The sequence below is a fragment of the Peromyscus maniculatus genome, chromosome 4, assembly GCF_049852395.1.
Source record: "Peromyscus maniculatus bairdii isolate BWxNUB_F1_BW_parent chromosome 4, HU_Pman_BW_mat_3.1, whole genome shotgun sequence".
Classification (NCBI taxonomy): domain Eukaryota; kingdom Metazoa; phylum Chordata; class Mammalia; order Rodentia; family Cricetidae; genus Peromyscus; species Peromyscus maniculatus.
The window spans coordinates 7311949-7588920 of record NC_134855.1 but is presented as its reverse complement, the minus strand read 5'-3'; the positions used below and the strand labels follow the sequence as shown (position 1 = coordinate 7588920).

The following is a 276972-nucleotide window of genomic DNA, read 5'->3' as shown; positions in this document are numbered from 1 at the left end:
CGTGGTGGCGCACGCCTTTAATCCCAGCACTCTGGAGGCAGAGGCAGGCGGATCTCTGTGAGTTCGAGGCCAGCCTGGGCTATCAAGTGAGTTCCAGGAAAGGCGCAAAGCTACACAGAGAAACCCTGTCTCGAAAAACCAAAAAAAAAAAAAAAAAAAAAAGAAGAAGAAGTTTGCTGAAGGAAGGATTAAGGGTGCTTGCTAGATACACCTGGGTCCCAGCCCCAACCGTGTGTGGGGGGCCAATTGGTAAATCGCAGGGAGTAGGGGTACCCGGCTGTCACATATGTGCCTTCCCTGGGGAGAAAGGACTGAAACTGAGTGAACCTCTCCAGGGATGAGGCGGGGCTGGGCCAGTTCAGTTCTCCCAGGCTTGGGGTCTAACAGCTCAGCGGGTATTAAACAGGCCCAGATGATTGGCAGCCCGTCACCTCCATGTTCCCCAAGCTGGACCTGTCACTCCCATGTTCCGGTCTTCTGGAAAGTGGACTCCCAGTCTCTCCCCTGTAGCGGGTTCTCTGGGGATTTGGTGAGGGGTGCTTGGAAAGGGCTTAGTGCAGAGATGAGCACCCCAGCAGGAGCTTATGTCTTTCTTAACAACCTCCCTTTTGTTTCTTTCCTTCCTTTTTCTGAGATGGTTTCCCAGGGTAGCCCTCGCTGTCCTGGAACTAGCTCTGTAGACCAGGCTGGCCTCAAATTCAAATCTGTCTGCCTCTGCCTCCCGAGTGCTGGCATTAAAGGTGTGCACCAACTCTTACCCGCATTATTAGTACCACAAAGGGGGCTGCTACTGTTCTTGGGGTCCAGGAAGGGAAGCCAGCCCTCCTAGAACGAGTCCAGAAGTCTGACAGGCTTGAGTCCACTCTGCTTTGGTCTGGATCTGGGCTTAAGCATCCCTTCATTTTCAGGGTCCCTAGCAGGGGCTGGGCTAGAGAGAAGGGCTGTGGTGAGGGCAGGAGATTCCCATGACTGGCACAACCCCCACCCCCCTGGCTGTCCTTGCTAGAGAGAGCCCTCTGGTTTCTGAGCGCCTAGCAGTCAAGTTCAGCAGATTGTTCACCTGCCCTTCCTTTCTCCTCAACCACGCCCACCGTGGTGGTTTCCGTTCGTTCCGGCCTACAGGGTGGGGTCCCGAGGCCTGGGGTGCAGGAAGCACTGAAGGTGGGTTCTCCTGTCCTGAGACCACTCTGGTTGATCCGCCTGCTTCCCCACCATGGCTGGAGGCTGGAGTTTCTCTCTCTGTCTCTGTCTCTGTCTCTGTCTCTGTCTCTGTCTCTCTCTCTCTCTCTCTCTCTCTCTCTCTCTCTCTCTCTCTCACACACACACACACACACACACACACACACGTTTTTCTTCAGTTTTAATCTATTTTGTGTGTTTGGGTGTTTTGCATACACATCTGTGTACCATGTACGTGCCTGGTGCCATCAGATGCTGGAAGAGGGCACCCGATCTCCTCAACTGGAGTTACAAGCGATTGTGAGCCACCATGTAGGGGCTGGGAATCTAACCCAGGTTCTCTGGAAGAGCAGCCAGTGCCCTTAACTACTGAGCCGTCTCTCCAACCCCATCACACCTGTTTTAATAATAATAATAAAAATAAAACAGTGTTATTTACTTCCCAAAGTAGATTTGGCACAGCAGCAATCCCAATACTTTGAAAGGAGGCAAGAAGATCAGAAATTCAAGGTCATCCTTGGTCACATAGCACGCCCCCACACCGTAGAAAGACTTTCAAACCAATCACAACTTACTAAATTAATGAAATGCAAACAACTTAGAGGTTTATAAAGTTAAAAGTTATGGCAGCACTCCTACGAACCTCCAGAGCAGAGGTTCTGAACCTGTGGGTGGAGACTCCTTTGGGAATCAAACGACCCTTTCATAGGGGTCACCTAAGTCCACTGGAAAACAGATATTTACCTTATAATTCATAAAGGTAGCAAGTTACAGTTATGAAGTAGCAGTGAAAATAATTTTATGGTTGGGTGTTCACCAGGACATGAGGAACTGTACTAAAGGGTCTCGGCCTTAGGAAGGTTGAGAGCCACTGAGCTCGGGAGTTACAGCTTCGGTTCCGTGTGGACTTTATCCCACACCTTTTATGTGCATTTACTAACATGGTGATTATATTAAAGGGGGAGGTAACAGAAAAAGGAGGAGAAAAGAAAGGGAGGTTGGGGAGAGAGCTCACTTCGTAAAGTACTGTGTAGAACAAGCCTGGAGACTTGAGCTTAGCCCCCCGAAAATCCTAAGTGTCGAGGTCCTTGTTCACAACAAGAAAGGGGAAGAGACAGCTGGATCCCTGAGGCTTTCTGGCCGGCCTGGAGGAACGCCTGCCTCACCAAGAACAAGGTGGGGTTTCTTTCCGGGTCTTTCCTAGGCACCTAAGGAGAAGGCCGAGCAGTGAGATCAGCCGCTGTCCACACCTACACTACGTGAACATTCCCCAGCTCACACAAAGCCACAGGTGCAACTCAGTTTTTAAAATTTTAAAGTCCTGGGGCTGGAGAGAGAGCTCATCCGTTAGGAACACCGGCTGCCCTTGCAGAGGGCTGCCTTCCTTTCCCAGCCACCCGGTGGCTCACAACCATCGCTAACTCAGGGTCCAGAGGATCCAGTGTCCTCTTCTGACCTCCATGGCACCAAAACACAAGAGGTGCACAGACATACATGCAGGCAAAACACCCTTATATATAAAATAAAAATTAAAAACACATTTTAATTATGAATTTTAATTTATTGTATGTGCGTGTGCCTGCTTGTCTGCATGTAAATCAAGTGTGTGCTGGTGCCCTCCTAGGCCAGGAGAGGGCACCAGCACCCTTGGGGTTTCCTGCTTTAGCTTTCCCAGTAGCTGAGACGACCAGCCCTGCCACCATAGTCATCCTGAAATAAACTCAGGTCAGACTCCCGACGTTTGAACCAACGCTGGTTCCTGAGTCATGCTGGAACTTCTACCCTGAGAAGGACCATGGTGGTCTCAGAGGCCAGGCATTTGCAGACATGTTATCACAATGATCAAAAAGTGTCTCGTTTTTATCTTTCTTCTTTTTCTTACATTTTATTTATTTATTTGGGGGTGTGTGTGTGAGAATCCTACAGTGCACATGTGGAAGTTAGAGAACAACTGGCCAGAGTGGATTCTCTCCTACCACGTGGGTCCCAGGGACTAAACTCAGGTCATCAGGCTTGGTGGCAATCGCTAATGTCTGCTGAGCAGTCTCACCAGCCCTGAACTTTTCTTTTAAAATTGTGATGTTCTGATTTTGTGACAGGCTGAGCTCTCTACGTTATATTAGTAAATTAGAACGCACATGGACTCTATGAGCCTCTTGAACTCAATACCCATGCTTACTGTAATGTGCACACCTCCTCAGGGCTCTTAAAACTTTAATCAGTGATACGGGCACAGGCTCTCTCCTGCCCTTGGCAACGCTGTTTAGGTTTCCTTTGTTTGTGTCCTGGTCACTGTCCCATTGCTGTGCAGAGACACCGTGACCACGGCAGCTCTTATAAAGAAAGCACTGAATTGGGGGTTTGCTTACAGTTCAGAGCTTTAGTCCACTTTCCTCACGGCTGGGAGCATGGCGTGGTGCTGGGATTCACAGATGGGGCAGGGGTGGAAACGGGGATGAAGAAAACCCAGCTTTCCCTTCATTTGGTTTTGTTTTTTGAAACAGTCTCAGCCGCCCGGCCTGCTCTTGACCTTGATCTTTAGCTGAGGAAGATCTTGGCCTACTCTATCCCCTCTGCTGGCCACGTGTGCAGCTTTACTTACCTCCCCACATTTCTTCTTTTTGCTCCTTAGGTCTCCAAGATTCACCAGCAGTGGCTGTAGCTTATTAATTGCCCTGTGTAATATTCCACAGTGTGAATGAATATTCCATAATATTAAAAACAAACCCTTGCCAGGCAGTGGTGTTGCACATTTTTAATCCCAGCACTTGGGAGACAGAGGTAGTTAGATCTGAGTTCAAGGCCAGCCTGGTCGACAGAGTGAGTGAGTTCGAGGATGGCCAGGCCTACATAGAGAAATCCTGTCTCAAAAAACCAAACCAGACCAGACAAAACCTTCTGTTCTCCTGTTGCCAGACATCTGGACTCTTGCCACTTCTGTCTTTAAACCACGCTGCTGTGAACATCACGTCGCTGGGTGCATCTGCAGGGACTTCTAGGTACCCAGGGTGTTAAACGGAAATTGTTACTATGTTGTTTTCCAAAGGGATTGCATAACATGAAGCTCTTCAAACTCGCTTTCTACACTTAAGTGTCCTGTAAATGTCTCAGCTCCCTCTCCCAGCACGCACACTGACCCACGTGTCCCAGCCCCCCTCTCCCAGCACACACACTGACTCCCGTGACCCAGCCCCCCTCTCCCGGCATGCACCTGATCCCGGTGTCCCAGCCCCCTCTCCCACACACACACTGACCCCCGTGTCTCAGCCCCCTCTCCCAGCACGCACTCTGACCCCCGTGTCCCAGCCCCCTCTCCCAGCACGCACACTGACCCCCGTGTCCCAGCCCCCTCTCCCACACGCACACTGACCCCCGTGTCCCAGCCCTCTCTCCCAGCACGCACTCTGACCCCCGTGTCCCAGCCCCCCTCTCCCGGCACACACACTGACCCCTGTGACCCAGCCCCCCTCTCCCGGCACGCACTCTGACCCCCGTGACCCAGCCCCCCTCTCCTGGCACGCACACTGACCCCCATGACCCAGCCCCCCTCTCCTGGCACGCACACTGACCCCCATGACCCAGCCCCCCTCTCCCGGCACACACTGACCCCCGTGACCCAGCCCCCCTCTCCCAGCACACACTGACCCCCGTGTCCCAGCCCCCTCTCCCAGCACGCACTCTGACCCCCGTGACCCAGCCCCCCTCTCCTGGCACGCACACTGACCCCCGTGACCCAGCCCTCCTCTCCCGGCATGCACACTGACCCCCATGCTTCATTTTACCAGCCTCTTAGAACACTATGAGCAGGCTGTGTCTGTTTATTTACCCAGTCTCCTAACAGGCTACTTAGATTGCTTTTGCACGTGGGTGTGTACATAAGTGCATGTCCGTGTGTGTGTGGAGGTCAAAGGTGAACTTCCAATGCTGTTCTCTCGCTGACCTGGAAGGGTAAGCTAGCCAGAGGGATCTTCACACCCCCAGAGTAATCCCAGAGCTGGGGTTAAAAACACATGGCCTTGGCAGGCATTGGTGGTGCACGCCTTTAATCCCAGCCCTCAGGAGGCAGAGCCAGGTGGATCTCTGTGAGTTCGAGGCCAGCCTGGTCTACAGAGTGAGATCCAGGACAGCCAGGGCTACACAGTGAGATCCTGTCTTGAAAAACCAAAACCAAACCAACAACAAAAACGCATGGCATCATGTCTGGCTTACTTGACTATCTCCTCAGCCCTCAAATTGCCTTTTTTAAGAAAAACTTTAATTTTATTTTATGTGTATGGGTGTTTTGTTTGCATGTCTGTTTACTGCAAATATGTGCAGTATCCATGGGGGCCAGAAGAGGGCGTCAGATTCCCGAGGTCCTTTAGAAGGGTAGCCAGTCTTTTTAACTGCTGAGCCATCTCTCCAGTCCCATGTTGCTTCCTTTTAATCGCATAAAATACAATGAATACATGGGGTAGGAGGAAGAGAGTTGAGCCAAGGTCTCCCTGTGTCGCCCTGGCCAGCCTGGAACTCACTATGTCTTCCAGGCTGGCCTCGAACTTCCAACAGTCTTCTCTCCTACCTTCTTAAGTGTTGGGCTGGGAGGCCTGCACCACTAGGCCCAGCAGAAGCTACATTTTGAGACCTTCTTCTCCATTTTCCGTCAGTAAGGAAATAAAGCAACGTATCAGGTTGCCCAGGGATCTCAAGGTGGAGGAACCAGAGTTCGAGCCCAGTGATCCCCACCTCCCAGTCCGAGGTCTTGGTGTCCATACGGGGCGGGGCGGGGCGTGGGTGTGAGAAATGGGCCATATTCGGGATGGCATGGGAGGCTGATGGAGAGCATCCCTCCTCTCTGGCACCTCCCTGGGGCGGGGCCACGCAAGCCCGAGGCTCCGCCCTCCGGCCTGGCCCGGGTCTGTGAGCGTCGGCGCTAGGACCCCGCGGGCGGGAGCTGCGGCGGGGCCTGGGTGGCCCGGGCAGCGCGGACCCCGGTTCTCGGCTCCCGGCGCCATGTGAGGGGGTTCGGGGGCCGCGGGGGGCCTGGCGCTCCCCGGCGGAGGTGAGCGGGCGCTGCGCGGGGGCGGGCGGCGGCGGGGCGGGGGCTTGTGCCGCGCCGCGGGGATGGAGAGCCGCTGGGGAGGGGGCCCCGGGGCTCCCCGAGACCCACTTTCCTCGATAACCGCACCCCGAGATATAAAAGCTCGCGGGGTTCGCTGGGTCTGCCGCTTTGGAGACGAGGGGACCCTGCCGCGGCCCCGCACCCCTCTCCTACGGAGCTGGGGTCAGGATGCCCGACCCCGGGTTGCAGCGGCCGCGGAGGGGGCGCGGGGCTGAGCCTCCCACGCGGCACTTGGGGTTCCCTGATCCCGGTCCCGGAGAAGCGAAGCCCCAGGGCGAGCTCAGGGTGCGGCCCTGGCCCGCAGCTCAGCCTCCTCCGGCTGGGTCCGGGCTCCGGGGCTGCCGCCTCCCCGGCGGGGGGAGCCGCTCCCCAGCAGGCCTGTCCACGCCGGGCGCACGCAGGGACCGGAGGGGGACCCTCCTGGGAGACCCGGTCAGGCTCCGCCCTGTAAACAAACGTGTCCACAAGGTCCCCTCTGCTTGCTCCGGCGGCCTGCAAGGCGCCTGGTCGCTCTGCTCCCTCAGTCTGCTCATCTGTGAAATGGGGAGCAAGAGCACCTACCAGGCCTCCGCGTTGCCAGGAGGATTCTGTAGGCGGGCGATGCTTAGCGTGGCCCCGGGGCTTGTAATATAGGGGTGGTCCCTGGCTTGGGGTCGAGGGGAGGAGGATTGTTTGTGGGACAGGCTTGTGCAGGGGCGGGCTTTGAACCCTAAAGGCTAAGGACATCTGATGGAGCACTTTCAAGCCCTGGGCGCCCTTTGTCACATCTGCATGCATCCTGCCCGTCGCCTCAGGAGTTACTAGTTCTTATCATTCCCACTCCACAGATGAGGCAACTGAGGCTCAGAGAGGTCCCATGGCTTGCTCGAGGCCCCCCAGCCAGTAAGTGTGGACCCAACATTCGCACTGGCACCTGACATGCTGTCCTGACCATGGCCTCCTCAGAGCAGGACCGTGACGGGGCTGACCAGGGGGACCGTGGTCCTGGCTGAGGGCACTGCTCAGGCAAAGGTGGGAAAGTGGGGCGTGGGCCTGGGACCTGGCGTGCTCCGGGTGTCTGGAGCGCGGGGCATGCGCAGGACAGGGTAGTAAGCCCGAGGTCTGCCTGGGAGCGGCGGCCAGACCCGGGAGCGCTTTGAAAGCTGGAGGTGGCGGGGCTGATGGGGACCCGGGGATTCTGGGTTCTGACGCCTGTGATTGGCCCTAGCGGTTTGAGTCCAAGGACAAGCCGCGCCTCCCTCCCGATGAGCCTCAGTTTCCCGGACTGCCCGGTGGGGACAGATGGGAGTCTGGGGTCTCCGCGACCGGAGGTGCAGGGACGGCCCAGGAGCACCCTGGCCTGGGGAGGGCGGGGCCGCTCGGCGGTGGGCGGGGCCTGGCCTGGCCAATCAGGAGCGGGGCGAGTGTGTGGCGCTCTGGCCTGAGGTTTTTAGCTATTCCTGGTGTAGGGAGTAAACAGCAGCTAGGTCAGGGGGCGGAGATAGTGACGGGAACCGGGAGGCTCCGGGAGGCCCCCGGCCGGGATCCCCTCCGAGGATCCAGGCCCGTCCTTCCTTTTCGCACCATCCCTTTCTGCCTGTGGGAGGAGGTGGACTGATCCGAATACTGACGGCCTGCTTACAGGTGGGGAATGGAAGTGAAGCCCGGCCCGGCCCAGCGGTGCCCAGCGGTGCCCAGCGGTGCCCGCGGTGGGGGAGAGGGTTAGGGATGAGGCACACAGCGGTTCCGGGCAGGCAGGCCTGCGTCAGGCTGTGATTGCAGCCATCCCCTCAGCTGAGACAACAATGTACCTCTGAGAACCGTGGCTGTGCCCTTGACCCCAAGATCACACTGGCCAATGACTGAATTCACCGAGTCATGTCGTTCAGAGGTCTGTGAGGTGGCCCCTGGGGAGTCAGGGACGTTCGAAACTTTTGCACCGTCCCTGCTCGGAGTGTGAGTGGGAACCGGGGCAAAATGGATGCAGCCCTGAGCCTTAAAGTTGGGGGGCATGTAGGAGAGCTGTTGGGTAGAGGCGAGACCTGTGATCCAGCCGCATCCAGGGGAGGGCCTCCGGCCATAACCCTTTCTGGTGGCTTGCAGGTGTGACCCCACAGCCTTGCCCCCCGGGCCACCTGCGGGACGCTGGCCCCTACCCCTCAGCAGACGCCGGAGAGAGATGAGTGGCAACAAAGTAAGTCCCCCTCATTTCCTGTCCGCATCTGAGCTGCTGCCGTGGACTCTGTGAAACCCGCCCTGGCCACAGCACCGCCACTCTAACCCACACAGGATGCTGGGTGCAGACCCTGGCTTCAGCCACTGAGCGGTTGATCTCCAAGGCTCTTGCCTCTTTCTGGGCCCAATGTCCTATGTCCTAAGCTTGACTTATCTATGGGAAAGTACTGTGTGAAGGTGGATGCTGTGCATGCGGGGGAACGGGTAGGGAGGTGAGCAGGGGTCTTGGGGGAATGGCCATGTTCAAAGTCACAGCACCTGAGTTCCCCATCATGTATTTGTTCATGTTTCCTGAGCTCCTACTATGTGTTTGACACCCCCCCAACACCTTTCCCCGGGTTCCATGGCAGAATGTGAGATTTGAAAGTGGGGCGTGTGGTTGTAGCATTCTGAGTCCAGGGGAAAGAACACAGTCCTTTGACAGGGATGATTTAATACGGAGAGTTATCAGTGGCAATGGGGCACGGAGCAACAGGGAATGAGACTCAATCCCAGCACCCAGAAAGCCAAGGCCGGTGGATCTCTGGAGTGATCCCAGGCCAGCCTGGTCTACATAATGAATTCCAGTACAGCCTGGTCTAAATAGGAATCTGACTTGTCGTGGTTAGACTTAGAAAAAATTTTTGTTTGTGACAGGGTCTTGTATATCCCAGGCTGGCCTCACTGTGTAGGCTAAGGGACTCCTGATCCTCCTGCCTCCACTTGCGAGCGCTGGGACTTCAGGCCTGTACCACCATGCCCAGTTTATGTAGTGCTGGGAATCAGAACCAGGGCTTCAGGCATACTAGCTGAGCACTCTGTCAACGCTGCCAGACGTGGGCTTTCTGAATTTTGGTGATGCAAGAGTGCAAAGTATTCAGTGGGACCCACGCTTTGAAACTTGAGGTTTTGTTGGTTTGCTCCCTGGTGATCCTGGGTGGGGCTGAGGTCCGCAGCTTCCAAAGAGCCCCTCTTGCTGAGAGGAGCCTGTGACACGCTGCAGAGTGGGCTGTTGCTGAGCTGACTGACGCCTTTCCTACCTTCTGACATTTCCTGCTTGCAGTGGGTTGATCAGGATGCGACCTGATTGTTAAATCCAGGACCGGGTGTAAGCCCAAGGGTTGAGGTGCAGGCCCAGCTGGAGACGGCCCAGCCCGTAGCCCACTCACCATCTACTACATGGCCCTGCGAAGAGAAGCTGCTGGCTTCTGGGTGCTGCTGGTGGTTGAGTGCCTGGGAGGAGCTGAACTTTAAATAAATACTTGTGGTCCCAGTAAGAACCAAAGCGATTTAGGGGTACTGCCTTTATTCTTAACAGTGTCTCTCCAGCGCCCTCTACTGAGAAATCTTAAGATGCTTTGGCAAGGAAAAATACCTCAAAGAGCCCAGACCCGTTTTCACCAAGCAGGCAAGGAATGAGAAGTGACATGTTCCTTCATATATGTAAGGGTTGCTCCCGGGATCCCGAGGAGACAGAAATCCAAGGGTGTGAGCTCAGGTTCTTCATATAGGATGGCTTAGTAATTGCATATAACCCACACAACACAAAGAGTTTATCATCTCTACATAAGTTATAATGCCTAACCCAGTGTGTGCAACCAAAACTGCTGGTGTGATGCTGCCTGATTGTCATCCCAGCACTTGGGAGGCGGACACAGGAGGATCAGTAGATCAAAGTCTGCCTTGATTACATAGTGAGGTGGAGGTGGCACGGGCTATGTGAGCCGATTTCTTTTCTTTCTTTTTTTGTTTTTTTGTTTTGTTTTGTTTTGTTTTTCCGAGACAAGGTTTCTCTGTGTAGTTTTTGAGCCTGTCCTGGAACTTGCTCTGTAGACCAGGCTGGCCTCGAACTCACAGAGATCCACCTGGCTCTGCCTCCCCAGTGCTGGGATTAAAGGCCACCACCCAGCATGAGCCGATTTCTATACAAACAAACAAAAACCTCACAAAATTAAGGACTGATAACAAGATAGGAAGCCTACATCTGGTCCAGTCATTCTAGGCTTGACTAGACTGTTGATTGTGGTCTGTTGACTCTGCAGACCTCAAAGTGTGTGGTGCCAGCTGTATAGACAGCGTATGGAGAGTTACTAGCATTGGACCATCTGGATCTTGTTTGGATGTCCCTCTCCCCACCTGAGTCTAGGCAGGGGACCTTGTCACCCGCATCCAGTTCAGTCCAGAAACACTTTTCCTGTTCAGTGTAGCCCAGGCTAGCGTCAAGCTTGCAGCAATCCTCAGGCCTCAGCCTGCACAGCACTGGGAGGGTGCAACGCCGTGTTGGGCTCTCTCCTTGAGCACCTTCTGCAGGCCTCCCTCACCCAGGGCCTGGGGAGCAAGGCTGACCCAGCCTTAGGGCTCAGAGCTCCAGGTCTGGTTTGGAGGGATAGCAGTTTGCAAGCGGCGTGACTGCACTGGATAGTTCAGAGGCAGAGTAACTGTCTCACATACATGAGGCCCTAGGTTCGATCCCTAGGGCTGGGGCGCGGCGGGGGGGGGGGGGGGGGGGGGACACCTGACTAAGAAGGAACGAGATAGGCAGGCAGAATGCCGGGAGAAGGAGGTGGTACCTGAACTCATCTGGTCTGGTATGAAGGGCGTGGTGGGCTGCAGGCAGTGGGGTACCGAGCCTGTTGTGTGTGTGCCCGGACCCTCAGTGGCCTCTTCCCTCTCCAGGAGCAGCGGTCAGCAGTGTTTGTGGTCCTCTTGGCTCTCATCACCATCCTCATCCTCTACAGCTCCAACAGTGCCAACGAGGTCTTCCACTACGGCTCCCTGAGGGGCCGCATGCGTCGGCCTGTCAACCTCAAGAAGTGGAGTTTCTCCAACGCCTACTTCCCTATCCTGGGAAACAAGGTAGAGCAGCTTCTGTGGGGAGGTCCTTGGCTGCTGATATCCCCCACTTTCCATCTCTTCCCTCCTGTATCCTGTGCCTCCGAGAGGAGAGGATGGATGAGGGTCATCAGTCAAGATCACGGCCCTTTGCTTAGGGCGGGATCTTGGACAGGTGTTTGACAGTGGGCCTTAGTTCTCATTAAGGTCCCGCCCTTAGTGTTAAAAGTCTGTCTTGGCCCAGTGAAATGACTCAGTAGGTAAAGGTGTTTGCTGCCAAGCCTAATGGCCTGAGTTAGATGGAGCTCTGGAATCTACATAGTGGAAGAAAAACAAACAATTCCAGCAAGCTGCCCTCTGACCTCCACGCACGTGGGAGTGTGTTGTGGGATGCCACCCTCCCCCCCCCATACACACACACAACACACATGTGCACACACAAATGTATTTTAAAATTTAAAAAGATCTTCTGTTGCTCCTGAGTCAGACTTCTGGTTTTCATGGCTCTCTGGGGACACACCCCATAAGCTTGGGCGGAGACCCCTGAGGTTCTGGAGAACACAAGAGCAGAAACAATAATGGCTGGCTGCCCTTTCTCGAACAGTACGAGCTGCTCAGTGCTATTATCTCCCTAGAAGACCTGAGGTGATCACGCAGCCACGCAGCATGGGAGGGCCAGAGATTTGCCCAGCCCCTGCTAAATTGCAGCTAGACAGAAAAGTCCAGTGACGGCGGCCTGGTGGTCAGGATTCAGCACTCTTGTTTCTACAGACCTGGTTTGTCAGCCAGTCATGTCATCCTGGGTGCCTCTCTGCCCTAGGGTGTCTATGAAATTCCTGTATTTAGACAGTCTTCCCTTGTTGAATTTTCTTCAGAGCCTTTGTGTATGGAGTGCCCTTGGCTGTGGACACGCCCTCCCTGGAAAGGACCCATAGTAGGGGTTAAGGGGAATGGGAGAGTAGATGGGGAGAAAGAGGGACCCGCGAGCGTGGGTGGTTTGAAGGGAAAGGTGTCTGAGCGTGGCTTGTTGCTCCTCCCAGCCTGGTGGCGAGAGAACTAGCTTGGGGAGTGTGTGTCTGGGTGCTGGAGCTGTTGGAGGCGATGGAAAACGACCTGGTGCATTGGGAGGAAGCGTTCTTTTTGGGGAGCTGGGCCACACGCAGCTGAGTCCCAGCCAGTCTCCATCCTCTGTTTCTCAGTGTGCCCCCTGTATTTCTGTCTCAAGTCTTGGTACTTGCTTTTCCTCTGGCCTTGAACATTTTTGCCTAAGTGGTGTGACTCTAAAGACAGGGTTTTTGTTTTCAAGATAGGGTTTCTCTGTAAGCAACCTGGCTGTCCTAGAACTTGCTCTGTAGACCAGGCTGGCCTCGAACTCACAGAGACCTGTCTGCCTCTGCCTCCCGAATGCTGGGATCAGAGGGGAGTGCCACCACCGCCCGGCTCTAAGGACTGTTCTAAAGCAGCCTCCATTTCTCAGTTTCTGATCCCCTCTTTCCGTGTTTTTCCCTGTGTATTATGCTGTCTGTCTCCCCAACTCTAAGCATCTTTTTTTGGGTTTTGGTTTTTTACTAGCATATATTAATTATATAATGGGTTTCTTATGACATCTTCATGCATGTTTATAATGTGTTTTGATATCTTTTTTTTTTAAATATTTATTTATTTATTTTGTATACAGCATGTATGACTACAGATCTCATTAACAGATGGTTGTGAGCCACCATGTGGTTGCTGGGAATTGAACTCATGACCTCTGGAAGAACAGCCAGTGCTCTTAACCTCTGAGCCGTCTCTCCAGCCCATATTTTGATATCTTTATTCTCCTTTATTTTCTCTTCTCCCCCTCTCCAACCCCTACCCCGGCGTCCATAAACCGCCGATAGAGACCCTGGGAGGGGTGGGACCTCGAGCCTGTCCTGCTCCCTAGGATGGCAAACATCTCGAGGCACAGGGACCGGCTGTCCTTTGTTGCTGTGCCCCCAGATGGTTAGGAATATCCACAGAACAGAACGAATGTGCTTTGAAGGGCCGAGATGGCCCCCGGCTCCCGATGGCCCCCGGCCCCCGCAGGCCTGGCCGTCTAGCGCTCCGAACCCTGCACCGAGCAGCTCTGATTGTGCCCCCCTTCTTGCCCCACAGACGCTGCCCTCCCGGTGCAACCAGTGTGTGATCATCACCAGCTCCAGCCACCTGCTGGGCACCAAACTGGGCCCCGAGATTGAGCGGGCTGAGTGCACCATCCGCATGAACGACGCGCCCACCTCGGGCTACTCGGCCGATGTCGGCAACAAAACCACCTTCCGCGTAGTGGCCCATTCCAGTGTGTTCCGTGTGCTGCGGAGGCCCCAGGAATTTGTCAACCGGACCCCTGAAACGGTGTTTATCTTCTGGGGCCCCCCAAACAAGATGCAGAAGCCGCAGGGCAGCCTCCTGCGCGTCATCCAGCGGGCGGGCCTCGCCTTCCCGAACATGGAGGCCTACGCCGTCTCTCCCACCCGCATGCAGCAGTTTGACGACCTCTTCCGGGGTGAGACGGGCAAGGACAGGTACCAGCCAACCTCCCACCTGCCCGCCGCGGTCATCCCTGGCCTGATACTCCCAGCATGCACTATGTTGAGGGTGTAGTCACTTCTTGCCACCCTCCTGGTCAGGTCCCCCCAGCTCTCCTCAGCTGTTAACGTGGAACGTGGGTCATCTTCAAAATGTCCACCTTGTCCTCACCCACCTGCCCACTGCCACCCCCCACCCCCCACCCCCGCTTCTTCCCAGCATCCTCCACTCCAAGGGGACAGGGGCTCCCAGAATGCTCTGCACTGTTACGTAGGTGTTCCTGGTAGCTTTCTAGGTGGCACTCTCCACAGTGTGGCACCTAGGGTCTAGACTGTTCCCGGCATACCTCAGTGTACGCACACAGGTGCTCCTAGCATGCTCTGTTCTAAGGAAATCTTTCCCATCATGCTCTTCTCCGACTAACCTCCCTAGAAACCTAGTCAGCCCCCTCCTGTATAAATACAGTGTGGCCGGGCGGTGGTGGCGCACGCCTTTAATCCCAGCACTCGGGAGGCAGAGGCAGGCGGATCTCTGTGAGTTCGAGGCCAGCCTGGACTACCAAGTGAGTCCCAGGAAAGGCGCAAAGCTACACAGAGAAACCCTGTCTCGAAAAAACCAAAAAAAAAAAAAAAAAAAAAAAAAAAACAAAAAAAAAAAAAAAAAACAACATAAATACAGTGTGGGCCACATTTGAAGTATTACGGTAGCTATGTCAAAAAAGCTAACGATAATGGCAGAGGATGCATTTAACTTCCATGTTATTTAAACCAATGGGTTCAGCATACAGCTTCTATGCGTGTGTTGGTAGATTTATACCTAATTATTGTTTTTCAAAGATTCGTGTGTCTGAGTCTTTGGCCTGTGTGTGTCTGTGCACTACTTCAAGCCTAGTGCCTGAGGAGCTCCTAAAAGGGTGTTCTGTCTCCTGGAACTCAAGTTACAGACTGCTGTGAGATACCATGTGGGCACTGGGAATTGATCCCAGGTCCTCTGGAAGAGCAGTAAGTGCTCTTAACCACTGAACCACCTCTCCAGCCTCCTTTATACCTAGTTAATTTTAAAGATTTGTGGCTATTGAAGGAGACTCCCACACAGCGGGGGGCCCCTTCCAGACCCTGGATTAGGCACAAACCACACCCAAACACCTGTTCTCACAGAGAGATCCTTTATTAAGCTGGGAAGAAAAAAAGTGGCTGCTTTCTGACTCTGGCAGGAAAACAGCAGCAAGTGATGTTGCAGGTGTCATTCTTAAAGGGAGAAGGGGAGGTCTGTGTTAGGATGGGCTGGGATGCAGTGGTAGAGGAGATCAAGGATGATGGAGAAGGGGAGGGAAGGGGGAGGGGGATTTGCTCCAGAGGGACAGAGGACGGCCTCTGGACAGAGAGGAGACAGACGTGGCACGTAGGCAAATGGCAGTTTATAAAGGTAAACAGGGAAACCCTGTGTTAGGGTGAGGTGTTTAATTTTGATTGGGCAGGTTAATTGGGTGACCAAAGGGGGCTTCTGATGCTGGACTTCAGTACTTTGATAGCTGGACCTTGTTAGCCTCAGGAGGAGGAAGGGGCCCAATAAGGGAACAGGCCTTGGTGGCAGCTTTAGTACTGTAATCCGATGGTTTTTAACAAGGCAGAGGGAGTGGGGGAGAAGGGCGGGGCCTGCCAGGGCCACATGCTCGAGTGGGCTAGTGTCCCTTCAGCTATTATAAGTGACAATTTTCAATTTTTATCTTAGGCTCCCAGTTTTCATTGTTAGTGTATTTTTTCTGTGTGTATGTATGTGTGTTCATGTGTGTGTGTAAGTGTGCATACGTGTGTGTGTGTGTGCATGTGCACATAGAGGCCAGAGGCTGAGGTCAGATGTTTTCCTGGCTCACTCTACCTTATATACCGAGACAGAGTCTCTCGCTTGAACCCAGTACTCGCTGATCTGGCTAGGGCATCTCTTGTGTCTCCTTCCTGGTCACTTGAATTGCAAATGGGCCGCCACGCCCACCTGGGATTTTGTGGGTGCGTGGACGTCATGCCCTGATGTTTGCACAGCGCATGCTTTACCCACCAAGCGACCTCCTGGCCCTGTTGCTAGTGTGTGTGTTTTTAAAAATGGTTAGTTTTGATGTGTTGACTCTTAAACTCACCAGTTAAAGATTTTTGTAGGTTCTTTGGGTCTTTCACACATTAATAATCATGTTATACGGAGATGCTTTTTTTTTTTTCCTTCCTCATCAATGTGTGCCTCTTTTTTCTCACTGTGTCGCACTAGGATTTTCAACCCAGGCTGTTTTTGCTGTCGTTTTCTTTCTAGGTTGAGTTTGGGGTCACACATTGAAGTGCCCCCTTCTCTTTTGTGGGTGAGGTTGTACAGAATGGATATTAGGTAGAGTTTGCTGTGAAACTGTCTGGGTCTGTAGAGCCCCTCTGTAGAAGATGTTTAGTCTTTTTAGTTTTTATTTCTAGGGGTGGAACTTGGGGCCTAAAGCATGATAAGTGCACATTCTACTATGAAAGCTGCACCCCCCGGCCCTGGAATTGCTGGGTTCATTTTCTTTAATATTATAGAGTGTTCAGGCAACCTCCTTCATCGTGGGGAGTTCGTGGGTTTTAAGGAGTTGGCCATTTCATGTCCGGTATCGGATTTATATCTGTAGTATCTGTGGGTTCCCTTAGCACCCGTAAGGAAGTGTGGTCATTTCTTTTCTTCCTGTCTCGGGCAGCTTTGTGTCATCTATCTTTGTCACACTTGTTACAGGGGTGCTTTTCTTTTAAATGTGTCCCACCACATACGTTGAAAATAGTCTCAACTTCAGGTGTACTTAGGGCTGGAGGGATGGTTCAGCGGTTAAGAGCACCTGCACTCTTCCAGAGGACTTGAGTTCGGTTCCCAGCACCCACACCAGGACAGACTGCTCACAGCCACCTGGAACTCCAGTTCCAGGTGATCTGATGCCTTCTGCTGGCCCCCATGAACACTGCCTTCATATGGTATATGCACACAGACATCTTTGAGGCCAGCCTGGTCTACATAGCAAATTCAGGACGGCCAGGGCTACACAGAGAGAACTCTGTCTCAAAAAAACAAAGCAAAACAAAAAAACTATATATATATAATATATATATTTTAAATCAATATCAAAACACTATGAATGACGTGGTCTGCATTCTGCTTTTCATGCTTCCCAAGGGCTCCAGTGCACATTTGACATAGTACCTCTCGGACACATATCAAGTGCTTACTAAGCCACACGTAGCTGGTGTCTGCTGTAGCCCCAGGTGTGGGCTGTCCTTTATGCCTTGCTCTGTGGTCACCTCAGCATCATCTTCTCAGCATCCTCTAGTATCCCCATAGGAGTTTGGTCCCAGAGGACACACACTGCTGCTAGCATGCTTTATGGTCGTCATGGTTACTCGCAGTGTGCACTGTTGACCTATTAGCCTCTTGAGTGCATGACCTGTTTATTGTGCCCTTCCCCTTCACCAGCCCGAGTGCTCCCACCACAGTGGTGGTACACAAGTCTGATGTAGAGGCAGAGCCTGGAGAGACAGTGGGTAGAGCTTCCTGGAGCCTCTGTGGGGGTTGACCATTTCTCCCCCACCCCTGCCTGCTCCCCACCCCTGCCTGCTCCCCACCCCTGCCTGCTCCCCACCCCTGCCTGCTCCCCACCCCTGCCTGCTCCCCACCCCTGCCTGCTCCCCACCCCTGCCTGCTCCCCACCCCAGCCTGCTCCCCACCCCTGCCTGCTCCCCACCCCTGCCTGCTCCCCGTCCCTGCCTGCTCCCCGTCCCTGCCTGCTCCCCACCCCTGCCTGCTCCCCACCCCTGCCTGCTCCCCACCCCTGCCTGCTCCCCACCCCTGCCTGCTCCCCATCCCTGCCTGCTCCCCCATCCCTGCCTGCTCCCCACCCCTGCCTGCTCCCCACCCCTGCCTGCTCCCCACCCCTGCCTGCTCCCCACCCCTGCCTGCTCCCCACCCCTGCCTGCTCCCCACCCCTGCCTGAGTGCCCCTTCATTGAGACTCCTCTCTGCCCCCAGGGAAAAGTCCCACTCCTGGTTGAGCACGGGCTGGTTTACCATGGTGATTGCGGTGGAGTTGTGTGACCATGTGCACGTGTATGGCATGGTCCCTCCTGACTACTGCAGGTGAGCTCCGGCCGGTACCCCTGGGAACCATACCCACTTACTGATTACAGGGTGGAGCTGGGAGGTCTGGGGATTGCTGAGGGTTCGTCTGAGGGCCTCTGTGGGGTGACTTCATGCTGTTCTGCAGAGGTGGGTTTCTTGGAGCTGCCCCGGGGGTTTCCACTCCAGGCTGGGTTTTGAGTTTGTCTGTTGGCACTGACTACAAGAATTCCATGGAGTGCCAGTCATGCCCTACTGAGTGCTGACCACGCACCAAGCGTCATTCCCTCACACAATGCCAGGACACTGTCCTCCCCATTTTATGAGTGCAAATTGAAGAGGGTGTTTAGTGAGGGGACCCAAGGAAGGTCTCAGAAACTCTAAGGGGTACCAGGCCTCCAAGCCCACAGTTCTTGATCACTGCTGCTATGTTGGGGAAAGAAAAAAGTTCCTTTTTTTTTTTTTTTAAAAAAAAAGAAGCTTGATGGTTCCACAAACTTAGTCTACCATATACCCACTTTATAGATGGGAAAACTGAGGCTTGAGGAAGGATTGAGGATTTATTCCACTGAGACTCTAGAATAGGAGAGGGGTGGAAGTAGAAAAGGTGGGCACCCTTACAGGTGCCCACCTTGCCCCCACGCCCCTGACTCCCCTGTCTGCTGTGCCCAGCCAGCGGCCCCGCCTGCAGCGCATGCCATACCACTACTATGAGCCCAAGGGGCCCGATGAGTGTGTCACGTACATCCAGAATGAGCACAGCCGTAAGGGCAATCACCACCGCTTCATCACCGAGAAGAGAGTCTTCTCATCCTGGGCCCAGCTCTACGGCATCACCTTCTCCCACCCCTCCTGGACCTAGCCATCCTGCCCTTACCACCTCGGAGAGATACAGGCAGAGTGGCTCTGGGCTCGACCATTTGACCATGGCCATCTTCCAGCCAGTTTGGGCTGGCTGGAGTATTTCCCAGTCAATCAAATCAGGGCCTTGATGAGGGTTTTTCCTCCAGCCAATCAGGGCTGGAGTTATCTCTTGGCCAATCAGGGATTTGGAATTCTGTATGGTTTAATCGGGTGTCAGGGGGTCTTTCTTGTCTAGTCAGGGTCTGAGCATCGTCAATCAGGGTATAGGGGTCTTTCTGAGTCAGCCTGAGGCTTAGGTCATGTCCTTTCCTGTAAGGCCTTGCATCAGAGCCCCAGGAACGGGCCCCAAATCATTCCCTCCTTAGCTGGGACAAAGAGGTCTGTCCCAAGGATTTGGCCCACGGTTCCAGAATCAGAGATACCGTATGGGGTAGGAGCTGCCAGGAGGCCAGGCCAGAGAATTTGTGGAGTTCTGAAATGGTAGGAGGCCTGGGAGGTGGGAGGCCTGTGTCCAGGTCCTGGCTTCCTCCCGAGTGACCTTGGACGAGCCCTCCTCTCTTTCTGGAATGCTATGACGAGATCACATTCCTGTGTGGGACAGACTCACTCTCCATGTACTTAAGTGTAAATTCCCCCAGCTGCCGCCCCTCACTGGGGACTCAGCTCCCTGGGGATGGGGACCCTGGGGTACTCTTCCCCACCTCCTGCAAACTTTAGGGTATTTTTGTGTAAATACCCGTGGTTGAGGAACTCGGGCAGATGTGGGACAAACACACAGCTGTTTTCTTAGCGGCTATCAGTCCAGCTGCCATTAGCCTGGCTCCTGTCGGCCAGGCGTCTCTTCCTACCCTGCAGCAGGAGAGTGGTCCCTGCTGCCCGAGGAGCCTTTGGGATTGAGGAAGGGTACCCCGCCACACCAGGACAGCCTTTGTTTAGAGATGCTGAGGGTTTGGGGGAGAAGTGTCTCCCTCCGAGTTTGGGATGGGAATAGAGAGACGGGAGCTGGGTTACCTGGGTTCTGTCCCCTGCTCAAGCACTTTATTAAAGTTGGGGCTGGGTGGGGTGTGTTTAATTCCCCTCTTCCACAGCCTTCAAGGGAAGGGCTTCCAAAAGGAGGCTGTGGATTGCGGGGTAGGGGCTGGCCAGCTGTGAGTCCTTGCACACTGAGGTAATCGGGGGCAGCGACAGCCCCAGGTCTGGTTTTGTAACGATTTATACAGAAATAAAACACACGTAAGCCCCAGCTCAGTGTTCTGTGTCTCGAGTCTGCGTTTTTGTGTGTGCCCTCCTCTCCCAGCTGGGAATATCCTAAGGACCGGCCTGTAGCCTTTGGGTTAGGAGGGTGCATGAAGTTGAAGCCTCAGAGAACAGCTGGAGAAGGACTTTAGGGAGAGCAATGGTCTGGGTGGGACCGGAAGTCAGCACTGGGGCCTGGGGCCTGAGGGCAGGAAAAAGGACCTTCCAGGTAGAGTGAGCGTGGCAGGTTGTAAACATGGCTGCCAGCCTCTTAGTGCAGTGTTGTTTACTCCAGACGGGCAGGAGGTGAAGGGTCCCTGACTCCAGAGGAAATTACAGCCTGTTGGAGCAGATAAGATTCCCTTGGGAGCCAGGCCTAACAAAGGGTGACTGTGTGAGACAAGTACAGGCTGCAGAGGGGCTGAGAGAGAGCTGTCCTGGGCTCCCGGCCAGGCAAGATGGTGGGCCGCCAGGGCGGGGAGGCAAGAGCGACACCTAGCATTTGTTCCTAGTCCCGTGTGGTTAATCATCAGATGCCTGAAACCATATTAGGTGGCCTCCGTGAAACAGTGTCTGCCGGGACCTCTAACTCCAGCAACAGTAAAGAGTGGTAAGGCAGGAGTCAGGGCCAGATGGCCAGCAGCCAGGACTACCCACCTGACGGCGGCCACGCGTGGTGTTGGCTGCCACCTTCGGTGGGGCAGCAGCAGGCCAGGCTAGGGGGCAGGGCCAGTAGCTAAGCAACCACTGTGATGCAGGCACGACACAGGGACCGGAGAGGCAGAGACTTCTGACGCTGTCATAATAGGGGTGTCTTGAGCCCTGCGTGGGCCTGAGACACAGCACACTCCAGCTCCATGTAGAGGCTTCTGCTGAAACGATCCTGTGAAGTGTGCCTGGGTAGAATTTCTCCCATAAACTGGCGCCTCTGCTCGCCCACAGGTGGGTATGAAGAGGACGTCAGATTGCTGAATATGGATCTGGTACTGGGAGGTCAGTTGAGCTGAGGGCTGGAAGGCCCAGGGCCTAGTACCCCAGCCCCAAACCTCACCTCAGGTGGAACCCATTGGAAACTTGCTGGTTTCTGAAGCCCAGGTCTCCACGGCCCTGAAATCTTCCATGGATCCCCATTCACTCCCTGGCCGGGAGCAAACCTCTCTCATTTGGCATTTGAGGTCTCTGCCTCCCTGTCTCCGATTGCGGCTCACCTAAAGCATCTGCAGAGCCTTTCCCTTCTGTTCTCGGCTTCCTATCCAGATGTTTCCTGCGGATGTTGGTGGTTGTGCTCCACCAGTCGACCTGGGGCATGCCCACTCCCATCCTCTGAGTACTAACCCACACCGATCCAGCTGTGAGCCTCAGTATGGCTGCTCCAGGGTCATCCACCCTCTCCCACTCTCACCCCTACGGGGTTTGTTTTCAAGCCCTGGAATTCTTCCTGTAGTCAAAATATTTAATTTTATTTTTAATTGTGTGTCTGTGTGTGGACATGTACATATTGAGTGCAGGTGGTCTGGGAAGCCAGAGTGACGAGCTGCAGCCAAAGGCTGTTGGGAGTGATTGGAACTAAACTTGGGTCCCTGAAACAGCCCCGGGCATTCTTTTTTTTTTTTTTTTTTTTTTTTTTTTTTTTTTTTTTTTTTTTTTTTTGGTTTTTCGAGACAGGGTTTCTCTGTGTAGCTTTGTGCCTTTCCTGGAGCTCACTTGGTAGCCCAGGCTGGCCTCGAACTCACAGAGATCCGCCTGGCTCTGCCTCCCGAGTGCTGGGATTAAAGGCGTGCGCCACCTACGCCCGGCTGCCCCGGGCATTCTTAATTGCTGAGCCATCTCCCCAGCCCTCAAAATATATTTTAGTGTTTTAACTTTTATTATTTTGTTTAAGATAAGGTTTCTCTGTGTAGCCCTGGCTGTCCTGGAACTCACTCTGTAGACCAGGCTGACCTCGAACTCACAGAGATCCACCTGCCTCTGCCTCTCGAGTGCTGGGATTAAAAGTGCGCATCACCACCACCTGACATAGAATTTTCTAGGTATAGCCGGGCGTAGGTGGCGCACGCCTTTAATCCCAGCACTCGGGAGGCAGAGCCAGGCGGATCTCTGTGAGTTTGAGGCCAGCCTGGGCTACCAAGTGAGTTCCAGGAAAGGCGCAAAGCTACACAGAGAAACCCTGTTTCAAAATAATAATAATAATAATAATAATAATAATAATAATAATTTTCTAGGTATAAAATAACTTAAGCTGGGGGCCAGAAAGATGGCTCAGTGGTTATGAGTGCTTGTTGCTCTTCCAGAAGACCCAGGTTCAATTCCCAGCACCCGTATCAAGTGGCTACAACCCCTTATAACTCTAGCTTCAGGGGATCTGATGTCCTCTTCTGGCCTTTACAGGTACCTGCAAATATGTGATATACACTCATACATACACATAAATTAAAAATAAAATCCTAAAGCCAGCATAGTGGCACATGCCTTTAACCCCAGCATTCAAGGAGGGAGAGACAAGCCAATCTGTGAATTTGAGGTCAGCCTGGCCTACATAGTGAGTTCCAGGATAGCCAGGGATATATAGGCACACCTTGTCTCAGAAACAAAACAAAATAAAAACAAAAAATAAAAGGAAAAAGCGGGCGTATGTAGATGGTAACGAGGCTGCAGGGAGATGGGTGGGTGGTCATGGGCACTTGTTCTTACCAAGGACCCAAGTTTGATTCCCAGAACCCACACTATAGCTCACAGCTGGGGCCGGGGTACAGTAGGTCCTCTTGGAAGGGGACTGGGGTGTGAGTCCCAGCACCCACACGGTGCTTCGTAGCCATCTGTAATTTCAGTTTCAGAGGTTCCAGTTCCCCATTCTGGCCTCTGGGCACCAAGCTACATACATGTGTGCAGGCAAAGTGCTCACATATAAAACAAATCTGATTATACAAAAAAGGTTTTTAAAGCACAGAGCCAGAGAGATGACCCAGCTGGTAATGGTGCATGCTGCCACCAAGCCTGAATTCAGTCCCCGAAATTCACATGGACCGAAATCGTGCAAGTTGTCCTCTGACCTCCACGAGTGTGCCTAGCACACGTGCGTCCACATGTTCACATGGCCCCACACATACATTGAATGTAAGAGAAAAACAATCATGAGAAGGCTGTGGAGAGAGCCCAGCTGGAATAGAGCCTACTTCATGTGCAGGGGCTCCGGCTCCATCCTTGGCACCACAGAAACTGGGCATGGTGGGTTCGTAATCCCGCCACCCAGGAGGCAGCGGAATCAGAAGAGCTATGTGAGATTAGGTTTCAAAGGAAGGAGGGGGGGAGAGGGAGAGAGGAAAGGGGAGAGGAGGGGAAGATGTACGGAGGAAAAATCTGGGGTCTGCCTCCACTGTAGGTACACAGCAGGAGAGGCACCCTGGGCCAAGGTATTGTCCACAGGAGGATCCCTCTTTTAGCTTTTTTAGATTTTTGTGTGCATGAATCTGTGCCATATGTGTGCTTGGTGCTGTGGGAAGTCAGAAGAGGGTGTCAGATCCCCTGGAAATGGAGTACAGTTGTGAGCCACCATGTGGGTGCTGGGAACTGAACTCAGGACCTCTGGAAGAGCAGCCAGTGCTCTTAACCTCTGAGCCATCTGTCCAGACCCCCCCCCCTTTTTTTAAGAGGGCCTTTTAGACCAGCACAGGACCTCTGGCTCACTGCATCTGTCCCCCAGCCTCCAACTGCAGAAGTAAAGTAGCTTGATGCCACAGGTGGCAGAGTTGGAATTAGATCAGGCGTCTTGGTACCCACGCTGCTGCTGTTGCTAAGGCAACACCAAGCCTTCTGTGGCTCCCTAGTACTTACAAGACAATTTCTGATTTCATCCCTCCTTGCCATTTGGAGCCAGTGCCCGGTTTTATGTGGGCCAATGGTCAAATACACTAGTTCTGAACCTTGACGGTCCTGGGCTCTCAGCTTCGCCCTGATGGGCTTTGAGTACCTATTACCCTGTGCCAGTTGTCCAGAAGAGTGCTCCAAAGGCACATGGCTTCCCAGCCCGGAGCCTCAGGTAGCCTCTGGGTACTGCTCTGTGCTTAGGGGTTCCCTGGGCACAGCTGAGGTCTGCTGCTGGCATAGTGCTCCACCCAGGTGCTCACAAATGAGAGCTCTCCTGGTCTACAACCCCTCCATCTGGATACACAGAGGTTTCTGAAAGTCCGTAGCTCAAGTGTTCCAGCTTCATGGGGTCAGGGCTGGCTTATCGTCTACCTAACCACCAGATCTTTGGGACTTGGAAAAGACTCTTTGAGTTCCTCTAACAAAGATGTCTCAGGGTAGGGGTCTCTGGACTGTGGCCTTTGAACCCCAAGGTCTATACCCTGGTTCCCCTCCCTCCTTACTTCCCTGGTCTGGCCTCTTTACCACCAACACAGTGAGATCTTACACACGCAACTACACACACGACTCATCTGTCTGAGCATCAGTTTCTCCAGCTGCAGAACCCTTGTCCATGGGGAGTCATGTGAACAGAGTGGGGGTGGCAGAACTGTGTGCAGGTTCAGTCCCTGGGGGTGCCTGTTGGGGACGCTCACTCTTCGCCGGGCTTCCCATCAGAGTCCCTGCTTCCTCCTCCCCCTCCTCCTTCCCCCCTCCCTCCTCCCTTCCCTCTCCCTGCCATCTCGCCAGAGAGCTGGCTCCCGGCATGCCATGCGATCGCGCACTGACAGCCTTATAAATAGTCGCCTTTGCGGGCGGCTGAGAGGACGGGGCAGGGCACACACTGGTCCTAGTGCCCACCACACCCTCCCCCAGGTCAGTGTGTGGCTGCTCCATTGTCTGCCTGTGTGGATACCCCCAAGGGGAGTGGGGAGGCATCACCTGTGGGAAGGTGGGGGTGCTCCGGTCAGGCTACCCTTGGGTTCTGTGTGTCTTGTGTGTTTGTTGTTTGTATCCATGGTTATGAACTGTGTATTTGCATGTGTGTTCTATCAGCTCTGGGTGCCTGTGGCTGTGTGTGTGTGTGTGTGTGTGTGTGTGTGTGTGTGTGTGTGTGTCTCCTCCCAGACTCCTTTGTCCCTGCTGGTGTTACTGGGGCTTCGGGTCTGTGCCCTTGGCACATCCCTGCTGAGACCCTAAGGGAAGGGGAACGGACAGAAGACCTGGGTAAGGGCAGCCTGTGTGCTCCGAGAGCTGTAATGTCACTTTGAGTGTTGGGAGGACCTGGGGCCTCTGGACGCTGGAGCCCTGCCAGTACCTCCTGCTCCATCAGGGGCTCTGAAGGAGCCTTGGCGCCTGACTCACAGCTCTGGTCAGCTGCTTAGCCATGACACTTCAGCAGTGGCAAGACTGGCCCCAGAGGGGACAGCGGCTGCCCAAGGTCACACAGCTGAGTGATACAGTTGTGATTAGAGCCCCGATGGATTGCAGTCTGTGAGGGCTTCTGTTAGCGTGCATCTCAGACAACCAGGCCTTGAGATGGGAGATGCTTATCCCTTATCCCAGGCCTTGAGATGGGAGAGCCTCTGCCCCCTGAACCACCTAGAAGACCACTCAGTCATATTAGGAGTCAGTGGGGCCCTGACTCAGGGAGCCTTATAAGGCCCGACTGCTTACTCTGTAACCTTACTCTGTCTGGGACCCCTGGCCTCCTGGAAGCCTCCTCACGACCTAAGTTATTTTAGACCAAAGGAAGTAGCAGGTGTCTGTGAGGCAGGGGGGCTTAGGTTACCAGGAGGGGGTGGGGTAGGTGGAGTGGAGAGGCTTCCTAGGGCATCCTGGTGGCTGTCCAGAGCCTGGGACACTCCTCCTCCCCTGGGCAGCTCCTTCTGAACACTCCGCAGGCCTGGAGGCTGCAGCTCAGGCCGTGGATCCATGCAAAGTCGCTCAAGGTCCTTGTATGGTTTGGGGCACCAGGCCTGAGCTTGACCCCAGCCAGAAGCTGGGGCTAGTCTGTCTTTCTCTCCAAGCCTGTCCCCTCCCCAAGTGGCGGGCATGATGGAATGAGGGTCCCAGTCCAGGGCTCATCTCCTGCCAGGCCCAATCAGGGCCTGGAACAAGGCCCATGGGGCAAGAGAATAGTCTGGCACTTTATGCGGGGTGCCTTGCAACCAGAAGTTCAGAGAGAACACCTGTGGGATTGTTGGGGGAGTCTAGGAAGGCGTCCTGAAGGAGGGGAGACTTGAGCTGAGGTCTCCAGTAGCATTGGAGAAAGACATCCCAAGAATTGGTTGTAGCACTTCGAAGGCCTGTGGGCAGGTGGGTGGGTGGGTGGGTGGGGGTAACATTGCAGCAGATGAGAAGCAAGGGTCAGATTGCCTAGGCCCTGCCAGTGAGATTGAGAGGTTCAAGTCTGGTTTAGGGAGCCAAGAGGACAATACATGGAAGGCTATGAGCAGAAGGGTCACATAATTGTTGCTTGCTAAGAAAATACATCTGTCCATTGCTTGGTGTGTGTGTGTGTGTGTGTGTGTGTGTGTGTGTGTGTGTGGCTCCGGGGGGAGGGCAGGCTATGGTCTAGGTTGGAGAAAGGCTGGAGAAAAGAATGTAGGGCTATGATGTGCAGGGCAGAGGTGGGATGGGTTGTGGGGAGCATGCATGCGGACGTAGGACTGACTATAGAGGTGGGAATGGGGGCGCTGAAGCCAGGGTGAGAGGAGAGAAGTGTGTACCAGGGACCCAGAAGGCTGACAAGAATGGTGTTGATGGTCTTGAGATGGTGGGACGGGTAGGGAGCGAGGAAAGAGTTCTGAAGAGGCTGGAGAGTTTGGGAATTGTGGGGAAAGGATGGGCCAGCCGGGGACAGTGGAGCAAGTCCTCCTGGGGTGAGGGGGAGGGCTTTGGGGGGGGTGGATTTGGGCCGCCTTCAGTTTAAAAACTGGAAAAGGGCTGGAGAGATGGCTCAGCAGCTAAGAGCACTTGCTGCTCTTCCAAAGGACCTGGGTTCTGTCTCTAACACCTACATGGCAGCTCACAACCACCTGTAACTCTAGTTCCAAAGAACCCAGCACACCTCTGTGGCCTCTTCATGGACTGCGTGCACATGGTACACTTAGATACATGCAGGCAAACACTCATACACATGAAATTAAAAACAACAACACAAACCACTCAGAGCCGGGTGTGATAAACATTCCTGTAGCTCCAGCGCCAGAGAGGCCGAGGCGATAGGGTTGCTGTTAGTTTGATGCCAGCCTGCACTACAGCGAAGGACCCCTGTCTTAAACAGAACAAAACAAACTGTAAAGGGTTGTGCTCCAGGTGTCTCTGGGTCTCTGGGTCTTGTCCCCAGGCAAGAAAGCAGGACACTGCTGCCAGCATTCCCGTGCCCCGGAGAGCGTTGTCACGGCGCCTGGCCCATGCACTAGGGACTCTCGGTAGACTCCATATTGCTGTTCATACCCCTCTGTGACCTCTACCCAGGGGCCTCCAACAGACCAAGGCACACTGGAGGGTGACAGAGGCAGTAGAAGCCAGCAGGAAGGTGACTTTTCCAAGGTCATTCTGCCTCCTGGGCGTTCATCTCCCCTCTTGGCCTCTGGGTGCTTTGGAAATTGCGTGTTGGAGCCTGGCACTTACCTGCCGCTACTGTGGGTGGGGCTCCGTGGAAGGAGAGTCCCTCACCCTGCCTGTGCCTTGTCTTGCAGAGTGCGGATCTAGCTCCCAGACCTCAGCAGGATGGAAGGTATGAGGTCCCCCTGGCTTCAGAATGCCTCTGTATTAAGGGGTGGGCTCTCACAGGGACTGTCTGGAAGGGTTGGAGGAAGCCCCAGGGTTCCTCCTCTGGCCTGTCACGATATTCCTGGCTTCTAACCCAAATATGCAAGGCCTCTCAGGCTTCTGGGGCCCCAGAGCTCACCTCTACCCTGTATTTATAGCCAAGCCTGCCCTTTTTGGGGGGAGGGGGTGCTAGGGATGGGGCTGTGCAGTGTAGCCATCCCAACCGCATCAACCGCCAAGCTGGAGTGTGGGGGTGGGGCAGGCACATGTGGGACTCAGTGTCCCTGCCTCCCAGTGGGGTGGACCCTACAGTCTTGAGTCTTCCTGGCTCCTGTGCTCTGGGAGGTGGGCAGAGTGCCTGGAGTGGGTAGGCTCTGGCTTCTGGCAGCACCATTCCCTGGCACTGGGCCTCTGCCTGGGTGGTTCTAGAGAGCTGGTCAGACGTGAGCGCAGCTACCTCTAAAGCCGCTGCCGGTCACCAGTCTGCCCCTTAGCTGCCTCTGAGCCTTAGCCGCTTCCCGACAGCTCAAGCCTCTTGCCCCCCAGCAGCCATCAATGCCACCTCCTCTGGGTCAAGGACAGAGTGAATCGGCTGCTTCTTGCTCAGGCCCCTGCCCAGCCCCATTTCCCTAAGGGGAGGAAACCCAGGAGAAAGACCCGGGTTCTAGTTTGGGTTCAGATGTCCCTTGGGTAAGCCCCTCCCTCTGTAGGCCTCAGTTTCCCTCTCCCCCTGGGTGGCGAAGTCCTTTTGCAAAGCATCAGGTATGGGACCCAGAGTATGACTCCTGCTACTCTGCTGCCCAGCTGCACCCCAGGCCACCAGGGCTGTGGCTTCTACGGAGGCAGTCTGGGAATTCTGCTTACCTCCCTGTCTGAGTAAGAGTTCCATTTGCCCACAGGCCTCCTCCCTGGCAACCATCTCTATGGCAACACACGTTGTGGTTGTCAGCTCCACGTTAGTTCTGCTGGGCTGGGGCGGGCCAGCCACGGGAGGGCCAAGCCAGGGAGCCGAGGGAGGCGACAATATGAACAGGATCACAGGCTGCTGTTCGTCTGGTGAACCCCGAGAAAAGGAAGACAGGAAGGCCAGAGGTGACCAACACCTGGGGTCCAGCCCCCCCAGGAGGTGCCCCGGGGTTGCCATCCCAGTCTGTTAACCGCCTCTGAGTTCTTAGCTGAGTTTTTAGCCTTCAGGCTTTGTCTGGGTGGGTCCAGAACACCCTGTGCCCATCCCTGCTCACTGTGCAAGCCTGGGTTACAGAGGTGTCTGTGTGCTCGTCTAGCCAGTGACTGAGCCCTGCTTCCCTGTTCTCTCCACAGAGAAGCTGAAGAAAACCAAGATCATCTTTGTAGTGGGTGAGTTGTAGGCAAGCACATGGTGGGCAGGCAGGGAGGGTCTAAGCAGGCGCCTGCAGAAGTCTGGGCCTGGGGCTCTTTTTTGGGGGGAGACAGTCTTTCTACATAATCCTGGCTGTCCTGGAACTCACTCTGTAGACCAGGCTTCCCTCAAACTCAGATTTGCCTGCCTCTGCCCCTCAAGTGCTGGGATTAAAGGCCTGTGGCGTTCTTCTTTGAACTCTGATTTTCTCTCATTGAGGGACCCCTGTCCTTCCCGGGGTTTCATTTTTTTGGGTTTCTGAATGTGTGGGTCCTTGCAGGCGGGCCTGGCTCAGGAAAGGGCACCCAGTGTGAGAAGATTGTGCAGAAATATGGCTACACCCATCTCTCCACTGGGGACCTGCTGCGAGCAGAAGTCAGCTCGGGATCGGAGAGGGGCAAGATGCTGTCATCCATCATGGAAAAGGGGCAGCTGGTGCCACTGGTGAGGGGCTCTGGTGGGGACTGGGGTGGGGGGTGGTGGAGGCTCTGAGCCTGAGGCCCTGGGGGTCAGCCGGCAAAGCCTGGGATACACTGCCAAGGGTGACCAGGCCCTCTTGATCTCAGAAGCCTGTTGTGGTTCCCCATGGCCCTCAGCCAAAAGTTGCTTCCAGAAATTGCTAAGACCCGGCCTCCCACTCTTCATCCCCTAGTGCCTTGGCTCTGTCTCAACCACACTCCGTTATGGCTGGAATGGTCTTCCCTGTCCACACCCAGGCCTCCCTGACTCCCCAGCCTGGAGTTCAGACCCCTTAACCTTATACTGCAGTGGCCCCCTTCTATTCGGTTTATCGGGAGGAGTGTGCATGTTCCATAGCACCCATATGGCAGTCAGAGGACAGCTTGAAGGAACTGGTTCTCTCCTTCCACCATGTGGGTCCTGGGGACCAAACTCTGGCCATCAGGCTTGGTGGCAAATGCCCTTAACCACTGAGCCATCCTGCTGACCCACTGGTCCCCTTCTTTACCCCTCATGCTATGTCATGCTTAGAATCATAGGCCGAATGTGTCCCGGTCTGTCCCCTCCCGAGGACCCCGGGCTCGGTGAGGGTGGGAACAGGAAGGCCTGCAGGAGCTGTGTCCTCAGGCTCAGGACCTCTCCTGGCTGGAAGAAGGGGGTTCACTTAAGCCCAACCCTGGAGAGAGCAGCTCCGGGAAAGAGGACGGCGTGGGGGCCGCCTAGGCCAAGGCCCCAGGGGCGGGAGAGAAGGCTCAGGGTTCCCTGTGCCACACAACAGGAGACGGTGCTGGACATGCTCAAGGACGCCATGATGGCCAAAGTGGACTCTTCCAATGGCTTCTTGATTGACGGCTACCCAAGGGAAGTGAAGCAGGGGGAGGAGTTCGAACAGCGGGTAAGAGGCCCTTGATTGGCTGCTGCTGCCCAGGGCCGGGGCGCCGCTGAGGAGGAGGAAGGGGGATGGGGGCCGAGGCTACAGGGTGAGGGGGGAAGGCATGAGGATTTGAGAGACTTCGTCCTTGTGGGGCTTGCCATCCCACAAACGCACAGTCCAAGGGTCGGTCGGCAGCACTGGCCATGTTGGAAAGGTAAAGCCGCTGTTGGGGGAACAGAAGAGGGGTCAGAGTGACCAGGCGTGACGTGGAAGAAGGGTGGGCAACACTGGCTGCAACCTTGCTGCCAGGGAGAGGATCCATGTTCTTTTCCCAGCACAGAGAACTGGCAAGTTCTGCTGGGGCGGGCCAGCCACGGGAGGGCCAAGCCAGGGAGCCGAGGGAGGCGACAATATGAACAGGATCACAGGCTGCTGTTCGTCTAGTGAACCCCCAGAAGAGGAAGACAGGAAGGCCAGAGGTGACCAACACCTGGGGTCCAGCCCCCCCCCCCAGGAGGTGCCCCGGGGTTGCCATCCCAGTCTCTTAACTGCCTCTGAGTTCTGACTGGGAAGAGCTGGCATCAAGAATGACAGTCCTAAGATTCCACAAGCCTTTGTCCATCAGGAAAACAAGATCTATAGAGTGACACCTCCCCAAACACACATGTGCACAGACAGACGTTTGTGCACGTGAGCCACACCTACACACACAATAGGTAACATAGGATGCATACACATGCATAAGGCTGGGTGCGCTGCACACACATGCACATGTGTGCTCTGGGTGTAGCACGCACTACAGGGGTACATGCATGTTAATTCACTTGCTGACACATATTTGCATACATTTATACCATATAAAGCCACAGGGGACCGTGCGCGGCTGTAGGTGCTGAGTCCCAGGGTGACAAGGGTGAGGCGGAGAGATTACCGGGCGTCCTGGTGGGCTGGGGACAGAGCATCTCCAGCCTCACTCCTGCCCACACCTCTGAGTCCCAGTCAGAGCAGGGGACTGTATGTCACAACCCCTAAGAGTCTGAAAGACCTCAAGAGAGTGCTTGCCTTTGTCCTGAGCCTTAGCTTGCCAATCTGTGAAATGGGAGTTGAGGCCACAGAGCCCGCAGCTACCCTGAGGCATGCTTTGTCTTTCCCCGTTTCCCCAGCTGGGTGAGGTCACCTGCAACCCTCAGGGCCACCTCCACAAGTGAAAGTGCCCGTCAGTCCTATCATGATAATAGCCAGAGACTACAGGCTTCCCCCAGGGCTTGGTGGCTTCCTCTGGGAATCCAAGTAACCAAAGTTCTCAGATCTTGACACTAGGGGGTGCCAGAACTGTACTAAAGGAGGAGGGTGGGCCTGGAAGTGGTTGGTTGTGCGGCTAAAACGCCCAGAGCTGCTTTGGGGTGGGCAGTGTCCAGGACCAATCCTCAGCCTAGATGCCCATTTCCAGACTGGGAAACTGAGGCTCCAGCCAGGGATGCACTGCCCAGAGATTTAGCTGTTACCATAGCCCCACTACCTCCATCCAAAGTATGGATACAGTCTGCTGTGTTTGGTCCTGTGGACTCAGCGGATGTCGGCACCTGATGGCTGACGGTCAGGGGGTGGCAGCCTTGGTCTGACCTTTGCTATTCAGTCTTCTGTAAGAGAAGAACCTGGTGGACTGTCCATGGTCAGCAGGTGGCATGATCACTTCTGCCTGAAGGTAGCCGATCCTTATCACCCTAAATCCTTATCACCTTAAATCCTCAACTACCCGGGAGGCAGACACCAAACTCAGAAGGGCCAGGAGCCTGCCCCAAGGTTACTTGGTTGGACAGAGGCAGGAGAGGAGCTGTGAGTGACAGTCTGGCAGCTGCTTAGAGACTCTGGGGAACTGACTCCGCTGGGCTCTGAAGGACAGAGAGCTCTGAGGCTGGATAGAAGTCCCAACCCAGGCCAAGGCTAAACAGAGAAGGGTGGTACCCTCCCGCTGGCCAGGAAGACCCAGGAGCCCAGCCTCGCCTGTGCCAGGCTCCCCTCTCCAAGGAATGGTGTGGCCTAGAAAGGGAAGGGTAGCCATTGTCAGCTTGAGTGCAGGGCCCAGCCTGGGCAGGGGACACTGTGGAGAGGCCCTGGTAGCTGAACCGAGGTCTGGGTCTGCCAGGCCTTATTCCTCACCTCTCCAAGCCATCTTTGTGATGAGTGGCTTATACCGGTGACATCATTCAGATTTCCTTAACAGTCTCCACCCTGTTCCTCTCTGGTTCCTTTGTCAGTCAAGTCTTATCCAGTCCTCCGCTCCCCTCTGGGCTGAGGGAAGGGGGCGGGGGCATGACACATAGGTGCTCTCAAGCTGGTAAGGATTTGGGGCTTTCTCTTGGAGGTTCTAGGAAGCTGAGGAAGAGTTTTGAACAGAGGAGAGACGGGGGTCACTCTTTTAGGAAGGCCTCTGGCTGCCTTGGGGAAGGGCCTGACGTCCTGAATGGGGCTCATGGAGGGCTGCAGAGGTGGAACCAGGAATGGTCTGCTGACCCCATGTCCACCCTGCAGATTGGACAGCCCACACTGCTGCTGTATGTGGATGCAGGCGCCGATACCATGACCCAACGACTCCTGAAGCGAGGGGAGACCAGTGGCCGTGTGGATGACAATGAGGAGACCATCAAGAAGAGGCTGGAGACCTATTACCAGGCCACTGAGCCCGTCATCTCCTTCTATGAGAAGCGCGGCATTGTGCGCAAGGTGGGGACCTTATCGTAGGACCTTAGGCCAGCCCTCTCCCTCTGCCTCAGTTTCTCCTTTTCCCCCCTCTTCAGTGAGTAGCTATTGTAGTGGGGTTGTGTGGATCCGGCCATGGCATCCCTGCCCTCATCGTCCGTATCCCCACAGGTCAACGCTGAAGGTGAGGTGGACTCTGTCTTCTCCCAGGTCTGCACCTACCTGGACTCCCTGAAGTAACTGGAGCCCTTGGCCAGCTCCCAGCTTGCCCCACCCTTGCCCCCTGACCCCAGGCAGCCTGGCTCAAGCCCAGCGCCTCCACCCTGCTGGGCTGTGCACAGACACAGGAAGCCACTTTATCCTGTTCCATGGACATGCGAGCACTAAAGGAATTGCCAAGGACGTTTGGGCTCACTCCCTCTTCTTTGCTTCCTCTGGAGGTGATTCATGCCGCCACAGCCAGGCTCCAGCACTGCCTGCCCATCCTTGCCTGTGCCTCAGCCCAGCTGTCCGCTGGGATCCTAGGCCCTTCCTGAGCCAAGCCGTGTCAGGCCTAGGGGCTCCTGGGCTCTGAAACTCGGCCCCTTCCTCATAGCCTTGCTGAATGGCTTTGCCTCTGAGCCACCATCTCTCTGGAGTGAGTTTAATTTTTTATTTTTTCTTTAGACAGCATCTCGTGTGTCTCAAGCTGGCCTCACACTGCTCTGTAACTGAGGGCAACCTTGATCCTCCTGCCTCCACTTGTCCCGAGTGCTGAGATTTCAGCTGTGTGCTGCTACCACTCCTGGTTATGGGGTGCCGGGGATCAGTCTCATGGCCTTGTGTACACCATGCCAGAACTCTACAGACGGAGCTACGTTCCCAGTTGAGGTTTCTGTGCCTGACTGGGGCCTTGGCTGCAGTGGGCAAAAGGCATGGCCACACCGGGCTGGGTGGCTACCATGTGCAGACGCCGATGTGTGGCGGCCATACAGCTAGGTGGGAAGTTGAGAGGCACAGGGAGGCCTTCCTGAGGAGGAGACTCACCACCCCTAGAGCCATTTCCATTTCTAAAGCTGGTTCTGTTAGGATGTGTCCCGACCCTTAGCCTCAGTGTTAGGACAAGAACATACTGATCAAGGGGTGTGAGTTGTCATAAACATGGATGTGAGATCAAGCACCAGGCCTGGAACCTGGAGAGGACGCCCAGGGATCCCCAGAAGAGCTGGCACCTCTCGTCACATAGGAAGGCTCTGTTGGTGCTCACTTGTCCTTGACCCCTGACCCCATCACTAGTGACTCCCCCTCTAGGTCCAGATAGCCTGTAGCCAGCTGCCACAAGTGCCCCAGGGACACCTGCCCCTGGGGGTGACGGTGCTCAGTCCCTCTGTTTCCCACCAGTGGGGCCCACTTTCCTTTTGCATCATCTATTTAAGCTGTCCTTTAAAATAAAGGTATTTCAGTCATAAAAGTGAGTGTACTGAAGAACTTCAAACAGATGAACCTTAGGAGGGAGAGGGCAGCCATCACCAGGCACAGGCTTCTGCCAGGCCAGGGTCTGGGGGTGAGGTCTCCACACCTGCTCCTCTGTCCCCCATGTTGACTTTAGGAAAGTGGAAGGGTCACATCACTCTGTAACAACTCACCCCAATGCCATGTGTGTACACACCCACACCCACACACACAATGCCATACATGTAATAGTGCAGACATACACTCTTACAGGGACTCCACTCAACCCTGCTCAATGAACATGGTTGTCTTAAGGTCAGCATAGGAGTGAACAGAAAATGCATGGGAGAGGAGAAAGTTGGAAGAAAAGGTCTGAAAAAGCCCCACTGTCATTGTGTGTTAATTATAGCTCAATTAATTCAGATGGGTCCCAGTTTATGAAAACCTGGCTGATCAAACCGGAAAGCTCTACACCACAATGGTCCCTTTGTCCATTAGAATCTGAGGAGACCTAGCTCCAGGTGCCTCGAGCATTCCCAGAACTCAGCATACCTAAGTCCCTCAGGTAAAATGCTGCGGGGGCTAGACATGGGGTACCGGCCTGTGCTCCTCTGTGTGGGGTGCAGGCCGTTTACCCACCAACCCCACAGCTCCCCAGGGTTTTGTGTGAGCAGCAGGAAATACTAGGATTTATTTTGCGGAGAATATTGCGGAGATAAACAGAAAATAAAGGATAGCCTCGAGAGGACCTGGAACTTATTCCAACGGGCCCAGACTGTCTCTGCCTCAGGGTATTTATAGAGACACCAAGGGGTGGAGCAAAAGACCTCCCCCCGCCCAGCACAGCCAAGTGCAGATCATCTCAGACACCTGCACTCAGGCCCGTGATCCTAATCATCCTCTCTATGCAGACCTGCTGGGTAAAGCCACGAAGAACCTGAAAACGGGCTCCCACAGGTCCCCCTTTCTTAATATATAAAAAATAACTCATTATTAATGGCTTACAGCAATCTCCATAGCTGTTACACCTCCCAGTATAGAGGATGATAAAGATGGCATTTCTCTTTTGAATTAGGTCCAAGGTGACTACAGTAGTCTTTAGCTGCATCAAGCCCTTTCTAAACCAAAAACTTAATGCATTCGCAAACTTAACCTCTTAGCTTCATCATTACCATGAACAGGTTAACAAACATTGCTATACATAGTCACAATTCTCCCAATCTTACAACTCAAAGCAAACTCTTAACAGAACCATTTGAATTAGCAAATATGGTGCTATATATAGTCAACAATTTTCTCAGTCTTACAATTTTAACTCTTTTTTTTTTTTTTTTTGGTTTTTCGAGACAGGGTTTCACAATTTTAACTCTTAATCATTTGAATTTTCTTGTTAACAGAACATAGGAAAAACTTCAATGTATTCACATCAAACTTAAATATTTCCTTAACTCCACAAAACCAGGGTGCATTAATACCAATAGGTTAAACATAATTTCTGCAAACATAATTCAACTTTAATTCACTCATAACTCCTCCTTTTCTTTATAATTTTTTAAACAAAATCTCAAACCTAGTTAGAAAAAACCTAAATTTATACAATTCCTACAAACCCATATTGAAAAGCAATATTCTCAATCTAACCATTAATGCTTTGAAAACTTTTAGCAAAACATCCAAAAGCAGTTTCTTAATAAAACTCTTTACACTTTAAAAGTAGTCTCTTAGTATACCCCATTTGCATTTCTTACTAACAAAACATGACATTAATCCACTCAAACAATTTTTGAAATTAGACTAAGGAATATTAACTCTCCCTTTTCTTTATAATTTTTTTAAGCAAAAATCTCAAGCCTAGTTAGAAAACCCAAACTTTTCTATTTAAACAGTTCCATTTGTAACACAAAACCAGTTCTGTACATAATTCCATTTTTACATAAACAGTTCCACAAAACAATTGCATTTAACACAGAATGCATGAATCACCAGCATATATGCATACACAAAACTGCATCTTGAGTCAAGGTAGAAACAAATTTCTTCATTTAAACAGTTCCATTTTTAACCCAATTCCAGAAAACAGTTTCCTAGGTCATTACTATAAGTAAACTCAAAATTTTCCCATTGCAATGAAATCTCTGTTGTTCATTTCATTTCTTAAGTCCCAAAATTCAAATGATAAATTCTGGTACTACCCTTCCAAATATGAAGAAATCCATAACCAAAATCTTTTGGTAGTTTTATCTCATTTTAAGTTCAAAAAGTTCAAACAAGAAAAATTCTGGTATCAGGCTTTCACTTCCAAATATGAAGAGACGTTTTACAACCAAAACTTTTTGCAGTTAACAATTTTAGTTCAAACAAGCATCTCTGCAACTTTTGTTCTCACAGACAGAGACCTTTTTAGGTACAGTAGTATTCTAAACCGCACCGTTTTTTATGTTAGCTCAGGTTTTTCTGTGCTGCGTTGATTTTCCACGGATCTCAGCTGCGGATGCCGTGTTGTACTGGTTCTGGCGTCCGCCATTCTTAGCGGCTTCTGGAGCTTTTGAAACCATTCAGACTGCCTACTTTGCAGTCTACTAGGACACTACCTTCTGTGTCTCAGGTTCTTTTACCATATACATTGAGCATAGATTCACACTCAATATTTACACTTTCACAAACTCACATATAACATGTGCTTAAGCATAAACTCACACTCAACATTTACACATTTTTACAAACTCACATATAACATATTAACATCTACTTATTTATACTCTTTAAGGAAACTATAGAACTACTTTAGCAAATATATTTCTTATTACTTATATAATTATATTCATCCCATCTTATTTTTTATTTAAACTTACATTTACAACTAGCATCTTACAAGCTTATTACTACATGTCTTAAGACTACCTTGGATACTTCTTGCAAGCTTATATTCTTAAAGGAACTCTATAGATCTATTTTACGAACTTATATAGGGCTACCATTAGCATATATTTAACTTAGCAAACACCTAAATATTTCTTAACAGAGATCTAACAAGACAGAATAATTTCTGCAAACTCACATATCTTATTTTCATCTTTTTCTACTTCTTACTCTTAATCATCATCACTATCTCTATTAGATTCTCTTAACTAGACAGGAAGTACGTACATCATTTCTAAAGTTTAGAGTTTATAGTCAGCTTTGCTATAAAACACGGGAATTTAGTGAGTGTTGTCATTAGAGTTGTGATACTTGTTGCTAGGGGACTGTAACATTCTTGGGACAAAGCCACACTCCAAAGTTGCCGAGTTCTCTCAGCCATTCCAGAACCGGCAGAGATGCACTGTCAGTGGTAAATGGTTTTTAACTAGAGGCTGTCCCCTCACCCAAATTCATAATAGCTCTTCTAAGTGCTTCAATTTAGACAAACGTTTCTCTTACAGCAGTACTTTTGGTTCGTTCTACCGAAAAAACTTCACGCTGAGAGTGAAATTACCGTATTTAGCTGCTGTAAAGCTCTTTGTCAAATACTGCACAGCTATTAGGTGATATAAAGTATTTTTCTAAAGGAGCTAGTAAAGCCAAAAGCAGCACAGCTCCGAACTCTATTTCCTCACTGTTTGCATTAACCAGTGACAAAACCTCAGAAACACTAATCGGGCCACTTTCATTCTGGTTCCTTTATAGGAACGTCATTGGAGCTGACCTTCCTTAGTTCCACACTCCTTACCAGATGCTCCGGTAACCACCGAGCTTCAATCTCCTCTTGTGAAAAAACACAAACATGTCCTCGACCCCATATTAACACAGGATCAGGACCCTTCCATAATCCCGAGCAGGGATCTTTCCATTTCACTTGAGCAGAAGTTGCTTGGGTGCCACTGTGCCAAAATCTATCTGCAGCAGACTGCTCACGGACATCCATATTCAAAAATTTCAGAACAAAGAGAGCATGATTTAATGCATTATGTGGCAATTGAGGGTAAATTTCTTCCTTTTTTAATTTTATTTTTTGAAGTTGTATTTTAAGACTGCTAGGAGCCCTTTATACAATACCTTGTCTCTGAGAATTATAAGGAATACCTGTTTTATGTACGATTTTCCATTGGGTACAAAATTGTTGAAATGCCTTACCACTATATCCAGAGCCATTATCAGTTTTAATAATTTTTGGTATACCCATATATGAAAAACACTTCCAGCAGTGCATAATTACATGTTTTGTAGCTTCCCCAGGTTGTGCACTAGCCATTAAAAATCCTGAATAAGTGTCAATAGTCACATGTACATCTTAATTTGCCAAATTCTGCAATAAGAGTAACATCCATTTGTCATAGGTGATTGGGAAGAAGACCTCGAGGGTTTACACCTAAGTGAGAGACAGGAAAATATTTTGGACATACCCCACGTTGTTTACCTATTTGACGAGCTGCTTCTTTGGCAAGATTGAATTATTCTCTTAAGCTTTTGCTATTTTGATGAAGAGCATGTGACTGTTGAGCCATTTCCACTTGGGATAATGCTCAGCCATTGCATTACTCCTCAGCTAAAGGACCAGGAAGATTGGAGTGAGCTCTAATATGACCCACAAAGCATGCAGCTTTCTTTTGTTAATAGCGTCTTGAATTTGTTGAAACATTTTGACTTGATTGTTTTTAGTTCCAATATCTCCACCAAAAGTGTTACTATTCTAAGGAGTCAAGAACATAGATGTTCTTTCATGAAACATATCCTTCATTAGCTTACTTTGAGAAAAAGCACTTTCAGGATTTAGTATTTTCACTTCATTAACTTTAACTCCTGATGTTATTATTAGCTGTGATATTTAACATTGATTTCTTATAAGGAACTTACAGGTGAAGCTTTTTTAAGACAGATTTTTCTGAAGTTTGTTCCCATCTATAAAGCAGTCATTTCTTTTTGAATGTCTGTTTCCTTGTCTCCTTATTAGATTTGCAAAGGAATTACTCATTGCAGGCAGTTTGTTCAAAAGGCAAAGAACCTTTTTAATTTCAACATAAGTTTCTTCATATCTAAGACAACGTTCAGTGTATAAACTGCTTTCCCTTGCTTTAAGGATTTTAAAGTGGCTTGTTTGCTCTTATAGGTAGCTTTTTGTCATCCAACTACCGTAAAAACTTTGTACAGCTATTAGGGTAAATAAGGCATTTTATCAACGGAGCCCCAAACCGTGAAGCACCTAGTTCCGTATCTTTTCAATTTTTCATTGGAACTGACATTTAACAAACTCTTAAACAATTTTCCTCCTTATTCTTTTAAAAGCTGTATTTTAAGTTTACCATGAACATATTTTCGAGCTGACAAAAGTGTTTCAGGGCAATGTCGCCATCTTTAGCGGAAAAACTACCTTTCCCAGAATGCATTTCCCTTATATCAGTCCCTTATTGAAAGCTAGCTTTTGGACTTCATTTCCCATAGTTCTTTTCGGGTCTGAGAGTCAACTGGTTCTCTTTTACCAGACTTGCTTACAAATTCTTGCCTGGGAGGTTTGAACACAGTTTTTTGCTTTTGCAACGGGAGATTTGAACAAGCATTTTACATTTTCAGGTGTTGCACATTGGGAGGTTCCTATTCTCTCCTCAGCTGGCTTCAACAGGTGTCTCCCCTTCATTTGACACTGGCCCCTGAGTCAGAACTGCACCTGCTTCCTTAGCCCGCATTGAGGCTGGCATTTCTGATAGCAACTTTCCTCGAGGCTTGTGTTTGCCTTAGCCAGACAGCGAAAAACAAATATTTACAACAGAGCTTTTCCATAGCTCCTTCAGAGATTTTCTCCCACTGATTTCATTCTCATTTTGCTTGTTCCTTTCCCCCCAGATGCAGAGCTTCAGATATCTCAAGGCTGCTCTGTACCTCTGCTAGCTAGCTGCCTTTGGAGGTAGGGGCTTTTCCCCCCCACCAATCTGCCTCAAACTCTTAGCAGCTTTCGCAGGTCATGCATTTTCTGGGGAGGAATCTGTCCCCTCTGTTTCTTCAGAGTCTTTCTCCCTTACAGTATCCAGTTTGGTCTCAGTTTATCCCCTCTACACTCCAGAAAGTTTCCGACACTACAGTGGCAGCTTTTTTGCTTCTGAAGGTAGGGGCTTTTTGTCTGTTTCTGTTTTTCAGGGTCTGAGGTTTGTAAATCAAGCTTAGCAAGGGAGGTTTTTGCCATATCTAAGCTCACATTAGGACAGGTGTTTTGCCTCATCAGGCCTTCACCTGGCCCAGTCCCCCAGTGGGTTGTGTTTGCTTGTCTGGGTGCTCAAGGACAGAGCTTATGCCAGAGGCAATCACCCCTTAGGGCTACACTCCATCTCACCGGGAGTCAGTTGAGACAAAGCTTTTCTCAAAGAGATACTTTCTCTGACAGAAAACAAAGCTTTACTCCTGGATAGTTCTGTTCCGCCCTGGCTGGGCTCTTTCCCCAGACAGTGTTCTGACTCGGCAGACCAACTGCTTCAGACACAGTTCAGCTTTACTGTTTTCCCAGAAAGGTCCTTTCTCTGATAGGAAAGCTTTTCTCAGATTTCTTTTTGCAGCTGTGGACCTATCAACCCGGGACTTGTAGGAAAGTGGACAACTGTGCCATTCCCACCAGCTTTAGATTTGTTTGTTCATTAGCAATCTTCCCCTGGGTCCTGCACCTTCCTGCTTCAGCTCTGTGCTCCAGGAAGTTCACAACTGCAGGAACCCTAGTATCCCCGAAATGCACTCCAACTCGGAGATGCTGGCCAATTGCTTCTTAGTTTTTGGTTAGAAGCAAGGATACAATGCTAACAGTTTGCACTGCGTCAGGGGATCTTTGCATTAGGACGATTAGGAGCACCTTTTCATAGCTCACTCAGAAACAAAACCCTTGATGCCTCAGCTTGGCTGTAACTGAAAAGCTTGGCTTTTTTGCTTTTCTCTGGTAGTTTCCTGCCCTTTTGGGCTCTCTATCTCTAAACTCTCCCAAGTGTTTCCCTCAGGGTACTCTGACCCACTGTCTTTTACTAGCTTGAAGAGACAGAGCTTAGAAGAGAGGTTTTTTGTTTTGTTTTGTTTTGTTTAAGGTTTATTTATTATGTATACAGTGTTCTGCCTGCACCAGAAGAGGGCACCAGATCTAATTGCAAGTGGTTGTGAGCCACCATGTGGTTGCTGGGAATTGAACTCAGGACCTCTGGAAGAGCAGTCAGTGCTCTTAAGCACTGAGCCATCTCTCCATCCCAGAAGAGAGGTTTTTAGAACTCCATCCCTGCCTCCTGCATTGCAGGGAGGATTTTTAAAGCTTGAAAGACAGAACTTAGAGAGGTTTTGCGGTCTTATGAGGTTTGTTGTTTTCCCTTAGAGCAAATCACAGGTGATTCCCATACTAATATCTTCAGGTGATTCTAATTTGTCCTTCTGAGAGAGTCCTGAAAGGCTTTAGTTTTTAAGTTTAAGAGAGCTTTTGAGAAAGATTAAAGCTTTTTTTTTTTTTTTTTGTTTTTTTTGTTTTTTTTGTTTTTTTTTTGGTTTTTCGAGACAGGGTTTCTCTGTGTAGCTTTGTGCCTTTCCTGGAGCTCACTTGGTAGCCCAGGCTGGCCTCGAACTCACAGAGATCCGCCTGGCTCTGCCTCCCGAGTGCTGGGATTAAAGGCGTGCGCCACCAACGCCCGGCAGATTAAAGCTTTTTAGAGAGATTTTCCCCCCAAATTTTCCAAGAAGAGCTTTAGTTTAAGAGAAAGATTTTTTTCCCCCAAGAGAGAAAGACCAACTTTCCCCAAAACTTCTGAACTTTAAACCTTGGCTTTTTACAACCCCATTTTTGCCTCAGGGAGAAATCACTTTCTCCTGCCGCTTGGATTTAGCATTTCAGCTGTCCCCAGGTCAAAAGCTTCCAGAGGAAACTTTTCCTTCCCCATAAGATCAAAGAAGAACTTTTTTACTACCCGTAAAGCTCAAAGATTTTTTTCCCCCAGTTTGCGTTCATAGCCCCCAAAGTTAGAAAATTGAAGTTCTGTCTAGTTGCTTTTTCTACACAATTTTACATTTCTACGTTTTTCCTACAATATATTACTACACTATACCTTATACTTATTTTTCACAGATAGAAATTGAGAAAGGCCAGGCGGTGGTGCACACCTTTAATCCCAGCACTTGGGAGGCAGAGGCAGGCGGATCTCTGTGAGTTGGAGGCCAGCCTGGTCTACAAAGTGAGTTCCAGGAAAGGCGCAAAGCTACACAGAGAAACCCTGTCTCGAAAAACCAAAAAAAAAAAGAAAAAGAAAAAGAAAAAGAAAAGAAAGAAAAAGGAAAAAAAGAAAGAAAGAAAGAAATTGAGAAAGGGATAGAAAATAGAAAATTTTGACAGAAGAGAATTTGCGCTGCAGCGTCGGACATCCTTCCAGTCTGCTTTCCTTTTCTCTTGAGGATAAAACCCCTGCCCTTCAATAATATATATACTATATATATTTTTTCCATAACACTGGCATGCCACTTTCCACTGGCAGGGCTGACTCAGCACTTTTGCCAAAAACTCTGTAATAAAACTATTATTTTCCTTTTTCTATAGTCCCTATTTGTCTTTAGTCCCTGTTCATTCTGTAGTCCCTTTTTTTCTTTTGGTCCCCCCTTTTTTGTCCAACCTTTTTCTTTTTTCTTTAGTCCCTATTATTTTGTCTTTAGTCCCTGTTCATTTGTCTTTAGTCCCCCCCTTTTTTTCTTTAGTCCCTTTTTTTTTTCTTTTTTTTAGTCCCTGTTCATGGCGCCATTCTGTGGGGCGTTTACCCACCAACCCCACAGCTCCCCAGAGTTTTCTTGAGTGTGAGCAGCAGGAAATATTAGATAGAAGGATTTAGATTGTGGAGATGAACAGATAGAAAATAAAGGATAGCCCCGAGAGGGCCTGGAACCTTTTCCAACAGGCCCTGACTGTCTCTGCCCCAGGGTATTTCTAGAGACGCCAAGGGGTGGAGCAAAAGACCTCCTCCCCCAGTACAGCCAAGTGCAGACCATCTCAGACACCTGCACTCAGGCCCGTGGTCCTGATCATCCTCTCTATGTGGACCTGCTGGGTAAAGCCACGAGGAACTTGAAAACGGGCTCCCACAGTGGGGGTGGGGTTAATTGCTGGCCTGGTAGCTTATATCACAAAGCAGGAGGATTGCCACAAGTTGATGGAGTCCAGCTTGGATTATGATGTAAGAATTGATATTCATTTTTTAAAAAAGCTGGGTATGGCAGCTCACACCTATAATCCCAGCATTCAGGATGCAGAAACGGGATCATTGAGAACTCAAGCCAGGCAGGTGTACCTAAGCATCTCCAAGCAGCCTAGGCAACAGAGTGAGACTCCTTCTCAAGCTTTACTCCCTGCTATCATAATAAATTAATTAATTAATTAATTAATAAAATAGAACCTCTGTGTGGTCTCCAGATCACTCATAATTCATTGGACAGTAAGTATGTGTCATTACACTGTAAGGACAAGAAAGTCATTTCTATATAGATACAGGGGGAAAGTCATTTCTTATTTGTTTTGAGACAAGGTCTGGTTATAGAGCCCTGGCTGGGCTGGAACTCACAATGCAGAATAGGCTGGCCTGGAACTCAGAAATCTGCCTGCCTCTGCCTCTGGAATGATGGTATTAAAGGCCTGTGCCACCACATCCTGCCCAAAAGTCACTCTTTTAAGATGAGGCTTGCTGTGTTGTTAGGCTGATCTTGAACTCCAGGCCCAGCCCTCCGTCCTCCACCTCCCAAGCTCTGAGGTCACAGGCAGGCGTCACCACACACAACTGCCGACATGTTTTACAGGAACTGAGCCACTGAAGAAACTTCTTCCTAAAATGTAACTTGAAGATGACTTGGAGGAACCAGGACATTTTCTTGAACACCCATAGCCTGTTGTGGCAGCAGCAGGGTCCCCGCTGTCATCCAGCCAATTCCTCCTGTGGCTTCCCATTTCTCCCTAAACTTCCTCGGAGCTGGCTTGCCGGAGCCAGGGTGTGATGCAGGACCACACATTGCATTTAGCCATCAATTTTCTGGGGACTGGGGCCAGGGACGGAGGCCCTGCAGGACCTCACGATCACACTAGGTGGGGGCTCTGCCCCTGAGCTCCAGCTGGGACAGCCCCTCTCCTGTGAGGACAGCTCTGCCCCTGAGCTCCAGCTGGGACAGCCCCTCTCCTGTGAGGACAGCTCTGCCCCTGGTTTTGTTCTGCTAGGACAGCTGTCTTGCTGGAACGCCTCCTTCCAGGTCCTCCTCTGGCTCCCTCCCTCTGCCCTGCTCTTCCTGCACACCTACAGCTAGCTGGAAAGATGGAGTCCTTGTAGGTGGGGCTTGTGGAGGTTTACATCTAGGCAAGAAGGTCTGTAAACCCAGTCCTTGGGAGGCTGAGGCAGGAGGATTGTCATGAGCTCAAGATCAGTCAGGGCTACAGTGGGACCACCCTGTCTAAAAGAAAAGCCTAAACTGGGGCCTGGAGAGATGGCTCAGTGGCTAAGGGCCTGTGCTGCTCTTCCAGAGGACCCGGGTTCAATTCCAGGGACCCACGTGGGAATGGGGATAAGGGCTTACAACTGCTTGAAACTCTAGTTCCATGGGACACTAAGCCCTCTTCTGGATTCCAGAAGGGTGCGCGCGCGCACGCACACACACACGTTTTTGTTTTTGTTTTTGTTTTTGTTTTTAAATCAGGTCTAGGGCTGGGGTAGCCAGTGGGTAGAGAGCTTGAGTGCTCATCTAGCACACAGAAAGCTCCGGGTTTGACTTGAGCGCTGTGTAAACTAGACATGGTGCCCACCTGTTACTGTAGTAGAAGGGTCAGAAATTTAAGGACATGCTCAGCTACATAGCAAGTTTGAGGCCAGCCTGGGTTACATGAGACCTTGTCTCTAAATAAATAAGTAAAATAAAACACAGCAGGTCCAGTGCAGGGGTGGCCTCCAGGCAGCTGGCCCTCAAGTCACCCTGCAATCAGCTCAGGGAAACCAGCTGGACAGCAGGAGAAGCGGAGGTCTGAGGGAGGCGGTAGCCTGCTGGCGGGGCTCAGGGTCTTCTCTGGAGTCACTGCTGGAATGGCGCGGGTGTGGCAGGCATCCGAAAGTCACGGATGCTGTCATTGTCTCCTGGTCTCTAGGGACGTCCCTGGCAGCTGCTCATTGCGACCTGGGGGATTGTAGGGTTAATTGTAAGATTAACCCTGTACCCACAGAGTCTCAGAGAGGGCACACTCCACGGAAGGCACTGGTGGGGTGGTGGCCTCAGATGCCTCCCCTGGCCCGCACCCCCATGTCTTGGCCTCAGGGCCCCCTGAGCGAGCGCCTGGGCCGGAGGCACTGAAGTGGGAGAGGAAGGAAGCGGGAGCAGAGGAGGCCAAGGCTGTCGCCTCCCAGCCCTGAGAGGGGCCGCGAGTAAACAGGAAGGCCTGGCGGCTCCACGGTGGGGGTGTTCAGAGGGCTGGGGGCCAGGAACCCTTCTGCATATCTGCAGACTGTTCCTTGCTGGGGAAGTAGGCCCAGAGAGGTTGCTGAGCTTCCCCTAGGTCACACAGCAGCTTAACTTAACCTGCCTTTCCAGCATTTGTTACCCTCCCTCGAGTCAAGCCCCTCTCTCTGGCCTCAGTTTCCCCTCTACAAACCTAGAACACGTAGTTCAGAGGTTCTGGAGCCCTGCTCAGGGGAGCCCTCAGCCTCCTGGATGGTTCTAGTGAGTTTTTCATATATATATGAAAAAAATGTCTTCATAAACATATATCTAAGCTGCTTAAATTGTCAGAAGAATTAAGAGAATTAAGGATTCAGAAAGAATCCACTCTTGATTTTTTTCTGAAACCGGTTCTTTCTATATAGCCCATGCTGGCCTGGAGCTCAAAATTCTCCTGAGTGCTGGGGTTACAGGCCCACTGAGACTTCAGATCTTGGGGCACAGGTTGCCACAGGAAGGTCTATGTGGCTCCTGCTGGACAGAAAGTGACTTAGAAGGAGTTTGTTCTTCTAATGCAGATACTCTGCCCCTGGGAGCAGCTGCATTTGGGGGAAGTTGTGTTCTCTCCGGGAGAGACTGTCCCTAGGCCTCTACACCCACACCCTGGGGTTTCGGTCTGTCACTTAGGAGACCTGGCACTGTGCGAGCAGGTGACAAGGTCCATCCTCTGGTGTGTCTGGAATGTCTGCTGCATCCCACATCACCCACATCAGGCAGCTCACAACCATCCCTATCCCCAGCTCCAGGAGATCCGATGCCCCTGGTCTCCCTGGGCAAGTGTGAGCACACATGAGTACATACCAACATGCAGACACACACACACACACACCCCTACACATAATTAAAAATAATACAAATTAATCTAGGCGTGGTGGCACATGTCTTTAATCCCAGCACTCAGGAGGCAGAGGCAGGTGGATCTCTGAGTTTGAGGCCAGCCTGGTCTACAGAGTGAGTTCCAGAAAATCTGGATACACAGAAACCTGGTCTCAAAAAACAAACAACAAAACTAGTCAGAAAGAAAGAGAAAGAAAGGAAGAAAGAAAAAGAGAAAGAAAGAAAGAAAAAGAAAGGAAGGAAGAGAGAGAAGACAGAAAGAAAGAGAGAGAGAGAGAGAGAGAGAGAGAGAGAGAGAAAGAAAGAAAGAAAGAAAGAAAGAAAGAAAGAAAGAAAGAAAGAAAGAAAGAAAGAAAGAAAAAGAAAGAAAGAAAGGAAAGAAGGAAAGAAAGAAAGAGAAACAGCATAGCTCTTGACCTCAGGACACTTCTGCTCTTGATGGGAAGGACGACATATCAGTGGCCTGAAAGCCGTTGTTCGTTAGAGAGAGGCATTTTATTTTATGTACAGATGTTTTACCTGTGAACATATCTTGTGCACCATGAACATGCCTGGTGCCCAAGGAGGCCAGAAGAGGACTTTGGATTCCCAGGAACTTAAGTCACAGATGGTTGTGAGCTGCCATGAAGGGCTGGACTTAGGTCCTCTGGATGAGCAGCCAGTGTTCTTATAGGCTGAGCCATCAGGAGAGGCCATTTTAAAAGGGATGGTCAGGGCTAGAGAGATGGCTCAGTGGTTAAGAGCACTGGCTGCTCTTGCAGAGGACCTGAATTTCAATTGGTGGCTCACAACCATTTGTAACTCCAGTTCCAGGAGATCCAATGCCTCTTCACCTTGGACACTGCACCTGTGTGGTACATATAGGTGCACCCAGGCACACACACATATACATAAAATTAAATAAATGTTAAAAGGAATGGTCAGAGGAAGCCTTGCTGACCACGTGCCGTTTGAGAGGAGACTGAAAAGGGGAGAAAAGCTTGTGGTCCCCAGTGACAAAGGGAGTAGGAACATTTTGCTCAGCACATTCGAGAAACAGAGCCAGTGTCGCTGGGGTGGCGTGAACAAGGAGCAGGGAGAAGAACGGGAGGCCGAAGGGAAGGTGAGGGGTGCTCTTGTGTCCTTTGAGAAGTCTCGGCTTTTCAATTCTGAGTGCGATGGTTGCCAGGCGAAGCAAGGATGAAGCGGCCTCCGTGGTCACAGGAGAAAGGGCTGCGAAGGAAGAAGGAAGCAGAACTCAGTACGGAGATGACCTCGCTGTCCCCAGAGGGAATAGTTGCAGAGGGCTGGGTGACAGCCTGTTCTGACGGCCCTGGGGTCATGTGGGAGGCTGCTGGGAGTGACAGGCAGAGGGCTGTAGTGACAAGAGAGACTGAGCCCGCAGTTTATGAGACTGATTAGAACCCTGCTGGGGCACAGGGACTCAGAGCTGGGGAGAGTGTGTGTGTGTGGGGGGCGGGGGGAGGAGCTCATGTCCACCAGGCACGGAAAACTTTGTCGGCATGGTTCCACTGGGAACAGAATTTTTCCAGTTCTGAACTGGGGAAACATGCGAAACTGTCCCCAGAGATGCTGAGGAAGTGTACGTCTGTCAGATTAATGTGGTTTGGGTTTGTTTATTTAAATAAAGCCTCATAGAACCCAGGCTAACCTGGTGTTCACTGTGTAGTTGAGGATGAACTTGAACTGGTCCTCCTGCCTCAGCCTGCTGAGTCCTGGGATTGCAAACATGTGCTTCCTCAATTAGCACACTGTCCACTGAGCTACACCCCAGATCCAGTTTGGCTTTTTAAAATGCTTTGTGAGTGTGTGTGTTTGTGAGTGTATGTGTGTGTGAGTGTGCATGTGTTTGTGAGTGTATGTGTTTGTGAGTGTATGGTATGTGTGTGTGTGTAAGTGTATGTGAGTGTGTGTGTTTGTGAGTGTATGTGTGTGTGAGTGTGCATGTGTTTGTGAGTGTATGTTTGTGAGTGTATGGTATGTGTGTGTGTGTGTGTAAGTGTATGTGAGTGAGTGTGTGTGTGTGTGTGTGAGTGTGTGTGTGTGCGTGTTTGTGAGTGTATGTGTTTGTGAGTGTATGGTATGTGTGTGTGTAAGTGTATGTGAGTGAGTGTGTGTGTGTGTGTGAGTGTGTGTGTGAGTGTGTGTGTGTGTGTGTTTGTGAGTGTATGGTATGTGTGTGAGTGTATGTGTGTGAGTGTGTGTGAGTATATGTGAGTGAGTGTGTGTGTGAGTGTGTGTGTGTGTGTGTAAATGCCGTGTCATGAAGATCAGAGAACGACTTACAGGAGTTATTCCCTCCATTATGTAGGTTCTGAGGACCAGACTCAAGTCACCAGGCTTGGCTCCAAGGGACTCTACCTGTCCCCTATGCCCTGGTTTGGCTTTCTTTTTAAAAATGCTTTTTCTTTATGTGTATGATGCTTTTGCCTGTGTGTGTGCACCATGTGTGTGCCTTTTCCGGAAGCCAGAACAAGGTGTTAGATCCCTTGACTTGGAGTTAGAGGAGCGTGTTAGCCACTGGGGACCAAACCAGGCTCCTCAGCAAGGGCAGCAAGTTCTCCTAACCTCAGAGTCATCTGCATCCCCGGCCTGGCTTTCTGAGACAAGATGCAGACGAGGCTGACCTTGGACTCACGGACGGTCACCTGTGTCTGGAGCACTAGCTATGACTATAGGCCTGTGTCACCATGTGTCATCATGCCCAGCTGAGTGTCTCTACTTCCACCTCAGCCCGTAGACTAGGAAGAGCCCAGCACATTGTTTTATGGTCAGGACCCGTTGATGGGCACAGAAGTCCAGCAGCTTGTGGAAACAGCACAGGACACGTGCTATTCCAGGGCATTGTCGTCACGGGCACAGACAAGTTCACAGAGGTCTGCCCCCTCCTTACCTGAGCCCAAGTCCCCCGGGCGACTTGTCACCGGGCTAGAACATGATGTCATTGGTCACCAAGGTCTGAGAAATCCTGATTTGGAAGTAAGAGTGAACAGCAAAGGGAAGGGGTGCAAGGGCCAAGCCTGAGGGGGCTGAAGGGGAGCCAGTAGGAGACAGATAAGGTGATCTGGAATGTAGGAAGGAAACCAGGACAGAAGGTTCTAGAAACAAGGGAACAGCAACAGGCTGAAATTTGCATATCCTCTGCCTCTCTAAAGGGTCCAGCCCTACACACCCTCTGTCTCTCCGGTCCCGAGTCCTTGTGCATCTGGGCCTTGTGTGTCTCCCATCGTAAAGTGAGGATGAGCTGTGAAGCCGCATTTGGCGCTGGGCCTGGTAAGCTCGTGAGTGGAGGAGCGTCTCATCCTGGTCTTGCTCTTTGAATCCCCACAGGCTAGCTGGCTGCCTTCCCGCTGTGCAGCCGAAGGCACTGGGGCCCTGAAAATAGAAAAGCCTTGCCGAGGCTCCCTGGCTGGCATGGGGCAGAGTCAGGTACCCAGACTCCTGGCCTAGCACTGCCCTCCCCATGCCTGAGCAGATCTGGCCTGCTGTTTGAGATCAACAGCTCCTGGAGGCTGGCCGGTGCTGGAGACTCGCAGCCGCCTTGGGGTCCTTAGGGGCCGCCTGACATTCCTTTGGTGGCCAGGGGCCAAGGTAGACGTGCTTCATCCCTTCCTGCTGGCTGCTCAGGCCTTCTGGCCCGGCCAGGAGGAAGATGGAGCCTGTTGTGGGGGCCATGCACAGGGCCTGGCCGGGGGCCATGTGTCTCCTGGAGTATGCACAGGAGGGACCCGAGAACATCTGCATTGGGATCAGGGCAGGAAACAGATGGCTGGCTCCCAAGGGACAGCTTGGAGAGACTGCAGTGAGGGGTATATGGACACAGGTCGGGGCAGGAAACTCTCACCCTGTGCAGATGACTGCTTGGCCTGATGGGTGAGGAGAGGGACCCAGTGCCTGGGCGTTGTAGGATGGACCCTGGCTAGGTCATGATCTTCAGGGGAGAGAGGCCTCTGATGTGGGGTCAGCCTTTGGGGGACAAAGCCAAAGGATGTACCCTTTTCTCTTGCCCTTGTCTGTCCTTCGGGAGCCAGGGAGTAGGAAGGTGGATATGGCCCCAGAGGGAGAGAGCATGCTGGAAGCAAACCATAGTTTTGCTCAATCTGTGACCGGTGCTGTGATCACCGAGCTGCTGGGGACAGAAGAGCCAGCCCACGACTGGTCTATGTACTAGAGATCAGAAACAAGACTTTTGCCTCTGTGCCTCAGTTTCCCCATTCTACACTCCTCAGTCCCACTTCCAGGGCACCTCAGGGTTTCAACAAATTTGTCTTGCTGTGCACAGTGCTGAACACTTAGGAGTCTAAGGCAGGGGGATTGCAAATTGAAAGCCAGCTTTCTCCATCCTTACAGAAAAAGGTAAAGTATCTTAAGGAACAAAGTCCCACTGGGCGGTGGTGGCACACGCCTTTAATCCCAGCACTCTGGAGGCAGAGGCAGGTGGATCTCTGTAAGTTCGAGGCCAGCCTGGTCTACAAAGTGAGTTAGTCCCAGGACAGCCAGAGCTACACAGAGAAACCCTGTCTTGGGGGGGGGGGGGACAGGAAAGAAAGAAACCAAGTCCCTTGGCTCTGTGAAGGGACAAAGCAGCTGAGGCCATCAAAGTCCTTGCCCTCCTGGGACTTTTAGTGATGTGCACTGGGCCTTGAGGTACCCCCCAGACTTCGAGTTGGCAGGGACCCCTCTGTGTTCAAAGCTTCCAGACCTGGTGGCTCTACACCCTTCGTTCCCTCAAGGTCTCTGGTCAGGCCCCCTAAAGCCTATGGGTAGGCTTCCTTTCCCTGGTTCTTGTCTTTTTACATTTTTAAATTCCATTTTATTTCTTATTGTGTTTTTATATGTGTGTGTGTTTGGACATGCATGTGGAGGTCAGATGACAGTTTTGGGGAGTCAGTTCCTTTCTTTCTTCATGTAGGCCCCAGGAATCAAACTCGGGTTGTCGGGCTTAGTGGCAAGCACTTCGGTTCCCTGAGCCATCTTGCAGACCCCTCTGCCCTTTTCTTTCCTTCCTGGTGTTTTGAGACAGGGTCTTGCTAGAGCAGGCTAGACCTTGTTGTGTAGATTAGGCTGGCCTCAAACTTGTGGTCATCCTCCTGCCTGTGAAGAGCTGGGATTATAGGTGAGTCCCATTAGCTGCCGCTCCAGAGATTCCCCTCTGTGCCAGCCTGGAGCCTCCCCTGTGTTCTGGAGAAGACACTGGGTCTTCTTTATGATCTAAATGGAGATGGTAGTGCAGTGCAGAGGCCTTGGGAAGGGTCCTTGAGAGCCAGGCATCTTTAATCCCTGCACTCGGGAGGTAGAGGCCGGGAGATCTTTAAGAGTTGAGGTCAGCCTGGTCTCCAAAGCTAGCTCCAGGACAGCCAGGCTACACAGTGAGACCCTGTTTCAAAACTAAAAAACAAAAACAAGGCTAGGGAACCAAGCCTAGGCTAAGGTAGGGAAGTAGGAAGTGACTGGATCACCCTGAGACGGCAGGGTGCATGTGGAGAGTTAAGAAGCCCCGGAGGGGCAGGCCAGCCCGTCTCTGAAGGGCCTAGGACACAAAGCCTTGATCTGAGGGTCCAGAGGGTCCCCTGGCTGTCATCTCACCCTGTGAGTCTTTGTACCGGCTGCCCCCTCAGGCTACTCAGCTCAGCTGTTGCGGCTGGCATGGAGCTGGGTAGAGGGCAGGAAGCCACGAGGTGTCCACGCTGTGCTCCTTAGCAAGCTGCTCTCCACCTGTGTGAAACAAAGCCCAGAGGAGCAGACTGCTCGTCAATGGCGACAATTCGGTACTGATAAGGTGAACGCCCAGGGTGGGCCCTGGTGTGGGGTTTAGTCCCGGGGCTGGGCTGACTGTCCCCCAAACTGTTAGGGCATGTAGAGAACAGCTCACAGCCACCCTGCCACCACCCCACCTGCCACCACCCCCATTCTGCCTTCTGGAGTCCCCGTGTCTATCTGCTATCTCCACGGGCTGAAGGGAAGGGCAGAGCCTGTCATCCCTGAGACGCCTGGTGAGCTAGGTCTCACATGCTTGCCTGGGTGAGAGAAAGCTGACCTCCCTCCAGCCTGCCTCCAGGACCCTCTCTCCCTGCTTCCTGTCAGCCCCTGTAGAGACCAACTGCCTGCCTGGCCTGGCCACTGAGGCATAGAACACCGGAGGGCACCTAGGGACCAGACCTGAGATCCCGGGGCCACACTCCCGAGGTCTCCACTCCAGCTTCTCCCTCCTCCAGACAAGTGACTCCCACTGGCCGCAGGGAGAAAGTCCTGTGTTCAGGCCCCCGAGATGGGCTCCTTAACCTCTCTGCACCTTTGCAGTTGCCCCAGGATGACCCAGGGTCTCCCTTCTTCGGTGCCTTAGGCACCTGGTCCTTTCTTGGCCTCCGCTGGCTGCCAGTGTCTGTATTCCCCCGTTCCCGACACCCCTCCAGGCAGTTCAGGCTTTTGTCTCTAAGTTTTCCGGGGCTTGATTCTAAATGCCACCTAGGAACATGGTGGCACACTTTTTGTGTTTACTATTAGCAAAATGAGCACGGGGCATTCTGGGATTGTCAGCTGAGGGAGCATGGATTGGCAAGCAGCTTCTGCGGGACCTGGCCCAGGGCTCAGAGCTGTAGCTAGCATCTGGTCCTCAGAAAGTCTCCCAAGAGCCTGGGCCAGAGGACACAGCTGTGCCCTGTATCACAAACAGGGAACTGAGATTAAGGTCTCAGCCCCAGGTCTCAGCTGGAAATGAGCAAACCAGATCCAAACCCAAGGCCACCTGACTTCAGAGATGCCAGGAAAGTCTGTGCCTGTCCCTCCTTCAAGACAGGTCTCACTATGTATAGCCCAGGCTTCCCCCCAACTCACAGCCCTCCTGCCTTGACCTCCATGGGGCAGGGACTAGAGGTGTGTGCCGCCAAAGACAACTGTATGTTCTGTGCCTTTGGAACTGTGTGGACCCTGAGGGTCTCTGTGACCCTCTCCGGGCCCAGCGAGTACAGTCTCAGCTGCTCTTATGCTAACCTGGGAATATGTCTTCCTCATGTTGGGCCTCAGTTTCCCTGTCTGTAACACAGAGGCACAGCCAAGAGGAATGCTTCTGGATTAATGCTGGCACGGACCAGCTAGAATCCCAGGCACCATCTATCTTGGTCCATCACTACTTTCCTCATCTGTAGAAGGAACCTGAGTTACTGGGGTTTCATCCAGAACTTGACCCCTGTCAGGTTCCCAGATGTGCCCTCACCGGCAAGCCTTGGCAAGGGTAGATGGGGGGTGAGGTGCATGGGGGGAGGTCTGCCCACTGGGCCCTCCCATCACCCTGCCTCCCCCACCCCAGGGCCCCCCACCCAGCCACAAAGCCAGTGGCACTTCCTCTACGCGCCTGGCAGACAGCCTGGCCCGGCCCCTTCTCTAAGGAAGCGCATTTCCTGCCTCTCTGGGCCGGGCTGGATGAGCTGAGCTCCCCTGCCGAGGACGGTCAGACCCCTACCTCCCTCTGCGTCCCGTCCCCAGGCCAGGACCGCTGCGGGCTGCTGTTCAAAAGAGCCCAGTGTCTCTTTTCCACCATCCAGTCAGCTAGAGACCCCTGCCCTGCTGTGAGTCTCCAGCTCACTTCTCCTGACTTCTCAGCCGCCACCTCAGAAGGCTGGAGCAGGGACGTGGTCGCTCCGGCCGCCTGCTCCCTTCGGGTCCCCGTGCGAACCCACGCCGGCCCCGGCGCCCACCCGCAGCCCTGCCTCTGGACACCGGATAAGGCCCAGCGCAGAGACTCCCGGGTGGACAGCATGGACCGTGGCATGCTCCCTCTGGCCATTACCCTGCTGCTGGCCATCTACAGCTTCGTGCCCACAAGTAAGTGTCCAGCGCCCCGTGGTTGGGGACACAGCCCAGACCAGGCCCTGGGTGTTCCAGGTCTTAATCCTGTGTCCTGAGCTCACAGCTGGTAAAGCCACCTCCAGGGTGGTAGGATGCAGGAATGGGATCACCAACTATTTCAACTCTGGGACTGAAAGATTTCACAGGACGCCAGACTTAAGCGTTAAAAGTCTGGCGGGATAAGCTGTTCACTTTAGCCCTGGCACCTGCTGGTTCAGCGATCAAGAAGGCCAGGAGTCAGAATTGCTGGGAGTCCTCCTTCCCTTCTCTGAGCTTCCCATTTGAGGAAGTTCAGGAGGGGGCACGGGAGAAAGTTAGGCTCTGGATCCAACTTTGACCTTCTTAATTCCTGGTGTCATCTTGGGGGATGACTTCGAGACCTCTGAGCCGCGGGTGGCGGGGGCAGGGGTGCTGTAGTAAAGGCTTATGGTGACATCATTTGTCCAAAGAGTTACCAGCTTCAAGTCTTCCCACTTTTCCCGGGCTTTGCCCAACTCCCGGAACCCCACTGAACCCACAAAGGCCACATGCTCTGCCCTGCCTCTGTTCCCCTTCTCAAGAAGGACACAGGCTCATTTAGGGTTCTGTGGGTCTTCTCAGCCAGGCTGACAATTAAAAGTGACCTCAGGAGGGGTGGTGAGGACCCCGGACCCCAGTCTCACTCACGGTCGGTCTCAGTAGGGCCTGCTCCTCGGTCACCCCTACCTGTAGCCAGCTACCTGCCCACCTGCAGATTCAGGGGCTTGTCCAAGGACTGGAATGGGCTGCCGGACGGCAGGAGTGTGGGGAGGAGATGGGGCCACCCCTGCATCTTACAGTCTGTAATGGATGGGAAATCTGTCACCACCTCGTTGGTCAACCGGAAGTTGAGTCTAGAGGCACTGAGTGACTTTGCAGGGATTTGACTCTATGCCTGTGGCCCCAGAATCCTTACTCTGACATGTGACCTGCAAGATGGCTGCCACGATTACCCCATTTCCCAGAAGAGAAAATGGAGGCTCTGACCGTCCAAGTCCACCTACTATAACAGCGCCTGACCCCAGCCTGGGTCAGGACTCCAAGTGCTCTTCCTCTGGGCTTGGGGAGGCATGGAAGACCTCTAGGGTCTGACTTGTCGCGTGGAAGGTGAGGTGTCAGAGTCTAGGTAACTTTCCAGACTTTAGGTAGGCCGATGACGGTGGTGCGAATATTCCCTCAGGGCTGATTTCAATCCACTACCCCTCAGTTCTTATTTGGAAACTAGAATTCAGTGGCACACAGCAATTGCCTCTCTCCCCTACAGACCCGAGGCACAGACACCCTCAAAGGGGGTAGAGCAGCAGTTCCCAACCTGTAGGTCTCGAGCCCATAGGGGTCGCATATCAGATACCCTGTCTATCTGATATTTACATTATAATTCATAACAGTAGTAAAAGTACAGTTATGAAGTAGCAACGAAATAACTTTGTGGTTGGGGGTCACCACAACATGAAGTATTAAAGTGTCAGCATCAGGGAGGTTGGGAGCCACTGGACTGTGGATGATGTAAAGTGAGTAAAATAGTTAGGAAGTAGTGAGTTCTGATGGTTATTTCCTGGGTGGGTAGCTCTGCGGTAGCGCTCTTGGCTGCCATATGGAAGGTCCTGAGTTAAAAAAAAAATCACACACATTTATACACACACACACACACACACACACACACACACACACACACACACAACTTACTTTTATTTTGTTTCTTGAGAAAAGGTCTCACTGTGTAGCCCTGGCTGCCTAGCACACAGAACTCAGTGGATGGGGTGGCAGCCATTTGTATACATCCCCTCAGGATGGAGGGGCAAAATTGGACCCAGTCTTCTGGGGCACAACTCAGTAGAATTTTCTAAAGTTACAACTTGTGTATAACTTTTTACTCTCACACCTCAATTTCAAAAGTCAGCCTGAGCTGGGTGTGGTGACATACAATTGTAATCTCAGCACTTGGAAGGCTGAGGCTGTGGTATCCACTGAGTTCATGGCCAGCTTAGGTACATAGTGAGTTCAAGGCCAGCCTGGGCTACATAGTAATATTCGGTCTTAAAAGAAAAAGTTGGGGCTGGAGAAATGGCTCAGCGGTTAAGAGTACTGGCTGCTCTTCCAGAGGACCTGGGTTCAATTCCCAGCACCCACATGGCTGCTCACAATTGTCTGTAACTCCAGTTCCAGGGGATCTGACACCTTCACACCATGCACACAAAATAAAGTTAAATAAATATTTTTTTTAAAAAGTCAACCCTAGAGAGTTACTTGTCACCTCTGTAAGGATGTGTGGCCCGTGAGCACCTGTAATAAACCCCAACAACCAGATTCCACCCAAACGTCCCTCAATAGGGGTCTCATTGAAGAAGTCAGGATGTCACAGAATGCTGTCCAGCAGCAACCACAAAGCCAGTGGATCCATTTGCTACGACACAGATGTATAGAACATACAGTTAAGACCCTAAACAGCAATCCATTTCTGCTAATAAAACAGTGATGCTGAGGTTTTGCACAGAGAAAATTCTGGAAGGATGTGCACTCAGTGTGACTGTTTTCCAGCGTGGGATTTTCTCCAGAGGGCTTCCTAAGACAAATTCTTTTTCCTGGATTTACTTGTTTCGTTATTTTTTGTGTATAATTTTTTACCTGCGTGTATATCTGTGTGCCCAGGGAGGTACAGACAGTTGTGAGCCTCCAGGTCGGTGCCAGGAATGCTTCTTCTAGAAGAGCAGCAAGTGCTCTTAACCACTGAGCCACCTCTCCAGCCCTGGAATCGCTTTAAAGAACATGCATGTGCATGGAGATTCTTAAAGAGCAGCTCAAAAAAACAAAACAAAACAGAGGCCACTTAACCATGTGTTTGCTCCTCAAAGAAAACAGATGAGTGAGGGGTACTGGGATATAGCTCTGTGGCACAGCCATGCTTAGCAGGTGGCCTAAGGCTCCGCAAAGAGAGCAAAGGGGGAGGGAAGAGAGGGGAGGGGGAGAGAGGGAGAGAAGTGGGGGAGAGGGGAATCACAGTGGACACACCTGTAACACCAGCACTCAGGAGGCAGAGGCAGGATCAGAAATTTGAGCTCACATCAAGCTCAAGGCCAAGCTGGACTAAATGAGGACCTGTCTCAAGAGAACAAAGAGAGAGAGAGGAAGGGAATGGAGTCGGGGAGAGAGAGAGTGGGGGAAATAATTTTTAAATCTTAGGTGAATGGGCTGACAAGACCACTCAGCAAATAAAGGCCTGCTGCCAAGGCTGACAACCTGAGTCTGACCCCCAGAATCCACAGGGTGGAGAGCGCCATGTGTTGTCCTCTGACCTTTACATGCTATGGTGGACGGACGGAAGGACGGAAGGACGGACACGGACACACACACACACACACACACACTCACACACACTGATTAAGGCTGGAATGTCACTCAGTGGCAGAGCATTTTTCTAGAATATTTCAGGTTCAATCCTCAGTACTGAAAAAAACAAAAACAAAAACAAAAAACCCTCCCAGGACTATTAGCAGCTATAAACTGCCTTCTGGGCTTTGCAAGGTAATTTTGACCCTTCAGATGAACATGTGAGAGTCTTGTGGACCCTTCTTAAGTGGCATATTATTTTCATGTCACTTAGACTCTATAACGGTCGTTTGCAGTTCTGGAATATTCTGTCCCACACCTGAGCCATCGTTTGAACAGTGAGCCCCTTGTTGAATATTTAAGTGGTGTCTCGTTTTGTTCCAGTTTGGGGCAGCTACCTTTCTCTGTAATTTGGTTATTTCACTTGGAAGCTTCTGGCACTTGTGGCCTGAGCCTCCCCCAGGGTTGAATGGTGTCCCTAGACTGTACGTGGTCATTTGCCTGAGGCTGGAGCACAGTATGACCTGGAGCCTCCATGCTGCTGACCACCTGGGTGGGGATCTGGGAAGCTGCAGGAGGGGCTGGTGACACAGGGCAGAGACACAACTACCCATGACTTTGAAGCCACATTCCAGAACCTCTCAGAAGGGAAGGGGGATGGGCAAGAACTGCGTTAGCCAGGACAGTGGCTCCCTGGGACCTATGGAGACAGGGCCACTAAGATTCTCCCTCCACACCCAGTTACTCACACCACAACCACCTGAACTCCGGATCCAGGGAATCCTGTGCTGGCATCCATAGCCACATGAACACATGCATGTACTGTACATAAACTCATAAACACACACACATACACATAAGTAATAAATCTTAAATGTTAAAAGAAAAAAAAACCCAAAGATTCTCTCTCATCTCAGTCAGAGAGACAGAGGGACAGAGGACTTGCTCCGTGTCACATGTGGGCCAGTGCTGGGGCCTTGGAGGACAGGCCTGCTCCATGCGCTCTAGGGCCGCAGGCAGATCTGGGTGAGAGGGAGGGGATCGCCTGTCTTGTGTCCTTGGGGTGTGAGGCCAGTGTACAGATGAGGATGTCCAGTTCTCAGTGACAGGTCCTAATGTCTACCCCAGGCTGTCTCTCTGTCTCAGCCTCCTCTCCGCACTCTCTGGTGACCAGGTAGGTGTGGGAGACTTAGAAAGATGGGTGCCTAGTTTGGGGCCCCACCTCTGCCTCCAGATTAGGCGTTGGGGCAGCAGTCCTGCAGGTTGGGGGGCCCTCATGCACTTCACTCCACTGGTGCTTAAGTGGGGTGCCAAGCGTGTGAGCCGACATTTACTGGGAGTGTGCTGTGTACCAGCACGGCACTGCTCGAGGCCATCCCTTTGTTACCGATGAGAAGACCGGGCAGGGTCTAGGACACAAGAGCAAGGAACACAGGCTAGAGTGCAGAGCCGGGACCCCAAACTTTGGAACAGTTCTTTCTATGAGCTACCTCAAGAGAGCGACCAGCATCTTCCTGTAGCTTGATCCCCTCATTTCAGACACTTGGCCCCTTGTCCTGACCCTGCGATGGCCTTCCCTCTTAGATATGACCCTGGGACCCTGCCTCTCCCGCCTTCTTACATTTATCCCAGAGAGAACCTCAGGGTATCTCTCAAACCCCAGAGGGAAACTGAGTCCCAGAACAGTAGAAGGGAAGCAGCAAGTTAGGGATTAACTTCAAAACTTCTGCACAAATGTGTGTTCTGGCCCACCCGAGCCCAGAGGAATGCCAGGGCATGGTGAACCAGGCTGTCCGTGTGCTGTCGTCTGGGAGTGCAGACGGTTAGAAGTTAACAGCTGCAGCCGGGTGTGGGAGACTGAGACCAGAGAAGCAGAATCCAGGATAAGCTCCAGACACACAGAGTCCTAGGCCAGCCTGAGCTGTAGGAAACCCCCGTCTCAAAAAACTACCAACCCAGTACCGGAGAGCTGGCTCAGGGGCTAAGAGCACTCAGGACAGGACGTGGGTTGGGTTCCCAGAACTGATGTCACAGAGCTTACAAGTGCCTTTTTCTCCAGCTCTAGGGGACCCAGTGCCCTCTTCTGGCTTCTGCAGGCACCTGTACACACACACACCTACACACACACACACACACACACTTAAACGAATCCTAAAAAGAGAAAACCAGAGGTTGGAGAGATGGCTCAGCAGTTAAGAGCGCTTGTTTTTCAGGGGACCCAGGTTCTATTCCCAGCACCCACATGGTGCCTCACAACCGTCTGTAAATCCAGTTCTAGGGCATCTAACTCCTTCTGACCTCTGAGAGCAGCAGGCACAGATGTGGTACACACACATACATACACATACACATAAAACATTCATACAGATAAAAATAAATACATCTCAGGGCTGGAGATGTGGCTCAGGGATTGAGAGCACTGGCTGTTCTTCTGGAGGACCTGGGTTCAATTCCCAGCACCCACATGGTGCCTCACAATTGCCTGTAACTCCATCTCCAGGGGATCCAACACTCTCACACAGATATACATGCAGGCAAAATACCAATGCACATAAATTAAAAATAAATACATCATTTTTTTAAAAAAGAAAGAATATTAAAAGAATACATCTTAAAAAAATCAACAACCCAGGTCAGCCATGGTGACACACACCTCTAATCCCATCACTCAGGAGGCAGAGACCACAGGGGATGACATCTCTGTGAGACTGAGGCCAGCCTAAGTTACAGAATGAGACCTTGTCTTAAAATTTAAAAAAAAAGGCTCAGAGATTGCTCAGCTAGTATTGCTCAGCTTGCTATGCAAGCATTGAGGGCCTGAGCTCAATGCCCAGAACTCATACAACAACAACAACAACAACAATAATAATAAACAGCCAGGTGTGGTTCTGGGCACGTGCAGTCCCAGGACTAATGAGGAGGCAGGAGGAGCCCTGGGCTTCACCGGCTGGTCAGCTGTCGTCTGCTCAGAGGGCTCCCGTCCAGGGAAAGACTGTGTCTCAGAAGAGTATGGCTGCTGAGGAGCAACCGGGGTTTAACTGGCTTCACACACGTACACGCACAAGCACACTTGCACACCTCACACACTTACACCCATACATAAATTAGAAACAAAACAGCCCAAACTTGTCAAAACAGACAGACAAACGCAACCAAGTCCACACCTGAGCACCTGTGACTCTGGGACGTCAGGTCCCCATGAGCCTAAGGAAGGAGGTCCTTCCCTTTCTCCAGACAGGGTTTCTCTGTGTAGCCCTGGCTGTCCTGAAACTCACTCTGTAGACCAGGCTAGCCTGGAACTCACAGAGATCCTCCTGCCTCTGCCTCCCGAGTGCTGGGATTAAAGGTGTGGCCACCACTGCCTGACTAGGAGGCACCTGTTTCCAGAAGAGGCTAACAGTAGTTTTGAAAGCTGAATACAAATTGGTCAGGTAGTCAATAAAAGATGGGCGCTGGGGGTAGACAGACGGCTTAGCAGTTACCAGCACTTGCTATCCTTGTAGAGGACCCAGATTTGGTTCCCGGTAGCCACATGGTAGCTTACCGTAACTCCAGTTCCAGGGGATCTGACGCCCTTTCTGGCCTCTCTGGGCACTGCATGCACATGGCGCACGCTTATGTACATAAGACTAAAATAAATGAATCTCAAAGGCGGGGCACTGGTCTGAGGAAGGGCAAAGGCAAGAAGCAAGGTGCTTTTGGAGAGAACGTTTACCTCAGTGACTGGGAAGACAGGGCCACCAAAGCAGTTCCTGGGCAGCCTCCATTCATCAGCAGGTGGCTTAGCACAGTGAGTGTGACAGCCTGAATGCACACCAGCTCTGAGGGTGGCGTAGGGTTCGCACTGTCCCATTGTACAGATCACAATACCAAGGCACGAAACGGAGCCTGGAAGGTGGTGTGATTAGGGGGGAACCTTTAGCATTTGTCACCCTCTTTGTCTGTTGACCCCACTTTGGGCTGCGGTGTGTGAATTTGACCCTGTGGCTGCTGGGAAACGATGGAAAGACATACAAGGGGAGCTGTGTCTTGCCGATGGCCTGGCTGGATGGGGACATCTATGAGGCTAGCATTGGAGTCTGAAAGGAGCAGAGGGTGGCTGGGTGGGTTGAGGTGACTGAAGAAGACTTTTGTTAGAAAGCAGCTTCCTCGGTGTTACAGATATGCACAGCACCTGTGGGTACCAAGGACTTGACGCATCAGAACTGACTGTCTCCCATAGACACACAGAGAACATGCTGGGTGCCAGAACCTGAAAGCCAGGCCCTGCCACTGAGTCTCCTAGAGAAATTCTCCAGCCTCCCTCACTACCTGTAAAATGGGTATTAGAACCACCCGGCTACCTCTAAGGTCTGCTGTAAGGACCAAGGAATCTAATCACACAAAGCCCCAGACAGAGAGCGTGAAGAAGCTTCTGTGATGGGCATTGCACCTGCAAATGAGGAAACAGAGGCCCAGTATGTAGGTCTCTGCAAGCTCAGGATGAGGCTCAGGGGTGACCAGGCCATCTGGCTCCAGAGCCAGACTTATTTATGGCCTCAAAGAGCTATCGGGGTGGAATGGGGGCCGCTGCGTGAGGCTCTGTGGCTTCTAGGTGAGGAAGGGAAGTGTGAGGATGCTCCAGACTCTCACTCAGGAGGCCAGGGTCACCCAGTTCTCCAAGGGTGACTTCTGGGCCCCCGGCGGCGCCTCCTCCAACAGTTCCCGGGAGGCCCCGGCATTTCCCTTGGTGCCAGGGGATTGTTTTCAGCTGGCCTGGGCCCGCCTTGGGCTGCTGGAGACAGGCTCGGGCGTCACAGTCCCCGCTGTCTCCCCATTCTCGTCTGTGGGGTGGGGGCAACCAGCATTCGAAAAGGCCCCAAAATAAATGGGCCTCTTATCTGATCTCCCAGGCTGGCCTGTTATCTGATCATTATATAATGGCCAGGCCTGTGGCCTCTCCTGCTGGCGCTGGCTGACGGCATGGAGGAGGCGGCCCCAGGCAGCCCGGCAGTGCCAGAGGAACTGGGGTTCCTGGAAGTCTGGGGAGGGGGGCGGGAAAGTCCAGAGATCTGTAGGCCAGATCCTGGGTCATGTGGGGAGAGGTGTCAGAGACCCAGAGGCCAGGCATATGTCTGTATGACCTTGACCTAAGTATTCTGACCTTCAGGGTGCCGTCTCCCATCTAGGTAGGGGCAGCCAAGCAGCCTATGCTTAAGAACGGGCTGGAGTGGGGGTGGATCAGAAGGGAAGCGAGAGGGTACCAACCCTTGAGTCTAGTGGGGTGAGGAAAACCTCCGTTGACTGCCCTGCCCTCCTCCTTCGCCCCAGCCCTTACACGGTCAACATCCACAGCAAAATGCAGGCAAGAAAACTACAGAGAGACCACCCTACGCTCTGCCTACAACGCGTTCCAGCAACCTTCAGGGCTGCATGGCCTCCTCTCTCATTGCCGCTGGACAGACCAGGGCACCAAAGCCCCAAGTGCTGAAATCACTCTCCAAAGCCATAGCTAGTCAGAGTCAGATGTCGGGCCCGGCTCCCAGGACCTTGCTTTGAACAAAAACAGCATCTTCCAAACACACTGATGTCCCTAGTATATTGCAGACAGGACTAGGCAACAGCTGATAAGGTCTGGGCTCCTCGGCAGACGCCGGTACCTGTCCCAGTTCTCTCCCCAAGATGGAGATGAGGGGCAGTGTTGACAGATGCGGGGCAGCCATCCACCCGCCTTCTCCGACCCCGGTGGCTTTGGGCCCAACACGCTGGCTGCAAAGGTGGAAGCGGCCGGTCGGTCGGGCCGCAGGCGCCTGGGGTTCGGGAAGAGCCAGCCTGCCCCCATCCCCAGCCCTGGCGTCAGCGGGACGTGAAGCCCGGGCCTCCGCGCCCATCTTTGATCTCCAAGAAAACAGGAAGTGAGCACGACAAGATGGAGACACAAACTTCCAAACAGTCTCCCCTTCTCTGTCCCTCCTCCGCAGCCCCCCTTCCCCCTCAGCACATTCCTTAGGACGAGGTGTAGGGGCCTCATTTCCTCTTCCTCTTCTGCTGGGTCAGGGCGAAATTCCACTGCTCTCCCGTGGGACCCGTGTTTCCGGGCCGCCCCGCCGCAGGCTGTGAGCCTGCTCCATCCTCCCAACCTGGGCTGCTCGGGAGGCAGGAAACGCCCTCCGCAGAGGCAGTCTCTCAGGGACCCACACCTTGAGGTCAGAAGAGGGGAGCAGGCTCCTACCTTATCCCCCTTCTTCCTTTGGATTGAACTGACCTGAGGGTGTCCTGCCGCCCGGGGTCACCTAACAGAGCAAATAAAAACAGTGGAGAGCTGGGCACTGTGGTGCACACCTTTAATCTCAGCATTGAGGAGGCAGAGACAGTTGGCCTCGGTGAGTTTGAAGCCAGCCTGGTCTGCATAGTGAGTTCTAGTCCAGCCAGACCTCATCTCAAAAAAAAAAAAGAACATAAAATAAACATATATCACCTCCCCTGTAAAAAATTACATTTGAATTTAAGTTTAAATTTCAGATAAACAATGAATGTTTTTGTAGTATAAGTATATAATTATATATTAAAAATTATACCGCCGGGCGGTGGTGGCGCACGCCTTTAATCCCAGCACTTGGGAGGCAGAGCCAGGCGGATCTCTGTGAGTTCGAGGCCAGCCTGGTCTACCAAGTGAGTTCCAGGAAAGGCGCAAAACTGCACAGAGAAACCTTGTCTCGAAAAACCAAAAAAAAAAAAAAAAAAAAAAAAAAAAAAAAAAAAAAAATTATACCTTGAAAAATAATTCATGTTTGTCTGAAATTCAGACTTGATTAGTATCCTGACTTTACCTAGTAACACTATGACCCTGGTAGAGACTTTCTCTGGCTGAGCCTCAGTTTCTCCATCTGTGGAATGTATGGAGTGATATCTACCGTGTGGGGTAGCTATGAAGATGTCATGGCAGCTTGATTTCTGATCTCACACCAAGTGTGTAGGAAATGTTCAAAAAGTCGATGTGATGCCAGGCAGTGGTGGCACACACCTTTAATCCCAGCACTTGGGAGGCAGAGACAAGTGGATCTCTGAGTTGGAGGCTAGCCTGGTCTACAAAGCGAGTTCCAGGACAGCCAGAACTATTACACAGAGAAGCCTGTCTTGAAAAACAACAACAGCAACAACAACAAAAGAAACCCAGACAAACAAAAAGTGAATGTAATCGTTCCCAGGCGTGATGTTGCACACCTGTAATCCAGCATTTGGGAAGTGGAGGCAGGAGGATCAGGAGGTCAAGACCATCCCTGCCTATATGACAAATTTAAAGCCAGACTGGGCTACATCAACTTCCAAATAATAATAATAACAACAATAATTTTTTAAAAGAGTAAGAATGTACTTGGCATTTTTCCTCCTAGTGCTGGGAATTGAACCCAGGGCCTTGCCAATACTGGGCAAACATTCTACCACTGATCTGCATTCCTGCCCCACCACCTTCTCCCCGACCCACTTTCCCGCTGTGCTTTCCCGCAGGTCTTGCAGAAAGGGTCTATTGTAATCTACAGCCTGTGGACCCCACAAGGGGTGAGGTGACATACACCACCAGCCAGGTTTCCGAGGGCTGCACAGCTCAGGTTACCAACGCCACTCATGAAGTCCACGTTCTCTTCCTGACTTTTCCCAAGGTGAGTACGTCCGTGGGAACCCACAGGAAGCCGAGGCATGGGTGTGGGTGTGAAGGATACCTTCCCTCGGCTGGTGCTGGGGCGGTGGCTGGGACTTCACTGGGGCCTCAGCATGAGGCTGATGGGACATCTCCTGGGAGGGCCCCTAGGGAGCGGCCTTCTGGGAGCAGGGATGAAAGCGTGGCAAGGCCCTGCTGGAGGGCCAGTGAAGCGGCTCACCAGGTGAGGGTGCTGGCCACCAAGTGTGATGACCTGAGTTCAAGTCTCTGAACCTACACAATAGAAGTAAAGAACAGACTCCCTCGAGTTTTTCTCTGACTTCTCCTGCACACACACACACACACACACACACACACACACACACACACACACCATAAATAAATGTTAAAAAAACAATTTTTAAAAAAGGACCCAGGTAGAAAGGAGCCAGGTAAGCGAGTCAGTGTGAACCGGGGTCTTGTGCCCAAACACCTCTAAAGACATGGGAGGACATGACTCCACTCTAACCGGGACTCCCTCACATCAAACATCTGTGACCCCACAAGCATCCTCTGAGATCCCAGACCAGAAAAGCCAGCTGCAGCTGTCCAGATGTGTAACCCGCTTGTCAAATGCTTACTGCGTGCTGGGTGCCGGGCTCTCGCCTATGGTCTGCCAGGAGCTAGCATTTTGTTTGTTTGGTTGGTTGTTGGGTTTTTGCATTAAGGTTCATGTAGGCCAGGCTGGCCTCAAACTTGTTATATAGCTAAGGATGTCTCTGAACTGATCCTCCTGCCTCCACCTCCAAAGCACTGGGACTATAGACACATGTCAGCACATCTGAGACTCAGGGCCTCATGCCTGCCAGGCAAACACCCTACCAAACGCTCTACATCCCTAGCTACCATATATATACATGTAGTGTGGTGTGTGTGTGTGTGTGGTATATGTGGGGAGGGAATGTGTGTGTGTATGTGGTGTATGTGTCTGGGATGTGGGGGGGATGTGTGTGGGGGGGATGTGTATGTGGTGTGTATGTGTATGTGGTGTATATGTGTGGGTTGTGTGTGGTGTGTGGTGTATGTGTGTGGGATGTGTGTGGTATTGTGTATGTGTGTGTGTGTGTGTATGTGTGTGAGTGTGTGTAGTGTATCTTCTCAAGGGCTCATCATAGTCTATTACTATTCTCAGTTTTTGGAGGAGGAAACTGAATCTGGCCTTGAGAACTAAAACATGAACCTAAAGACAGAGTTTACACCAGAATCCTAGGGACCTCAGAAGCAACCACGGTGTCATCGGCCGTCCGGGACGCAGCCCACACTAGCTGATGTGGACTAAGGCCGCGAGAGTGAGTTAGGAGCCTGGGGTAAATTTGTGACCAGCCTGCCCCCAAAACTGTTGAGTCGGCTAGCATTTGTGCAGTGATAAGGAGGTGCCCAGACCACCAATATCGGGGGCCCTGCCTGCCACAAGGACTGTGGGCTTTGATAACCCCGAGTTACAGATAGCACCAAATACACTTTATGTGGCTTCCATAAGCATTGTAATTGTTTTTCAAGTTTGGTAATGATATAGAAAAATAAGGAGCTTCCTGCAGGTTCGTTTTGTTTGTTCTGAGGTTTGGGCCTTGCACCTCTTCTGGGTGATTGGGGTCCCCTGACAGCAGAGCCAGGCAGAGGAAGGTCCCAGCCAAATAGCCAGATCACTGGGACACACATGCTCTAGCCAGGACTAGGAGGCACAGGCCACAGGGCAGGGTACCTCAGCTGCTAAAGGCTTAGGCAGGGAGGGCTTCCTGGAGGAAGTGGCAACACAGACTAGCCAGGACCTCCCAAGTAGGGTAGGCAGTGGGCACAGCAGGGGAGAGAGTGTGCCTGCAGAGGGGAGGAGCTGCCTGCTCAGATTCTGCATGTGGTTGGCGGTCCTGGTAGTCCACCTAGGAACAAGGAGCTCGGTTTTTATCTATGAGCGATGACATCCATTGAGGGGATTTTAAGGTTGTGGTGGGGTAACTCATGACACAGTCCAAGGATTCTAGAGTTTGTGGCAACAGAGTCTCCCTGTAGCCCTCTGCCCCTTCCAGAGAACTGGTCCGTAGATCATGTGACTTCTGACCCAGCAGGCCGGGCTTCCAGCACTAGAACTCTGAAGGATATGCATTCAGTGGATGATGGAGAGAGCCAGGGTCCAGCCCTGCATCTGTCATCTGCCTGCACCTCCAACAGTGCATGGGATGCTCCCCTCGTATTTTCCTTGGGTTCAGAGGCGCGCCCAAGAATGAAACTGTAGTATCTAGTCCCCGGCTTGGCCTATTCCGAATAATTAATATGTTCCATAAATGAATGCATGTTTTCAAGTGTGACCATGATACAGAGTTCAGGAACACAGCTTCTAGTCCCGCATTGTAGCACGTGACAGAAATCCCAACTACTCAGGAAGCTGAGGCAGGAGGATGCTTTGGACTGCAAGTTTCAGGTCATGCTGGGCAACAGTGAGAGTTTGCTCAGAAAACAAACCAAGAAGAAAGAATAGATTCTGGAATCAGTCACTCCTCACTTGAACTTTGGCTAACTTCATGGCGGCATCGCTTTGTTGGCAACCTGTCTGAACCCTTTTCTTCCTACGGAAACACGGATACGATAATCATTCCTACCTCGCCGGTTACTGAGACTCCAGTGGGTAATGCAGGCAAAGCACAGAACCTGCCCAGGGTGAAAGCTCCAGAGCTACTGGCAGCTGTAAGTTTTGTTGTTAGTATTATTACTTCTCTCTCTCTGTTTTTTCCAGACAGGGTTTCTCTGTGTAGTTTTGGTGCCTGTCCTAGATCTCACTCTGTAGACCAGGCTGGCCTCTGCCTCCCGAGTGCTGGGATTAAAGGTGTGTGCCACCACCGCCCGGCTATTATTACTTTTTTCTGGGCTCCACTTCTCACCTGTAAATACCTGAGTGTGACCCAGTTTCCAGCATCTTCCAGTCATTTTTTGAACCTCACATGAGTTTGGACCCTCTGGAGAAGAAGAGGCCTGCAGAGCCATTAGTTCCTGGCTTCCTAGTCTCAAGAATAGTGTGTGTCTGTGACTCTGTTCAGTCTTGGTGCTGTGACCACCGAGAAGCCTGTGACTTGCCTGGGACTTACTTTCTAAGAACAAGGTCCACACAACAGTCCCTCGCCACCAACTCTGCCCAGGCGCTTGCTATGTGCCCAGCCTGTGGTCGGTCAATGATACAGACAGAAAACAAAACTGAGCCCCTCACAGGCCGAGGATTCCTATAATTGGGTGATGGAATTAGTGATGTGGGGAGGGGGAGAGGCTGTGGTGTCAGGATTGGCCACTGATTGTGGAAAGAAAGGGATTTGGGAGCCAGACCCGGAGCTCTGTTGTTATAGTGCTTGTCTGTCATGTGTGAGGCCTGGCTCTGATCCCCAGCATCTCACAAACAAGGGCAGGAGCACCACACTTCAGAGGCAGATGCAGGAGGGTGAGAAGTTCAAGGGCAGGAGAGGTGTGGGCTCAGCAGTTCAGAGCACTGGCTGCTCTTTCAGAAAACCCAAGTTCTGTTCCCAACACCCACATCAGGCAGCTCACAACTGCCTCTAACTCCAGCTCCAGAGGATCCAACACCCTCTCCTGGCCTCCATAGGCACCCACATGCAGACACATACACATAATTAAAAATAGTTGTTTTTAAGTTCAAGGTCATCCTAGCCTATAGAGAGAGTTTGAGGCCAGCCTGAGCTACACGAAGACATTGTCTCAAAAAAAAAAAAAAAAAAAAAGTAAGAAAGAGAAAAGATAGAACTATGTCCAGCTAGAAAGCGGAGCCGAGCACATGAGACAGAGAACAGGGCACATGCAAAGGCCTAAAGGCAGAAAGCCTGACTGACAGACCTGGTGGGGGTGGTACTGCCTCTGCTGACCTTTGGCCTCCTTTGTCAGTCCCTGGCACAGAGAGATGGCTTTCCCGTCCATCCCCACACGGCCTCAGAACCCTCATGTTTCCTGTGCGTGGGCTGCAGATGAGTAATTGCAGCCAAGAACCCCAGGGAAGTGGCAATTGGGGTGTGTGTCTCTGTCTCTGTCTGTCCGTCTGGTGTGTGTGTGTGTGTGTGTGTGTGTGTGTGTGTGTGTGTGGTGTTGAGGAAGTCTGTAGACAAACCCGGGGCTGCTGAGCAGGGGTTATCTCACTGGGTCCCCAAAGGACAGGCCGGAGCCTGGATTCCGGGAGGGACGTAAGGTCACATCCTGACCTTCAAGATAGGAACAGGCCTGGTGTCTCAGCGATTCCCATCAGGCTGACTACACTGCTCTGCTGTCCCAGACCTGGACAGCCAAGAGTGGTTGGCTGCTGACTCGCTCCCCTCCTGGGCAAACTCAGGGAGCCCCTTCCTAAAGATTGGAGCCAGCCAGGCTGTGACTCATGCCTAGGCAGAGGGAGCAGACAAGCTGCTGAGGCAGAAAGCGAGCCAGCAGACTGCCATGGGAGAGTGAGGGGCTATGGAAGGCAGGGTGGCCCGCAGTGAGCAGCCCCTGTCCTGCGGCAACCCTGCTCCACCGTGGGAAACCTGCAGCGCTGAACTATGTACCTGGAGTCCCTCTCTTGAGCTGCAGATCCTGCCCAGTGTACCCAGGTCCCCTGAGCCTCCTGCTCAGCTGTCTCTGAGCCTCTTCTGTAGGCTGCAGGGGAGTGACTCTCGTTATAGCCTCCCAAAAAAGGACCTTGCTGGCCTGATGTGAGTTCTTCTGTACCTGAAGAATGGCAGAGCCGGCTCTGGGGGAGCTACAAGACAGTTGGGGTTTCTGGGTGGACACATGAGCACCCCTGCTTTTCTATCAGAGCAGGGCCCTGGGACTGAGCTGCCTTTGTGTCCTTGTCCTGGGCCTCGCAGATGATGAGCAGGTCAGGGACAGCCAGAGCTACAGGGTGAGAGCCTGTCTTGAAAGGAACAAAAACAAAACCACCACTAACAAAACTGTAGCGTCCTTTCGTACCTCCTCCAGCTGTCTTGGTCTGAGGTGTTCTTCGTCAGGTGTCAGGACTGGCTTTCGTCTGCTTGGCTGTTTCCTGGGCTTCGATGTGAAGCTTTGGGCATCTTTGCTGGTTAAGTGTGCTTCTTGAGACAGCATATAGCTAGTTCCTGTTTTTAATCCAACCCATTAGTCTGTGCTGTCAAATTTGGGGTGGTTCTTGTGCCTTCCAAGTGCCAGGATTACAGGCATGTGCCACTGTACCTAGCTCAAACACAATTTCTTTAAAAATATTTTCAGAACTGGGAGTGATGGCCCATGCCTTTGATCCCAGCACTTAGGAGGCAGAAGGCAGGAAGATCTCTGTGAATTCAAGGCCAGCCTGGTCTACAGAGTGAGTTTCAGGACAGCCAGAGCTATCCAGAAAAACCCTGTCTAGAAAAAAAAAAAAAAAAAAAATCAGACCAGATATAGTGGCTCACGCCTTCAGCTCCAGCACTTGGGAGGCAGAAGCAGGCAGATGTCCCTGAATTTGAGGCCAGTCTGGGCTACACAGTGACACCCTGTCTCAAACCAAAACAAAAAGCTGGGCAAGGTTTAGTCCCAGCACTGGAGAGGCAGAGGCAGGCGGATCTTTGGGTTCAAGGCCAGCCTGGCTAGTCAAGACTACATAGAGAGAGAGAGACCCTGTCTCAAAAAAAGAAAAAAAAGATCAGAATAGGGCTGGAGAGATGGCTCAGCTATCAGGAGCACCTCCTGCTCTTGTGGAGGATGCCAGTTTGGTTCCCAGCATCCATGTTAGGTGGCTCACAGCCACACATGACTCCAGCCCCAGGGGATCTGACTCCTTCTCCTGACACACACACACACACACACACACACACACACACACAAATTGAAAATCTTTCTTTCAGGAGGCAGGCATGATAGCACATACCTATAACCCCAGTACTCAAAGGCAGAAGCAAGAGGATGTTAAGTTCGAGGCAATTTGGGCCAAGCATAATATCACATTCCTGTTTCCCAATTCCTCGGGTAACTGAGGCAGGAGAATCACTTGAGTTCAGGGTAAGGCCCTAACTCTTAAAATAAAAATGGAGAATCCCACCTGGGGTAATAGAATCTACTGATGCATCCGGGGGTAGGGGGTGAGTCCATTGAGCTGGGTACCACACAGCCTGCTATGAGGCCCAGTCACACATGCACACACGCTGCATCCTTACAAGTACGTGAGTGGGTACATTGTCTAGCTCATCCTCCAGACCAGGAAACTGAGGCCCAAAGAGGAAGAGTGACTGTCCAGAGCCACAGAGCCCACGTTTGAAGTCAGGTTTATCTGGCTCTGAACTCTTTACCCGGCCACTCTTCCTGTACGCACTGTCTGAGTCTGCTCGGGCAGACCCAGGGCCTCCTCTGGGCTGGCCCTGGGAGGGTGGGGGCTACAGGCAGACCCAAGGCTCCGCTCCTAGAAGAATTGCTGGAAACGGCCTTCTATAAGTGGCTACTAGTACTCAGGGCCTCTTCACCGAAATCCCCCTTTCCCGACACCAACCACTGGGCTAACAATGGCATCTGAGGGACGGCTGGAACAAAAATAGCAGTTGGTCTCCCACCCACCCACTCGGGGAGAGAATGGAGTAGGCTCATGCTGGCAGGCCTGGGGGCAAGGCGCTGGCACATATGTCATCCTGGCTGGGCCTCTAGATGCCCAGGAGCGGAGCCCATCCTGGAAATGGGCAGCCCGGGCTGCGGGCGGGGGGCAGCCCCTTTCTTTACCTCTCAGGGGATGAAATCGGGAAGTCAGCGTGCGTGCTAATGGCCACCACTGTGAGTCAGGGTGGAGGGGAAGGGACCTGTTTACTGTGGAAACCCTGGCTGAGTTCTTCTGGTAACTATAGTCATCAGCTAGGTCCGGGAGTACGGAGCCCCTGGGAGGCCTGCTTTTCAGCCTTCCCATGTTCCCACAGTGCTCACTGTGACCCTGGCTGGTGACTGTCCTGTTTTGGGGCTCAGTTTCTCTTAGCCACCCCACCCCAGCCCTCTGTAGGAAAGGTCCTGGGGACTCCAGAGTGGCAGGTTTGCTTTGTGAATTCTGGACGAATTGCTGAGATTCGTCACAAGCATCCCAAAGTCCCAGCCTCTTGACCTCTGGTCCCCCGCAACATGCCCATGCTCTGACCTCTGCTTCCTTTTCTTTACTTCCTTTATCCAGAGCCCCTCCGGACCTTGGCTTCCAGCCCTTTCCTGCTCCCATTTCACAGATGAGAAAAGGGAGGCACTGAGGGCTATCATCAAGCAGCTGCAGGGTTGATGCCCAGGGCACTTTCCAGCGGCTGCAGCCCTCAGGCATCTCCCAGGGATGGCATCGTATGCACACGTCTCTCGTATAGTCTGCCATACTATTGGCCCATCTGTTTGCTGTGTGTGTATCTTGAAATCTCCCCTCCCGAGGAGCGTGGGTGGGGCTGGACGGGGCAGAAGAGGACAGAAAAGGACACCCGGGTTGCTGCTGGGCCGTCAAGGGCTGTGGGCTGCACTCAGACCTAGGCTGATGTGCCTGAGGCTGTTGATTCCACAGTCTCTCTGAGTGCCTCCTGTCCTGGGTCCTCTGCTTCCACATCTGTAAGCTGGGAGAATACCTGTGCCCGCTTTGGTCAGCCTGCATACGCTGTGTGTTCAGCACAGTGTAGCATGAATTCAACTGGACCGTGGCACATTACAGGCATGCAGTTTTACTGAGATGAAATCCACTGATTCAAAGTGTGTGGTCTAGCTGAAGTGACAAGGTGCAGGTTCAGTGAGAGCCCCTGTCTCAAAAGGAAACACAGACACATAATTGTGTAACTACCCTGTGTTGTTTGAGCTAACGGTATATAGCAAGCAGTCAGGGCGAGTAGGCTGGGACCAACACCAGGGTGGTCATGTGCTTCCCTCTAGTAAATGTCCTTTGTTCTTTCTTTTCTCTCTCTCTCTCTCTCTCTCTCTCTCTCTCTCTCTCTCTCTCTCTCTCTCTCTCACACACACACACACACACACACACTATATATATATATATATATATATATATATATATATATATACATATGGGAGGCAGATGTGGGTAGATCTCTGTGAATTCAAGGCCAGCCTAGTCTACTGTCCATACCAGCCAGGATTACATTATTGTTCAAATCATAGATGGTCTTTTAATAAGAAACCCAGAGCCAGATATCAGGGTGAATGTTTGTTTGTTTGTTTTTTGGTTTTTTGAGACAGGGTTTCTCTGTGTAACAGTCCTGGCTGTCCTGGAACTCGCTCTGTAGACCAGACTGGCCTCGAACTCACTGAGATCTGTGTGCCTCTGCTTCCCGAGTGCTGGGATTAAAGATGTGTGCTACCACTGCCCAGTTGGAGTCAAATTTTAAACCCATTAGTAAACGTTAACCTGGACTGGGGACACAGCTAAACGGCAGCATGCAGACTGGCTTTGCTTCCTCAGATGCAGGTTGTTTATTCTTCTTATTCACACGCTTGAAATGTATCTTTTTTCTACTATAAACTACTGTGAGAATACTTACGTTAGGATAAGAACCTAGAGGCTCTCAGGAGGGCTCAGTGGATAAAGGCATTTGCCACCAAGCTTGATGACCTGAGTTTGAGCCCTAAGTCCCACATAGTAGAAGGAGAAAACAGACTGCACAGAGGTGTCCTCTGACCTTTACATGTGCACACACACACACACACACACACACACACACAGAGTAAATAAATCAATCTAATTAGGCCGGGCGGTGGTGGCGCACGCCTTTAATCCCAGCACTCGGGAGGCAGAGCCAGGCGGATCTCTGTGAGTTCGAGGCCAGCCTGGGCTACCAAGTGAGTTCCAGGAAAGGCGCAAAGCTACACAGAGAAACCCTGTCTCGAAAAACCAAAAAAAAAAAAAAAAAAAAAAAAAAAAAAAAAAAAAAAAAAATCAATCTAATTAAAGAGGAAAGGCTAGCCTCGTGCTGGGAAACGGCTCAACCTGCACAAGCCTGAGCGCCCCGGTTTGGATCACTTGCACCCACCCCAAAGCCAGATGTGGCTGTGTCCCCTGTAACCCCAGTGCTGGGGAGTAGGGACAGCTGAGTCTCCAGGACTTGCTGGCCAACCAGTCTAACCAAAACTGCAAGTGCCAAGAGAGAGCCTGCCTGAAAAACTAAAATGGAAAATGGGAGAGAAATACACCTCAAATTGAACTCTGGCCTCTACATGTGCACACACGGGCAAGTGAGTCCATGCATGTGCGCATACACCCCACACACTAATAAGAAGGAAAGAAGGGGCCTGGAGAGATGGCTCAGTAGTTAGTGCACTGGCTGCTCTTCCGGAGGACCCAGGTTCAATACCCCATCATGACGCCTGTAACTCCAGTTCCAAGGGACCTGACGCCCTCTTCTGGCCTCCACAGGCACCAGGCATGCACATGATCGACAGCCATACAAATAGGCGAAACACACATACACATAAAATAAAATGATAATGACTTTTTTTAAAGAATTAAAATAAGAATTATAACCTAGAGAGAACACACATGACAAAAGCCACTCGTCACACACTGAAAATAAAGTGATATTATTTGCTCTTTCCTCCTGTTGTTTTAAAGAGTGAGCTTGAACAGGAGTGATTAACAGGGCCGTTTACTGAGTAGCGGAAATATCTCTGAGCAGATTTTTCCAGGGGCTGAAACGCTTGTCTCTGGCTTTGTGACATCAGTCGGGAAACAACGGGAGATGATTAGAAGCCAGACCCTAAAACTTTCCACTAATGTCTTGTAAACCAGGGCTCTCCTCTCTCATGGAGGAGACGCTGGAGTCGGCTGTGGGGCTGCGAGCTGGCACAGGAACTGCCAGAGGATTTCCATTGTCTTGGTTCTCCCAGACACCATGCGGCTTCTAAGGCACTGAGCTGGGCCCTCCTCTCCTGTTCCCCCCCCCCCCCCCCCCCCCCGCCACCCCAACCCCTGGGCTCAGAAGACACTCAGAAGAGTTTTGATCTGGCCATCTTTTCTTTCTTGACAGAGAGGTGTGACATTCCCAGCCTCCCATGTAATCATGAGCAAGCGACCTCACCTGTGACTGTTTCCTAATTTGTGAGATTTTAATGGTACCTACTTCTTAGGTTGTTTACGTGGGCTCCTGTATAAATGTAGGTGGAACCAGGGCCTGTGCGTGGGGTCTGTCACTGAGCCACACCTCCAGCTCTAGAACAATTGGGAATGCCTCAAAGTGAGCTGGCATCAGAGTGGGGACAGCCAGAGAAGAGAGGAGTCACTGCTCCCGTGCCCAGGACATTCTTTAGGTGCTCAGGCCTGGTCGGCAGCAGGTGCTCAACAGAAATCATCTTGAGTGATGTGATGGCATGTGCCTGAAATCCCAGCACTTGGGACACTGAGATAGGTAGGAAGAATAGAGAGTTCGAGGCCAGCCTAAGCACAAAGCAGTACCCTGTCAGGAGAAGGAGGTGGAGGAGGAAAGGAAGGGCCGGTCTTGCAGTTCTGACTGTTGGATGAGCTAAGAATCGTCTTAGTTTTTCCTCTTCTTGGGCTGGTTGGGAGCAATCTCTCTCATTCACTCAGTTTTTTAACTTACTCATTTGTTGTTGTTGTTTAATTTGTACGTATTCACTTATTGGGTCTGTGTGCTTGTGCGTGCTTGTGTGTGCTTGTGCATGCTTGTGTGTGCTTGTGTGTGCTTGTGTGTGCTTGTGTGTGCTTGTGCACGCTTGTGCCTGCTTGTGCCGCAGCACTGGTGTAGAGGTCACTGGATGGCTTGCAGGAGTCCGGTCTGTCCCCCCACCATGTGGGTTCTGGGGATTGAACTCAGGGTGTCAGGCTTGGTGGCCGCGCTCACTGAACCATCCCAACATATGTCGTCTAGGCATGTGAGAGGCCAGGTGCACACAGGTACCCGCCGGCTCAAGCCAAGTAGGGCCTGTGGAATGACTGTCAACCATAGGTGAATCATCCCTGCCCCACCCCACCCCCCACCCCCGCAAACCTGACTGATATATCTGTGTCCCTGACTCTTCCCCAGGTGTCACAGCTGGAGCTGACTCTTCAGGCATCCAAACAAAATGGCACTGGGACCCGAGAGGTGTTCCTGGTCCTTGTTTCCAACGAAACTGTCTTGGTGAAGCTCCAGGCCCCGGAAATCCCATTGCACCTGGCCCGCGTGAGTGTGTGACCCCTAACCCCAGGCCGGTTGTGGGAAACCCCTGCCTGATGTCCCTTTCTGTGAGCCAGGGGTTGATGTCCGGGTGGCCATGATTCAAAATGAGTTCCACAGCCCTGACTAGAACACCCAGGGATGAATGGGACCTGGAACAGGAGTCTGGACCAGGAGGTGGATGGATGCAGCAATTCGGGACAGCATAAAGGAAGGGTGGGGGGTAGCGACAGGACCAGAAGGTGGGCCCAGAGGAGGTGGAGGTGGGGAGTGGAAGGAAAGCCCCTCTCACAGATGGACACATAGACCAGCGTGGTAAAAGCTCCGTGGAAAATGCCCTCCCAAGTCCAGCCGCAAAGGCCCAGCTTCCCTTCCCAGAATGCCCTTAGCCAATCACTGAACGACACTTGAAGCTCTGAGGAGCTCTGGCCGGAAGACCTGCTGCTGCGGCCCAATTCCCTAACGTTGCCTCTTTTTACTTGATCACCACCCACAGGCCAGAAGCCTGTCTTGTGTCAGGCTGCAAGCCAGGAGACTGACAGAGGCCATGCTCTTTAGTCACCGCCCTAACCCTGTTTTACTGAGGTTAAAGCCTGCAGAGCAGGCAGTGTGCTCCACTGCCCCCTCACGGTCAGACAGTCTTCCTTAACACCTGGCCGGAAGCCCTTCTGGGGCTGCGGTTACTTCAGCCCTGCTTCCTGTAACCCTCCTCTCCTCGGGTCACCTCCTCCAGGAAGTCTTCGTTCCCTTTCTTAGCCCACCAGAGCCCAGAGGAGCCTAAGGGAGCAGTGAGGCTTTGGACCCACAGATTCCCTGTTCCCAGACAGCCAGTGCACTGGTCTTGGTTCTTGGCTCTTTTTAAACTTTACTGTACATGTCTGGGTGTTTCGTGTGCATGTGTGTCTGTGTGCCACGTGTGTGCCTTGTCCCTGCGGAGGCCAGGAGAGTGTTGGATTCCCTAGGACTGTAGTTACAGATGGTTGTGGGTGCTGGGAATTGAACCTGGGTCCTGTGGAAGAGCAGTCGAGGGCTCTTAACCACTGAGCCATCTCTCCAGTCCCTCCCCAGCACTGTGTGGGAGGGGCACTGGGACCCCCCCCCCCCCCCATATCTCAGAGTGTAGAGGGATACAGAGTAGCTACGTGATGACATTCTGTAAGGCTTGAATGAGTGCCTCATGGTAAGGGTAAGGCTGGGACAGATGGATGAAGGAATGTGTGCCTCTGTGTAGCACTGGTGTGCAGAAGAGAGATGGGACAGACCTGGGGGCCTCTGGGCTAACTGACGACTTTGAGCCTTGGCATTCTTGGTTCTGGCCTCTTTTCTGCCAACTGACTGAGCTGACTCCCCAAACTGGTTTCTGACCTGCGTGGTCAGAAGTGACTCAGCACTCTGTCTCCACAGGACCCCAACAAGACCATCTTTCCAGACGAGCGAGAAGTCAGCATCACACCATTGCCGTCCCTTACCTCCAGGAAGCAGATCCTTGACTGGGCAGCCAAAAGGAGCGCCATCACCTCGGTGGCCGCACTGGATAACCCCAAAAGCATTGTCCTCCAGCTGGGCCAAGGTCAGCTTCCTTACTTGCCTCTGGGTTCAAGTTCAGTTGCAGAAACTGAGCAAACTCTGGACTGGGCTACTACCAGCCCATGGTGGCACGTGATTTGCCCCAAGTCACCATGGCTGGACGATGCCCTTTGCAGCCAGTGACTGCTTCTTCATCAAGTATCAGATGAGAAATGCTAGATTTTTTTCTTTACCTTGAAAATCCCAGCACAAGGGGCTAGAGATGTGGCGCAGTTGGCAGAGTGCTTGCCTGGCATTAACCCTGGATTCCATCTCCTGGATACATACAGACAGATCACGGTGGCACAGACCTGGAATCCCAGCACTAGGGGGGTGGGGTCAGGAGAATAAGGTATTCAAGGTCATCCTCTGCAACATAGCAATCTCAAGGCTAGCCTGGGCTACATGAGACTGTGTCTTTAAGAGAGGAGTGCTGGGGAGAGGCTCAGAGTGTAATGATTGCCACACAAGCACGAGCACTGATGTGTAAAGCTGTCTTGGTGATATACACACATAACCCCAAAGCTGGGGAGGCAGAGACAGGAGGATCCCGGGGCCTTGCTGGCCAGTCAGTTCGGCTGACTCCAGGAGCTCCAGGTTCAGCGAGAGACTGGGACTCAAAAGAATAATATGGAGAACAACTGAGGAAGGCACCTGGCATGTGCTGATGTGCCGGGTGGGGGTGAGGGGACCACAGCCTTGGCATGTGCCACAGGCTCACTCGCCATGTTAATCCTGTGTTGACAACGAGAAAACCAAGGCTGGGCACTCAGCAGGGGGCTCCTCTGTCTCCCACCTGTGAGGCTCTGACCTGAATGTCCCCACCGCGGCCTTGGGTTGAAGGCGGGGTGCGGCCCTCTGACATGCTCATCTCCACAGCCTCAAGTGCACCACCCTACTGCTTGGCAGAAGCCAATCATGACATGGGCCTCACACTGGAATGGCAGCCTTGGGACTCCCAAGTCCAAGGCTGCAGCTTTGAAGAGGAGAGCAGGCACCGCCACAAGGAGGCGTATATCCTGAGGATCCTGCCAGGTTCCGCCGCCGCCGCCGCCAGGTAAGGGGGCTGGCCTCCTGGGGCAGGGCCCTCCCCAGTCAATCAGCTCCTAACCTCCTGGCATAGCAGTGGTTTCCTGTTGTTGTGAAGAAACATTGTGGCCAAGGCAATGTGGAGAGTTTATTTGGGCTTGGGGTTCTAAAGGGTCAGAGTTCACGACGGCAGAATGGGGGTCACAGGCAGCGGACAGATGAAAGGCACATCTGGAACCACAAACAGGAGGCAGAGAGCTCACACAAAGCCCACCCCTAGTGTCCTATGTGCTCCAGCAAGGCCCACCTCCTACGCCTTCCCAAACAGCATCAGCAGCTACGGACCAAGCATTCAAATACCAGAGACTTATACACGACATCTCATTCCAGCCAGCACACCAGGTCTGTCCCCACACTCGAGCCCACACTGACCCAAGTCCTTTCTGTACCTGCTGCAGGCCCCGCACAGTGACCGTGAATGTGGAGCTGAGCTGTGCATCTGGGGATCCCGACGCCATTCTCATCCTGCAGGGCCCTCCGTATGTGTCCTGGCTCATCAATGCCAACCACAACATGCAGTTCTGGGTGAGTGAGCCTTGCACCTCACCCTCAGCCTAAGACCTTGCACGCCGGCGTCATTCCATCTCAACTTTCTATTTTTCTTTTTTCGTTTTTCGAGACAGGGTTTCTCTGGGTAGCCTTGGCTGTCCTGGAACTCTGTAGACCAGGTTAGACTCAAACTCACAGATATCCAATTATCTCTGCCTCCCAAGTGCTGGGAATAAAGGCGTGCGCCACCATCACCTGGCCCACCCCACTTTTCCTACCTTGTCTACTACCTGTTTTCCTTCCATTGTTAACTTAGAGACCACTTCCTCCAGGAAGCTTTCCTGAGGGGCCAGGGAGTCCCTTAGCCTAGCCTGCTGGGTCAAGGAAGACTCCTGGAGAGACAACTCTGGGCTGGGTTAGAGGACAAAGGGAAAGGGGGGGAGGAGGGGGAGGGTGGCCAGGCAGGGGCAAAGGGAAGGAGTCACCACAGCTGATGGCCTCTGCTGTCCTTTTCTGCCTTCAGACCACAGGTGAATACTCCATCAAGATCTTTCCAGAAAAGACCATCAAAGGCTTCGTGCTCCCAGACACACCCCAAGGCCTGATAGGGGAAGCCCGCAAGCTCAACGCCAGCAAAATAGCCTCCTTTGCAGAGGTCTCCCTGGCCAGCGAAGTCTCCCTGAGGGCCTCCAGCTGTGGTGAGCCCCAGCCCTGTGATCCCGCCCTCCCTCTGCGGCTCCCCTGGGGTCAGGCAGTACTGTTCTTTGAGTTGGGCCAGCTTCTCTGAGCCTCTCTGGCCTCATCTGCCACAATGGGTAGTTAGCCCATAGTGAGCGCTCAGTGATCACCCACGCCACCCACCTCTGGCCCCACAGGTGGTGTGCCACAGACCACACCTGCGCCAGTTCTGACCACACCTCCCAAGGACAGTTGCAACCCTGGGCTACTCATGTCCCTGATCCAACCAAAGTGTGGCAATGACGTCATGACTCTGACACTCAGTAAAAAACATGTGCAGGTAAGTCAATCCCTGCCCCTTCTTCTTGGGGTGACATGGACTTTGGGGGGGCCTAGCCCAGGCAGTAGGACAAGTCACATCCCTCGGCAAGTCTCAGTTTTCTCATTTGTGAAATGCAGTTTGAGCCTAGCACAGACCCATGCACATGTACTCCCAGAACCCAGGAGACTGAGCCAGGAGGATGGTGAATTCCAGACCAGACTAGGCTACATAGAAGGTCCATAAAGGAAAACAGGAGTTCAAGGACATCCTCAGCTACATGGGGAATTTGATGATAGCCTAGGCTACATGAGCCCCACTCTCAAAACACCAGTAATAATAATGCCAATATTAGGTAGTCATTAATAATCTTAATGCTGGCTGGGCCAAGTGGTCACAGAAATTTTTACCATGTGATCTTTACCTGATTGATAAATACAAAAAGCAGCATGTGGGACTGGGGAGTTGTTCTCCGAGAGAGTGTTTGCTGGGCAAGCATGAGGAGCTGGGTTTGGATCCCCAGAACCTGAATCAAAAACAGCCCTCAGCACTGAGGGCAGAGAAACGAGGGTCCTAGAGACTCTGACCAGCCAGGCTAGCCAAGCAGTGAGGTCCAGGGTTAATAATAGGAGACTGTCCCTGTCTTGCCAGGCTCGGTAGCCATGATTTTAATCCCAGCACTTGGGAGGCAGAGGCAGGCAGACCTCTGTGAATTCAAGGCTAGCCTGGTCTACATGGTGAGTTCCAGGCCAGCCAGGGCTACATAGTGAGACTCTGTTGACGAGGTGAGGGGGGGGGGTTTATCCTGTCTCACCACTGGATGAATCCATTGAGATGGCACAGTGAATAAAACTTGCCACACGGGGGCTGGAGAGATGGCTCAGCAGTTAAGAGCACTGACTGCTCTTCCAGAGGTCCTGAGTTCAATTCCCAGCAACCACATGGTGGTTCACAACCATCTGTAATGAGATCTGGTGCCCTCTTCTGGTGTGCAGACATACATGCAGGCAGAACACTGTATACACAATAAATAAATAAATCTTAAAAAAAAAAAAAAAAAAAAAACTTGCCACACAAGCCTAACCTGAGCTCAATCCCTGGAACCCACATAAAGGTGGAAAGAAAGGACCAATTCCACCAAGTTGGATGTCACACACTCAATAATAATAATTTAATTCAAAAAACATAAGTGAAGCACAGCAGTGGAAGATGCCTGATGCCTGATTTCAAACTCTGGCCTCCACACGTGTGCACCTGTGTGCAGGTGTACAAACGATGGGTAGACCACACACACACACACACACACACACACTATGACTTTCACTATGTATTCCTGATTGGCCTGGAACTCACTCTGTAGGCTGGCCTCAAACTCACAGATACCCACTGCCTGTCTTCTGGGTGCTGGGATTCAAGGTCTGTGTCACAAGTGCTGGCATAGAATGGAGAAAATCTTCCTTTTCCCTCCTGATGACAGCAGCTGCCGACATTGACCTGTCCTTCCTTCCTTCCTTCCTTCCTTCCTTCCTTCCTTCCTTCCTTCCTTCCTTCTCTCTCTCTTTCTTTCTTTTCTATTCTTTGGTATTTTTTTGTTGTTGTTTTCCCTAGACAGGGTCTCATATAGCCCAGGCTAGCCTTGAGCTCTCTACCTACCCATAGGTGACCTTGAACTTCTGATCCTCCTGCCTGCACCTTGTCCTGTGGGTTGCTTAGAAGCCTTTTCTCTGTTTCTTGCACGGGGTAACCATAACAGGTGGCCTCTACACTATGATTCTGATCTTTTTACAACTTTGAATGCTGTCCTTAATGCCACAGTATCAGCTACGCTAGTGACCTGCTGTCCCGGATTCCTCCCCAGGTGCTCAGCAGTAGGCTGCATCCACTTCTGCAATGTTGTAAACATGCTCAGGGGGTCCCCATGAGTAAAGCTGTGTGCAGATAGTTTTTCAGGGAGGTTTCCGGAACACAATTAAATCTTCAGAGCATTTTTTTTTAAAGATTTATTTATTTATTTTATGTATGAGTGCCCTATCATGCATGTACACCTTTATGCCAGATGAGGGCATCAGATCCCACTAGAGATGGTTGTCACCACATGGTTGCTGGGAATTGAACTCAGGATCTCTGAAGGGCAGCCAGTGCTTTTAACCACTGAGCCATCTCTCCAGCCCCTCTTCTTCAGAGTGCTTTAGGAGAGAGCTTTGACCACTTCTCTCTACTTCCACACTGATATCCAGAACAGGGAAAGCCCTCTGCCTGTGTGGGAGGGGAATGTGGGTGCTCAGTTATTGTTCTAATTAAGATTCTTCCTTAGCAGCAAGCTAAGGCCTGGCTTCTTGTAAATAATAATAAGAACCCAACTGTTTCTGGGGCTTGGTGTGTCTCGATTTCTGTATGATTTTTAAAACTTTATTTTTATTTACTTTTAGGCGAAGTCTTGTGTAGCCCAGGTTGTGTAGCTGAAAGTTTTCCAGTGTCCCACCCGGCCCCCGCACAGTCCAGACAAATCTCTTTACCTGCAGTCCTGTAGCTGCTTATAAAATAATCATTCAGAGGCATAATATTATTTAGAAGTGCTCGGCCATTAGCTCAGGCTTATTACTGACTAGCTCTTTCACTTAAATTAACCCATAATTCTTGTCTATGTTTAGCCACATGGCTTGGTACCTTTTCTCAGTTCTGCCTTGTCATCTTGCTTCCTGTGTCTGGCTGGTGACTCCTGACTCAGCCTTCCTCTTCCCAGAATCCTCCTCACCTGCTCACCCCGCCTATACTTCCTGCCTGGCTACTGGCCAATCAGCCTTTTATTAAACCAGTGTACAAGGGGTTATTCCACGCAGGGTTGGCCTTGAGCTTGCTGTGTAGCCTGGAGCTGAGGATAACCTTGAACTTGTGGTCCTCCTGACCTCACTCCAGTGTGCTAGGATTATATGCATGTGACACTGTGCCAGGTCATTCTCCCTTTGGGTTTAGTTTTCTGCATTTTGGTTCCATTTTCTCCCCACCTCCATCCACCTCCCATTGCTGGGGGTGGAACCCACCTGGGGCCATGAAATGGTCTCAAGTCTGTGTTCTAGCTGAGCTGTGTCCGCAGCCCCAGACAATGGGTTTGACATACTTTTGTTTTGGGAGTCAGCATTTGACTTTGAATCCGTGTTGGTGTGGAACTTCATATGTGGACCAGACTGGCTTTGAACTCAACAGAAATCTGCCTGCCTCTATCTTCTAAGGATTAAGATTAAAGACTCACAGACAGGGTTGAGGATTTAGCTTAGGGATAGAGTGCTTGCCTAGCAAGCACATGGTCCTAGGTTGGTCTTCAGCTACCAGGGTTGGGGAGCAGGGATGGATAACAAAAAAGATCCCCCCCCCAAAAAAAAATCCAAGGTAATGGGCACACACAACCTTTGCTGAGTAGTGGTGGCGAATGCCCTTAATCCCAGCACTCAGGATGCAGAGGCAGTTGAATCTTTGTGAGTTTGAAGCCAGCCTGGTCTACAGAGGGAGATCCAAGACAGTCAAGACTATACAAAGAAACTCTATCTCAAAAACAAAACAAAAAAACCCAACCAAATAAACAAACAAAACCCACAACAATAACAAAAAGATGGGCTGGAGAGATGGCTCAGTGGTTAAGAGCACTGACTGCTCTTCCAGAGGTCCTGAGTTCAATTCCCAGCACCCACATGGCAGCTAACAACTGTCTGTAACTCCAAGATCTGACACTCTCACACACACATACATGCAGGCAAAACAATAGTGTATATAAAAGAATAATAAATAAAAATAAAAAAATAAAAAATAAAAAAAACAATAAGATTAAAGACATACACAATCATGCCCCAGCTTCTTTTAATTTTTTTTTTTTTTTTTTTTTTTTTTTTTTTTTAAAAATTTAAAATTTAAAATTTAAAATTTGTGCCATGGAGCTGCAACACGGTAAAGGGGTTATCAGGTCTAACGGGGTTTTTTTTTTTTGGGTTTTTTTTTTTGCGTTTTTTGAGACAGGGTTTCTCTGTGTAGCTTTGCGCCTTTCCTGGATCTCGCTCTGTAGACCAGGCTGGCCTTGAACTCACAAAGATCCACCTGGCTCTGCCTCCGAGTGCTGGGATTAAAGGTGTGAGCCACCACTGCCCGGCTTAAAAGTTATTATTATTATTATTATTATTATTTTTTTTTTTTTTTTGGTTTTTCGAGACAGGGTTTCTCTGTGTAGCTTTGCGCCTCTCCTGGAGCTCACTTGGTAGCCCAGGCTGGCCTCGAACTCACAGAGATCCGCCTGCCTCTGCCTCCCGAGTGCTGGGATTAAAGGCGTGCGCCACCACCGCCCGGCTTTTCTTTTAATTTTTTTAAACAAAAATTTCAGGTATAAAATGTATATGGGTGTTTTGCCTACATTCAAGTTTGTGCACCACATGTGTGCAATGCCCATGGAGGCCAGAAAAGGACACTGGATCCCCTGGAACCAGAGTTACAGATAGTTATGAACTGCCATGTATGTGCCAGGCACTGAACCCAGGTTCTATATGAGTAGCTAGTGCTCTTAACCACTGAGCTTTTCAGCCCCTTCTTTTAGCTTTGAACATTAAAAAAAAAATTTTTTTAATTAAGATGGAGCTGGAGAGATGGCTCAGAAATTAAAAGCATTTGCTGTTCTTTCAAAAGACCTGGATTTGATTCCCAGCACCATACAGTGGCTCACAATCATCTGTATCTCCAGTTCCACAGGGTCTAATATCTTCTGCTGGCCTCTGAATGTACTGCATATATGTGGTGTAAAGACATACATTCAGGCAAAACACACACACACACACACACACACACACACACACACACACACACACACCCTGGGTTCAATTCTCAGAAATGCAAAAACTAAAGAGGACCTTCTAGCTGCTCATCCTCCACAGTTTTTTCCTGGCCTTTCTTAAGTCTCAGAGCTTTGATAGATCATCCATGTCCCCTCAAAGACATTTAAATTAGGATTTGTTTTACTTCTTTTTTAAAAAAAAAATTTTATTTTTATTTTATGTGCATTGGTGTTTTCCCTGCATGTATGTCTGTGTGAGGGGGTCAGATCTTGGAGTTACAGACAGGTTGTGAGCTTCTGTGTGGTTGCTGGGAATTGAACCCGGGTCCTTCTGAAAAGGAGCCAGTGCTCTTAACCGCTGAGCCATCTCTGTAGCCCGTGTTTTACTTCTTTTTAAATTATGTGTAGGGTGGGTATCTGCATGGGGGTGCATGTGTCCATGGAGGCCAGAAGGAATCATCCATCAGAGCTGGGGTTACAGGTAGTTGTGAGCATTCTGACCTGGGTTGGGTGCTGGGAACTGAACTTGAGTTCTCTGCAAGAACAGCCAGTGCTCTTAACCCCTGAGCCAGCTCTCCAGCCCCAGTGGGCAGTTCTCAGAGTGTTTGGGAAGTGGCAGTGAGGACTGAGGAGGAGCAGGGCCTCCTAACGGCACCCTTCTCCCCTGAACCAGACTCTGCAGTGCGCCATCACAGCCCTGACTTTCTGGGACCCCCGCTGCCAGGCTGAGGACAGCGATGACCACCTCGTCTTGAGCAGCACCTACTCCAGCTGTGGCATGAAAGTGACAGCGCATGTGGTCAGCAATGAGGTAAGGCCTTCCTGGGACCAGCAGTGTGCATGCCTCTTCAGGTACCTCACTGGTCCTCAGGGCTGAGGAATGTCTGGGGGAGCAGGGAGGAGCAGTCCGTAGGAGCCAAACTTTGGACCTTGCTTAGCTCAGCCTTCCAGGCCCCAACACGGGTGTGGGAGGCGGGACTTCCTCTGGGGCCTCTCTGGCTCTGACCAGCTTCTTGCCTCTGTCTTTCCAGGTGATCATCATTTTCCCATCAGGCTCGCCACCGCTTCGGGTGAGATGGACAGCCCTATCATGCTCTTCGAATGATTAGGGTGTAGGGCTTGGGCTGGGGCCCCTTTCTGGCCTAGCAGGGAGCAGGCCTCAGGAAACTCGGTCCTGGATCCTAACAAGCCCTGTGTTTCCAGTGCGCCTCAGTCTCCCCTTCTGTCCAATGGCTGTGGTGCTGCTGAGGGTTACACTTTCAGCTTCTTAAATCCAGGAGTGTAGCACACAGCGGCTCTGTGGCCTTGGGAAAACCATTTAACCCCCCTGGGCTCTGAGGTCATTAGCTGTAAACTGTGGCATGGGAAGAGATCTCTCCCCCCAGGGGTCTTAGGAGCAGCCACTGAGATGTGTGGATTTTTTCCCCATTAGCCTAGTGAGTTCTTGATAAATAGGAGTTAATGTAAAAAGTGAGGATAAGGTCAGGCGATCCCTGCTGCCACCCCTTCCAAACTGTCCCCCTCACGCCGTAGAAAAAGGTGCAGTGCGTCGACCTGGTCAGCTTCTCCTTCCAGCTGGGCCTCTACCTCAGCCCGCACTTCCTCCAGGAATCCAGCACCATAGAGCTGGGCCAGCAAGGCTTCGTTCAGGTATGGGGCACCCTGCTCGGCTCCTCGGGTCTGTGTGCTTTTCTTCCCAACACTGTTAGAGGAAAGATGAGATTTCACCCTCCAGAGGCCGGTGAGGGCCAGCCTGGGTGTGTGGAAGGGACAAACAGAAAGGAAACTGCAAATAGGAATGTCCCACTGTCGTTCCTCTTTGCTCTATGGGGCCGCTGCTTGTCTTCTACAGAGGACGGGGACTCCCCTTCTAGCTCATTTCAAGAGAAGTCAGTGAAGGGCAAGGACATCACATCTGCACATGTCACACACACACACACCCTTAATTCTCTGTGCAGGTGAGCATGTCCCCATCGACCTCTGAGGTCACAGTCCAGCTAGATAGCTGCCATCTGGATTTGGGGCCTGAAGGGGACATGGTGGAACTCATCCAGAGCCGAGCAGCCAAGGGCAGCTGTGTGAGTTTGCTGTCCCCGAGCCCTGACGGTGACCCACGCTTCAGCTTCCTCCTCCGTGTCTACATGGTGCCCACACCCACAGCTGGCACCCTCAGCTGCAATGTAGCCCTGCAGCCCAGCACCTCGTCCCAGGTGAGTGGGCATGGCCCAGGTCTAGTTTCAAGGTGGCTTATGGGTCTGGGGTGATAGTGCAGGGAGATGGAGACAGCTGGCGGCCAGCAGAGCGAGAGCCAGGCGTGGGGCTTCACAGCCTGGCTATCGGGAGCAGTCACTGCTACCTACAGCCTGAAGAATCTGCGGCATTAGAACATACATATAGCTGCAACTATCCATCCATTCACCCTCTGCATCTTTAACCATCCGTCTGTCATGCATCCACCAGGAGCTGGACCGTTCACCCATATACCCACCCACGTACTCAACCATCCATTCACCTTCCAACCACCCACACACCCATTCATCCACCTACCCACTCACCCACCCACCTCTCCACCCATCCATCAACCCACCCACACATTCATCCACCAGTCTACCAATCCACCTACCTACCTACCCGTCCCTTCACCCACCCACCCCTCCACCACCCACCTGTGCATCCTCCCCTCCACCAGCCACCCACCTACCCTTCTCTCTGCTCATCCACCAACCCTATCCAGCCATTGTTCTCAGGACTTCCCACCCAGCCCCTCACTTCCAGCATCCCACCCACCCACCCACGCAGTGATCACCAGTATGGCTGATCTCAATGAACCAGAGAGCTTAGGGAAGACTAACAGGAAAGCTTGCCTTTCTACTTTGCTGGTATCAGCATGTTACTGTCCAGTGAGTCTCCATTCTCAGGCCCTCAGTCCTGACACACTCACAAGAACATTCCAGGTATCTGCAGGACTCAAAGACCTCCCGAAGCTGGGGCCACCAGAGGGCCACACCCTCCCGGCCCCGTGCCTCCAGCCTGTGAAACGGGCATCTGGGATGGCCTGGCATGTGGCTCACGGCTTGCACGGGTAACAGATGCAGCGCTCCTACTAAACACGTGGGCATCAGGGGCCTCCATTCACAGTAGCCACAGGCTATCCCGCTCTCACACACCACACGCCACCCTAGGACTTGTCCACAGGCTCCCAGCTAGAAAGTGACAGACTAGGACTCAGCCAAGGCTTGGGAATGGTGGCAAGTCAGAGCTGCGGAGCCAGGGAGAACCACATGCTGCCAGCTGAAGGCTGGACCACTTATCCATCACTCTCCTCCCTCAGGAAGTCTACAAGACCGTCTCCATGCGCCTGAACATCGTTAGCCCTGACCTGTCTGGTGAGTAGGGAACAGTGGACAGTGGAGGGATGGAGCCCAGAGACTAGTGGAAGATGGGGCAGGGCAGCCCTTGAGAGGAGAGGAGACTTCTCAGGCCCAGCAGCCAGAGGAGCTCACAGTAAGATGCACCTTAATAGAGGAAGGCTGTTGAGTGCCATGGGACGGCTCTCCCGACCTCAGGCCCCTCCCACACCTCATCTGTCCCCTTAGTCACTGGTACACCTTGCTGGAGGACTCGACCTCCTGGATGGAACTTGGGGCACCTTAGGTGTGGTATAGGCCTTATGTTCCTTGACACCCTCAGGGTGGAGGAAGCCCCTTCAGCCTGGTACCCTCTGGTCTTTTTCATTTGTTCCCCTGGGCCCGGGCACCACCAAGCAAGTGAGCACCTGTTGCTAGGGGCAGATGCATGCCATGTAGACTGGGATGGCTTGTGCTCACCCCCAGCCAGGATCAAGAACGCACGGTTCCTAAGCTCCCTGCATAGATGGAAGCCAGAGACCAAGGGCCCAGGGCCACGTAGGTCAGGCATGTGGCAGGAGTGAGGCCTGCAGCAGCACTAGTCTGAAAAGATGCCCTAGCCCGTTGGAAGCCGCGTAAGGCTCAGAGATGAGCAGGGGCTCATCTAAGGTTACATGCCATGGCACCCAGTAGACCAACCATAGACATTTCTTTGAGACAGAAGGGTGGCCCAAAAGGCCCAGCTGGCTGGGCCCTCAGTTCAGTACTGTACTGAGTCCACGTGCTAGAAGAAGTTCAGAGAACTCAGGAGTCACTGGCTGAACTGAAAAGCAGCATAATCCCTGTGACGCAGGCCAGCATGACAGGGTATACAGCAGCAACACTGACTGCCGTTGGCCCTTCTTTGGTCACACAGGCAAAGGCCTCATCCTGCCCTATGTACTGGGCATCACCTTTGGTGCCTTCCTCATCGGGGCCCTGCTCACAGCTGCGCTCTGGTACATCTATTCTCACACACGTGAGTATCCCAAGCCCCCAACCCACCCCTACAGTAGCACTCGGAGGCCCTCCACACCACCCCGGGGCAGGCTCAGAGAAGCCTCTGGGGAAGTGGGGAGCCCTGGCTGGGGCCCTGACCTCCACCCCTGCCCACGCCCCTCAGGTGCCCCCAGCAAGCGGGAGCCCGTGGTGGCGGTGGCGGCCCCGGCCTCCTCTGAGAGCAGCAGTACCAACCACAGCATCGGGAGCACCCAGAGTACCCCCTGCTCCACCAGCAGCATGGCATAGTGCCCAGCCTGGAGCCTCGGGGGCCCCCCAGCCAGCCCTGGCCCCACGGCAGAGACCAGGCAGCCAGAAGCTGGGAACCACTGGCCGTGAACCAGTGCCCGGAGCCAAACGCCTCCACTCAGCAGAGGATGGAGCATGCCCTCTGCACCCACCCCTCACACCTCCCTCGCAGAGGCTTGCTGCCAGTGGAGACTCCAGCCCGGAGCACCCCGGGGTCTCCTCACCCCACTTTGCAGAACTCTCCAACCCAGGGGCTCTGGGATACGGCTGCCCGGATCTACAGAGAGACCCAGCACTGCCCTGTTCATCCACATTGCTGTAGAGGCTCAAGCAGCTGCCTTCCAGCTGGATCCTGTGCTGGTGGACTGGGCAGGGTGGGAAGTGAGAACTCCGGACATGCCAGCCCAGCCCAGCCCAGCCCAGAGCCACCCGCATCTGGTCCTGGTGGCCTCCTCACCTGAACTGGCACAACTTTGGTGGGGGAAACAGAAGCTGAGGGGTGCTCAGCTCAGGGAGGGGCATCTCAGAAGAGGCAAGAACAGTAGGGTGGGGGAACCCAGCCCCTCCCAGAAATGCCACAGAGACCTCCTCCCAGCCCACCCACTGGGCGGGAAGCAGGAGAGGAGTGGCCAGACTGCCGGTCCTGGGCCAAGCCCTGTAAATTCGCCAATAAATTAGACATGAAACCAGTGCCCCTTTGGGTTGTACTGGGAAGAGGGGGAGGGCCATTATGACACAGAACGGGACGGCACACCCCTTGGGCTGGCCTGGTAGCAGATGGCCAGAGCACATGTTCAGAGGAAGCCGGTCCCCTCTGCTGCTCCCTCATTTGGTGGCCCAACACTAAGCCCTGTCTGCAGTCTCTGGGGTTTGGGACACAGCTCCCCGCCAAAGCTCTGAGTTCTAATCCTGCACATGTCTCTTTTCCCTGATGGGCCTGTGAACAGCTCCATGGCTCCTGGAAGCCAGCCACTCTCCCTCATCTGTAAGATGGGCATATAGGGTGGGCGAGGAGGTTTCAGAGCAGTGTCTTGGTATGTGGCAGACAGACATCGGTCCAGTCTTTTCGTGACACAGGCCACCTTATGCTCTGAGGAGGGCATGCTAGAAGCTGCTCCTAGGCCATACAGCCAGGGCCGCCTTTACCCCGCCAGCTCCTACACTCCAGGAGCTCCAGCCCCAAACCCCAAAGGTCTGATGAGGGAGCTAGGAGGTAGCGCTTAAGAGTCAATCAAAAGTTTGTCGTTTATTTACAAAAAATAAAAAATGAAAGGGTTTAAAAGCTTCAATTAGTTCTAGCAACTCACAGTCCCCAAATGCCCAGGCAAAGGCCCTCTCTCTTCCCAGAAGGCACCGGGGGGAAGAGGAAGTCTCTGGCCTAGCCCCAGGCAGGTCTATAGGCTGGTCAGGCAGCTTGCACATAAGCTGGGCCTGAGCCAGGAGGCAGCAGGGTGGGCAGGGCGGGCTGGACTGAAAGCCTGCAATGGTAGGGACTCTGGGAAGCCCCCTCCTGTCTATGCCAGAGGAAGGAGAGGCCACGGTGCGGCCGGCGCTTCTCACATCCCTAGGCCAGTCTCAAAAAGAATCTGCAAGCAGAAATCCAAAGGCACTGAGTATCCGTCTGTGGAGAAGCAGGCAGGTGTGAAGTTCCCGGCTCTGATCCCAGGCCTTGGCTACTGGGACAGGGAAGGCTCCAGCAGCTTTAGGACTCCACCCACCAGGTGCAGGCTCCCCGTGACCAGTACGTGGACCGCAGCAGCCTCACGGAGAATGCTTGCCCCACTGCTGGCTGTGGGGTGGCTGAGGAGGCTCCTCGGGGGGTTCGGGGGTTGAAAGATGGGATCCCGGCCTTGGCTGATCCACTGCAGGGCGTGGGAGATGCAGCTAAAAACTAGGGAGTCCGTGCTAGCAGAGTGAGGTGGGTGCAGCGCCAGCAGCAGGGAGCCCCCCGGCCCGCCGGGCTCTGCGCCGCCGCCGGGGCCGCTCCAGAGGTCGGGGCCGGCTTGTTTCTCGGCCAGGCAGCTCCAGTGTTGCTGGTGTTGGAGGCAGCGGAGCAGCACCTGGTCCAGAGTCACCGTGAAGTTCTGCTGGTCTGGGGGGTCCAGGACAAGGCGTTGGTGGAGGGGAGGGGAGGGGCTGGCCCACAGCCAGCGCTTGCTTAGCACCTGGCTCTTTCTAAACAGCACTTCGCCAGACTCTGCGGGCGCCTGCACCGTGGACTGTGCCCAGTGCAAAGTGCTCGCTAACATGAGAACCAGAGCCTGGTGGTCCAACTCCACCACTCCATGCTCATCTTTACAGTGTCCAGCTGGTCCCCCACCAGGTGGGCCTAAGTATTTCCCCGGAAGCTGGTTAAAAATACAGATCTCAGAGCCCTCCAGACCTGGTCCAGTGTGAGACCCGGACATCTATCTGCTGTAATTGCAGGACAGTACAAAAAGCATTTTAAGAGCCAGTGAGATGGCTTAGTGTGAAGACTTGCCGCCAAGCCTGGCTACCCACATCTAATCCCGACAGCCCATGCCCCACAGGGTGGAAGGAGAGAACAGACTCTCCCACGCTGTCCTCTGACCTCCACTCATGTGCCCAACCCCAACTAAATAAGTGAATAGGTGTAATTAAAAATAACTTTTAAGGGGCTGGAGAGATGGCTCAGAGGTTAAGAGCACTATCTATTCTTCCAGAGGTCCTGAGTTCAATTCCCAGCAACCACATGGTGGCTCACAACCATCTGTAATGAGATCTGGTGCCCTCTTCTGGTCATACAGGCTCTATACATAATAAATAAATAAATCTTAAAAAAAATAATAATAGCCGGGCGGTGGTGGCGCACGCCTTTAATCCCAGCACTCGGGAGGCAGAGGCAGGCGGATCTCTGTGAGTTCGAGGCCAGCCTGGGCTACCAAGTGAGCTCCAGGAGAGGCGCAAAGCTACACAGAGAAACCCTGTCTCGAAAAACCAAAAAAAAAAAAAAAATAATAATAATAATAATAATAATAACTTTTAAGCCGGGCAGTGGTGGCTCACACCTTTAATCCCAGCACTCGGAGGCAGAGCCAGGTGGATCTTTGTGAGTTCAAGGCCAGCCTGGTCTACAGAGCGAGATCCAGGAAAGGCGCAAAGCTACACAGAGAAACCCTGTCTCAAAAAACGCAAAAAAAAAAACCCAAAAAAAAAAAACCCCGCTAGACCTGATAACCCCTTTACCGTGTTGCAGCTCCATGGCACAAATTTTAAATGTGCTAAGTGGTGTTTCTGTGATAAAATCTGTACCCTGGGCCTGATTGATGGCTCAGTTGTTCAGTTCCCGGTATCCATCCACATGGTGGCTCACAACCATCTGTAACTCCAGTCCCAGGGGACCTAATGACCTCTCCTGGCCTCCCCAGGAGCCAGGCACTCCGACATACACATACAATAAAAATGAATCTTTTTAGAAATGCTATCTTCTCCCTGGGCAGTCCCCCTTGGGCCCTCGGAATCAGCCACGCCCCGTCCCCTCACCTGCGTTTTCTGTGGATGACACCTCTGTCAGGTTGGGGCAGAAGACGGCGTAGTCAAACCGGCAGGGCTGGGAGGCCAAGGGACACGGTGTCAGGCTCTGAAAGGATGTCCCTCACACCACCTGACGTCCAAACAGCCCTCCAGGCCCACATCTCGGAGTCGCTGCCCGTCTCTGAACTAGTGACACTGAGGTCACCTTCAGGCCCCCCCCCATTTGCTTCAGTGTCCTCCTGGCTTGTAGCATGCACAGTCTATTGTCCTAAGTACTGGCACACGAGTACTGTTCTGGAGATTTGGGGGGTACCTACTTAAGGTAGTTTAGCTAGCGAACAGGCCCCAACCCCTGGCTGGGCTAGTTTCTGTCTGTGAACCGCTTCAGCCACCTGCTCTGAAATGGGAAATGATCCTGGGAGCCATTTTGGCCCTGACAGCTTAGAACAGACTCAGTTTCCCCAAGCAAAGATGCCACAGACAGCCAGGCATGGTGGCGCACACCTTTAAACCCAGCACTTGGGAGACAGGGAGGTGAATCTCTATGAGTTCGAGACCAGCCTGGTCTACAGGGGACAGTCAGAACTACACAGAGAAACCCTGTCTTGAAAAACCAAACCACGATAAAAACCACGTCACCACGGGGAACGGCTCCATCTCACAGCTGAGGACATCCCGGCCTGCAGCGCCCGCCCACACGGCCAGAGCAGATGCTGCAGGCCGTCCACCCTGCAGGTAGGCCCCTCACCTGCAGCAGCTTCAGCAGAGCGGCAGAGTCCCTGTCACCGGTGGAGTTGAACAGCAGGACGTGTACTTCAGGCCCACTGTGCGGGAAGAAAAGGGTGGGGCGTGCCTCCTGCCTCCCTCCCAGCCCATCCCAGCCCTTTCCTCAAACTGGCCCACCCTCACGCCTGGCATTAGGTCCCCTGGGACTGGAGTTACAGACGGTTGTGAGCCACCATGTGGATGGATACCAGGAACTGAACCTGGTTCTCTGCAAGAGCAGCAAGGCCTCCTAACAACTGAGCCATCAATCAGGCCCAGGGTACAGATTTTATCACAGAAACACCATTTAGTACACTTAAAATTTGTGCCATGGAGCCAAAGCACTGGAAAAGAATTATCAGTGTGACTTTTTTAAAGGGCAGGTTACAACCACTGATGGCTACTGAAGTCGGCCCCAATGGGGTCATTACCCAGGACCTGGAACCCTGTCCCCTGCACCCCAGCCCAGCAAGAGCTCACCCACTGGGGCGTTTACTGCGCTGTAATGACTGGCAATACCAGCGCGCACAGGCCTGCATACTGCTGGTGGTGTGTGCGCCGTCCAGGTACCAGGTGAGAGGTCCCCGCCGCAGCACCTGTGTCCGACCAGGCCACTCCGTGTCCCGAAGCCCTGGCAAAGGCAAGGGAGACAGGACTCTGGGATCCACAAGGCCTGCCACCTTCTGGCCCTGTTACCGGTGTTAGCCCCTGGGTTCCCAGAACGGGCTGCCCTGCTATGGAATCTTCCAGGCAGCCCTGAGAAGGGGCTGCTATCATACAGTCATACGTGATTCCATGTGACAGCCACCAGAGTTCTGAGCTCAGACACAAGCGAGGGCTGGGTTAGAGTGTGACCTAAGATCTGCTCCAGGGCCGTCCCTGACAGCGACCCGGGCACACTGGACTATTCTAAAGGGGTTTAACAGTGTGAGCACCTACTGCAGGCTGAGGGCAGTTATAGAGGGATGGGAGGAGAGGCGGCCACAGCCTAAGGACAGACAGCAGCTACCAGAGTCTTCCAGGCTCTAGCTCAGCATCTGAGTGAGGTCACATCATGAACCGTCAAAACAGCTCTTGGCAGTGGGTGCTATCATGATCTCATTTGGCAGATAGGAAAACGGAGGCTCCAAAGATTTGTGAACTCTAGGGCCGAGAGGAATGTTCACCCTGAGGAACGATCTAGAACTGCCCCAACCCCCACACAGAAAACCAAAAGATGTATCTCAAAGGTCATAAAGATGCAGCAGGGGACTAAATACATCTTAGGGGAACAAGAGGCGTGGTGGTCCTGGCTGGGCAGGAAGCTGCAACTCACCATGTCTCATGTGAGAGGTGGGATGGAAGACAGGTGCCAGAGGCAGCTGCCCCCGTGTGCCTGGCCTGGACACCTTCAGCTCCCGGATGTCTGTGGGGCGGGAGTCTGTGTTCAGTCCCCTCCGAGGCAGGCTCCACGCTCGGCCCACCTGCCCGCCCACACTGGCTCACCTACCCTGGTGGTCCCGCTGCTCCAGCCAACTATGGGCCAGCTGCAAGGCTAAGGCTGCATTGGACCGCTGGTGCTCTCCCTCCAGGCCCAGGGTCAGCGGCAGCCCACCCTCTTCCAGGGCTTCCAACGGTGGACACAGGTACAGAGGACACTGTGGGCAAGGAGGGCAACAGCTGGTGTGTCACAAACCCTGTGAGCACCCCAACCACCAGGGCCTACCGAGACCTGCTCCCAGAACCACAAGTGTTCTGGAGCACAAACAGCACCCCCTCCAACACACACACACACATATAAACACACATACACACACACACACACACACACACACACACACACACACACACATACATATACACACAGCACACACACATATAAACACACATACATACACACACACACACACACATATAAACACACATACATATACACACACACACACATACACACACATATACACACACATACACATACACACACTCACACACACATACACACACACACACATACATATATACACACACACACACATACATATACACACAGCACACACACACACACACACACACACACACACACACACACTGCACATGAGAAACCCGAAGCCTAGCAGGAGACAGTGTCCCGCAGGTCAGCGCACACCTCCACCCTGCCACCAGACCACCCACTCACTCACTGAGGTCTGCTGGGCTCGATCCCTCAGCACGGCCAGGGGACCTTCTGGCTGTAGCACAGTAAAGGCAGGGACACCAGGCTGCAAACAGGCCAGAAGTAACAAGGGCTGCTCGGGCCCTCCGTCTGCGGCCAGTGGCCCCACAGACCTGTGACTGGGTCTAACTTCAACCGAGGCCACAGAGGGCTTCAAGTCACATGGGGAGAGCAGTGGGAAGCCAGACGGTGCAGATGGCTAGGACTTGGTCCTGAGTCGGAATGCTAATGGTTCTGCCCAGCCATTCTCTCCTGAGAGTTAGGGGATAGACCCTGGGCTCCCATGAACCTCTCCTGCCATGTTACCTTAAAGATGCCCCCTTTCTGCCAGGCTATCTTCTCCACCGTGTCTCCTAGCAGGCTGGTGTGGTCAATACCAAGAGAGGACACTCCACACACCACTGGCTTTCTGAAAGCGACAAGAAGGTCCTGATCCCCTAATACTGAGGCACCAGGCACAGGCTTCCGGCTGGCCACCCACCTCCCAGAGCTGCCTCACCTGATGATGTTGGTGCAGTCATAAGCCCCGCCAATGCCCACTTCTACCACAGCCAGGTCCACCTGCAGAAGACCAGACAGCATGGCAGGAGAAATACCCAGATACCACGTGGGAGCTGGAAGCTCCCTCCACTATATTCCGGTCCTCAAGGACTCAGATACGGGTCTAAGAAAGACACACACCTTCTCTTGGAGGAAGACGTGGAAGGCCATGAGCGTGAGGAAGCGGAAGTAAGCAGGCATGGAAATGTGGCTGTCATCCTGCACACAGGAACAAGTCAGAGGCCACAGCCCCACAGCCCTGGCTCCGGGGAGATGGGCCCGCCCCGGCCCTCCACAGTCCCACAGCCCCACAGCCCTGGCTCCGGGGAGATGGGCCTGTCCCGGCCCTCCACAGTCCCACAGCCCTGGCTCTGGGGAGATGGGCCCGCCCTGGCCCTCCATAGTCCCACAGTCCCCGCCCTGGGGAGATGGGCCCGCCCCGGCCCCCCATAGTCCCACAGCCCCTGCCCTGGGGAGATGGGCCCGCCCTGGCCCTCCATAGTCCCACAGTCCCACAGCCCCCCCATCCGGGGAGATGGGCCCGCCCTGGCCCTCCATAGTCCCACAGTCCCACAGCCCCCCATCCAGGGAGATGGGCCTGCCCCGGCCCCCCATAGTCCACAGCCCCCCCTCCGGGGAGATGGGCCCGCCCTGGCCCTCCATAGTCCCACAGCCCCCCTCCGGGGAGATGGGCCTGCCCCGGCCCTCCACAGTCCCACAGCCCCCCCCCCCCCCGGAGATGGGCCCGCCCCGGCCCTCCACAGTCCCACAGCCCCCCCCCCCCCCCGGGAGATGGGCCCGCCCCGGCCCTCCAGCCCCAGCACCTTGAACTCCTCCAGCTGGTGATAGAGGCGCCAGAAGTGCTTGGTGAAAAGTTCGGGACTGATGGGCTTCCCATTGATGCGAATCCGTTCACGCACCTGCACCAGGTGGGGAGAGCTGCCGAGAGACCTGGGGTCATCGGGACTCCTGCCCGAGCCTCAGGGCCTGCCTCGCCCTAGTCAGACTTCTTTCAGAAACACGCAACTGTGTCCCTCCCCGTTGGAGAGGCTCTGTGGAGTCAAGAGCTCCTAACTAGGGCCTCCCAGCCCCTACAGAGGCCCAGCACCTCAGAACTACTTCAGTCTCAGCCCCAGACTTCCTCTCTGTCCGAGTTCATCCCACTTACTGTACCAACCTCAACTAAGACACACCCTCCAGAGAGGAGGGAGCTGGCCTTGTCCCCAGAATGGTCCAGCATCTTCTCTGGGCCGCCAAAGCCCCATGCTTCCCCAGCACACAGATCGGTGACTCTGCTAACATGTGCCTACAACAGTCACCTGCCTTTCAGTCTCAAAGTAATAAATCCAGAGGGAGGAACCATCAGAGCCATTCCCCTGCCCCATCCACATGCTGGGCTAGAAGACCTCATAGGCCCAAGTCAGTGGCTAGAGGTTTTATAAATTATTATTGTGGTAGAAGTGGGCATTGGCGGGGCTTATGACTGCACCAACATCATCATCTGCCCCATCCACATGCTGGGCCAGAGGTAAGGGCACTTGCTGCCAAGCTTGATATCTGAGCTCTATGCCAAGAACTCACATGGCAAAGGAAACTACTCCTAAAAGTTGCCCTCCGACCTCTACTCACGCTCCATGAGGCATGTGCACACACAAGCACATATACAGTAAGAAGATGAATAAAGGTAATAGAGCCAGCCAGTGGTAGCACTCGGGAGGCAGAGCCAGGCGGATCTCCGTGAGTTCAAGGCCAGCCTGGTCTACAGAGCGAGTTCCAGGACAGGCACCAAAACTACACAGAGAAACCCTGTCTCGAAAAAAACAAAAACAAACAAACAAACAAACAAAAAAGGCAATACAACAAAAGTAATTAAATTTTCTCAAGCTTTTAAAAAAGTATTATTCTTTTTATTTAGCTCTTTTTTTTTTCTTTTTTAAGGTATGGTCTCATATAGCCAAGGCTGGTCCCCAACTAGCTGAGGATGACCCTAAATTCCTGATCCTCCTGCCTCTATCTCCCCAGTGATGCATCTCACAGGCATGTGCCACCACACTCAGTTCCCAAAAGACTATTCTAGAAGACAGAAAGTTGCCTTATATAGTCATAAATTGCTTCACCACCTTTGGCCAAATGACAGACATATACTGTCCTTTACGAGTATATCACCTATCAAATGCAGTAGCCACTTAGTGTGCCACGATCACAAGTCTCCTAAAGACACATTTCTCCAGTCTTGTTAGTGACATGTGTCTGCTGGTGACTCCTCAGAGACCCTCACACACCAGGTCACCTCCATGTCGTTCCTTCCTTCCTTTCTTTCTTTTTCTGAGAACTCTGAGATCCACCTGCCTCTGCTGGGATTAAAGGCGAGAGCCACACACCCAGCCAGCTTCCGTTTCTTTATTTTGAATAAACACCAGTTTAGGGAAGCATGTTGACCTGAAATGGCTGTAGCCAACCGGTCTCAGCTGCGCCTGGAGGTGCCTGACGGAGCTGACGGAGTAGAAGCAAGCAAAAGCTGGATACGCTCCTCTCTCAAGGAACAAACCCCAAGGAGCACAATCAGATTCATTCCTCCAAAATGTCATTCATTCTGGAGACAGGCTAAGACACTCATCAAGCATAGGACACAGGTTCTACCTCCAGATCTGGATGTCTGTGTGCCACCACAAGGGGGCGCTGCCTCCAGAGGAAAGCTGCAGCTAAGGCTGGTGGAACTCTACCGCCCCCCTGTGGAGACTTAACAAGGGCCATAAACAGCCCTTATCTGCGTCTTCCTGTTCCTTACTGCAGACCTCGCAACTGACAAACATTTTTGTACTACTTACAGACTGGAGAGCCTGGGAGAGGGCTCAGTCAGTAAGGTGCTTGCCATGAGGATCTGAGTTCAGATCCCAGAATTCCCACACTCCCCCCAAAAAGCTGATGTAGCCTCACTGCTCGGGAGGCAGAGATTAGAGGATCCTTGGGGTTCCTCCAACTGATTCCAGGAGCTCCAGGCTCAGGTTCAGTGAGAGACCCAGCCTCGAAACACACACACACACACACACACACACACACACACACACACACACACACACACACACACTATGCTTGTGCACCCATACATACACATAAATCATATTGGAAGTTGGGTGAAAGGTGGCACATGCCTTTAATCTCAGCACTCAAGAGACAGAGGCAGGTGGGTCTCTGTCAGTTTGAGGCCAGCCTAATAATCTATATGGAGAGTTCCAAGACAGACAGCCAAAGCTACGCAGGGAGACCCCCACCAACCCCGCCCTGCCTCAAAACAAAAATTAAAAAATAAAAAAGCAAAAACAAGCAGGTGTGGTGCCTCACGCCTGCAAATCCAGCAGGACTGAGGTAGGAAGAACCTCAGGAGCTCTAGGCCAGCCTGGGGCACGGAGTGAGTTCCAGGTTAGCCTGGGCTGGAGTAACACCCTCTCAGGAAACTGAAAGAGGGGCTGGAGGGACAGTTCAGCAGTTAAAAGCACTGCTGCTCTTGCAGAGGACCTGGGTTCGAGTCCCAGCACCCACATGTGGCTCAGAACCCTCTGTAACTCCAGTTCTACCAGGCACATATGTGAAGCCCACACCCGCAGGCAAAATAACTACACACATAAAATAAAAATACTAATTAAAAAATTAAAAAAGCAAAAGCAGCCTGGTGGCGGCGCACGCCTCCAGCACGTGGGAGGCAGAGGCAGAGGAAGGCGGATCTCTGTGAGTTCGAGGCCAGCCTGGTCTACAGAGTGAGTTCCAGAACAGGCACCAAAACTATACAGAGAAACCCTGTCTCAAAAAACCAAAAAAAAAGAAAAAAAAAAAAAGAAAAAGAAAAAATTACATTTGTAATTTAAATTAATAAAAGAGCATCTGACTCTTCCAGCCAGGTACTTAGATCATCCCTTAAGATACCATCAATGTCCTTCCATTTCCTTTACTTATGAAAACTGATGGCTGCTATTAGTGGGCCAATATGGACAATGTGGATTTAATGTTTGCTGAATGGATAAATACCGGCAGAGAGACATACAGGCTGGCCTTGGCTCTGGTACCACAGCCCTCCACAGAGCTAAGAGGAAGATACCACCCCAGCCCCCGCCCAAGAGACACATCCCCCCCAGAGTCCCGTACCTAAAGAAGCCTGTCTTCAGGCCGTAGTTCCGCAGGATGCGTTCAGTGAAGGCACAGGTGGAGCCCTAGAAAGCGTTGGGTGGGGTGAAGTGATAGTTAACACTGATTGGAAAATGGGCAGCACCTACAGTCACCCGGGAGACACGTTTCTGGGCAGGTCTGTGAAGGAGCTTCTAGACAGGGCTGCAGGCAAGCCAAACACCAGCATCCATTACTTCCTGACTGAGGATGCAACTCATCTCATGCCACAATGGACCATATCCCCCAGGACTTACAGTCAAATAAACTTCTTCCCTTACATGTTGGACAGTTTCCTGTCACCTTCACATAAGCTAGACATCTGGGAGGGGACCTCAATTGAGAAAACACCTTCGAAAGATCGGCAAACCCATGGGGCATTTTATTAATTGGTGATTGATGTGAGAGGGCCCAGCCCATGGTGGGTGGTGCCACCTCTGGGCTGGTGGTCCTGGGTGCTCTAAGAAAGCAGGCTGAGGGGCTGGAGAGACGGCTCAGCGGTTAAGAGTGCTGGTTGCTCTTCCAGAGGTCCTGAGTTCAATTCCCAGCAACCACATGGTGGCTCACAACCATCCGTAGTGGTGCCCTCTTCTGGCTGCAGACAGAACACTGTGTACATAATAAATACATCTTAAAAAAAAAAAAAGCAAGCAGGCTAAGCAAGCCACGAAGAACAAGCCAGGAAGCAGCCCCTCTCCATGGCCTCTGCATCAGCTCCTGCCTTCAGGTTCCTGCCCTGACCGCTTTTGATAATGAACTATTATTATATGGAACTGTGGGTGAAATAAACCCTTCCCTCCCCAGGTTGCTTCTGGTCACGATGTTTCATCACAGCAATAGTAGCCCTAAGAAGACACCCCAAGTTGCTATTTGGTAGCAGCACGTAGAAAAGCAGCTAATAAATGTGGACAGGCCCCAGCCCACGGGGACGGCTCTTGGGTTACTTTTCTTACCTTTCCTTTGGTCCCAGTGACGTGGATAATGTTTAGACGGTTTAGGTCCTCCACCTACAGCAGACAGAAAGGTCCCTGCCTCAGGCACAGGGTTCCCCAGCAGAGGGGGCAGAGGTGTCCCAGGATCTACTGCCTTACCTGCAGTCCACTCCGTACCAGGTACACCTCCATGGCTTCCAGCTGCGCCTGAGGGTCACTCCGCTGACGCTTCACCTGCTCCAGGTAGCTGGCATTGGTCTGCAGGGTGTTGAGCATGCGTACAGCATCCTGGCAACCACAGTCCTAGTTCAGTGAGGGTCCTTAAGGACGGTGGTGCTCAGGCAACAGTGACAAAGCCAGGCGACAGGCCTGTTAGACCAGTCCTGCTACCTTGGCCTACACTTACTTGGTGAGGAGGGAACCCTGGCATGTTCCCAGTCCTGGCCAAGATGGGAGCCCCGCCCGGGGAGCGCCAGGTAAAGCTGGCAAGACTAACGGGCCTTCATTTCCTGAGCTGCCTTCCCGAGCCTCTATGCCCTCAGCCTTGACCCTCACACCCCCTGGGCCTTTGTCCTTGCTCATTCCACAACTACGCTGGGCACCCATTGGGCTGGGGCAAGGTCCACAGGCATCTAGGGACTTGGAATTCTGGAATTCCTTAAGGCTCTGGAGTTCCACATTCTAACCCCAAGACAAGACGATGAAAGCAATTAGATCTTGAAGAGGAGGAACAGAGAGAGGGAAGGAAGATGTGCCCAGGCCATCCAGCCAGAACCCACAGGTGGGCACAGCCTCAGGAGGGAGCGGATGGGGGTGGGGCCAGAAAATAAATGGAGAGAACTAAATCAGAGGTATTTGAGGATTTAAATCCGGTCGTGTGTGTGTGTGTGTGTGTGTGTGTGTGTGTGTGTGTGCGCGCGCGCGTTTCAACTATATCTACATTCTGCGAAGTCGGTGCTCAGGTGGTCCCCTCGGGCATCAGACCCACGTCACCTGCCCCCTCAGCCTCAAGGCACGGCTAGAAGCCTCACTGCCCTCAAACCGGTGCCACCTGCCTGGCTAACATCAAGTTCTGGCCACTGACAACTGAACCCTGGCACAGCAATCTACAGACATTTTCTGTTTTCCAGATTCTTGGTCTCTTTATCGCCTCTTTTCCCGCCTGTCCGCCAGCCAATTCTGAACACCTGGGTTGCCAGCCTTGAGTCCTGGAGACCCCAGCTCCTCCCGGGTATTCCACTCTGGACTCCAGACTCCTCCCTTCCCCCTTATCCCGCACTGCCAGTGCAGACTCTGGGGTCACTGCAACTTCTGAAACTCAATTCAGACGCTGGGCGACCTGGCGTAATCACCTGCGCCCCTTCCCTCTGCAACGCACACCCTAGGAATTCCCAGATCCGGCCCCCTGACCCCAACTTTCTGGTTCCCTGTCACCTCCCCCGAACTCCGGGATGTCACCGCCTCCCTAACCCCGCAACTTCAGGATCCGCTGTTCCCAGCAGCTGGCGGAGCGCGGCTCCGGTCTGGCCCACGTGTCAGTGCGCGACCCTGTCCCACCGCGGGTCAGAAACCTGGTACTCCATGCCGGGCTCCTGCGGCGCGGGCCACGCGCTCAACCACCGCCGCGCCGCGCCCTCGGCCGTTGCACCACGCGCAGAAACAGCTGCCAGGGACAGAGCCGAGCACAGGTGGCTCCGCGCCCACGACATAGTCCTGATGCCACCGCCAGCTAGGCCTGGGCCGGTGCCGCCCCGCCCCGCCCCGCCCCGCCCCGACGCGCCTCTGGGATTCACCAATCAGAGCCTCTCGAGGCCCCCCGGACCAATGAGAATCGGCGCCCTATCGCGGCCATCTTTGTGAGGGGCAGATCGCGGGCCACTGCGCGGCTTTCGCCGTGCTTCTGAGGGCGCACTGCCGGGAAGGGTGGGGTGGGGTGCGTAGAAGGGGACCTTAAAGGGACTGCGCACCTCCAAAGTTCTGAGCCGCAGGTCTTAAGGACTTGGCCACATATCCCAAAATAGCCACGCCGAGCCAGCAGCCCTCGGTCCCTGCGCCAGGCCAGCTGGGATAGAATTACAGAGCTGGCAGACGCCGGTGGTCATCAATTCCCAGCACCGAAATGTCCGGGCTCAGGCACAGTGGGGATGTGGCCTTTGCGGTCAAGAGTCTGACGCCTCTCCCGAGGCCCCTAACGCACTCTGAGAAACCTAGGAAGACTTCCAAGAGGAGTGGCACCCTTACCGAGGCCTGCGGGGTGCAGGAGAGTTTCCAGGCTAGAAAGGGTACAGTGATTCAAAGCGTTCTACTTGGTTGGACCAAGTTGCTCCCTGGATGCTCCGTTCTGCAGGGCCTTGGAGCCTGTATAGAATGTGCATTAGGGCTGGAGTGGTTAAGAGCACTGGCTGCTCTTCCATAGATCCAAGGTTCAAGCTGAGTCACGGTTCAAGTCCCAGGACCCACACTGCGGCTCACAGCTGGGGACACTCCTACTTCTGGCCTCCAAAAGCACCAGACGTGCACGCACACAATGTAGTGCACAGACTTGCAAACACACACACAAAAAAAACTGGAGTAAATTTGGCTGGCTAAAATTAAAATGGCTTTAGGGAGAGGAGAATGATCGGATTAGCACTTTGTAAACTCCCTGGCAATGGACAGTTGATTTGAGAGCAATGGAGGGGAGGGGGAATACACAGTAATCTCACCTAATTGTGGGTGAAGAGGCCCCTCCATTTGTGGAAGGCACTGGAGAAAAGGCGGCCCTTGGATCGATGATGGGTTTTCAATATCTTCCGCTTTCCATCATTGGGCTTAAATATTTAGCAGGGATTGTCTCTTGTTAAATAAACAAGAGATGTTTGGGGAGGAGTCTGGACTTCGGCTCTCTGAACACGCTGCTGGACTCAAACGCACAGAGATCTGCTTGTGTTGGGTGTTGGCCTCCTGAGAGCTGGGATCAAGGTGGTCAAGTGTGTATTTCAGCGAACAGCTTCGCTCACTTTGGGCCCACTTTCCCTCTGTTTTTCTGTGGGGTTCAGTCTATAACCCAGGTGGACTTGAGACACCACAGCTGGGCCAGGCTAGTCTCAAATTCTCTTATGCAGCAAAAGATGACTGAACTCAATCCTCCTGCCTCCACTTTCAAGTGCTGAGATTACAGGGCTGGATGACAGGCCTATAGTGCCCACCTGGTTTTACATCCTGCAGGGATCTAATCCAGCACCTCATGCAAGCTGGGCAAGCCACCTGCCACTGCCCAGTCCTCCAAGGATTTGGTTTGTTATTTGAGACAGGTCTGGCGCACCCCAGGCCTTCCTCTAACTGCCTGTGTAGCCCAGAGTGATCTGAAACTCTGATCTTTCTGCCTCCACCTCCCAGGTGCTGGGATTACAGGATTTTGCCACTTCGCCTGGCTTTGTCCACAGGTGTATTTCAGCGAGCAGCCTCACCCATTCTTAGCCTACTTCTCAGTCTCTCTATTTTTTCTACGGGTCTCAGTCTGTAACCCAGGAGGACTTGAACTCAAGATCCTTCCTCTATCTGCTGACTGGTCTGACAGCCCTTGTGAGCCAGTTTTGGTTTGTTTGTTTGTTTGTTTGTTTGTTTGTTTGTTTGTTTTTAATCTTCTCTCTGCCAATCACAAAAACACTTTGTGCCTCTAGAAGTGTGATTAAGAGGCAGAGCTTCAGCTGGGTGGTGGTGCACACGCCTTTAATCCCAGCACTTGGGAGGCAGAGGCAGGCTGGTCTCTGAGTTCGAGGCCAGCCTGGGCTACAGATGTTCCAAGACGGCCAGCGATACACTATAAAAATATAATATTAGAGTAAAAGCGTTTGTGCACCTAGTTCTGTCCTGGGGTGGGGGTGGTATTTTTTAGCTGTCAGATCTGTAAGAAGTGACCCTGGAGTTGTACAGCAGCCCAAGTGAAGGCTGCTATCCTCTGCGGAGCGAAGAAGAAAGCCCTGCTCGTCTACGGTCCTGGCTGAGCGAATTTCCTTTCCTCTCGTTGTTTTCCTTGTTTGGTCGACTGGGCTTTTGTTTGTTTGTTTGCTTTATTTTGTTGTTTGTTTATGATAGGTTCTCACTAGATAGCCTACAGTGGCCTGCAACTCCCTCTGTAGCCCAGGCTTGCCTCTAACTCTAATTCTCCTGCCTCAGTTTCCCAAGTACTGGAAATGCATCCAAGGTTCAAGGAATACAGTTATATGCCACTATTCTCAACCTAATTTCCTTTTTATTTTGTGTGGGTGCTTTGCCTGTATTTGTGTCTGTGCCAGCAGAGGGCAGAAAGGGGCAGGGGGTGGGCAGATCCCCTGGAACTGGAATTACAGGCGGCTGGTTGTGAGCTGTCATATGGGTGCTGGGAATTGAACCCAGGTCCTCTGGAAGAGCAGCCCGTGCTCTTGACTGCTGAGCCATCTCTCCAGCCCCAAGTTCCTTTATCTTTGCCATGTCAAAGCAACAGAGGGGCTGGGATCTGGCTAAGCACTAGAGCGTTTGCTCTGTAGATAGCAGCTCTAACCGGAAACAGAAATGCAGACAGACATGGAGGACAAGACACTGGCAATTCCGTGGATCTACTCTGGTATTATTCCACTTGTAGCAGGGAATTGTAAGTGGTATGCCTGGGCCTTGAGCATGTCACCTCTATCCTAGACTTGAGCATATTCTGCTGTCCCCAAGGGCAGGTTTCACGACTTTCCATGTGTTTATTTTATTATTTTGGCCTAGGTCTCATATATCCCACACTGGCCTCTAAATCTCCATGTATTAAAGCTGCCTTGGACTCCTGATCCGCCTCTTCCACCTGGAAAGTGCTGGGTTTACAGGCATGCATCACTATCATATCCAGTTTATACACGCTGGAGGTCATGCCCAAGGCCCTCTGCACACTAGGGAAACGCTGCCAACTGAGTTTTAGGCCCAGCCTTCAATTCCATTCCCAGACCGCAATCAACCCTGTACAAGCAGACTCCATACCATACGGCTTCCATGTACTTTTCCTCCCTGGTGCTAGGATTGGCACACACATGTGCATGCCATAGCATGTCCTCGGAGGTCAGAGGACTACTGCAGGAGTTGGTTCCCTCCTTCCACCAGGTGGGACCTGGGAACCAAACACAGGTTGTTAGGCTTGGGGGCAAGCGCCTCAGCCACCGAGCCATGGTGCTAGCCCATCCACAAGCCTTTCTGCCCAGGATCTTCTTCTGGGCTGTGTTGGAGGTCGAGGTCCCTGTGGCTGATCTGCCTCTCTGAGCTGTGGAGTGCTCCAGGGGTGGAAACATGGTTGCACCCTTGGCTAATCTCCTGTGGGCTGCCTTTAGGCTGCTTCCTGTATTTTGCAGTGATGTAATGGCATCATTTGCCTTCCTTATTTCTGCCCCGTGTGAGCAGAGCCTAAGACTAAGAAGTGAATGACTAGGTCAAGGGTGACTAGGTCAAGGGTGACTAGGTCAAGGGCGATTTGCAGCACACATGCTCACACATATTGCTTTGTTGTGCCCAACAGAGGAGGCAGAGGAAGTTTCCTCACTCCAGTGGCTCCTTCCCATCCTCATATCCCGATGCTTGGCATCAGCCGCCTCAGAACCTTGTGTGAACCAGAGACTGTCCTCATTCTAGGGGGGTAGAAATTGAGGACCGGAGAGATAAGTGAGCACACCCAGACTAGCTCGCTAACATCTACCTTTGTTCCTCCCACCACCTGTCTGCTCCTCCAGTTCTCCCTGTGTTCCTGGACTTGCTGTGGGGCTCTAGAAAGCTGCCCCCCCCATCTCTGATTAGTTTCTTCCACAGCAAGATGAGGTCTGAGGAAGCGGTCTAGCCATCCCTTCCTCACCTGGGTCTCTCTCTACACCTGGAATACTACAAAGAACCAGGACATTCAAACTTATCAGCAGGTGTGCATGGAAGCCTAGCATCCAGAAGTGGGGTGCATCTCTGTACCCCCGGCACAGACAAGGACCCTCCATGTTCCAACATCTACACCAATGACCTACAGAGACCCCCGTCCTTAATGAGTTCCACATCCTCCGCAGGCCTTAACTATGAGTGCAGATGAGTTCCAGGAGCCCGGGCAGCTAGCTCACCGATGGCTGCAATGCTGAAGGAACCGTCTCGCTCCCTCAGCAACCGTTACCTGAACATGGGCTTCCTTTGGCCCTGCAATCGTGCCTTCTAGAGTGACTGGAGGAGGCAGCTGGCCTTCTCCCAGAACCCCATCTCACAGAGCAGGTGACATGGATAAATATGCCACACGCCCTCCTGAAGCCCTTCTTCCCTGGGCTTCCTGCCACCTGCTTGCCTTCCTGTCTGTCCTAGGGTGCACTTTGCTGGTCTCATCTCTGTTCTTTGTTATCTCAGGCCTCTCTGCCACCCTGGCATCCTATGTCCCAAGTCTGTGATAACTTCACCATGCCACAGGCTTAACTGTCCATCAGCCTCCTGGGCTCTTGCCCACAATAGCCACAGTATCTTAAACTGGCCATTCTCATGGCAGTACCTTCTGGAACTGCCGAAGCCTGCTCAAGTTGGCCCAGGCCAACCCAACTGAAAAGCATCTATCCATCTGTGGAGCCACTCCAGCCACAGCCAGGTCTCACTCTGGGTCCTTACGCCAAGCTCCACCGTACCCAGGCCCCCCCTCCAGAGTCCATCCTTTCCCTCCCAGGTCTAACTCGCTGTCTGTCCTCTGCCCCCTAAGTTCTCACTCTTAGGGTAGTTGAGGCCTGTGCGGTTCACATCCCTTATGACAACTCCACGCTCTGCTTCTCCCTGACATGGACCATCACCCAGGCCAGTTTGCTAATGCTCACACTTAGTGGTCACTACCCACCAATGGTTTAATCCTGTTAGCAGCCTGGACTATGGTCATTCTCACTGCATAGAGCAGCAAACTGAGGCACAGGATGTGGTGATGTATTGTGTACCCTAATAAAATTTGCCTAAAGATCAGAGAACAGAACAAACCACTAGGTTAAACATAGAGGCCAGGCAATGGTGGCACACACCTTTAATCCTAGCACTTGGGAGGCAGAAATCTGTCTGGATCTCTGTGAGTTCAAAGCCACCCTGGACTACATGAGATTGACTCAGTCTAGGAAAGAAACAGAGCCAGGCAGTGGTGGCACACACCTTTAATCCCAGTACTTGGGAACCACATATCTTTAATCCCAGCACTTGAGATCTCATGCCTTTGCTTGGGAAGCACACACACCTTTAATCCCAGCACTAGGAAGGAACTGATATGGCTGGGTGGAGAAAGGTGTATGAGGTGTGAGGAGACAGGAACTAAAGCTTTTTGGCTGAAGCTTTTCAACTAAAGGTTTTTCGGCTGGACTCCTTTTGGCTAAGGACTCAGAGACATTCAGTCAGAGGATTCATGGAGTTGGTGAGGTGAGACGTGGCAGTGGCTTGTTCCTTTGCCTCTCTGATCTTGCAGCATTTACCCCAATATCTGGCTCCAGGTTTTTTATTAAAAGACCATTTAGTAATTCGTGTTACAACAGGAGGCCACTCAACCAGCCTTGGGTCGCATAGAGAATGAGGACGGACTGTGGGGTCTTCACATTGGTCTGTCCCTCTGGCCTGGATCATTCAAGTTTGCATGACTGATCTCCACTGTTGCGGGACATTCGCTGCTGTTACCTGCCAACCTTTTGTCCCTTTGGGATTTTGAAGCATGTGGTTGTATTTCCAGAGAAATACTTCTCTGGGCCAGGGGAGATGATTTAGTGGGTTCAGTGCCTGCATTTGAGACAACTGACCCCACAGCACCTGGGAGGCAGAGGCAGGTGGATCTTGTGAGTTGGAGGCCAGCCTGGGCTACAGAGTGAGATCCAGGCCAGCCTGGGCTACAGAGTGAGTTCTAGAGGAGGTGGGGAAAGGAAGCGCCATCCCTGAATCCCTGGCCTGCACCCTGTTTATTTATTGATCCTTTGTGGATTTTACATCATACTTTCTGATCCCATTTATCTCCCTGTCCCCTCCAATCTGCCCTCTGCTCTTGCAACCTCCGCCTGCCAAAAAACAAACAAAACAGGAAAAAAAAAAAAAAAAACCCGACAGAAGAATCTTGTTCTGGAAGCCTCTTGAGTCAGTTTATCCTTTACTGGCCTGCACTTTGTTTTTGAAATAGAGTTTCTCTGTGTAGCTCTGGCTGTCCTGGAACTCAATCTGTAGACCAGGCTGGCTTGGAACTCACAGAGATCCTCCTGCCTCTGTCTCACGAGTGCTGGGATTAAAGGCGTGCACCACCACTGCCTGGCTGCAAGTTCTTTCTAGACATGGTGTGGCTCTGGGATGAGTGCACGTGTCTTGCCTCATGTAACCCTCATGATTGTTTCTGAGGAAGGTTCTCTTCTGAGCCCCATTTCCCAGGGAAGACAGTGACTTAGTCATTTACAGGCTCCATCCCGGGCCCTAGCTGACTCCTGCCCCACCTGCTCCATGTTGTTAGGCGAGGTCACTGCAGTCACCTGCTCAGTGGGGATCATGCCTTAGCTGGGGGTCTCACCTGCCTCCTGTAAAACACAGGTGACACTAGTCTGCTCCCGAGATCCCCGAGACTCCAGTGTCGCCTAGTAATAAACTGGGCAGGGCTTCTGAGGTCCCTGTAAAGTGGCGGTGTGCAGTGAGCAGGGTTCCTTACATCATCTGCTCAGGAGAGTGTCTGGTGACGGGGCCTTCCCTGGGGGCTGCCTCATCCTCGACCCAGGAGGCCTATTTACCCACAAGAAAGCGACACAAGCAACACCAGGCTCCTGGGATCTCCTACCTGAAAGGAAGCGGCCTTAGATTCGCAAGCACTCCCTGGTGGACCTTCCCACGCCATGGTCGCTTCCCTCCAGGACTTCTCCGCCCCAGGCCAGGACCTGAGCAGGCATCTGACTCTCTTCATGACCCGGTCCCCTGCTCCCCTAGTGGGTGGGGCACTAGTGACTCACAAGTTGAGGTGCCTCTGGCCACGCCAGCTCTACCCATCTGTAGTGGACTGCAGGCCCTGCTGGGAGGCTCCCAAGGCCTCGCTCACCCTCTCCACCAGGGGCGGGTTTACCCCGTAGGTTCCTGCTCCATCCTGAGCACAGCCCAGTAACCTTCCTGGGCGTCCTAGCTGCTCTGTCCACTACAGGGCTGGCTGGACTCCCCTCGTGGGTTAAATAACAACCAGACGGAGGCTAAAGGTGAGCGGCAGGAGGGGTGGGTGGAAGGAGGGGAATGTGGGAGATGGCCAAGCCCTCAGGGTGGCCTTCCTGCCCAGGGGAGACTGGCTCTGCCTGGCTTCTTCTAGCTGTCCTCGTCACACCTACCCTTGTGGTTGGACCCATTTGGTTCTTGTCCCCCCTAGCAGATGAGTGGAGCCAGACAAGGGGATGAGGTGACCTTGACCAAGTCCAAGTCTTTAGAAGAGAGGCCTTGTTTTACCAGCTCCGTCAAAAACGAAGCAGCCCCCAGACTGCAGGGGCATCAGAGAAGAGTCCAGGGTTTCCTAGTGTTTCCGTAACTCAGTCTTCTGTGTGTCGGAGTAGCAGAGCTGACACTGTCTAGGAGCTGGGAGCAAGACCCGTGCCTCCCTCCACAGATGGGGACAATGCGCATGTCACGTCAGGGTATCAGGGTTGGATGATGAAGCAGGCCCTCCCTGCGGTGACTTCGGAGGAGAGAGGGATAAGGGGCAGCTTAGCCAGCTGCTTCCGGGACTTTACAGAAACGTTAAGTTGGTGTGTGCGTGGGTTGTGTCCATCACATCGCACACGTGAAGGTCAGAGAACCCAGGGCTCCGTGACTCAGTTCTTCCGCATGGACGGAACTCAGGTCAGGAGGGTTGGTCGGTCGGGGGTTTCACCCAGCCACGCCAGCAACCCAGGAGTTTAAGGCCCGCGTCCTGCGTTACCACACGGGTAAAAACATTAACTAAAGGGGCAAACACAGACACATGGAAGGACAGAGCCACACGCTTGCTCTAGTTCAGAAGGCTGTGGCCCTGGCCTGTCTGTGCCAGCCTCACCAGCCTGAGGCTTTTGCTTCCACACCCAACCCTGATTCCCTCAGCTGCTCTGTACTTCCTTTCCTCAGTCTACATTTTGAGGGCATGGTGTGTGTAGTGGATGCATGTGTGCACACTTACGCTTGTGGGTGTGTACGTTCACATGTGTGTGGAAACCAGGGGTTGACAGGTGTCATCCTCAACTGCTTTTGTTTTGAGACAGAGTCTCTCACTGAACCTGGAAATCCCTGATTCAGCCTGACTGGCCAACAAGCCACAGAAACCCTCCCTTCACCTCGGCGCTGGGGTGACCGGCAAGCACCGTGTTCTGTGCAGGCGCTGGGGTCGAACTCAGGCCCTCACACTTGTCCAGCAAGCACTTTACTGACTGAGCCATCTCCCCCCCCCCCCTTCCCTTTCTTTGGGTCTGAACCTCCTGGAGCAGGAGTTCCAGGGGGATAGGGTAGGCTCTTGCTGTGTTCCCATTCATAAACAGCCCTGGAGCTAAAGCCCAGGGCTGTTCCCCACTCCCGCCATTTCAAGTCTGCAGTGTCTTGCCCTTGAGTCGAGTCAAGTCTGAGGGTTTATGAGCCAAAGCTGCCTTGGCCCAGCCGCTCACCACCACTGCAGCTCACAGGACAATTGCCAACACCACGCCCAGTACAGTGGGGTATGGTGATATTTTATTTGTACTGAAATGTGATTTTATTTGTATGTTAATAAAGTTGCCTGGGGGTCAAAGCTAATAGCAAGCTATAAGCAGAAGCTGGGCAGTGGTGGTGCACGCCTTTAATCCTGATCACACGACAGGCAGATCTGTGTGTTCAAGGATACAGACAGCATGGAGACACCCACCTTTAATCTCACTACCAACCACAGAAGACCTGGAGGTCTGTACAGACAGGCAGTGAGGTCATGTGGTTGGGTTTACAACCAATGAGAAGGCAGAACAGAAAGTCTATATAAAGACAAACACACAGGAAGTAGGTCTCTTGGCTGAAAAGGATAGCTGCAGCAGTGAAGGGTAAGGCTCTTAGCTCTGACCTCTTGGGCTTTCATCTTTGCATTGGCTCTGTGTTATTTAATAGACGGTTACTTCTACAGTGGGGCACTGCGGATTTGCCCTCTGAGGGTGAAAAGTGCTGTGGAAGGTACCCAGGAGGAGAGAACAAGACAGCCCCCTACAGTGTTAGGTGGTAAAGAATCAAGACAGTGTCCTGGCCGACCAAATCCTAGGACAAGAGCTGAGGATTAAATGCAGAAAATACAGCCACTTACTGGGAAAATAATAAAAAAAAAATCAATCGACTTTTAATTTTAACCAACAAAACTGCATCCAGGAATGTCTCTGAACTGAAGAAACACGATAATATTATCCCTTTGAAGAAACCAAGAGTTCTCACCAGCCCCTTGCTCCTGAGGTCTATGCCAAAAGTAGCCCATTTTTGAGGTGCCTCTGTCCCTCAAATTTCTCATGCCCAGGCAGGGCTGGGAATGGTGAGGGGGCTGTACCCTCCCTCCCATCATGCAGGGAGCTCTTAGAACGTCACAGTGGGTGAGTCTCTCCCACCTCACTTCCTGTTCAAGCTGAGACCCTCCAGAGAGGGGCAGGCAGGCTGGCCCTGACACCCTCCAGGTCTCGCAGCCAATGTTCCACTCCAGTCCACTCAGGCAGCCGTTCCCAGCGCCCAGGGTGGGGAGATAATTTACTAGAGGAGAAATATCTCAAACGTCCCATCATGTCACAGGTCCCAGTCACACAGCAGAGGAGCAATCCTCCACAACCACCTACGAAGAGCCCTGGCGCCCGCCTCAGAAGACGCGCTCAAATTCCGTCTGGTTGGTAGTAGCTGGATTTCGGCTCTGGTTGGTGGACTGCTGAGTGATCTGGCTGCCCTTCCGCCGTGGTGGTGCCAGGTACTCAAACATAGACGTCAGGTGGGTCGACAGCATGCCCTTGAGGTCCGAGGGCATGGGGTCTGACCAGAAGAAGTCGTGGTTGAGCGCGTCGTCACTGTCAATCCGCTGTGCGGGGTCGAGCACCAGCAGCTTGTCGATGAGGTCCAGAGCATAGGGGTCACGGACGTAGGCCTTCAGCCGGTCCTTCACCTTCCGCTTCTGGCCCTTGACCAGTTCCAGCTTTTCAAAGAGCTCATACTTGTCCACATTCGGCCACACCTGAGAGGTGCCGAGGAGAAAATAGGGTTGGAGGGGAAGAATGCTCATCTAGGCCGCCGGGCTTTGGATTTGCTAAATCCACCTCTCCTTCACGCTCCCTGACCCCCCTACCCCAAAGAACCAGATGTCTTCAAGATGAAAGCAGCGGTCAATCCAGATGTGGCAGATTCCTAGTGTCTGGGCATTTTTTACAAGTCACCTGGGATAAATGTGCCACCCCCTGCTCAAGGACATTCCTGCTCACCAAGAAAGCTTTAAATTGCCCCCAAATCTCAAGTGTTATAAGGGTTGGTCCCGAGCTGGTGGTTCTATTGGAAGGTGGTGGAAACTTCAGGGAGGCAGAAGCCAAATGGGAAAAGGTATCCTAGGAGGCATTTTGAATATCGTTTGGTGGTGAGCCAGTGTGCCACCCCACTGGCCCCTGCTCTTCTGCGTCCTCACTGCCATGACCACACCTCTGCTCGCCTGTGAACTCTGCCAGGACATTTAGCAGCATCTTAGCACCAAAGCAAAGGCTAAGCAAGCATGGACTGAAGCTTCTGAACAAAAGCAAATCTTTCCGCTTTTGTTCCCAGGCACTGACACAGCAACAGAAAGCTAATACAACGCCCATAACCAACAGGCTCAGCAGTGAGACAGCGTCCATAAGGCCCTGAACGGCAGGCCACATCCTCCATCGACCAGCCTCTTCTCCATGAAGGATTGACTTCACTCTTGACTACTGGCCAGAGGGACCTGATCTCTGCACCCCTAAGACCATCATTAAGCTGGCTACGTACCTCCGGGGTGATGGAGCCACAGAGCTGGCTGATGAGGGCAAGCTGGTGCTGCTCCGTGTTGCCCTGCATGATAGGGCTGCGAGTCCACATCTCTGCCATGATGCACCCAGCACCCCACAGGTCAATGGGCGGGCCGTAGTCCCGCTCTCCTGAGAAGAAGAGTGTACCAGGTGGGCCCTTTAAGCCCCAGGGCCTCCTGAGACTCCATGTCCCAGGGCTGATGACTCAAGAGGCCCTGGCAATGGAGGCTGCGGCCAGGTAGGTACCCGGCCCCTGCCACCCTCTGCCCGCTCGGGAGTCCTCACCGAGCAACAGCTCCGGGGGCCGGTACCACAATGTCACCACTCGGTTGGTATAGCGGTTGGGCTGGCTGTTCTTAGCTAGGCTGAATGCACGGGCCAGCCCAAAATCTGCCAGCTTCAGGACCCCATCCCGGGTGATGAGCACATTGGCAGCCTTCATATCCCTGTGCAGGATCTTCAGGGAGACACGAGAGCTCAGTCAGGTTTCACAGGGTCCTTTAGTCCCAGCCACACAGCCGTAAAGGACAGGGGCACCCCCAGTACCTCCAGCCCCCACCTTGTTCCTGTGGATGTAGTAGAGTCCATTCAACAGCATCTGCATCACCCTCTTGATCTCCGACAGTGTGAACTTGACTAAGACGTTGCTCAGCAGCCCAGCAAGGTCATGCTCACAGAAGTCAAACACCAGATAGATACTGCCCTTGCAACGGTTATAGGGGGAAGCTGATACAGAATGAGTGGGGAGAAAAATGTCAAAGACCATCACCCACTTCACTCTTCCAATCAACTCCCAACCCTCCAGCCCACAGCCACCCATGAGAGGTCACGAAAGCACCAACTCCAGTGAAAAGAAGATCAGAGGAACCTGTGTGGTAAATCTGAGCCAGGAGGAGGCAATTTAAGCCCATCTACCTCAGGGGTGGAAACAAAGCCTTACTTGGTAAACCTCATTAGCTCACAAGATCCAAGCAACACACCTTTGGTTCGACAAATCTCAATTAGGTTGACCACATTCTCATGTTTTAGGAGCTGTAGAATCTTGATTTCCCGCAAGGCTGTGATGGGGAACTAGGGAGAAAGAGGAAGCAGTCAAAACCGAGTGTGCAATAGACCAAGGAACGGGCCAAGGGTGAGGTCTACACTAAGGAACAGAGGTTGAAAGGGAGGTGAAGAGTATGGTTTCTGTCTGTAATCCAATCTCATTACCCAGGAGTCACAGACCGCAGAACTGCCCCAAGTTCAAGACCGGCTGGGTTAAGATCCTGCTTCAAGAGGTAGGGAGAGAAAAGTTGTATACACAGATCTGCAGTCAGCCTTTGCAAAGCATAAGTACAATAATATGAACATCTCAAAGAGCTGCTGGATTTTACCATCTAAATCAGGCTGGCTTTGAACTTGTTTATGAACATCCTTATCCTTCAGCCCAAGTGCTGGGGTTATAATCATAAACTTCTACGCTGAGCTAGGAATTTATTTCAGAGAACCCAAACAGGGATAAAGTCTCAATCACCAACACTAGTGGGTAAAGATCAAGAAACTTCCTGGAACTAGAGATAGCTGAATGGTTAAGAACACTGGCTATGACCAGGCCTAATGACCCATGCCTTTAATCTCAGCAGATGCAGTTGGATCTCTGTGAGTTCAAGGCCAGTTTGGTCCACACAGTGAGTTCAAGGACAGCCGGGGCTATTCAGAGAGATCCTGCATCAAACAAACACAGCTTATATATAAAGACCCCGTTTCAAAAACAAAGAAACAGACAGACAAAAAACACTGGCTAGAGGACCAAGGTTCAATTCTCAGCACCCACATGGTGGCTCACAACTTTTTAACTCAAGTCCCAAAGGCTCCAACACAGCTTTCTGGCCTCCTCAGGCATGAGGTAAGCATGTGGTACAGAGATATCCATGAAAACAAAACACTCATGCACATAAAATAAAGTAAAAAAGTTTTTTCTTTACCAAGAAAGTGGTTGGGAAGGGGCAGCACACTTTCAAAACATAGCCTTGAACTTAATCGCCTTTTAAAAGGCCTGTGCACCCATTTTAAGGCCTCTCTTCACACAAAACAAAAATTAAACGTTAAGCTAAAAGTGTTTAAAAAGGCGTGACTTGCCGGGCAATGGTGGCCCACGCCTTTAATCCCAGCACTCGGGAGGCAGAGCCAGGCGGATCTCTGAGTTCGAGGCCAGCCTAGACTACAGAGTGAGTTCCTGGAAAAGCGCAAAACTACACAGAAAACCAAACCAAACCAAAAGGCGTGACTTCTGGAGTCAACATGCACTGCATGCAAAGTACAGGCTCCCTCCCTTGGCCCCCGCCAAACTTTGCCACTTAACACTCAAAGTGGAAAGCCAAATTCCTTGTTCCATGGAAAATCGCAAAATAGTAGGTATAAATAGAATCTCAGCACAAAACCCTTTGAAGCAGGAGTGTGAAAGCCGACACAGTCTGGAAGGCCCGCCCAGTGGCTCATACTCACCCCCTCCTTCTCATTCTCCATCAACACTTTCTTCAGAGCCACCTTCTGGCCCGTCTGACGGTGCTTGGCTTTGAACACTTCCCTGCAGGCCCAGAAGAAGACCCCAGAGAATCCATCAGGCGTTTCCGCGGGGCTCGCCCCTCCCCCACGCGGAGAGGGGCAGCGGGAGACCAGACACAAGGCGGGGCGCGGCCTGGAGCTCCCGGACGCCGCTACTCTGCACCCCGTGTGCCCCGTCTCCCTCCCAGCCTCTGCGCTCGCCCTAGGCCCCTGCTCCGTCCCCGGGAGTGGCTCCCGCAGAGTCCGATCACATTCGGAGCACCTCTCGGGAACCCGGGAACCCCACCCCACCCCCATGCCGGGCCTCAGGCTCCTCCCCGCTAGCCAGCTCGGGTAGGCCGGGACCGTCTGCGGCGCGGCCTAGCGGGGCCAGGCAAAGGCCGGGGAAACAAAAGCTCCCGGACCACCTCGGTCCGGGCCCCGGACACCCCGACGTCCGTCCTGGAAAGTACAGGTCCTGGGCTCCCCGCCCCACGCGACCTAATCTTACCCGAAGGTGCCTTGGCCGATCTTGGCAAGTTTCTCGTATTTGGTGACCTCATCGCAAAACGGGCATTCCACTGAGTCGTACTGCTTGGCCATGGCCGCCTCCAGCGCGCCGCCGCCGCCCCCAGCCGCAGCTCCCGCCGCTCCCGGTCCCGCCACACTCCAGGCCCCTCCGCGGCCGCGCCACTTCCGCCTCCAAGGCCACTTCCGGCCTCGAGGTGCCGATCCCGCCTCTTCCGGTCTCCGCCCGCCGCCAGGCCCCCTGGGACTTGTAGTTCCCGAGAGGCCAGGGGGAGCCGGAGCTGCAGAGGAGCCTCCGCCGCCGCCACTACCCCCGCCTCCGCCGCCGCCGCCAGTGCTGTTGGCGGCTCCGATCGGGGGCGCAGGGAGCCGTGGCGCTGGGGCTGGGGCTCGCGGCGGTGCGTCCCGCTGCATTGGCCCGGGCCGCGCTGCTGCCGAAGCTGCTGCCGCTCTGGCTCCCGATCCGGGGCCAGCCGCAGTGCCCTGCTCCTCCTCCTCCGACGGCGCCGCCTCCGCCGGGCTGCGCGGGGCGGCGGGTGGGGGGAGGAAGGCCTGGGGAGGGGTGAAGGCGGGGGCTCCCTGGCCAAGCGCGGCCCGGGGCAGCCGGGCAAGGGGGCGAGACGGGAAGAGCCGATGAGGAGGCGGCCCGAAAGCCCGGGACGGGGCGCGTTATAAAGGGGGAGGTGCCCGTCCTGGCCTCCCCTCCCCCTCTGCCCGCCCCCTCCCTCCTCCTCCCACCCTCCGCGGCCGCACCTGCCGCCGCCGCCTCCCGCCCACCCGCTCCCAGTCCAGCGTCCGCCGTCGGCGCGTCACGGCCAGCAGCCCCTCCTCTGCCTTTGGAGGTGGGGCCCTGCACTAGACACCTGCCTGCGGCGCCCTGCCGCGTGCCTCAGTTTACCCCACCCCCTCCAATGCCAGCTGCCACCGAATGCCCCTTCTTCCGGGGCTGAGAATGTGCTCCGGGTGAGGCGAAGGCGGGAAGTGCCGAGGGAGCGGCCTGAGCCCCTAGGAAGAGAGAACTGCCCCCGCTGCCACCTCCGTCGTCTCAGCCACCCGCCGTTGACATGGCAACTGGCGGCCGCCAGGGGGCGCGGCGACACTGGAGGCGGAGAGCGAGCAACGCTCAGGCCTAAACCCTGGATCTTGTGTTATCAGGGAGGCAGGGATGAGACCCGAGATCCGCCTTCTCCGAGCTGCTCCAGAGCTGGTCTGTCCTGGGTCAGTCATCGCAAAAATAGTTAACATTGACGCAGCACTCCTGTGTGCTTTAGGAATGCTGGGCGTTCCGGTTGAATCCTGAACCAATCCTGTGACCAAGGTTCACTAACCCATTTTACAGAAGAAATTGAAACGCAACTCAGATCCGAGGTTGTCTGCTCAAGGTCGCACCGTGGCAAGGCTGGCTTTAGCTATGAAGAGGTTTCTCATGCTTCATTTTTACAGTGAGTTTGAAGCCCGGTGGCCTTATGTAGGCGATACCCACTGCTCACCCTAAGACCCTTCCAGTCATACCCTCCTCCACCATCATCTTCCTGTTCCCAGGAGCCTCCAGATGCAAGCCAGCGAAGCCGTGTTTTCTACCTCCCCAGTCTGCCCCCTTCTTTCCATCAGCTCCTCTCCCAAAGATGGACCCTGAGTCCTGCTTCCCCCAGCCTGGCTTCTCCACCTGTCCCACTCCAACCCGTTCCAGATCATTCTGAAGTCTGCTATGTCTCCTTCTACAGTCTTGAAATTCTGAGTGTGAAACTGAGGATCCTTCCAGCCTTTACCTCCTGGGCTGTGGTCCTGAAAGCTGCCTGATGTTTACCAGTTTCCCAAGCCCGATCCCTCCCCAGGGTCGGCTGCAGGGAGCCTTCCTGTTTGCGTTTGTTTGATTGAGACCAGGGTCATAGCCGCGGCGTGGTGGCGCACGCCTTTAATCCCAGCACTCGAGAGGCAGAGGCAGGACGGATCTCTGTGAGTTCAAGGCCAGCCTGGGCTACAGAGTGAGATCCAGGAAAGGCGCAAAGCTACACAGAGAAACCCTGTCTCGAAAAACAAAACAAAAGAGACCAGGGTCACGTTATACAGTCCTGGCTGGCCTGGTGCACTGCTTTCCAGTTTTATCCCGCATCGTCTAGGCTTGAAGCATCTTGGAAAGAGGAATGGTTTTTTTGGTGACCCTGGTGTCCAGGGGTACCTGCTGAGACGGGTCCTGCCAAGGAGGCCTTTCAAGGCACTCCACAGGGCCAGCCGGGCTTCCCAAAATCAAGCTGCATGTCAGGGATGCTCTGGAGCCACCTTCATGGATCCAGTGCTTATCTGAAGTAGGAAGCAGGGAGGGGAAGAAGGGACAAGGGGAGTCGTTTCAGTAATTACAACTATAGAACGAAGTGGCTGGCCCTCGACAGCCCTGTGTGGGCGTTCTCTCTGTTGTCGTCTTTTGCAGAGGGCATTACTCTTACCTCCACTGTGCAAAATGAGGACCTTGACGCGCAGAGGTGAGATTGTTGGACCGTGGTCACACAGCTAGCCAGTGGCCACACTGGTTTTGAAACAGGTAAGTTTGGAATAAACTCCAGTTACTTATGTCAAGGTCCCTCCCACCCTGGGTTCAGAGTGAACCCAGGGCAAAACTCGGTACAGTGTCACCTGCCTTGGTGATCATGGGAGATGTGGTAGGTAACAGTGCATCGATGGGTGGGGGCTGTCATGGGCTTTGTGTGGATGTTACTATCAGATTTGTAGGCTATAGGCTGGTGCCTGTTTCTCATGAGCCCTCTAAGTCACATCCTGTGGGCAGAGAGTGGCTTTAGCAGAGTTTCCTGTGATGTTGTCACCTTTACCCACGACAAGAGCCCTGACATCTTCCAGTCACTTCCCCTCAGAAGCGAGGGCCCTCAGCCCTCCACAGGAGAAGCAAGAATGGCCAGTGGCTTTGGAAGGCTGCCCCAGTCTGGAGCCTCAGTCCTTCACAGCTGGAAAATCCAGGAGGGCAGTGGAGAGAAATTAGCCATTTTGAATCCGCTTGGCTTCTGCTTTGTTGGCTTCGAATATTGCCTGCTTTCTGTGGATTGCCAAAACCACCAAAGCCCAGCACGTGACCCAACCTCAGTAACAGCCTGCTGACTGACTGGCTGATGACACCCCAGGAGAGTCTCTTCTATGGCCATTTAACAGCTAAGGAAGCCAGGCCTGGTGGACTGGAATCCCAGCTACTAAAGAAATTGAAACAGGAAGGTTGAAAGTTCAGGGCTTGTCTGGGCTAAAGAGCAAGTTCAAGGCCAGTTTAGAATCTCAGTGAGACTTTGTCTAAAAAAATGAAAAAAACAAAGCCAGGTATAGTGACACACACCCTTAATCCCAGCACTCGGGAGGCAGAGGCAGGTGGATCTCTGAGTTCGAGGCCAGCCTGGTCTACAGAGTGAGTTCCAGGGTAGCCAGGGATACACAGAGAAACCCTGTCTCAAAAAATAAAAAGTAAACCAGGTGGTGGCAGCACATACTTTTAATCCCAGAATTTGGGAGGTAGAAGCAGGTGGATCTTTGTGAGTTTGAGGCCAGTGTGGCCTACAAAGCAAGTTCCAAGACAGTTGGGACTATTACACAGACAAACTCTGTCACAAAAAAAAAACAATAAATAAATAATAAATTTTTTAAAAGAAAGCCTGTAGTAAAGTGGTTTTCTAGGCTGGCCTTGAACTCACAAAGCTCCACCTGCCTCTGCCTCCAGAGTGCTGGGATTGAAGGCGTTCACCCCTAGCTGAACTCTAGCCTTTGACTTTACCAGGAACAGCAGTTTAAATAAGAATGGCCTCCACATATTTGAATGCTTAACCATCGAGAGTGGAACTGTTGAAAGGATTAGAAGGACTAGGATGTGTGGCCTTTAATGGAGTAGGCATGGTCTTGTTAGAGGAAGTGTGTTACTGGGGGTGGCCTTTGAGGTTTCAAAAGTCCAAGCCAGGCCCTGTCTCTTTCTGCCTGCTGTCTACAGAACGTAGCTCTCGGCTACTGCTCTACCGCCGTGCATGGTGCCTCGGCTCTGCCGTGGTTCTGCCGCGGCTCTGCCGGGCTCCCGCCATGATGGTAACAGACGAAGCCTCTGGAAGTGTAAGCCAGCCCATCGTCAAAAGCTTTCTTTCCTAAGAGTTGCTTTGGCCATGGCATCTCTCACAGCAACAGAACACTGTCTAAAATACCCGCACCGGTTTCCTCTGCCAAGCTTGGATGTGGCTAGGGTCTATTGGAGGCGAAGTGAAAGCAGGCTCGTGAGGTGAGAGCTGTAAGCAGGTTTACTCACTCGCTGAGGATGCAGAACAGAGAAGAGTGTGTGATAGATACCCAGGGCCCCATCCAACCCTGGAAGTTCTGCTCCCCCTGCCTTGGCTGCCTCTGCTTGGCCTTGTGTTGACCCACATCCTCTCCCGAAGTGTCACCGTAGTCCTAGGAGGCTGCTGTGATTGGATCCAGGTGACCGATGGAGAGACAGGCTCAGTAGCCAGGCTGGGCCACAGGACCAAAGAACTGTGGGGCTGGGCTTCAACCCGGGGCTCTGCTACACTTCCTTTTGTTTTGTTCATTCTGCTTTTTTGTTTCGAATTTTTGAGACAGAGTCTCTCTGTGTAGCCCTGGCTGTCCTGGAACTCACTCTGTAGACCAGGCTAGCCTCAAACTCACAGAAATCCTCCTGCCTCTGCCTCCTGAGTGCTGAGATTAAAGGCGTGTGCTACCACTGGCTTTTCCTTTTTTCTTTCTTTTTGGTTTTACAGTGCCTTTAATATCAGGTGGCTAATCACCAGATTGTGATGAGTACGCATCTACAGTATAGCCCCAGAGCAGGGCCAGTATGGACTAGGAAGACCCATTCCTTTTATTTGGGGGAGGGGGGGGCGGCATTAGCTCAATCCTGCACAGGAGGGATTGGCGGGAATCAAGACTAAGGGACCGAGGGGCGTGGCCTGGCAGTTCGGGTCCAGCCTCGTCCTCCTGGAGAAGGGTCCGGACGCCAGCAGAGGGCTGCCTGGGTGGGACCCCCAGTGCAGGCTGTGGAGGGACTGCAGGACAGCCACCAGCCAGCAGGTCTCCCTGACCACACTTCCAACGGCCACTTAAAGCCGCACAAAGGGGCTCTGAGCACAGCTCCCTCACCACACTGAGCCCATTCATTCTCCCAGCGGCTACCCTGGCGCCTGGGCCAACGGCACGGCACGCCTGGCCCTGACAAGGCGTCTGTGCCATGGCAACAGACACTCTAAAATCCAGCTTCCCAGGTCTCCCACCATGTGCCTACCTACTCACCGGGGTTGGCTGGCCCGGTCCGGCCCACCCGTGCCCCTTGCCTATGTGACCACTCTTTGGCCACAGAGCCAGGGGCTTGCTGAGGGCCACGGTGTGCTGGCTAGAGACGTCTTCCATGAAGTAGGGGTTGCTGTGATTCCCATTTCATCGGAAAGGAAACCGAGGCCCAGAAAAGCACAATACACAGAAGTTGGAGAGCTGGTCTGGCCAGAAAGCCAGCACTGGTCTGGTCAGCTGACCTCACAGCCTGGGTCATTAGTCCAAATCATATCTTAACTGTCTCTCAGGCAAGCAGCCAGGGGGCTGCACTTTGCCTTCCACTGGGAGGACTCCGCTCTTTCCAAGCTTTAGGCCCCCTTCCTATCTCCTGAAGGTAACCTGGAGAGGGAAGGGGTGCCACCCCAGGAGTCTGCTCTAGAATTGTGAGTCCCAATAAGCTCCCCCACCCCCACCCCAGACAGGGTTTCTCTGTACAGTTTTGCACCTTTCCTGGAACTCACAGAGATCCGCCGGACTCTGGGATTAAAGGCGTGCGCCACCAACGCCTGGCTCCAATAAGCTTTTATAAGTGCCTCGGTTGTGGTGTTTGTCATAGCAACAGAAAAGTAACTGTGCCGGGCGGTGGTGCCGCACGCCTTTAATCCCAGCACTCGGGAGGCAGAGCCAGGCGGATCTCTGTGAGTTCAAGGCCAACCTGGTCTACAGAGTGAGTTCCAGGACAGCCAGGACTGTTTCACAGAGAAACCCTGTCTCAAAAACCAAAAAGCAAACAAACAGAAAAGTAGCTGAGGTAATGGTCTAGAAATTTCCTCCTTGGCCATTGAGCCCTGGTCCTTGCAGGCCTCCGTCCATAAGCAGGACCCTGTAGCTGTAACCTTGTAGGGCTGGGTCTTTTTCTCTCAGGACGGTGGAGTCCTCTTCACCCTATCAAGAGAGCCAGTGTGACCTCTGACCTCTCTTCCTCCCACTGACAGGAGCTTGAGGAGCTGCAGGCCGGGAAGGCTGGTGGCTTCCAGCCTCTGGGGACAAGACTTTGATGGAGGATCCAGGGTGAGACCCATCTGTCCTGGACTGAATCTCACACAGGCCTCACCACCAGCTTTAGGGCCAGGCAGGCTGGTTGCTCACATGTAACAGGCAGAAACAGAGCTCCAGGTCAGCCTGGGCTGTGTCAGATTTCTATCTCAAAACAACAACAATGTCCACTCTGGGCTGCTGGGGATGTGGCTCCCTGATGGAGAGCTTGTCTAGCATGGGAAAGACCCAGAGTTCCATCCCAAGCACAGAAGACGTTAAAAGAGAGTGATGGAAGCGGGGTGGGGGCGTGGGGAGGGGGCAGGGGCTGCATATCAGACACCGTCCCTGCTGTCGCAGGTAGAGAGGCGATGTTACACAGAACTGAGTCAGACCTTGTGACTCTTCAGTCCCAGCACGTGCCATTGCCCTCTAGAGCTGTACATGGTGATTCATTTCCTCAATATCTGTTCTGTGTGGGCACAGAACACACACACAAGTACACTCATGTACATGCTCCATACACACATACATACTCATACATTCATATACACACATACACACACTCATACACTCATATACACACTATACACACTCATATACACACAATTATGCACACACTGGTGTTTGCAGGGCACCAGCCTGTGTACTATTGGAAGGACAAGGACAAGGCACCCAGTCTGTGCCACCAACTCTCTCTGTGACCTGTGGAAAACCCTTTGGCTTTCTGTGCCTCAGTTTCCCTATTTCTGCTCAAAGGGTGTGGAAGACCTGTCCTCACATGTCTCTGCTAGCTTGGACAGGGACAGTCATGCCTGAGCAGGTACTGACTTCATGCTTGGCTCTGTCTGGTGTCCTGGTCACCGTGACGCTGGCACACCCTGTTCACCAAGGGAAAACTGACACTCAAGCAGGTGCATCATCTCACCCGTGATTGACAGTGACAAAGTAGCCAATCAGAAGTTGAGTTTGGGCCTGAGTGACGGGAGCCCACGGGCCTACCCCCAGCAATCTCTTCTTCTTCACTGCCAGTCCATCTCCCGGGTACCGGGCCTGGGAACACACTGCCCGACCCTGGGCCTGTCTTCCCATCCTGTGGGCCAGGCCCCCAACAGCTGCTGGCAGCTCCCCTGTGGCCCCCAGCCTAGTGGGCTCTGTTCCCAGAGCCTGCGGTTTGCTCCTCAGGCCTTCCAGGTCCCATGGGTTTGTGGTGTGCCCCCTGCTCCTGCCGCTGGCTGAGGAGGCCCTCAGGGGCTGGCCTGGGGAGGCCCCAGCCCCCGCCTCCTGTGGAGAGGGTGGGAGGGTGGGGCTGTGGGAGTTTCGCTAGTTTAAAAATACACAGAGGAAGCAGTTGAGAGGGCAAGAGAAAGGGGAAGGGGTGTGGGGGGGAGGCCCTTCAACCTTGATGTCGTGAGCCTGGAGCAGCCACATGCGGGCAAGCCAGGGGCTTTGCACAACTGGCCAACATGACAGAGATGCCCAAGAAAACCGGCAAAAAGTTCAGTGAGTACAGACTGTCCACCCTCCTCCGTTCCTTCAGCTTGGCATCTCTGCATCTCCTCGCCACTGTCTCCTCGTTTCTCTTTCTGTCCATCTGTCCCTCCCCAGAGTGTTACTGTCCACTCACGGTGGAGCCCAGGCTGTCTCTCCATCTCTGTCTGCCTTTCCGTTTCTCTCTCCCTCCGTCTCTCTCTCCCCGACACCTCAGCTTCTCTCTTGCTACACCCAGCCCCTCAGCGCTTACATCTACTGTGTCATCCTGGCCTCTCTCTGACCTTGAGGCTGTGTGCCGAGAGACCCCCACAGACCCTATCTTGTCTGGAACTCAGCTCGACACCAGATCTCTAGGGAGGTGGTGGATCTGGGGACTACAGATGCTGTCTGTCCCCACCAGTAGTGAGGCTGGGAGCTACTAGAACCAAGTTCCTGAGTGAACTACACCCATTCACTGCTATTTCTTTCTCCAGGTCTTTCCATTTAGGGGACCCAAACTTCTCCGGTCCCTGACACCTCTGACCTTCCAAGTCTATCTATCCACCCTTGTGTGGGTGTGAGTGAGTGAGTGTGTGTGTGTGTGTGAGTATGAGTGTGTGTGAGTGTGTGTGTGTATGTGCTGGGACTGTATCTCAGATGAAGATGAAGATATCTGTAAACCCAGCACTCAGAAGGCAGAGGCAGGAGGCTCATGAGCAGACCAGCCTAGGTTACAGAGTGAGACACTGTCTCATATAAATACACAAAATAAACAAAACCTGTAGTACTGAGAAGGGAGGTAATCAGTGGCCCCTTGGGTTTTTTGTAAATACTAGTGAAATCTCTGTCCCAGGCCAACCCTTCTAGAAGCAGGCAGTAGCCAGGACTGTCCGGACTGGGACCGGGGGGAACGGGCAGGAGACATTTCTGAGGTCCTGAGCCAAGGGCTCAGCCCGTCCTCACTGTGTGACTGTAGGCAGAGCCCTTCCCGTCTCTGGGCCTGATTCTGTCCTTGTCAGGTGTGGGCATGCTGCTTCTGTTCCATCAGGGGCGGAGGATGCAGAGGAGGCCAGGGAAGTGGAAAGGTCAGAGTTTCCCCCTTTCGCTCACCTCATCTGGAGGCCCTACGGAAGTCAGGAAGTCAGAAGGTGCTGTGAGGAGGACAGGCCCACAGCCGGGGGGGGGGGGGGGGGGGGGTGCAGGAAGGAGTGACTGTAGAGAGTGCACTCCCGTCCCTGCTGGAAGATGCTGTCACAGGAGCCCTGCCGATGGAGTTTGGACCGTGGGCTCAGCCCACAGCAGGGAGAAAAACACCCATAGACAAGGGCCAGCAATCCTCAGGCTGGCCGCCATGTCCATCTCCTTTCAACCCAGGTGCCGGCAGCTACCTTGACACCACTCTTACCTCTCTCTCTCTCTCTCTCTCTCTCTCTCTCTCTCTGTCTCTGTCTCTCTCTCTCTCCCAGGCTCTGGGGCCTCAGACCATTCATTTCACTCCTCTGAATGTCAATTTCCTTAACTGGAAAGTGGGATGTTATGCATATGCTAAGAATTTAAACACTGTGTTTGACAAGTGAGAGGCATTTTTGGTCATCATTGTCTTAATTCTTGATATCTTTTCAAGAATATTCTGTATACCAGACAGCACATGAAGCATGTTATTTACAAGGTTTGCATGTGTGCTTGTTCATGTGTGTGCATGAATATGTTCAGGTACAACAGCAGGTGTCTTCTTTGATCTCTCCTTGTCTTATTTTTAAAGCAGATTTCTTTATAAAATTGTATTTAAAAATTATATCATTGGACAGTGGTGTCGCATGCCTTTAATCCTAGCACCCAGGAGGCAGAGCAGGCAGATCTCTGTGAGTCCAGGCCAGCCTGGTCTACAGAGTGAGATCCAGGACAGCCAGGGCTACACAGAGAAACCCTGTCTGGAAAAACAAGAACAAAACAGGGAGGGGGGGGGGTGAGGAGCTGTCCCTTCACTGAGTGGCCTGTGCTGATGTTATTGTTGCTGCTTCTGCTGCCATTGCCATTCATTCTTTCTCCTCTCCCCTCTCTCGCCAGGGTTCTTCAAGTTCAAGGGCCTTGGGAGCCTTTCCAATCTCCCTCGGTCCTTTTCTCTGAGACGGCCTTCAGCCCCCCTTAGCATCCGCACTCATCTGGAGCCTGACACCTTTGAAACCACACAGGATGACCTGGTGACAGTCCCGAAGAGTCCTCCTGCCTATGCTCGTTCCAGTGACATGTACAGCCACATGGGTACCATGCCTCGCCCTAACATCAAGAAGGCTCGGAAGCAACAGGCTGCCCAGAAGGCCCAAGAGGTCAGCCTTGAGTCCCACCCAGTGCCTCGAGCACTGCCAGACCCACCAGGCTTAGAGGCAGCCAAGGAGGCGGCGGAGGGGATTGATGTCCCACTGGAGGACACCCCAGGAGTGGGACCCACATCTTCAGAGGTAGAGGTGGACCCTACGAGGAAGCCTGAGGACCCCACAGTAGGCACAAAGGAGGAGCAAATTCCTGGGGATGTGTACCCGGAAAGGTAGGTGCCAAGAGAGGCAGGGAGGGCAGGACATGCCCTGAAGGGTTTCTAGCCGTCTCTAACTGGTACAGCTCCAGCGCGAACACCTGGGCTGAAAATAAACCTCTAGGGTGTAGGGAGTGGTGCATCCTGCACTCCCAGCAATGAGGTAGCTGAGGCTGGAGAATTGCTGTGAGTTAGAGGTCAGCCTGGACTACAGAATGAGACCCTGTCTCAAAACAAAAAGAACAAAACACAAAACAGAATAAGCAAATAAAGTGAGTGTGTTAGGTATACAGAGCACTTGGTAGGGTGCTTGCCTAGCACACAGGAAGCCGAGTTTGATCCCTGCCTTAGTGTGGGTTTCTTTTTGTTTGTTTGTTTTTCCAGACAGTTTCTCTGTGCAGTTTTGGAGCCTTTCCTGGAACTTGCTCTGTAGCCCAGGCTGGCCATGAACTCACAGAGATCTACCTGCCTCTGCCTCCTGAGTGCTGGGATTAAAGGCGTGCGCCGCCGCCGCCGCCGCCGCCGCCGCCGCCGCAGCCGCCGCCGCCGCCGCCGCCGCCGCCGCCGCCACCGCCACCACCTGGCTAGTTTGGGTTTCTATTATTGCGATGAAACACCATGCATAGCCGGGCGGTGGTGGCGCACGCCTTTAATCCCAGCACTCGGGAGGCAGAGACAGGCGGATCTCTGTGAGTTCGAGGCCAGCCTGGGCTACCAAGTGAGTCCCAGGAAAGGTGCAAAGCTACACAGAGAAACCCTGTCTCGAAAAACCAAAAAAAAAAAAAAAAAAACACCATGCATGACCAAAAAGCAAGTTGGGGAGGAAAGGGTTTATTGGGCTTACATTTCCACATTGCTGTTCATCATTGAAGGAAGTCAGGACAGGTCAGGATCCTGGAGGCAGGAGCTGATGCAGAGACCATGCTGCTTACTGGCTTGCACCACATGCCTTGCTCAGTCTGTTTATAGAACCCAGGACCACCAGCCCAGGGGATGGCCCCACCCACAATGGGCTAAGCCCTCCCACAGCCATCACTTAATTAAGAAAATGCCCTACAGGCTTGTATTCAGCCCCATTTTTTTTTTTTTTAGTTTTGTTTTCAGTTTTTTGTTGTTTGGAGACAGGGTTTTTCTGTGTAGCCCTGGCTGTCCTGGGACTTGCTTTGTAGACCAGGATGACCTTGAACTCACAGAGATCTGCCTGCCTCTGCCTTCTGAGTGCTGGGATAAAACATGTGCCACCCCTGTCAGGCTCAACAGCGCCATCTTATGGAAGCATTTTATTAAGTGAGGTTCCCTCTTTTCAGATGTCTTTAGCGCGTGTCAAGTTGACATAAAACTGTCCAGCACAGTCCCCACATAAATTGGTGTGGTGGCACTTGGGGGCTGGAAGCCAGAGGATCAGAAGTTCAGGATTATCCTTGGCTTTATGTGGAGTTTCAGGCCAGCCTGGAACACATGGACCTAGGGCTTGGGAGCAAATAGTGCAGGAGATGGTAGTGCTTCCCACAGACTAGGCCCTGTTTGGAAACATTGTGACTAATTCTCAAAAGAAAACCAGCTAGAGATACACCGTTTCTACAGCAGATAAGGACACAGGGAGGGGAAAAGTCATCTGCCCCAGCCAGGCTCAACATTGTTGAGCCAGCAAGGAAGCTATATTTTTTTGTTTGTTTGTTTTTTGTTTTTTGTTTTTTGAGACAGGGTTTCTCTGCGTAGCTTTGCACCTTTTCTGGAGCTCACTCTGTAGACCAGGCTGGCCTCGAACTCACAGAGATTCGCCTGGCTCTGCCTCCCGAGTGCTGGGATTAAAGGCGTGCACCACCACCGCCTGGCTAGGAAGCTATGTTTGAACTGAGGCCCACCCCACTCAGAGGACAGAGCTCAAGCCCACACGAGCTCAGCAGCCAGGTGGGCCCTGGGCACAGGCACAGGATCCCACCCCCAGAGCCTCTCACCTTTAGTTCTGGGCCAACAAGGAAAGGCCTGGTCTAGAAAGCCACTTGACAATGGATTTGCTTATAGCACCCTACAAACTGAGCTCATGCAAAGATATACGTAAGTAGTGGGTCCACAAGATGGCTCAGCTGGTAAAGACACATCTTACCAAGTGGCAATATAAGTTTGATCCCCAGCACCCACCTGGTGGAGGGCAAGAACTGGCATGTTCACCTGCGCTCCCCCAAAAAAGCACAAATAGTAATAAGATTGACAATAACTCACTGAGCACTTTATGATTGCTTGATTTTGTGTATTTGGTTTTTTTGTTTTTTTGCTTTTTTACTTTTTTGGGGCGGGGCAGACAGGGTCTCTATTTAGTCTGGGCTGACCTGGAACTCACTGATCACAGATTCTCCGGCCTCTGCCTCTAGAGTGCTGGGATTAAAGGTGTGCGCCATTACACCCAGCACTCCCTGAGTACTTAAAAAACTCGATTGTTGAGTGCTGTGGTGGATGTCTTTAATCCAGCACTCTAGAAGTGGAATCAGGGGGATCACCAGTTCAAAGTTAGCCTGGGCTACACGGCCCCACACAGTTGCTGTTTTTTTAATACTGTTTTGATAAGGAAACTGAGACTCAGCTAAGACAGTCGTACAGATGCCGGGTTTGAGCACTGCCTCTCTCCACTGGCTAGGCATTCACACACTTGGGGTCACCTTCTTAACTCCAGGGTTGTGGACTTCACACCTCTCAGCCCCAGCTTTGCCAACTTCAGAGTCTTTGCTCAAACCAAACATGGCAGATGAGTTGAACAACAGTGAGTCTGGAGCCAGCGAGAGACCTCTCTGGACAGTTTTTCCCTGGAACACCAAACTCAGCTTCCCTGTGCTAAGACGCAGCGAGGTTCAGACCCCTGTCACCAAGTCCAGACCCCTAGTTCAGTGGCAAAAGAATTTCAGGCAAGGTTTGTTTTTAGACAGGGTTTCACAGTATAGCCCTGGCTGGACTTGAACTCACAGAGATTTACCTGCCTCTGCCTGCCTAGTGCTGGGATTAAAAGTGTGCACCACCACACTGGGAAATTTTTTAAAAGATATATTTTTATTGTATGTGTATGAATATTTCACTTACAGGCATGTCTGTACACCACATGCTTGCAATGCCCACAGAGGCCAGAAGAGGGCGTTAGATCTCTGGGTCTGGTTACAGACGTTTGTGAGCCACCACGTGGATCCTGGAAACTGAACCTGGGTCCTCTAGAAAAACAAGTATTTTTTGTTGTTTTTTTTCGAGACAGGGTTTCTTTGTGTAGCCTTGGCTGTCCTAGAATTAGCTCTGTAGACCAGGCTGGCCTTGTACTCACAGAAATCCGCCTGTGTCTTCCTCTCAAGTGCTAGGATTAAAGGCGAGCGCCACCACAGCCGGCTGGCAAACATTCTTAACCGCCGAGCCATCTCCAGCCCTGGCAACAGAACTTTGTAAACCTGCACAATTAGCACCAGACCAGACTCTGGAAATACTATTTTCATGATTAATAAAATTAATGCTTTTCCACCACCTCTCGCTGTCTCAGGCTGCCCTCTCCATCCACCCTCTCCAAAATTCGACTTGTTCTGCAGTTAAGGGGCAAAGATTTCTTGGTGAAGAAGAGGGCAGCCAGATCCTTGAGGCTGTGAGCTTTCCCGGGTTTGAGGGTTCGCCCATAGCATGGCTCCTCCCACTCAGGGACGCTGATTGGTTCGCCGAAGCAGGGCGGGACAAGGCAGAGGGGTGTGTCCGGCAGGGGGCGTGATCTTCAGCCGGGACAATGACTGACAGGGAGAGGAGGCGGAGCGAGATTGGGTCGCAGCGGCCCGGGGGCGTGTCCGGGCGGGGCGTGGTCTTCAGGTCTGGCCCTGCCCCTCGGGTCCTGCTCTAAGCTCTGTAGCTCCTCTCCTGAGTCTTAGCGGGAGTGTCCGACTGAGTCGGTTCCCGGGCTGCAAGCGGTGACCACGGGGAACCATGACTGCGGTGGGCCGAAGGTGCTCTGCGCTGGGGCCCCGAAGGTGAGTGACTGCACTGGCTGTAGGCAGGGCCAGGGGACAGCAGGAGTGGGCCGTGGGTCGCTGGGGCAGCTGACACACACTGCCATGGTTTAACTTCTGGGACTTTACTTTCTTTTTCTTTATGAGGCAGGGTCTCATGTAGCACAGGCTGTGCTCAAACTTTTTTTTCTTTTGAGACAGGGTCTTTGTATTGTAGCCCTGGCTGTCCTGGAACTCAAAGAGATCTGCCTACCCCTGCCAGGTACTAGGATTAAAGGTGAATGCCATGATACCCAGCTGTGCTCAAACATCCTACATCCAACTAACAAGTGCAGGGGTTACGGACCTGTGCCACCACACCTGGCAGCATCTGGGGTTCTTCTTGAGCCGTGACTATTCCCTGTCTTGTTCCTGAGCACACCTAGCGTCTTATCTCTCTCTGCTCATCTGGCAGCTCCCGGAAAGATACCCATCTTGTAAATCAAGACAGAAAAGCTTGCCTGTTTGGCTCACCTAGTGGAAGTCAGAATTGAGAGTTTAACTCCACCTTCTGGGTTCATACTATCAACTTGTAGGAGGAACACATTCCGCTCAGGCAGGGCCGGGGCCTCTGAGGAAAGGTTGTGAGAAGCCTTGTGAGTGTCTAGGACACCACCCAAGCCGCTATGGCAGAGGTCTGTTCCACGGTTGCCTGACATCAGCCTTCACCGGGACTGGACCAAACATTTGAGACACTCTGCCTCCTGTCTGAAGTGTTCAGAGGTTCCAGGGTGGGGCTAGCAGACGCAGATCAAGCCCTGTCCTGGCGTCCCAGGACCCAGTGTCCCCACCCCAGCCCCAGCCTCCGGGGGCAGTTGAACATTTGTCCCAGGAGTCCCTTGGAGTCAGGAGAGCACTGTGGGTCTCAGGCTAGCTCTGCCCCGCAATAGGCCTCTGGTTCTCCAGGCGCCCACATGGGTCCGAGATGCTCTCTGAGGCGCTTCCAGCTGGACAGATGGCTAGCTAAGAGCACCAGTGAGCAGGATGGGGCCCACCTTCCTGAGTGTCCCCATGGGTCATTCTCGTGAATGTCAGAGCAGCCCGGGCTGGGGAGATGGTGTCCCTCCCCCATCCTGGGAAGTCAGGGTGCACCTGGAGCAGGAGGAAGGAAGAGGTGAGGCTGCAGGGTTTCCTGGTGCCCTGTCCGCTGAGATCATGGAGGATGAGGTAGAAGGGGGCCTTCATCTGGCCGAATGGAGCACACCAGCCTAGCCTACATCCTCCTCACAGCCGTCTGCTGGAGGAAATGAGACAGCGGGCCCCAGAGAATCAGTGTGACAGAGGAAAGGCTAGGCCTAGAAAAGGAGAGGAACTATACATGCCCCACCTACCCACACAGAAATGTCAAGCCAGGGTCCCATTACTTACCACCTAGCAAGGCCCTGAGATGAGTGACTCTATTGCTCCACTTCCCCAGGTTAGACCAAGCCTAAAGAGGAGGACTCTCCTGGGGTTGTGGATTGAGTGTCTGTGATAACCTAAGTTTGCTCACAGGCATGACCAACTCTCAGCTCAAGACCTTAACCACCAGGCCATACTTCCCTCCCTCAAAGAAAGCCTCTAAGTTTTTTCTACCACCATTTCAAATGACTTTCCACAGTGTTCTGGTATCGGGGCTTATTTCCCAGAAGAGCACACTTAGGGTCACACCATTTAAGCTGAGTTAACACTTCGTTGATTTTACTTTATTTTTATTTATTTTATTTTATTTTAATTTTTGTTTTTTGAGACAGGGTTTCTCTGTGAAACAGTCCTGGCTATCCTGGAACTCGCTCTATAGACCAGGCTGGCCTTGAACTCACAGAGATCCACCTGCCTCTGCCTCCCACGTGCGCCACCCCTGTCCTGCTGATTTGATTTTTTTAATCTATATTTTAAGCTTGTATTTATGATTACATTGGCGTGGGTCCTGCCCAAATGTGTGTGTGTGTGGAGGCCAGAGGACAGCTTTGCATCTCTCTCCTGTGTGTGGGACCCAGGGCCTGAGCTCTGACCAGTCATGTTGCAGGGCAATCCCAAGCACTCTACTCACTGGGCCATCCCACCAGACGTCATTTATTTTACTGTTCCTGGAGCTATCCAGGCTTCAAACTTGTCCTAGGCTCTGAGCAGAGAGCAGTGAGCACAGACGGGTGAACCTCAGGGAGACCTCATCCCAGAGCCGGAGAGTCAGATGGCAAACCAGATAGATGAGGAGCAACCAGAGAAGAGCCGTCGAGCAGATTTCCTCAACGAGGAACCGGTCGGTCTCAGGGGAAGTGGCTGGTGATGTCAGTTTAGAAAGGAGCCGGTGGCGGTGGTGGCGGTGGTGGCGGTGGTGGCGCACCTGCACTTGGGAGGCAGAGGCAGGCAGTTCTCTAAACTTGAGGCCAGCCAGGTCTACAGAGAGAGTTCCAGGACAGTTGGGGCTACATAGAGAAACCCTGTCGGGTGTAGGGGTTGGGGGGAGGGAGAAAAGGTTAGGGAGGAAAAATAATTGAATAAAGAAAAAACAAATGTACTTGCTGTCTGGGGAAAAAGTGAGCCAAGAAGCGAGAATGGTGTATGCAAAGGTCCTAAGGCAGGAGCACTCCTGAGGTGGGAGCACTCCTGAGGTGGGAGCACCCCTGAGGCGGGAGCATCTTTGGCCTGTTTGATCATCAGCAGAGATCAGGATGCCTGAAGCGGAGGGTGGGAGAAGAAAGCAGAGAGCAAATGAGTTCGGGGTCCCTTAGTGACTGGTTTCAGGAGACTCTCCTTGCAGATGTGGTCAACTTTTTGTCTATTTTTGTGTCAGGTCAGGGTCTCATATAGGCCAGGTTGGCCTTGAAGTCACTACAGAACTGAGGGTGACCTTGACCATCTGATCTTCCTGTCTCCACCTCTCAAGTGCTGGGGTGACAGGTGCATAGCACCAGGCCTGGTCCCATGGGTGTGGGGATGGAACCCAGGGCTTCCACTTTACCCGCGGGCTGCGTCCACCTTCCAGCTGTGGCTTGGTTGTTGTCCACAGAGCAAGTCTGCAGTGAGTGCTGGGCTGCACTCTCAGCTTCCCCAGCCTCGTGCAGCCGATCTGCAGGGATCTGACTCTGTCCTCGAGTGCCTCCCTAGAGTGTCCTTTGCCATCCTCCCAGACCACCAGACCAACCAAGAGAGATGTTTGGAAGGACACTGACTGAGACTGGGGTAAAAGACACCCTAAAAGAGAGCTAGGGCACCCTATATTGTCCAGGCCACAGTGCCAGGCCCTGCAAACAGGCCAGGACGCCCCCCTTCCCCATTTCCTTTTGGAATGTTGATTCTGATTCAAGAATTTCCAAGTCTCCCCAGAGTCCCACGACCCTCTCGGCCCTGCAGAGTGACGTCAGCTGCCAGGCATCTGGTAGCTATTACCCGATTACCCGTGGAGAGGGGGGTCACTGTGGGCCTAGCCTGCGCAGCCTCCCTGGGCTCAGGGTGGCTGGTCCATGTCTTGTGAAGGGGCCCAGCTGCTCCTGGCTCTCATTTCCTGTGGAGACTTTCTCACAGTCCCTGAGACCCCAAGATGCCTTGGGCTGTGGGAACCTGACTATCTCAGGAAAGATGAGCTGTTCTCCACACTGGCCTCCGCATGGCTTCCAGCCCTTGAGGGGCCCTTTCTGCAGGTTGCTGGACCTGTGTGGGGTGGGGGCCGAGCAGGACAGGGTCAGACACCCAGGAAACGTGTGTCATTGAGTAAGTTCTTTTCTCCCTCTGAGCCCCCCTGCGTGGTGGTCACTGGATAGGATGGCAGGTAGAGGGCGTGGGCCTGGACCAAGTGCAGTACATGGCAGTTGCTCATGCTATAGAAGGGGAAACTGAGTCTCAGAAGAGAAGAGTTGCAGTCAGGGTCACAGCTTCCTACCTCCTGCTTAGGTGCCTTTCAGAATCCCCAAGGGTCTTCTGCAAGCCCGACCCACACCATTTCCTGTTCCCAACTCCGTCTCTGCCCGTCTGGGTAAAATGCTGCTTACTCCCATCTCCTCCCAGCTTCCTACTGTTTCCACCCAGGATGGGCCACTCATTTCCAGGGGTGTCATTCCATATGAGGGCACAACAGACACTGACCGCACGCCACTTCAGCTCTAGCCTGAGCTCTGTGCCTGGGGCCAGCACCGTGCTTCAGCGGGCCTCTCCTGCTGTAGTTTTGGCCACACAGCCAGCTCCTCCCTCTAGGGGCCTCCCTGTGGCCTCTCCAGCAGGTTCCCAGCCACTTTTAGCGGCTCAGGCTCAGCATCCTTGACTCTGCTCTTCCTCCTAGACCAGTGCCTTTCCTGATGGCTCCTGACAGCCAGGAGGACATCAAGGAAGTGGCTGAGCCAGTGGCAGCCTGTGCTATGTATGGGGTGGGGCAGGGAGTAAATCCAGAGACTTCTTCACAGAGACTCTCAGCCCCCATAGGTCTCGCTGTCTCGGGAGAGACCCAGCTTTCTCTGCATAGGTCACCGAAGCTGAAGGCACACGTCAGAGAGCGCCCGCTGTCACTCTCTGAGGCGTGCTCAAAACTTAGAGGAAGATGGCGGAGGTGTTGCCCATCTGTAATCCACCATTTGGGAAGAAGAAGCAAGGGGGTTATGGGTTCAAGTCCAGCCTGAATCACAGAGTGAGACCCTGTCTCAAAATCTAAAGACAAGCCAGCCATATGTGATAGCCAAGCACCTGTTGTAATCCTACCTAGTACTTGGGAAGTGGAGGCAGAAGGATCAGGAGTTCAAGGCCAGTCTTGGGTATATAGCAAGTTTGAGACCAGCCTAGGCTTTTACTTAGAAGAGATAGAAACAGGATCTGTGCAAGGAAAGCTCTATCCCCCAGGAGAGTGGAGCCCACATGGGCAAGGAACCTGGCTCTCATCCTCATCTGAGCATCATGGCCTTCCAGGACAGACATGATGTACCCTCTGAAGATGAGGAAGCTGAGCCCCAGAGAGAGTGAGGCAGATGGCAGAGCTTGGCAATTCTTTTCTCAGGCCGTATGACCAGACCCTGAGGCCCAAAGGAACAAACTTGGGGACAGAGAGAGGGCAGCCAGGCCTGTGGCCATGCCTGGTTGAGGGTGGGGCAACCTCCCCCTCCACTTCTCCAGGATCTTTGTGGAAGTTCACCCTTCCTTCTGGTGCAGGCCAGAGGTCTCTGAAGTTCTGGTTCCAGCATGCATTAGGGAAATAAAGGATAATGGGTACTAATTACTACTCATTAATGCAATTAATTAAACTGATATATGCAATGCATGGTATCAGTTATCAGAACAAATCAGTTACTACAGGCAATTAAAGGGGTTGGTTATTTAAATAATGAACGCTGCTGATGAATGGGCCTGACATAGCTCAGTTGTCACTATTGCTTGTTAATTGATTTCACCGCTAATATTAAGAAGGAAGTGTCTTTTAAGTATATAATGTAAGAAATAATGAATTAATTCATGGAGCTGAGTTTTAAAGACACTTTGATTCCTGGATTTGATCATTACAATGAGAGGACGTGTATTCTAAAAATCTCCCAGCATGCTGACAGCTGCAGGCCGAGGAGGAATCGTCCTGGCCCCAGGCTGTTAGCAGGCAGGATGGCCCAGGCGGAGGGAATGTCCTGTGCAAAGGACCAGAGGCCGCAGACCCTGGAGTTCTTTGGAAATAGTTCATGGGGGCCGGAGAGCAAGGAGCGGTAAAGAGGGAGAGGACACCGTCCAGAGCGAGCATGTAGTTCGGGGGTGCAGGGCTTGCTGGTCACACGTGAGGCACCGGGCGCTGTGACTGGGTTCAGTGTACCAAAGCACTTCCTTCATGAGTGTGAGGACCTACGCGCAAACCTCTAGAACCCACAAGACAGCCAGATGCACAAGCATGAGACTGTAATCTGTGTTCTTAATGGGAGATGAAGACAGGAGAATCCTTGGAAACTCGCTGGCCAGTTAGCATGGCGAATGCGGTAGGAAGCCAACAGAGACCCCATCTCAAGGCAGACGGTGAAGACCGGCACTCTAGGTTATCCTCCGATCTCCACATGAGTACAGTGGTATGCATGGGCCTGCATTCACACACACAAACACACACACATCATACACACACACACCAGGTGCTTGTTAGTGTCTCAGCATTGTTCTGAGCTGATATCTGGAGGGGAAAGTATAGGGAACAGAAAGAGCAAAGCCCTGCCAGGTGGTGTTGACACACGCTTTTAATCCCAGCACTTAGGAGGCAGAGGCAGGCAGATCTCTGAGTTCGAGGCCAGCCTGGTCTACAGAGCAAGTTCTAGGACAGCCAGAACTGTTAGAAAGAGGAACCCTGTTTCAAAATTGGAAAAGAAAAAGAAAGGGAGGAAGGAAGGAAGGAAGGAAGGAAGAAAGAGAAAGAAAGAAAGAAAGAAAGAAAGAAAGAAAGAAAGAAAGAAAGAAAGAAAGAAAGAAAGAAAGAGAGAGAGAAAGGAAGAAAGAAAGAAAGAGAGAAAGAGAGAAAGAAAGGAAAAAGGAAGGAGAGAGAAGGAAAAGAAAGAGCAAAGCCCCTGAGGAGTTGGTGCTGGTTGGGGACTTGCCAACTGTCCTTGGCTGGAGTAGGCCGTGGAGTGAGTGTGCTTGGGCATGGCAGGAAGGAGCCCATCCCCAGGAGTTTGTTAGGAGCCTTGACTCCCAGGCTCATGGAGCTGGGCCCATGCTGCCAGAGGGTGGGCCAAGGGAAGCTGTGCTCCAGCTTTTAACAGGGACGCCAGGAGTTGGTGTGTGTGTGTAAACAGTCATGTTTATGGAATGATGGAGTGTTGTGACTGGCAAGGGAGGTTGACAGATCGAAGACCCTTGGCCTGGGGCTCTGCCTAGGGCAACCTCCCTGGCTGCTGATGCCTAGGGCAGCACCCCATCCTCAAGGCTGTATTCCTGCCCTAGAACCTAAGAGGAAGTGGACAGGAAACAGGAGGAAGCACCGGGTTAATCCCAGTGTGTCCCTGACGATTTGTTCCCAGCAGTGGGAGGATTTCCGGGCCTGAATGGCCGGAAACGTTGGGATGGGACACCTCACCCGGGAAGAGTGGGCAAGGGGAGGGCCTCCCTTCTCCACCCCACTGACAGCGACACTGGCCAGGGAGCATCCGAGGGCCCTGGAAGCCTGAGCCATTGCAGACTGCGCTTAAAAGACAGTTAGGGGCCAGGGAGGGCCTCTAGGAGGAAAGTCTAACGGACTTCAGAATGTGAGAACCGGAGCAGCTGTGGGACCCCTGGCCTCAGGACCTGGGGGTCATTCTTTTCCTTCCTTCCTTCCTTCGTTTTTTCTTTCAGCTCATCTTTTGTTTTGAATCTTAAGCTCCGTGTTGAGTCTAAGAGAATGATGGAGCGTGATGGCCGCTGGCAGGCGCTGCTTACTGTTTGTGTTCTCCATTAAGCTGTGGCCACACTGGGAATAGGGTTCACTGGTGAATGACAGTCCACACCCTCACGAGGGAGGGTCTTCGTTAATTTTCAGTTGAGAAATAAATTTGAAATGGCTGTTGCAGGTGGGGGTCTGTGAGACTAGAGGGACGGAGGCCGGTGGAGGCAGCGAGTGAGGACCAGGGGCTGTTGTAGGTAGGGTGTCCCAGGAAGGCTTCTCAGAGGAGGTGCCTTTAAACTGAGCCCTGAAGAAAGAGGGGGAGGAAAAAGCCCTGTGAAAATCTGGGAAAAGAGTTCCAAGCAGTTTCTCCCACGTAAGCGCAAAGGCCCCGTGGCAGGAACCAGCTGGCAAGGCCAATGCAGCTGGTGCAGAATGAGGGGCAGGATGGTTGAGGGAGGCATTGTAGAGTGTTGGTGAGGTGGGCTGTCGGGCACCACCAGCACACAGAGCCATAGAGGTTGGGGCCTCTGGACCAGTCATGCCCATTTTCTGTCATGGTAACAGCACCATTCTGGAGGAGTTCTGATTTGGGTGATAAGCTGTACTGCCGTGGTGGTGGTGGGGGTGTGTGTGTTCTTCTTTGGCAGATGCGGCTGAGGACACGGCTCAGCTGTAGCGTGCTTGCCTAGATGTGCAAGGCCAGGCCTCTCCCCCCAGCGCTGGAAAAGGGAAAGCATCTTAGACAGTCTGCAGTTGTGCACTTACAATTTCAGCTACTCCAGAGTCTGAGGCAGGGGGATTGCTTGAGTCTAGTCAGACCAGACTGAGCAGCAGAGTGAGCCTTGGTGGGTGAGGGGAACTGCTGGAGATCGGGGCACCTGCTCTGGCTGATGCTTAGTTGCTGTCCAGTGTCAGAACTGGAGCTGACAGTATGGGTGAGTGGACACGGACCAGCAAGAAAGCCCACGGAGGAGACGGGGTGGGGTGGGGTGGGGGCTGGCTGCAGGGGGAGACTTGGCCATTCTCGGCTCTGAAGGGAGGATTTCCTACTGGGCAGGATGTGGCCTGTGGCATGGATCAAGGCTTGTTGAATGGGGGATAGCCTGCTGGTAGGCCAAGGGTAGAAAGCGGACCTGAGGGCCAGGCGGTGGTGGCGCACACTAATCCCAGCAGTCGGGAGGCAGAGGCAGGCAGATCTCTGTGAGTTCCAGACCAGCCTGATCTACAGAGTGAGTTCCAGGAAAGGTGCAAAGTTTACACAGAGAAACCCTGTCTCGGAAAAACAACAAACAAAACAGAAAGTGGACGTGAGGCTTTGGCTGTCACAGCAGGAAGGAGGGAGCTGGTACCCGGAGAAGGGAAGAGAGTGGAGGAGCGGCATCTGCTGGTAGGCGGCAAACTGGAGATGCCTCAGATGTGGGGAGACTGAAGGGAATAGGAGGGCTTTGGTGAGAAATGGGGCTGCATTAGACAAAGGTTTAGGCCTGAGGGTGGTGATGTGCCTCTAGAATCCCAGGATTCAGGTGGAGGCAGGTGGATCAGAAGTTCAAAGTCAGTTTCACCTGCCTAGTACATTTGAGTCCAGTCTGGGCTACGTGAGACCCCGTCTCCAAACAAATGTAAAACATAAAAGCACGCGCACACACACACACACACACACACACACACATGGCCCTGGCTAGGGGAACTGACTCACAAAAGGGAAGGCTGTTTGTTCAACATCCTGGAAAAATAGCCACCACCGTCCTCTGGCCTCTGTAGGCTTCATCCGTGCTGCCCTGAAGGCAGAGAGAACAGGTGTGTACAGGCTGTAACCAGCAGTGACTAGCTAATACACTGGCAACGTGGACCAAAGGGCCAGAGGAGAGGGGCTGAGCCTCAGTCAGGAGTAGGGATCGGGTTGGGGAGGCAGGGAGAGGAAGCATCATGAGCTGGGCGAACACAGCCTCAGTCCTCCAGACTACTCCTTTAGGCAGTGGCTATCTTTGTTTCTGATCTATGGAGAGGAAACGTAGGATCAGAGAGGTAAAGGAACCTCCTCAGGGTTGCACAGCTGGCAGGGGTGGAGCAGCCACACAGGTCCATCCTCCTGCCCTAGGGATGGATAACATTCTGGACTCCCAAGGCCAGGTCCAGCCCCAGGCCGGCAGACAGGCAAACACACCGGAGATCTGAGAAGCACTGAGAATATTCACTTCTTTCCCTTCTTCCAGGGCTGCTGGAGAACCGGAGGCTGCCGGGGACTATGTGAAGGTAGGAGAGGCAAGCTGGGGGTGGCCCTGGTGTGACAGAGTGTTTGGTGCCTGTTATGAACCAAACTTCCTCCTGGAAGGAGGTCAGAGGGTGGGCAGCCTCCGGGGACGGGGTCATTCTGGACAGCTATTTCCCATGCTTCCCGTCACTCCGCCGGCCCCAAACCCACCAGCTGGACAGTATCCCAAGGGTGTCCCCATGCAGTGGCCACCACAGTGAGATCCCACCCAGCCTCGGGGCATCTGCTGAGTCCTGGTGCTGGGAGGGGGCAGCCGGAGAGGTGACTCAGCTCTTCAGCATCACAGACATCGAGAGCCTAATTTGGTGGCTGGGACTATGGCTCAGTTGATAGAGTGCATGCCCAGTCTGCAGAAGGCCTTGGGGGTCAATCCCCAGCACCACATACATTGAGTGGTCCTGCATGCCTATAATCCCAGCACTCAAGGGGCAGAAGGTTAAATTCAAGGTCATCCTTAGCTACATAATGAGTTTTGAGGCCAGCCTGGGTAAAACAAACAAGCAAAATGCCTTCTTGTTCTAGGCACTGGGAGTGTTTAGAGTGTAGTTTTTTTTTTTTTGTGTGTGTGTGTGTGTGAGAAGTAGACCTCATGGTTCTTCCTGTCCACTGTGGGTCTCTCTGTGACCTGGGGGCTGGCTGATTAGGTTTCGCTGGCAGGCCCACGAGCCCCCAGGATCTTTCTGTGTCCACTCCCAATGCTGAGGTTACAAACCAGCGCCATCACACCTGTTTTTTGTTGTTGTTTTGTTTTTGTTGTTGCTGGAGATTGAACTCATTGTACCTGCTTGTGTGCCCAGCACTTTACAGAGTGAGCCAGCCACAGGATATGGGGCGGGGGGGTGGGGGGGGGGGGTGGGGGGGTGGGGGGGGGTGGGGGGGGTGGGGGGGGTGGGGGGGGTGGGGGGGGGGTGGGGGGGTGGGGGGGGTGGGGGGGTGTTTGCTGAGCACAATGGCACCTGATTGTCGTCTCCAACTCGGGAGGTTGAGGTGGGAGGACAGCAGGCAGTTCCGGGTCACGTGGACTATAGCGTAAGACCCAGGAAGACGTCGGTTTTGAAGTAACCATAACAATACCAAAGGCTAAGGAACATTTTGAAAGCTGGTTCTCCGCAAAAGCAGGCTGGCTGCTGAGGGCTGGCCGAGGCTGGTTTGCTCCTTTGTAAACTTAAAAAATATTTATTTATTATTTGTCTGTCTATGTATTTAGTGTGCATGTCGGAGTCGGAGGAGAAATTGCGGGAGTCAGTTCTCTCCTCCCACCGCGTGGGTTCTGGGACTCGGGTGGCCAGCCTTGGCAGCAGGGCCTTACCCACGGAGCCCTCCTGACTCCTCGTTGTTGTTTTTGGGGTTTCCATTTGCAGATTAGAAACGAACGACTTTCTCCCACTCACAAGGGATTCTGTAGGGACAGAGCTGGCACTGTGCCCCAAGCTTGATGCTCAGACTCAAGACCATGTCCTTGGCTCTTCCACCGTCAGAGGCTCCCTCTGAGCCAGGCCTCGGAAGAGCAGCAGATGCTGCAGCAGGAAGGAAACCTGCCCGCTCTCAGACAAGGCAGGAACCAGAGAAGAGTTACTCAGGGTTTGGGCTCATTTTATAATCCAGACTTATGATTTATTATTATTATTATTATTTATTTATTTATTTATTTGGTTTTTCAAGACAGGGTTTCTCTGTGAAACAGTCCTGGCTGTCCTGGAACTTTCTCTGCAGACCAGGCTAGCCTCAAACTCACAGAGATCTGCCTGCCTCTGCCTCCCGAGTGCTGGGATTAAAGGCATGCGCCACTGCCGCCCGGACGATTTACTTATTTTTAGACAGTCTGTCTTATAATGTAGCTCTGGAATTCACCATATAGAACAAGTTGGTCTCAAACACCAGCTTCTACCTCTTCAGTGCTGGGATTAAAGATATGTGCCAACAGCTTTTGTGTGTGTGTGTGTGTGTGTGTGTGTGTGTGTGTGTGTGTGTGTACACACAAGACGGTCTCATGTAGCCGAGGGCAGCCTCAATCTTACTATGTAGCCAAAGATGACCTGGGACTTTTTACCCTCCCACCTCGACTTCCAGAGTCCTAGCATTTCAGCCATTCACCACCATGCTTGGTTTATGTGGTGCTGAGCATCAAATCCAAGGCTTCCTGCAGGCAAGGTCAGCACCTACTCACAAAGCTATATATCCCCAGTCTAGATTTTGGTCTCAAGTTTAGAAGTGATTTGCTTCTCTGGGACTCAGCATTTGCTTATGTGAAACAGGGGACTTTGGGGGGCTCAATGAGACTGTACCCACAGGGAATGCTTGGGTCTGGACCAGGACAGGCTGGCCTGGCCCCAAATTTCAGCGACATCAAGTCACTGAGCTGCTGTAACACGGGGGAGCGGTTATATGGGGGAGCAGAGCCAGAGTGGGACTTGAATGTCACAGATTAGCTACATCTGGCAAGGCAGTGAGAACTTGATGAAGTTGGGGGACTCTTTTGTCTCTTTCTGGAATTAAAATGTAGATCTCAGGGTTGAGGGTGGAGCTGGGGTACAGCCTACCTTGTGGAGACCCTGGGTTGCATCTCCATTACAAAGAGGAAAAGACTAAAAACCCTACAAGGAGCACCAGCTGCTCCCTGGGACTGCTGGGCAGCACTCAAAGCAAGCTCAGCTTTGTTTTTAAAGTCTCTGCTGGTGAGGGTTGGAATCGGTAGTTTCCAAACTCCATTTCTGCCCTGAAGTGTTCAACATTGAAGAGTATCTAAAACCCCACAATCCCCAAACAATGACAGGAATCCTGGACTCTCAGGACTTTAAAATACCAAGCCCAGGGGGCTGGACAGATGGCTCAGCAGTTAGGAGCACTGCCTGTTCTTCCAGAGGTCCTGAGTTCAATTCCCAGTAACCACATGGTGGCTCACAACCATCTCTAGTGGGATGTGATGTCCTCTTCTGACATAATGGTGTACCTACAGATACATAATAAATAAATCTTGGCCGGGCGTGGTGGCGCACGCCTTTAATCCCAGCACTCGGGAGGCAGAGCCAGGCGGATCTCTGTGAGTTCGAGGCCAGCCTGGGCTACCAAGTGAGTTCCAGGAAAGGCGCAAAGCTACATAGAGAAACCCTGTCTCGAAAAAAAAAAAAAATAAAAAAAATAAATAAATAAATAAATAAATAAATAAATAAATAAATCTTTCCAAAAAAATACCAAGCCTCTAAAGTTTCAAGCTCCATGCTTGGAGCTCCAGGTATATCTATAGAAAAGAAATAGTTATCTGGAGCCCAGAGAGGTGGGCTCACCTGCTTAAGGTCACAGACAGGTTTGGATGCCATATCCAGTTTTGGGGGTTATTATTATTATTATTAGAATAGGTCTCATGTAGCCCAGACTGGCCTTGGGTTTAACTTGTAGCCAAAGATGATCTTGAACTTGTGACATTCCTGCTTCCACCCTCTGAGTGCTGAGATCACACCCAGTTGATGTAGTGCTGGCGAGTGCATGCTGGGCAAGCAAGTGTTCTACCATCTGGAACACATACATCCACAGCCTTCGAGTCCAGATTCTGACCGTGTGATTCCTTATGTGCTGACATTGGACGCAGCGCCTAACCCTTGCTAGGCACGCTCTCTAGGCGAGCTCTTACCCCCAATCCAGGCTTTGTGATCCCTAGCTAAGAAATAGGATGTCTTTACCCCATAATTTTCTTCACCAGGCAACTTTTTTGATCGAGCCTGGTGACACTCAAAGTTCCGCACAGGTCTTCACCTTGTATTCCAGACACCTCCACGCAAGCCAGTCCGGGTTCAAAGAGAAGGGCCCCAGGGTGGGAAGCCTGAGAGTTAGAGAGGCAGGTGGGTGAGCCGCGCTTGGCACTCAGCCTCCGGACTGTAGCACTGCCAGAGTCAGCTGATCTAACCCTGCTGTATTCTCAACCAGAGATGAGAAACCTGAAGCCACAAAGGATTGGCTTAAACATGGGCATTTATGTAGCTTTAGATCGAATTGAATTCAGAGTCCCCGCTGGCTCTGGGTCTGCAAGACCCGGAGGGGTACGAGAGTGGCGAAAAGCAGGAACCCCATCGCCCGCCTCGGGGTCCCCACCCACCCTGCTGCCCTGGGTAGCATCCCTCTTGGCAGGTCCTGGGGAACCCGCATAGGGGAATGGGGTGGTGTTGGAGGGAGGAACAATGGTGCCCTCCCCTCCCTCTCCTCGCTCCCCTCCCTACCCAGCTGGCTGGAGGGTGGGGTCTCCCCGCCCCGCCTCCCCGCTCCTCCCCCGACCAGGCGATGAGGTAATCGCGCCGCTGAGAGGCACGCGCAGCCGGTGCCCAGCCCGGTCGGTCCCCGCGCCCCTGCCCCTTCGGCCTCCACCCCCGGCACGCTCGGGGGACCTGGGTCTCCCGGCCGCACCATGACGGAGCGCTGCAGCCTGTGGAGTGCGCTGTCCGCAGCAGCCTGCTGCTTCTACCGGGGCTCACTGGTGCAGGTGCAGGTGAGGGGGCGGCACGGGGACCCGGGTCACTGCGCCCGGCCGCTGTGATGGGGACTGCAGTCCGAGAGCATCCCCGCAGGGTTGTGCGGGTCCGGCCATGGGCGAAGGGAGGGGGCGGGGTCGCTCCAAGCTCACCTCGGGGTACCCAGGGCGCTCCGAGGGGCGCGGGTCCAGGGGGTCGTTCCTTCGACTCCGAACTGCAGGAGACGTGGGAGCGAGTTGGAGCTGGGACTCGGGCTGGGAGGTGGGCTTCCTCCAGTACGCTATGGGGTCCCTGCTGCTGACCCCGGGCCACCTGAGTCCCCATTGTACCAGGGACGCAGAGCTGGTGTCTAGAAGCTGAGTTAGGGGCAGTGTGCTACAGGGCACGCGGCGGAGACCACGGTGTCACCACCCTCCTGCCATCTGGGTGGGTTCAGGGTGTTGGGGGTGCAGGTCTCCCAGCCCAGCTGGCCCAGCAGTGCAGGGGCTCGCAGCGGCGGTGCGAGGGTTAAACGGAAGGGGGTGGAGGGGAGGACCTGGACCCCGCCTCTCTGCGGAGCATCCTCTGGGGTAGCTGTGCCAGGGGTTGGGATACCTAAGGGAGCTGGGGGTAGTGCTGGGCACTGGCTGGTGGGAAGAGGCTGAGACCCTGACAGAGGTTCTCTACACTCCTGCCTCTCGGGCTTCCTGAGAGACGCGGGGCGCCTCACCTCTGAGCTCCCCCAACCTCACACACACACACTTGCTCCGAGCCCGCCTGAATGACGGCCCCGCCGGCAGCGGAGCGCAGCATCCCCGCACGGGCCAATCAGGCGTGCGCAGGCCGGGAGGCGGTGAGATCATCTCTGGCCAATCGCAGTGCTCCGAGCTCAGGGATGCTGCATTTGCACCTACCCCCCCCCCCCCCAACTCTTGGCAGCTGAGGACCCTGAGGCCCAGGGTGAGGAGGAGGTCACAGGGGTCCTAGGGTTTCCTACCCCCAGGTATGTGGGAGGTTGGTCCCTTCAACCCAACTCTGACTTTTGATTAGGGCTGAAAATGAGGTGCCAGTCTCCAGAACCCTTTTATAGATGAAGCCACTCAGGCCCAGCCAGGGGAAGTGACTTGCCCAAGGTCACACAGTGTTGTGTCCACGTTCTTTGGGACAGTCTGCCCCTACTCTGCCTCAGAATTGGGAGGGGAGTCCCAGTGTGTCCTCTGTTAAGAGCAGAGAGTGGTGTGTGTGTATGTATGTGTAAGGCTGGGTACAGGATCCATTTCCCTGAGCCTCACCTTTCTTTCCCAGAATCCTGTGAGGTTCGAAGGGGTGGGCTGGGAGGAGGCCTGGGCTGGTGTGAGCGCTTCAGAATAAAAGGGAGGAGGCTAATGACCCTAAGGAATAAGAGGACCTCTTGGAGAAGTGCAGGAGTCGGAGAAGGCCCAAATCTCCACTTTGCCAAGCCCTCTCTGGCCTGGTAGGGCATTGATGTCTACTGTGCTGTGGGCAGAGGCCTTGCAGCAAGTCCAGCCCCAGTCCTGCCCTTCCCCTGTGCGACCAGATGACCCCCTCTGTCTCCAGAACTCGGAAGGCATCTCAGAGCCTACACCACCACGGACCCACTGCCACACACTCCTGTCTCTGCTCTAGCTGCCTTTCAAAGAAGGGGCCATCCTCCTCTCAGGATTCCACTGGTGTCCATCCTGTCTGGCCCTCGGCCTTCTTCCCTTACTCAACCGTCGGCCACCTAACCCCCCTTCCTTGTGGCTGCGTCAGTGCTCAGTGCTCCTCCGCCGCTGACTGAGGCGCTCAGGCACTCTCTGCAGGCAGGGGAGCGAGCCTGGCGCCACACTGCCCTGTTCTGCGGCTTCTGGGTGGTCTCCCAGCTCCCCAGGCAGCGCCACAGACCTGTCCAGCTTGCCCCACCATCAGAGACCCAAATCTGCCCACAGCCCCCCCCACCTTTGCCTCAGCCCCTCCCTGCACATCTGGCTTCTACCAGTCTCTGGACAGGACACTGCATCTCTGAAGATGTAGACACCTGGAATTGAGTGTGGGGGTCTGCACGGCTCCTCTAGGCAGTGGGCTATCCTGGTCACCTTGGGCTCCAGCAGAGTACCCAAGCTGAGGCTGGTCCATGTTGAATGGCTGGGGGTGGAGAGTCTAGCTGTTACTGGAGCTGGAATCATGGTTGTTGGGAAGCAGTGGAGATAAGGATGAAGTCTGTGTGGAGTGTGGGTCTGGAAATGTCTGAGGAGTGGCTTGCCACACACTAGAAGTAGCCAGGAGAGACTCCATACCCTGGCCTTACCTGTCTGTACACTTCTGACCAGTTCTAGAATGCGTGTCTTGGAGCAGCCTTCTTTAGGGACTGGTAAAGCCATACAGTGACTAGAGTAGCCGTGAGGTGAGGCAGGTCCTGGAGTCCCACTCATTTTACTGAGGAAAGAGTTCAGGCCTAGACTGCTCAGGGTGAGCTTGCCTCTACCATGGGGTGTGCCTGGCCATGGGACTCTCCTCTGGCGATAAGATCCCTGGGATTGGGTAACCTCTAAAACCAGGGCTGCCCACCATAGGTAGCTGGGAAGGTAGAGCCCTGGACTCTACTTCAGTGAGTGACCTTAGACGCCCCACAGGGCTACACTTTCCAACCTGGCAGGATCACTTGAGATTGCAAGGGGAGGGTCCTGGAGGACTGTAATGGGCAGTGGGATGTCTGTGAGGGTCCCTGCCCATGTTATGGGTGCCTCCGGACCTTCTACCCCACCACACACGTTCCCGGATGTAGCCTCATCTGTTCAGCCAGTTGGTCCAGACACTTGCTGTCTCTCAGACTGACTTGTAGGCGGCCTCTCTTCAAGATGGCCCTGCTGTCTCTGGAGGGGTTTTGTACCGGTCTCCTTCAGAAAGTCCCTTGTCTGGTCCCTCACCTCTCACAGACTCAATCCCCTGGCCAGGAGAGAGCAAGTGTTCTTTGGCGCTGTCCAGCACCCTGGTGCTGATGGCAGCCACCTCCTTCGGCCCCTTTGGCTCACCTCTTAGCTCGGGGACTTACTGGAGGACAGGGCCTGACTTGTGTGTTGCTGCACCCAGCCCTTGCATAGGTGCTTCCGGTAGAATAAATTGAGATTTTACCCCAGCTGGGCTAGGGACCCACGGGTGAGGAGCCATGGCCAATGTTTTAGTGTTCTCATCAATCCCAGGACTAAAGATGACCTGGGGCAGGGTGAGCTGGGAGGAAAGGAGATGCCAACCTCACTATCCCCATGCAGTTCTCCAAGGAGAAGTACATTCTCGACTCCTCACCGGAGAAACTGCACAAGGAGCTGGAAGAAGAGCTGAAACTCAACAGCACAGACCTCCGAAGCCATGCCTGGTACCACGGACGCATCCCTCGGGAGGTAAGCAGGCCCCAGGCAGGGATCTCCGCCCTGGACCCTTCTCCCCACACCTCTGCCAACCTCAGCCCGGGCTCCAGTCACCAGAGAGGCTCTGGCATGTTCATTGGTGAGGATGTGGCTTAGCTTTACCATTTACCTTGTGACCTTGAGAGCGTCATGTCAGCCCTCGAGGCCTTGGCGTCCTCATCTGTACAATAGAGAGCATATCCCCTTCAAAGGCAGTGGTGCACTACACGGTGGGACTCTCTCTCAAAAGGGAGGGACTATTGCGAAGGCGAAGTGAATGAATGCAGGTGAGGTAAGATGTCCAGCACCATGCCGGGCGGTGGTGGCGCACGCCTTTAATCCCAGCACTCGGGAGGCAGAGCCAGGCGGATCTCTGTGAGTTCGAGGCCAGCCTGGGCTACCAAGTGAGTTCCAGGAAAGGCGCAAAGCTACACAGAGAAACCCTGTCTCGAAAAAAACCAAAAAAAAAAAAAAAAAAAAAAAAAAAGATGTCCAGCACCAGTGAATATGAGCACAAGGAGTGTTGTTCTTACTGTGTTTGGTTATTCCTGCCTTATAGGTCAGCCTCATGTGAGTTTGGTTAGAGAACAACCTTTTGGTTTTTCAGGACAGGTTTCTCTGTGTAGCCTTGGCTGTCCTGGAACTCACTTTGTAGACCAGACTGGCCTTGAACTCAAGAGATTCTCCTGCCTCTGCCTGAGTACTGGTAATCCAGGCATGCACCACCACTGCCTGGCTGAGAACATCCATTTTGGGGCCACTCAGTTTGGGCCATGTTGAGTATCTGGGCTTAGAGGACTTTGTAAATCACAGACCTGGACTGGTGGGTCACCTGGTCCTGTGCCCCAGCACAGGGGATCAAGTTTGCGGAGATGGATAAATCAGGTGGCAGCTTCTTTGGAGGCTGGTGGCTCTGAATGTGTGCAGAGCATCAAGTCTTTCACAGAAGTCAGGACAGAGTGCTGTGAAGAAATGCAGGTGGTCCCTAGGAAGGGTCCTGAGTGGACCTTGGGGGACACGCAGGTTCATCAGCTGTATTCTAGGCAGAGGGCATCTCAAGGGAGCAGACACACCCAGAGTTGGGGTGTGTCCTGAGAGTGGCTGGGTCTGAGACCTAGGTCTCTAATCACAGTGATTCCAACATTTCCAGTCCTTGTGCCCTGTGTGCATTCCAAGTGCCACCTCCTGTCATCCCTGAGCCTCTGTGTCCCTGATCCATGGCCTCAACTGAGGTGCCACCTCGGAATCTGGGTCTAAGCTTCAGATGTCTGGTGTCTACTAACTGCTCCGGATGCTGTCTTGGTGTCCCCAGTTCAACGTCACCATGTCTCCTGACCCTGGTTCTGGTATTCTGGTAAACTTAGTTCCTCCGTACCTTCTGTAGGTCTCTGAGACCCTGGTGCAGCGCAATGGCGACTTCCTCATCCGTGACTCACTCACCAGCCTCGGGGACTACGTGCTCACGTGTCGCTGGCACAACCAGGCCTTGCACTTCAAGATTAACAAGGTGGTGGTGAAGGCGGGTGAGAGCTACACCCACATCCAGTACCTGTTTGAGCAGGAGAGCTTCGACCATGTGCCTGCCCTCGTGCGCTACCACGTGGGCAGCCGTAAGGCCGTGTCCGAGCAGAGTGGGGCCATCATCTACTGCCCGGTCAACCGCACCTTCCCCCTTCGCTACCTCGAGGCCAGCTATGGCTTGAGCCAGGCCGGCAGCAAGGCCGCCAGCCCTGTCAGCCCCTCGGGCTCCAAGGGCAGCCACATGAAGAGACGAAGCGTCACCATGACGGATGGGCTGACCTCTGACAAGGTCACCCGCAGCGATGGCTGCCCCAACAGGTCAGTCAGGCCCCCACTCTCCTGGTTTGTTAGATGGGGGTGTCAACAGGGAGACAGAAGGGAGGGCCCAGCTTCCCTGAGCTATGTGAGGCTCTGTGCAGGGGAGTGGAGGCTGGAACACAGGTCTGCACTCGCTGAGGGCACCATGAGAGGCTGTCTGTGCAGACAGCGGGGTCTATGGTCTGATTTACAGAGACCGTGAGGATAAGCTGGGTTCCGGCCTGCGTGTCTCTTCCTGCCATTCCTCTAGGGACAGGAGAGACAGAGGAGCTGAGAAGCCTCAGCTTAGCCAGGTGTCCCCAAGCTGTGTCTCCATGTCGCTGAGCCTAGAAGAGAATTTTGGGTAGGGATAGAGAGGGAAAGCAGGGTAACGGAGTGGGGAGGTAACTAGAAAGTAAGCGAGTGGAAGCAGGACTGTGCGTCAGGTCTGTGGGAGTCGGGGGCCCCCTGGGGTTGTCTTGGGGATTGGGACCTGCTATTGGTGAGCTGTGGTCAAGGCCAGCTGGGGCCAGGGCTGGGGAGTCATCTCTTCACCTTAGCTCTTCCTTCTCCAGCTTTTGCATTTGTCCATTGAGAGACTGAATTTGACAATCACTTTTTCTGCTTCTGAAGTTCAGGGGGTGGGGAGTAGGGTCCTATGGTGGGTCATGTCCTGATTTCTGACCACTGGGCTCATGGAATCCCTGTCTACAGCACCTCACTACCCCATCCTCGGGACTCCATCAGAAACTGTGCCCTCAGCATGGATCAGATCCCAGATCTACACTCACCCCTGTCTCCTATCTCCGAGAGTCCTGGCTCCCCTGCCTACAGCACTGGTAAGCTGCAGAGGGGGTGGGCTGAAGCCCTACTGTCTTTGATGGGCAATGTCTGTTACCTGTGTTTCTGCCTCTGTGCCGGGAGCAGTGCCCTCAGGAATGTGCTAGAAAAGCCTGTGGCAGAATTGCTGGTGTTGATGCATAAGCAACTGTCTGTGCAGCAACCGTGGATCGTGTTCCCGTGGGTGCCAGGCAATGGGCACAAAGTGGGTTCTCAGTGTGAGTGCTAGGATGGAGGAAGGCGGCTGGAGGTGCAGCCTGGGCCAGGGCACTCATGCCACAGTGCTTGGCCCCAGCAGGCAAAGTTCCCACTGCAGCTGCCTTAGCAAGGACCTGGTAACAAGTGCATCCCTAGGTCCTAGTGTTAGCTTAGATCAGGCTAACCCAGGCTAATGTGCTCTGCTGCTGTTTGTTTGTTGTTTGAGACAGACTGGCTGTTCTGGAACTCTGTAGACCAGGCTGGCCTCAAACTCACAGAGCTCCACCTGCTTCTGCCTCCCCAGTGCTGAAATTAAAGGTGTCTAACAAACCTAAACCTAACTGCTCAGCAAACACTTTACATTTCAGAGTAGTTTAAGATACATAACATAGCCGGGCGGTGGTGGCGCACGCCTTTAATCCCAGCACTCGGGAGGCAGAGCCAGGTGGATCTCTGTGAGTTCGAGGCCAGCCTGGGCTACCAAGTGAGTCCCAGGAAAGGCGCAAAGCTACACAGAGAAACCCTGTCTCGAAAAACCAAAAAAAAAAAAAAAAAAAAGATACATAACATAATTGAAATCATGGTATACTGTGCTTATAAATTCAAAGAAAAGTAAAAATATGCCCCCAGTTTATTTCTGAAAACATAGCAAAACAAATCCAAACTGTCCAACAAAATGTCTTACCCCCAAAGTGATTAGAGTTGAGCCAGGAGCTGTCTCCTGGGAGCCTGGGCCTGGCGGAAGCGCTCTGTGCTTCTAGAACGTTACTGTGTGCCCCGGAGGCTCCCTTTAACTTCAGGCCACCGGCTTTGTCTTTGCACACACTTGCTTTCAAAACAGCACCTCCAGGTGAGAACAGTTATATTTTTACTTATGTGTTTCTAGACAGAGACACTGTGTAGCCCTGCCTGGCCTCGACTCAGAACCGTGACTGCTTCTGCCAAATGAGTGCTGGAATTAAAGGTGTGCACCACCACACCTTATGTTTATTTATTTTTTTTTAACTAGAAGTATGTAACAGGACAATTTCTTTCTTTTTTGGAGGGTGGGAGGGAGGTGTTTCAAGACAGGGTTTCTCTGTGTAATAATCCTGGATGCTCTGGAACTTGCTTTGTGGACCAGGCTGGCCTCCACTCACAGAGATCTGCCCACCTCTGCTTCAAGAGTGCTAGGAGCAAAGGTGTGTGCCACCTCTGCCCGGCTTACTGGGGCCGTTTCTAAGCTTCAAGCCTAGTCCTATCCCTTGCAAACGGAGTGACCGCAGGCATCTCTTCCATTTTCTGAGCTTTTTCTCAGCTGTAGATTGGGGACCATAAAAGTCCTTACTGCCATAGAATGGGTCATTTTGTTTGTTTTTTGAGAAAAGGTCTTACTATTAAGGTTCTTGGCTGGCCTGGAACTTGCTAGGTAGACCAGGCTGGCCTTGAATTTACAGAGATTCGGTTGTCTCTGCCTTGTGAGGGCCAGGATTTCAGGTATGAGCCACCACACCTGAGTTATTGTTTTGTTTTTAAATTCCTTTATATGTATGTCCTTATTTGTGTGTGGTGTGGGGGACAAATGGACCACAGCATGTGTGGAGGTCAAATGATAACTTCTCAGAGTGCTGTCTGTCTTTCCACTGTGCGGGTCCCAGGGATCTAACCGGTTCTTAGACCTTGTGACAAATACCTTTGCTCACTGAGCCATCTAGACACCCCCCGCCCCCCCTTTGAGACAGGAGCTCTCTAAGTACCTCAAGCTGGTTTGGAACTCATTAGCTCTGGCTGGTGTCCAACTCAAGGCTGTCCTTCCAGCTCTGCCTCTCCAGTGCTGTGGTTATAGATGTGTGCCACCATGCCTGGCATTCACCTCTTTTTGTTGGTGTCTTGACTGTTGAGGATGAGTCTCCAGCACTTTACCAGCTCTGGGCGCACCCCCCACATCCAGTAAATCATTATTGCTAACGTGTTAGGTGATAGTTCCACAGGCACAATAGACTTCAGCAGGCTTAGCTTCCCTGGACCACCTTCGTGGCTTTCTGATGTTGCATCCTCTTCCAGACAGGGGCATGCAAGCCCCATTGGCTCAGGGAACTGCTGAGTATCACAGGTCTGCCCCTACAGGCTGGGAGGTGGGGACACCACCTTCTTACACAGGACGGAGACTGTTCTTTGGGGAAATAGAGAAGGTGGAGCTCCATTTTTAAGGGCAGCTGAGGTAACTAGTCTTCTTCCTCCTCTCTGCAGTAACCCGTGTCCAAGCTGCCCCCGCCACCCCCTCTACCACAGCACAGTCTGCCTCGCCAGTTGCCCGCCGCTCCAGTGAACCTCAGCTATCTCACGGGAATGCTCCAAAGCCTCCAGGGGAGTCAGACAGGGGCCCCCATGCAAGCCCTTCTCACACCCTCGGCAAAGCCTCGCCGTCACCCTCACTCAGCAGCTACAGTGACCCGGACTCTGGTCATTACTGTCAGCTCCAGCCTCCCGCCCGTGGCAGCCGAGAGTGGGCAGCAGGAGAGGCCCCCCGGAAGACCAGGAGCTCTGCAGAGAGGCAAAAGGAACTGTTGGAAAACGGGGTCTCTGATGGGGAGTGGGGCAAGACCTTCACGGTCCCTGTAGTGGAAGCCACCTCTTCTTTCAACCTGGCTACCTTCCAGTCACAGCTGATCCCCAAGGAGAACCGGCCTCTGGAGGTGGGGCTTCTGCGCAAGGTCAAGGAGCTGCTGTCAGAGGCGGATGCCAGGACGCTGGCCCGGCATGTCACCAAGGTTGACTGCCTGGTAGGTGTTAGGAATGCACTTGGGAGGGGACAGCACCTTTGTCTTCCGACGTTGGGGTCAGGAGTCAGGGTGGTGAGGGACTGATCCTCAAATGCCGACTTCTTGGTTCTGGGACTCTGGGTTTATCTATCGCCTGGCATCTTTTAGATTGTTTTGTTAGAATCTCACAGTGTAGCCCTGGCTGTCCTAGAACTCACTCTGTAGGCCAGGCTGGCCTTGAACTCACAGACATCCACCTGCCTCTGCCTCCCAGCACTGAAAGGAAAGGCGTGCACCACCAGCCGTGCCCATTTTCTTCTTTTAAAAAGCCAAAACCAAGATATTCCTACAGCCTCTAGATGTTGGCTTGGAATTCGGACTGACGTTTTGGGGAACGTAGATAATGTCCTGGCGCCGGCCTGAAGAAAGTCAGTGGCTGCTTTAGGGAAGAGAGAAACCTGGCCCCGCCCCCACACCCCCTAGTGGACAACAAAGCAAACTGTCAAGGTCCCCGGTGTGAGGTTTTGACCCTGCTATGAGCCCCATTCTTTCCGTACCCCAGTTTCTCGCTCTGTAGTTTGGGGTGTATGGTGGTCTGAGAAATCAGGAAGTGAGAAAAGAACAGAAGTGAGCGAGAAGAAGGAGAAACTGGGTTGCAGGCCCAAGTGTATGAACTTGGGCGGTTCCCTCCCTGGGCCTTGGGTTGGCAATCAAGGATAATGGCATCCTGGCTCTTAATCTTTTTTTTTAAATTTTATTTATTTATAATTTATGTATGAGTGTTCTGCATATATGCCTGAGGCCAGAAGAGGGCATCAGATCCTATTACAGATTGTTGTGAGCCACCATGTGGGTGCTAGGAATTGAACTCAGGTCCTTTGGAAGAGTAGCCAATGCTCTTAACCACTGAGCCATCTCTCCAGCCCGCTGGCTTTTAATCTTAAGTGAGTATTTAACATGGTATATACCTCTTGGCATGTTCCCATTCCCCATTTTACAGATGGGGAAACTGAGGCTCACTCAGCAAGGGGGAAATCACTTGCTCCATGTTTTCAGTGGAGCTGGGATTCAATTCGCCCCCTGTTCTGCACCCCGGCCTCGTAGTCAGGCGACCCTCTAAGATGAAGCTCTGACTCCCAGATGGCTTGGGCCAACCCTGACAGGAAATTAATCAGCCCTTTGGGCGTCTTTGCAGGTTGCTAGGATACTGGGCGTTACCAAGGAGATGCAGACCCTAATGGGAGTCCGCTGGGGCATGGAGCTGCTCACCCTCCCCCATGGCCGGCAGCTGAGACTAGACCTGCTGGAAAGGTAAGGTGTGCACCAGCCCGCGGCTACCTTACTTACCGGTTATCCCAGGGCTTCTGACCACTCCTCCCATCCCATTAGCCAATCGCAGCCCCTTGGTACTCGGCTCAAAGCCAGCTTCATTTCCTAAAGACTGCAGCTTATCGATCGGTTTCTTTTCTCGCATACCCATGTCCATCAACCTTGGCCCCGCCCACCATTGCTGTCCACTGTGTTCATTCTAAAACTCTGTCTTTTGGATTCCGCCCGTCAATTACAAGCCCCTCCTCCTGGCATCCCAATCCCGCCCCTAACTTACACTGTCCAATTGGGCTCCCTTCTCCTTGCCTGTCACTCTGACTGCGCCCCTTGGTCCTTACTCTGTGCTTTCGGCCTCGGCGTTTGTCACGTCCCCTCTGATCTGACCTCTCACAGGTTCCATACCATGTCCATCATGCTGGCGGTGGATATCCTGGGCTGCACAGGCTCCGCCGAGGAGCGGGCAGCGTTACTGCATAAGACTATCCAGCTGGCGGCTGAGCTGCGGGGGACGATGGGCAACATGTTCAGCTTCGCCGCGGTCATGGGCGCCCTGGAGATGGCCCAGGTACTGCGGGGTCCGCGGGGCATCCACTAGGCTGTCTGCTAGAGAGGCCCGGGGCGCGTTCTCCCCGGGGTGGGGTGGGGGCGGTAGGAAAGACTGTGCATGGAAAATACAAGGGCTTCCAGAGTCTCTAGGCTCCCTCTGAAAGACCAGCCAGGAGAGTCGAGTCCTTCCAGGTGTTATGATCTGAACCCTTCTCTGGGCCTCTGTTTCCCCACCTGTAAAATGAATTAGACACAGTGAGGTTAAAGAATATACAGTGTGTTGGTGGGGCGGGGTGGAGGGTGGGCTGGAGAGATGGCTCAGCCTTTAAGAGAGCATACTGTTCTTGCTAGAAGACGCAGGGTCCATTCCCAGTACCCATGTTTTTAAACAGCTCACAACTGCTTATAACGCCGACTCCCCCTTCCAGTCTCCACAGGCGCTTGCATGCACATGATGCACAAAAATACAATAAAGCACACACACATGCACATAAAAAAGTCATTTAAAAAATAGAACATGTAAGCCGGGCAGTGGTGGCGCACGCCTTTAATCCCAGCACTCAGGAGGCAGAGCCAGGAGGATCTCTGTGAGTTCAAGACCAGCCTGGACTACAGAGTGAGATCCAGGACAGGCGCAAAGCTACACAGAGAAACCCTATCTAAAACAAACAAACAAACAAAAAAAAAAGAACATACAGTGGGACCAGGTTACAACTCAGTTAATCGAGTGCTTGCCAAGCATGAATTTGATTGCCAGCACCTCATAAACCAAGTGCTTGTAACCCCAGCACTCGAGGTAGAAGCAGGGGTATCAGAAATTTAATACATGACACCCTGCTTCCAAACAACCAGGACACACAATGTCTATCATTTGATGAGCTTTCTGCATGCTTGCTTCCACACAGCTCCACTGACTGGTGCTGATCCCTCAATCAGTCCGCGAGGGAGGTCCTGTATTGTCCTATCTTACAGCGTGGGCATCTGCGGCAGAGCGTAACCAGGGGAGGTTACACAGCCCAAAGCCGAGACTATGATTTGTAAAATGTGTTGCAATGGCTTCAGGGAAGACATGAAAAACAGTTTAACACCGTTACCCATTTCACGAGTGACAGCCAGGAAAATAATCATTATCCCAACATCTGGGTGTCCATTCAGTGGGGTGGCCTGCGGCCAGCTGCTGCTGGAGGCTCCTTCCTCAGCCAGTCTCTAATAGTCTGGTCTTCCCAGATCTCGAGGCTGGAACAGACATGGGTGACCCTGCGGCAGCGACACACGGAGGGCGCCATTCTGTATGAGAAGAAACTCAAGCCTTTCCTCAAAAGCCTCAATGAGGGCAAAGGTACTTTACGGCCCCGTCTTGCTGTGTGACTTTGCATAGGCTTCAGCCTTCTCTGGGTTGCTAAAGTCTTTCATGGGGTGGCGAGGGTGAGAGCTTGATTTCTTTACTTTTCCCCGTGGGGTAGCCAGGTACATCTTGTCCACATCCAGGGTGGGGTCACCAGGGAAAGACGGGACTGTCCCGTGTGACCTCCGTGCTCCTCCTGGGGCCTGAGGCCTCTCTGGGGCTGTGGTGGGGGGCAGGGTCTCCAGGTCTAAGAACGCGCTGCCCCCTCCCCACAGAAAGCCCCCCACTGAGCAACACCACCTTTCCGCACGTGCTGCCATTCATTACTCTATTGGAGTGTGACTCCGCCCCCGCCGAGGGTCCTGAGCCTTGGGGCAGCACAGAGCATGGTGTGGAGATTGTGCTAGCCCACTTGGAGGCCGCCCGCACTGTGGCACACCACGGAGGCCTTTACCACACCAACGCCGAGGTCAAGCTGCAGGGTGAGTAGCTGCTGGGTCCCAGGGATCCTGCCCTCCCTGGCTTCCCCTCATCACCCTTCTCTGTCTCGAACCACTGACATTTTCAGTCAGGACTCCTGGCTCCCTAATCTAGCCTATCTCCTCGCTCATGCATTCCACAAGCAGTTGTTGGTGAGGCCATCCAGTGAGGTGGGCTGAGAGACCGGACACCTTTGCCTTGGGCCTCGGTGCTTATCCAGGAAGTAAGCAGCTGTCTTTCCACAAGACAGCTTGTGTTTGCAAGGTGCCCAGCCAAGGCCCAGGACGAAGACAGACCTGCCTAGTCTTCAAGGAGCCTTGGCTGGGGGAACATAGAATTCTGGGAAAGGAGCAGAGAAAGTAACTTCCAACAATGTCTCTTTTCCTGCTTTGGGCATTATTCAGACCACAAAAAACCCAGGGGGCACACACCTGGCATGCAAAGCCCTGGGTTCAATCCCAGCACGCAGACAGAGCATCAGTAGTTCAATATCACCCCCAGCTTCGTACTGAATTCAAGGCCAGCCTGGAATGCAGGCTGTTCTCTGAGTTCAAGGCCAGCCTGATCTACATAGCAAGTTCCAGATATATAGGGAGACTATCTCAAATAATAATAACAATAACAATATTTAGAAAATTATCCACTTGCCCAGAGATACATGGTGTGAATATTCTAGTATATCTTTTTCCTTATATGTACTTTAAAAGTGTGTTTCTTTAAAAAAAAGTAACTTACAGAAAAACACAAGAAGGATCTTCTGGGATCTTCCCTCAAATTTACAGGAATATTTTACCTTTTAAGGGCTGAGGTAGCTGAGAGGTTGAGTATTTGTTTAAAATACACCAATACTAGGTCCCACCCCCAGCACCACCCACACATGTACACACGCCAATTATTGTCTAGTCATTTACAAATCATGATTTGCAGATAGCTGAAGAAAGACGCGGTGCCAGCTGCCAGGCCATGTTCCCCAGTGTATTTGGTTGGGTTCCTGCAGGGCTAGGGAAAGATCCTGAAGAGTGAGGCCAGAAGGATGTGAAGAGACCCCTGACCATGTGCTCCCCCCGCCCCCACTCCTGCAGGGTTCCAGGCCCGGCCAGAGCTCCTGGAAGTGTTCAGTACAGAGTTCCAGATGCGTCTCCTCTGGGGCAGCCAGGGTGCCAACAGCAGCCAGGCCCGGCGCTATGAGAAGTTTGACAAGGTCCTCACCGCCCTGTCTCACAAGCTGGAACCTGCCATCCGCTCCAGCGAGCTGTGACCCCGGGAGACCTTGCCTCTCTGCAGCTGCCGGCAGCATTGGGGGCAGAGGGGCTCAGGACTTTCCCCAGAGCACCACAGGGACACTGTGATCAGCCCAAGAATGTTCTGGGTTCAACTCCAGGATCCCCCTTGCACTTCCAGGGTCCTGAATGGACTCCGAACTCCAGCCTCCCATCACACGCACCGAGTCTCCCTTCCAGAAGGACAGGAACCTCTGCTCCTCCCACTGGCTTCCGCTGCCCCCCATTTCCACAGAGGTTCCCTGTTTTTGAGCCATGGGAGGCTCCCCACACCTCTTCCTTCCTCTAGGTCTCTGTCTTGCTGTAAATAAGTCTGACCTGTAAATACATGTACAGAAGCCATGTTCTCTCTTTCATATAATAAACTTTAATGGCTCTTTCTTCTTTTTCCTTCTGTGAGGCCTGGGTCCAAAGAGGCCCTTTTTCTCAGGTGAATGGTGAAAAACTTCAACGAATACCTGGCTAGTACCAAGGACTTTCCATATTATACAGGGAGCCAGGGTTACGGCAGGCGAGAAGCCACTCCCTGACCTCCAGAGCTCAGGCCCAGCCAGTGCGGGAAGCAGGGGTCCACTCCTCACCCTTCTCTGAGCCCAAGGCCTGTCCAGAGAAGCCATAAACAAGCAAGAAGCCCAGAGTCTGGGGGAAAAGAGCTCTTAGAAGTTAGGGTTCTAGAGAGGTGGCTCAGTGGTTAAGAGCATTGGCTAATATTCCAGGGAACTCAGGTTCAATTCCCAGCACCCACATGGTGGTTTATAATCTCTAACTACAGTCCCAGGGGATCTGATGCCCTCTTCTGTCCTCTGCGATTATCAGACACACTTGTGATGTGCAAGCAAAACACCCATACACATAAAGTTAAATTAAAATAAAAAATCTTTCAACTGGGTGTGGTGACTCACACATTTAATCCCATCACTTTGGAGGCAGAAGCAGGCAGATCTCTGAGTTTGAGGCCAGCCTGGTCTACAGAGCGAGTTCCAGGACAGCCAGGGTTACACAGAGAAACCCTGTCTTGAAAAATGAAACAGGAGGAAGAAAAGGAAAAAGTTACACTTTTCTGAATTACTCAGACTTATGAAACTGCATTACTGCCTTATTAATTTGCTTTTTTATCCATTTAGTCCGTGTGTGCATGCATGTGTGGAGATCAGAGGACAATCTGCAGGAATCGGTTCTCTTTCCACTAGGCAGGCTCTGAGGATTGACCTCAGGCTTGGTGGCAAGCGTTTTTACCCACGGGCCCTCTCACGGGCCCTGCTGACTATTTTTTGAGCCCAAACACTGTGACCACATTTCACTGAGTATCACCATCCCTGGATATAGCAGGGTGTTACAGGACATGTACGGCACCTGACACTGGCAGAGGCAGGTTCTCAAAAAGCTGTCCTAAGTGAGCACGCTTTTGTCACATAAATTTTTTTTAAGAGCTTGGAAAAGGCGCTCAGCGAAGTGTAAGGTTCCGCACAAGTTTTTGTTATTATTGTTGCGTCACCCTCTTAACAATCCTTTATTCTTTCTGAGGTAAGGTGCCGGCCCCTAGTTACCCGTGACCATGGAAACGCGGGCCGCAGCCTCGGATCGGGCGGTTCGCGGGCTCCCCCTGGAGGCCGATTTGCGGTACTGCTGCTAGACAACGCTTCGGGCTTTAGAGAGCGAGGAAGGGAAGACGGGAGCCATGGGCGTGGCTGCCGCGGAGCGGTGCGCACCGGGAGTTGTAGTTTACAGGTCCAGGCAGTGGGCGGCCTCAGACCGAAATCGGGCCTCAACCGGATGGCGGTTGCTAGGCGAGGCTGCCGGCCCTGGGGCTCGATATTCGGGCTGCTCGCACTGGTCTTGGCCACCGCCACCGCCTGGGACGTGGCTTCTCTGCGCTGCAGCTTCGGCTCGTTCTGCGAATGCGACTTCTGGCCGGACCTGCCGGGTGAGGGGTGGGAGCCAGGGCGGAGGGGTGGGCAGCCGGGAGCTCGCAGGGGGCCGAAGCAGCTGCGGCCGGGACCGGCGGGGGTCGGGGGGGGTCAGAGAGCCTCCGGCAACCAACCCGAGGCAGCGGTTCAGGGGAGCTCTGTGGAGAGAGGCTTTGACAGCGGGGCGCCCGGTGGCTCATGGAACGCCTCCCTTGAGCGGACTTGTCGCCCGAGGAGAAACCTGCAAACGGCCCGGGTCCGAGCTGAACCTGTGACAGCGGGAGCTCGCCCACTCGGGGCTGGTGCAATCCAGAGAACCGCCTCGAGGGGGCGCTGTCGCGCTGGCGCTTGCTGAGGTGGCTGCCCCTGTCCCTGTTTGGACAGATACCCCGAGGTCTCAGACATGCCTTCCCCCTTGAACCTCTGCCTTGATGGGTTTGGGGGTTGTTTTGTTGTTGTTTTGTTTGTGTTTGAGACAGGGTTTCTCTACGTAGCGCTGGCTGTCCTGGAACTGTGTAAACCAGGCTGGCCTCGAACTCACAGAGATCGACTTGGCTCTGCCTCCAGTGTTGGGATTAAGGGTTTGTGCCACCCCATGCCCGACTGGTTTCTCTGTCTCTCCTCTGTCTCTGTCTGTCTGTCTGTCTGTCTGTCTCCCTCCCTCCTTCCTTGTTTGGTTTGTTTTGAGACTGTGTCTTGCCATGTAAACCTTCTTGGACTGGAACTCGTTATGTAGACCAGGCTGGTGGCCTGGAACTCAGAGATTCCCCTGCCTTTGCCTCCCAAATGCTGGGATTAAAGGCCTGTTGGAACTCACTGTAAGCCCAGGCTAGCCTTTGATTAGCTGGAAAATTGCTGCCTCTGCCTCCCAGATGCTGAGATTACAGACATGAGTCACCAGCCCTGTCATCTGTTTTGATATATATTCCTTCTGTGGCCCTAGGTCTGGAATGTGACCTGGCCCAACACCTGGCTGGCCAGCATTTGGCCAAGGCCCTGGTGGTGAAGTCACTGAAGGCCTTTGTACAGGACCCGGCCCCCAGCAAGCCCCTGGTCCTTTCCCTGCACGGCTGGACAGGCACTGGGAAGTCCTACGTGAGCTCCCTGCTGGCGCAGTATCTCTTCCGGGGTGGCCTTCGCAGCCCTCATGTGCACCACTTCTCACCCATCATCCATTTCCCACACCCCAGCCACATTGAGCAGTACAAGGTATGAAGGGTGTACCCGGGATCCCTTCCCTCAGGTCTAATCCAGAGAGGGTTCCAAACCACACAGCCAGCTGGAGCCTTCCAAACCTGTGTGGAGCAGAGCTTGCTCTCTCTGATACGGGGGAGGGGGCATTGTTGGCACCAGTGCTGTGCGCCAGAGACATGAGGACTGTCCAGGGCAGACATTGCGTACAGAGTACCCGTGTCTGCATTCTCAGGCCCCCAGCTAAGCTTAGCCCCAATCTGGTGCTCAGAAAGCACTCCCTGGGACAGCCGGCTCTGGTTACTGTTGCTCCTCATGTCTTAGCTGTCAGCACACTGTGGGGCAGGTCCAGACAATTGGGGCACGTGGATTTGTGTCCCTGCTCTCCTGTTGACTGGCTGTGTGACCTTGGACAAGTCTCTGTGCCTCTCTAGACCACCCTTTTCCCATCTGTCTCGGGGTGGGTGTTCTCTGGAAACAGATCGTCTCTCGGGGGACTTTACTTGGTTTGGGAAGAAGTTTGGGGTTGGGGGCGTGTCTTCCACTTCTTTGGAACTCCTGTCCCGACCCCCACAGAAGGATCTCAAGAGCTGGGTCCAGGGGAACCTCACTGCCTGTGGCCGATCTCTCTTCCTCTTTGACGAGATGGACAAGCTGCCCCCTGGCCTGATGGAAGTCCTGCAGCCCTTCCTGGGCCCCTCTTGGGTTGTGTACGGGACCAACTATCGCAAAGCCATGTTCATCTTTATCAGGTATTTCAAGCAGGCTGAGTGGGGGACACTGAGGTCTGCTATCCAGCTTGGACCTGTGACCCCAGCAGGGTACTCTTTCCTCACACTGTCCCAGTGACTGTGAAGAGGTGGCTGACTACCCCTTAGACAATCCTCAAAGCCCTCCTGGGCCCTGACTTTTAGCTTCTTGCTGCTGTGTGGATCCCTGCCTGGTCATCCCTCTGGGAACTGAGAGGACACAGACAGGCCTGGGAGGAAGGGGCAGTGGCCCCCCCTCTACCCCAGCCCTGTTTCCAAGCTGTGACTCCTTAAGACAAACTGCTGAACCTCGGAGCTCTGCCCTCTGCTTCTGAATCTGGATCAATGCTAATGTCCCACTGCCCTCTTGGGGAAGCTAGGTAAAGGATACATTCATAGATAAAAGGATTCTTTGGCCCGAGTGTGATGGCACACACTTGTAATCCTCTGACTCTGGACTTGTAATCCTCCTGACTCTGGACCCTGAGTCAGGAGGGTGGCTTCAGTAGCAAGACACGCTGTCAGCCCCACCCCCCAAATTGTTTTGTGAATTGTAAAGTGCATGGCACGTACATGTTATGGAGACTTGGTTGTCATAGGACCTGGGGGGAGATGGAAATGGGCCACTTTGCTTACTGAATCATGTTAGGTGTCACCCTCCAGTCCCTCAGTGAGACTCAGCTTGGATTCCTGTGATTTTAGCAATACTGGTGGTGAGCAGATCAACCAGGTGGCCCTGGAGGCATGGCGCAGCCGCAGGGACAGGGAAGAAATCAGCCTGCAGGAGCTGGAGCCGGCAGTCTCCCGAGCTGTGTTAGACAACCCTCACCGTAAGTTGGCTCTGGGACCCGTCCTCGTGGGGCCTTCACACACGTGGGCTGGACCCCTAAGTCTGAAAGCCTCGCCCACTGCCCTGTAGATCTTCCCCCAGGCTTCTGCACACCCCGCTCTGGCCTGAACAGACTCCTGCACCCTCACTACCCCTAGGGGGCATGAGCTCCCGGCTTGAAAAGCTCACCATGCCTCTGTGCCTGCCTGCCCTTCCTGCAGATGGCTTCTGGCAGTCAGGCATCATGGAGGAACACCTGCTGGACGCTGTGGTGCCCTTTCTCCCTCTGCAGCGGCACCACGTGCGCCACTGTGTACTCAATGAGCTGGCCCAGCTGGGCCTGGAGCCCCAGGAGGAAGTGGTTCAGGCTGTGCTGGACAGCACCACCTACTTCCCAGAGGAGGAACAGCTCTTCTCCTCCAATGGCTGCAAGACAGTGGCCTCCCGAATCACCTTTTTCCTCTGAGAACCCCAGGTGGCATCACTGCCACCTCTGCCTAGACAGAACAAGCAGGAAAGTCCTGGGCGTCTCCTGAAGGGTTCTTTCCTAGGCTGGCTGGCAAGTGGGACCCCGAGCCCAGAGTTAAGAGGAAGAAAGGCCTGGAAGACACCTTCTCCAGGAAACTCCTGGGCACCACAGAACTTCCCAGCAGCCTTGCTGTAGTCCTGCAGCCTGAGCCTGCTCAATGTGAACTGTAACTCAGGGACATAGGCTCCTGGCTGCTCCCGTCAGGGGCTTTACCTGCACCCTTGCCTGGCTCCATGGCCAGATTGCAGCCTGTGGCTGGACCTGGAAACCCAGCAAGGCCAGACTGGAACCTCACAGTTTCACCCCATGGAGGGACTCTAGCTGCCACCGGGGCCTGGATTTCAAAGTTTTTAATTTTGTACAAGAAGAGAACAGGGGTAATAAACTTAGCCATAGGATCGGAACACTGACCAGGATTTCTTGTTTCACTTGGAGGAGGCAGCTTTTCTGAAAACTAGGGTGTTGGGCAAAATCTGTTCTCTCCTTCTCAGGGAGCGGCAGAGTGGCTAGGGGTGGGTGAGAGCTCGGCCTTCCCGGGGCTCAGGCTCTGGTCCTGGGAATGCTTGGGTCTGCCGAGGTGTGAACTCGGGTCCGAGAAGGTGTCGGCCTTGCTGGAACTGGTCGCCGTGCTCTCAGTGTAGCTTGAGGCCTCCTCGGCCTTGCTGGGCCCTGAGCTCTGGCTCTGGGCCTCACTGGAATTACTCCCGCCCCTGCCGTGGGGAAGGAGGGTCTTGCTGGAAGTCTTTGCTGACTTCTGGCTCTTGACTTTCCAGCTCTGGGCGCGAACGGCCTTGGCTCTCCTGACCCTCTGCCTCGGGCTCAGGTCAGCCCTTTTCTTGCTGGACTTTGGACCCTCAGGGGCCTCGGTCACTCTGCAGCTCTGGCCGGGGCCCTGTTTTCCTGGGCTGCGGGGAGGCCCTGTCTTCTTGGGCTTTGGCTTTGGGCTTTGGGGGGCCTCTGCCTTGCTGGAGTGGCGTTTTTGGCTGCAGGGAGGTGTGGTCTCAATCACGCATTGGTTTAGGTCAGAGAACTGGATGACCTTGGGAGCCCTGCTGAGGCCTTGGCTCGACGTCGTTGTCGTCATTGCTTGTTTCCTGGGCTGTGAGGACTTAGGCTGTGAGTATTCGGACGATGTCACAGCTGTGTTGGAAGAACTCCAATACTCCTGACTGGTTGTGGTCTCCGATACGAAGGTGCTCATGCTCAGGACTGGGGAAGTGTGGAGAGCAGCCATTAGGCCTGCTTGCCTCTCCAGGGGCTCTGGGAAGAGGGGTCTTCTGGAGCCCCCCAGCTCCCACCAGCCCTCCGCCATTGGCCTGGGCTGTGCACAGGATGAGCGGCTGCCCAAGCCCTGCTCACCCCCCCCCTCCTGTCCCTCCCCAGCCCTGTTCCCCCATAAACCTCCGACCTCGGCCCCAGCAGTGCCCCACCCATCCCTGCTTCCACGCAGCTTCCTCCTGCTCTTCCTTCAGCTCCTTGACGTCCACCCGGAGCTCTTGAGAGGTCTGATCACACCCTGCCTCCGAAACCCAGCCCCATCTGCCTGTCTGGCTGCTCCCCTGGCTGACTTAGGGTTCACTTCCTTGGACATGGGCTGGGCCACACATCACCAGTAGTTAGGCACAAGCCTGTCTCAGGGCACTTGACCAGCACAGAGCAGACTGGTGATGATACCCAAATGGAAGACGGAGGGGCTAACACTGCCACCCGGCACCAGGGAGCACTGGGAACCGCCTTCCCGGACGGACGCTGCCACCCCACACTGCTCTCTGGGGAGCGGCCTTCTTGCTTTGCCCTTTCATCCCCTCTTGGCTGGTGACAGCAAAATTGGGAGTCAAAACCTGTTGGATACGTATGAGGTGTGTGACTTAGTTCAGGGACACTTAGTCCCTACCAAATGCTTTGTGAGGTCAGGACTGTCACTTCTAACTTAAGAGACAGTGTCAGAGCTATCCAGGGCAGAACCCAAGGTTCAGTATAACCTTCGACCTCTCTGCTGCTTTGGTCTGCTAGGCTTAGGACCATCAAGGACTTACTGCTGAAGACTGAGCCTGAGGAGCTCTGGTCCACGTAGCTGTCTGACAGGGATGTCACCTTGCGGGGGATCTTCACCTAAAGCAAGAATCAGGCTGGGGAGCTGCAGATTGGGAGACCCTTGCACTCACAGCCCTGTGTCTGGAAGGTCACAGGACAGTCCAGCCATAGTCCCCAGGCCTCCCCGAGACAGGGTTTCTCTGTGTAGCCTTGGCCTTGAACTCAGAGAGCTGCCTACCTCTGCCTCTAGAGTGCTAGGATTAAAAGCATGTGCCACCACCACCCAGCTTCTTTTCTACTTTTAAAAATGTGTGCGCACAAGTGACTGTGTGTACACAAGAGTACAGGAGCCCACAGAGGCCAGAAGGGACGTCAGGTCTCCTGGAGCTGGAGTTACAGGCAGTTGTGAGCAGCCCAGTGTGGGTGCTGGGAACCAAACTCAGATCCTCTACAAAAGCAGTGTTGACTTTTCATCACTGAGCCAGCCATGTCTCCAGCTCCTCCCTTTTTTTTCCCACTCTAGCAGTCTTTCTCTCAAGCTTAGAGTTCCTCACAGACTCTAGGATGGGTGGGAGCACCCAGGGACTGAGACTGCAGGCAGGGGAGTAGTCAGGCTAGACAGGCAATACCTGTGAACCTTGGTTCACATGGGGGCCAGGCGTCTGTGAACTAAAGCGCTGAGCCCTGGGAATGCACGTTAGGAACTGGGGAATCTGTTTCCCACATTTCATTCTTTCATTCCCAGTGGGGATACTTCTGCCATGACTACTTCTTTCTTTTAACATTTTTTAAATGATTCATTTATTCTTATTTTATGTGCATTGGTGTTTTGCCTGCATGTATGTCTATGTGAAGGTGTCAGATTCCCTGGAACTGGAGTTACAGACAGTTGTGAGCTGCCATTTGGGTGCTGGGAATTGAACACAAGTCCTCTGGATGAGCAGCCAGTGCTCTTAACCACTGAGCCCCATGACTATTTCATAATTCAGAGAACAAAGCCTCCGAGCACCTAAGCAACCTGCTGGGGCCACTTGTTGCTGAGGAGAGAATAAGTTTTGTACCCAGCAGGACTTGTGGCCTCCTCCACCCACAATGACATCTGTCGTGGGAGAAAAGGTAAAACTAAGAGGCAGAGTACATACAGCAGGTGCCACCATCCCCTCGACCCGGGCCTATCATGGTGCCCATCTCAGCTTATTTCCCACAGAGATGATGCCCACAGTGACTTTGGTGGGTACACAGATGCATGTCTGTTATTGTCTGTTGGATGTGAGCTGGGAAGGACCCTGGTAGAGCATTCACTACAACTGCATAACATCTTTGAACACAGACTTACTTGGTATTTGTTGACAGCAAAACAGGTTGATAGACAGGTGAGACATTCCCGGGGTGAACTATATAAATGTAACACGTAGGGAAAGGAACCAGAGACAGGACAGCAGGCCACACTTGTTCATTTAAAGCAAAGGTAAACCTCACATATGGAGTTAGGTGTTGGCGCAGCCTTGTGCAGAAGTGGGGAGCCGGGCAGGGCCAAGGAGGATGCACGCACAAAGGGCCTTCTGGGAGCTGAGAATGTGTTCCCTGTGTGACGAGGCCGTGGCAGACTTAGTGTGTAAAAATTCAGCCAGCCCTTCCCTTAAGACGGACACTGGAGCTCGGCTGTGGTGGTGCGTGCCTGTGGGCCCGGCACTCCAGAGGCTACGGTGGGGGATGGCCAGCCTAACTGCATAAGGAGTTCTAGGCCAGCCGGGCTACATAGCAAGACACTGACTCAAAAACAAACAGGCTAGGGCCGGGTGTGCTGGGCACGCCTTTAATCCTAACCTAGGGAGGCAGAGGCAGGCGGATCTCTGTGAGTTTGAGGCCAGCTTTGTTCTGTCTGTATAGAGAGGTCCAGGCTAGCTAGGGCTATGTAGTGAGACCCTGGCTTGAAAAGTACTGATAACAACAGGCAGGAAGAGAGATCAGTAGGTAAAGTGTTATGCAAGTATGAGCCTGAGTTGAACTCCCAACACCTACATACGGTCTGGGAATGGCTACGAGCACCTGCAATGCCAGCACTGGAGCAAGCGGAGGAGCAAGTGGAGACAGGAGACAGGCTCTCTCATTCTCAGTAAGGTGGAACATGATAGAGAAGGAAGGACACCCAGTGTTGTCCTCTGGCCTCCATGTGGGCACGTGTCCTGCACAGACAACATGCGAATAACACAAGACACACACATACTTGGTGTGCTCGTCTATGCTGTAGTCGATGAAAAGACTTCATGAACAGTGTGGTAAGGAAAGCAAGGTCCGGGTGTCCCCAGCAGCATGTGATCACAGCATCATCTTACCATCAGAGAGGGGAGTTACAGATACATGACATTGCCTGTGCTCCCGGAGCACACAGACGTCAATCACCGTCGGCATTGTCGTCAGCCTTGCTGAGTGTCCAAGAACTTCCACGGGGAATCTAGCACCCTCCCCTCTCCACCTGGCTCTGCTGCATCCACCATCTCTATGGGGAGGCCCTCACGTCCCATGTCACTTGGACCAGAGCTCCATCCCCAGCCCCATATGCTGAAGTTCTAGAAGCACTGTGCCAATGCAGAGTGACCTCATGGAAAGCAAATCTGGGTCAGGTGTGGTGGTGCACGCCTTTAATCGCAGCACTCGGGAGGCAGAAGCAGGTGGATCTCTGTGAGTTCCAGACCAGCCTGGTCTACAAAGTGAGTCCAGGCCAGCCCTGGCTACACAGAGAAACCTTGTGGGGTGGTGAAGCCAATCGGACCCTATCACTCTCCTGCTGAGAAGACAGTCACAGTCACAGTCACAGTCACAGTCACAATCACAGTCAGTCACAGTCACAGTCACAGCCACAGCCACAGACACAGTCACAGACACAGACACGGACACAGTCACAGACACAGACACGGACACGGACACGGACACGGTCACGGCCACGGCCACAGTCACAGCCACAGTCACAGTCAGTCACAGTCACAGCCACAGTCACAGTCACAGTCACACAGTCACAGTCATAGTGACTCCTTGCTGTGTCTGTCTCAAATGAGGTCAGCCACACTAGGCTCCAAGGGTCTAGGCGCTAGCAGAAGTTCCACTCACCTTTTTCTCTTCTGCTTCCTCTCTCTTGACTTTAGTCTTATCTTCCAGGGTCTCATCCTGCGGGGTCTGGAAAATAGCCACTTCCTCTTCCGGGATCTCACTAAAAGGATGTTTCTGATTCCAGGACTCCAGCAGGGCTCGGGCTTTCTGGCGCTCCATTAACCTCTGCCTGACAAGTCATGGTCCCAGGGTCTTTGATCAGTCTCTAGAGTCCAGCCTGCTGTCCCCAGGGACCAGACAGCTGCAGGCCTTAGGAGGCAACGAGAGGAGGTCTGAGTCCCCACCCGCTCCCACTGCTGGCCAGGGCTCCCACAAGCTTACGCCACAATGCTTTGCGGGTGGCTGGTCCTTGGGCTGCTTTCTATTGTCCGGCGCAGCTGGAGCTTGGCCAGATGGGCCACTTGGCTGTGAAGCACTTCTTCCACGGTCATGCCGGGAAAGAGGTTGTTCATCAGTGGGGCCATCTGCCAGGGGACAGCAGGGTGGGGCGGTGAGGAGAGGGTGCTGCTGCCTTGCCCTAGGGATCAACAGGGAAGGCTTCTGCAAACTTCCTAAACTGGGGCCTTTGCCCCAGAGGGAGCAGGCAACCCAGAGAAATGGACCGACCGGTCCCTAATGGGGAGCGGGGCCTAGCTTTGGGGCAGCTGGGCCTGTGCCGAGGAGCCTCACCCCACACCTGTGGGCAGGATGGAGGGAGGGCCAGACTGGCGGGGAGGGAGGCAGGCTAGTGGGGGTAGCGGCTCATGTCACCCGGTTCTCTCAGGGACAGGAACAGCAATCAAGTGGCCGGGCGGGCCTTCCTGGTTCGGCAGGAGCGCACCTTTGGCTGGCTGGGGTTCAGGAGCAGCACAGTGGCAACGTCCTGGCGCGCCCCCAGGGTGTTCTGCAGGAGCTGCCGGCTCTTGGCCCGGTGCAGGTAGTACTGGGCTTTGTCGGGGTTGTGCTTGATGGCCGATGTGAAGTGTTCCTCCGCCATCTGGAACTGCCTGAGGGACACGCCCAAGGCTGCTGTGAGCTGGGCCACCCAGGAGCGAGAGCACCAAGGCGCTGAAGGAACACCAGGGCCTCTGCTCCTGCCACCTGCTCCCTCTCCTGTGGGCCACACCCTCGATGGACTGCACACTTGGGTACTATAACTTTGGTATACCCTAAGAGTTTTTGTTTTCTTTCTTTCTTCTTCTTCTTTTTTTTTTTTCCGAGACAGGGTTTCTCGGCATAGCTTTGCGCCTTTCCTGGAGCTCACTTGGTAGCCCAGGCTGGCCTCGAACTCACAGAGATCCGCCTGGCTCTGCCTCCCGAGTGCTGGGATTAAAGGTGTGCACCACCACTGCCCGGCTTTTTTTGGTTTTTCAAGACAGGGTTTCTCTATATAACAGTTCTGGCTGTCTTAGAACTCACTCTGGGCCGGGCGTGGTGGCGCATGCCTTTAATCCCAGCACTTGGGAGGCAGAGCCAGGGGGATCTCTGAGTTCAAGGCCAGCCTGGGCTACCAAGTGAGTTCCAAGTTACAGAAAAGGTGCAAAGCTACACAGAGAAACCCTGTCTCAGGGGAAAAACAAAACAAAACAAAACAAAAACCAGGTTCACCTTGAACTCACAGAGATCCGCCTGCCTCTGCCTCCAAAGTGCTGGGATTAAAGGTGTGTGCCACCATGCCCAGCTTGTTTTGTTTTCTTTATTTCAGTTTTTTGAAACAAGGTCTCACTATGTAGTTTTAGCATTACTGGGATTCAGTCTGTAGACCAGGCTGGCCTAGAACTCTTAGCGGTCCACCTGCCTCTGCCTCCCAAGCACTAGTATTAAAGGTGTGGCCACTACATCTAGAGCTAACATTTTTTGAGATGTGTATGGGTGTTTTGCCTGCATGTTTGGGAACCATTTACTTGTTTGATCACTTGGAACTGGGGTACCAGGCGGCTGTGAGCTGCCACGTGGGGATGGGAATCAACAGGAGTCCTGGAGGGATCTTCAGAGGGAGGCTAGTGGGTGGGTAGGCAGGCCTTGAAAATACATTCCAAAAACCCTTGGTTTTGGCGCATGCCTTTAATCCCAGAACTCGGGAGGCAGAGGCAGGCAGAGCTCTGTGAGTTCGAGGCTAGCCTGGTCTACAGAGCTAGTTCCAAGGACAGCCAAGGCTACACAAAGAAACGGTCTCAAAAACAAACAAAAAAGACATTCTGAATCATACATTATTGAATATTTAATTTTTTCATTAAAAAGCTTTAATTGCTAAAATAATCAAATGAAAGTGTCTGTGGTGAAGATGGGAATAAAATCTGTCCAGGAGACAAGTAGCAGGTGGCTTTTGGTGAGCCCACTCCCTGCCCACCACCCTCCTAGGCAGCACTCTCTGACCACGCCCTCCCTGGCCACGCCCCCATCCCAGACACCTGCGTGTCTGCTCACAGAATCCCATCTTCTCCTGCAGCACGCCCATGCGTATGTTGGCTCCCTCATCGTGTGGGCTCAGTGCCAGCGCCTGCTTGTAGTCCGCCTCCGCGAAGGACAGGTTGCCCAGCTGGAAGAAGCAATCTAGGACCCGAGGGCGAAGTCTGAGTGCATCCCCAACTCCCAGAGCAAAGCCAGGACCCAGCCTGGCCGGCCGCCTCGGGCGTTAGCCGGGGTCTGACTGCCCAGCTCACCCCCACGGTTGATGTACAGGCCCTTCTCATTCTGCTCATCCCTGATGGCCTTGTTCAGCAGCAGCACGCCCTCCTGATAGGCGCCCTGGGTGTAGCAGTGCACAGCAAAGTCGTTGTAGGTCAGCAGCAGCTGACGCTGTACCTTCTGCACCAGGCTGTCCTGGCTGTCAGTCACCATGTCCAGCGCCTTCAGGAAGTCTTCCACAGCTGGGTCGAATTGCTGGAGCCGACGGTACAAGGTGCCCCTATGGTGGTGGACATGGCAGGTGGAGGGAGGATCAAAGCATCCTCTTTGGCTAGAAGGCCACTGGCCACCCTGGGCGTTCTGATCCATGACCTTTGACTACAGTCATGAATTCTGCCTCAAGCCCTCGGTCTGTCCTCTGGTGCTGGTCCACCATTGCTGCCTGAATAACCTATTAGTCACCAGTATTTGTCACTTCTCAAGGATAGTTTCCCATTTTGGAAACCAGCTATGTGCTGGCCTGTATGTTCAGGACAACTTCATGGAGTCAGTTCTCTCCTTCCACATTTATGTGGGTTCTGGGACTTGAACTCAGGTTGACAGGCTTGTTCCTCAGGCTACTTTACCCACTGAGCCACCTCACATTCCCCTGTTCAGGCCTTTGTGTACACCCACTTTAGCCAACTGTTTAGATGAGAAAACCAAGGATTAGGGAGAGTGAATGACACCAGATCTTTGGGGGACCAGAAACAACCCCTAGTCTCATGTCCTCCCAGCGTGAACTACTCAGCAGGCCTGGCTGGGGTACTAGGATTCCCAGGTTATCATGGAGACTACCTCTATGATGTCATGACCCCAGTCGAAAGCAGGTGAAGGTTATCAGGGGCTAGAGAGAGAAACTGAGGCCTAGGGAGGGTCAGAGACTCTCGTGAGACCGCACCACAGATCTGCGGGAGGGCCAGCCCCCCTCCACCCTGGTACCGGAAGAGGAAGAGGTTGGGGTCCAGGGGGTTGTTCTCAATGGCACAGCTGATACGCCTCAGTGCGCGGTGCAGCTTGCCCTGCACGGCCAGGATGCTGGCATCTTGGAGGGACTGCTTGGCCTGGTCCACCATCATCTGGAGCAGCCCTTTGGCCTGTGGGTGCATGGGATCGAAGAGCAAGGCGCTTCGGAGGTCCTGATAGCAAAGCTTGGCCTGGAGGGGTGGAGGGGTGCCGTGTGGGGTGGTACTACCCCAGTAGTAGAAGGGCAGGCCTCTAGGTGACAGGCTGGCATCACACCATCCCCCGTGTCCCCTGCATTACCGGTCTACATTTCCAGCCTCTTGAACGAGGCAGGAAGTATCGGGGAACCCAACCCCAGCCTCAACATCAATAGCTCCTTTCCAGGTGTGACCTCAGAGAAGCGGGTCAGCATCAGTGGTTTGTGTTAATGTCATCTCCGAGCAGAAGTCTGTGGAGAGGGCACTGTGCCGCCTCCTCCTCCTGCATCCTTCCTCCACCCCGTCCTTTACACCACCAGCAGCTGTGACCAAGACAGACTGAGGTCTGGGGATGAGCAGAGAACATCCCCAGACATAATGTCTTCCCCTGCTGTGCAGGTCGGCTGGCTGGTCCGGTCTTAGCAAGCACCCTTTCTCCCTTGGGTTTGGTTGGAGGGCACACTGGGAGGACTGGGCAGTGGTGAGAGGAAGTGGCTGAGGTGGGCTTGAGCTGGAGAACGACCACCTCGGGGCTGCTCCATTGTTTATGTTCCAAGAGTTCCCAACAGTCTTGGGGACGAACTGGACAAAGATCTGGGTTCAGAACAGCCGTTCACAGAACACGAGTGGACGTGAGCAATAAACAGTGACGATGAACACACGCGTGCCTGTCAAGGGGACTCCCACTGAGGCCCAGCCTCTGACTAGAGCCTGTCTGGGTGCCCTTACCCAGCCACTCCCTCTCCTTGCCTGGTGAAAAGAAGTGAACCTACCGCCCCTTTCCTCTCATCCTCCCTGGCCCCGCCCCTTTCCTCTCATCCTCCCCGGCCCCCCCCTTCCTCTCATCCTCCCTGGCCCCGCCCCTTTCCTCTCATCCTCCCTGGCCCCGTCCCTTCCCTCTCATCCTCCCTGGCCCCGCCCCCTTCCTCTCATCCTCCCTGGCCCCGCCCCCTTCCTCTCATCCTCCCTGACCCCGCCCACTTCCTCTCATCCTCCCTGGCCCCGGCCCTTCCTGGTGCCAACACCCAGTGCACCTAGAAGGCTGCCCACTGTTCTGGAGCCTCTTTCCTCCATTGGATCGCACTGCGGCACCCACTCCTCACTCCCTCCCCACCCTCCTTACCTCTGCCTCCTCCCAGCTGAGTCTCCACAGCGGGAACCATCCTGAGCTCACTGCCCCAGGGGACACTCTATCTAGGAAGGCTGCAGGCCCCTCCTCTCCACCTCGGTCTCCTCAACTACTCCGAGTGAACCTGCTTACATCCCGTGTCCCCAGCTCTTCCTGTACTCTGCACCCATGCTCAGCCCAGCAGGGAGGCAAGGAGCTTTAGAACTTCTCCACCGTGCAAATAGGAAAGGAAAGCAGGATGCCGGGTGTGGTGGTGGTCCATGTCTTTAATCCCAGCACAGGCAGGAATGGGTCTCTGAGTTCGAGGCCAGCCTGCTCTACAGAGTTCCAGGACAGCCAGCACTACACAGAGAAACCCTGTCTCTAAAAAACCAAAAGAGCCCCCCCCCCAAAAAAAAAAGAAAGAAAGAAAAGAAGGGGAGAAAGCAAGGCAGGGAAGACTTCAGCCAATGTCTATGGTGTCCTGGATGCCACACAGCTGAGGCTGGGGACAGTTACTGGCGCAGCGCTTCCCACTGAGGCTTGAGGACCACAGTTTGGATCCCCAGAACCCAAGTCTCAGTCAAGACTCTAAGTTACAGGGATAGCGTGACATGACGTGACGTGACGTGACGTGATGTACTCCCTCCCTACCCCTTTTGTGGTTACCGCAGAGCCTAGTGCAGTGTGGCACAAAGCCCGGGCTGTGACAAGGACAGCTGCCTCAGGAGGCAGGGCCTCGGGCTCTCTGTGGACTGACGGGGTAAGTCTTCCAGCTGGCCCTGCCCCTCTATAATCTCGGGGCACACTGGAGGCTCCGCCCACCACACCTGCCCTGCCCGCTGTTCACTACCTTCTGGAAGAAGTTGTAGATCCGGGCCCGGAGAATGTAGACATCAGCACTGGCCCTGCCCTGCTTCACCTCCCTGGTGATGAGTGACAGGCAGTCCTGGTGCCGCTTGAGGGCCAGCAGGCAGGCTATGCTGGGGGCAGAGGGCAGCGTGCTCAGCCTGGGCAGTGGGAGGCAGGCTGCCGGGAGGGGGAGGCGCTGCGCACTCACCATCGGTAGCTGAAAGACGGGTTCTGGGGCTGGAGGTCAGAGGCCTGCAGGAAGACATACAGGGCTTCCTGGAAGTCACACAGCTCATACAGGCACTGGCCCTGAGGAGACAGGGACCGTCAGTTCTGCTTATAACTCCAGCTCCAATGAGCTCCACAGTTGGCGGAGGACAGGGAGAGAAACCTGGACAGAGACTTCAGGAGACCGAGATGAGAGAGATGCAGAACTTGGCAGAGATACCAAGAAGCAAGAGGATCGCAGTAGCACACAGCTAAGAGACAGACTGAGTGGGGCAGTGAGTGAGCATGCTAGGCCTCCGGCCAAAAGTCTGGCACTCACAAGCACCCCCTTTCAGATGAAGGAAAGAGGCTCAGAGAGGTGAAGTGAGTTTCCCGGGGTCACACAGGAAGTGGGGGGCAGGACACAGTTATCTGAGTGCCTCGAGGGGTCCCCCTTCTCCTTCTCAGGTATGATTGTTTGGTTAGATAGGGATTCACACTGTAGCCCACACTGGCCTGGAACTATGTAACCCAGGCAGACCTTGAACTCAGGACTCTTCCTGCCTGTGTCTGGAGTGCTGGGACTGTAAACCTGAGTCACCACGTCTGGCCCAGGGTTTCTTTGCTAGTGCACTGATTTATGCTGTGTATGCGTGCGGGCAGGCACCTGGGGCGCACATACGCGCAAGTCCTAGGTAACCTGCAGGAGTCAGCTCTTTCCAGCAGGCAGGGCTCAGCTAGCAAACTCGGGCTGTCAGGTTTAGAGGCAAGCACCCGTGTCTGCTGAGCATCGTGCTGGCCCCCGGAGCTTCCCTGGAAGAACTGAACGGTTTGGTGTTCTGTGCTACTGCGGCTCTAACTCAGGCCCCGGTTACGCTAGGCAAATGCCCCACCACTGCTGCACCCCAGCTCAGCTTCTACCCAATCAATATTTGGCCTTCAAAACAACAAAAATAGACATTGCTTGGTGATAGTGGTGCACGCCTTTAATCCTAGTACTTGGGAGGCTGAGGCAGGTGGATCTCTGTGAGTTCAGGGCGAGCCTGGTCTACAGAGAGAGATCCAGGACAGCCAGAGCTACACAGAGAAACCCTGTCTCAAAAACAAAAACAAACACAAACAACAACAAAAAACAAACAAACAAAGCCCCAAACCCCCAAAGAACAAAAGTGGACATTGAGGGTAGCGAGGTGACTCAGTGGGTAAAGGTGCATTGTCACCAAGCCTGATGATCTGAGTGTGACGCCCAGGACCCACGACTGACTACGGCATGAATAAATAAATGTAAAAATAAATGTATTTTTTTAAGGTTAATTTTAAGCGATGAACCTTTCACTTAGTACTAGGCACAGTACCCAGGGCCCCCTGTAGGTGAGGCGGGCATCCTGCCTCTGAGCCACACCCCAGCCGGTATAACAAATCGGATTTCAAATTAGTTGTTACACTTGCCCCCTTTTGACAGCTCAGCATTTCCATGCGGCTGGTGGCAAACCTACTGGCGGTGGAGAGCGGCTCCTGTCCTTGCTGCAAAGTTCTATTTAGATGCCCCTAGCTGTCTAAACTAGTAAGTCTGTGAGGGGGCAGCAGGTGGGGGGGCACAGACACGAGGAGAGGAGTCCCCAAGCACTCAGATCGGACTCCAGAAGGGCTCCAGACAGCCTGCGGCTGGCATAGGGTGTGCACTCCTCGGGTGGGAGCAGCCCAGGCACCTGTAGGTAGAGCACGAATGCCAGCCGCTCCAGGTACTTGGTATTATCTGGTTGGTAGGAGTAGGCCCTGCGCAGGTTCTGGAGGGCAGAGGAGAAGTCACAGAGTTGGATGAAGGCCTCCGCACGAAAAACATAGAAGTCTACCTGAAGGAAAGAGACCCAGGCTGCTGTGTCTTCTCCACCATCCGCCCCTCAGGGCAAGGAGAGGGAGTGTCTGGCTCCTCAAGCCTTAGAAGAACTTGGTGGTCCTGGGAGGAGGAGCCTAGCAGGTGCGCCAGTGTGGGAGGAGCTTCCAGTGGCCTTCTGACCCACTCTCCTCTTACCAGCTGGGGGTCCAGGTGGAGGGCACGGGAGAAGAAGAGGACAGCCATCTCCCAGTCCTCTTGTTCTAGGCACACATGGCCTTGGTGATAGCTGCGAGGACAGGAGAGTTAAGGCAGCAGAGCTGGCCTTGATCTTGGACCAGCCCAGGACATTCTCTGGGCTACCGTGGGGCAGAGGGAAAGAGGCTGGGAAAGTCAGCAGAGTTCCAGGGAGGGCAGGCTGGCCTTCTTGGGGCTCTCCGCTTTTTATCCATTAGTGTTCTGAGGCCCAGAGAGGGACAGCAGCCAGCTCAGGGCTGCATCCCCCTTAATGGCTGTGTGGAACAGGAACCTGAGGCTGGGGACCAGGAAGTCACTCACTATTCCTTGACTTTGACAGGCACTGTTGACCCGGTCATCCTTGCTTTCATATCACTCATGCTGTAGAACACCTGGCTGGTCCCGAAAATACGTTGCAGGGTGTCCCCTGGGGCTTCAGGAACCTGTAGCTTTGGGATTTTCTGTGGGTGAGCATTGTCCTAGAACCAAATCAGGGGCAATAAGCTTGGCAGGCCTCAGGAACCACCCCACACCACTTCTGCACTTTCCCCAGGGACTTTGCCTGGTGGAGGAGGTGTGGGGAAGCCCCCTGGTAGAAGGAACATCAGTCTGGGGTTCGACTGTCCTCCAGACGTCCCAACATTTCCCTGGCCCCGCCTCTCTCCCTCTCCTGTGGTCAGGATGAAGGGGTCAGAGTCCTGTAGCCACTGCAGGCCGGCTCTCTCTCTCCGCTTGTGCTCTAGCTGCCCATTGTTCTCAGCACCCCAGCTCAGACCCAGCTCCACATCTGGGCTCTGAGATTCCTGGTAAATCCCCCAGTACTCTCACACCCAGCTGGACACAACTGAGCAAGCGCGTCCCCCAACTTCTCACTTCTCTGTGGTTACCCTCCCATCGCCACCAGAATCAGGGACCTATTACCATCTGTCCTCAAGTCCCGTGTTTCACTCCTCAAAAGCTCTCCACTTGGGCTGAGCAGTGGTGGCACACACCTCTAATACCTGTGCAGAGCGAAAAGGGCCAAGGGAAACACACCATGCCCCTGACTAGACTCTCTGGAGACCTGGGCCAAGGAAAAACACCCTGACCCGGATTTGACCCAGGACCAGGGCTTGAAATCCCACCAATCCCTGACCTGGCCCCCAAAGTCAGGCTGCAGAACCCCACCAATCAGCGAACATAAAATCCCACCAATCTCTGAGCTTGCTCCAGAATCAGGCTATAAAACCCCACCAATCCCAAGCCACCCTGGAAAGCGCTGCCCCGCCCGCTCCAGCCCTACATGAACTCTGCATCCTGATCAGTTTTGTTGAGGTTTCTCACCGTAGAGGCAGCCTCTTTCCTGTATCTTCCCTTCCCAATAAATCTCTTGAGTGAGGTTTGTAGTGAGGTGTGGCATTTTTGTCGGCTGGGGAAACTCCCCCCCAGCAGAGCAGAGTTGTTACACTCCAGGGGACCTAAGCAGAGCTGTAACACTTGGCTGGAGCAGAGCGGAGCAGAACTCTAATACTTTCCGTTGTTAACACTTGCATTGGGGAGACCTTTCCCTGGAGCAGAGCTGTAAGCTGCCATGCTTACAGTGACTTCGACTGCCAGGATACTTTCCCATCCGAGTTCCAACACTTACAACCTGCACTTGAGAGTCAGAGGCAGGCAGATTTCTCTGTGTTAGAGGCCAGCCTGGTCTATATAATGAAACCCTGCCTATAAAAAACAAAACAAGCCGGGTGGTGGCGGCGCACGCCTTTAATCCCGTCACTCAGGAGACAGGGAGGCGGATCTCTGAGTTAGAAGCCAGCCTGGTCTGCAGAGCGAGTTCCAGGACAACCAGGGCTACACAGCGAAATCCTGTCTTGAAAAACCACAACAGCCGGGCGGTGGTGGCGCACGCCTTTAATCCCAGCACTCGGGAGGCAGAGGCAGGCGGATCTCTGTGAGTTCGAGGCCAGTCTGGGCTACCAAGTGAGTCCCAGGAAAGGCACACAGCTACACAGAGAAACCCTGTCTCGAAAAAAAAAATAATAATAATAAATAAAAAAAGAAGAAAAACCAAAACAACAAACACAGAACAACAATCAAAAACTTCTCTGCCTTCTCCTTTTGGAGTAGGCGGCCAGTCCCCCTTCTCCCCTCCCACACTACAAACGATGGACTCTCACAGGTCCCCTGAAGGGCTGGACCGGCTCTGCCTCCCTCGGCCTTCCCCTTCTCAGCCCTCACCTTGCTGTTGTCTGTCATGACTGGTTTCCAGACTGACCTCTGGGCTGCGCTACCTTCCTGGTTCCCTGCCTCCCTTGTTGCTAGGCACCAGCTTCAGGATGCCCGGAGGCTCCGCCCACTTGGCCACGCCTCCACGGTCAGTAGAAACATCACAAGGCCGGGCGAGGCCTACGTCAAGGAAAGAACCTGCGGGCTGTGCGCGCCGGGGCTGGGCGGGGTGAAAGCGTAGGGAGGCGCGGGCGACACCGGGTGACGCGACGCCGCGGAACGCACCCGGACGCCCTCGGCGGCCTGCGCCCCGCCCACTTCCTCCCTGCCCGAGCACGGAGGCCGCCGATCTCGGCCTGGATTGGCCGCCGCTGGACGCGAGGCGATGCTATTGGCTTAGGGCTGCCTGACGTCAGGGGGCGGGGTCCTGGCCGTGAATTGGGGCGGCATGGTGCCGTCCGGCCTTTTCCGCTCCGGGATGCGGCGGAGTTGGGCTTTGAGGCAGCGCGTCTCGGAGGCTCGGTTCCCCGGGAGGCGGTGGCTGGTGAGTGGGGCGTGGGTGACTACGCGGGTATCCGGGCCCGGCTCCGATGCTGCCACTGTCTCCCGGGTAAAGTCTCCCAAGGTCCTTGTCAGCCTCTTTTTTTCACATTTAAGATTTTAGGTTACATTTGTGTGTGCATGTGCCGTGTGTCTGTCAGAGGGCAACTTGGTCTCTCCTTCCATGTGGGTCTCGGGGATCGAACCTAAGTTGTGGGACAGCAAGTGCCCTTACCCTCTGAGCCATCTTGCCGAGCTCCTTGTCAGATTTCCCACTTAAATAGATGGCCGGCAGTATTGGCCGGCGCCAAACTTTTTAGGAGTTCTGCTCCCGCACCAGGGTGCGGCACCTCCAACTTGGTGGGGCCTCCAGGAGTTCCCAAACCCGTAAGCGCTCCTTCCGGACCCTGGCGCCCCTCTGTTCCCTAATCACTGTTCTGGGTCCTCCGTGAGAGATGATTCGGTCTGTTTTCTGTGGTGTTGCTGCAGGTGGCTGGCTTGGGGAACCATGGAATGCCTGGCACACGGCACAGCGTGGGTATGGCGGTGCTGGGGCAAATAGCGCGGCGCCTGGGAGTGGCGGAGAGCTGGGCTCGGGACTCGCGCTGCGCTGCTGACCTTGCCCTGGCCCCGTTCGGGGATGCCCAGTTGGTCTTGCTCCGGCCACGGCGCCTCATGAACGTCAATGGGCGCAGCGTGGCCCAAGCCGGTGAGTTTTGGCCTTCATGGATAAGTGGGCACAGGTACCAGAGAGGGGTGTCAACTGTGACAAGTGCCTGGTGAACCCCGGTTACTACAGCGAGGACTTGGGACCTGTTTCCATGTGGGGGTCGTTGTGATCCCTCTGAGCAGATAGGCAGTAACTAGGGTGTTTCCCTGTGCCAAGCGGAGCTGTTTGGGCTGGCTGCGGAGGAGATCTATCTGGTGCACGATGAACTTGATAAGCCCCTGGGGAAGCTGGCTCTGAAGCTGGGGGGCAGCGCAAGGTGAGGCTTGCATGTGCTCAGGTTTGGGTAGGGATGCTGGCCTTTGTCGGGGTGGGGTAGGGTTGCTGAGCCTATCTCTTCAGGCTGGGGTGCTCCGAAGGAAGCCTGGGCAAGGGAAGTTAGGGGGCTGCCTCAGGAAGTACTAACTGCTCCTCAAATCCCTCCAAGAGGCCACAATGGAGTCCGGTCCTGCATTAGCTGTCTGAACTCCAGTGTAAGTCCACCCCTCTGCCCTGCCCTGGGTGGGGGTGGCCAGCATGGGGTCCCCAGTGTATCTCACCAAGGCCCCCTCATCCCTCTGGCACCCCACAGGCAATGCCAAGGCTGCGGGTAGGCATTGGGCGCCCCACACACCCTAGTATGATCGAGGCCCATGTCCTGGGCCGCTTCTCCCCTGAGGAACAGGAGCTACTGTCCCCGTTGCTGGATCAGGCCGCCGACCTGCTTCTGGACCACATCCGTGCTCGAAGCCAGGAGCCACCAGTGGGCCTCTGACACCAGTGGACACATCTACCTGTTTGACTGCCTGCCGGTACCCTGAAGCCCAGACACAGCCACAGAACTGCCATGACACGTGGTACCCACTGCTTTATAACTTCTGGGTTGCCCCAAGCCACTTGCAGGTTGAGGGAGGGACTGTAGCCACAACAGTCTATGTCTGCACTGGCTTGTTCTCTCTGTGCGCTACTTACGGTGTAGGAAAGGTTTAGGAAGGCTGAACTTTCTGAATCTTTTGAGAGCTCCAGATGGGGAGATCTGCAAGATTAAAAGGTGCTTGCTTGAAATCTGAAGCCTCCTTGGGTGGGTGGGGTAATCTCCTAACCCATTCCTTACCAATGGGGTTGAGATAAAAAGGTCTAGCAGACCCTCTCCCAAGGGTAACATAGGTATGCCTTAGCCTGTTTTCGTTGGGCCATTTTACAGGTAGGGAGGATCAGAGAGGTCCCTGGAGCCGCCCAACTATGCATGGGAAAACTAGGGCCAGCTGTCAGCTTGCTGTCCCCAGGGTCCCTGGCACTCCTACCTCACTAGTGTTCTGTAGCTGACAGATCCCCATTCGGGTGACGTATGAGAGAGCCCTGAGGTCCTGGGGGTTGGGTGGGATGTGGACCCGGCGAGGCACCAGCCCGAGATCCCCAGGCTTGTACGTTGTGATGGCCGAGAGCTGCTGCATCAGAGAAGCAGCCGAGGTCCTGGATAACTGGGTCCTGGATGTCTGGGTGCTGATTCGGGTGTGGGAAGAACCGTGGGTCATCACCTCCATCTCCACAAGAGGAGGCTGAGGTTCTGAGAGAGAATGGAGAGTCTGCTGAGGCGCCCCCACGGGGCTGTCTGCTCACCTCTCTTTGGTTGGGCCCTGGGGCTGTTTTTCCTGGTAGCAGTGCATAGCCAGCTGCGGTTTGGAAGCCACAGCCGAGATGAGCAGGGCCAGCAACTGCTGCAGCAGCTCCTTGCGCTGCAGTTGGAACACTACGTCAAAGTCCCCGTCCTCGGCATCTGTTCGCATCTGTTGGTGTGATGTGAGACGGCTTACATACCAGTGGCCGATACCCACCCTTCCCAGTGCTGGGACGAAAGGCGTGCACTCCCGGGCCACACCCGCCCTGTTATTTTAAGGTGCTAAGTTGCCCAGGCTGGCCTTGAACTCAATCTGTAGTGCCAGTCAGGTCTTGAATTTGGATCCTGCCTCAGCCTCCTCAGTAGCTGGTTATGATCAGAACCAACTCTTTTTTTTTGTTTGTTTGTTTTTTCGAGACAGGGTTTCTCTGTGTAGCTTTGCGCCTTTCCTGGAACTCACTTGGTAGCCCAGGCTGGCCTCGAACTCACAGAGATTCGCCTGCCTCTGCCTCCCGAGTGCTGGGATTAAAGGCGTGCGCCACCACCGCCCGGCTAGAACCAACTCTTGAATGGATCTTTGGGGTCCAGAATCAGAAAAGGAGTCTGACCCGTGTGCCTCTCAGGAAAGAACTCTCTAAGCTTGGCCCGGGTGGCCCCTTGGCCTCTCCCGCCGCCGCTGCTCACCTGCACAATTTCCTGTAGGAGGGAGGTGGCCTGGGCCAGGACTGTTTCCAGCCTGGCCCGAACCTTCTGTTCCTCAGTCAGCTGCTTTTGTAGCTGGGTCACCTCTGCCTGCTGCTCCCTCAGCTGCTTTTCCAGCTGGTCTTTCTCACTCCTGGGCCAGGACAAGATAGAGCCCACCGCTTGCCCCATCTCCCAGCTCTGGCCGGCACCACCTCTTGCCGGGGCCCTGCCTGTTCTGTGCAGCCCATCTAAATCCAGGCTTCAGCCTGTCTGATAGACCGAACCCTGAGGCTGTGTAGACAAGGGAATTCCCAGGCCAGCTTCCACCTGTTTCCACCCAACTCAGGCTCACCTCAGGGTCTGGTCGTCCTTCTGTAGCTTCTGGAAGTTCTGCTCCAGTTCGGCCAGCAGGAGGCGCAGCTGCTCCACCTCCTCTGTGACATGCTTCTGCTGGCGGCACTTCTCTGTCAGCATGAGGATGACCTGCCGTGGTGGGCAGGTGTCCGTGTGCAGACTTCCGGTGGGACCCCAGCCCACCCTTCCTTCCTGCTGGAGCTACAGCCAGCACCACCCCTGGGTAACAGCTAGGCCCGAAGGTGGCCTCCATCGGTTCTGCAAATAGGCTCCAGAGCTAGGGCCGGCGTCCCCACAAGGAAGGCCTGGGCCTCACTGCAGACCCTCCCCACACCTCATGACTTGGCCTGGGGACCACGGTCATTTCACGTGAGGAGGGCACGCGGCCGCACCTTCTTATGGCCTCTGTTGTTCCTGGCCATGATCTCTTGGGTGTTCTCCAGGAGCTCCACCTGCTGGTACAGTTTGTCATGCACGCCCTTGAGTTGCTCGTTCTCCTGCAGCAGCTGCACCCCTTGCTGCGACACCCAGGACAGCTGCAGAGTCACGTTGTTGTTCTCCAGGATGGCCCGCCTGGTCGTCTCCCACATCTGGTTAGTGGCCACCTTGCGGAACTCGGTGGCCACTAGGTTCACACGCTGGATGATCTCTTTCCTTAGCCTGACCAGGAGGGTGGGATTGGAAGGAAGTCAAACAGATGGGTATGTATGTCTTGGAACCCCTTTTTTGGGGTGGGGATCCAAGAGTACCCAGGCTTTTCTGCAGAATCTCTGGGCCCTTGGAATTTGAACCATTGAAACACATTGTAATTAAAGTAACAAGTGCACAAAGGTAATGTTCAGTGCCAGCCCAGAGGTCTGGCGGGGCCCTAATAACTCCTTCCTTCCCTCCTTCCCTCCTTCCCTCCTTCCCTCCCCCACTAAATCCCAATCAGGGTTTGGGGGACAGCCTGGGGAGTCCAGGAGCCCCTTCTAGGGAGTGAGGAAGAATGTGGAGACTGGTATGTGTGGCCCCAGCAGGCCCCAGCCCGCCCACCTGTCCTTGTCCAGCACAGACTTCTTCTCCAGGTTGTACACGTAGTCCTTGTATTCACTCTCCTGCTTTTTCAGCTGTTCCTCCAGCATCAAGTACTTGTCTGTGAGCTCCTCTTTCTGCAGCCGAAATTCTTCCAGGGCAGCCAGCTTTCCCCCTGCCCATCAGGGGTCACAAGGCTGGTGAGGAGCTGCCCCCGAGAGCCTCCAAGGGCTCAACCTTGCCCATGTCTTCCTGCCTACCCTTCCCCACACACATGCGTTCTGCTCCAGCAGGACATGGCTGCACATGACAGAGCTGGCCCTGCACATAGGCAGCCCTTCCTGAAGCGCCTTCCCACCACTCTGCTAATCTCAAGCCTTGTTCAGCCCATCATCTCAAGAAGCCTCCCTGATACCTCCCCACGTGAGGGTGACCATGACAACCTCAGCTGAATCTGGGCAGTCAAGTCTTAGTGCCCCCTTCCAGATGGGTGCCATGGCTAAGACCATCTTTTTTGAAGCACATCCTCATCTACAAACTGGGGAAGAGGGGGCATTTCTGGCCTTGGGATGCAGGGACAACTAAGGCAGTAGTGTTTGAAGTAGCATGCTGCTGTTGCTACTCAAGGTGGGGCCCGGCCTCGCTCAGTGACAGCCGGCTGTGGATTTGGCTCTTGCAGCCTTCAGTGGTAAATTGACACAGGTGTGTTGACTGGTCCCCTCACCGAGGGCAATGTTCTCTGTGGTGAGCTGGTCCTTGGTCTCCTGGAACTCATGGCGCACCTGGGCCAGCTGTGCCTCGAAGGCGTCCTTCTCCATCTCCTTTGCCAGCTGAAGGCTCTGCAGCTGGTCGTTGAGCTCCGTGATCTCATCCACCCTCTGGTTGAGTGTGCGCTTGAGGAAGGCCACAATCTCTTTCTTGTTGTTGGCCAGCTGCTCAAACTCCTGCCGGAAGAGCTTCTCTTGCACAGCCAGCTCATCCCACTTCCGCTGGTACCTGGGGTGGGGCATGAAGGGGAGATGCAGGGTCAAGCCAGGCTAGGCCCGGTCACAGGCACCACTGGATCTGCTCTCCCAGACCCTCCTGTAAAAGGGCCATTTGAAGTTCCTCATCCACCCTGTACTAACTGTGCCTCAGGCCGAGACAGAGAGAGACACAGACAGAGAGACAGAGAGAGAGAGCAAGCACATAAAAGCCCTGAAGTCAGTGTTGAGCATCCTCTTTAGTTTCTGAGGCAGAGTCTCTCCCTCGATCTAAAGTGTGATGGTTTGGCTAGGCTGGCTAGCTGGTGAGCTGCACTGGTCTCCTTTCCCATCAATACCAGGGTTTCAGGGGCTCATTGCCATGCCTGGCTTTTCTCAAGGCTTCTGGGGATCTGAGACCTAGTTCTGCTGCTCGTCAGGACTTTACTGACCGAGTCATCTCGCAGCCAGCACTTTATATTTACTGCCTCACTCAGATGGGTTTTTGTTTGTTTGTTTGCTTGTTTTGAGACAGGGCCTCGAACTCACAGAGATCCGCCTGCCTCTGCCTCCCGAGTGCTGGGATTAAAGGCGTGCGCCACCACCATGCCTGGTTACCTCACTCAGTCCTGTGGGGACTGAGCCCATACTCTGCTCCCAGTGGTGTGGGGCGTTTACCCACCACCCCCACAGCTTCCCAGAGTTTTCTTGAGTGCGAGCAGCAGGAAATATTAGAAGGATTTATAGCGGAGAATGTTGCGGAGATAAACAGATAGAAAATAAAGGATAGCCTCGAGAGGGCCTGGAACCTATTCCAACGGGCCCCGACTGTCTCTGGTCCAGGGTTTTTATAGAGACGCCAAGGGGTGGAGCAAAAGACCTCCTCCCCCAGCACAGCCAAGTGCAGGCCATCTCAGACACCTGCACTCAGGCCCGTGGTCCTGATCATCCTCTATTCGGACCTGCTGGGTAAAGCCACGAGGAACCCCAGAACGGGCTCCCACAGGTCCCCCCTTCTTAATATATAAAAAAATAACTATTAATGGCTTACAGCAATCTCCATAGCTGTTACACCTCCCAGTATGGGAGTAGAGGATGATATAAATGGCATTTCTCTTTTGAATTAGGTCCAAGGTGACCACAGCTGTCTTAGCTGCCTTAAGCCCTTTCTAAACCAAAACTCTTAAGACGACTACAAACTTAAAGAATCCCTTAGCTTCATCATTACCATTAACAGGTTAACATAAATATTGCTATACATAGTCACAATTCTCTCAATCTTACAACTCAAAGCAAACTCTTAACAGAACCATTAGAATTAGCATATATGGTGCTATATATAGTTAATTTTCTCCGTCTTACAACTTTAACTCAGTCATTTGAATTTTCTTGTTAACAGAACATAGGAAAAACTTCGATGTATTCACATCAAACTTAAACATTTTCTTAACTCCACAAAACCAGGGTGCATTAATATCAATAGGTTTCTGCGAACATAATTCAATCTCATAGCTCCTCCTTTTCTTTATAATTTTTTAAACAAAGTCTCAAACCTAGTTAGAGGAACCCAAACTTATCTGTTTGAACAGTTCCATTTGTAACACAAAACCAGTTCCATAAGTAATTTCATTTTTACATAAACAGTTTCACAAAACAACTCATAAATCACCAGTTAATAAAGCATATACGCATACACAAAATTGCATCTTGATTCTAAGTAGAAATACATTTCTTCATTTAAACAGTTTCATTTTTAACCCAATTCCAGAAAACCGTTCCTAGGTCATTACTATAAGTAAGCTCAAAATTGTCCCATTGCAATGAAATCTCTATTGTTCATTTCATTTAAGTACCAAAATTCAAATGATAAATATTGGTACTAGCCTTCCAAATTTGAAGAAATCCATAACCAAAATGTTTTTGTAATTTTATCTCATTTTAAGTTCAAAAAGTTTAAATAAGAAATAAATTCTGGTATCAGGCTTTTACTTCCAAATATGAAGAGACTTTTTTAACCAAAACTTTTTGCAGTTAATTTTTGTTCAAACAAGCGTCTCTGCAACTTTTGTTCTCACAGACAGACCTTTTTAGTTATAGTAATATTTTAAACTGCACCGCTTTTGCTGTTAGCTCAGGTTTTTCTGTGCTGCGTTGATATTCCACGGATCTCAGCTGCAGATGCCTTGTGCTGGTTCTGGCGTCCGCCATTCTTAGCTTCTTAGCGGCTTCTGGAGCTTTTGAAATCATTCAGACTGCCTACTTTGCAGTCTACTAGGACACTATCTCCTGTGTCTCAGGTGTTTTCACCATATACATTAATAGACTCACTCTTAACATTTACACTTTACAAACCCACATAACATGTGCTTAAGCATAAACTCACTCAACATTTACACATTTTTACAAACTCACATATTAACATCTACTTATTTATACTTTAAGGAAACTATAGAACTACTTTAGCAAATATATTTCTTATTAATTCTTATATACTTATATTCATTCCATCTTATTTCTTATTTAAACTTACATTTACAACTAGCATCTTACAAGCTTATTACTACATGTCTTAAGACTACCTTAGATATTTCTTACAAGCTTATATTCTTAAAGGAACTCTATAGATCTATTTTACAAACTTATATAGGCTACCATTAGCATATATCTAACTTAGCAAACACCTAAAGATTTCTTAACACAGATCTAACAAGACAGAATTTTTACAAACTCGCATATCTTATTTTCGTCTTTCTACTTCTTACTCTTTATTATCACCATCTCTATTAGAAAGATTCTCTTAACTAGACAGGAAGTACGTACATCATTTCTAAAGTTTACAGTTTATAGTCAGCTTTGTTATAAAGCACTGGGATTTAGTGAGTGTTGTCATTATAGAGTTGTGATACTTGTTGCTAGGGGATTGTAACATTCTCAGGACAAAGCCACACCCCAAAGTTGCGAGTTCTCTCAGCCATTCCGGACCGGCAGAGATGCACTGTCAGCGGTAAACGGTTTTTAACTAGAGGCTGTCCCTTCACCCAAATTCATAATAGCTCCCCTAAGTACTTCAATTCAGACAAACATTTCTATTACAACAGCACTTTTGGTTTGTTCTACTGAAAAACTTCACTTCACACTGAGGGTGAAATTACCATATTTAGCTGCTGTAAAGCTCTTCGCCAAAAACTGTACAGTTATTAGGTGGTATTTTAAGGATTTTAAAGTGACGTGTTTGCTCTTATAGGTAGCTTTTTGTCATCCAACTACCGTAAAAACTTTGCACAGCTATTAGGGTAAATAAGGCATTTTACCAACGGAGCTCCAAACCACGAAGCACCTAGTTCCGTATCCTTTCAATTTGTTATTGGAACTGACATTTAAACTCTTAGACGATTTTCCTCCTTATTCTTTTTAAAGGCTGTATTTTAATTTTAGAGCTGACAAAAGCGTTTCAGGGCAATGTCGCCATCTTTAGCAGAAAAACTACCTTTCCCAGAATGCATTTCCCTTATATCAGTCAATAATATCAGTCCCATATCAGTCCCTTATATCAGTCTCTTATATCATTTCCCATATTTCTTATCGTGTTCGAGAGTCAACTGGTTCTCTTTTACCAGACTTGCTTACAAATTCTTGCCCGGGAGGTTTGAACAAAGTTTTTTGCTTTTGCAATGGGAGATTTGAACAAGCATTTTACATTTTCAGCTATGGGACATTGGGAGGTTTCTGTTCTCTTCAGCTGGCTTCAACAGGTGTCTCTCCTTCATCAGACACTGGCCCCAGATCAGAACTGCACCTGCCTCGTTAGCGCGCATTGAGGCTGGCATTTCTGATAGCAACTTTCCTTGGGGCTTGTGTTTGTCTTAGCCAGTGAAAAACAAGATCATGTGCAACAGCTTTTCCATAGCTCTTTCAGAGAGATTTTCTCCCACTGATTTATCTCATTTTGCTTGCTCCTTCCTTCCCCAGATACAGAGCTTCAGCTATCTGTCTGCGGCTCTGTACCTCTGCTAGCTGCCTTTGGAGGTAGGGGCTTTCTTTCTCCCCCTGAATCTGCCTCAAATTCTAGCAGCTTTTTCAGGTCATATTTTCTGGGGAGGATTATGTCCCTTTTTTGTTTCTTCAGAGTCTTTCTCCCAGACAGTTCCCAGTTTGGTCTCAGTTTATCCCCTCTACCCCAGAAACAGTTTCCGACACTACAGTGGCGGCTTTTCCTGCTACTGCAGGTAGGGGCTTTTTGTCCGTTTCTGTTTTCGGGGTCTGTGTGGTTTGCGTACAGACTGAAAATCTAACAAGGGAGGTTTTTGCCATTTCTAAACTCCCATTAGAACAGGTGCTTTGCATCATCAGGCCTTCACCAGGCCCAGTCCCTCAGTGGATTTTGTTTGCTTGTCTGGGTGCTCAAGGACAGAGTTTATGCCAGAGGCAATCACCCCTCAGGGCTACTCTCCCTCATCTCATCAGGAGTCAGTTGAAACAAAGCTTTTCTCAAAGAGGTGCTTTCTCTGACAGAAAAGAAAGCTTTACTCCTGGATAGTTCTGTTCTGCCCTGGCTGGGCTCTTTACCCAGACAGCGTTCTGACTCAGCAGCACAACTGCTTCAGACACAGCTCAGCTTTACTGTTTTCCCAAAAAGGTCCTTTCTCTGATAGGAAGCTTTTTCTCAGATTTCTTTTTGTAGTTGTGGACCTATCAACCTGGGACTTGTAGGAAAGTGGACAACTGTGCCGTTCCTACCGGCTTTAGCTTTGTTTGTTCATTAGCAATCTTCCCCCCGGGTCCTGCACCTTCCTGCCTCAGCTGTGCACTCCAGGAAGTTTACCACTGCAGGAACCCTAGTATCCCCGAAATGCACCCCAACTCAGAGACGCTGGCCAGTCGCCTCTGGGTTTTTGCTCAGGAGCGAGGATACAATGCTAATAGTTTGCGTTGCTACAGGGGATCTTTGCATTAAGACGATTAGGAGCACCTTTTCATTCTGAAATGCTCACTCAAAACCTTTGCTGCCTCAGCTCTGCTGTAACTGAAAAGCTTGGCTTTTTTGCTTTTCTCAGGTCAAGTTTCCTGCCCTTTTGGGCTCTCTGTAGCTCTTCACCCACACTCTCCCAAGCGTTTCCCTCAGGGGATTCTGCCCCACTGTCTTTTACTAGCTTGAAGAGACAGCTTAGAAGAGGTTTTTAGGAACTTGTCCCTGCCTCCTGCATTGCAGGGAGGATTGTTAAAGCTTGAAAGAACTTAGAGAGGTTTTGTTGTCTTAAGTTTGTTGTTTTCCCTTAGAGCTAATCACAGGTGGTCCCCATACTAATATCTTCAGGTGATTCTAATTTTTGTCCTCTCAGAAGGACAAATTTAGTTTTTAAGTTTAAGAGAGCTTTTGAGAAACATTAAGGCTTTTTCGAGAGTTTCTTCCCCCAAATTTTCCAAGAAAAGCTTTATAGTTTAAGAGAAAGATTCTTTTTCCCCAGGAGAAAGACCAACTTTTCCCAAAACTTCCCAACTTTCAACTTTGGCTTCTTACACCCCCATTTTTGCCTCAGGGAGAAATTACTTTCTCCTGCTGCTTGGATTTGGCTTTTCAGCTGTCCCCAGGTCAAAAGCTTCCATAGGAAACTTTTCCTTCCCCATAAGCTCCAAGAAGAGCTTTTTTACTACCCGAAAAGCCCAAAGAAAGATTTTTTTCCCCAGTTTGCTTTCAAAGCCCCCAAAGTTAGAAAATTGAGTTTTTCTGTCTAGTTGCCTTACTTATTTTTTCCTACACAATCTTATACTTCTAAGTTTTTCCTAAACTATATTACTACCCTATATCTTATACTTATCACAGATAGAAATTGAGAAAGGGATAGAAGATAGAAAATTTTGACAGAAGAGAATTTCGCTGCAGCATCGGACATCCTTCCAGTCCGCTTTCCTTTTCTCTCGAGGATAAAACCCCTGCCTTCCCAAAAAAAATATATATAAAAATATATATATTCCATAACACCGGCATGCCTTTCCACTGGCAGGGCTGACTCAGCACTTTCACCAAAAACTCTGTAATAAAACTATTATTTTCCTTTATCTTTAGTCCCTATTACTTTGTCTTAAGTCCCTGTTCATTTGTCTTTAGTCCCCCCTTTTTTTGTCCCTTTTTTTCTTTAGTCCCTTTTTTTCTTTAGTCCCTGTTCACGGCGCCATTCTGTGGGGCGTTTACCCACCACCCCCACAGCTTCCCAGAGTTTTCTTGAGTGCGAGCAGCAGGAAATATTAGATAGAAGGATTTATAGCGGAGAATGTTGCGGAGATAAACAGATAGAAAATAAAGGATAGCCTCGAGAGGGCCTGGAACCTATTCCAACGGGCCCCGACTGTCTCTGGTCCAGGGTTTTTATAGAGACGCCAAGGGGTGGAGCAAAAGACCTCCTCCCCCAGCACAGCCAAGTGCAGGCCATCTCAGACACCTGCACTCAGGCCCGTGGTCCTGATCATCCTCTATTCGGACCTGCTGGGTAAAGCCACGAGGAACCCCAGAACGGGCTCCCACACAGTGGTAACAGATGTTTCCATCTGTTTCCGGGTTGTAGGAGGTGAGCATTTGTCCCCAGCAACACAGACGGGGAAACTGAGGTCGGAGAGATGAAGGAACTAGAAAGTGATAAGCCTTAGAACTTGACCCAAGCCAGGCTACCTGGAAGCCGTAGTGGCTGGTCCTACAGTGCAGCCAGTGGCCCGAGAGTCCTTCTGCACTCGGCAGCCCCGCCCCTGCATGGCGGGGCTAAGGCTTAGCCAGCAGTAAGCACCCGCTCACCGTGTGCTAAGTGTGTTTTTCACGACGCATTCTGTCTGTTTGGTCAAAGGATGTTTGTAAATTTTAAGAATACCATGTTTACTGGTTTCGGATGGGAGAATTAAAGCATTTAATTAAAGAATTAAAGCATAAAGTTGTTTTATGCACAAATATTTAAGTATTCATAAGTCTTTTGAATGTATTCTGCGTACAAGGCATTTCAGGGTATGGGTGCCTTTGTTGGGAGAGAAAACAGCTTGCCACAGGAGTCGGAGATGCCGGGGCTGCCATCCTGCTTCCTCCTCTTCCTCTCTGAGCCTCAGTGACCCTGGCTGTGCTTCTCTTCTGGGACTGCTATCAAACGGGACAGCACAGGGCTGTCGGGCTGTCTGGGTCCACACAGATTCAACACCAGCCGTGATTTCCTGCAGCCTCAGTCATGAGCAGCTCTGCTTTCTTGTATTGGGCTTATATGTTTATTACAGGCGTGTGGTATTCACACATATATGCACATTCACGTGTTTGTATGTGTGTGGAAGTCAGAGGTAGACATTTGCTGAGATCCCCAATGACAAGGATGTAGGTGCTATGATAATTATACCCATTTTATAGATAAGGAAAGGGAGGCTCTCCGCCTTCTGTATAGAAGCAGGGTCTCCCACTTGAACCCAGCGCTCAGGAGTTCACCAGTCTGGCTGGTTTGCTGTAGGGGATCCTTTCTCTCTGCCTCCTAGGCACTGGGGTTACAGGTGGGCACCACACCTACTCATTTGTATGGGTGCTGGGGATTCAAATTCCAGTCCTCACTCTGAGTGGCAGTGATTTAGTCACTGAGCCATCTCTTTTAGTGGGAGTGGGGCTCTGGGGCTGGAGCAGGAGCTTCATAGTGTCAGCAAGATAGCTTTTTGGTTCTTTTTTGAGACAGCTGTGTAGTCCCAGCTGTCCTGGAACTCGCTTTGTAGACCAGGCTGGCCTCAAACTCAGAGATCTGCCTGCTTCTGCCTCCTAAGAATTGGGATTAAAGGCGTGCACCACCACTGCTGTCCAGAGCTTTTCTTCTTTTGAGACAGGGTGTTACCCTATATTCGGGGCGTTTATCCACCAACCCCACAGCTCCCCAGAGTTTTCTTGAGTGCGAGCAGCAGGAAATATTAGATAGAAGGATTTAGATTGTGTAGATGAACAGATAGAAAATAAAGGATAGCCTCGAGAGGGCCTGGAACCTATTCCAACGGCCCCGACTGTCTCTGCCCCAGGGTTTTTATAGAGATGCCGAGGGGTGGAGCAAAAGACCCCCTCCCCCAGCACAGCCAAGTGCAGACCATCTCAGACACCTGCACTCAGTCCTGATCATCCTCTCTGTGGATCTGCTGGGTAAAGCCACGAGGAACCTGAAAACAGGCTCCCACACCTATAGCCCAGGCTGGCCTGGAAATTGCTGGGTAGACTTCAGGCTGGCCTTGAATTTAGAACAAACCTTCTGCCTCTGCCTTCCACGTGCTGAGACTGTAGGCATGTGGCACTGTTCCCAGGTTAGAAACTATATTTTTACAAATTCTATGCTGCAGGCCACAGAATGTAGTAAAAGTTCAGCTAAATATGGTAAAGCTGTACCTGGAAGAATCAAGAAATTCTTCCAGAGGAAAAGCCATATCTCAAGGAGTATTTGGTGTTATTTGGCTTTTGATAGATATCAGCTGTTTCCTGCCATGAATTTTAAGTACACTCTCACAGCCTCCCCAAGAATTTCTAACAGTGTGGATTTGATCCTTCCTTGGGTGTATACACTTAAGGTACTTGGATACAGTCACCTAGGCAAGGTTTTCTGCCTTCTGCTTTCCTTTTTTTAGCATTAAAACCAGACATCTCCTTTAGTTAACATCCAAGGACAAAGCATGTCCGGCCAACCTGGTCTCCTGAATTAAGGGAAACACCCATATAGAGACACTGCCTGTCTCCTAGGCCAGGCCGGTGTTAGGTACAGAGCCTTGCTTGTGCAAATTAAGCTCAGACCCCCCCTTCCTCTCACAGCCCAAAGTGGCAGCCTGAGCAACTTAGAACGAAAGGTTTCTTGGTGCAGTGAAGCTATGGGGCAGGTTTCCTGGCTCCGAGCAGAGCTACCCTGCCCGACCAGAAAGCGGCAGAGTTTGCAGATTGTAGGTGTACAGAGACGTTCGGGGAAGAATGATGAGGAACGGAGATGGAGGGGACTGAAGATGAAGACGGCGATGAGACATGAAGAACCTAGTTAGAACCATGAGGGGCAGCAGGAGAAGGGACAGAGAGGAGCTAAGTACGAGGGCAGAGTTGAAGCTGTGTAGACAGTTTAGTCTTAGAGGAATAAAGTGAATGGACTGTAGAGCTCGGTGTACTTAGATTCATTCCCTCAGATTACCCCCGCTGTTTGTAACATCTTCCCCAGGACTCTGGAGAAATCTCCTCAGGGCAGGCCCCCGAGGACATTTCGATAATTCTTATCATGTTTTATTTATTGACTGTGTATGTGCACGCGTGCGTGTGAACCACTGTGTACACGTGGAGATCGGAGGACCACCTGCAGGAGTCAGTTTTCTCCCCAGTGTGTGGGCTGGGATGCGTGGCCAGCACCGAGCCGTCTCACTGGCTCTGAAACTAGTGTTAAAGTAAAAATGGTGAGCGAATGCAGCATCCCTTATTAAGTGTCAGGAAGGTCCTTTTCCTGCCATTTCTGTCGCCTACAAATCCAGCTCTAAAAGGGAATCCCCATGTAGAAAATCCCCTTCTCAAGTTCCCATTTAGGACCTGTAGTGGTCCACACTTGTAATCTCAGCACTTGGGAGGCTGAGGCAGGTGGATTAACATGAGTAAGACCCTGTCTCTAAAACAAAGCAAATACACTTAAGGAAACAGCCCCAGCCTAGAGAAACATACTGACTGACTGGGGCTTGGCATAAGGAAAGAGGGAATGAGTGACCTCCCTGGCCACCAGGGGGAGCCACTTCTAATTCATCCCAATTACTAAACTAATAATGCTTAAGATCCATTCGGAGCTGGGTGGTGGTGGCATATGCCTTTAATCCCAGCACTCAGGAGGCAAAGGCAGGTGGATCTCTGAGTTTGAGGCCAGCCTGGTCTACAGAGTGAGTTCCAGGACAGCCAGGGCTACACAGAGAAACCCTGTCTCAACCCCCCCCCCCAACCAAAAAACAAACAAAAACAACCAACCAAACTAAAAGGTCCCATTCTGCTGGAGCGGGGGTGGGGTTACCTGTGATTGAGATGCTAATTAGCGAGTGCTCCCCAAGCCCTGGGAGCTGTGAAGGGGTGGGGGATCCATTCACCACTTACAAGTGGTCTGAACATCCCATAGGAGGCCAGAACCCAGATCTAAGGCCCCTGTCTGAGCCTGTGTGGGCTTCTGGCCTGGCTCAGGAGCACCCCTGCCGCCCACGCACCGGGCCAGCCGGTCCTCCAGGTCTTGGATCTGCTTGTGGTAGAATTCCTTCAGCTCCTCCACCACGGTGGGGTCTGTAGACTTGGCGACCGCACTTGAATCCTTTTTGCTCCCTTTCTTCTTCTTGACCTCAGACTCTTTGCCACCTTTCTTTTTGGGAGCCATGGCTGATGCCAACTACTCTTTCAAGTCCTCTTTAAGAAGCCAGGTGGTTGCTAAGGAAATTGGTTCCATACATAGCAACAGCCTGACAGTGTGAGGCTGAGTTTTAAAGGGCCACTGTCCTTTTCTGGACAGGGAGCCTGTGTCTGGTCTGGGCTTAGCCTTTCAGATCACTTGGGTACAAGTTTGGGTTCCAGGAAGACCTTTCCTTCTCCCAAATGGAAATAAATAATGTAGTAAATGAATTACAATTATCAAGAGCCCCAGAAATCACAGCCTGTCACTTTGGGACTTTGGCCTAATGAGAAGATGGAGGTCTAGCCAGGTGGACTTCCTCATAGATTCTTAGCCCAAAGCAGAAGAGCCAATCACTGGGCCCCCCTGCTAGGAATCGCCTCCCCTAGACCTGTCAGTCGTTTAGTGGCACAGCCACACAACAGTTTGTACTGGAGTCTTGAGATACCCTTAAAGCTTAGTGGCAGGGTCCATCTGTCCATTGCTACCCCAGGCAGACAAAGTTCTCTCTGTAGCTTTGGTCTTGGCTGTAGTGTGGTAGGGAGGGAAAGCCCCTGGGTTGAGAAGGCAGCATGCAGGCAGGGGATGGTGGGCAGTAGGCGTCCAGCTGGCAGGTGCCCTAGCTGGCCCTCAGCTCCTCATCCTTCCAGCACTGAGCCATCTCCTCAGTCACACTGGGCTTTTGTCAGTCCGTGAGTGTGTGCTCTTTGGTCCCCAGGCATGCCTCGCGCCTGCCATCATGTTCAGTGATGACTGAGCACTTAGTGGGCTCACTATGAGGGGGGGCTCACTTTGGGGGTAGTACAGGAGGGAACATTCTTCATAAGCGGAGGATTAGAGGGGTTCCACTCGGGTCTACCTGATTCTCGCAGCCACGGTCATTCTGACCCATGGGAGTGAATGCCTGGTGTCACACACAGGTGGGCACCTTTGCTGAAACCCTGCCCAGGACTGGAGGCCCTGGACAGACAGGGAGCACAGTCACAGCTGGTGGCCTGGGTTCCAGGGTCACTGGGCTAGTAGCGTGTGCTATGACCCAGCATGCTTTGGCTGCTGCAGTATCTTCTCTGAAGATACACTACAGAGGAGTGACCCGAGGCTCCCTGTGAGCCCTGGGACACTGGGCACTAGGGCCTTGGCAGGACACAGGACTTCTTTGCTGTTTGGTGGGATCAGGGTGGAGTCGAATGACAGAAATCCTGGGCCAAGAGAAGTCGGAAATAAACCAAAGCAAAACAAAAACAAACCAAAACAAAAACCAGAAGAGGGTAGCCAAGTGTGGCCACACACCCCTGCGATCTCAGCTGAGGGGTGGGGGTGGGGGCAGGAGGAACACAAGTTCGAGCTCAGCCTGGGCAACTCAGCCAGGCTCTGTCTCAAGAAAACATGGGCCAGCAATATGGCCATGGGGTAGAAGCTCTTGCCACACAGCCCGATGAGCTGAGTTCTATGCCCAGAACCCACAGTGGACGGAGAAAACTGACCCCGCGAGTTGTTCTCTGACCTCCACATGCACACCACTGCTCACACACACAATGGTAACAAAACAACACAGAGCAAGTGAAGAAAACGCTGAAAAGCAGCAGAAAGAGGGCCAGGTGACCCTGGGAGAAGGAAGACGCAGGATTTACTGTGCTTCAACAGTTACTCAGTGTGGAATTCAAGTCCGTGTGTTGGATCTTATTCCAGGCATTCTGGTGACAGACAGGACACAGTGGCTGGCTGATGTCTTCCAGGAGCGAGTGTTGTGAAACATGGCATGACCCCCCCCCCGACCCCCCCCCCCCCCCCCCCCCCCCCCCGCCTCAGCTTCCTCGCCTGTAAGGTGGCAGGAACCAGCTAACACAGGCCCAGGAGAGGCCTGGCGTGATTGCGATGCTGTCTTCACTGGTCTGCCTCCACCGCGAGTCTTGTCGGAGCTGGGTGGGATGTGCTGCAGGACTGTCCTCCAAGCCCGACTGCCACCATCTTCGTGAGTGGGCCTGCTTGCAAAGACTATTTCAGCTGAGCTCATTGACTGCTGACCCTCCCTCACAGGAGAGGATGGGAGGCCACTGGACCCTCCTGTGCATCCAGCCACCCCTCCCAAGCAGCCATACACAGTTCTGCCCTAACTGCACATGACCTCAGGAAGGGGCTAGTATACACAGGTTGGGAAGACTAGGCAAGGGGCTCCATCTGTGTAGGCATGGGGAAGTCCTCCCTCCCATTTCCTGTGAGATGGCTTTGTCCCCCACGCTCCCACTTGTGACCCCTCACTCAGGCTCTGTGAGTACACCCAATAAACTCATTGGGTCCCTGGGGGGACCCATGGTGGGATCAACTTTGATTTGTCATTGGGACCTTAGAGAAGTGGGTAGTTGTCGCCTAGGCTGCTCCCCACCACCACCCTGGGCAGAAATTCTTGGTGCATGTGCAAGATCTACAAAGTAGCCTTTGTTATGATTTACTGCACAGGGGGACACTGAGGGCATCCTGCATGTGCAGGGAAACATGCTGGCATGTGGGGCAGATGCAGCCGCGGGCTGAAGGGTGACCCACTCCATGCAGGCATGGTGGTGGGGCAGCAGGTGGACAGTCACAACCCAGAGGCTGCATCTGCGTGGAAATCGTTTGTTATAATAGAGAGACAAAGAGAAGACAGGAAAGGAGAGAGGAAGAGAGAAGGAGGAGTCGAGGGGTGCACACCTCCTGGGAGAGGAGGGAGAGGAGAAAGGGGTGGAGTTTTTCATTAAAGAGACTTATGTCAGGACACAGGGTGGCGCCAAGGGGCAGGATCAGACGTTGGCAGCCTTGAGTTGGTCCATTCCTACATACAGTGAGGGTGTCGTTTCCTGTTACCGAGGCAGGATAATGTTCAGAGACTTATTTTTGTGTGTATGGATGTTTTGCCTGCATGTCTATGTGCAGTGCCCACGGAGGCCAGAAGAGGGAGTCGGATCCCTGGGAACTGGAGTTCCCGGAGGTTGTGACTCACTCACCCTCTGAGCGCTAGGAACTAAACCCCAGTCCTCTGAATCCTAAGTGCTCGTACCTGCCGTCTTCCCAGCACTAATTAGCTGCTTTTCCTTGTGTTTTGTGGTGTTTCAATGATGTCTAGGGCCTCACCCACCAGGTAACTGTTCTGCCTGGCTTCAGATCCACCTTTTTTAAAATTTTCTCTTTCATTTTACATACCAACCCCAGTTCCTCTCTCTTCTTCTCTTGCCACCCCCCCACCTCCTCCCCTAGACCCAACTTCAAGTTCTTATCTTTTAGTCTTGAAACGGCTTCACTAAGGCTGACCTTGAACTTTCTCTGTAGTCTAGGCAGCCCTAGAATTAAAACTTTACTGTTTTCTCTGCGTCTTAAACAGCTGGGATCACAAGCCTGTGCCCTGGGCCTGGCTTATTCAGCTGCTTATGGAGGTCGAGGGACCTAGCACACTTCACAGCTCGTGGGTGGAGCATGTGAGAAAGGAGTCCGTTGTGAGAAGCTGAGGCAGGAAGAAACAGGCTTGACTCCAGAACAGCCCTCTGGCGAGAACCACAGTAGCCTCGATGACCCGGTCATGTCCCTCAGTCTTTGCCAGGACTGCTACACTGAGGGCTGAGCTCCCAGCACATGAATGTCCAGGGACAAGCCATATCCAAACCTCAGCAGGAGGGCATTTAATGAGCCCCATGCCTCTGTGCCCTGTGAGTCCTCTGTTTCTCCATAATGTTGGTCTGGTGTCTACTCCTCTCTGGGCCAACCTCATAGCAGATTCCCCAGGTCACAGGACACCCAGCTTCCAAACTGGAGGAGCTCTTTCTACCTGTGGGCTGGGGCAGGCCAACGACACTGACGGAGGGACCGACATCTCAGGGCTCTAAATACACCGCGACTACATACAGAGTCCTGCAGTGTCTGAGGCAGAGGCATTCTAGAAAGGAACAGGTTGAAAGCAGCTCGCCTAATGTCTAGGCAAGTCCTTATTTATTGTTTTTCATTCATTTGAGAGTGTCTCACTATGCAGCCTTGGCTGGACCTGGAACTCATTATGTAGACCTGGGTGGCTGGACTCAAAGAGATCCCCCTGCCTCTGCCACCCAAATTTGGAGATTAAAGGTGAGTATCACCATGCTTGCCCACTGAGGCAGCATTTTTTTTCTGCCCAAGGCTAGAGACAGGTACTGATGTGACGTGATGCAAACCGCAATCCCCTGGATCCAGCAGACCAAGCCGCAGCTGTGGGATGGGCAGTCAGACTGGGCACCACCAGTGAGCGCTGATGTCTTTATTAGACTCCAATTCTGCAGTACAGGACGGTACAGAGCGGTACACAGTTGTGCTTCCATACTCGAGACACTGAGATTCGAGAATTTCAAGTTAACAAGTTTCAAGACAGACTAGCTTTTTTTTTAATATCCTTTTGAGAAATTATTTATATAAATAACATAAAGGAAACCCCACATGTTCAACAAACGAGGTCCTGAAGCATGAGCATTGCTTGACCAGAGGGAAGGGACGAAAGAAGCAGCTACAGAAGAAATCAACCAGTGCGACTACGGTTGGGTCCTCAGGGGACAAGGTCACTGGAGGGGAAGGACGAGGGCGGGACCAAGAACTAAGAGAGCCAGGGAGGGGGAAGGGCACAGGTCACCTGCGGGAGGAGGGAGGCATAGACCACATTTGCGAAGACAGCACAAGACACAGTAATACACACAAGTCCGCGGTGGGGGGCAGGGCTGGGGACATTTTTGTGACTTCCACTGTCTTTGTTTCACGACGCCAGCAGCAGAGTGAGTGACATGCTCAGGGAGCTGCTGCGTCCTGAGGATGGAGACCATCCTTCCAGCATCTGCTTCTGGAGTTTCTGCTTTATAGCTAGCTATGTTTTATACAGCGACGATTTTAATACAAAGAATAAAATGATCATTTTTCTCATACAACCACGATGACCTATGACTGTACATTACACAAAATTAAGGTGATGAAGTATCTCAAATTCTGGATACTCTGACTGATGTCGCTTGCAGAGCGGAGACAAGATGAGCAGGCCCCTGTTCCTCAGGCCTACAACCTTTCTAGAGCAAAGCACCCTCTGACCAGGGTATCAAACCCATGGACTTCACTCCTGACCCTTACGTGAAGCCTGGGAAAGCGGGGGGGGGGGGGGGGGGCTGGCTGTGTCTAACTCTTCTCTTGAGGAACTGAGGGTGCTACATGCTGATTTAGGCTGGAGGACTTAACCCAGGTTAGAGCACTGTGGACACAGGTCGGGAGTAGTGCCGGGCTCTGGCGACAACTGGCCGGCGCGCAGTCTGGCTTCCTGTGGACACCCTAAGCCCCACCCACAGCCGCAACACTGGGCAGAGGCGTGTTCCATGCTGGCCTCTAGAGCTCTGCTCACCGCCACTCCCCAGCCTCTGTGCATGAGAACAGGGGTGAGCAGGGACCGGAGAGATCACTCCTCAGCGTGAAGTATCTGGGGGACAGACCCCTGACGATTCCCAACAAAACCAGAAATGAGCCCAAACAAGCTTTGAGAAACACCCACGTGTCTGTCTACCTTTCCATACTCAAGCAATGTGCGCACACGGCGCAGGGCTATATACAGGTCACAGGATCATAAATAAGGAGGGTCCACTCAGTCCAGAGTTCTGACGCTTCTGCAGTGGCGCGTGCACGTGAACTTCGTGTGGGATACGCACAGAAGATACTCATTTTTAAAAAACAACACATACACTCTTGCTTTCAAAGGACAAGGTAGGATGTCTTCGCACAGGAGAAGAACTCAGCTTGGCAACAGGGTGGCCAGGGCGTGCAGGGCTGGGGAGGCTTCGCACTGGGGAGCTGCAGAGCACTGTGGGAAGGAGCCAGGGTTTTGGAGGGGCGGCTTATGTTTTTAACTGCTTATTTCTTCGTCTGTTTTATTCAGCTTCTTCAGCGTGTCCAGCAGTTTCTGTGGGGTGAGAATGTGTGTGGATCCTGGCAAGGCAGAGAAGACAGTGAGCTCACTCACCTACTCACCGGAGGCTTCTTTCTCCATCCCCCAACCCTCCTCTGGGCCCAGTGGAAGCTGGGAGTGGGTGGGGATGGAGCCCTTGGGCCCTGTCAGAATGGACTTAGGAGGCATTTAGGCTCAGCTGGGTTCCAGGCTGAACCTAGGAACCACCTCTCAATCTCGGAGCCCAGCGCCATCTGCCAGCTGATGGGCAGCTACGCTTTCTTTATTATCTCTTGAAGTCAAAGGCAAAGCCAGGAAGAGAAATTTCAAATATGGCAAGGGACAGTGGCTAAGGGCAGAGGCTGGTAGGCATCTCTATGTGGAGAGGTTGCCTGCTGGGCACGGGGACCCACTGAAGTCTGGGAGCCGGCATGTGGGTGCTGGCCTGGTGGGGGACCTCAGGTGTGAGAGGGAAAGGGTGGGGACCTGAGGCCTTACCTTGCGGAGACCTGCATTGTAAGAGATTAGAAATGCTTGCAAAAGTTTAAGCTAATGGAATCAGATATACTTCTAGAGCAAAGGTAAAAAAATAAAAAATAAAAACATTTAAAAATGAAGGCCTTTCATAGAGATGTAGGTGCACTAAAATGACGAATGGACTGAGTGGCTTGGACATGGGCTTAGTCAAACAGAATGGAGTGACGGTGGTGTGAGCATGAGGCGTGCATGCACGCAGCAGTGAGTGCAAAGCAGGGTCCTGGTGGGACAGGAGAACTCAAGGAAAGATCCGTTCTTGAAAATGTGCCTCCCTGGGGACCTGGAAGCAACAGGCCTCTGTGGGAGTGGGGAGCGGAGACCCTCCCGACTCCATTCGAAGGGCAAGCACAGGGGGACTTGGTGCCTGTGCCTCTGACCACCTGTTCGGACCAGCAGGAAAGCGACCCTCCCAGAGGGGCGACCCTCCCAGAGGGCCTCCCAGCGTCCGGGCCTGCCTGCACTCACTGCTCTGCGTGAGGAGTCCGCCCCGGCTGGCCCTAAGTGTACTTAGGGGCTGTGTTAGTACTCTGCAGACTGAGCTCCTTCAGCAGAAGGGGGGTGCTGTGGGGTGTCTGAGGTTTCTATACTCCCCCTGTCTGCTAAAGCATGCTGGCTTCAGTGAGCCTGCCAGACTTCCCAGGAGCCCTGAGGCAGCAGGAGCCAGCCCCAAAAGGAGGGCTTTCCGGACCCCCGCTCCATGCAGCCCAGCTCTGGATCCGCGAGGAGTCAGCAGGGAGCATACTGGCTAAAGAATGTCCTGTTCCCTGGCCTGGACACTGGCCTGTTCCAAAGTGCCTCCCATTTCTCACATGTGCATTGAGAAATTCAGGGAGGTCAGAGAGAGGTCGAGGAACCTATGCTCTAGAATTTTCTGGTACTATCTCATTCCTAACCACTGAACATTCCTAGTCTTTACAGAAGAACAAGTGGAACACTGAATCTTGGAGAGCCAGCATCAGGCCAGGTCACCTGAAGCCGGTTCCTGACACCCAGCAATCTGAACACTGCAGTCCTGCAGATGGAGCGAGGTACCATCAATGCTGCAGAGTGGGCGGGAGCAGCCACAAGCTGCATTTTGCAGGTTATCTCATGTTAGTCCCCAAGAGCTTGGCTATGTAGACCTTCTACTCATGAGCCGAGACTCTTAGTCCACACAGCTGGTGATCATGAGATGCCAGCAGTGGCCGCCGAAGATAAAGTTGAGGCCTAGTCACATGACCATTTCATGCTCCAAAGCCTTGGGGGGGTGGTCCTCTCTATTAGGGGCTCCCTTGGAAAGAATTAATATCCCCTTTATTTTTTCGAGGCAGGGTTTGTCTGTGTAGCTCTGGCTGTCCTGGAACTAGCTCTGTAGACTAGGCTACCTCAAACTTAGACAACCACCTATCTCTGCCTCCCGAGTGCTGTGCTAAAGGAGAACCACCTGGCTCAAAGGTGCCATCCTTATCAGATGGACACACAAGGGATGCTTGTGTGTCAGAACCAACAGCCCCAACCCAGAACACAGCACATCTGAAACCTTACAAGTGGCATGTGCACTAAACAGGTCTAATCTAGCCTGAGAGGTCTCTCATTTCTTTTTGTTTCTTTTTAAATTAGTTTTATGTATGTGAGTGTTTTGCCTTTATGTATGTCAGGGCATCATATCTATTCCTGGTGCTCAATGGGGCCAGAAGAAGGCATTGGATCTCCGTGACTGGAGTTACAGTTATGAGCTGCAGTGAGAGTGCTGGGAATTGAACCCAGATCCTCTGGAAGAGCAGCCAGTGCTCCTAACCACCAAGCCATTTCTGCAACCCCTCTCTCATTTGTTTTGATGGCTTCCCGGCCATCCACTCCTGAGTGGCACTGCTGGCCCACACCATCAAGGTAAGAATGTAAAATCTAATCAGAAGACGTCACTCATGGGCAGTCTGGAGGGAAGATGTCACTCATGGGCAGTCTGGAGAGAAGACGTCACTCATGGGCAGTCTGGAGGGATGATGTCACTCATGGGCAGTCTGGAGGGATGGTTAGAGGAGACTAAGGTGAGGCTTTGTGGAGTTGTGTTCTTCAGTGGTCAGCTGCCTTGGGGACTGGAGAGAGAGGACTAGGAAGACACAGCAGGGCACTATCTCCCAGGGACTCTCCCTCATGGCAGGGCCTCGTCTCCAGAAGGGTAAGCTGTTGTCGGTTTTTCTTTGGACTGCCAACTTCTGAATAATTACACGGAGACTTATTATTAATTATGAAAGTGTGGCCTTAGCTCAGGCTTGTTCCCAACTAGCTCTTATAACTTAAATTAACTTTTTATATTAATTTACATTCTGTCACGTGACTTGTTACCTCTCCTCAGTACTGAATGTCTGATTTCCTCCACATTAAATCAATCAGAAGGTGCCTCAGGCAAGTGAGGATGGAGAGAAGCACTTATAAAAAGATTATCCCGACATCAAGCTACAAAAGCAGGGCTCTGCAAGGCTCTGCACTATTCTGTCTCTTCCCCTGGATGTTTACAACAGGAGAGGCAGCGAGCGGTTTTCCTGTCTCTGGCCTCGGTGGTGTTGCGGCTGGGTGACTTGCTGTTGTTTTGTCTCCCTGCTTTTTGTACACATATATTTTAAACTTTACTTTTGAGACAGTCTCAGTCTGTAGCCCTGGCTGTCCTCAATCTCTCATGTAAACCAGGCTGGCTTTGAACTCGTATAAGTCCGCCTGCCTCTGCATCGCCAGTACCAGGAGTATACCACACTCTGCTTACTTATTTAGCTTTTAGACACACTCTGCCTTGAACTTGAGACCCTAGTGCCTCCGTCTTGAGTCTAGGTGACAGAAGTACAACCCTCTGCTTTATGTCCTATTGACCTTGCTTTCCGAGGAAAGGGAGCCCAGGAAGGATGGAGTGGAGGACTCTGTTTTCTTGGCTTACAGCTGTTGTCCTGGAGATAACGGCCCTCTACCGAGGGAAGTGGGGATAAATGGAGTAGCCTACTATTTCTTCTTTCAACAGGAAAACCACAGTAAGCAAGCCAGCTTCTGGTGGTGTAGTCCAGCTTCAGAAGGGCCATGTTCCCGAGATGCCCCAGGAGGACAGAGGTATGCATGGCTGGAGCCTGCATCTGGTCCACCCAATTCCAGACCGGCCCGAGGGAGCCTTGGTGTGCTGACCTGCCTCCCTGTGCTTGCATTCTGGGGCCAGGGAGGCAGAGTGGCCACCTTGGTCATCCAGTCCTGGCTACCAGTCCCGGTCTCTTGCTCCTGCTTACGGGCCACTCCAACTGCTGACTCAGGGGTCACATGTCAACGTACGGTGAAAGGACCTTTTTAGGGCCCACGATAAAGCAGGCATAAACACTGAAATTGCTAACACAGGAGGTTCCCAACACACTCAAAGGAAGGCTCGGGAGGGGATGAGGAGGTGTGTAAGAAGCGAGTCTGCTAGGCCAAACGACAGGGTATGGAGGGACAAGCCTCGGGGTGTCAAGAAGGATTTCTGAGGGCTACAGACCTCACCAAGAGGCCTCAGCGAGAGAGGCGTGACTGGCCAACTCTACAAGATCCGGCACTAATATAAAGCAACTTCTTCCCTTCTTCCTCCCTCTCTTTCTTCTCCCCCAAGCCTCACTCATGGTAGGCAAATGGTCTACCACTAGGCTACATCCCAGCCCTCTTCTTCCTTTTTAAAAAAGTTTTATTTGAATTATTTGTCAGTGTGTGAGTATGTGTTCACACATGCAGGTGCTCACAGAGGTCAAAGACATCAGATCCCCTGGAGTTACAGGTAGTTGTGAGCAGCCAAATGTGGGTCCTGGGGGCAGAATGTGGGTCCTCTACAAGAGTACTATGTGCCCTTAACCACTGAGCCATCTCGCCAGCCTTCTTTTTAACTTTTTATTGTGAGACATTGTCCTGTTAAGTTGCCCAGGCTGGTCTTTCACTCGCTCTGTAGCCTGCGTGGGATTGGACCTGCCTCTGCCTGCTGAGAGCTGGGGTCCTAGCCTGCGCCACTGGAACTAAGCAGGACAGAGAGTTCGGAACTGTGCTGTCACCGAGCCTACAGCAGCTGGAGGGCGGCCAGCCCTCTGCACCGATGCCCTCCGAGTGCCTGAGTAGAGGTGTCCACCCCGTCTGCTGCTCCCTCACGCCTTCCTCACCCTTAGGTGCTCTGGGCATCTCTCAAGTGTTGGCCCTTGTACACACGGCCGTCCTGAATGTCTGCTGGCCTCATCAAGAGTACCTGCTCTATAGGGTCTACATCTCAACCTGGGCAGCAGGCTTGGGCACCGTGCCTCAGACATCCCTCAGCTCCTGGAGGGTTCAGTGACTGGCACTTGGGTTCACCCCAGTGGCCGGCAGCTGGCTGACTGGGCAGCATTCACCCAGGGCTTGAGTGAGCGGGTGGGTGGAGCCCAGGGCGTGAAGGCTGGACACATTTTCAATCGGCGTTAAGAACTGCAAGCATTTTCTTGGAAAAAGAAAACTCAAAGGAATGGAAAGGAAAAAGAGAAGAAGAAAGGAGAGTGACGGGATAGCCAAAGAAAGCCCTTCAGAGCGGAAGAGTTTCTTTCTGTAAAAAGCCGCCTTTACTTTGTTTCTTTGGCTCTCACTCCATTGTTGGAGCCTGATCCTCAAAAGATACCCTAGAGGACTCCCTGAAGTCGGGGTGTCTCAGGTCCATGAGGAATTTGGTGGGAGTGAGAATGTGAGTAGAACCTGTGGGAGAATAGAGGCTGGCTGAACAGGGGCGCCCCTGGACATGCCAACGGAGGCCCCAGCCCGCAGCCAGAGAGGCGTTGAGAGGCAAAGCATGCACAGGCACATGCATGCGCACACATGCACACACGCGCACACACACGCATACACGCACGCACACACGCACGCAGCAAGGCGCTGGCATGCATGAAGCATGTGAGGCCACACAGTGATGGTGGCTGTCTTTGGGAAGCCCCTCCATGAACCCACATGGGCAGCTCTCTGTCCCTGGTCTCTACCCTCCTCCCCCTGCACGAGGAACCTTAAGGAAGGTCCAAAGGAGAAAAGGAAGGTTCACACCCAAAGCCTGGCTGTGACAGCTGCTGTCCAGGAAGCTGTGGAGCTCAGGTCCTCTGACACATTCATGCGACACGTATGCAAGCAGTGAGCAGGGAACACTCATGGGGCCTATGCCACAGACAGACAGACAGGCACGGAAACCAGACCAGGGATGCTGTGGGAGGACAGTCTTCCCACCCCCGTTGTGCGAAGGTGGTGACCCCTGCATGCCTGTCTTGGTGGACCCGGAAGCAGCCATGTTACTGCTCTAAGGGGCCTGCTTGCTTGGACAGCTTGGGGTGCTGCGAGTTGGTCATCCAAACTGGATAAATGGGGGCGACACTAGTGGGGTGACTGCACCAGGGAGCTGACGGAAGCCTTGCTGGCCGGGCAGCTCAGGGCCTCCTCTCCAGCAGAACGCCTGTGAACGGCCCAGGTGGCACTCCATAGGCCCTAAGAGGACCTTTTTCCATGGGGTGCTCAGCACACTCCTAGGACCACAGTGTAGGTGGAGATTGGCAGGCCCGGGCGGGACTGGAGATAACTCTAGCTATACCGCAGTCTCTGGCCTTGCACTTTATCCAGCATGTGCTCCCACAGAGGGGAGCCTAAGCAGGGCAGTGTCTGGGACAGCCTTCTGACAAACTCTGGGGTCAAAAGGAAGACACAATCTGTAAGAACTCCGAGTTCGCTCCCTCAATAATCGGCCAGCCCTAGGAGCTACAGATGATCCTGGAGACAGGAAGTAGGAAGGGCCTCCTGCTGCAATTGACCAGCTTCTACCAGCTGCTCTGCTCTTTTGGAAGGGAGCAGGAGACACGGGGTATGGCAGACCAGAGGTAGTGGGGACCGGCTAGGGAATCCTTAGGAGCCAGCCACCAGTGGGCGTCAGCAGTACCTACGGACATGCTAACTCCCTCCAACAGGAAGTACTAGAGGACAGCCGTGACAGCTCTCCGTCAGGTGTGGTCCAAGGCCTGATGCCCCAAAGTGTGCATCTATCTCCCTCTCGGGCCTGCTTCAGGCTGCAAGTAGGCGCTACGAACTCTGTTTTGTTGGAGAGCTCCGCTCTTGCTCAAGGTGACTCCACTTGGCAGTGTACAGATTTGAGACTCTATGACCAGGCTCTTTCCACCCCAAGACGCTGTCTTTCAGCAAGAGACACAGTAGGGCAGACCCTAGCTTTTGCCATTCACCCACTGTTACCCAGGGCCAAGCTCTGCGGGTGAGGGAGGCCCTCAGACAGATGCAACACCAAGCGTGGGATGGAGGGACGGTGCAGTGAGGCAGCAACTCCTGCAGAACGCACGCCCTGCTCACCTATCAGCACTTCCCACTTGCCGTTGGCCTGGGTCACTTCGTAAGCACAGCGCATCTCATTCAGGCTCACACCTCCCAGGATGAAGATAATGAGGCGGGGCCCGCTACGGTATTCCCCGGGGGCCTTATTCTTGTGCCAGTGTCCATAGCGGGCGCTGAGGGAGAGAGAGAGTCACAGGTGACTTGTCGGTGCAGGTGAGCTGACCTGGACTGCCGGTGCCTGAGCTGCGACTGCCACTGCCACTCTCTTAGAAACACAAGTGCCAGACTGGCTCATCTCAGCAGGTTGTTTGTTTGTTTGTTTTGGTTTTTCAAGACAGGGTTTCTCTGTGTAGCTTTGCACCTTTCCTGGAACTCACTCTGTAGACCAGGCTGGCCTCGAACTCACAGAGATCCACCTGCCTCTGCCTCCCGAGTGCTGGGATTAAAGGCGTGCGCCACCACCACCCAGTTCATCTCAGCAGCTTTGCTTGGATGGCTCTCATCCTGACGTCTGTTTCAGATCAAGCCTGGTCCTGAGCTTGCCTGGGACTCTGCAGCACTCCGCAGTATGGAGAGGCAGAAGGCTGCATCAGGTTGGCAGACTGATGACAAGCAAATGTGCTAAAGAGGCCTCGTGTGGGCCAGGCTTCCTGGTGCTGTGTCTCCAGGGAAAGAGAGTACTTGCCCTCCAAGAAGTCGAGTCTAGCGGGATGGGGATTGTTGAATGCCATGGGACAGACCAGGGCCACAGAGCACTGCTCAGGCTTTCCCAGGGAGGAGCATGGCTCTTCACTAGCAGGCTACCCTCTGCCCCTGGACTTCCTCAGTAAAGACCTGGACTCTGACAGAGCAGAGGTGAGGGCTGAGAAAACTGGAAACTAAAGGGAAGAAGCAAGTCCCCTCTGACACCAGAATGCTCGGCCCTGCCCCTCCCTCACAGCAGCCCTGGAAGCACCCGGGCCTGTCGGCCTTTTCCCTGTCCAGCCAGCCTAGGGAGGGCAGCACTTGGAGGCTGGAGTTGACTCCACATTCGGCAATGGCTTTTGTCCTTTACTGCCATCAGAGGAGATGCCAGTGCCACAGGAAACACTGCAGAGGTCTGGCCCAGGCCCAGAGGCCAGGGAGAAAACAGAAAGAAGAACAGCAGGGACACACCAGAGAAACTCTAGAGTTGCTGGTCATGGTAGCGCACACCTTTAATCCCAGCCTTGGGAGGCAGAGACAGGTGGATCTCAGTGAGTTCAAGGCCAGCCTGGGCTACAGAGCCAGGGCTACACCTGTCTCAAACAAACAAACAAACATCCCCAAACAAAACAAACCAAGGGGTGAAGGAGTGTCAACCCTGGGGACCACAGCTGATGGTCGTCCCTGCAGCCTCTGGCCGCTCTCCAGGCTCAAGGCTCAGCCTCCAGTTCTCGGAGCCACCGTCCACGCTAGGCTGCATGAACGGAACTGCTGTCGACACTGGGGTTTCCTGCTCACACAGGTGCTTAGGGAAGGTCAAAGAGGAAAACCAAAGGCCCACGGATTAAAGGGGCTGTGTAGTTTATCTGGCTGCAGGCAGTGTGCGCAGGGGCAGGGTGAAGGCAGCAGGCCTGGCATGTTCAAGGATGAGCAAGGTGTGGCTGAGGCAGACAGGGTGCATGAGGGAAGAAGGAAGGGGGTGAGTTCTTGAGGGGCTGGGAGCCCAAGGGACCGTACGGCCTGCTGTGAACCCGGGCCTCCTCTGACCATGATGGGTGATGTGGGAAGTCCTGATGGTACATGCCATTCAGAGCCAGGTCACACAGACGCTTTCCCTGTATCTACCCACCTGACAGCAGTGGTGCTGAAGGAGGCGGAGGAGCGGGTGGAGATGTACGGGTAGTGCTTTGTATCCAGTTTGTCTTCAATAGTGTCCTAGAGAGAAGACAGGGGTCACCATCTAGAAGAGGCTGACAAAGCTCGAGGATGTGATGAGAAAGTCAGCAATGACCACACCTGCAGCAGACGCTCTTCCAGGGGTGCTGTGCACAGGCCGGGCCCCGGCACAGGCCAGGGGCATGGCACAGGCCGGACATGGCACCTGGCCCACAGCAGGCTGCCCGACTGCCTGGCCCTGCTGGTTACCCTGACTGTCCAACATACAAAGCACTCATCCTCCTCATGTCTGCAATGTGCTCCACTGTGTGAGCCACTGAGGTTAACCACCTTGTACTCTGTCCACTCAATTCCTGACATGCGCTGTCAGCCTGGTGACCAGTGGGTCTGGGGAGAGCCGCTCCTGCAGTCTGTCGAGGAGCCAATTGTCTGGTGGGTGGATTCCAGCTATCTCCTGCCACTTGGAAACCCATACTCCTCTTGGGAACTGATGAGCCCACACAGGCCTCCTTAGAGAGCGGGAGGAGGGAAGAGAAACAGGAGCATCACCCCAGAGGGCTGCCTCCTCAGTCCCAACACCAGAGACAGGCAACTGGTGCCTGGGTGTTTCCTAGCCACCTATCCTTTTGGTTTGTAGGTTTTAAAAATAGGACCCTGACTCACCCTCCATAAATACACTTCTAGCACATAATTCCTGGCTGACTGGGGGATAGGTGGCAAGGCCCTGTTCTCTAGACTCCTGCTTTGTTTGCCTATCAAGTGCAGAAGCTGAGCCGACTCCCCCAGCCTTGAAGGCCTCCCGGTGGAGGACTCTGCAGGGCTCCTGCTGCGATGCTGAGGGGTGGGAGTCACACCACAGAGCAGCCGCTCTGCCACTGCCTCGTGGTGCCACAGCTTGGTGTGAGCTCTGTGCCGTGGACACAGGACGCAAGGTGACAGAATCATCCCATCAGAAGAGGACCCCAGAGTGGGTTAAGTCCCAGCACTCAAGAGGCAGAAGAACTCAGAATCTCTGAGTTCAAACCAGCCTGACTGCCATAGTGAGTTCCAGGATAGCTGGAGCTTCACAGGGAAACAAAATCAAAAGAAAAAGAGAAAAAGAAAAGAAAGGAGAAGAAAAATGACCCCAGGAGATGTGCCTCAGTTGGTAGACTACTTCAGTCTAGCATGCTGAAGCCCCAGGTTGATCCCAGTACTGCATAAACTAGACATAGTGGTGTATGCCTTTAATCCTGCACTTCAGGGATAAAGCAGGGAGATCAGAAGTTCAAGGCCAGCCTGGGCTCAAGACCTAATTTCAAAAACAAAAGATAGCCTCAAACTGGGCAGCAGGGATATATGTAAATAGCATTGCTGACCAGAGTCTGGGGATTCAGAATGCAATCACTCTGTGATGCTAGAGAGTCAGACATGTGAGGTTGCCATAGAGACAATGTGAGACCTTGTGGACTGAAGAAGCAGGACTCGGGGCATGGAGATAAGGACAAGGATATGCCAAGGGGCCAGTTTGAGGCACAGAGCCCAGGGCTGTCTGCTGACATGGGAGAGCTCTGGAATGCAGGATGGGGGAAGGTAGGCAGGCTGTGGCCTCCTGGTGAGGCCTTTCGGAAGCTGCCTGAGGTGTGATGGAGAAGGACCATGTCCCCTAGGAGAGACTGTGCGTGCTCCTCATCTGAACTTGGCATGCTGACCTGAGCCCAGCTCTTCTGGGTGTTGCACCAGAGGCTCTTATACAGCATGGGACTCTAACCCTGAGACTGGAACAGTGGGCAAATGGATCTTGAGGCCACCGTGTGCCCGTCTTTCCCAGTGAGTTTTACTTGACAGGAGAGGAGGGAACCGTAATTGAGAAAATGCCTCCTTAAGATCAGGTTGTAGGCAAGCCGGGAGGGCATTTTCTTAAATTAGTGATTGATGTAGGAGGGGACAGATTTTTGTGGGTGATGATGCCATCCCTGGGCTGGTGGTCCTGGGTTCTATAAGAAAGCAGGTTGAGCAAGCCATGGGGAACAAGCCAGTAAGCAGCACCCCTCTATGGCTTCTGCATCAGCTCCTGCCTCCAGGTTCCTGCCCTGCTTGAGTTCCTGCCCTGACGGCCGTTGATGATGAACAGCAATGGCGCATAAGCAAAATAAACCCCTTCCTTGCCAAGTTACTTTTGGTCATGGCGGGTTTTTTGTTTTTGTTTTTGTAAAGACAGGGTTTCTCTATGTAACATCCCTGGCTATCCTGGAACTCATTCTGTAGACCAGGCTGGCCTCCAGCTCACAGAGATCTGCCTGCCTCTTCCTCCTGAGTGCTGGGATTACAGGCATCACCACCACCGCCCGGCAGTCACCATGTTTCATCACAGCAATAGTAACCCGACTAAGACACAGTCTCATGGTTGTTCATGAGCCCCAGAGGTTCTACAAGGAACTAAATCATAGGATGTCACTGCTACCCAAGAACAGGGGTGCTGGAACCTAGACCACCTTAACAGCAGTCCTGTCTTCTGCTGCCATACCCCAAACTGACCTCCATGATGTCCTTAATGATCGGGGTCCATCGTGAGAGCTGGTAGGTCTGCTCACTGATGCGCTCTTTCCGCTCCGGCTTGCTTCTGCGGCGCAGTGTGGACTGAATGCAAGCACACGTCAGGTCAGCTCCCCACCTGGGTCTCAATGACCTCTAGAAATTCTCCCAGGGTCCCTCTTCAGAATTAGCATTGGCAATGAGTAATGGGGAGAGGTTCTGCCCAATGCAGCCCTCAAAATGTACCTCTTTAGGAAACTCTGAAAACAAGGGAGACTTGGGAAATTATGGTTCTGTTTCTTTTTTGTTGTTGATATTTTGTTTATTGAGACTGGTCTCTTTGTGAAACAGCCCTGGCTGTCCTGGAACTCACTTTGCAGACCTGACCTCGAACTCAAGAGATCCGCCTGCCTCTGCCTCCCAAGTGCTGGGATTAAAGGAGTGCGCCACCACGCCCAGCTCTAAAGTATGGGTCTTTAGTCATAAAAATGCCAAATGGGGGAGGGGCTATGGTGGTTGAATCAGAAGGTCCCCATAGGCTCATGTATTTGAATGCGTGGTTACCAGGGAGCGTCACTATTTGAGGGGATTAGAAGGATTACCAGTTATGGCCTTGTTGGAGGAAGTGGGTATGTGCCGGGGATGGGCTTTGAGGTTTCAGAAGTCCACGCCACACCCAGCCTCTGTAACCCAGTCTGTGGATCAGCTACTTCTCCAGAACCAGGCATGCCTGCCGCCCTGGTCCCTGCTACGATGATAAAGGACTAAGTCTCTGAAACTGGAAGCAAGCCCCCACTTAAATGCTTTCTTTTATGAGTTGCCTTGATCCTGATGTCTCTTCACCACAATAGAATGGTGACTAAAACAGGAGCTTAAATATATAAATGCTGTTATGAAAAAAACCAAAAAACTTCACATTGGCATGGTGACTCACAGCTGTAATCCCAGCGCTTAGGAGGCTGAAGCAAAAGTATTATCATAAGTTCAAGACCAGCCCCAGGTTACAAAGTGAGACTCTGTCTCAAAAAAAAAAAAAAAAGGAAGTTAAAAAGAATTTGCTAGTTTAGTAATGGTGTATGTTATGTCTTTAATCCCAGCACTCAGGAGGCAGAGGTAGGTGGATCTCTGTGAGTTTGAGGCCAGCCTGGTCTACAGAGTGAGTTCCAGGACAGCCAGAGCTACACAGAGAAACCCTGTCTTGAAAAATAAACAAAAAAATTGCTGTCTATTAAGGAGAACACTTGTTGGGTATGACTTAAGTTTTTGCTTATGTTTTTTGTTCTAGGTGAATCAGTTCCACTATTTTAAGCCTTTGCGACCCAAGTTCTAAAGACACCAAACCCGGCCAGCTGCAGGTCACTGGTAAGGTCAATGGAGCCCTATCCCTCTTGAAGATCCCCGTTGTTTATGCCAGCTCTGCTCCATGGGCTGTCTGCCTCCAGGAGGGGGCACACAGGGGGGCTCCTCCATGTGGGGTTCAAGTGGCTATCCGAAACAGAGGGCCTGCCCACTTTCTCACAGCACACTGACCTTCTGAACTGTCTGCCTGATGTCACTCTCTGTCACCCCACTGCCAAAGCCAGAGTGAGCAAAAGGGCCCGCCTGACAGTGTGGTGCTGCCCCCCTTACGGGAGGTGCGGAGCCTGATGTGTCCAAAGGCAAGGTCATGCCGAGCTGACGGGAAACTGGAGTGGCCTATTTCGGATGAGTTCAGAGATGGCTCGGCTTTCGAGACCACGTGACTCCTGGATCCATGTCTAGTTCCTGACTTTGAATTCTGGTTCATTGTCCTTTCTGTCCTCCTCTCTGATTCTGTCTCTCCTCTTTTCCCTCCTGTGGAATATTCCTGCACACTGTGTGAATATATGTCACTGTGGCTGGTTTAATAAAGAAGCAGACTGGCGGATAGCTGAACAGGATAAGGTTAGTGGGAGAGCCAAACTGAGACTTTGGAAGGAGAAGGGCGGAGTCAGAAGCACCAGCAGATGCAGAAGAAGCAAGATGGGCACGATGTACTGAGAAAAGGGACCAAGCCACGTGGCAGAGCATAGGTAAGAGTTACGGGTTAATTTAAATGTAAGAGTTAGCTAGTAAAGCACTCAGCTACACTGAGAAACCCTGTCTCGGAAAAATAAAATAAAATAAAAGAGCTAGCTAGTAAGAAGCCTGAGCCATTGGTCGAGCACTTATAATTAATATTAAGACTTATAACTGAGGGGTTATTTGCGAGTGGCCCCCAGCACAGGAAAACTCCACCTGCCCCCTCCCCTTCCCTTCTCTTCCCTTTCTGGATGCTGAGGGTGGTACATCATAGGGGCTGTCAATCATGAATGTAGAGAGGATACAATACGCCACCCTCCCGCAATCTCCCTGCCTGTACACTGGCCCTTACGTCTGTGACGATGGGCACACCGAGGTGAGCCATGTTGGTGATGATCTCACTGTCCTCCGGGGGGATCTGGGCATGCTGGATGAGTTTGTTTAAGTTTTCCTCAGTGATGCCTGAAAAACAAGACTCCTGGTCACCACACCTAACCCCCGCCGTTCCCACCCTCATTATCAGAGCCAATGGCTTCCCTTTTCCTCCTCAGAGTTCCACCACATCTGAGGTGGGGTCAACATAAGCTTCCACTCTTCTCTAGCCACCCTGTGGTGACCATGGGGACGTCCCTCCCAGTCTGTTTCTACCCTCTTCCCAGTGGTCCTTCCCTGTTCTCACCCTGTGCCAAAGTCACATTAGACAAGAAAATCTCAGTACCCATCTTTTTGTACAATGACATGGGTGAAAACTGTTTGTTTGTTTGATATAGCGTCTCATGCAGTCTAGGCTGGCCTTAAACTTACTTTTGTAGCTAAGATTGGCCTTGAACTCCTGATGCCCCTGCCTCTACCTCCCAAAGGATTACAGGCCAAATACTGTTGTTGCAAGGTCTCAATTACTAATGACAAGCCACCTGGAAACATCTGGCAGGCTGAGTGCTGGCCAACTGTCAGGAGAAGTCAGATGGCTCTGTCTGTGCCACCTGCCTCTAGTCACCCAGGCTGCTGAGCAGGCTCGGCCTGTGGCGCATCTAAGCTGGCCCCACTGCAGCTCCCGCAGGAGGAGCCCCTCGGCCTCCCGTGCTCCCCTCCCAGGGCTGCCCGACTGGCATCTGCACTGTTCTCTCCCTCTGCTCCTCTTCCTCACGGCTCCTACCATTCTTCAGGAAGATGTAGAGAAGGATGATGCGGATTTTGTCGTAAGTGCTGACGTTCGCATCCAGCAGGATGGGGACAATGGCTCTCATGGGGTCCTTGATTTTCTCCCCCTCGGCATCTGTGCCCATCGCCAGGTCCTGCAGAAAACACACCTTGCTGGCCCTATTTCTGGTGACAGTCTAGACAGGGGGTGACTCTCAGAAAACTCACGATCTATGAATGCCTAAGTCTCCCCCGGCGATGGGCTGACAGCATCCCAGGGTGACCATGCACAACGTCAGGCATGGTATCTGGCCACACAGCAGAGGTGTGCTGTTCCCTGCAGGGAATGCCGGGAACCCGTACCTGACAGACACACGACCCGCTGAGGGACTTAGGGTTTGTTCCCCACCCATGCAAACTCGGGCGTCTCAAGGGGCCGCTGCCTGGCTCGGTTCCTTCCACCCTGACTCTCCTGGCACGGAAGGGCACACTGAGTTAGCAGTGTCCCCTCTGGTCTTAGTCTTCCTGTAGCTTTCCAAGGGTAAGGAGAAACAAGAGCGGACTCCCAACGCTGGGGGGACGGAGGATGACGGGAAACACACGGAAAGACTGGAACGGGCACTGCCGGAGTGGAGAGCAGTGTTGCCCCCGGTGCGGGGTGGGAGTGGGTGGGGGTGTTCCTCTTCCTCTCAAGACCCCAGGAGTTTACACAAATGGTGATTTCACATTCAGCCATGGTCTGAGGAAGGCAGGCCTCCTCTCCCGGCCTCTCCCCAGCTGCAGAGGACGTGCTCAGTAGGAAGAAACTAGCACCCTGCCCAGGTTTTTTTTTAAGACAGTGTCTCGCCATGCAATGCTGGCTGCCCTGGGACATACTCATACTATGTAGCCCAGGCTGGCCTTGAACTCAGAAATCCTCCTGCCTCTCCCTCCTGAATACTGGGATTAAAAGTGTGAGCCACCACACCCAGCCTCATTAAAACATGCATGCTCTCATCATGTTAGTGTAAGTGCCATGATACACACGGAGGTCAGAGGACGACTCGTGAAGCTGGTTTTCCTTCCGTCACGTAGGTTCCAGGGATTAAACTCGGGCTGTCAGGCTTGGCAGCAGGCACGTTTATCTGCTGAGCCGCTCTGCCAGCTCCAGAGCATATTCTCTAAGCTCACGGAAACGCAACTAATTCAATCTTTTTGTTTGTTTTGTTTTTAGAGACAAGGCCTCACTTTATAGCTCTGGTCCTAGAACATATGTAGACCAGGCCAGCTTCAAGCTCACAGACATCTGCCTGCCTCTGTCTCCCAAGTGCTGGGATTACAGGTATGCACCACTATAACCAGCTTCTTAATATTACTTCTTAATATCTTTAGTGTTTAAAAAGAATTGTGTTTCCAAAGTTAATCTGAATTTGCTTTTTTTTTTTTATGTTTTGTTTTTCAAGATAGGGTTTCTTTGTGTAGCCCTGGCTGAACTCACTTCTTACTGACTAGACAGAACTTGCTTTCTCAATGGCTGAGCTCTTGGGGAGAGGATGTGTGTTTGTGGAGATTGTCCACTAAATGGGTGCACTTTCAGAGGGGAGAACTACTTCCCTTCTAACCCAGGCAACACTACTGGACAGAGTGTGCACCCTACCCTGTGCCCTCACAGCAAGCCAAAGGGGAAGATCTCCACTCCACACTAAAAAGCATGAGCTGATGTTTTTCTGTAAAAGGAGACTTTCAACTAAGGCCTCAGAGTGGCTTGGATGGGGGTGGGGTGTGTGTGATGGGGTCTCACTAAGCTGTTCACGCTGCCCGGAAACCTGTGGTCCTCCTCGCTCAGCCTCCTAGGCAGCTGTGGTGACGGGCCTGTGCCACCAAGTCTGGCACTTCCAATCTTTCAGCGTCTCTCCTTCCTTCCTTAGAAGCTGACAGAGGGGCTGCTCAGTCGATGTGAGGCCCTGGGTCTGATTCCAAGACCGCTACCCAAGGGGGTTGAAATCCACAACAAAACAGCTGCCCCACAGCTCTGCCCCCACGCATCTGGCCTTGGTGGTGTGAGTTAGCCAACAGGGAACAGGACGCAGAGGGCTCTAGAGACACCAGTGATGGCAGAAGTCAGTCTAAACAGTCCCCGGCCTGGGGTTGGCAAGGTGGGGAGGACTCATGCCCTGCTGCAGCAGTGACATCCGGGGCTCCAGAGCCAGTCTGGTCATAGCGGGACCAGACCACATGAAAACACAAACAGCAGCCGGCCCGGCCAGGCTCACAACTCCTCAGGGCTGTCTTCTGCCATTCCAGGGAAAACAGAGCCTTTGGAAAGAGCTAGGCATGCAAACTCCAAATGGCACAGCACTCCAGATCCTTCTAGGCCCTACCCGTCAGAGCGGAGCCAAACCCGCTCCAGAGCTGAGACAGCCGGGGTCATAGGCTCTCCCTTCTCTAGATCCTATGATTCTGCAAGAGGTCCAAGGTCAGAGGTTAAAATTGAGTGGGGTGACTAGGCAGAGCAGTTGTGCCCTGCAGAAGGAGAGGAAGACAGGCCTACCTGCTCCACGCGGCAGAGCTTGTCTACGGTGCCTTGGTAATGCTTCATGCAGTCTTCAGCAAGGTGCAGGTGAGTGGAGTACTAGGAGAAACACAAGACTCAGTAGAGGCCCAGCCACTGGGTCGAGGGACACTGAGTGCCCTCACTAGGGACTCCGATGCCAGTGGCTACAAAAGACAATATGTTCTTGAGGGGGTGGGGCAAACCACAGCCTACAGCAGAGGAAGGAGAGGTCTTTTAGGAGGGTGGAGTGGCATGAGGCACATCTCCCTTCACAAACAACTCCTTGAACATGGGACGGATGGAACACCTGGTAAACATGTGCAGGTAAGTGACACTGTTCCACCTTTATGACCAGGACACCGAAGCCCTGACCCTCTCTCCCCTAGCACTGTGTGAGGACAGCCAGTACTGACTGGCTAAGGCCTGTGTGGTGAGGCATCGAGGCCTCCAGTCAACAGCAAGGGAGAAAAAAGGAGAAAGATGAGAGGAGAGAGGAAAGTGACAGGAAACAGGATTTCTGCCTTTCTTCTGTCTCCCTTTCCTAATAAAAACGGAACCTAAAATCTGCAGATTTCCATGCATCGCCTGGGGTCTGCAGCTTGGCTACCCCGAGTCAGTCTGGGTGGGGTCCCCGTACCTTGCTGAGCTCCTTCTGGTACTGGGGCATTTTCTTCAACATCTGGGACAGGTCCCGCATGGTGGTCTATGAGGAAGGAAGCACAGTGTCACTAGACCTAATGAAGCCTTGTGAAGCTGGAGGGCACAGGACAGCAGCCACACCACAAGTGTCCACTCAAGGACTCAAATGTATTGATCCAAATGTCACAACTGTTGCCAGGCAGAGAATTAAACCCTGACGTTTAGCTGTAAAATTTTTAAATTATATTTTTATTACATATGCTTAAAAGATTTATATAATTCCATGTCTGTGTGTGGGTTTGTGCACATTTGGGTTCAGGCGTCAGTGGAGGCCAGAAGAAGGCATGGTATCCCCTGGATCTGGAGTTAGAGGCAGCTGTGAGCCGGTGTGGGTTCTGGGAACTGAACTTAGCTCAGGAGCCATAAGTGAGTAACCACTGAGCGATCTCTCCAGCCATTTAAGTTATAATTTAATTAATTAGTGTGTATGCAAGTACACATGCATGAACACAAGCACAATCATAGAAGTCTCGGGACAGCTTGCAGAGTCGGTTTTCTCCTTCTGACACGTGGGTTCCAGGAACTGAACTCGGGTTGTCAGGCTCGGCAGCAAGGGACCTGACCTGCAGAGCATCTTGGCTGGGATCAAAAGCCACTACATCTGACTGGACATGATGTTTCTAACGAGTGAAAAGAGGCCAGAGCCAGGGTGATCTCAGTAGGTGAGGTTATGAATTCTAAGTCCACCACAGGAAAACACTCGTGATTCTTCTGACTTAAGATCAGCTATGCTCATCAATGGGAACTCTTAACCCTCCAGGTAGGAGGAAGCTCTGTCCACAGACCCTGGAAGACAGGACTGGTGTGTGATACTGAACAAGCACTCTGTCACTGAGCCAAGCCCCCACGCCAGAGCTCAGTGTTTTGTTTTCAGATAGGACTCTTAAATCAAAAACAAAGCAGGCATTCAGTGAAGGAGAAATATGGCCCATCCACTCCTAACGGGACACAGAGAAGACACCCTCAGGGTGTCCGGGCACCGGCATGACTTACTGACCCCAGGACTTTGGGCTTACCTTCTCTCCAGTATTCATTCTCTTGCTAGAGGAAAAGTCCTTCAGAGACCGGGTGACCTCCCTGCAAAATGGAGGAGGCAACCGCATTCAACACAGTGCCCAGGGCTCTGCAGAGGCCACTGGGGTCACACGTAGCCCTCCTGGGACTGGGTGGCTATCCTCTTCCCACTGAGGAATGAGTTTAAAGGGAAGGACCCTTGCTGTTCTCACTGGCCCGCTAAACCCGGGTCTCCAGAGCAGGTGTGTGGGATGGCTCAGGGGCAGGGACAGTGCTGGACGCCCACTGTGTTTACTGTCTTCTTTTCCAAGTGCACACAACTGAAGCATTCATGTTTTGTGTTTGGAAAATACAAATATATGTAGTATATGACTTATTCATGAATAAATTTAATGACAAGAAATGTGGGTCAGGATTTCCTCCCCAATATTGGGCATGGTGGTGCATATCTTTAATCCCAGCAGAGGCAGAAGGATCTCTGAGTTCGAGGCCAGCCTAGTCTACAGAGTGAGTTCTAGGACAGCCAGGGCTACGCAGAGAGACCCTGTCTTGAAAAACAACAAGAAAAATCACCCCCTACTAAAACACTATTTTTGTGGAGCTGGGAGTGGAACCCAGGGCCTTGTCAACAGCAGGAAAAGGCTCTGCCTCTGAGCTACACCCTTGCCTATGGATCAGGATTTCTCTCTCTCTCTCTCTCTCTCTCTCTCTCTCTCTCTCTCTCTCTCTCTCTCTCTCTCTCTTGTTATTCAAGACGAGGTTTCTCTGTGTAGTTTTGGTGCCTGTCTTGGATCTTACTCTGTAGACCAGGCTGGCCTCGAACTCACAGAGATCTGCCTGCCTCTGCCTCCTGAGTGCTGGGATTAAAGGCGCGCATGCCACTGCCACCCATCGGATCAGGATTTCTTAAGGCTGAGTGATGAAAAAGTTTTGGCAATCACTTCCCTAAACAGAACCACCGAAGGGTGCAAAGCTTTCTCACTTTTCCTGGTGAATTTTATGAAGACACTCCAACTGAAGGAGACAGAGTGTGCCTTTCTAAACAGGGAGCTGCCATCCCTGCCCTCTGCGTTTACACACAGGAAACATCAGGAAGCTCTTTTATCAATGGCAGCTCAGTCGGAGGACATAAGCAGTCGCTTGAGGAGCCAGCAGAAGCCTGCCTGGCAGCTCAGTGGATGCACAGTGGGGCGGACTGCTTTAACGCTCTGCTCTGTGTTTATGAAGCACTCCTCTGAGAGTGCCACCAAGGCTTTCCCAGAGTCCTTCGGGCAACTGTCCTGAGCTGTGGGCTTCTTCAGGTGGTCAAGTCGGAGAAGCAGCACACATTCAAGGAACGGGGGACCTGCCAGTTTCGGCAGCCTGTCGTCAACTCTGCCAAGGGGATGAGCTCACGCCCTACATTGCTGGGTGCGTGTGGTCACTTCCTGCCCAGGGTTAAGGGCCCACCCTGGGGAAGGTGCAGCAGCGTTCTTACTGGGACACCTCTGCAATGTGCTTGTGACGCAGCGCGATCCACAGGTCGTCATCCTCATCCAGAAGCACCTCCTTCACCCGCGCCTCTCCAATGCCGCTGGTCTCATATCTGCAGGAGAGAAGACCTGGGTGGCCTGGGTTCCCACGGTGCCTCCTGGCCCCCTCTGGATGCTTTGTTGGTTTTCTGAGACATGACTTCCTGTGTCCCAGGCCAGCTTCAGACTCCTTAAGTAGCTAAGACAGGCCTCTTGGTGCTCCTGCCGGCCCCTCCCAGTGCTGGGTCACAGGGTCACAGGTATGCACCTCCACACCCAGATGTCGCCTTTGGTTCCTAAGGATAACACCTGTGTTCTCAGCTGCCAGGTGATTCTAGGCATGGCTCATAACACCACTGACCACCTGACAGGCTGGCCAGGTCATCTGGGCAGGACCAAGTGGGCAGTTCCCTGGGCAAAGAGAAAGGCTCTGCTCAAAGCCAACACCCTGGGAGTCCTGCTTTGACTCCTCAGAGCTGGCTGGGAGGAGGGCGCGGCCTGTGGCAGTTAAAGTGAATCCAGTTACACAGGACAGAAAGACTCCACATCTGTCTGCCCCTCTCTGGGAAATGCACGGTGCCTAAAAAGCTTCCAGCAGCTTCTGTGATGGGTCCACGGCATATAGGCCCATGACACATGGAGTCATGAATGGCCAGAGGAGGCAAGAATCCCGGGAACCAAAAGGGAGAAGGGCTGAAAGAAGGGCTAAAATATTTTTAGAATATTCATTTTAAATTAGTAATTAAATTAATTAATTAATGGAGACAAGGTGCCTCCATGTAGTCCTGGCCAACCTGGAACTTGCTTATGTACCAGGCTGGTCTTGAACTCACAAAGATCCACCTGCCTCCCAAATGCTAGATTAAAGGCATGCAACACCACACCCAGTGAAACTTCATTTTTTTAACAAGATGTATTTATTTTCTATGTGTATGAGTGTTTGCCTGTCTGTCTGTCTGTCTGTATGTATGTGTACCACGTGTGTGATGTGTGTGCCTGGGGCCCACAAAGACCAGAGGAAGGTGTCAGTTCCCCTGGGACTGGAATTATAGACAGTTTTAAGTCTCTCTGTGGGTGCTGGGAACTGAACCCTGTCCTCTGCAAGAGAAGCAAGGGCTCTAACCACTGAACCATCTCTCCAGCCCTAGAATCATAATTTTGTTTATTTATTTTATGATTGTGTTTTGCCTGTATTTAGGTCCATGCATCATGTGCATGCCTGGTGGCCTTGGAGGCCAGGAAAGGGTGTCAGATCCCCTGGAACTGGAGTTACAGACAGTTGTTAGCTGCCATGTGGGTGCTGGGAATTGAACTCAGGACCTCTGGAAGAGCAGCCAGTGCTCTTAACCACTGAGCCATCTCTCCAAGCCTCAGAATGTTCATTTTAAGGCCACTCTTTGTTTTGAGACAGGCTCTCACACTAAGTTGTCCAGATTGGCCTCAAACTCAGGACCTTCCTGTCTCGGGCTCCTAAGTGCTGAAGTTACAGGCAGGTAATATTTCTATAAGGAAGAAAGCAGCTCCCCTGCACAGAATGGTCAGTTAAATACCCTGCTGAAATATTTTATCACAATTGTATTTTGTGATCTGTAATTAACTTTCAATTCCGAATAAGACACACATAAAACCAGCACATCTAAGAAGCTATGAACTGATGTGAGCTATGAAACTGTTCCTGTCCTGTCAGCAAGCACCTAGAAATGCTGAATGGATTGGGGAAACGCACAGAAAACCTCATAGGCTTATCTAAGAAACTGTATCAATGCACATACTTTTCCTAATATTAAAAACATTCTTGCCAGGTGGTGGTGGTGCACACCTTTAATCCCAGCACTCGGGAGGCAGAGCCAGGCGGATCTCTGTGAGTTCGAGGCCAACTTGGGCTACCAAGTGAGTCCCAGGAAAGGTGCAAAGCCACACAGAGAAACCCTGTCTCGAAAAACCAAAAAACCAAAAAACAAACAAAACAAAACAAAACAAAAAACTAGACGGAGAAACTCTATCTCAAAACAGCCCCCCTCCAAAAAAAATTCTTTTTCCAGCTAGAGAAATGGCTCAGTGGATAAAGAGCTTGGCACGGAAGTGTGGGGACAAGAATTCAGACGCCCAGAGCCCACACAAATGTGGGGCAGGGACAGCAGTCATCTGCAATCCCAGAAGTGGGTGGCAGAGACAGGGGGTCCTGGGGTAAACTGGCAAGATAGACTAGCCGAAATTGGCAAGCTCCAGGTCCAGTTCAAGACCTTGCCTTAATAAGGTAGAAAGCGATCAAACATGACATCCAATATCAATTATGGGCCTGCCCTTACACACACACACACACACACACACACACCCCCCACAAACGTGCATATCATACATGACATGCACACATATACAGAAATAGAAAAGTAAAAACCACAAACACATCCGTTTCCTTGGTCAGGAGGAGTCCTGTCGTCCGCAGCCCCTTCACTTCAGACTTACTTGTAAACGTCGTTCTCGATAGGCAGCAGATCGTAACTCATGGCCTGGAAGGTCAGTTCATGAAGTACAGGAGAGCTGGGGTCGAAGCCGCGGTCCAGGATCAGGAGCTGGGACCGTGCCTTGTCGGGGCCCTGGCAGGAAACCGAGACACTTCAAAAGCCACACAACAACCTGAGTTACTCCAACTAGCGGGACCGCTTTGCTCCAGGGGGGCAGAATTGAGCTCTGGTGCTGTGCCTGCTGCCAAGAGCACCAGCTACTCCGGGGGATGTGCCCATTTACTAAGGGCCTCTGACACAGCCCTGAAGCTATGGCTGGGCCCGAGGGAGAGCATGCAACAGAGCACCAGTTCATTACAAACGGTGACTAACCGGGCGCCCAACCCTGGGGTTCACTACAGTCCACAGCCCTAGTGCACGAGTTCTGTGTCGCGGGAATCAGCGAGGGTCTCACACACGCTAAGTAAGCACCGCTCTGCCACTGAGCTGTGCCCGAGCCCCCAGCTCCACGTCTCAATGGCAGTGCTGGTTCCACACACCTTGTGTGTTAAAAGTGCAGAGAGCCGTGCACACGTGGAGTGCGTGTGAACACCAGGGAACAAGACTGGGGTGCACTGCACAGCAGAGGAGCCGGCACCAATGTCAACTTGCTGTCCTTGCCGTTTGCTACTGGGGAGTCCCCTGGACGCTCAGGGCTGAAGCGGGGAGCCCTAGCAAAGAGGACAAGCTGGGCACCCTAGCCATTCTGCATGTCTCTGCACCAGCCTGGCCCAGAGGCACGGGGCACTTCACGGTGTAGGGAAAGCAGCCCTCACACATGCTCAGTGAGCTGCAGGGCCAGGCTGGCCCACGGCCTGCCACTCAACACTGTTTACTCAGAGTGAGAGCCTTGTTGTCCAAGGCCAGGCTCACCTCCCCCATTGTCGGGTCGTCAGCTTTATAGGCGTCCAGCTTGTCCTGGATCAGCTGAGCCAGCAAGGCATTGTCCTTGTATTCCCTGACCAAAGGAGAAAGACAGACGGTGAGCCACCTGTGATTCAAGTCACGTGCCAAGTGCCTCCAGGCAGGACGCCGGGCAGTGCAGGACGGAAAGGAGAGGTGGGGGCATTGTATATTAGGATTTTTACCGTAAGAATGTCCCCACGTATGTGAGGCATGGCAGCACATGCTTACAACCCCGACACTTGGGAGGCTCAGGAAGGACAGCCACCACAAGTTTAAGGTCAGCCTGGACTACATAGTAAGACCCTGCCTCAAGAATAAACAAACAAACCAATATGCTACATATGTAGTTTAAAAGGAAAAATCAAATGCTCAGCTTAGTGTCTAGCCTGTGAATGATTTCTCCTGTTCCTCCTTCTAGCCTAAGTGGAAGCAGAAATAATCTCTCCTCCATTCAGCCCCCCTTGCCTCCTAGAGGATATGGCTGCAATCTACACCTTCGCCAGCCTCAGTGCCACTGCAGCTCTGTTCCCAGCTCCAGTTCCCACTACTGTGTCAGGAAGATGGACACAGCCCCTTTATTACCTTGTACCATTTTTTTTTTTTTTTGTCAGAGAATACCAGCAATGAGGAAAGCCAGGAGCCAGAGCAGCTACAGGTCTCAAGCCTCAGCAGATCAGGAAATAAGGGCAGGCTCAGCACACGGCCCTCAGAACCGCTCAGCTCAGGGCCATGCACTGGCGGCCACTGCCTGTACCTGCTGGGCCCCAGCTGCACAGGGCCCTTGCTCCTGAGACCACAGTCCATCCTTTCTGCCCACAGCTGTCATCACTCAAGCCCAGGCCTTCTGCTCTGCATTTGGTGACCTGGCTTCACTGCCCTGTAGCACCAATCTTAGAAGGTCTTATTAATAAAAACAAACCTGGAGCCAGGTACTGGAGTCAACACTGAAAGATCAGAGAAGCAGAACCAGCCACAGCCACCTCACCTTGCCAATTTCTCAGCTGATCCTGTTTCCTCAGACTGGAAGCCTGAGTCCTCTTCTGAATGGAACTCAGCTGAACTGTGCTGCTCAAAAGCCTGAAAGCTTAACCAGCTCTAGTTCCTGGTTTGTGAAAACTTAAATACCCTTCTGCTTTCTGCCATCACTTCCTGGGATTAAAGGCGTGAGTCACCATGCTGGCTGTTTCCAGTGTGGCCTTGAACTCACAGAGATCCAAATGGATCTCTGCCTCCCAAGTGATAGGATTAAAGGCCTGTGTGCCACCATTTTCTGGCCTCTATGTCTATCTATTGGCTGTTCTGTCCTCTGACCCCAGATAAGTTTATTAGGGTGCACAACATATTGGGGGACACAATACCACCACACTGCCCCCTTCTGCTTCTCCTGGCCTGACTCCTGCTGGGTTCATCTTCTCCACAATCTCTGATTTGCTCCCGTCCCCAGCCCTCAGGAGGTCTCACGAAGTTAAACCTGTCCTACATGGCTACCATGCCAGACTCCACTCACCCTCTGCTTCCCCAAAGTCTTTGCTCACACCAGCAGCAAGAGCCAAGTGCCGACGCAAATGCCCTCACCCTTTCTTATCCATCTACTGCAATCTGAAGCCACTCCTGAGACCTGCCACATACTCTCTCTACAGCCCTACCCTGTCCTAGGCTGCAGGGGCCTCTGCCCACTCTGGATGCCTGCTGCCTGAAGGCACTGCCTTCCCAGGGCCTTGGCGAGCGCTTCCTTCACACATCCCAGCATCCATCATTACTTGGCCTCCACATCCTCTGAGCATCTGAGGGTGGAACTGAGTCTTCAGCTTTAAGTCCCCAGCACTCAGCGCACAGCAAGCGTCAATGACTTCAAAAAACCCAAGGACTGGGGACTATAGAGATGGCTCAGAGGTTAGGAATACTCCAGAGGACCCAAGTTTAATTCCCAGCCCACTATATTTTGGTTTTTCGAGACAGAGTTTCTCTGTGTATCCCTAGCTATCCTGGAACTCACTCTGTAGACCAGGCTGGCATCAAACTCAGGAATCCACCTGCCTCTGCTTCCCAAGTACTGGAATTAAAGATGTGCATACCACACCCAGTACTAAATCTTTTTTAAAGATGCAAAGACTGGCTGGGTAGTGGCAGTGCACACCTTTAATCTCAGCATATAGGGAGACAGAGGCAGGTGCATCTCCAAGTTTGAGAACAGCCTGTTCTACATAGTGAGTTCTAAGACAGCCAGGGCTTTGCAGAGAAACCCTGTCTCAAAAACAAAACTTATGTATGTATACATGTGCATATACATGGATATATCTATATCCCCAAAGACTGTGACCTTTAGAGAATTATTCACTGCCCCCCCCCTCTCAATTTTGAATCAGGGTCTTATGTAGTCCAGGCTGGGCTCAAACTTGCTGTGTAGATGAAAGCAACCTTGAACTCCTGATCTTTCCGCCTCAGTCACCCGAGTGTCAAAGTTACAGATGTGCCCGACCATGCCTGACTTCGTATTCCACTTCACAAAGCCTCTGCAAAGATGATGTTGGTTTGAAAACATTTCAGAGAGATTAAAAACTAGGAAATTATTGCAGTGGCATAGGGGTTTATATTCTGATTATTCAATAACTAAATATACATATGTTCTTTTCTGGATGTGCTAAAAGTTAAAATAATTGAAAGAAGTTTCTTATCATTTTGTGATATGTGTATGGGGGCGTGTAAACATGGCACATGTGTGCGCATCTGAAGACGACTTTGTGGGCTTGGTTTCTCCTTCCAGCTTTCCTGGGGCCCAGGGATTGAACTCAGGTATTTGCCCAGTCATCATGCTGCCTTACCCCCGATACCGCACGGCTGGGTATTCCTTTAGGGTGGCACACAGGGTTGCAATCTGCTCTGCCAGGCGCTCCAGGATTGGATTCTTCATCTGAGCCTTGTGAGGGCTGTAGAAGCTTTGGAAAGAGTCAGCAGAGTCCAGGGAATACACCTAGGAGTAAATCCACGCAGGGGCTCTCAGTCCTAGCGGTGAACTGGGGGAGCACCCTGCACCTGCTTTTGTTTATCCCAGTGCTAGGCACCCCACTATTAGTGACCAAAACATCCCTGCTCCCAGGGAGTCTGACACATAACGGACAGTAGACACAACGAAAAGTAAACTGTATGAAGTCGAGGACTTGATAAATAGCTAAGGACAAAGCAGGCAGAGTGCCCTGGACAGCTCGAAGGGGAGGCTGTCTGGACTCATGGAGGAGGCTCTCTGGGAAGGGTTTCAAGGAGCTGGGCTGTTTCTAGCCAGCAGAAGACTTCCGTGAGGGAAGGGGGAAGCCAAGGATCTCAGGGTGTGTGCACCTGGGGCGCCGATGAGCAATGTCGGGGAAGGTCAGTGCAAGGGTTCATAGGCCAGTTTGAGTTTGCTTCTAACAAACAAAGGATGAGCTAGAGATTGTACCACAACTGTGGGCAAATAAGGGAGCTTTTTATAGGTTTAATAATAGCCTGTCTTCAGCAAACTGCTCTAAGCACTGCCTCCTCCCACCCCTTTCGGTGAAGGGCTGTGGAAGTTAGAATTCTCTTCAAGATGGCGTGTACCAGCTATCAGGATTCTCTCAAGTTCTCACTTGTGTAAACTACCTATCATCATCACGATTATTGAGACTGAGCCTTCCTCTGTAGTTCAGGCTGACCTGGAACTCACTACTTAGTTCTGGCTGGTCTTGGATTTGAGGTACTTCTCCTACCTCAGAATCCCACATGCTGGGATTACAGGGATGAAGACTGTTTACCTTAAAAAGTGATTTTATTTATTTACTTTGAGGCAGGGTCTCTCTATGCAGTCCTGGCTGTCCTGAAACTCACTCTATAGACTAGGGGGGCCTCAAACTCAAAAGATCCACCTGCCTCTGCCTCCTGAGTTCTGGGATTAAAGGTATGGGCCACTATACCTGGCAAAAAGTGATTTTTAAAACTTACTATTTCTCATGTTTTCTGAAATATAATATGCTGTGTGTGCTAAAGCTGGATTCTGTTTAATTCCGTGATGGTGGGGTTCGAAGGGAAGGAAGTAAATATATACAGCTCTCCAGCAGGAAACAGGCAAAGAGCCAGCTCTGACTCTTCCTGTGTGCGCCTGTGCATTCTCTGTCTCTCTGTCTCTCTGTCTCTCTCTCTCTGACAGGGTCTCATGTAGCCCTGGCTCACCTCAAACTTGTTATATAATTCAGGATAACATTGAATTCCAGATCCTTCTGCCTCCATCCACCTCCCGAGTGCTAGGAACACAGACCTGTTCCACCACACTCAGTTTATAAAAATCCAGCTCAAGGCTTCATGCACTCTATGCAAACACTGTGCCCTGAGCAGCACCCCTGGCCCCTGTACCTAACAATAGGCTACTCTACAGTTTTAGCAGCTGATCCATAAAGATCCAGTAGACATTTCTCATCACTACAGAATGAATACAAATTCTGTGGCTTCTGATTCCTTTTGCCAGGAGAGAACCTTTGGACAAGTCCTAACAATACTCAAATAAATTGTACAGATTCTCCCAGTTAGCTTTACCTCTGTGGACCTAAAAGCTTTGCTTCCCCACCCCCACGGGGAGGACTTTGCTGTGGGGACCTTCGGGGAGTGAAGTGCTAACAGCTGATGACGGAGGTGACCATCTGTTCTCTCAGCACATGACAAGCTGGGGTTAATGCCAATAAAAACAGACTCCTTTGCAGCAGATGGGGGCCTGCTCTCTCCCCTCCTCCTCTTCCCTCTTTTGGGATCGGCTACTTTGGGTTATTCAAGCAGTCAGTGAATAGGGGCGAGCAGTGATCCATGGTGACACACACAAGGGGCACAGTGACCAATAAAGAGGCGGCATCAGGTGACTGAGCTCCGGTGCTGGACCGATGCATGGCAGACCACTTCCCTTAAATAAACACTGCACAGACCATCCCTCGGTGACCAGAATGTGACCCTCCCCTCCCGATGGATGGGTAACGAGGGAACAGACGCACCTGGGACTCATAGGGCAGAAATGCAATGTTGATCTCCGTCAGCGTCTTGATGACTTTGGCTGCTCGGGATTTCACCAGCTCGTTAAACAGGGCGTCTGGACATGCTGTAAGAATGACAAAAGACAGGGCTTCCGTCCATCTGCTGCTCGGCCAACAGCCGAGACGTCACTGCGCCCTTCACTTTACTCAGACTTTCAAAGAGGCACCCAGGAAGCTCTCCCATCCTCAAGATCCCAGCACCTTGAGGTAGAGAAGAAACGGAAACTACCTGCGGGGGCCCCGGACACAGCAAACAGCAGCCAGATACGAGAGCTAACAAAATCTGGGTGCCGATCCCAAGGGCAGGGGAACAGAAGCCATCAAGAAAGGGCGAGGGAGGAAGGCCCACGGCTGGCGTGCTTATGAGGAGAAGATGCGGGCACAGAGAGCACCAGCTATGGCCCTGGTGGGCATGATGCCCTCCAGACCAGAGGGACGGTGTGGTGCAGGGGGATCTCACTGACTGATGGCCCCAGGACGTCTCCCTGATTCTCCTGTCATCTCCCTTGCTGTATTCTCAGGGTGGCCTGTGGGGTTCTCCCGAGGGGCAGGATCTGGGGAACTCTGCCACTTTATCCTCTGGCTACTCGGCTCCTAACAGCTGACCCATACACAAACCTGCACCAAGTCAGAAAACCAACCCTGGGGCAAATGGTTGGAACTGTCATGGTCTGAAGACCCGATGCAAACGGCCCCCAGGCTAGAGAGACATCAGCAGGGCTGTTTAAAGAAGTGCCAAGGAAAACTTCTCAGCAGGAAGCCCTTTGTCCCCGGAGGAGTGTGGTGGGCTCATCAGAAAAACTGCCTTTTGGTAGTGTGTGTGTGTGTGTGTGTGTGTGTGTGTGTGTGTGTGTGTGTGTGTGTGTGTGTCTCACATCGTTCATCTTCTCAAGGGAGAAGACCTTTTGGTAGTGTGTGTGTGTGTGTGTGTGTGAGAGAGAGACATCGCTCATCTTCTCAAGGGAGAAGACCGGATAACTACAGTGCAACACACTTCTGCTGCTGCCCTGCGGGCTGGGCTCAGTGGAGCTATGAGGAAATGCTAACCCGGGCCAGCGAGAGCAGCCCACAAGGTACTCACAGTCTGTGAAGAACACATGGGCGGCCCGGTATTTAGCAGTTGGTGGGTCCTTAAAGTCACTGATGAGAGAGTGGACAGACTGTGAACGGAACAAAAAGCATTCCACTCAGTTTTAGAATCTGACTGACCAATCTAGTTCAGGCTCCCTGCATTACAGCAAGGTTTCTGACCTGTGACCCCACACTTGTCTGTCATAACAAGGCTGTACGCACTTAAAGGTAGGACTATTCCAGAATGACAGTGCCACTGAGAACACACCACAAAACTGTTCAGAACCTTCCAGAAGATTCATGTTGATGTTCTGGCAGTTTAGCTACAGAAACTTACCAAAAGCCAGTTTCTGAAAGTGAAAACTAGGGGCATTTTTTAAATATAAAGAGCCCAACTTTAGGGTTCCTTTGCCGTGCTAAAACACCACGACCAAAAGCAAGTTGGGAAGGAAAGGCTTGGTTCCAGCTTCCACTTCCAGATCACAGTGCATCCCTGAGGGAAGGAAGTCAGGGCGGGCGCATGGCTGCCTCAGTCTCTCGTCCAGCCTGCTTTTGAAAACACACATTACCCAGGACCACCTGGCCTAGAGCAGCACCGCCCACTCTGGGCTGGCCTCTCACAGCACTCATTAATCACGAAAGTGCCCTGCGGACTGGCCTGCAGGCCACCTGGTGGGGGCGTTCTCTCAGCTGAAGTTCCTTGTGTCAAGCTGACAGAAAACAAAACAAAAAACCAACCAACCAAACAAAAACACCCAACCCAAACCATCGGCCAAAAGGAGGGATATGGTCCTTGTATGGATTAGATCTGAACCAAGGTGGACAAATTTGAGCACTAGCCGGATACTGAAGAAATAAACCCTGAGAACATAAAACCCCAAAGCCTGGAGCTGAAGAACCTGGAGCATGAGGGAGCTCTCCAGGTGCTGGTGGCGGGGTTCGGGTGCCAGCCCGGGCTTCCCACTCGGTACTGCTGCTGCGTTTCCTAAGGCTTAACCCACTCCTCTCCGCCCGAGGCCACACCCTGCCCACCTCTGACCGATGCTTGAACAGCAGCGTGTTAAGTGCATGCTTAACCTAGAAACGTCAGGTGCTCTGTGCCACACAGCCTAAGCCAAAGTCTCAGTCTGAGCTGGACACATGGGGGATTTACCTTCTCGGACGGGGTGATGAGGTACACGGCCTCCAGGCTGGGGAGCGGCTCTCTGCGCTTGTTGATGTCCTCCACAACTAGACAAGACAGTGAGTAAGGAAACCGGAGCAATCTGGCCAGGCCCTCAGGCCAGCACAGGTGACCGTCTACAGAGAGCCCTCCCCCTTCCTTAAGCACCGCGTTCCCTGGAGATGAAGGCCACTGCCTCACTTCACCCGAGATGTCAGAAACTCTGAAATCTCACCATGGGCGACCCTCCCCACCCAGCTAAGGTCCTCTGACCTCTTCTGAGAAAGGCTGCACTCTTGCCGAGGGCGGACTCCGCCCCTTCTCGTCTAAATGATGTTTGTCTGTCAACAACTATTTTGAGCTGGAGCCGCACTTGCCGGGCACACGCGTGGCCCACGGTTCACCCTCCAGCACCGCACACCAAGCCGCTGCTTTCCTGTGCACCCCCAATGAGGCACCGCAAATACATCTTCCCCATGCCCGCATTTCTTCCAACAGCCCCAGGACAAAGCACAGCCAGGGGCTTTGGGTTACTCATTTTCTTTATAGACACGGGGCAGGCAATGTAGCCCAGGCTGGCCTGGAATGCGGAGATCTTACCAACCCTAATCTGGAGCACCCAGGTATCTCACGTCCCTCATCAGTACGAAAGTGAGTACTTCACACCTATGTATGAGCTATTTGGGTCTCCTCCTTCATTAAATATTTTGGGTTTTTTTTTTTTTTTCGTATTGGTAGAGTGCCACCTTGCTTTTAAAATGTTTAGTTTAAAATTATATATCTAGGTGTGTGTCTGTGTGTAGGTTTGTGCACAAGAGTGCAGTGCCCATAAAGGCCAGAAGAGGGCACTAGATTCCCTGGTGAGCCACCTAATGTGGGTGCTGAGAACGGAACCTGGATCCTCTGAAAGAGCAGTATACACTCCTAACCACTGAGCCATCTCTCCAGCCCGGTCTTTTCCCCACCTGGCCCTTCCATTTGGTGCTCCTTTAACACACGTGTAAGGAGCACCCAGCACTGTGTTCCGTGAGGGCTCCACTCAGGAACGGGGAGCTTCAGGCACCACAGGGGCTTACAGTCTTACCACACAGGTTGCTGGAAGCATCTAAAGTCACAGGACAGTAATGAATAGGGAGGGTACCGCATGCTGCAAGGGAAGGCGGAGAGTGCTGTGCTCACTTGTGATTCCCTCGGTCATGATGTCCGTCATCTTGCAGCAGGAGGACAGCATCCTCATGCTCAACTGGTCCACCACCAGCACCTGGAGGGAAGAGAGCGGCTCAGGGCTGGGCAGCTCCTGCCTCCTTCTCTCACCGGCTTCCGCACCAGGCTTCAAATGGAGTAGGTGGGAAGTAGGACCCTGGGAGAAGCTGTTCCCCGTGGCCTGGAGGTGCGCTGGGATACACCCTTGCTCTTACTTCCCAACCTCGGCGTCTAGACAACAGTGTCTTCTCTCACTGACTTGACTTCAGAAACTTGAAAGATACTCCTAAGCATGTACACAAAGTCCAACAAAAGGAGGAGGAGCGAGTCATGGATGGCGCCAACACTCAGAGGCGGTCAGGACTGTGGCATTTCAGGTGGCAACTTGCGCTCATGGGAGAGCAGCCAGTGACCACAGGTATGGTGGTTCACGGAGCTCAGCGCAGCCACCGTCAGGCCCTCCCTCACCAGCACACATCTCTGTCCAGACTCGCAGCACAAGAACGTTCCACCCCTGAGTGTTCTCCTCATCCCTCCTGAGTCCTTTCACCCACAGAAGAGAGAAAGAGCCAAGAGTGAGAACAAGGCCTCTTCTTCTCCTTCATGCTACAAAGCAGGAAGACACCATGAGCTGAGCAAGCAGCATGGCCGTCCTCATCAGAAAGCTGCTGCTGAGCCGGGTGGTGGTAGCACACGCCTTTAATCCAGCACTTGGGAGGCAGAGGCAGGAGGATCTCAGTGAGTCTGAGGCCAACCTGGACTACAAAGCGAGTTCTACTACAGTCAGGGATACACAGAGAAACCTTGTCTCAAAAAACCAATAAAGAGGCGGATCTCTGTGAGTTCGAGGCCAGTCTGGGCTACCAAGTGAGTTCCAGGAAAGGCGCAAAGCTACACAGAGAAACCCTGTCTCGAAAAACCAAAATAAATAAATGAATAAATGAATAAATGAATAAAGAAAGAAAGAAAGAAAGAAAGAAAGAAAGAAAGAAAGAAAGAAAGAAAGAAAGAAAGAAAGAAAGAATAAAGAAAAAAGAAAGGGGGTGGGTGGGGGAAAGCATGTGCCGTCTGTCACACAGCAGCCCCTGAGCCTCATCTGAGGAGGAAATTCCCGTGCCTGGTGGGAAGGGTGAGAGAGAGACATGCCCAAGAGCTCCCCCAGATGGCCTCCCGTTGGAACTGTGGGCCCCCAAACAGAACCCCACAGGGTCAGCACTGGGCTCCGAAGTCCTCCTTTGTCATTAGCTCCCCCTCGACTCCAGGGAAACTTGAGGTTCCAAATGGACAGTGTAGACCCTTCACCAGCATGTGAGGAAGTTAAGTCCCACCAGCTCCCGGCCAGTGTGACACCACCTCAGAGAACCTGTACCTGCTGAGCCGGCTTACTGGTTCCATGTCCAGGAAGGGCCTCTGAGCAGAGATCACACACGAAGCCATACTCGGCCCCGGGGGAAGCTCTCACTCCAACGCCAACTCCACCCTCTGTGTGTAGGTGGGGGAGTGTTTGCATGTGTGTTCATGTGTGTGGGGGTGTGCACATGCTTGGGTGTCCTCTTCAATAGCTCTCCACTGTATTTACTGAGGCAAGCTCCCTTGCTGAACTCAGAACTCACCGATTCTGCTGATTAGAATAGTCAGCCAGCTTCCGGCAGATCCAGCCTCTACCTCCCGTGTGCGGTTACAAGCATGTCTGCACACTGCCCAGCTTGCTTGTGTGGGTGTGGGGGCGCGAACTCCGGCCCTCACCCCGGCACGGCATGTGCTTTATCCCTTTCCGCACTCCTGGGCTCCCCCAAAGCAGCCACCCTTAGGATCACCAGCTGCTCTGGACTCACCTTCCACTCCCCCTTCTTCTTCACTTTCTTGATCACGTCATGCATGATCTCTAAAGAAGGGAGGGGGAGAAAAAGACAAGGAGAGAGGGAGGGAGAAAAGGGGGGGGGGGAGGGAGGGAGGGAGGGAGGGAGGGAGAGAACGTTAGCTGTAATTTCAAAGACTCCCACACCTGCCTATTGGACTAGAGCGTCTTCCCTAGGCCTTGCTCTCTCGGTCACGCGGCTCAGTCTGTGCACAGAGCCGCATCACCCATCAGAGGCAGTTCTTCTCCTGTAACTCACAGACTCAGACATTCTGACCTCAGGTCTTCATGTTTTCCAAACCAGAGACCCCGACATTATCCATGTGGGTAATATCTGCTGGCATTACGAGCAGACTGAGCCAGGCATGTGCACACACTGTAACCCCAGCATGTGGGGGCTGAGGTGGGGGCATTCTGAATTTGAGGCCCGCCTGGGACACAGCCTAGTAGAATGTCAGCCTGGACAATATAGGGAGATGTTGTTCCAAAAACAAACAAAAGCAAACTCGAAAAAAATCTTAACCGGTTCACTTAAAATAGTAATAAACCTGTATGTTAATGACTAAATCCTAGTGAACGAACAGTAACTGTATTTTCCTCAGTAGAAAACCTTAGGGAAAATGTGGGGTTTTCTATCTTCGTGGCTCTCCTTAATGTCTGGCTTCACAGAGGACAGCTGTCTGTCCCTTCTGCTTCTGAAGCCAATCTGTCTGGAATCAGGCGACATCTGGAAAATGCTCAGAAGAGCATGAGAAGGACGGTAATGACCTCACAGCCTTCCCACGTAGACAACTGTGACCTGAGTCCTCCTGGGGACATCAGACATGAGAGCCACTGCTCTAAGTAAATAAAAGGCTCTGACCAGGTCCCAGGCCCCCGAGTCCCCTTCAAACTCTCCAATCAGCAGGGGTTGAGGTCTTCCACACGCAAGCTCCTCTGTGCCATGCTCTCACCCGTCATCATGTCGACAGGCCAGTCTCCACAGCACCACAGCCAAACAGAACGGCCACGGAGCCTCACACGTGTCTGGACGGCCACGGAGGCCTTGTAGGAAACAGGACTTTGGCTGCTCTGAAAGCCTGGGCTACACACTATCCTGGAATGCCTAGAAGGCTCGCGACAGACATCAGCAAGCGTTTCAAGCATTCAAGTCCTTCTTTCTAGGACACAGAATCTGCCCTGATCATCTTCTGTAATCCAACTAGTTGTAAAGTGCTCTCTGTTTTCAGGAACTTTCCTTCTGATTAAAAACAAAAATAACCTGTTGTAGTGGGTGGGACACGCCGGAACCTTATCAGCTGGGAGGTAAGAACAGGAAGATGCTGAAGTATGTAGCCAAGCTGGGTTATGAGTTCAAGACCAGCCTGCCTCAAAAAACCAAGGGCTGGGATGTAGCTTGATGGTGGAAAGCTTGCCCAGCGTATACTAGGCCCTGGGTTTGAGCCCTACCATCACAAAATAAAACAGTGCAAGAACCGAAATCACTGAGGTGAACTTGAAAAACACAGAGAAACCATATTGTAAAATACTAACTATTGCTTGTGTACTTCACAACAAGCACCCAATACTTGTTTCAGGAGACTGAAGTAGGAAGATGGCAAGTTCAAAGCCAGCCTGGGTAATACCTGGGAAACTGTTTCCAAAGTTCAGTCGAGGAGCCAGGCATGCCTTCAATCCCAGTACTCGGGAGGCAGAGGCAGGTGGATCTCTGTGAGTTGGAGGCCAGCCTGGTCTACAGAGTGAGTTCCAGGACAGGCAGAGCTGCTACACAGAGAAACCCTGTCTCAAAAAAACCAAACAAAAAACAAACAGAAAAGGTTAGTGGAGGTGTGCTCACCTGGCAAGCACAAGGTCCTGGGTTCAATCACCAGTATCACAAAGGGAAAAAAAGAAAAATCATTTGTAACCTTGCCAACTTGAAATGCATTTAGTTAACAGTTTGTTTTCTACTAGCTTTCTTTTTGTAACTCCAGATAGCTGAGATCACGCCTTTAATCCCAGCATTTGGGAAACAGAGTCAGGTGGATCTCTGTGAGTTCTAGGCCAGCCTGCTCTACAGAGCTAGTTCTGGGACAGCCAGGGTTACACAGAGAAACTCTGCCTCGAAAAACAAAAAACAAACAGAGAAATTAACATGGACGAAATACTTCTACTTCCTGGGACTTATTTGTTTGTGGTGATTTTGGGGGGATTGAACTTAGGGCTCCATTCATGCTAGGCCAGTGCTCTACCAGTGAGCTACGTCTTCAGCCAACTTCCTAGTATTTTAAATGATAATGGTCCACACCTTACTCAAAAGTATTTCCAGCAGACAATTCACTCTTATTGTGGAATGGTGAAAAACCGGACACCATGGTGTCCAGTGATGGAGTAAATTAGGTTCTGTTCCTGTAATAGACCACTGTGCACCACTGGGAATAGTGACGGGAAAACAAATGTTCACGCCTTCACCCGCTCACTCAGTAAGTGCTGGCTGGGGATCCAGTGTCCCAGCCACTGTGCTGCACTGGAGGAGAAACCAAGCTCCCGCCAGGTCACGATGGGAGCAGCGCCCAGAGCTTCTCCTAAGCGCCCTGAAAAGAGTAGGTGAGGGGCCAGGACACAGCACCAACGGGGACAGAGCGAGGCCATCCCGAGGACACTGGGTCTGACTAGGAGGCGGCCACCAGAGCGAGAAGAAAAGGGGACAAAGAAGAGACATTTGACATTTGCGTGGGGCTGAGAGGCTGAGGTCGGCAGTGGCGGACCACACTGCGGTCCTTGACCGAGGGTATGATTTTACTTGACGGGTACTGTGGAACCACAGACGGTAGGGAGGTAACCTGCTGTGCTGCGGATGGAGAGGCGAGGGGCGGATAGATGTGACACACAATACATACCCAAACCCCAGTACTTGAGACGGGAACAAAGAGACCGAGGCAGAGGTGATTGGAGGGGTATAAAGAGAGAAAATGTGGTCAGTAGAATACCAGGAGTTTCATTTTGCCTTTTTAATGAGTGAAATGTGGTGCTGGGGAAATAGCTCAGTGGTTAAGAGCACTAGCTGCTTTTCTGGAGGACCTGAGTTCTATTCCCAGTACCTACATTTGACTTACAATCAGCTACAGTTGCAATTCCAGAGAATCAAACACCCTCTTCTAGCCTCCCTGGGCACCAGGCACACACATGATGCACATGATGTAAGTAGGCAACACCCATACACATACTGTGATAAAACTTTAAAAAGGGAGGTTGAGGTAGAAGGCTCTCTGTGAGTTCAAGGCTAGCCTGGTCTACATAGTGAGTTCCAGGAACAGCCAGAGCTATGTAGAGAGAGCCTGTCTTGGTCGGGGGGTTGGGGGGTGGTAAGGTAGATGAGAGACATCTAAAGGGGAGGTGTTGGGTAGGTAGTTGGAGATAACGACTACCGAATGTTCCGATCGCTCACATCCTTCAGAACAAACCAACCCTCCTCTGCTTTCTCACTCTGTCCCGTTAGTTTATTTGTTCTCTGCTGCCTTTTAGCGAGTCTCCCAAGGCTGTCTGTCCACTGTCCTCTCCATGTGCTCGGGCCCATTCTTGTCTCGCTGGAAGCCAAGCTCATGTCTCCAGAGTTGGCGATTTTATTCAGGCTTACCCCCTATTTCTCTCTGTAGGTTTTTTTAATTGTTTTTTTTATTTTTATTTGTGTATGTTGTGCATGTATGTGTGTGTGCATGTGCCATGGGCATGCAGGTGCCTGAGGTGGCCAGAAGAAGGCACTGGATCTGCTGGAGCTGGAGTTCCTGGAGGTTGGGAGCTGCCCTTTGTAAGTGTTGGGAGCAGCAAGTGCTCCTCACTGCCGAGCCGTCTTTCCAGGACCCTCCACTTTCTACACAATTTCCCATTTTGTGACTGCTGCTAAGACCATTCCTCTACATTGGGGCGCTGTCTGCATGCACATGGTCTGTCCATACACGCGCGCACGCACACACGCACGCACGCACAAAAACTACAGAGAGAAATAGGGGGTAAGCCTGAATAAAATCCCTAACTCCAGAGACATGAGCTTGGCTTCCAGCGAGACAAGAATGGGCCCGAGCACATGGAGAGGACAGTGGACAGACAGCCTTGGGAGACTCGCTAAAAGGCAGCAGAGAACAAATAAACTAACGGGACAGAGTGAGAAAGCAGAGGAGGGTTGGTTTGTTCTGAAGGATGTGAGCGATCGGAACATTCGGTGTTGGCAAAAATCAAAGAAGATCCTACAGAGAGGACTATAGGGAGGCTGGCTCCCTTCTGGGGAGGAGCCGATGGAGCTGAGGCTGTGAGGAGTGCTGGAGTGAAGTCACGGGGTGGGGGTGGGCCAGCGAAAAGTGGGAGTGAAAGGAAGATTTGAAAAAAGAAGGAACCATGCATCTCCCCAGAGATCAGGGAAGTGAATTCCTACATTTTAGCATTTCTGGACAGTTCCAACAGCTAATTTGAGGTTTGTGACCACAATTTTAAGGGAAACCAGGAAGCCTGGGTAGATTTTTATTTTGTGAGACTCTCACCATGTAGTGCAGGCTGACCTCAAAGTTGCAATGCTCCTGCCTCAGCCTCCTGAGTGCTGAGATGATAGGGGCACTGCGATGCCTGGCTTTCCTTCCATCTGTACGGGGTCCTAGGGATGGAATTCAGGTCAGGCCACTCAGCCACCTCTCCAGCCCTGCAGCTGCCCCCCAACTTATGTATTCATTTATTTTAGTAAATGAAATCACAAAGCCCCACCTAGGACATGGAATTCCGCCTGCTTCATTGAAGGGTGGCATGTCCATGCTCCAAATGCAAACACAGTTGGTTTTGTTGTTGGTTTGTGACCCTGAAGCTATCACTCTCTCTGTGCCTTAGCTCTATTTTCTGCCTGGGAAAGACTGAGCTCTCGGGAGACTCTTGGGCTTTTTAACTTTTTAATTTATTCATTCATTTATTTATTTTAGTTTTTCAAGACAGGATTTCTCTATGTAGCCCTGGCTGTCCTGGAACTCATTCTGTAGACAAGGCTGGCCTCAAACTCACAGAGATCCACCTGCCTCTGCCTCCCACGTGCAAGGATTAAAGGCGTGCACCACCATTGCCAGGCATTTTTTTTTTTTTAGATTATAATATAAATACATCATTTCTCTCTTTCCTTTCCTCCCTCCAAACCTTGTCTAGTAAAATTCATGGCCTCTCTCTTTCTTTAACGTTGTTACATACAACTTTTTTAAAGCATATATATGCATAGTCTTATTGGAAAAATGTAGAGCCAATGTTACTTTTATGAAATTCAATTGCTGATGTGTTCCAATGTTGTTCCATGCTTCTACTTGAAAAAAAACAACAACAAAAACCAGAACAGAAAACAGCGCTCTGGAACCTCTGCTCGGAGGACTTCCGGTGGTGTGTTTCTCTGCAGTCATCTGTTGGGAGAACTCCTGGAGTGTGGAGGGGCACATGAAAGCGCAGGTGTCCTGGGCTCAGGTGTCCTGAGTCAGCTGACTGCAGGACTCTCCCACGGACAGGATCCCCTCCCTACTACAGCAGAAAGGCGGCTTCCCTGTGGCCGAGCTGGTGTGTGGCGGCAGTAGGGGATGGTAAGTGCTCTGCCACTGAGCTGCGCAAAGTCCGGCCCCTCTGCTTTATCTTAACAAATGACTCAGGCTGAATATGTCTTTTGCTACCAAAAATTCATTTAAATACAGTGAAAAACACTGCTCTATCAACATCTGATCCGGGAAGGTGGAGATATAATGAGAAAAGTCAAACCAAGTACAAGTGTCCAAAGGCAAACACAACCATCCGGAGCTTACTTCCTCCCCACATTCTCAGAGCATATATTTGTCCTGGGTATTATTAACAGCCAATCCCAGCCCTGCCCTACATTCTTTAATCCAATACCAAAAAGGAAACATGGATTAGAGCTCATTTTAGCATGGAGAATCAAGTGGCCCGGGCTATCTTCTAGCATATAATCCCATCTCATTGCCTCTACTTTGCAGATCTATACAGAGAGAGACCACAAGCCATCTAGAGCTGGTCAAGTACTCAACCAAAATGTCATTTCCACCATCCACCTCAGGCCACACAAGCACAAAGACCTGAGTTTGAACCTCGGCATCCACACACAAAGCCTGGCATGGTGGCATGTATTTGAAACCCACGTGCTGGGAAGACAGAGGATTCCTGGGGCTTGCTGGCCAGTCAGCCTTGCTTGGGTGAGCCCCAGGTCCTGGTCAGGGACCATCTCAGAAAGATGATCAGCTCCACAGGGGCAACACCAACGTTGTCCTCTGATGTCCATGCGCACCCACGCACAACTGCAAGCACACACACAGGGGCACACTCTTTAATGGCACGTGTACCTGCACACACTTTAACGAACTGGAGTGTGGCTAGGGCTGGGGCTCCGGGGGCAGCATTTTTCAGGCATGGAAGCTGGATGTAAAGTTGCCAAGTTAAGATCAAAGATGGAGGAGTGAAGGGACAGAGGACCGACTAGTGACAGCCATGGAGCTCTGGGAGGATGGCACAGGCTCAGTGTCCCAAGAGCTGCTCAGGCTTCTGCCCTGGTCTGGTCACCTTCAAACATGACAGCTCCCTTCCTGTCCTGCACCCTCACTGCCTTCCTGTCTCTGACATCTAATATGACAATTTGGCAAAACGCCCAAACAGAACCTTCTGGCACAGATGAGTGGATCTATGGTGACTATGGTGGGCTCAGAGCTGAAGGAGGCAGCTCAGCCCAGGTGTTCTCCAGTCCCACACGGCCCCAGTGTTCAGAAGACCCAGTTTAAAGCCTGCAGCTTGAACGGAGGCCTCAGAGGACTTCCCCCGGGCCTTCATTCTTGAAGGATAATACAGGTAAACAGTGGCTGTTCCACAGAACAAGTCTGCAAAGCAGACGGTTCAGGGAAACGCTTCCCTTAGTCCCCACACACAGGCAGTGAGGACTGTGGTGGTGTGCAGATGTAGAGACAAGCAACGCTCGGGTAAGAACAGTCGCTACCTCAGAATGTCTCTGTGCACTCACGTGGGGGTTGTTTTGCCCTGGAGACAGACGCAGGATCTTTTGTATCATAACCCCATGCTCTACCACCAAACTGTACCATCACATACACTATTTTTCTTTTCTTTCTTTCTTTCTTTTTTGAGACAGGGTCTCAATATGTAGCTTTGGCTATCCTGGAACTCACTCTGTAGACCAGGCTGGCCTTGAACTCACAGAGATCTGCCTGCCTCTGCCTCCTGAATGATGTGCACCACCACACCCAGCAACTATTTTTCAAAATTAGATCACAAAATTCTTTTCAAGTCATCTAATTAAAAACAAAACAAACAAAAACCAGCTGGGTCTACAGAGTGAGTTCCAGGACAGCCAGGACTACACAGAGAAACCCTGTCTCAAAAAACAAATAATAATAAATAAGTAAATGAATAACAACAACAACAAAAAAAACAAAAACAACCCTCCACGGGCATGGCGATGCACACTTTTAATCCCAGCAGAGGCAGGTGGATCTCTGTGAGTTTTCAAGCCAGCCTTGTCTACATAATGAGACTCTGTCTTAAAAAATAAAACAAGTGAAGATCTGTGAGCACTGATAGGCCTCGGACAGCCTGTGGTGGTTCTTCTCCTTGTCTTTGCGGTGTCCAGATTGAATACATCTATACGGCCGGAACGTTACACACCCATGTTGGGAAAGCTCTTATGTAATCTCCTTGTTGTGAAAAAACAAATTGGAGATTACGCTGGACCTACCACTTGTCACGGTAACCGGCTGCTGCTTACCATCCAGACACACCAGGACTGAGGACAACAGCACTGACAGTGTCCTGAGCTTTACTGTGGCTGTCATCTATCTGGGGTGGAGACACTATTTTCTTAAGAAAAGACGTGTCATGTAGGCTGTCTAAAATAAAGTATATTAAACTCACTTCAAAAGAAAGAAAAGAGAGAAATAAAGTGGTTTTTCTTAACATGGGACTGTGGCAGTCTTCAGATGACGCCCCCCTATTTACCCTCATAAAACAGCATTTATATAAGATTTTAATTCACTATTTGTATCTCAACTCTACTTTGCAGATGTAGAGAGACCAAAATAGAGACCACAAATCATCAGTCACAGCAAGAACACGATGCCCCTCTCTATAGCTGCTGAGCGGCCACCGTCCAGCCCATGTAAGTTTGATTCTGGGGTGGTAGGGAATTGGAGAGAAGAATGGGGGTGGGGGTTTGAAAGCGGGGTCGATGACTACAATGGTGAGCACACCCAGATGCTGCACAGGACCTGGATGCCCAAGGTTACCCATCCATGGCACGCGCTGCCTGCCAGGACCTGAGGAGTGAACGACAGAGAACGTCTGCTGTCAGAGAAGCAAGTCCTAACCAGAGATCCGTGGATGCCGGGCCACGTCACAGCAATGATTTCACTTTCTCTTTCGAGAGACATCCTCCGTGTATTTTCCCGTTTTATGAGACTGAGAGCCAAAAGGTCAAAAGGTTAGGTTCTCTCAGGCTAGTCAATGCCGAGGATGGCCCTGGGGACCTCAGAGGCCACAGTTCCTTAGCACAGATATGGGCTCTGGCTTCAATAATCAGCACTAAAAATAATAACAGACACAATAGTAAGTAAAATAGTTACCTCGTTCTTCCTAAGGTCGCCTAAACACAGTGTTCCTTGGATAAAAGGACTGTGATGGTATAAAAATACACACAGGTGGCAAGACTAGCAAAAAGCAGAAACAAACAATTCTGGTTTTCTTTTTTTTTTTTTAATTAATTATCATTTAATTGTTTCATTTTCAAACTGTCCAGCATATTATCATACAGACACCTAATTCCCATTTCTTTTTAATGCCGAATGCTGTTTATTGAAGGAGGGAAGAGGTCTTGAATACAGGCTTACAGCACAATGGGAGAACCCCGGAGGGCAGAAGTTCGCTACTAATGTTTTACAATCTTGCATCTAAGCTGTTAATGCCCATTATGCAGGATACACAGACAAGGAACTTCCCTTAAGCATTCAGGAGGGTGGAACCCAGCAGGGAATTAGCATAGGGAGGATATCAAGGTCAAGGTCAGCAAGCAAGGCAACAGTTACCCAAAATGGGGGCCAGGGTCCTACAGGTCCCCCTTTTACTAAAAAATGAGCTTCTGACTTAGGTTGCGTGGGACGTCAGCAAGTCATCTTACCCGTCATGGAGACGCCTGCCCAGGCCACACAGGCGCTCTATCTTAGGTTGCTGAGCGCCCCCCAGGCATTACCCGTCTCTGAATACTCATTATCATACAGACTCAATCTTGTGTGAGCTGCAGAGTTAACTGCTGCCAAAGATCTCAAAGTAATTCCGGTTTTCTTAAACCTTACTTGAGCCGGGCGTGGTGGTGGTGGTGGTGGTGGTGGTGGTGGTGGTGGTGGTGGTGGTGCATGCCTTTAATCCCAGCACTTGGGAGGCAGAGGCAGGCGGATCTCTGTGAGTTCGAGGCCAGCCTGGACTACCAAGTGAGCTCCAGGAAAGGCACAAAGCTACGCAGAGAAACCCTGTCTCGAAAAAACAAAACAAAAAAACAAACAAACAAAAAAAAGCCTTATTTGATACTTTGAACCAAAGAAACAAGGAAAGCCTTGGGGGGTGGACACACCTGTAATCCTAGGCTGAGGCAGGAAGATTGCAAGTTTGAGGCCTATCAGGAAAAATTACTCCAAGTCTCAACATTTAAAGGAAGTCAGTGGCCCAGGGTTCAATCCCTAGCAACACACACACACACACACACACACACACACACACACACACACACACACACACACAGGAAAAAAAGAATAGTCACACAAGAGGCAGTTTATATTTGCTAAAGAAAAGACACTGCCCCTCTCCTGCACCACCAGCAGGGGCACTCATATACTAATGCCCTGTTTGGTCTCCGGTCTGAATGCATTTCTCTACCAACCACTGAAGTACTTTTAGCATACTCTGACAGGCAGTAAGTCTGTGACTCATGGGGACCTGAGATGTGGCCAGAGACACATTAGTAGAAGTGGCATCTAATGGTTCCCGTTTTCATTTCCCAGAAACCAACATAGGGGGAAAGTACGCTCTGAAGAGAGGGGAATGGAATGGAGTGCTTCCGGGGATCTCAAAAATCCAGAGCAGACCAGGCAGTCCAATGGTTTGAGACAGGGAGTGAATTTACCCCCAGGGAATACTTGACCACAGAGACTTTTTTTTGAATGCCTTGGCCAGGGGGTGCTACTAAACACCTACAATTTGGCCCAAATACCAACAGTACCAAGGCTGAGACCCCTGCCCTAGCCCATCTCATCAAGGACTGACAGTCCCCTCTGGAACCTTCAATACAGACTTCTATAGGTATTTTACACTGACATGAGAGATAAGCCTCAGGGAAGCTCTAGAGGCAGGAAATAGTCTCCCACCAGAAATAAGCACACAGAAATGTCGTTTCAGGAGGACTACTTCCTTTTCCCAAACCCTTATAATAATATACCAGGAAAAATGGGGCTGGAACATGGCTCAGCGGTCAAGAGCATGTGTTGCTCCTGCAGAGGACCCAGGTTTGATTCCTGCAGTATATGTAACTTTAGTTCCAGGGCATCTGAACCCCTCTCCTGGCCTTTGCAGACACCAGGCACGCATGTGGTGCACAGACATAGAGGCAGAACATACACATAAAATAAACAAATCTAAAAGTATCTTATTAAAAAAAGAAAAAAGGTATCAGGAAGAAACATCCTATTTGGGTTTGGGCTCAGGATGAAGCTCAGGAAAAAGGCGGGGCTCCAAGAAGAGGAGAACACTGACAAGTCATGAGAAAGGACGGACGTCTGCGACCAGGAGTACGCAGACCAAGTGACTCTGCGACCAGGCTCCTTCTGCCTCCTGCGTCTCCGTCTCCGCGTCTCTGTGCCCTCCCCTACTATCGTCTCCTGTCGTCCAGTTCCCTCACCTGGCCAGTTCCACCTCATCCGTCACTCCACCTCTCCTTTGTGCTCTAGGCTCATGACCTTCACCGCTGAGAACAGTTAAAATTGCTTTCCCTGCACGTGTCTTCTTCCAGAATAAACTGTCTGCATCAGCCCTTGTTGTCTTTCTTCCTTCCCCATAAAACACTTGCAGACGCTGGGCTCGGTGGGAGGTGGGAACAAAATTTGGCTACAAGGAGAGCTCCAGGCCAGCTTGGCCTTGTGAGACCCTGTCTCCAAAAACCAGGGAGAAGACGACCAAACAACTTGCTACTGTTTTGGTGTTTTGAAGATCTCAATATGTAGTTTTGGCTGGCCTGGAACTCAGAGAGATCTGCCTGCCGCTGGCCCCCAAATGCTGGGGTTCAAGGTGTGTACAATCATGCTCCCCGCAGACAACATTTTTTCAAAGTTCCTATGCAGACATTTTATCATTCTTTTCTACTTGAGATGACAGGAGGCAGTTCTCTCTGGCTCTACACAAACCATATATGCTTCCCCAAGTACCTAAGCATGATTGGAGCACTCCGCTGGCGTATGGATGCAGTGAAGGCTGGGTGGAGGGGGTTGTGCCTACCTGCCGTCATCCCTGAGCAGTGAGAAGGTGGTCGAGCATGCCCGGTGAAGCCTCCACACTGTGTAACTGCGTGAAGGCTCCATGCCCAAGACCGCTTTGTTGAAGATGTACATTGGAGTCTGGGAAGCTGGTTCATTGCGAGATTCCTGGATTTCAGCTATCTCAAATACTTGGGGTTTCATTTATTTATTTATTTTTGAGACAGAGTCTCACTATGTAGCCCTGGCTGTCCTGGAGCTCTCCATATAGATCAGGCTGACCTCAAACTCACAGAGCTCCATCTGCCTCTGCTGCCCAAGTGCTGGGATTAAAGACATGTGCCACCACACTGGGTCCAAATACTTGTTTCTAACCTGGAGTCAAGCTCCTGTTTGCTGCCCACAGAATCAGTCTAAAATGCTGAGATTTATGACTGCTTATCAGAGAGAAAGAAAAAAATAGTGGCCAAAGAGCCTGCACTTGTTGTTAGGGAGCTGGGGTACGGTGGACCCCAGCATCTGTCTGATGGGGTGTGGTGGACCCCGACATCTGTCTGAAGGGATCTGGTGGACCCCAGCATCTGTCCAATGGGGTACGGTGGACCCTGACATCTGTCCAATGGGGTACGGTGGACCCCAGCATCTGTCCAATGGGGTACGGTGGACCCCAGCATCTGTCCGATGGGGTATGGTGGACCCCAGCATCTGTCCGATGGCCACTTCCTCTTCCCATCACAGGACGCAGTCCTCCTAAGTGATCTCTCACACTAGCTGACTTTGCTGGCAGCACTCAGTACCTGTGGGGACATCCATCAGGCACGTGTGCAGATGGTGAGAGGAACGGTTACATGCTAGGCACCTTTCACCACTGTCCATGACTGGCAGTCACCTACCTTCCTGGAGGACCCAAGACACACACGGTGTGAGTGTGGGCCTCAAGCCAGGAAGGGAGGAACAAATGATGCGCATACACAGCTCAAGATCCCCTTCAGGCACGGAGGCACACGCCTTTGATCCCAGCACTCAGGAGGATCTCTTTGAGTTCGAGGCCAGCCTGGTCTACAGAGAGAGTTCCAGGACAGCCAAGACCACATAGAGAAACCCTGTCTCAAAAGAAAAAAATTTTAAAAAGAGGAGGAAGAATCCCCTTCCTACACTTTCCTTCTTCACCTGTTTAGTTCCCAGAATTCCTGTAACTAGATTGTGGTCTCTTAGGCAGAAGGAGACTTCTTGGGGACTTTGCGTCTAAGAAAAGACATTGAGGGTTGGAGAGATGGCTCAGAGGTTAAGAGCACCGACTGCTCTTCCAGAGGTCCTGAGTTCAGTTCCCAGCAACCACATGGTGGCTCACAACCATCTGTAATGAGATCTGGCACACTCTTCTGTATACATAATAAATAAGTAAACCTTTAAAAACAAAAACAAAAACAAAACAAAAAAAAAACTTTGTTTAAAAAAAAAAGAAAAGACATTGATTTTGGGGGTCCCTCAACAACACATCCAACCCAGCTACCTTAGGCTCAAAGCTCCCAACTGCTGTGTCTCTCACTATTTATTTATTTTTTCAAGACAGGGTTTCTCTGTGTAACAGTCCTGGCTGTCCTGGAACTCGCTTTGTAGGGCCTGGCTGGCCTTGAACTCACTGAGATCCACCTGCCTCTGCCTCCCTAGTGCTGGGGTTAAAGGGATGTGCCACCACCATTAGCAAACAACACAGTTTGCTGTACATCTGAGGAAAACTTCCTGCATAGAAAACAGACACTAAAACAAACAAAACTAACACACACACACACACACACACACACACACACACACACACACACACAAAGAAAAACATGGAGTAAATTGAGACTAGGCAGGGTGTGTGTGTGTGTGTGTGTGTGTGTGTGTGTGTAAGGAGAAAGACCTAAAAATTACTGCATCCATGAAACAAGACTTGGGAGTAATACAAAAAAAAATATTTGAAACTTTGATAGACTCTAACAGCAGAAACAAAAACTTGAGCAAAGAAAAAAAAAATAGAATGATAACTTTGAGAAAACCAGTAAAACCAGTAAAAGCCAGATCGGTAACTGGAAAGAAAAGGAAGTCTGCGTACCGTGATGTGGAACAGCCAAACAGCTGAAGTTCCACAGAGAGGATGCTCTGATGAAGCCACTGAAGACGCTTTCCCTGCAGGTAACCCACCCTAAGAATGTCTAAGGAAAGAAAACTGGGAAACTCATGGAGGCATGACCGCTTCATCTTAAAATGCCAAGACAGCCGCCTTTACACCAGAACGAGATGAGTCTGTAGGCAGTCATTTTGTAAACATTTGTGGCTTGTCATTGTGTGCATGTGCGTGGTGTACTCAGGCCACAGCACCCAGGACTCCAGTCTGGTGGCCACTGTTGCCGCTGAGTAGTTACCAGGGTTTGCCCTCGCGGCTTATCGTTTAAAGAGCAGACCCTTGTTCAGCTCCCATGATTCACTTTTCTCCCGATAAGGGAGGGTGTGTCTCTGGATGCCCTCGGCTACACTAAAGACTAAAAGTCCCCTCAGAAGACACTGCCAGGGCTTGGTCACTCCTTGTTCTTCTTCTCTTTGAGCTACCAGGCGGAAGCAGCTCCGTTCCTCCTGCCATTATGGGAAGACCATGGGGCTGTGGGACTGGATCAGAACCAGCTAGAAAATCCGACAGACGCTGTATCTAAGCTCAGTGTACGCTGCCTTTCTGCCCCACTGCCGCAGTCCTCCAGGCTCTTGGGAGTCCAGACATGAGTAGAGTGCTGCCTGTCCCCACAGTCACAAAGGACAGGCCTGATACGCTGATCCACACAACAGGCAGAGCAATCTGAGTCCCATCTGGGTCAGAGTCCAGCCGGGGGGTTTCTCAGATCCTCCCAGGGCCAGGATCCCTCAGTCTGATGCCATGTTCGCACAGTACAAACCCTGTCCTTCCCCACGTTGTGAAACATCCACACTTCCTCCTCCAAGCAACCAGGAACAATGAGGTCAGCACAGACAGAGACTGATTCTAATGCTTGGAAAGCACCAAGAGGAGAACTCTCCTCAAGTGTCCAGCTACAAAGCCTCCTCACTGGAAAGTGGAGGCTTGCCCAAGCTCAAGAGCTGCAGCTGGTTCAAGGTCGCTAGGAAGTAAGCACAAGGGCCCGTGAGTCAAAAAAGTCAGACACTGCCTGACAGACCTGCCTCCCTGCTGACTCCCAAGCCTTCGGGCGGCGTCTCTCTCCTGCCTCCACATTGCCAGCCTCTCATCTGTCTGACTGTCCCCAACAACTTAGGTCATCTACGGGCCCCCGGCCTGCACCCCATTGTGACTTCTCCCGGCCTTTGATGGCCCTGCCCACTGCCTCGTAGCACATTCTTGAGACGGTAACAGGTGCCTAGGGAAGTCACTGTTCTCCCAAACCTGAGGATTCTCTTGCCCTTCGTCTCCCAGGAGGCTAAGGAAGTCCAGCACCCCTGGACTTCTCCCCCTCTCCCCTTCCCCAGCCCAGCTACCCTGGGCCCCTCTTCCTTGCCAACCTCAGTTCTTCCTCTGCTTGCCTTCCCCGGGCCCACTGGCACCACCTTCTGCCCAGCTAGCTGCTTCTTTCACAGGGCTCCTTGTCCTTACTTGTTTCCATGGGTCCCAGTGAGGGAAGGTCACTGCTGTGCTACCACCACGAGCCTGGACCCCACCAGAACTAGGCCTACCCGGGCTTGGAGGTCCAGGCCCATCTCCCAGCACGGCGGAGGCCAGGCAGGAGGACCAGAGTCCCTCGTCTATCAGCTTGCTGTGCAGCTTCTAGCACCAACAGACTGTCCATATGGTGGTTTCACGAACAAAGCACTGGCTTCCAGACCCCTTGGAGAGCACTGAGTGAAACCCAGGTGTGTCCTTAAGTGTTCTGACATCTCCACAGGCCACCACAGAAAGACTGACTCTGCAGGCCAATCGAGCACACACCTGCACAACCAGGCTCTGCTGGGGGTTTTGTTCTTATTGATTCATGTTTTGGCTCTCTCTCTCTCTCTCTCTCTCTCTCTCTCTCTCTCTCTCTCTCTCTCTCTCTCTCTCTCTCTCTCTCTCTCTGTTTTGTTTGTTTCTTTGAGACAGGCTTTCTCTGTGTAGCCCTGGCTGTCCTCAAACTCAGAGATCCACCTGCCTCTGCCTCGAGAGTGCTGGGATTAAAGGCCACCACTGCTTGGCCTGTTTCTTAAATTACATTCACTTATTGCATGCGGGTAGGCACGTGCGTTACAGCATGCATGTGACATCAAAGGACAAGCTGAGGAGATGGATCCAGACGCAGAAGCAGCAATGGCCAGTTGATATGAGGATTCCACGGCTCTGCTGGATGGAACTCATGACTAGACAAGTTCCCTTGGTGTTGGCATCCTGAGCCCTTGAGTGCCAACGGCTTATGAACGGAGCTCTACCTAGGGGCTGGCAGCTCTGGGCCCTGAGAACTGGAGGCTCAGGACTGTAGGTGTCAGAAGCCAGGGACTTACAGCCCTCACTGCTCAGGTCAGACTAAGTTCTAGCCCTTCAAAGGCGGGGGCTGTGGGCAGGCTCCCGGCTCAAGACTTGCATCTCTAGGTGCTCAGGTTAAAGGCTTATTGCCCTGGCATGGAAGGCTGGTAACTCGGCAGCCAGAGTTACAGCTCCAGAGCTCACTGTGGGTGCCAGGACCTCTCAGCTCTTAGCCAGCGATGGCTCTCTGAACTTGTCCAGCGACCAGGACTTAGTCTTGGCTCTCCCCAGTCTCTCACCTTCCAGTCTTGGCTCTGCTCTGCCCCGCCCTGCTGCTGAAGCAGAACCCCCTCATCTCAGCTCCCCAGTTTCTGGTCCCAGCTGCTCTCTAGACCTCAACTACTTTCTTGCTGCTGCTGCTCCGGGTAAAAGCCCGACTTGCACCTGTTCTTAGTGTCACCAACCCAGTCAGTCCTCAGTACTCATGACAACAGCCACAGTGGGGCCTGGCGTGGTGGTGCATACTGTAATCCCGGCACTGGGTGAGGCAGGAGGATTAGGAGTTCAAGGCCATCGCTGGCTACACATCAAAGCCAAGGCTAACCAAAGACAGTACATAAACACAGACTGCTGGGAGGAGGCCTTTCTGGCCTGATGTTGTAATACCTGGGTTGGGTCACAGGAAAGAAGCTTCCTGGACTGACCTGAAAACAAAGGGAGACCATACCTCACATCTTGTATAAAGACTGACCTGAAAACAAAGGGAGACCATACCTCACATCTTGTATAAAGACTGACCTGAAAACAAAGGGAGACCATACCTCACATCTTGTATAAAGACTGACCTGAAAACAAAGCCTTTGCTTTGGTAGCTGGAAGGTGGGCATAGAATGCTTTACAAAGTTTCTACCATCCATGGTCTTGGCTGTGCATGGCTCAGGGTTCCACCAATCACAAGCCTCACGTCTGCACTGCTCATCAGCTTTCTGATTATTAGTTGCTGTAGCGGGGCATCCCCTCCAAGCCTAACTGAGACTAGCTCACAGAGTCACGTAGAGCTCACAGAGGCTCGTCACAGCAGAGCCCATTCCTGGCTCTTTCTCAAAGCTGTCTGGAGAGGCTGTGACGAAAGCAGAGCCTCCTGAGGCAGGTTCCCTTAAGTTTCTGTGAACTGTTCAAAGCAGCTGGGCTGCCATGGTAGTGGTCTAGCTGCTGCTGAGAGGCTAACTGATCGACAGGGGAAGGGTGGATCGGCTATCTAACACAAGGCCAGGATACCTGCTCAACAGCTTCACTTACTCACAGGAAACATATTAAGGATGCTTACCATAAGATCCATCCTGGGGGCCGGGCGGTGGTGGCGCACGCCTTTAATCCCAGCACTCGGGAGGCAGAGGCAGGCGGATCTCTGTGAGTTCGAGGCCAGCCTGGGCTACCAAGTGAGATCCAGGAAAGGCGCAAAGCTACACAAGAGAAACCCTGTCTCGGAAAACCAAAAAAAAAAAAAAAAAAAAAAAAAAAAGATCCATCCTGGAATGAGCTTGCTCAGTAGCGCTTCACAGTACCTAACCTCTAGCCAAACACCCTTAGGAGAGCTGGGTCCCTCTGATCGGCCTCAAAGCTGATATTCCAAGAACAGTTCTCCTAGGGCAAGCTCAGGACCACAAGGGCTGCTGAATTGCCAGAGGTAACTATATAAAATGTGGCCAGATGACTTCACTAAAGAAAGCATACTTCGCCGGGTGGTGATGGCGCACACCTGTAATCCCAGCACTGGGGAGGCAGAGGCAGGTGGATCTCTGTGAGTTTGAGACCAGCCTTGTCTACAGAGCTAGTCCAGGACAGGCTCCAAAGCTACAGAGAAACCCTGTCTCAAAAAACAAAAACAAACAAACAAACAAAAAGCATTTCATTAGCTCCAGACACCTGTTTGTCTCAGAGTGCTAAGTGCCAAAAAAGCCAGAAAGAAACCTTTCCAATGGACAATCAATACAATATGCCCTTGGTTGATAGACCTCCACAACGGACAGACGGACTGACAGAAGGATGGACGGACAGAGACACAGGGATGCTACTTGGGCCCTAAACCACTGCTTAGGGAAATTCTACACCAATTTAAACCGTATCACACCAGTTCAAATAAGGAGGATGATATCTAGAAATAAATGCCAAGAAGCCAGGCACAGCTGGGTGTGGTGGTGCACACCTGTAAACCCAGCAGTAAGGAGGTTGAGGCAGGAAAACTGCTGTGAGTTCCAGGACAGCCTGAGCCACACAGTGAGACACTGTCTCAAAGTTAAATACGTAAATAATAACAAATAAAATAAACTGGGAATGAAGACATAATGAAGTCATCCCAAAATGATTTTACAGCTGGGCGGTGATAGTGTGCACCTTTAACCCCAGCACTTGGGAGGCAGAGGCAGACGGATCTCTATGAGTTTGAGGCCAGCCTGGTCTACAAAGTGAGTTCCAGGACAGCCAGGGCTACACAGAGAAACCCTGTCTCAAAAAGCCAAAATAATAATAATAATAATAATAATAATAATAATAATAATAATAATTTTATTTAAAAATAAATGTCTAAAAAGACATAAAATTACAATTATTATATCAAGAAAGTTGTTTTTATTTTTTTGAAAATATTCAAAGGATGTAGAAGGAACAGTTGAGCCTAAGAATTGAGGCTAGTCTGGAACAAATAGAAAGATCTCATCAAAGAAAGGAAGGCGGGGAGGAAGGAGGAGCAGAGGGACACTGAGGAAAGAGGAGGTGGTGGGGTGGTGCAGTGGCTTGGGGGCTCCTCAGAAAATTAAATCCTGAGGGCTGGCGAGTCGGCTCAGCAGGTAAAGGCGCTTGTCCCCAAGCCTGACAACCCCAGTTCAGTCTCCACACTCCACACGGTGGAAGGAGAAAACTGACTCCTTTGCCTTCTTGGGTGTGCTCACAGAGAGAAGGACACAAAATAAATAAATGTAAAAAAAAAAAAAAAAATCTAGTTAAAACTGTTAACTGTTGTACTTAAAAACAGCCAAGGAACTGCTGTTATATGCACTTACCAAGAGAATTTGAGGGAAAAAAATAGATAAAATAAATGTGACAATTTCTTGATTCATGAATATGGTATATCTATTTACACCTTCTAGGATTTCTTTTGTCATGGATTTATGGTTTTCAACACTCAGATCTGCAAATATTGTTAAATTTATACCTAAGCACTTCACTTTTAGGTGGTTGGAAGGCTACACTGGAAACCTAACCCTGGGTCTCTCAAATGCAAGATAAGCATCCCAGCATGGAGCGCAACTCCCCAGCTCTATAAGCAGTATTTTTTATTTCACATTTTTCTAATTATTCATTGCTAATTTAGGGAAACACAATTAATTATCGTACATTTACCTTGTATTCTGGACTTCTCCTTATCATGGTGCTGGCTCCCTTATTTGTAAACAAGGAATTTGGGTATACGCACTGCAATACAGCAAATAAACTCAACAAGATGTTAAAATGTCAGAGCTCCCTAAGCTGATCTATAGAGTCAGCACAATTACAATAAAAATTCCAATTTTTAACAGAAATCCACAAGCTGATTCTAAAATGTTTGCAGACAAGTGGATGAACCAAAATGATTATAAAAAGGAACAAAATGGAAGAACCCCAATGTGGACAGGCTCCCACACTTACTTTAAATCGGAGACAGTCAACAGGCACACAAAGACAGTCAATGGTGCAGGACAGTTAGACATTCAACCACAGAGAAAAAAAATAAACCTTGGCCATATCTCACATGTTGTATAAGAATTAACTCAAAATGAGCAAATCTAAATAAAACACCTCAAACAGTAAAGGCTTTTAGAAGAAAACTTGGGGGTTCTTTGTGAACTTAACTAGACAAAGATTTCTTAGGAAACCAAAAAGAATCCATAAGAAAAACGTGACAAATGACATTTCACCAAAATTAGGAACTCCTGCTCTTTGAAAAACACTGAGTAAACCACAGGATTCGAGAAGACATTTGAAAACCACATGTTTAGTATCTATTTGAAGATCTAAGACCCAATGATAGGAAAACAAACATCCTAGTTAACAATGCAAAGATTTGGAAACTTCACCAATGACACACAGAAATACATGGGAAACCCCTCAGCAAATTCAAACTCAAACTGTGAGCTACCAGAGCCTCTCAAGACGGCTAGCTCAAAACACCAACAGCTCACAAGAAGACAGAGTCTCACTATGTCGCACAGGTTGGCCTGAAAATTATTATGTAGACCAGGCTGGCCTCAAACTTCCAAGTGTGGACAGTAAATTGTATACCACCACGTCTGGCAAGGAGAAATTTTGGGCATCACAGGTTGGAATAACAACATGTTACTGCCATTTCAGAATTCTGAGTGACAGTCAAAGGCCCTCGATCTGGAGGATGGGGCATCCACATGACAGAGCAGTAGTCAGGGATGGAAAGGAACAGCTACGGCAGAACAGAAATGCAGGACGCTGTATGAAGGGCGTCACTTTGGGAGGGCAGGGCAGTTGAAACAGGGTCTCACATGGTCCTGGATGGCTTCAAACTTTTCATGCAGTTTAGTGTAGCCTAGAACTTGCTGCAATCCTCCTGCCTCTGCCTCACTAGTGCTGAGATTGCCAGCATGTACTACTACCATGCTGGATGAAAGAAAGTTTTTAAAAATGTATATACTTGGTGTGTGTGTGTGTGTGTGTATGTGTGTGTGTGTGTGTGTGTGTGTGTGTGTACACCTGTGCATGAAAGTACATGTTTGTGTGAACAAATGAGATCAGAGGCCAACACCGGTGTCTTCTGCTGTCACTATCCACCTTAACTTGCAGAACAGTTTCTGTGCCTACAGCTCAGAATTGTAGACTGGTTGGCCAGTGCGGTCCAGGGATCCATCTGTCTCCTCCATCCACACCCTCCTAGCTAGGGTTACAGACCCACGTGACCAGACCTGCCATTTTCACCTGGGTGCTGGGATCTGAACTCAGGTCCTCAGGGTCCCACAGCAGGCACTTTACCACCTGAGGCACTCCCCGGCCCCAGAAATCACATTTTAAAAGCCAGGAGGTGGCACACACCTTTAATCCCAGCACTCGGGAGGCAGAGGCATATGGATCTCTGAGTTCAAGGCCAGCCTGGTCTACAGAGCGAGCTCCAGGACAGCCAGGACTACACAGAGAGACCCTGTCTCAGAAAACCAAACAAAAGACAACGAGCTGCATGCTCCGTCAGCTCCGTTCCACTGACACGGCATGCTGGGAGAAGCAGAACTAAGGGGACGGAAGAAGTTCAGTGGTTGTCAGGAGCTGAGGGCGGGAGGAAAACTGTCCACAGGGAACAGCAGGAGAGAATTTGGAATTGGTTTTGGTTTGGGCTGTCTGGTTTTGTTACTGTTGTTGTTTGTTTTTTAAGCAGCCTGGCTGTCGTGGAACTCACTTTGTAGACCAGGCTGGCTTTGAACTCACAGATATTTGACTGCTAGACTTTGTTTTTGTTTGTCTACCTGTCTGTTTATTGAGACAGATCTTCCAGAGAACCTGCATCTGAATCCCAGCACCCACCTAGTGGCTCACAACCACCTGTAATCCAGCTCCAGAGGGTCTGACACCCTCTTTAGGATCCCACAGGCATCTATATACTCAGGACACACAAATAAAAATAAATCTTAAAAAAAAATTAAAGGATGCTAGAGAGATGGCTCAGAGGTTAAGAGCACTAATTGTTCTTCCAGAGGACCCGGGTTCAATTCCCAGCACCCACACGGCAGCTCATAACTGTCTGAAACTCCAGTTTCTGGGGATCCAACACCTTCACACAAACATACATGCAGGCAAGACACCAATGCACATAGAATAAAAATAAATTGTTTTTTAAAAATTAAAAACCAGGCCGGGCGGTGGTGGCGCACGCCTTTAATCCCAGCACTCGGGAGGCAGAGCCAGGCGGATCTCTGTGAGTTCGAGGCCAGCCTGGGCTACCAAGTGAGCTCCAGGAAAGGCGCAAAGCTACACAGAGAAACCCTGTCTCGAAAAACCAAAAAAAAAAAAAAAAAATTAAAAACCGCCGGGCGGTGGTGGCACACACCTTTGATCCCAGCACTCGGGAGGCAGAGGCAGGTGGATCTCTGTGAGTCCGAAGCCAGCCTGGTCTACAAAGCGAGTTCCAGGAAAGGTGCAAAACTATACAGAGAAACCCTGTCTGGAAAAAACCAAAAAATAAATAAATAAATAAATAAATAAATAAATAAATAAATAAATAAATAAATAAATAAATAAATAAATAAATAAAATAAAAAATTAAAAACCACAGCCCTGGGTCAGCAAGATGGCTCAGTGACTAGGGTACCTGCAGTCAACCCTGACCTGGGGTTGATCCCTGTGACTCACATGGTGAAAGGAGGGGGTTGATTTCTGAAAGCCCTCTTACCTCCACATGCTCTGTGGCACACTCCCACCCCAAACAAGTAAATAAATGTCATTTTAAAAATCAAGCCAGAGCCCCGAAATAGATAGATAGATAGATAGACAGACAGGCAGACAGACAGAGAGACAGACAGACAGATAGCTCTATAGATTCGTAAGATAGCTCAGCTCGTAAACCCTTGCTGGGCAAGCATGAGGACCTGAATTCATCCCCACTAAAAAGCTGGCATGGTGTCACAAGAACCCATAATCCCAGCTGGCACAAGGTCTGAATTTCCCCCATAATTCTAATTACTGAGTCTATTCTCTTTCTTATTAGTTATTTGTGCAACATGGACTGGGTACCAGCACCTAAATCATACATTGAGGACAGACATAAGAGCAAGACACCTGTATATATTCCCCCCTGAAGAAACTTCCGAAACTAGTTGGGCAAGACCAACACACACAAGTGCAATACAACGAGCAGGTCCGAAAGTGTGCTTGCTGGAGAAGCAGAGCGTGCTGCCGTCTGTCACAACAGTGTAACTAGTCCTACTTTGTTGTTTTTGGTTTTAAGGCTTTTGTCGTTTGTTTTTGTGACAGAGTCTCACTCTGTAGCCCAGGCTGGCCTGGAACTTGCAGAGATCTGCCTGCCTCTGCCTCCCAAGTGCTGGAATTAAGGCCATATGCCACCATGCTTGCTTGGCACAGACCTGTGTTTCACTCAGCTTTCAGCTGTGAAACTCCCATAGTTCCTAGGAAGCTCTAAAAGTCTGTAGAATAAGTCGCCAAGTCCACCCTGTCCTCTTTTCTTACACCTACAGCTGGGGGCTATCCAGTGACGCTCAACTCTGAAGGGACCAGGGGGGCACTGGGGCTGGCACTGCACATGTGCAAGGCTCCGGCTTAGAGTGGAGCAGAGCATAGAGAAGGCAAGGCTTCAGAAGCACGTTTATTCACATCCAAAATGACATCGTTCATTCAGCAAATGTGGGCCTCCCCTAACCAAAATAAACAAACCAAAACAAGCAAGACCATTTTTTCCTTATCATGAAAACCGCTGTGCTGGCTCGTCTCTGTCAACCTGACACGAGCTGCAGCCATCAGAGGGGGTGGTGGTGTCTCAATTAAGAAAATGCCGCTGTACGACGGGGCTGCGGGCAAGCTTGTAGGGCGTTTTCTTAATTACTGATTGAAGTGGGAGGGCCCAGCCCACTGTGGGTGGGCCACCCCTGGGCTGGTGGGCCTGGGCTCTGTAAGAAAGGAATAAGCAGCACCCCTCCATGTCCTCTGCATCAGTTCCTGCCTCCGAGATCCTGCTTGTCCTGACTTCCTTCAATGATGATGTGACAGTTGTAAGCCAAATAAACCCTTTGCTCCCCAAGTCGATTTTGGTCATGGTGTTTGATCACAGACCCAGCAACCCTGAGACAGTGATTACGGGATGCTAATTCAGATCAAGAGGACCAGGCTATGAAGGTGTCACTTTAACTGGTTTTTAAAAAGCAGCTTTAGTTACAGATGTAGCTCGAAGGGCAGAGGTTCTAGGGTTCAATCCGCAGCACTGCTTAAAAGGAGGCAGGGGCAGCACACTCCAGGGGTGAAGCCAGAGATCAGGACTTAGCTCGTACTCAGCCAGCCCCAGACTCACCTGGGCTACTTTAGACTGTTCTCAGGACAGCAAACAAGAAAAAAACATCTTTATTTCACTCTTAATTTTTGGAAGAAAAAAGTCGAAGTAGAAACCCCACCAAAAATTAGGAGGTAGCATTAAAATAGGATTCAAGATGTATTTTCCTAAAGCACATGCCTAACTCAATTGTCACAGGAATAGAAGCCTGTTCACACATTCACATTTTTTTTTTGGTAAAATTGGGTTTATTTTTGTACACCGCAGTTTCACTTTGTTTCGAAAGAAATTTTGACCATATTGCACACTGACTTTTTTTTAATCTTGACGCTTACTTCTAAAAGAGGCAAGGCAAGGCTTCTGTGACAGCTACAGAATCCAGGGTCTTGGCAAAAGGATGCAAAACCTGACTTCTCAGCTGGGCATGGTGGTGCAAGCCTGCAATCCCAGCATTTGGCAGACTGAGGCAGGAGGATTCCCATGAATTCAAAGCTAGGTTGCTCTGGGTAGCAAGTACCAGGCTAGCCAGGGCTACAAAGTGAGACTTTGTGTCAAATAAACAAAAAATAGCTGCACAGGGTGACTCACACCTATAATCTTAGCATTTGTGAAGCTGAGACAGGAGGATTAAGATAAATTCAAAGCCAGTTAAGGCTACATAGTGCCCTCTGGGCCAGCAGCCTGGACTATAGAGACTCTGTCTTATGGGGGGCATTCTATAATATGTGTTTTCTTTTTCTTTTTTTCCTTTTTTTATTTTTCAAGACAGGGTTTCTCTGTGTAGTTTTTGGTGCCTGTCCTAGATCTCGCTCTGCAGACCAGGCTGGCCTGGAACTCACAGAGATCCACCTGGCTCTGCCTCCTGAGTGCTGGGATCAAAGATGTGCACCACCACCAGGCTGTATTTTATTTTCAATTGTAGTATTCAAATATAACACCTGGAAGGAATGAGGCATGACATTCCACCCCACACCTCCACCCCTTGGAAAGGGTTATTAAGAGGAAACTATGTATATAGAAAGCAAAGAAGTTATTTTTTTACTTAAGTTGCAAGGAAATGGATACCAGGTTTTAAAAAGAAATTAATTAACAATGATTTCAACAAGTCATTTAACTGCTCCAAGCCTCATTTTCTTTCCCATGGGCAAAAATGAAGATGTTGACATTAGCAAATCCCTATGGATCCTCCCAGGCTTAAACAGTGATTTTCCTCAGAAAACAGTTCAAGTAACCTTTACAGCATGGGTGCTAGTGTGAGCATTTAAAAAAAAAGTCCATTTTAGGTTTTGTTTTTATAACAATTTCTTCTGATATATTAGATCAGGAAACGTTGCACACGGCTAGATTCCACCAAAAGAGTGTACCCCATATACCACTCAAGAGAATAAAAGCAGAGCAGTTGCTTCGCTCAACAGTTACGCTGCTGCATTTGATGGGGGAGGGGGGCAAGAGCAAGCTATCTTAGGAGAGGCTCACTGAAAAAGGAAACTGTAAATTTCCACCTCTCCTGCAGGGAAAAGGCACTTTCATTTTCCCTTACTCTAAAAGCAGGTAGCGAAAGCCACAGCAACCGACCCTCACGCCTTTTCATTATAAAGACGTGTCAAAATATTGAAGAGGCATTATTTTTCTACCTAGGTCACCCATCTTATTTGAGAACGCCTTTTTAAATAACCACAACCCGCCCTCACGTCGACGCTCACCATCCAATATAAAAATAAATAAAAAAAATGAAATTTAAAATGTCTGCTGTGCCTTTCATGCAAACCCAAAAACAATCATATCTTCCCCGCAGCGACGCCCGGGGCCGAGTCCCGCAAGCAGCGACACTGCAGACTGCGGCGCTGGCGGGGCCACTCCTCCCGCGACACTCAAGCGCTCCCCTTTTCCCTCGGGATTTCCAAGGGTCCGGACCCCGCTAAGACCCCGCCCTTGAAGTCCAGCCCCGGGAAGGGGAGGCGGGGAGATCGCCGCGACCCCAGCCCAGCCAGAGCAGCGCGGCAGGAAAACCCGCGTCCCCTCCCCAGCTGGCAGGGTAGCCCAGGCGGCGCGCGCCCAGCCGCTCCCAGGTGGGTCTCTGCAGCCGGGGACAGCGCCCTGATCCCGGGAGAGGGAGGGAGGGAGGAGGACGCAGGCCAGGCTCCGTTCGTCACGATTCACGAGGGAGGGTGGGAAAGAGGGAGGGATTGGAGACAGGGGGGGAAAGAGCGGAATCAGGAGCTCTGGAAATGCAGGAGGAAATGCAAGGAAGGGAGACGGGTGGAAAGGAACGCGAGTGGAGAAGAGTTGGGGCGCAGCAGGGTGATACTGCAGAGGGGGCTAATGGGCTGGAGGGGATAAAGGCTCCGATGGGGGAGGGAGAGACGAGGTCTGGGGTGAAGAGGGAGAGAGAGGAGACGAGATGGGATGAAGGAGAGGTGGCGTGATGGAGATAAAGAGGAAAACGGGATGTTTATGGAGGCGAGGTGTGAAGAGGAGGAGGGATGGGATGAAAAGGAGATGGAGGAATAGAGACTGAGGAGGCGTCTAGGGTGAGCAGGATCGAGGTGAAGAGGGGATGGGGAGAAGCGTGAGTCAGGGAAGCCTGCTAGCCGCAGGAAGCCCGAGGGGCTTCTCGCCCGGGAGGGCGGCGCCTGGATAACGGGTCCCACCGGCCAGAGGCCAGAACTACCGGGCAGCACCCCGATGCCACTTACTCTCTCCGACCACCGCCTTAAGGCCAATGGGGGCCATGGCGTTGTGCGAGTCTCCGGGCTCCGACGCTCCTCCCGCGACACGGTCACCTCCCCCGGGCCGCGCGCCCCGCTGTCTGCAGCCCGTCGCCCCGCAGCCGCACTCGGGACCGACTGACGCGCGGACTCGGCGCGGGGGCGCGACTCGGGCCAGAGCGAGGCTGCCGAGCGGCCGGCGCGCGCGGGAGGGGCGGGGAGGCGGGGGCGGGGCCTCGCGCCAGCCGTCATCGTCACCCGCCCGCTCCCGCCAATCGTAGCACGGCCCGGGCGTGAAGCCCCGCCCTCGGGGATGCGGATGGGCTCCGGGGCGTCCTCCCCTGGCGCCCGGGCTCAGGGTCCTAAAGTCCCCTCCATCAGCTCTGCACTGGCAGCCCAGGCCATGGGAATCCCGAAAAACAGGCTGGGATGCTCTTTCTGCTTTCTGGGAGCCTTCCATTTTCCCCTGCCAACATAAAGAACTCCGAGGACAGATTCTTATTAGCTGTACCCATTCCCGGCCACAACATACGCTCACAGTACATCAAAACCATCCCTGTGTCTCTTTACCCATCATTGGCCGAGCACTAAGCTCTGTGCCACGCACCTTTCAGGCATCATTTTTCTAAATTCACGTAATAATGGAACATAATGGAAATCTTCGTTTTCAGGTGCAAAAACAAACACCCGAGGCGCTAGCTGCTGTGCCATTATCTATCATTCACTAATAAATATTGTTTCCCATGACGATGTGTAAGCTTATATTCTGTATGTTGAGCCTGCACTTTTGCCCAAGACGTGTTACAAATCCAGTAGTTTCCAAGATCCAAATCTAATTAGAAAATGTTATAGAGTCAACTCTGGACTCAGCATCTTCTTCCTGGAGTCTACATTACTCAAATGGTCACGTACAGGTTTTCACTGTGCTGTATTTGTTAGTGAAGAAGATTGCTTTTTTTTTTTGTTTTTTTTGTTTTTTTTCCGAGACAGTTTCTCTGTGTAGCCCTGGCTGTCCTAGAACTTGCTTTGTAGACCAGGCTAGCCTTGAACTCACAGAGATCCACCTGCCTCTGCCTCCCAAGTGCTGGGATTAAAGGTGTGTGCCATCACCCAGCAGGGATTGCTTTTGAAATATGGAAAATGAGTGGGAGAGGTATCTTAGTGTAGAACAGGAGCTTGCTATGTGCAAGGCCTTGGGTTTGAGCCCAGACAGTGCAATGAGCATCAAAGAGAAACTAACAAGTCCAGCTAATTTAAAAATCACAAACGATGGGCTGGAGAGATGGCTCAGCGGTTAAGAGCACTGGCTGCTCTTCCAGAGGCCCTGAGTTCCACATCCACATGGTGGTCACAACTGTCTTGGACTGTAGTCTTATGGAATCCAATGCCTTTTTCTGGTGTGCATACATGCATACAAAACACCCACATACATAAAATACATACATAAATAAATCTACAAAAAAAATTTTAAAAAGAAAAATCACAAAGGAGCCTCGTGTGGTGGCACACACTTTTAATCTCAGCACTTGGGAGACAGAGACAGGAGGATCCCTGAACTCAAGGCCAGCCTGGTCTACAGAGCAAGTTCCAGGACAGCCAGGGCTACATAGAGAGATCCTGTCTTGAAAAACCAAAATAATAACAATATAATAATAATAATAATAATAATAATAACAATAATAAATATCACAAAGCCGGGCATAGTGGCACAGGCCTTTAATCCCAGCACTCAGGAGGCAGAGCCAGGCAGATCTTTGTGAGTTCAAGGCCAGCCTGGTCTACAGAGTGAGATCCAGGAAAGGCACAAAGCTACACAGAAAACCTGTCTCGAAAAACCAAAACAAATTAAAAAAAAAAAAATCACAAAAGCCAGGAGATGTAGAAGTGAAATCAGTGAATACCCCGTCAATGGGAACAGCCCTGTGATGTGGGACCCTTTCTGCATATCATTCAAAAATTAAGTGATTATTTTACCAACAAGGGGGCTAGGGAGATGGCTCAGAGGTTAAGAGCACTGGCTGCTCTTCCAGAGGACCTGAGTTCAATTCCTGGCAACGACATGGTGGCTCACAACCATCTATAATTCATTTTGGTGTCCTCTTCTGTCATATAGGCAGAACACTGTATACATAATGAATAAATAAATCTTAAAAAAAAAAAAAGCACTGGCTGTTCTTCCAAAGGACCAGGGTTCAATTCCCAGCACCCACATTACAGCTCACAACTGTCTGTAACTCCAGTCCCAGTGAATCTGGCACTTTCACATCAACATGCATGCAGGCAAAACATGCAGGCATAAAAATGGAAATCTTTTTTTTTTTTTTTTTTTTTTTTTTGGTTTTTCGAGACAGGGTTTCTCTGTGTAGCTTTGCGCCTTTCCTGGGACTCACTTGGTAGTCCAGGCTGGCCTCGAACTCACAGAGATCCACCTGGCTCTGCCTCCCGAGTGCTGGGATTAAAGGCGTGCGCCACCACCGCCCGGCTTTAAAAATGGAAATCTTAAAAATAAAATAAAATAAAATAAAATAAAAAGACAGACAAGGACCCTGAGATTCAGAGAGACTGCTTTGAGTAGTGACCAAATAGCAACTCAATTATTTTTAAAACAAATGTTTTATTTATTTAGACAGGGTCTCACTATGTAGCACTGGCTGGTCTGGAACTCACAGAAATCTACCTGCTTCTGCCTCCTAGGTGCTGGGATGAAAGTTGTGTGTGAACCAGCTCCTGGTGTTGTGGATATCGTTCTGTATAAATAAACACTGATTGGCTGGTAGCCAGACAGGAAGTATAGGCAGGATTAACAGAGAGGAGAATTGAGGGAACAGGAAGACACGGGGAGAGACTGCCTGGAGCCACCGCCAGGACAAGCAAGATGTAAGGTACCAATAAGCCACGAGCCACGTGGCAAAGTATAGACTAATAAAAATGGGCTAAATATAAGAGTAAGAGCTAGACAGTGATGGGCCTGAGCTAATGGCCAAGCAGTTTAAATAATGTAAGCGTCTGTGTGTTTATTTTATAAGTGGGCTCTGGGACTGGCAGGACTTGGTGGGACCTGGAGAGAAAAGCTCTCCAGCTACACCCTGGCATGAGACTTTTTTTTTCTTTTGAGGCAGGGGCTCTTGTAGTTCAGGCTAGCCTTCAACTTGATATGTAGCTCAGGATGACCTTCAATCCCTTACCCTCCTGTCAAATACCTCCCAGAAGCTGGGACGAGAGGCATGCACCACCAAGCCTGATTTATGTCGTGCTCAGGAACCTCGCTAAAGCAATCAGTCTACCAACCGAGCTACAGCCCCGGCCCCTAGTAACACAATGCTATAATTTGAATTCTGAACCACTGTTTTATACTGTACAGCAAGAAGAGAAGGTAAAGCCTAAGGAAGAATGTTCCAAGGTCAGGAAGTGAATTGTGGCCAAACCTAAGAGACCATGTGTTCTTGTTCAAGACATCAGTGCCAGATCCTGGTGTAGTGGGTAGTGCTGACTGTCAATGTGTTCAAGACACCAGTGCCAGATCCTGGTGTAATGGGTAGTGCTGACTGTCAATGTGACAGGATCTGGAATCAGTAAGGCAAGCCCCCAGGTAGGCCTGTGAGGAATTATCTTGATTAGGGTAGTCTCTGGGCATGCCTGTGGGAAATTATGGTGATTAGGTTAATTCAGGTGGGAAGGCCTACCCACAGTGGTTGGCATCATCCCCTAGGCTGTGAGCTGAGTGCTTTCTGCTTCCCGACTGTGGACACAATGTGACCAGCCATCTCAAGCGCCTACCTTTATCCCTATACTGCCATGATGGCCTTCCCCTTGAACTGTGAACCAAAATAAATCTTCTCTTCTTAAGTTACTTTTGTCCGGATATTTTATCATAGCAACAGGAAAAGGAGCCCAGACATCTGGCCTCTACGCCTAAGAACCTTTTCCTTCCTTCCTAGAGGGAAGGCACAATAGATCTTCTCTCCAAGTCTCCGTTCTGCTTGGCTTACAGAACACATTAGTAGATTCTGGGTGCATCTGGAGAAGGAGATAGTGTGTGGAAATGTGAGGGAACCCCGAGTACAGTTGTGACACCACATGCTCCTTCCTTAACCAGCTGGCATGTGTCAACAGAGACTCTACAGTTAATGCATCTGCCACGGAGACATGAATTAGAAGCTTGAGAAATCCCTTGTTCTTAGGGAGAAGGGATGCTGAGTGCTCAACTGCCCTTCCTCCAATCAAGTGGGCCACTAAGGGTTAACTGAGTGCCATCAGATGCCCAAGCCAGGGCTGCAAGGCATGATTCCTGCCCTGGAGGGGGACCTGTGGCAAGGGCAGAGAGCATTGAGAAAGTCGTGCATTCTGGGAAATGCCAAAACAGGAAAGATGTCCGTGAAAGCGGGTGACAGGGCGCGTGAGCGAGGAAGGGGCTAGGCTGCCACCAGAGTGGGCTCCCTGAGCCGAGGAAAAGGTGGCAGGAGGGAATGGGAGAGCGTCCTGGCAAACCACAGCAGGTGGAAAGACCCAGCGGCAGAAAAGAGCTCGGTTTCCCCAGGACAAGGGGGTCCGTTGTGACTACATCAGAGAGCTTAAGGGTCCGGTTGGAAGGCAGAGCTCCCAGGGTGGGCCTGGCCACTGTGCTCAGGGTCTTCCAGGTGGTGTGGTCCTCTGCACACGGGACCTCCTTAAAGATCACAGCAAATATAGCAGTTCCTTATCTTCAGTAGAAGGAGGGATCAAAAAAGATTGTTTTCTGCAGGTGTGTGTACCTGGGATGTTCCCTGGTGACAGCTAAAAGCAGACTGGATGCTATTTTTTTAAATGACAGTTCAAAGAGCAAGTGGAATGACAAGCTGTGATGTCACCAACGAGCCCTGACTTTGGTGGGTGCCGGCTCCTATAATCCCAGCAGATGGGAGGTGGAGGCAAAAGAAGGGAAGAGAATTAGAGTCTGAGATGATCCTTTCATCCTTGACTACACAGCAAGCTTGTGGGCAGCCTGAACTTAACGAAATCCTATTAGAAAAATAAAGATCTCTACCCTGACTTTGAGATCATGCTGGTGTGGAATCTATCACCTGGCCCCAGGCTTCCTGGCATCTCTCAGCCTCGATTTCCCTATCTGTGAAGCCGCTCTCTCTCAGGGTGGCTCTGAGAATCCAGGGCAATGACCACCACAACAGTGTGCAATCTCTCCCAGACAGACAGCACACCCTCTGTATTTAGGTGGGGAGAGTGTTGAGACAGAGTCTCCCTAGGTAACTCAGGCTGGCCTCAAACTAGCCATCCTTCTGCCTCAGCCTCTTGAGTCCTGGGATTATGGGTGAGCTGCCACGCCCATCTGTATTCTGCATTGGCTGAGAGTTCCACACTGCACAAAACACCCAGTAATTTTCACTGGACCTTCACTCCTATTCTGTAAGGTCAATGATACTATTATTTTCTCGGAGCCGCCAACGTCAAGCCATCTGGCCAAGGTCATAAGGCTGTAAGTGCAGACTGGTAACTCTGCTCCGGCTGTGACTTCCTGATGCCCAGTGGGAGAACTGCAGAGCCCAGGACACAGCCCCAAGGTCCTAGAAGAAGGAGAGGTTTGACTCTGTGGGCAGCTTGTTACGAGTCTATCAGCAGCAAGAACCAGATCATCTCGAGAGTTTGGGCCCAATCAGGTTCCCTGTCCATCGCTTCATCTTACCCCCCACCCTCATCCCCAACCCCCGACCAGACTGGGATGATGCGGCAGGACGCTTAGAGGTCTGGCCTCCCCCGCCAGCAGAGGCGCAGGTGCGCCTACAGCTACGCATGCGTAGCCCGCAGCCTCTGCAGAGCCCGCTGCAAACCTACAGCCGGCGTGGGAAGAATCCTGTGAGTTACGCTCGGGTCACGTGATGCGGAGAGCTGGCCAGATGAACAGAATGGTAAGCGGGAGAGAGGTTGGGGCTGAGCGCAGTTTATGAGGGAGCTGCCTGGAGGGTCCGAGAGTAAAAAAAAAAAAAAAAGCAAGAAATAGGAATGGGGTGAATTAGGGAGCGAAGCAACCCGCTGCCCTGACAGAGATCAAGCCCTGAGTGCGGAGCGTGAGCCACTTCTCTCTGGGGCTTACACCTGCCTCGCTCTGCTTCAAAGCTGCATGGCCAGCTGCGTTCTTCTGTGCCCACTGCACCCTCTCCCCTGATTGCTGGACTATTACAGTCACCATTCCCTGCACCGTTTTAGGAACAATTTCTCTCTTAAAAAACGAAAACCATTTATTTATTCATTCGTGTGTGTGTGTGTGTGTGTGTGTGTGTGTGTGTGTGTGTGTGTGTTGTGTTGTATGTGTCCTTGCAGGTGCACTTGTGGAGTTCAGAAGATAGCTTGTGTGAACTGATTTAATCTTCCACCTTGTGAGATGTAGGAATCAAAAAGGTCAGCAGCCTCGGCCGCAAAGCCTTTACCCACTGAGCGCCATCTCTCTGGCCCAGGAGCAGTCTCTAAAGTCAACGGGAGAGGCCTGGAGAGATGACCCAGCAGTTAACAGCATGTGCTGCTCTTCTGGAAGGCCCGGGTTTGATTCCCAGCACCCCTACACCAGCCCACAACCCTCTGGAAGTCCAGTTCCAGGGGATCTGATGACTTTCAGCCTCCTCTGACTCCTGTGTGTACATGGTGCACATGTGTGCACTCAGACATGTACACATAAAATAAATGTTTTAAGATGGAAAAAGTGATGTGTCTGCCTTGTCACCACCCATCCACACAGAGACATGCAGAGAAGAGCTGGGCCTGTGGCACTTGGGTCTGGGACTTTGCCCTCAGGCTGACAGAGTGTGTGTGTGTGTGTGTGTGTATGTGTGTGTGTGTGTGTGTGTGTTTTGCCTAAGGGAACAATTCGTATTCAGATCCAGGCAGTGATTTCCACAGAGATCGTAGAAGAAATTATACAACACCTCTGGGTGTTGAAATGCTACAATAGATGGGTAGAGGGCAGGTAGGCAGGGTCTCATGCTACCTAGGGCTGACCTTGAACTTTCTATGCAGGAAGGTTGAACTTGAACTCTGGAGCCTTCTGCCTTCACCTACCAAGTGCTGGTATTATCAGTGTGGACCACCACATCCAGGCGTGCAATGGGATTTGCAGATTTTTTTTTTTTTTTTTTTTACTTTGGAGCTGAGGACCGAACCCAGGGCCTTGCGCTTGCTAGGCAAGCACTCTACCACTGAGCTAAATCCCCAACCCTAGATTTTTTTAAAAAGCATTTAATTAGCCAGGCGGTGGTGGTACATGCCTTTAATCCCAGCACTTGGGAGGAAAAGACAGGCAGATCTCTGAGTTCAAGGCCAGCCTGGTCTACAGAGCAAGTTCCAGGACAGCCAAGGCTACACAAAGAAACCCTGTCTCAAAAAAAACAAACAAACAAAGCATTTAATTCTGTGTGTGTGTGTGTGTGTGTGTGTGTGTGTGTGTGTGTGTGTGTATGGTTCTGTGCGTGCGAGTGCAGGTGCCCTCAGAGGCCAGAGAAATCGGATTCCCCTGGATCTGGGGTTATAGTTAAATGTGAGCCACCTGATGTAGGTGCTGGGAGCCAACCTTAGGGTCCTCTGCAAAACCAGTAACTAATTTTAACTGCTGAGCCATCTCCGTAACCCCTGCAATGGAAACATGTGCAAGATTTCCCCAGCCCTGTACCCCTCAAATTAGAATGCCGATACCACTCTGGGGCAAACACATCCTATCAGAGGGTCACATTCATCCCCAGGCTACCTGCTTTAAAACTCAGGGAATCCAAAGGAAGAGGTCACCCACAGAAAGAGAAGCCACAGTCACTGATGTACCCCCATTCCCACAGCGCCCCCTGGTGGGCACCACTTTGCAGAAGGGTGAGGGGGGCCGACTACAGGAGCGGTCCCTTTGCTCAGCCTGCTCTGGGCAGTGGATAGAGACAGTGGGCCAGCGCTTTGCATGCACTGAGGACTAAGACTAAGACATGGGCAGCTCATTGCCTGGACAGGCAAGGCCCATGGCCCTGAGACAACCCAGGAACAATGGGAGGCGCCACACGTTAGAAGTCTCAGTGGACTCTATGGAGACGGCTTGGAGCTGTTTTTATCTGGTTTGGAAAACTTGGCAGGTTTTACACCTTGGGTCTCAGAGAACAGTTCATGCTTTTATATAGATGAAGCTGTGGTTGAGTCCCTGAGGAAGCTTGCACTCCAAGGGAGGAAATCGGTTTGTTTTGTTCTGTGTTTTATTTCTGGCCAGTTTAAAATGACCCTGAACACTGAGAGAGGAAGTGAAATCTAATCAATAATTAATAGCAATTAATAAAATAACCATTGTTTTTGTTGTTGGAGATGGGGTTTCTCTGTGTAGACTGTCCTGGAACTGGCCTTGTAGCCCAGGCTGGTATCGAATTCACAGAGATCCGCCCTGCCTCTGCCTCCCGAGTGCTGGGATCAAAGGCGCGCGCCACCACCGCCGCCTCTACCACCGCCGCCGCCGCCGCCGCCGCCGCCACCACCACCCAGTTTATTTATTCATTTAGTGTGTGCGTACACACCCACCATGGCAATCCGCAGCAGAGAACAACATTCAGGAGTTGGTTTCCTTCCTTCAGCATACGAGTCCTGAGAACCACACCCAGGTCATCGGGCTTGGTGCACAAACCTTACCCACTGAGCCATCTCACGGGCCCAAATTATTATTTATTTTTAACTTTTATTTTATCTGTATGAATGTTTTGCCTGGTGCTTGAGCAAGCCAGAAGAGGGCATCAGATCCCCTGAAACTAGAGTTACAGATGGTTGTGAGCCACCATGTGGGTGCTAGAGGCCTGGGCCTCTAGAAAGAGCAGCCAGTGCTCTTAACTGATAAGCCATTTCTTCAGCCCCTTTAAAAATTTTTTTTTTTTTTTTGGTTTTTTCGAGACAGGGTTTCTCTGTGTAGCTTTGGTGCCTGTCCTGGACTAGCTCTGTAGACCAGGCTGGCCTCGAACTCACAGAGATCCACCTGCCTCTGCCTCCTGAGTGCTGGGATTACAGGCGTGCGCCACCACCGCCCGGCCCCTTTAAAATTTTTTGAGACAAGGTCTTACTGAGTAGCTCAGGCAGGCCTCACATTTGCAATCCTCCTGCCTTATCCTCTCAACTGCTGGCTTTACAGATGTGTACCATCACTCCCAGCCAGGAATTATATTAAATTATTTTTCCTTTAATTTGTGGAGTTGGAGTTGGGAGACTGTCATTTTGTGGTTTGGTAGTGGAGATGGAACCCAGGACTTTGCACAAGTTTTACCACTGAGCACACAGCCTTAGCCCCGTGTGTGTGTGTGTGTGTGTGTGTGTGTGTGTGTGTGTGTGTGTGTGCTATTTTTATTAAATGGACCAAGTCATTAGGACATAGCATAAGCCATTTGGTCCCACATCTTATTTTATTTTGGTGTTTTCTTTTTTCATTTTGTCCCGACTATGGTATGACCTGACTATTATTAGAAAGTCTCTTTGGGTCTAGGAGTGCTGTGGAAAAACAACTGAAACATGAGGCAGCCAAGGTTGGGTACCTCCATAAAGGCTAAACATACCCTGGGGCCTTCGCAGTTCCTACATTGTTTGGTGTGCAGCCTTTTCTTCGTGACTATTGTTACATTGTATTTTCCTTCCCCTCCACAAACGCCTTTTGTGTCGCCCCCAAGTTCCCGCCTAACTCTGACGTCCACAGTGCCCCTCCCCATCCTCTGAGGACGACAGTCCTTGCATAATCCTGATTTGTTGCTGTACAATAGATACATGCCTATGTATTGTTTTCACCTTGACAGTGATCTTCAGGAATCAATGCTGCCATGCCCACTTTGCAATCAGAAAACGGAAGTGTCAAGAACCAAGGGTCTTGCTGGTCACACAGGAAGTGGTTCAGGCCAGGTCATCAGCATCATTGCTCTTATCTCCCCCTACCTCCCTCTCAGGAATGAGAGAGAAAGCAGAAAGTGGAGATAACCACGTACAGTAGGCCAGGCTCCTAATTTTGGTGCCCTTTTCTAGGGAGCCCCCAAATTATTGAAACTCCAGGAGCCTCCAAACCTGAACCTGCCTTGGCTCTGTGGGTGGCTGTGAGGATAGGTGGTGTAACAGCTTCCTCTGAGACTGAAGCGTTCCAGCCCGCAGGGAAGTTCCTCCAGCGGGAAGGAAAACAGCTCAAAATAGCTTCAGGAAGTCCCTGAAAATGAGCAGAATCACTAAGCCCCTCCCTGCCAGGGTAAGCAATGAAAGCCGGGAGTCTCTGAGACTCTCTGAACGTTGCTGCAAAGACTCTGAGAGGTGGAAAGCTGCCCGGAGACTCTGAGACCAGACCAGCGCCCTGGAGAAGCAGGAACCAGCGGAGCTGCTGGGAACAGATTTAGACCAGAGTCACTTGAAAAGGACACCCCTTCCTGTTGAGCAGCCTGCAGGCTGTGCAGTGTGCCAGGCTTCCCAGCCTCTGTAAGCCGCCCCCCATGCTGGCGTGAGCCTCGGTGATGCAGCTGTCTCCTGTAAGTAACCGTAATAAAACTCATCGGTTCAGGGCTGGAGAGATGGCTCAGGGGTTAAGAGTACTGCCTATTCTTCAAAAGGTCCTGAGTTCAATTCCCAGCACCTACATGGTGGCTCATAACTATCTGGTGCCCTCTTCTGGCCTGTAGGCATACATGCAGAACACTGTATACATAATAAGTAAATAAATCTTCAAAAAACAAAACAAAACAAAACAAAAAAAAAAAAAAACCCAGGTGGCGGCGGTGGCGGTGGTGGCGGTGGTGGCGGTGGTGGCGGTGGTGGCGGCGGTGGCGGCGGTGGCGGTGGTGGCGGTGGCGGCAGCGGCGCACGCCTTTAATTCCAGCACTCAGCAGAGGCAGGTGGATCTCTGTGAGTTTGAGGCTAGCCTGGGCTACAGAGGAAACAAAGCTACACAGAGAAACCCTGTCTCAAAAAAACAAAATTAATTAATTAATTAATTAAAAAAAACCCCAAAACACCTCTTTGGTTCGCCAAGTTGGACTTTGGTGGTGTCTGTACTTTGTCATGAGCTCCCTGTCTGGGGTGAGGAGATGTGTGTGTTACATCTGCCTCGGGACCGTTGTGTCACACAACAGAGCCCTGTTAGATCCAGAAGCATCGCTGTAGACCAGGATCATTTAACACACACACACACACACACACATACACACACACACACACACACACACACTAGATCCAGAAGCATCGCTGTAGACCAGGATCATTTAACACACACACACACACACACACACACACACACACACACACCCGTTAGATTCAGAAGCATCGCTGTAGACCAGGATCATTTAACACTCCTGATCCTCTCTTTGGCATCCCAGGCATCCTCGTCACCCGCCCCCTTCCCACTCCCCACCCCAGCACTGTGTCCTGAAAAGCGCTCAGCGCACAGAGGGAAGGAAGGTCCCTCCCAACCGCGCTAAACACAGGCTGCCTTCCTGACCCCCACGAGTTCCTGACTCCTCCGAGCTCCCTCCTTCCTCTGTCTCTGCTGTCCCCACCTCTGCTTGCCACACTTGCCCCAGAGTCAGGCCCAGCTGGGGGTGTGGCTCAGCCTAGAGAGCTCCCTGCCCACAGAGGGCAGAGATCTGGGGGCCCTTAGCTCTCTGGGAGACAAGTGCTCTGGGTTTGCCTCTGCATTTTGACTGACCCTGGCCAGTTCTTTCTTCCTTCTAGAAAGGACTTCCTCCATTTGCACAGACCTGGGTTCTGGGGCTCCTTGTCCTGAGTTGTTTCTCTCCCTGACTCAGGAAAAGGCAGACCGGGAACATTCCCAGGGACCATGCTTGTGGCCAGTACTCTTCCCCCCTACCCCTGCTTCACTGGCGGTGGCGTCTTAGGAGCCAGCCACTGAAGAGAAGGCAGGAGGCTTTGGTTCCCCATCCGGTTGTCCATTACTGGCGTCTTGCTGCCCCATGTGGATCCCATCCTGCTCTGATGCTGTCCTCCTAATCCCCAAGACACTCCCTTCTTTCTAGGCTGTGACATAATCCCCCCTTGAACTCATCACAGCCTCGCCCTGGGTCCCCAGAGGAGTCGCTAGAGCAGATGTTTGGTTCCCAGAGCAAAAAATAGCAGTTAGAGAACAGAATGGATTCCCAACAATCTGAAGACATCTGTTTGCTACATCCCACCCTGGGGCTTACCACGCCTTCAGTAGCATCAACAGAGCTGTTCTGTACATTTAAAACTGCTTCTCTGCCAGGATTCACTGAGAGCCTTGGAATAGTCCTACAACCTCAACTTCCTGTGCTGAGGCCCCGTGGAGGAGGAGGGAAGGAGGCTGAATCCCAGGTCAGGCCCATTTCCTTCCCTATGTGTTTTCTTCACTTGTTTTATTTATTTATTTACTTTGGTGTGTGTGTGTGTGTGTGTGTGTGTGTGTGTGTGTGTGTGTGTATGTTCACATACGTGCACATGTGGGGTGGCATGTGCATTTGGAAGCCAGCGATCGATGTCCTGTCTTCCCCCTTACTGGTTTGACATAGGGTCTCTTACTAAACCTGGAGCTCACCAACTTGACCGGACTGGCTGGCCGTCAAGCTCTAGGAACCGTCTTGTCTCCACCCCCCCCACCCCCCCCCACCCCCCCGCACTGGGATTCGAGGCCTGCCTCACCAGAGGGCACCTTCCATTCTTTTCCTTTTGAGATCTCACTGTATAGCCCTGGTTGGCCTGGAAATTTGAATGTAGACAAAGGCTGGCCTCAACCTCACAGAGATCCCCCACCCCCACCCCACGCTACCTCTGCCTCCCGAGTGCTGGATTAAAGGAGTGCACCTCCATACT

At 52.2% G+C, this 276972-nt stretch overlaps 11 protein-coding genes and 1 long non-coding RNA gene across 50 annotated transcripts; 7 read left to right on the top strand and 5 right to left on the bottom strand.

Annotated features, from left to right (window-relative positions):
- Positions 1–6080: 6080 nt before the first annotated feature.
- On the top strand, positions 6081–20075 carry St6galnac6 (ST6 N-acetylgalactosaminide alpha-2,6-sialyltransferase 6). Of its 5 annotated transcripts, none has more exons than XM_076568887.1 (7): positions 6081–6220; positions 7108–7162; positions 8363–8453; positions 11150–11329; positions 13445–13851; positions 17881–17988; positions 18640–20075. In XM_076568887.1, the coding sequence occupies exons 2-7, from the start codon at positions 7137–7139 to the stop codon at positions 18827–18829; spliced, it is 1002 nt and encodes a 333-aa protein (XP_076425002.1). In that variant the 5' UTR covers positions 6081–6220; positions 7108–7136; the 3' UTR covers positions 18830–20075. The 5 variants fall into 5 exon arrangements, with proteins under 5 accessions (XP_076425002.1, XP_076425001.1, XP_076425004.1 ...); XM_076568886.1 differs by having other exon boundaries at positions 6115–6220; positions 7108–7291; positions 18644–20075; XM_076568889.1 differs by having other exon boundaries at positions 6120–6220; positions 7108–7291.
- Positions 20076–20832: 757 nt separating this feature from the next.
- Ak1 (adenylate kinase 1) lies at positions 20833–33563 on the top strand. Of its 5 annotated transcripts, none has more exons than XM_042274883.2 (7): positions 20833–21009; positions 27678–27715; positions 29071–29106; positions 29409–29572; positions 30366–30482; positions 32994–33185; positions 33333–33563. In XM_042274883.2, the coding sequence occupies exons 2-7, from the start codon at positions 27709–27711 to the stop codon at positions 33399–33401; spliced, it is 585 nt and encodes a 194-aa protein (XP_042130817.1). In that variant the 5' UTR covers positions 20833–21009; positions 27678–27708; the 3' UTR covers positions 33402–33563. The 5 variants fall into 5 exon arrangements, with proteins under 5 accessions (XP_042130817.1, XP_042130818.1, XP_006983551.1 ...); XM_042274884.2 differs by having other exon boundaries at positions 20869–21060; XM_006983489.4 differs by lacking the exon at positions 20833–21009 and adding an exon at positions 24722–24846.
- Positions 33564–54085: 20522 nt separating this feature from the next.
- Eng (endoglin) lies at positions 54086–91101 on the top strand. Of its 4 annotated transcripts, none has more exons than XM_076568870.1 (15): positions 54086–54686; positions 65544–65695; positions 76695–76832; positions 78231–78396; positions 79272–79441; positions 79878–80006; positions 80494–80668; positions 80846–80988; positions 86451–86588; positions 86809–86847; positions 87311–87427; positions 87736–87987; positions 89109–89163; positions 90041–90142; positions 90287–91101. In XM_076568870.1, the coding sequence occupies exons 1-15, from the start codon at positions 54101–54103 to the stop codon at positions 90409–90411; spliced, it is 2487 nt and encodes an 828-aa protein (XP_076424985.1). In that variant the 5' UTR covers positions 54086–54100; the 3' UTR covers positions 90412–91101. The 4 variants fall into 4 exon arrangements, with proteins under 4 accessions (XP_076424985.1, XP_076424984.1, XP_006983554.3 ...); XM_076568869.1 differs by having other exon boundaries at positions 79272–79444; XM_006983492.4 differs by having other exon boundaries at positions 79272–79449; positions 79880–80006.
- A 530-nt stretch (positions 91102–91631) lies between these two features.
- Positions 91632–111620, bottom strand: Fpgs (folylpolyglutamate synthase). 8 transcript variants are annotated; one of them, XM_076568880.1, is made up of 16 exons: positions 111269–111390; positions 104734–104850; positions 102652–102780; positions 102514–102567; positions 101543–101607; positions 98227–98341; positions 97544–97621; positions 97362–97423; positions 97169–97271; positions 96831–96908; positions 96161–96308; positions 95987–96076; positions 95152–95302; positions 94655–94730; positions 93916–93982; positions 91632–92503 (listed from the first exon to the last, which is right to left on the bottom strand). In XM_076568880.1, the coding sequence occupies exons 3-16, from the start codon at positions 102766–102768 to the stop codon at positions 92085–92087; spliced, it is 1623 nt and encodes a 540-aa protein (XP_076424995.1). In that variant the 5' UTR covers positions 102769–102780; positions 104734–104850; positions 111269–111390; the 3' UTR covers positions 91632–92084. The 8 variants fall into 8 exon arrangements, with proteins under 8 accessions (XP_076424995.1, XP_076424992.1, XP_076424998.1 ...); XM_076568877.1 differs by lacking the exon at positions 104734–104850 and having other exon boundaries at positions 111269–111620; XM_076568883.1 differs by lacking the exons at positions 104734–104850; positions 111269–111390 and adding an exon at positions 111438–111555.
- Positions 111621–113763: 2143 nt separating this feature from the next.
- On the bottom strand, positions 113764–118997 carry Cdk9 (cyclin dependent kinase 9). Its single transcript, XM_006983495.4, has 7 exons — positions 118489–118997; positions 117939–118020; positions 116435–116525; positions 116014–116180; positions 115740–115911; positions 115435–115583; positions 113764–114655 (listed from the first exon to the last, which is right to left on the bottom strand). Exons 1-7 carry the CDS (start codon positions 118917–118919, stop codon positions 114290–114292), a joined length of 1458 nt encoding a protein of 485 aa, XP_006983557.1. The 5' UTR covers positions 118920–118997; the 3' UTR covers positions 113764–114289.
- A 584-nt stretch (positions 118998–119581) lies between these two features.
- Positions 119582–122609, top strand: LOC143272821 (uncharacterized). Its single transcript, XR_013050401.1, has 3 exons — positions 119582–119947; positions 120934–121044; positions 122482–122609. It is a non-coding gene; the product is annotated as an uncharacterized LOC143272821 (long non-coding RNA).
- A 643-nt stretch (positions 122610–123252) lies between these two features.
- Sh2d3c (SH2 domain containing 3C) lies at positions 123253–161166 on the top strand. Of its 4 annotated transcripts, XM_006983496.4 has the most exons (13): positions 123253–124315; positions 124552–126302; positions 128340–128817; positions 142308–142347; positions 150075–150203; positions 151594–152048; positions 152742–152866; positions 155295–155827; positions 157002–157117; positions 157529–157700; positions 158909–159020; positions 159302–159508; positions 160589–161166. In XM_006983496.4, exons 2-13 carry the CDS (start codon positions 126266–126268, stop codon positions 160762–160764), a joined length of 2580 nt encoding a protein of 859 aa, XP_006983558.1. In that variant the 5' UTR covers positions 123253–124315; positions 124552–126265; the 3' UTR covers positions 160765–161166. The 4 variants fall into 4 exon arrangements, with proteins under 4 accessions (XP_006983558.1, XP_076424983.1, XP_015857523.1 ...); XM_076568868.1 differs by lacking the exons at positions 123253–124315; positions 124552–126302 and adding an exon at positions 127526–127646; XM_016002037.3 differs by lacking the exons at positions 123253–124315; positions 124552–126302; positions 128340–128817 and adding an exon at positions 132650–132788.
- A 1204-nt stretch (positions 161167–162370) lies between these two features.
- Positions 162371–166395, top strand: Tor2a (torsin family 2 member A). 3 transcript variants are annotated; one of them, XM_006983497.4, is made up of 5 exons: positions 162371–162710; positions 163637–163902; positions 164461–164636; positions 165336–165463; positions 165684–166395. In XM_006983497.4, exons 1-5 carry the CDS (start codon positions 162560–162562, stop codon positions 165926–165928), a joined length of 966 nt encoding a protein of 321 aa, XP_006983559.1. In that variant the 5' UTR covers positions 162371–162559; the 3' UTR covers positions 165929–166395. The 3 variants fall into 3 exon arrangements, with proteins under 3 accessions (XP_006983559.1, XP_042130792.1, XP_042130793.1); XM_042274858.2 differs by having other exon boundaries at positions 162399–162487; XM_042274859.2 differs by having other exon boundaries at positions 162511–162710; positions 165336–165467; positions 165684–165928.
- Ttc16 (tetratricopeptide repeat domain 16) lies at positions 166327–181711 on the bottom strand. Of its 13 annotated transcripts, XM_042274850.2 has the most exons (16): positions 181401–181498; positions 180504–180810; positions 180102–180181; positions 179502–179659; positions 179142–179232; positions 178819–178962; positions 177111–177211; positions 176904–177033; positions 174722–174936; positions 173776–174020; positions 173524–173665; positions 171954–172119; positions 171455–171597; positions 171134–171302; positions 168028–168103; positions 166327–167200 (listed from the first exon to the last, which is right to left on the bottom strand). In XM_042274850.2, the coding sequence occupies exons 3-16, from the start codon at positions 180102–180104 to the stop codon at positions 166479–166481; spliced, it is 2505 nt and encodes an 834-aa protein (XP_042130784.1). In that variant the 5' UTR covers positions 180105–180181; positions 180504–180810; positions 181401–181498; the 3' UTR covers positions 166327–166478. The 13 variants fall into 13 exon arrangements, with proteins under 13 accessions (XP_042130784.1, XP_042130783.1, XP_076424987.1 ...); XM_042274849.2 differs by lacking the exon at positions 180504–180810 and having other exon boundaries at positions 181401–181527; XM_076568872.1 differs by lacking the exon at positions 180504–180810 and having other exon boundaries at positions 176904–177028; positions 181401–181517.
- A 77-nt stretch (positions 181712–181788) lies between these two features.
- Ptrh1 (peptidyl-tRNA hydrolase 1 homolog) lies at positions 181789–199412 on the top strand. 3 transcript variants are annotated; one of them, XR_013050399.1, is made up of 6 exons: positions 181789–181932; positions 182418–182637; positions 182815–182914; positions 183083–183128; positions 183227–183491; positions 199329–199412. XR_013050399.1 is itself a non-coding variant. In XM_006983499.4 (5 exons), the coding sequence occupies exons 1-5, from the start codon at positions 181837–181839 to the stop codon at positions 183407–183409; spliced, it is 645 nt and encodes a 214-aa protein (XP_006983561.1). In that variant the 5' UTR covers positions 181789–181836; the 3' UTR covers positions 183410–183548. The 3 variants fall into 3 exon arrangements, 1 of the variants encoding a protein (XP_006983561.1); XR_013050400.1 differs by lacking the exon at positions 199329–199412 and adding an exon at positions 193827–193961; XM_006983499.4 differs by lacking the exon at positions 199329–199412 and having other exon boundaries at positions 183227–183548.
- Positions 183486–197687, bottom strand: Cfap157 (cilia and flagella associated protein 157). The gene is made up of 9 exons (XM_042274856.2): positions 197464–197687; positions 187029–187300; positions 186326–186479; positions 185683–185950; positions 185289–185419; positions 184937–185087; positions 184255–184421; positions 183939–184137; positions 183486–183670 (listed from the first exon to the last, which is right to left on the bottom strand). The coding sequence occupies exons 1-9, from the start codon at positions 197625–197627 to the stop codon at positions 183599–183601; spliced, it is 1578 nt and encodes a 525-aa protein (XP_042130790.1). The 5' UTR covers positions 197628–197687; the 3' UTR covers positions 183486–183598.
- A 2470-nt stretch (positions 199413–201882) lies between the features above and the next one.
- Positions 201883–264376, bottom strand: Stxbp1 (syntaxin binding protein 1). Of its 2 annotated transcripts, XM_015990969.3 has the most exons (20): positions 264163–264376; positions 237419–237468; positions 235560–235641; positions 234372–234448; positions 233229–233307; positions 232109–232212; positions 229943–230091; positions 227088–227172; positions 226177–226307; positions 223677–223784; positions 222202–222262; positions 221124–221189; positions 220484–220564; positions 217970–218108; positions 217166–217275; positions 214777–214878; positions 212213–212298; positions 210418–210572; positions 208654–208779; positions 201883–203591 (listed from the first exon to the last, which is right to left on the bottom strand). In XM_015990969.3, exons 1-19 carry the CDS (start codon positions 264197–264199, stop codon positions 208670–208672), a joined length of 1812 nt encoding a protein of 603 aa, XP_015846455.1. In that variant the 5' UTR covers positions 264200–264376; the 3' UTR covers positions 201883–203591; positions 208654–208669. The 2 variants fall into 2 exon arrangements, with proteins under 2 accessions (XP_015846455.1, XP_006998101.1); XM_006998039.4 differs by lacking the exon at positions 208654–208779 and having other exon boundaries at positions 264163–264375.
- Between the last annotated feature and the right edge of the window lie 12596 nt (positions 264377–276972).

Excerpts from the sequence above, each read along its gene's own strand:
- St6galnac6 (XM_076568885.1), top strand. The coding sequence starts at position 8,118 with ATGACTGAATTCACCGAGTCATGTCGTTCAGAGGTCTGTGAGGTGGCC. Across the intron at positions 8,216-8,362 it reads GCACCGTCCCTGCTCGGAGT|GTGTGACCCCACAGCCTTGC; the intron begins GTGAGTGGGAAC and ends GGTGGCTTGCAG. Across the intron at positions 17,989-18,639 it reads GTCCCTCCTGACTACTGCAG|CCAGCGGCCCCGCCTGCAGC; the intron begins GTGAGCTCCGGC and ends TGCTGTGCCCAG.
- Tor2a (XM_006983497.4), top strand. The coding sequence starts at position 162,560 with ATGGCGGTTGCTAGGCGAGGCTGCCGGCCCTGGGGCTCGATATTCGGG. Across the intron at positions 162,711-163,636 it reads CTTCTGGCCGGACCTGCCGG|GTCTGGAATGTGACCTGGCC; the intron begins GTGAGGGGTGGG and ends CTGTGGCCCTAG. Across the intron at positions 163,903-164,460 it reads GCCACATTGAGCAGTACAAG|AAGGATCTCAAGAGCTGGGT; the intron begins GTATGAAGGGTG and ends CGACCCCCACAG.
- Fpgs (XM_006983493.4), bottom strand. The coding sequence starts at position 104,201 with ATGTCGTGGGCGCGGAGCCACCTGTGCTCGGCTCTGTCCCTGGCAGCT. Across the intron at positions 97,622-98,226 it reads ACCAGCTGGAGGAGTTCAAG|GATGACAGCCACATTTCCAT; the intron begins GTGCTGGGGCTG and ends TCCTGTGTGCAG. Across the intron at positions 96,309-96,830 it reads ATCGAGCCCAGCAGACCTCA|TGTCCTCTGTACCTGTGTCC; the intron begins GTGAGTGAGTGG and ends CCTTGCCCACAG.
- Sh2d3c (XM_076568868.1), top strand. The coding sequence starts at position 127,541 with ATGGAGTTTGGACCGTGGGCTCAGCCCACAGCAGGGAGAAAAACACCC. Across the intron at positions 128,818-142,307 it reads GGGGATGTGTACCCGGAAAG|GGCTGCTGGAGAACCGGAGG; the intron begins GTAGGTGCCAAG and ends CCCTTCTTCCAG. Across the intron at positions 159,509-160,588 it reads CGCCGAGGTCAAGCTGCAGG|GGTTCCAGGCCCGGCCAGAG; the intron begins GTGAGTAGCTGC and ends CCACTCCTGCAG.
- Cfap157 (XM_042274856.2), bottom strand. The coding sequence starts at position 197,627 with ATGGCTCCCAAAAAGAAAGGTGGCAAAGAGTCTGAGGTCAAGAAGAAG. Across the intron at positions 185,088-185,288 it reads AAGGACGACCAGACCCTGAG|GAGTGAGAAAGACCAGCTGG; the intron begins GTGAGCCTGAGT and ends GTCCTGGCCCAG. Across the intron at positions 184,138-184,254 it reads CAGGGCCCAACCAAAGAGAG|CACCCAGACATCCAGGACCC; the intron begins GTGAGCAGACAG and ends CACCCGAATCAG.
- Cdk9 (XM_006983495.4), bottom strand. The coding sequence starts at position 118,919 with ATGCAGCGGGACGCACCGCCGCGAGCCCCAGCCCCAGCGCCACGGCTC. Across the intron at positions 118,021-118,488 it reads ATCGGCCAAGGCACCTTCGG|GGAAGTGTTCAAAGCCAAGC; the intron begins GTAAGATTAGGT and ends CTGGGCCTGCAG. Across the intron at positions 116,181-116,434 it reads TGAGATTTGTCGAACCAAAG|CTTCCCCCTATAACCGTTGC; the intron begins GTGTGTTGCTTG and ends ATTCTGTATCAG.
- Stxbp1 (XM_015990969.3), bottom strand. The coding sequence starts at position 264,199 with ATGGCCCCCATTGGCCTTAAGGCGGTGGTCGGAGAGA. Across the intron at positions 218,109-220,483 it reads AGCTCTGCCGCGTGGAGCAG|GACCTGGCGATGGGCACAGA; the intron begins GTAGGCCTGTCT and ends TGTTTTCTGCAG. Across the intron at positions 208,780-210,417 it reads CAAGTGGGAAGTGCTGATAG|GTTCTACTCACATTCTCACT; the intron begins GTGAGCAGGGCG and ends ATTCTCCCACAG.
- Ak1 (XM_042274883.2), top strand. Across the intron at positions 29,573-30,365 it reads AGGGGCAGCTGGTGCCACTG|GAGACGGTGCTGGACATGCT; the intron begins GTGAGGGGCTCT and ends GCCACACAACAG. Across the intron at positions 33,186-33,332 it reads AGCGCGGCATTGTGCGCAAG|GTCAACGCTGAAGGTGAGGT; the intron begins GTGGGGACCTTA and ends GTATCCCCACAG.
- Ttc16 (XM_042274847.2), bottom strand. Across the intron at positions 174,937-176,903 it reads TCTACAACTTCTTCCAGAAG|GCCAAGCTTTGCTATCAGGA; the intron begins GTAGTGAACAGC and ends CCACCCCTCCAG. Across the intron at positions 167,201-168,027 it reads CTCAGGCTCAGTCTTCAGCA|TCCTGAGCATGAGCACCTTC; the intron begins GTAAGTCCTTGA and ends ACACTTCCCCAG.
- Eng (XM_006983491.4), top strand. The coding sequence starts at position 54,101 with ATGGGGGGTGAGGTGCATGGGGGGAGGTCTGCCCACTGGGCCCTCCCA. Across the intron at positions 54,687-65,543 it reads CTACAGCTTCGTGCCCACAA|GTCTTGCAGAAAGGGTCTAT; the intron begins GTAAGTGTCCAG and ends GCTTTCCCGCAG. Across the intron at positions 86,589-86,808 it reads CGCATGTGGTCAGCAATGAG|GTGATCATCATTTTCCCATC; the intron begins GTAAGGCCTTCC and ends CTGTCTTTCCAG.
- Ptrh1 (XM_006983499.4), top strand. The coding sequence starts at position 181,837 with ATGGTGCCGTCCGGCCTTTTCCGCTCCGGGATGCGGCGGAGTTGGGCT. Across the intron at positions 181,933-182,417 it reads TCCCCGGGAGGCGGTGGCTG|GTGGCTGGCTTGGGGAACCA; the intron begins GTGAGTGGGGCG and ends GTGTTGCTGCAG. Across the intron at positions 182,638-182,814 it reads GCGCAGCGTGGCCCAAGCCG|CGGAGCTGTTTGGGCTGGCT; the intron begins GTGAGTTTTGGC and ends CCCTGTGCCAAG.